This window comes from Pistacia vera, unplaced genomic scaffold (assembly GCF_008641045.1).
Source record: "Pistacia vera cultivar Batoury unplaced genomic scaffold, PisVer_v2 Contig413, whole genome shotgun sequence".
Lineage (NCBI taxonomy): Eukaryota > Viridiplantae > Streptophyta > Magnoliopsida > Sapindales > Anacardiaceae > Pistacia > Pistacia vera.
In genome coordinates, this window is record NW_022196239.1 from 1 (window position 1) to 269,415 (window position 269,415).

Below are 269,415 nucleotides of genomic sequence, written 5' to 3' on the forward strand. Positions count from 1 at the left end.
GATTCTGCATGCCATTTAAATAATAAGTTTCCAACTGTAAATTGGTGCAATTAATTTGCGGTGGAATGGTGTAGATTTAGACAACAAGAAAAAGAGAGAGAGCTACGGAACTGCAGTTACTTGCAAAGAGGGAGGTATATGGGAGAACTAAGGGGAGAGAGTAGACCAAATCTTTCCGATGTTTCAGCTCTCTTTTTTTCTTTTTTTCTTTTTTTTGTTCAGATTATCAAATTATTTCTGAAAATTGATTTCAATCAATTGCTAATGATGATCTCAGTATCAGTATCGGGGTGTTTATCCTGATACTGTAAAATGACACATACTATTTTATGAATTAAGATTCGCGGTTTGACTAATCCTCATTAATTTCTCTTTTCTCTACCTTCTTGCTCTTCATAACAATTTATTTCCATTAAGACAATATTCTGAAAGTCTGAAGATCTCTTGTAATTCCCTCGTTTCTGTTCTTCGTTGTTGTTGATAAATTCAACATAAAAAATAATTCGGACCAGATAGCTAGCTAGCAGAAAATCAGGAAATCAGAAGACTAATAGCGGCTAGCAAACTGGGAGTTAATAAAAGATGGAAAATTTTGGTGCAGTTCTTGGTTTCTGTGTACGTGGGACTCACAAATGTAGTCATTTTGTGGAGACAACTTGTAGATCTGCCAAGAGATGGACATCAGCAACTATTTCTCTATCCTTCTTCACCATCCTTTTTATTGGTTCCTTCATTTATTGGCTGCATGTTGTAAGTCTCTACCAGGCATGTTCCACAGTTTATATAGTAATAAGATTTTGCTTAACACCAATTAAATTCTTAGTGCTTATGGTTTATTCAGTCTGTTATTCCAGGTTCTCTTCTGCACCAGGCACTATTTAGCTCCAAAACTTCCCATAAATCTCTTCACAATCGGGCCGTTCAAATCAACTGCTCAGCCTCTGATTTGTCAGTATGCCCAGCCGACTATATGTTACCACCCGAAACTAGAGGATTACCGGGTGGTGAATGTCCTGATTACTTTCGGTGGATCCACAAAGACTTACAGCCATGGAAGAAAAGCGGAATAACCAGGGAAATGGTTGAAAGTGGAAAAGATCATGCGCATTTTAGACTGGTAATTGTTGAAGGCAAGGCTTATGTGGAGAAGTATAAAAAGCCATATCAAACAAGGGATCTCTTCACTATGTGGGGCATTTTGCAGCTGCTGAGGTTTTACCCTGGAAAGGTACCAGACTTGGAGCTGATGTTTTGGTGTGAAGACAGGCCAGTGATCCACAAAAATGACTACCAAGGACCAAATGCAACGTTTCCACCTCCTGTGTTTCACTACTGTGGACACCAGGAATCTTTGGACATCGTCTTCCCAGATTGGACCTTCTGGGGTTGGTAAAGCCTTACATATTTGTTTATTAATTGCATAATGAAACGCCTAAATAAACATATAACAAGATTATATTCATATGCATTTGATTTTGCTTTAATTTTGTGCTAGCATCAAGTAGTCACGGGCCTTGATTTTTGTTATGTTGATATATTATGTTAGGGCTGAGACCAATATAAAGCCATGGGGCAGTATACTGGAAGACCTTAAAGAAGGAAACAAGAGGATTCAATGGCAAGATAGAGTACCCTATGCATATTGGAAGGGAAACCCGCATGTCTCTGACACTAGAGGGGACCTGATGAAGTGTAATGTTTCAGAAAGACGTGACTGGAATGCTCGCCTCCATATCCAGGACTGGAATAAAGAAATGGAAGAGGGGTATAAGAATTCCAAATTAGAAGATCAATGCACCCACAGGTATATAACTATATATTAATTATTGAACTTAATTTGTATTTAATTTGCAAATGGTTATGATTAATTACTAATTAGGTTTTGAAATTTGGTTGTGGAGATATAAAATTTTCGTAGAAGGAGCAGCATGGTCAGTGAGTGACAAATACATATTGGCATGCGATTCTATGACTTTGGTGTTAGAGCCTGAGTACTATGATTTCTTTATAAGAAGCATTATGCCCATGAAGCATTACTGGCCCATTAGAACCACCAGGAAGTGTAGGGATATTAAATTTGCTGTCGATTGGGGCAATAAGCACAGTCACCAGGTACTCTATATGCTTCATATCATAGCTTTACATTTGATATAATTATCTTATATATAAATATTAAACTTTGGACTTCATAAATTGACAGGCTCAAGCCATAGGGAAAGAAGGAAGCAAATACATTCAAGAGCAGCTCAAAATGAAGTACGTTTATGATTATATGCTTCATTTGTTAATCGAATACGCAAAGCTTTTGAAATTCAAACCACGAATAACTGAAGGAGCGAAACAGATCTGTTCACAAACAATGGCTTGCTCACAGGATGGTTTATGGAAACAATTCATGGTGGAGTCAATGGTGAATTCTTCTAGTGAGACAGTTCCGTGCAGTTTGCCTTCTCCTTTTGAACCCCTTGCACTTCAAGCTTTCATAGAGAATAAAGAGATGGTAAAGAAACAAGTAGAGATGTGGGAGAGGGTGAATACTGGGAAAATCTAAAGAAACAGCAGTAGTGGCTTGTGTTATACGTTGATTTAATTGCTTTTTCAACCCTATTATTTGCTTTTCTACTGATTGATTAATTCGTAATGTCATTATTTGAAATTATGGTTTAATTATATCTATTTTAGAGTCTCTAGTCCTATATAAATCAGTTAAATAAATAGCAGAATCTGATAAATATATCAATTAATAATTCTCCGGAAAACAAACCAAAACTTGATGGCTTTGATTCCAATCGGGAAACAAAACTTTTGACGAAAGAAGTGAAAACAAATGTAGAAGGAAACAATGAAAATTTGACCAAAAATGGTTCAATATTAACAGTTTAGACAAGTTTCCAGAGCGATCCCACAACAAAGTGAAACAATTAGCGTGAAGAGAGACGGTGACTTCTGGGACTTAGATGGCTCGGCCCCTGATAATATCCAAACTCATCTCACTAGGATCTGTTGCTTGCAACTCCACCTGAATTCCATCCAATTCTCTTTTGAATCTGTCCTTGGAGCTTGAATAAACCATCTTACTTCTCACCCTTGATGTGTCAGGTGCCCTACAATATGATTATGATTACTATCATATATTAATATGATGATGAAACCCCGTATCTGCATAGAGCTTAATTAATTAATTACCATGCAATAAAGAAAATCTTGCTCTTTTGGACATTCTCTTCAGTTGTGAAATCAAAATCAAAGACAGCATAACGGCATTCATTTGCAGGCAATGAATTAGTGAAATCATCATAGGTTTCTTCTGGACTCCCAACCTTTTCAACCGTCACCTGTTGAATCTGTTCTTCGATCTTGAACACAATGAACCGATGGTTCCTCTTTGCTTTAAGCTCCAAGAACTTCAGCTTGCACTCATCATTCACAGCCATCCCAGACGACGAATTCGCCTATGTATTGCACGAAAATCATATTTGACATCAAAATTAAACGACAATATTACACAACATGTGAATAGATGAAAGAGCAGGTACCATATCCATAATTCCATGTGATGATACAATATGCTGAAACCTTGCTTTATTAATTTAGACAACAAGAAATAGATGATTGCCAAACCACAAAAGCAATTCGGCTTAATCATAAGGCTAATTCAACACTTGACTCAAAAAAAAAAAAAAAAAAAAATTTGATCCAATTGCTCAAAGCATGTTTCACTCAACGTCCAAATGTGGCTTGAAAATAATTTTCAGGAAAATAAAAAGTTAAAAGAGATTTAAGAGAGATTACCATGTTAATTATTCTCCAACTAGAGAAAATCCTTGCTACGAATGAATTAGGAGATCAATAAAAGGAAGTACGGGTAATGAAACAAAGATAAATGAGAGTAATATCTGACTATGATGGTGCATAAAGGAATTTTTTCTTTTCTTATTTTTCTGTATTTTGTTTTGCAATCAAAGAAAAGAATGGAAGAGGATGGAGGAGAGATTTTCGTGGGGGGAAATAAGGGTTAGTTTTTTATTTTGCTGGTTTTGGCTGATCACGTCCACGTTAAACTTTCATATTGCCACGTTGTTACTCCATGCATGTTTCATTAATTAATTTATTTTTCTTGTTGTCTCCAATTTTGGTAAGCTACAAATGCATGTGATTAGTTTATTGAAAATTAAGGTTTCGTAATACTGTATTTATATTCATTTGGATATATTTTTTTTTTTTTCTTTTATGTCCCTTATAAGATATTTTTGATATAATGAACTTGAGTAGAACTTACTTCAAAAGCTAGGTTTTTTTTTTTTTTTTTTTTTTAATATTGAAAACAATCACATATCCAACGGACTTAGAGATGGGCCTTTTCCGTGCCCCGAACAGGGTGGGGAATCCACGAAAAAATGGAGGACGAGGACTAGAATATTCCCTATCCCTGAGGACACACCCACTAATAATTATCCTCCTTATCTCTTTCTTTTCTTTTCTTGAACTTCTAACTCTGCAGAAGTGGCAGCTTTTCAGAAGTTGCTCTGATTAGCTTCTTGATCCTTGTTCAAGTGTTTTATAGGGGGTGTTTGGTTTAGGAATGTTAGATTACTGGGAATATAGGATTACTGGAAAGATAGATTACCTTGGAAGATTATTGGGAATCTTTAGGAAAATATGTTTGGTTAGTTGGTTGGTATGTTATATTAATATGTTTGGTTATGGGGAATAAATTGGTGGGTATGTTGTTTAAATTACTAAATTGTCCCCTTTTTAAATATTAATATAATATTATTTTTATTATTTATTTTTGAATAATTTCTTTTAACCCCAATATTTCAAATTTAGCTAAAACACTCAAGCTTATATAAAACTTTAATTTATGACGAAATCACCCCCACCTCCTACCGCTGTCTGCCGCCACCGCGAAGCACCGTCAGATGTCTCCGAAAGTTCCCGTGAGTACGTCACCATGACCAAGATGCTCCGATATGGCTGTTTCTGGCCATATTGATGGCCGAAAACGGCCATATCGGGCCATATCGATGGATCTGGCCGTTAACAGCCAGATCTCTGGCCATTAGCAGCCATATCTGGACCAGATCTGGCCGTTAATGGCCATGTTCGTGGCCGTTAACGGCCAGATCTGGCCTAGACCTAGCCGTTAATGGCCAGGGATCTAGCCGTTAATGGCCAGTTCCATCGATCTAGCCATTTTCGGCCAGATCTGGCCTAATATGGCCGTTTTCGGCCATCAATATGACCGAAAACGGCCATATCGAAGCCTCCCGGAGCCTCTCACAGAATTTCCTTCTTTTTTAGGGACTCCGACGATTTCCCGGCGGTGGTTCGTGGTGGTTGGCCCGCTGTCGACGGTGGTGGCTGGGTGGCAGTGGTGGTCTGTAAATGATTTTAAATATAAGGGCATTATTGTCCAAAATTTTAATTAAACAAGGGTAAAATTGAAATAGGATATTAATGTAAATTTGTTTTAAAGTAGGGGTATTATTGTCCAAAATTTTTATTAATAAGGGATAAAATTATAACAAAAAAAAGATAATCCTGGTAATCTCAGAATACCTAAGAAAATAGAGGTAATCAGATTACTTCTGATATTACCAATAGTAACCACTATTGGTATTTGAAGATTACCGGTATCTTATATTACTTGACAACCAAACATGGTAATCAAGTAATATAAGATGATATTACCCTAGTAATCCCACTTAACCCCCAACCAAACGCCCCCATAACAATTTCACTGGTAACAATTCAATAGCTTGGTTGAAACCATTTTCCTCACCATATCAACCGTCAACAACTTTCAGTATCTTGGCTTGCAATCGAGGATCAAACATATTTGATTGGCTCAACTCAGTCTTGATTTCAGCTAAACATCGAGTATTAACCCAATAACATTGCGCTGTTTGGTAGCAAGATTGATGAGGAACTGAGTGACCATCCTCACATAGACATTTCTCCATCCGAAGAAGTGCAAAATAGGAGAGTTTATTGTCCTCCTTTTTCATGCCCACTTTATTATGGTATTAGAGTCATTCTTGTTTAGAGTGATAATGGTCCTTGCCTTGTTTGGGTCTGGACCTTGGCTCTGTAGGTTGGGCGTAGAGGTGGAAAATATGGGCCGGGTTAGGCGGGCCAACCCTAACCCGGCCCGTAAAAAGGAGGGCTCAAACCGGCCCGCCTTCATGGCGGGCCGGGTTGAGCCCAACCCGCCAGCCACCCCCGGGCGGGCCGGGTTACACAATGGTAACCCGCGGCCCGCCGGGTTGCTATTTTGGCCTCTTTGGAAGAGGCCCGCAACCCGGCGGGTTGCTGGCGGGTTGGCTGTTGCCAACGGCCAACCCGCGGCTTGGCAACAGCCAACCCGCCGGGTTGGCCCAAAAAAAAAAAAAAAAAAAATTATTATATTTTTTAGGGTTTTTCAATTACACTTTTACCCTTGAAATCTAGCCGTTTTATAGAAGTTGGAGGGGTCTTTTTGTCATTTTCTTTCCCTATTTTTTCTATAATTGGACTAAACTCTCATATTTTCTCACAACTCAAATTCTCTCATTTTCTCATATTCTCTATTCTCTCAACTCTCAAGTCTCAATATTCATTTATTCTCTTATATTTTGTTATCAATTTGCTCTTATTTTAATTTTTATTAGGTTTTGCAATTTCAATTCATATTCCAATTTCCATATTCCAAATCTCTTTCTTTAATTTTATTTCTTCTACATCATTTTTTTTTTCAACTACAAGTCTACAATGGATAGATATTTCCTCCATCAATTTCAATGGGAAAAAACTATTATCCTAGTCCTAGTCCGCTGATTTTACTATGATGCAGGAGATTCAAATAGTCCCGCTGTCCCAATCCAGTCTCAGAATCCGATACACCTCAAAATATGGCGTCGATTCCAACAGCGCCGGTGGTTCTAGAAGTCGTCCTCGTATGTCGTCCTTCGTCCAACTTCATCTCAAGCTGAGGCGGGATCATCAACTGCGTCGCAAGCAAAAAAACAGACACACATCAGACGTTTGGCGCCTTTCGACAAGTTTTACGAGACAGAAAATGGCGTTCAAGTCAGAAAGCAAGATGCAAATTGTGCAAATGTTTATAAAGCTGATTCAGGTAATGGTACTAGTACTTTAAAAAGGCATGCTAATAAACATATAATCAACAATGGAAATAGAGAAAGCAATCAAACTCAAATAACTAAAGGGTACTACTTGCGTTATAATTCTGATGTATATAGGGAACAGTTAGCTTTATATTGCTGATCTGATCACCTATTAATATGGCAGAAGTAAATATTTGAAAGATTTATTCAAAATCTTTTTCCAGGATTTAAAAGTTATTCTAAAACTGCAACTAGAAATGATTTAATAAAATTGTTTAAAAAAATGAAATTAGTAAAAAATAAATTTCATACTTGTCATATTAGTGTGGCTTTAACTGTGATATTTGGAGTGGTAGAGCTAAACAAGATTATATTTATGTGACTAGTCATTATTTTGATAATGAATTTAATTAAATAAATCTTTATTAGGATTTAGATTAATGGATGTGATCATAGTGGTTTAGAAATCTATAATAAATATTGAAGTTTTAGAAGATTATGATTTATTGATAAAGTGATAAGTTTAACTTTAGATAATGCAAGTTCTAATAGTAAAGCTATAGAATTTTTTCAAAAATAATATCTTTTATATAATAATTTGAAGTTTTTCACCAACGTTGTGCAGTCATGTTATTAATTTAATTGTGAAAAGTGGTATGAAAACAATTAAAAAATATTGATAGAATTAGGGAATCTTTAGCTTGGATTACTAGTAGTATAAAAGAAAGCTGAATTTCAAGAAGCTTGTATAAAATCAAATTGTCTCCTAGAACTTTTGCATTAGATAGCCTGTTAGATGGAATAGTACTTATTTAATGTTTGATTCATGTTTACCTTATGCTAATATAATTAGTTATTTGTAGCAAATATAGAGGTCCTCATCATTTGGTAGAAAATGATTGGAAGATAGCTAAAGTATTTCATTCTTTTCTCAAATGTTTTTACCAAGCCATTTACAACTTCTAGTGTGTATTACCTACTAGTCCATTGGTAATACATGCAATTATAAAATTTCCGAGTTATTTACAAAAAACAAAGATGATAAATTTACATGCACCAATAAAGGAATGGAAAATTTTTTTTGAAATATTGGAGACCCGTTCCTTTTCTTTATTGTTTAGGTGCTATTGATCCTAGAATTAAATTAGACGTTTAGAAAATGGTCTTGACAATTTAAGTGAAAATTTACAAAACGAATCATATATCAATCAAATAGGAGAGGTAAAAAAAGTTTTTCGAAGTATATTTCCAATATGAAACAGGTATGGGAACCCGCAGTCGCAAGAGGCGAAATATCCAGAGAAGCTGTAGCAGAAGAAACAAAATGAAGACTTATTCTCTGGAATGCACGAATAGGCCGAAGAGGACCGAGTCCGAAGCACAGCCTCCTCTTCAGACGCAACACCAGGTCCACCACCAACAACAACAACAACTAATATGCTGTCCTCATGGGTCGCGAGTAATGAACTTCAACAATATTTGGCACACCCGAAATGTTTTCAACAGGTCACTTTGATCTCTTAGAGTATTGGAGAGCCAAATGTATTTTTCCGGTATTATCAAGACTTGCCTTGATGTTTCGCTGTTCCTGTCTCAACCGTCTCATCCGAACAAACATTTGTGCAAGGGAAGGATTTTAAATGAAAGGAGGACAAACTTGCTCCAAAAAGATTGAAGTCCTCACATGTCTCGAGATTGGGAACGACTGCGCCATCAAGACAATACGAGGTTATCACAATGCTTTAATAGAATCATTTCAATTTTGTAATATAGATGATACAGTGAGGGAGGTCCTAGTGAACCACCCCCAATTTAGTTGTTTTGTAAATGTAATTTGTAAATTAATTGTCAATTATGCACTCTTTTTTTTTACCAATTTTTTCCCATTGGGTTTTTTCTTGGTGAGGTTTTAACGAGGCAATAATTGTGAATTTCTTATTTTTTTTTGATAAATGAAATAAGTCTAATTTTCTTATATTACAATTTTATTGTATAAAATTGAATTAATATTTGAAATGGTAACAAAAAAAAAAATTGAATTGAATTGAATTATTGTATTGAAAAGTTAACTAAAAACAATTATATTATAATTTATTTTATTTGAAAAGATAATAAAAAAAAAACACACAAAAAAAAAAACAAAAAATGGGCTAACCCGGCCCGGACCGTGCCTAACCCGGCGGGTTAGGGCTGGCGGGCCGGGCTGGGCCAGCATCTTTCCCTTAATTGGCGGGCCTAACCCGGCCCGCCTTTGTTGGCGGGCGGGTTGAGCCCAGCCCGCCAAAACAAGTAACCCGCCGCGGGCCGGGCCGGGCCGGGCCGGGCGGGTTACTTTTCCACCTTTAGCTGGGCGTGAGAGAAGATGTTTGAAGTTGTATTTGTCTCACATCGCTAATCTAGTGGGTTGTTATGGTGTAAAGCTAGCTTTTAAGAGTGAGGTATAATCAAGCTCATTTTATCATGGTATTAGAGTCACTCTTGTCTAGGGCGATGATGGGTTCTTGTTTGGGTTTGGACCCTGGCCCTGCACGTAGGCATGGCAATGTTCCCCGGGATTTCGGGGACCCGTCCCGCCCCGCCCCACATGGGGCGGGGAAGCCTCGGTTTTTTTGGGGATAGGGGCGGGAGTGTTTTAATCCCCGTCCTCGGGGATGGGGCGCGGGTGGGTGATGCCTTTCCCCCGGCCCGCCCCGTATATAATATATAAAATTAAAAAAATGTATATATATATTTAGTTTTTACTAATATCCCTATATTTCACCTAATTACACAATTATCCTACCTATATAAACCCATATTTTCCTAATTTCCCTCACCCTAAACAATTGAACAAGAACAAACCCTGACCCATATTTATGTATAATTAATTATGTTTAAATAATTAATTTAAGTGTTTGTCATATGGATAAGAATTAACTATTGTGTTTGGTAATGCTCAAATTAATTTATGTTTATATAAAATTAACGGAATGGGGAAGAGCCTCCAACATTCCCCTTTGGGGCGGGGAAGGGGAATTCCTGTCATCCCCGTAACGGGGATGGGGCAGGGGTGGGGAATGATTTTGAGGGTGGGGATGGGTACGGTGAATGAGATCCCCGCCCCGCCCCATTGCCATGCCTACCTGCACGCCCTCTGTACGCTGGGCATGTAGAAAGATACTAGAAATTGTATTTATCTCACATCGTTAATATAGTGGATAATTATATTGTATATATGTGGTAGCCCATAGGGAGGGTTTTAAAAGTTGTATTTCTCCCTTGTGTAAGAGAAAATTATATGTGACTCATTAATATGTAAATAATATTATTATGGTTTAATAATAAACTGAACATTATCCCATTATTATCTTAACCCTTACACATGTTTATGAAACGTGTATTTGAGGGAAGTTTATTTTTTAGAAACTTGATCCTCTCTCTGATACCACATATAAATAAGTTTATTTCTTAGAAACTTGATCCTCTCTCTGATACCACGTATAAATAAGTTTATATGAAACATTAAATTATAGTATCTTTGAATTTTAAGAATTTTATATGTTCTAAAACAATAATAAACTGTTAATTAGAAAAGATATATCTTGAGCCATGATACTAATTGATGATGATTTCTTTGATTAAGAATATTTGTTTCTCTCTCCTTTCCTCATAACTTTTATTTTGCTTAGGATCAAGTTTTTAAGAAATAAACTTTCCTCAAATATACATTCCATGTGTGTAACTATTAAAATAATAATTATATAATATTCAATTTATTATTAAGCCACAATAATATTATTTTTATATTAATGAACCATGTATAATTTTATCTTACGCCTAGTCAAGCTCACCTTATCCCTTTGGGATGAAAATAAAAATAACAGCCGTTATATTATATTGATTTATTTTTTAAGTTGAAGAATATCTTATAAAGTAAAGGTGAGTTATATTATACTATTGGTTTATTTTTGAAATTGAAGAATATCTTATAAAGTAAGGATGAATTTTACTTTTACCGTTATATTATATTATATTGATTTATTGTTGAAATTGAATACATATCTTATAAAATAAGGATGGATATGCTACACTGACCATCTTGTTCTTGTCCCACCATCAACTTGTTTTTGACAAAAGAAATTCTACGTTTAATTATAAAAATAAGAAAGTAGACCTCATTTTACACGCGATAGATAGACATATGTTTACATTATATATTAAAATAATCGTATCATATTAATATTAAAAAAAAACAATTATGCTTCCTGGATTTTTGCTTTTCGAACAAGTAAGAGACATCAATATTCAATACTCCACGTAACATGCTCTGCTGTGGTGTCACTACATCTTTGCTACTTAATTATAGAATATACATATATTTATTATGTCGTTACCAATTAAAACTATATATTATTATGGGTATTTTTTCTGTTTACTAAGATGAAATCTTTGTTAACTGTGAAACTGTGACAACACGTTTTTCAGAAACGAGAAACAATAGGCCCTCTTCATCAGTATTATGAATCGTTATCCTATCCTACCTTGCCCTCTCAGAGACTGATATTTTTCTTTTCTACCCTTTCTTCTTTTAATTTAATTATAATTAATTAGGCCGAACAACTTATACCCACCCAAAGTTTTCCGTAATGACAATCTGATACTCAAACGGTTTGGAAACGACAATTACCCACTTTTTGTAAGGTTATGTCAGTGAAATCTGTTAGATGACATGGTATTATTGGCTATGTTTGGCTTAGTATTTTTATCCATATTTTGGATCCTATTCTCCAAATAATGTTTGACACATTATTCCAGAAATATTATCCTATTTTTTTAATTACTTTTAGACCCCATAAGGTTATTAATTTCACTAAATACCCCCTGAAAAAAAAGTTTAAAAATTAATAAAAACACCCCCATTAACCCAACTTGTCAGATTCCGACAACCACCGTCGGTGATAGCCGGAATCTGTACAACGGCCTAACTTCCGACCAGAAATGGTTGGAAGTTCACCAATGTGGCCTTTTCCTGCCAGATCCACCACGGATCTGGCCGAAAAAGGTCAGATCTGGCCTTCAGCGACGGTCAAAGATGGCCATCGTTTGGCATTTTTCGGCCGTCGATGTCCATAACAGACCGTAGATCTGGCCTTTTTCGGCCAGATCCACCATGGATCTGGCCGGAAAAGGCCATAACGACGTGTTACAGCACAGATCCAACCGGTTTGTGCCGTAACAAAATTTTTCGGCCAGATTCCGGCGGTGGTGGTCGGAATCTAGCACTACAGGTGGTGGGGGTGTTTTTGTCATTTTATCTGTTTGGGTCTTTAATTAAATTAGTAAACCTAAGGGTTTTTTTTACAAATTTTTAAAATTTACCTCGTAATACTCCCCTATCCAATAACCCAATACTATCCCCAAAATCCTATCCAAAATACTAAACTAAACGCACCCCATTAATATTCTTTCATACTTAAAGGGTAATTTTGACTTTTCATATTTTATAAAATCCCTAAATTTTATCTCTCTTCTTCTTTTTTTTTTCTCATCTCTCTTTACATCTTATCTCTTCTCCGCCTTTTCCCTTTCTTTTTTTCTCTCTTTTCTCTTTTCATCTCATCCTTTCTCCGCATTTTCTCGTTCTCTTATCTTGGCTTCTTGATTGCATAGAACAAGATTTGTTGTTTATTTTGATTTTGATTTTTCGAATTCGAAATGAAGACAAAACAAAGAAGAGAAGAAAGAAGAAAGGTGAATAAGAAAAAAACACAGAAGGAGAAGAGAGGTGGCAAAAGCGGATATGTTTGCTGTTAGAGTTATTGTGTAATTTTAATTAAAATTAATTATAAAAATAGAATAATGAAAATTCATATTAAAAATAGATACAATAATTTTAAATCGTAAGATTTTTCAACTAAATAAAAATTTACTATTTTATCCTTTCTCTAACGGATTTCACTAACATAACCTAACAAAAAATGGATAATTGTCATTCTCAAATCTTTTAGGACCACATTATCTTCACAAAAAACTTTGGGTGGGTCCAATTCGACCTAATTAGTTGTTAACTAGTTGCTGATAAGCTCAAATCACACCACTTCCATACCAAACATTTTATTATTCTATTTTCTCCTAAACATACGCGCCCACTAATTACGTGTATTTCACTAATTACTCTTCTCTGAAGTTACATTCAAGGGGCATAATCTTCTGGGTTGGGATATAAAAGGAAATAATCAGTTGTCTCATTTATTATTCTTAACTATAACGGGTTTGAAATATCAAGATTTGAATATTAAAATGGGTTTAACAGTTCCTTTAAAAGAGAAGACACGTGTCGACATAGAAAAGCGCGTATAATCCAAAACGAACGAGGAAGGCGTTGAAAGAGTTTCTTACCAGCATCGTACAAGGAACCAAGAGGAACAAAACAGAGGAGGAGACTAAATCTCAGAGTCTTTTACTCGTTTTTCATGACTCCTGTTTTTATCTCTCGTTTCTCAGCACCTTCCCAGAAACCTTCGTAGCCTTTCATTTCATTTTCTCCGTACTATCTCTCTTTCTCTGGTTATAATAACCTCAAGTCGTCTTCAATATTTTTCATAATCCAATACCATCTGCAAACTCTGCAAAGTTTTAGACACTGTACAGAGGTGAGTTTAGACCACCTTTTTTTTTTTTTTTTTTNAGAAGTGATTTGTGATTGTGCCTCTTGGGATAAATACCGTAGATTAGCAAACGCTAGAGATAGGTTTAGCGATCTATGAAATCTAGATAGAATTCCATAAAGCTTTAAAGCCTTTGAACTATTAATCTTCAAATTGTTGAGTGCGGAAGCTTAATAGGGATAAGTCGGGAAACGTAGCCTGAGAAGGTATGTTTTACAACTTAGGGAATTCGATTTTCAATTAAGGAATTAGAACTTGGGTAATAGATTCTATGATTTGGGTTAGCGTATTTAGGTGAAATCAACACCCTAGCATTTTTTTTTTTTTTTAGCATTGTTTAATTAGTTAAGTTTCTGGGTTTTGCTTTAATTTCATTATCATTCATTTTTATTTTGTTAATTTGTATTTAGTTTGATCAATTTCTATCAATCCAATTTATCATTTCTTCAATTAGGACTTAAACTAGAGAAATCGGTACTTAGTAACACTATCCTCGTGGAAACGATACTATCTTATTACTTTATTATTTTTTGTGACTAGTATACTTGTTACATTTGCATGTTGTAGGAAACACGCATCAATTATGTCGTTTGCTCCGTAAAAAATAAGGAAACTAAGTTATATGCTACGCTAACCATCTTGTTCTTGTCCCACCATCATCCTATTTTTGACAAAAGAAATTCTACATTTAATTATAAAAATAAGAAAGTAGACCTCATTTTACACGCGACAGATAGACATATGTTTACATTATATATTAAAATAATCGTATCATATTAACATTAAAATTTGATGACCGTCTCAGCTACGCATGTGGTTTTAAAGCTGAAGATGGTACAGTGCATTAAAAAAAACAATTAGGCCTCCTGGATTTTTGCTTTTCGAACAATTAAGACTTAAGAGACGCCAATACTCCACGTAGCATGTTCTGCTGTGGTGTCACAACATCTTTGCTACTTAATTATAGAATATACATACATTTATTATGTCTTTACCAATTAAAACTATATATTATTATGGGTATTTTATCTGTTTACTAAGATGAAATCCTTTGCTAACTGAGAAAGAAGAAGCAATACAGGATTGGGTGGCATTGGCCCACTTCGTCAGTATTATGAATCATTATCCTACCCTACCCTCTCAGAGGCTGATATTTTTCTTTTCTACCTTTTCTTCTTTTAGTTTAATCAACACATCAATGTGGGCCTACTTTTGTTTGTTATTGTTATTGTTACCCTGATTGGTGACGTTAACTAGTTGCTGATAAGCTCAAATCACACCACTTCCATACCTAACATTTTATTATTCTATTTTCTCCTCAACATACGCGCCCACTAATTACGTGTATTTCACTAATTACTTTTCTCTGAAGTTACATTTAAGAGGCATAATATAAAAGGAAATAATCAGTTGTCTCATTTATTATTCTTAACTATAACGGGTTTGAAATGTCAAGATTTGAATATTAAAATGGGTTTACCAGTTCCTTTCAAAGAGAAGACACGTGTCGACATACAAAAGCGCGTATAGTCCAAAACGAACGAGGAAGGCGTTGAAGGAGTTTCTTACCAGCATCGTACAAGAAACCAAGAGGAAAAAACACAGTGGAGGAGAGGAGACTAATATCAGAGTCTTTAACTCGTTTTTCATGACTCCTGTTTTAATCTCTCATTTCTCAGCACCTTCCCAGAAACCTTCGTAGCCTTTCATTTCATTTTCTCTGTACTTAGTTTAAATCTTTATTCTCTTTTCCGTTATCTATCTCTCTTTCTCTGGTCATAATAACCTCAAGTCGCTTCAATATTTTTCATAATCCAATACCATCTGCAAACTCTGCAAAGTGTTAGAGACTGTACAGAGGTGAGTTTAGACCTTTTTTTTTTTTTTTTTCAAGTATTTTATTTCTGTTATTGATTCGGTATCTCTGCTTTGCTTTCATTCATATTAAATAGCTTCTCTTTCTCTATTTTCTTTTTTTCAAGCTTGAGGATCTTGTTGATGATTCTTTTTTTTTATGCTTCAAAGATACCAAAGTAGATGAAATAGTCAGATTCTAAATCACGTTATCTATTTTTCAAGATATAAAGGTAAAAAGGAATTGAAAGATTCAAAATATTCTTGTCTTACTTTTTGGTTATCAAAAGTTCTTTTTTCTTTTTCATTTTTGTGATTCGTAAATTTTGATACCAACCTTGAAGGTGTTGTACCTTTTTTTTTTTTTCCTTTTTTTTTGGTCTATATGAACGATTTGTTTGTTCTTCAGTTTCTGTTACTTATATATTTATAAAATAAAAAATCAATTGTATCTTTTAGTTCCCCCGTTAAAAAAAAAAAAAAAAAAAAAAATCAATTTTGAAAGTTAGTTGTACTGTATGCTCAAATGATTTTTGATTGAGGTTTAAGGGTTTTACTCACCAGGGTCCTTAGTCTTTTCCTTGTTAGAACGCTGAAATTTAAGATATTTTCATTGCGGTGCTCTGCTTTAATGTCTATTTTTTTTAGATAATAGTGAAAGCCCTGATTTTCTATGGATAGACAGTGACGATACTCTTGTTTTTAAATTTTTTTATGGTTTAAAGTTATGTTTGACCCTTCATTTTAGGGTTTAGTGTATACGGTTTAGGATTTGATCCTTATAGTTTCTTATAGCACCTTTATGCTCTGACTTGTTAATTTTACACTGAATTTTTTTTTTTTTTTTTTTTCATTTTGTTGTTTTGTGTTGTTCACTTAGTTGTTTTGCAATTGGTTCTTGAAAAACAAATTTTAATTTTAAAATTCTATAGTTGTGAAGGTTTTGGTGATTGTGTTTTACTTATTGAATTGGTGTTTTTTCAAATTTTGTTTTCAGGTGTTACTTAACAATTCTTGAAATCAACTACTTTCTTTTCCTTCAGTAGCTCCTCAATTGATAAACTCCCATGAGTAATCTGAAGCTAGGGGTAGAGGTTGTGAGCGCCCATGACCTCGTGCCCAAGGATGGACAGGGCTCGGCCAATCCCTTTGTAGAGCTCCATTTTGATGGTCAGAAATTCCGCACCACCGTTAAAGAGAAAGATCTCAATCCTGTTTGGAATGAAAGTTTCTACTTCAACATCTCCAATCCAAACCACTTATCAAACCTCACTCTTGATGCCTATATATATCACCAAAATAAAACAACAAACCCCAAAGCCTGTCTTGGAAAGGTTCGTCTTACTGGAACATCATTTGTACCCTATTCCGATGCTGTTGTTTTGCACTATCCTCTGGAGAAACGCGCCATTTTGTCTCGTGTAAAAGGAGAGCTTGGTTTGAAAGTTTTTGTGACTGATGACCCCTCAATCAAATCTTCTAACCCGCTTCCTGCAATGGAATCCACTCTGCATACAGATTCAAGATCAACTGAACCTCAAGCACCATCACGGCTTCCATTCTCAGTCCGAAACATTTTTTCTAATGACAAAAGACACACATTTCAACATCTTCCAAACCCGAATGTATCGCAGCAACAGCAACATCAACATTCTGCCCCACCAGCAACACAGCCCACGATGAATTATGGGGTTCAGGAGATGAGATCTGAACCACAGGCTCCTAGAATTATGAACACGTTCCCTGGGTTATCATCACAACCGACTGATTATGCACTTAAAGAAACGAGCCCTTTCCTTGGAGGTGGGCGAATTGTTGGAGGGCGAGTTATACGTGGTGATAGACCAGCTAGCACCTATGATCTTGTTGAGCAGATGGGATACCTTTTTATACGTGTTGTGAAAGCCCGTGACCTTCCTTCAATGGATGTGACAGGGAGCCTTGATCCATTTGTTGAAATAAAGGCCGGGAACTACAAGGCAAAGACAAAGTATTTTGAGAAGAAGCAAAACCCGGAATGGAATGAGGTGTTTGCCTTTGCACGGGACAGGTTGCCGTCATCTGTGCTGGAAGTTGCCGTCAAGGATAAGGATACGCTAATGGATGACTTTGTTGGGCGTGTACGGTTTGATCTGAATGAGGTTCCTACACGAGTTCCACCTGATAGTCCATTGGCTCCGGAATGGTATCGCCTTGAAGACAAGAAAGGAGAGAAAACAAAAGGGGAACTAATGCTTGCTGTCTGGTATGGTACACAAGCTGATGAAGCTTTTCCTGATGCTTGGCATTCAGATGCTATTACTCCAACCGACAGTTCTTCAAATGTCTCCACTCATATCCGTTCAAAAGTTTATCACTCTCCAAGACTGTGGTATGTCCGTGTCAGTGTGATTGAAGCACAGGACCTTGTAGTTTCTGAAAAGAATAGGTTTCCTGATGCCTATGTTAAAGTTCAAATTGGTAACCAGATTTTAAAGACAAAATCTATGCAATCGCGGACTATGAATCCAGTCTGGAATGAGGATTTGATGTTTGTTGCTGCTGAACCTTTTGAAGATCCTCTGATTCTTTCAGTTGAAGATCGTGTGGGTTCCAACAAAGATGAGACCATTGGGAAGGTTGTTATACCATTGAACACTGTTGAGAAGCGTGCTGATGATAGAGCTATTCGCTCACGGTGGTGCAATATTGAAAAGTCCATGTCAGCTGCCATGGATGAAGATCAGAAAAAGAAATATAAGTTTGCTAGTAGACTCCATGTTTGCGTGTGTCTTGATGGAGGATACCATGTCCTCGATGAGTCAACTCATTACAGCAGTGATCTCCGACCAACGGCCAAGCAGCTCTGGAAACCATCTATAGGTGTCCTGGAACTTGGAATTCTAAATGCTAATGGGCTCCACCCAATGAAAACCAGAGAAGGAAAGGGTACATCAGATACATATTGTGTTGCAAAGTATGGACACAAATGGGTTCGTACACGAACCATAATTGACAGCTTGAGTCCAAGATACAATGAACAGTATACTTGGGAAGTTTTTGATACTGCCACGGTTCTTACCGTGGGGGTTTTTGATAGCTGCCACGTTGGTTCAAATGGTCACAAAGACATGAAAATTGGTAAGGTTCGGATTAGGATCTCCACTCTTGAAACTGGTCGTGTTTATACACACACTTACCCGCTTCTAGTTCTCCATCCCTCTGGTGTCAAGAAGATGGGTGAATTGCATCTGGCTATACGATTTTCATCCACATCATTCACGCACATGATGTATCTTTACTCACGACCTCTGTTGCCAAAGATGCACTATGTAAGGCCACTGAGTGTAATGCAGCAGGATATGCTGCGTCACCAAGCTGTCAACATTGTGGCAGCTCGACTTAGCAGGTCAGAACCTCCTTTAAAAAAGGAAGTAGTTGAATACATGTCTGATGTGGATTCTCACCTATGGAGCATGAGGCGCAGCAAGGCAAATTTTTTCCGTCTGATGACAGTTTTCTCAGGGTTAATTGCTGTTGGAAAATGGTTTGGGGAAGTTTGCAAGTGGAGAAATCCTATCACCACAGTGCTAGTACATGTTCTGTTTACGATGCTTGTGTTCTTCCCAGAAATGATTTTGCCTACTGTGTTTCTGTACATGTTTCTGATTGGGCTTTGGAATTATCGTATTCGACCAAGATATCCTCCTCACATGAACACAAGAATTTCTTATGCGGAAGCAGTGCACCCAGATGAGCTAGATGAGGAATTTGATACATTTCCAACAACACGAAGTCCAGATATAGTTCGGATGAGGTATGACAGGCTGAGGAGTGTGGCTGGGAAGATACAGACAGTGGTTGGTGATGTGGCTACTCAAGGAGAGCGGTTTCAGGCATTGTTGAGTTGGCGTGATCCTCGTGCAACAACCATATTTCTGTTATTCTGTCTGTTGGTTGCAATTGTGTTGTATGTGACACCTTTCCAGGTGTTTGCTCTTCTAGCCGGGTTTTATGTGATGAGGCATCCCAGGATCAGGCATAAGACACCCTCTGCACCTATTAATTTCTTCCGACGCCTTCCATCAAGAACAGATAGTATGTTGTGAAATGTGAATGGGTTTATAGGGGTCTTCTTGCAAAGTGTCTCTTGCCAATTAGTCAAGTTTCAGTCATTGGCACTTTCTTGTAAAGTTCTGGTGTAAGCTTCTTGTGTTTTTGGTTTAGTCATCGTGGAAGTTGGGACTTATGTAAACAGTTATGCATAACCTAGAAATCAAAGGTTAATTTATATAAATCTGGTGTTCTATAGCAAAATCAACGCTGGAATTGAATCCCATTATTGATCCATTTGATGAGATTTTCCGGGTTTAAGATTGCGTTGGACAGTCATGGCTCGCAAAAACTTTTCTCTGAGCCTACATTATATTTTCTCCAGGCTTTACGAAGGAAATCTGGAGTCTAACAATCAAATTGCACCGCACCCCAAGCCCAAGTGAGGCCCCTAAAGGCTAAAACCCAATTCCTGGGCCCAACTAAAGAAGGTGGTTTCCAATTAATTCATATTGAAAGAATCTCGGATAAGAACAACTGGAAGTCTGGAATCATGTTTTAAGTGTTTGCATATTGACTACCATTACTTTTGCATTTAGTATTAGATGTGATTTGTGGCGGCAGCATAATTATCATATTCTCATGAGATTTGTTATTTATTAAGTACAGGAATGTTTTTCACGAAGCAAAGCAACCATCGTCGACACATTGTTGATTTATTATTAGCTAAGCCGAACACTGGGGGAATTTAAAGCAGTTTTGTTTTATATTTAGACAAATTTCTATAATCCTAGAGCTAGCACGTTCGTCCAAAGGGTGGTACTTAAAACTTTAGTGGGACAGATAACTATGCAACAGTATATATCTTGTTTGGGAGAACGACTGTTTCCACCAGAGTTTGGCGAAATGACAATTTTCCACCCATTAAGTTTCAAAACGACATTTCCCATCCAGTCCGTTAACTTTAACTAAAAAAAGGATAGAATGGTAAATTTAAAAACCAGATCAAGGGTATTTATGTCATTTTATCTCCTATACGTAAACTTTTGAAAAAAATACCCAGAATCAAACGCTTCCTTCCTCACCCCACTGCCGCTCTCCACAACTTTTCCTATCAACGCCATTATCGGTCAAGCTCTCACCTATGCTCAATTCATCTGCCAAGTTAACTCTCTCTCCTTCTCACTCAAGACACACTACTCTCTCTGCCAAATGATATCACTTTCGTCATTTCCCCTCCCCCACCAATTGCCNAGTTTGCAAGTGGAGAAATCCTATCACCACAGTGCTAGTACATGTTCTGTTTACGATGCTTGTGTTCTTCCCAGAAATGATTTTGCCTACTGTGTTTCTGTACATGTTTCTGATTGGGCTTTGGAATTATCGTATTCGACCAAGATATCCTCCTCACATGAACACAAGAATCTCTTATGCGGAAGCAGTGCACCCAGATGAGCTAGATGAGGAATTTGATACATTTCCAACAACACGAAGTCCAGATATAGTTCGGATGAGGTATGACAGGCTGAGGAGTGTGGCTGGGAAGATACAGACAGTGGTTGGTGATGTGGCTACTCAAGGAGAGCGGTTTCAGGCATTGTTGAGTTGGCGTGATCCTCGTGCAACAACCATATTTCTGTTATTCTGTCTGTTGGTTGCAATTGTGTTGTATGTGACACCTTTCCAGGTGTTTGCTCTTCTAGCCGGGTTTTATGTGATGAGGCATCCCAGGATCAGGCATAAGACACCCTCTGCACCTATTAATTTCTTCCGACGCCTTCCATCAAGAACAGATAGTATGTTGTGAAATGTGAATGGGTTTATAGGGGTCTTCTTGCAAAGTGTCTCTTGCCAATTAGTCAAGTTTCAGTCATTGGCACTTTCTTGTAAAGTTCTGGTGTAAGCTTCTTGTGTTTTTGGTTTAGTCATCGTGGAAGTTGGGACTTATGTAAACAGTTATGCATAACCTAGAAATCAAAGGTTAATTTATATAAATCTGGTGTTCTATAGCAAAATCAACGCTGGAATTGAATCCCATTATTGATCCATTTGATGAGATTTTCCGGGTTTAAGATTGCGTTGGACAGTCATGGCTCGCAAAAACTTTTCTCTGAGCCTACATTATATTTTCTCCAGGCTTTACGAAGGAAATCTGGAGTCTAACAATCAAATTGCACCGCACCCCAAGCCCAAGTGAGGCCCCTAAAGGCTAAAACCCAATTCCTGGGCCCAACTAAAGAAGGTGGTTTCCAATTAATTCATATTGAAAGAATCTCGGATAAGAACAACTGGAAGTCTGGAATCATGTTTTAAGTGTTTGCATATTGACTACCATTACTTTTGCATTTAGTATTAGATGTGATTTGTGGCGGCAGCATAATTATCATATTCTCATGAGATTTGTTATTTATTAAGTACAGGAATGTTTTTCACGAAGCAAAGCAACCATCGTCGACACATTGTTGATTTATTATTAGCTAAGCCGAACACTGGGGGAATTTAAAGCAGTTTTGTTTTATATTTAGACAAATTTCTATAATCCTAGAGCTAGCACGTTCGTCCAAAGGGTGGTACTTAAAACTTTAGTGGGACAGATAACTATGCAACAGTATATATCTTGTTTGGGAGAACGACTGTTTCCACCAGAGTTTGGCGAAATGACAATTTTCCACCCATTAAGTTTCAAAACGACATTTCCCATCCAGTCCGTTAACTTTAACTAAAAAAAGGATAGAATGGTAAATTTAAAAACCAGATCAAGGGTATTTATGTCATTTTATCTCCTATACGTAAACTTTTGAAAAAAATACCCAGAATCAAACGCTTCCTTCCTCACCCCACTGCCGCTCTCCACAACTTTTCCTATCAACGCCATTATCGGTCAAGCTCTCACCTATGCTCAATTCATCTGCCAAGTTAACTCTCTCTCCTTCTCACTCAAGACACACTACTCTCTCTGCCAAATGATATCACTTTCGTCATTTCCCCTCCCCCACCAATTGCCCAGATTTGGCATTATATTGTTGTTATTTGGGAAAACGGGTTGTTTTCTGTTTATTGAATTGTTGGGGAATTGATGGGATCAGAGAAGTGATGGTAAAAAGGGAATCGCACCAGATCCGCGTCGATTTGGCCGGATGCGATTTGGTCGCCAAGGTATTGGAAGCTCTTCTCATGAGAGGTCATGTTGAGGAAGCCCTTGGACGCATTGATATGCTGATGCACAGTGGTTGTGCACCCAATTTTGGTAGTCTTCTATATATTCTGTCTGAGAAAGGGAAGACCGTTGTTGCTCTGAAGTTGTATTATGTCAAAGAGAGTAGTTTTGCCTTTTTATCTCCCTTTCTAATTTTAGTGTAGTTTTTCAAGTAGAGAACTTTTGCTTGAAATTTTTAGTTTGAGAATGATTCGAAGAGCTCCATCTTGATCAGAATAACTTGTGGAAAACATAATTTCATTTGTTCAGAATTCGAAAGGTGTAACACCGCACTAATCGTCTTACTATACTGCATGAAAGTTTTGCTTCATATTTCTGAAAATCCAGTTCTATGTTCAAGCTTCCACAGTCATTTTAACATAAATATTTTAGTACCATTTCAGCTTTGGAAAGGATGATTCGTTTTTAAAATCAGTTTTTTGTTGCAATGTTAATATTGTAACACAATCTAGTGAACCTAAAGCAAAGTCAGGCTTTCAGGGTAAGGTGCAAATCGGCAGCCTCTTTTACGAAGGAGAAAGAAGAAAAAAGAGAAGGGTAGTTTTGTCTTTACACTGTTTATACATGTTAAAAGAACAGATTTTCATGACGGAACATAACGGTAAGTGGGAAAGTGTCGTTTTGAAAGTTGGCGGATGGGAAAGTGTCTTTTCGTCGAACCTTGGGTGGGAGCATGTCGTTCTCCCATCTTGTTTCTATCTATCTTAGAACCTTATTTAGCCAGTGAATGAGGCAGCAACACTAATTTTGGTACACCCACTAACCTACTGCTAATCATCTTACTAAAGGAAGCTCTGATCATGTTAAACTCTTCATTTTTGGATGGCTACATCTGTTTTAATATGTTTGGAAGATTAATTAATGCTTTAAGCGCCTTTTTTTTTTTTTTTTCCCGATTTGTAGTCATGACATGACTTCCCCTATTTTGGCTCATGAAATTCCAAGATACTGTCAACTAGCAGCTTTATGCCTCTGAGTATATGGTTAGCTTTAACTCTATAGACTAGTAAAGTTCAGTTCAGTTCAGTATGCTGTTTAAACTTGGCTTAAAAAGTTATAGCTAGATTGTCTGTGTGTGCATATTTCTCAAGCTTGCACTTGGGTTCTTTTTCTCTTTAGGCTACATAGTTAACTAATTATAGATAAAAAATCATCTTTAGAGAAAGTATAAATCACGAACAAAATGAAGCTTCACAATTTTACTTCTTCATATATTTGCTACATATCAACACAACTTTGACTCGACCTTATGCAGAAAGAGGAAGAAAGTTTAACACAAACTTAAGAATCGGGTTCCCAAGTTTTGAGTACCCTGGCTAAGACAAACATTTATTTGAACTAAGAACTAGTAATTAACATTTGCTAACCGTGAGTTGACAAACTATTGTTTCGGATGGACGTCAATGACTACCCATTTATTAAAGCTTTACGGTTGAATTAATAGTGATTTTAAAGGTTAAAAATCAAGCATCAGACCAGTAGACATCCATTTCGCCCCGGTCTTTCTCAGGCACTCCCAAGGCTTCCCAAACGGCTTTTGAAGCATCAACAATATTGTTAGGGCATGGAGGCTGATAATCATGCTCTGAATCACCTCCAATTGTAGAATCGCACTCATCAACTACCTTGGCCTTTACACTTTTCCCGTTACCATAGATGTTAATATACTTTAAGCATCGACTTCCTTTATTGTACCATCCTGTTGAAAGTGCCACTACAGGGTCGTCATCTGAAGGGTATGGTGGTCACACTCAGATTTCCACCGCCGTCACCATGTTCCTCAAAACTGTTGATTGTTAAGGTTGCTTTGTACGACCTGAGGATGAGATTGTGAGTGAACATTTGTAAGTGGTGTAATATTTACCATCCTCACAGCATTCAGAATCGTTCCCTGGTTACATGTCCTGGAGGAGGTTTTTCCCTTTTATCTTGCCACTAAGCTTGCAAGTCCCAGCTTAATTCAACACTGAATACTGTAACAAGAATTAGAAGGCAAACAAAAGAAGAAAACTACAGGAAACTTGCTTCTTATCCCGTAATTACTTTGTATTGCTTCAAATTGTGTAAAGAATTGGTGAATTGTGGATTATATATATATATATATATAGAGAGAGAGAGAGAGAGAGAGAGAGAGAGAGAGATGATGAATTACTAGCTTCATTTGCAGTGAAAATTTTAAGGTGGTCTTTCAAAAAATTATGCCGTGCATCATTAGAAGTATCGTATCAGAAAGACAATGTAGTATACGTGTTGAAAGAATTTCGGAGAATTACAAATGGAATCGAATCAAAGTTTCCAAGTGAATTCCTACTTCATTATATTTTAATCTTAATTGGTTTTTCATTTTATCGTTAGAATTTATTGGGGAATTTCATTGGATACTAGGAAACTTAGTGGCGGCACTATCTAAGTCTCGTTGTTTATCCATGTAAAGGTAATAATTAAGGACAAAAACTTTTTAACCAATTATACAAACAATCGTAGAGAAATTGTCATTCACCAGCAGGATTCACTTGGGGAAATCCGGAACATCTAGCTTTCTCAAATGCTAAATGCTTTATATCCATCACCTTAATTTCTATAGCATTGATGATATTTGATTTCTGATCATTAATTCTATATTTTCTTTAGGCTATGTGAGAGGACGTCCAAATGAGTGTAACAAATCTGAGAAAAGATGATTATTCCAATTTAATAAAAAATGAACATATCATGAGAAAATGGCACAGTCATAGAGCTCCTAGCTGCCATGGATTTTCATATGTTGTAGAAATCAGGAAAAAGAAATTGAAGACGAGAAATCCTTGAAAGGGCAAACTAAATACAGTATTAAAATTTCGTAAGAAAGGGAAAGTTGGTCTGTTCCTACATGTTTCAGAAGATAACAAATCACAGTAAGATAATTTCACAACAATGATTGTGATATGAATATGATGGATAAGCTACATAAAATGATAATATTATCAAGCGAGACAAGATGCCTTGGAATTAACAATATATATTTCGTCCGCTTCTTAATTGTTGATTATTGTCAGGGAATAATGAATCTAAGAGGAAGTGTTAAAAAATGAACCATTTTTTGTTGAAGGAATGCATGCGACGAGCGTGAGGAAGTCATCTGAAATCATATTCAGTTTATTTTTGCTGTTTTAGGGAAGAAGGGTAGAAGGGTTTGAATTTAGGGTTTTTGTTTTTCTTTTAAGTTTATATATAGGGGATAAGAAAATGACATAATAGAGGATGGCTGAATCCGATCAAACGAGATCTCAAAGTTTACAGCTGCAAAACTTAAAGATCGCGCCACCTCCGCTCGTGCTAGAAGTCGTGGTGGATGCTGTTGTTGTTGTGGAGGTTGTAGATATTGCGTTTGATGCGACAGCGATGGTGGTTGATTTTGTGGAGGCTGTGTCATTATAGTGGAGGATTTTGGGGCAACGATGACAAAGGTTAGGGCACCAAAAGAAAAGGGGGTGGAGAATTTTGGGGCGGTGTGCTCCAAATTGTGTGCCCTAAAAGAATGTCTCAAGCATTGGAATAAAAATGTTTTTGGTGATGTTCATTCAAAAGTGGAGAAGGTCAGGTTGCTTCTTGCCTAGGTGCAGCTTTTCAATTCACAGATGCCTTATACTACGGAAGGTTTTGAGGAAGAAATTAAAGCTAAACAAAACTTGGTGGAAGCTTTTCAATGTTAGCATACTTTTTGGAGGGAGAAATCTCAGGTTTCTTGGTTAAAAGAGAGAGAGAGAGATGTTCCAAATACTTCCCTAATTGTGCAAAGATTATACGTGCTAAATCTTTTATTCATGCCCTCTCTATTGATGATGTTTTAGTGGAAGATAAGCAAGGAAGAAATATGAAAGGGGGATTGGGATTTTTTCTTTTGGGAGGTGAAGAACTTGAAGATTTTTAAGTTAAAGGTTATTTTCCTCTTTGTACTGATTATCAACAGATTTTACTAATGTTTCTTAATGATGGGCTGGAAAAGTGCCGTTTTGAAACTTAATGGATGGGAAAATGTCGTTTCACCAAACTTTGGGTGGGAAAATGTCGTTCTCCCTTTATAATAAGCCGAACACTTAGGGATTTATGTCACGGACTTTCATTGTTTTTTTTTTCAAAGCAGTTTTGCATGTAGACAAACTTCTTGAACGCAAGAGCTAGTGCGTCTGTCCAAAGGGTTGTATTTGCGTGGCATAACTATGCAACTGTTGAATTGTTTAAAACAAGTATGTTTTGATGTATACAAGCATAACACTAATTATCTTCTTTCTTGTTGGATATTGTTCATACTTTGCATGGGCTTGAAATCCCTTACGCAGATGCATTCGAGGGTCGTGCTCCCTAGTGAGTGGGCGACGGTCTCACTCGCCGGTGAGCGGGCTGCTCCCTTCACGGTAAGTCCAATTAGTAATTAGACTTGTTATTGTTTTACTAATATTTGAGCTTGGGTCAGGTCAGATTCGGATAGGTCTAAATGAGATAAAGTTTTCTATTATATGATGTAATCGTGAGAAACCAAGGGTTTAAGGCAAATTAGAGAGACTGAACTGCTGTCATTAAGTTTGTAATTGCTACAGAGTTCTAAAACTTAATACAAAATCTCTATTTGAATACTGAATGTAATTCCTTAATCGGAACGAACCAAAGTAAATTAAGTACCTTATTTACTTTTCTGTTTTATTGTATTGCGTGTGTTTGACAGTGGTTTCAATATTTCTATCTATTTAAAGCTTATTAAGCCAGCGAATGAGGCAGCAACACTAATTTTGGTATGCTCACTACGTGCATGCTAAATGAAGCTCTTAGCCCTGGTCAGGTAAAATTTTCACTTGGATGGCTCTGGTTTTCATATGTTTGGAAGATCATTTAATGCTTCAAGCCTTTGACTGATTTCTAGCCATGAATTTCCTATTTGGTTAATGGAAAGGATATATTAATATATGCATGAAATTTCTAAATATTGTCGCTTCAACTCTATAGACGAGCAAAATTCTGTTCAGTATGCTGTTTAAATCAGGCTAACAGGACTAATCAAGTTACAGATTGTGTGTGTTCTTATATCTCAACCCTTTGCAATGAGTTTCTCTTTTCTGCTGTTTTTTTAGTGTTCATCAAACTTATACTCATAAAGTATGATCACGAATAAAACGAAGATTCATAATTATATTTCTTATATGTTTATTACATAACAACACAACCTTGACCAACTTATTCAGAAAAAAAAAAAAAAAAAATTAACACAAACTTAAGCGTCGGGACTTACTTTTGGTACCCTAATAGAAACATTTATTTTAACTAGCTAATCTAACGTTAACTAACTACTGTTTCGGATGGACGTCAAATTCAATTGTGCCCATTTATTAAAGCTTACGGTTGCATTAATGGTGATTTTAAAGGTTAAAAATCAAGCATCAGACCGTAGATATCCATTTCGCCCGGTCTTTTCAGGCACTCCCAAGGCTCCCAAACAGCTTTTGAAGCATCCAAATATTGTTGGGGCATGGAGGCTGATAATCATGATCTGAATCACATCCCTTGTTGAGTCGCACTCGTCAACAACCTTGGCTTTTACACTTTCCGTTACCGGATGTTAATATGCTTTAAGCATCGACTCCCTCCATTGTACCATCCTGTTGAAAGTGCCACTACAGGATCGTCATTGAATGGTACTTGTTGTCACACTCAGATTTTCCACCGCCGTCACCATGTTCCCAAAAATGTTGATTGTTAAGGTTGCTTTTGTACGACCTGAGGATGAGCTTTGGGTGAACATTTGTAAGTGGTGTAATATTACCCCTCTTACAGCATTCGGAGTCGTTCCCTGTGTTACATTGTCCTGGAGGTGGCTTTTTCCCTTTTATCTTGCCACTAGGCTTGCAAGCCAGCTTCAACACTGAAAGTAACAAGGAAAAAAAGGCAAACAAAAGAAGAAAACTAGAGTAAACTGTTCATCCTTCATGTTGTATTGTTTTTAAGTTTGTGGGAAGAATAGGTGAATTGATGGTAGACTATATATAGGGATGATGAATTTATAGCTGTCATTTGCAGTGACAATTTTGAGGTGGTCTTTTAAAAAATTATGCTGTGCATCATCAGAAGTATCGTATCAGAAAGATAAAGTGGTATAGTGTTAAAAGAATCTCGGAGATTAACAACTGGAATCATATCAGGGTCTCCAAGTGATCAAGCGACAAAACGCTTTGGAATTAACACTATATATCGTCGGCTTCTTATTCTCATACTGTAGGGAATAAGGAATTAAGAGGAAGATATAAAGTTTTAGTCCCTTCGACTGTTTAATGATAGATGATGTTATTAAGTTATGAAACTCAACAGTTGGAAATAATTAAAAACAAGATTGACTCTACATCAAGCTGAAACTGATTAAACCAGACGCCAATAGCTATGCTATGGTATAATCACTATTCCCAAAATTTTCATCAAGCTATAATGGATATAGATCGAGACCAGGGAGTATCAGGATCAACAACAACTACGTAATTTGAACATGGCAATCAAAGCGGGTTCCAGGAATTTTCCCATATAGATAAATACAAAGAAGATGCAATTACGTAATAATTGATAGCAAGTATAACATATTGTATATTAATACATTAAAATGTATTAGCGAACATAACAAACACAACAGAGTACTTCACATACTACATATAATTCATAATCTATGTATGGTGCGCATCAAGCATCAGACCAAGTGATATCTAATCCACCCAGTTATCTTCTGGAACACCCAACGCTTTCCAGACAGCCTTCGAGGCATCCACTATATTGTATGGGCATGGAGGCTGGTAATCATGATCAGAACACACCCCATTGTTGAGTCACATTCATAACAACCTTGGCCTTAACACTGTGTCCGTTACCATAGATGTTAATATATTTAAGCACCGACTCCCTCCATTGTACCATCCTGTTGAAAGTGCCACCACAGGGTCGTTATCGGAATGGTAATGTTGTCACATTTGATGGTGCACCACCATCTCCATTTTTCCAAAGCTGTTCAGTGTCAAGGTTGCCTTTGTACGTCCTGAAACTGGAGGTGAACACTTGTAAATAGGGTATTTTACCTTGTTTACAGCAGTCGGAGTCATTTTGCTGGTTGCATTGTCCAGGAGGAGGGTTTTTCCTCTTATCTTGCCACTGGCCCTGCAAGTCTGAGCTTCAAACATAAACAATCTATCACAAGAAGAGAAAGAAAACAACAAGAACACTCAAGAACACTTGCTTCTTCATCTTCTATATCTTTTCTACCGTCTTCAATTAATTGTTGTTTCGCTGTGAAAAACTGGAATGGGGAAACGCTATATATATAGTGATGGGCAACTGTCTTCTAATGAAAAGCTCGACAATTTTGCCTTCAAAACGGCATAACAGGGTTACCCAAAGTGGGGGATACGGAATTAAAAGAATCAACGAAAGGAACGATTAAAAGCTAGAGATATAGTAAAGGTAAACGTTATATTACCAAGATTGATTATTAAATTCAACTTATACTAGCCTTAATTCTGTATGTATTGTTAATTTCCTTTGGGATGGGAATTGGGATTCAATTATTGTATGAGGTTATGTTTACAATACTCATTAAAGAAACCCAAGTTGATTATAATTTTGTCCCCTTGAAGAATTACTTAAAGCTGCAAGTATTTTTTGAAGAATTTTTACATGCATATAATGTCTTTTGATTTTTTGCAGGAAAGAATAAAGTTTTAATCATTATTGGATGACTTGATGGTAAAAAAGCAAAAACAGATTTAATGAACTCCTGAGTTTGAGTCCTCCCAGACACTAATAGGAGTAACCATTGGAAGTTTTACCTAGTTAGCAATTCCAAGCGCTTGGAAAATTAAATGAAGTATGTGTAAATTGAGCCGAACAACTCCGATAATAATAAAAAAAGAAAAAATATCTTTTGATAACTTAGACAAAGTTATAGTAAAATAATAATAATAATAAATTACTTGTCATTTGATCGAATGAATGAGCTTCCAACTAAAATAAGCTATTGAAAAACCCTTGAAATTATGTTTATTTATTGGAAATAAAAATCATAACTCAAATGCAAATTAGCAACAGAAAGCCCTCCCAGTTTCTTCTTCATCTCAGATTAGAACGGAGTATTTAAAAATAGATAGCCGTGATCGATACAGATCCGATTTAAGTCCAACCTAAACTTCTTTCCCATTGAATCAAAGCTATCTAATCCCTATGTTTAGCTGAAACAAATAAACCCTTGCATTTTAAAAAATGACAAAAATTACCCCTCAAGGCTCAAACTACCAATCTTTTTTTAAATTACATGGGGTTTACTGTATTTTGGGCTAACCATAGGTTTTATTGGAATTATTCCAAAATGCTAAATACAGTCCAAAAGTAAGTTTACACTAGACATATGTTATTGGAATTATCCATGAGGTGGAGGGACTTCCCCTTATAAGCCGAAAACCTTCCCAATATGTTTCTAATATATGTGAGCGCCCCTCTGTGTAGGCGTTTGGCGAAATACTAAAAGATAGATCGGGTATGCTCTGATGCTATTATAACGGATTGAGAGTTTTACACCCAAAATACTAATCTATTAGATAGAGGGACTCCCCTTATTAACCCAAGAGGGAAGTAATTGGAAAGAAAGATCCATTATTTCATTGCTTCAAATTTGATACACCACCATCTTCGAGTGAACCATACATAAAAATAAAAGAAGTAACATATTTTTACTTTTAAACCTTAAAATGAACCAAGCATCAGACCAATATATATCCATTCCACCCCTCTGGTTTTCCGGAACTCCCAAGGCTTCCCAAACAGCTTTAGAGGCATCAACAATGTTATTATCACAAGGAGGCTGATAATCATGAGGATCATCACATCCTTTTTCCGAACTGCATTCATCAACTACCTTCGCCTTTACACTTTTCCCATTTCCATAAATGTTTATATACTTTAAGCATCGACTCCCTTTGTTGTACCATCCTGTTGAAAGTGCCACTATAGGGTCGTCATTTGAATGGTATTTCTTGTCACATTCCGATGGTCCACCGCCATCTCCATGCTTCTCAAAGCCGTTGAGTGTTAAGAATCCCTTTGTACGATCAGAGGTTACTACAGGTGGTGAACATTTGTAAGTTGTGTAGTATTTTCCTTCTTTACAGCACTCTGAACCATTGTCTTTGTTGCATTTTCCTGGAGGAGGCTTTTTCCCTTTAATCTTCCCACTCGGCTTTGCACGTCTCTCCTGCTTCAACACTACAGAATGTAATAAAAAGAAGTGGAAGAATAGAGCAAATTTGCTTCTTCATGTTGTATTGATTTATGATTATTTGATTGGTGTGAAGAAGCTGAATGGGTTGTAGATCTTATATAGATGAGATCATGAGCTACAAGCTGTCATTTGGAGTGACAATTTTAAGGTGGTGGTATGATAAAAGAAATCCCGTTTATCAATATTAACGTATTAGTACTATGACAATGTGGTATATACAGGTGTTAGTTTTACAAGAATCATATCAGAGTTTCTAAGTGTTTGCTACTTCACTATATTTTAAGCTTAATTAATTAATTATTTTTATATACCCTGTGTTAGATGTCATTGGTGAATTCAACTTATTTAACTTCGAAATTAATATAATGGCGGCAGCATAAGTATCAGATCCTCAATATTTGTCGCCCGGCCTGTTAAGGACAGAAGCTTCAATCTTAGCCAATGCGAAGCAGTCCTAAAGATTTGGGTCTCTGTCATGCACGTTGGTCTACAATTTGTTTTATCATTCACACTTGGAGAAAACCTCGAGTGCTTTGAAACACTATTTATATGGATTTTTCTTTAATTCTGTTAACCATAATTAAAAGAAAAAGCAATTTATATATATATTCATAATGTATACATACTCAATCAACAACCACAACATAGAAACTTTTAACTATTTCATAATTTACCAGCCCCGTTATACATGACAGGGATAGTCATAAACTGATCAAGCATCAGACCAAGTGATATCTAATCCACCCCAGTTATCTTCAGGGACTCCCAACGCTTTCCAAACAGCCTTCGAGGCATCCACTATATTGTATGGGCATGGAGGCTGGTAATCATGATCAGAATCACATCCCATTGTTGAGTCACATTCATCAACAACCTTGGCCTTAACACTGTTTCCATTACCATAGATGTTAATATACTTTAAGCACCGACTCCCTCCATTGTACCATCCTGTTGAAAGTGCCACCACAGGGTCGTTATCGGAATGGTACTTGTTGTCACATTCTGATGGTGCACCACCATCTCCATTTTTCTCAAAGCTGTTCAGTGTCAAGGTTGCCTTTGTACGTCCTGAAACTGGAGGTGAACACTTGTAAATAGGGTACATTTTTCCTTGTTTACAGCAGTCGGAGTTATTTTCCTGGTTGCATTGTCCTGGTGGAGGCTTTTTCCCTCTTATCTTGCCACTGGCCTTGCAAGTCTGAGCCTCAACAATGAAACAATTAATGACAAGAAAAAGAAAGCAAACAACAAGAACACTTGAAAACACTTGCTTCTTCATCTTCTATTTCTGTTTTGTTCTCGTTGGTTTGGTGTGAAGAACTTGAATGAGTGAAACCTTATATATAGATCCATCAGCAGCAACCTTTCAACGCAGAATTAACCCGACAATTTTGCATTCTGAAACAGCGTGATAGTGATACAATTTGACGCATATGGGATTAATATTATTGATGAAACCCAGAATCGTATAGGCAAAATTGTATATACGTGAATGTTTGATTATTAATTTCAAGATAAACCAGCCTTAATTTTGTAATTATGGCGAATTTCCTTAGCGTTATCTCTGTTTGTTGTCTTTGATGAGCGAGACAGCAAGATTACGGTTCTTCTACGTTGATAATATTAGACAATATGTGCCAGCCACAAGATATCCTTCGGTATGACAGTTCCTTTTATATGAAACAATATACCCAGGAAATGCATATCTTGTTAGAGATTTGGAATCATTGAAATTAAACATTGTAAATAGAGCCGTAGCCTTGTTTCAAGTTTCATTTTCATCTGTGGAGACACCTCCATTGTCCTGTTATTGCAATCGGCTCCTGGAAAATAACGTTCTTTGTCCATTATTTTAAATTCTGGTTCAGTATGCATATGTTTACTGCGTCGAATTTAGCCTAAAGTTGAAAGTTGCCAATTATATATGTAAGACCAAATTATGATGCTGACATATTTTGGAATGAGACTTATGCTGTGTCAGCTTCTTCAGGTTTAAATATTACTAAAGATACCACCATTAATTCAGTACATTGAATTGGATAATCCTATCTAAGCAGACAAATTACTGATGGTGATGATGAGCTGACATGATATCTTTCTTGGATACTAGCTGCCTCACTTAAACATTTATCCACCCAGGAGAGCATCAAATTGTGGTTCATACTCTTGTATATCAATATGTTTTTACAATTAATTAATCAAAGATTGTGACTCTCAAACTACGAACAATCTCTCTGACGAAACGGAAATAAACAGTGGAATTTTCTGAAATCAGGATTTGAATTAATTTATTCGCTTTTTAACGGGCGGTGACAGTTATGTTAGAAGGGTCTCTTTTATTTGCTACCTGTCAAAAGAACTCATGATCATAACCTGGACAACTTGGTGAGGAATTTGTTATATATACCCACTTCATTAAGCACTCAACAAAAACAACTAAAGCAGAAAAACGAAGAGGTAGAATGATGAGTTTTAGATTAAAAGCTTCTCTTCTCCTACTATCAATCCTCCTATTAACAAACTGTTTGAATACTGAAGCTCAACAATGTCGTCCGAGCGGCAAAATAAGGGGAAAAAAACCTCCTCCTGGAGAATGCAACCAAGACAATGATTCAGATTGTTGTAAAGAAGACAAGCTTTACACAACATACAAATGTTCACCGCCAGTTTCAAGCCATACCAAAGCCTGGCTCACTCTGAATGGTTTCGAGGCAGGTCAAGATGGCGGTGCGCCATCAGAATGTGACAACAAATACCACTCAGATGACACACCAGTTGTTGCATTATCAACTGGATGGTTCAACAGAAAGAGTAGGTTCCTTAACAACATCACCATTACTGCTAATGGGCGAAGTGTAGTGGCCATGGTGGTGGATGAGTGTGACTCAACTATGGGATGTGATTCAGACCACGATTATCAACCTCCTTGTGATGACAACATTGTTGATGCCTCCAGGGCTGTGTGGAAAGCATTAGGTATTCCAAGCGATCAATGGGGTGGTATGGATATTACATGGACCGACGCAATGGGGTGGTATGGATATTACATGGACCGACGCTTAGTGTTTTTTACATTTATAACATGATTACTTATGTGTAACTAGTATTTTCAATTCTTGTTGAATCTGTTATTGTCTTGTTAATGTATGGTGAGATGTAGCCCTGTAAACTACATCTATTATTGCATTTTTATTAAAAAAAAAAAATGTTCTTGGATATTGTATTTTACTTCTTACTGTATTTCTCCAATTATTTTCTGTCTTTACATGTGATTTTACCTTCTTACTTCTTCTTTGCCTATCTTGTTCTTAAGAAAGTTTAGGAAAAGGAAAGATTTTTTTACCGCTGAAAATACCTTAAGACTACGAATTGAATCTCTATTGCTGCAAGGTGCCCTGCCCTGAGGGCAAGTCCCAGAAGGATAACCCGTAACAATAATAACATCTTCTGATCATGCAATTATCTCATGTACAACTACAAATTAAGTTTTAAAGCAGGAAAAAAAAAATGATTTTGATTAACAAAAGATTGAACAAGAGAAATTAGCTGTCCTTCAAATACACAACAAAACCATCATGTTTCTGTGTTATGAAGTCAAGTAAAGATGAACCATGGCTATAGAATGTATGTTGGCTGGGCAATTTGAAATTATGAGCACTAAAATTTTGAAGGGAGTCGTCATTAAGCTACAAATATGAGTACAAAACATCATCTGTGATGAACAACATTAAGTGAGAATTGTCATGGTTCAAAATCAACTGGATTCTACAGTCATAAATCAGATTTAAGTGGCGTTCAAACAACAGAATATATACACGGCTTGTAAAATTAACAGAGGAATTGTCACCCACGCATTAAATCGATGTCAACATGGGGATTGTGCATATCCATTGGCCTTGAACCAGGCCATACACCCACTGAAGAAGTTGGAGTGAGATTATGACTTGATGGAACACTAGTTGGAGTCACTGGATTGTCAATTGTCTGATGTTCTAAGTCTCTCACACCTTCTGGATTTTCCCCTTTCTTATTCTTTGTCTTTGAACCTCCCCACAAGAAACTCCCCACTATTACCTGGAATCAGTCCATAAATAGTCTCAGCCTAGAATAAAAAATTTTAAAAAGAAAAATAAAAAAACATATCCATATTCATCCATAGAACTAAAATAGTTGCTCATAATACAAGGTTACATCGCCATCTACAATAGTGCAGAGCATGCATAACCATTAATCTGATGTTTGCTTTTCACTTTTTTTTTTTCAGTATATATAATTAATAAAGGATCAATGGGAAATTTTCAACCAGTCTTTCATACATCTCTACTTTTAAAGTAAACAGAATCTCTTCATATACGCAGCAGTAACCCACATGATAGTCTCACCATAAAAATGACAATTAAATAACTAGAACAATATGTTATAACAGCTAAAGCAGTATAAGTTACCTGAACAGTGCTTGCTGCAATAAGCATTCCCCCAACTCCTCCACCAATGACACGACCATCAGGACTAGCAAGGGAGACACTCAGACCACCACTTCGGTTGCGGGGGCCACCACTACTAGTGAGCAAGTAGGAGCCTGACAGACACAATATCTCAAAACGCCCCTACAAAAAACAAATAATTCTTCAGGGAGTGAATATTGGGGGGATTTTAGAATGAAATTACATGAAATTTAATGGATGATTGTCTTTTCATAAAATCAAACAAGGCTAAGAGCAAAATTGATTAATGCCAAGGCCATAAGCCCACACAGACCCACATATGACAATACTTGCGTGTCTGAGCTCTTAGACAACTAAAATTAGTCTCAACATTAGATCAACTTTTTGAGTAAGATAAGAAGAAAAAAATATCTCCATTTGATGTTGGCAATCTTTCCCAGCAATTATCAAACATCATGAGTACATATCTCATAGCAAACAAGAACAGAGTTACTAAGTGCTCAACCTCATATGTTACAGTGCCACCAGAAGTAGATGGCTGACGGAGAGTTGCAGTAGAGACAGCACCATTAGCTGATAAGACACATACTGCTCTGGGCCCTTGTTGTGAAAAGGACATTATTTTTGTCGCAATGTCCTATAGGAAAAAATAAAATCAAGCATTTCAAGACAACAATTTATTCCAAAAATCACAGAACCTTTCAAGAGATGCTTTACCAGATTGAAAAAACATGCCTCAAAAAGTAAAAAGTTAGTGATATTGTATCTTATTGATCATTAAATATTGAAGAGGTTCTCTGTTGCCAGTAGAAAACAGTAATCCCTAGTGTACTTCATCTAAGTTTGGAAAAACAAATAAAAATTGATAGGAGAAAAAGTGGCATACTTCTCCTATTGCAACAGTGATGATATGTGGAGTGAAGCCCATCCCAGCTGAGCCAGACAGCCATTCACCTAGCAAAACAGTTTAAAATCTGCAACATCATCCACATAAAAAGAATGTAATGATGCAGGAAAAAGAAATAAAATCTAAATGCATATGTATAAATGAATACGATATTCAACCTTGTTCAGCAAGGCAGAATCACTCTCACAGACACAGCTGTTTATGATACTCATTTAATTGGATAAAGAAATCCAAATAACAAATTGATGAAAGTTTGATAATAAACTAGTTACCCAATGACACAGAGTTTTAGTACAAATCCATGACACATAGGCATACACTATATGCCAATCTACATTTGTTTTTTTTTTTTTTCAGTGGTTTTTAGCAGCATTCTTCAACACCATTGAGATTCTGAAAGTAAGTTAGCTTCTCAGAAGCTTCTCTCTGGAGTTTTGAACAGCAAATAATTAATCTAGGATTTAAAATTTTCAAGGTCAATGTAATATTCCTTATAGTTAACAGAAGAGGAAAATCCGAGTACCATGATACTATTTCATGAACAAGGAACACTTACCCTCACCATTTCAGCATAAATCAACCTTACAAAGTTTTTTATCCAACTACGTGTTTTACAAAACTAAGATTTATGTGTTCATATCCTAATATCGTTGTCTTTTGAAGTATTGGTGGGAAAAATCATTATTGTCTATTAATCTAAATTTTACCATGTTTTAGCAGTACCTAGTTATAATGATGGAGAGTGAAATCTGATGAGCCAAAATTCTTTGATTCATCCATCCTCTATCATTTTCCATTCAATAGTACCTTCACGCTCTTGACCAAATTATGATACTTTCCAATGAATTTTATTCAAGGAACAGAGATCAAAACTTAGGCAACAATCAAATTCTGGGCTGATAATTTGTAGTTTATATAGTGCATCAAGATCACACAGACAAGTAGATTTACATTGAACTATTAGCAATTCAAGTATATCAAGGTTTTAACCAGATTCTGCTTCACCTTAGATAATACCTGATGAGGTAAAATTTGAGCCTAGCAAAGATAATAAAGCAGGTCAATTGGTAAAAATTTTCCCTACTGTAAAACATTAATGAATACAAGAGAACTTTTACCAAGCTATAACTGGTTTAATGACAATCAGCTACAAAGTCATTCATTCACACTGCCAAGAATTCTTACCAAGTGAAGCTAATTGTTGTTTTCTTCCAGTTCCGGGAGGTCGCCCTCTGCCCCGCTTTTGGGTTGGTCTTAAGGTACCAGGATGAGTAGACACAGCAGGAGATAATGCCAATGACACGGTTCCATCGGGCCCGTATTTCCGGGGCCTTCCCCTCTTCCTCTTAGCAGGCTCGCTTTGTGGCAAGCCAGAAGGAGCACCAACATTGACACCATGAGATGAAATTGCTGATGAAGGCTCTACAGGTAATGTTGATCCAAGAGTAGTGCCTCCAATATTTGATTGAAACTGTACATTTGGATTAGATAATGTATGAATGCCGGTTGATCCATGCAGATTATGTGGTGTTCCCATCCCAGAACTAGTCATTCCTCTTTGTTGCATATAGTAAGAGGCTGACCCAGATAAAGCCATAGCATCCCTTCGATCCATGCATTTACTTTGACAAACCTAAACTTAAATGACTCTCTGAATCAACTTACACCCAATCAATTGCAAAATTAAGGAACCTCCTACTTGTCAAGTGTTCAAGACCTCAAATCGTAACCAACAAACCATGCTTATTAAAAAAGGTAAGATTTTTAAAACCAACATTAAAAGAACAAACAGCCATATGTAAGCTTTACCAGTAATTACAAAGGAAGTCAATGTAACTTCATCAGAGTACACATAATAAAACAGTCAATGTACTTCAATTCCAAACAGGAAAGCTCAATGCAGATAGATACATTGTTTTAACAATAAAGCAGCAGAAAAACCATAAGAATGCGGTCACTGTTGTATTGTACAAGAAGTTCTTTCAAATCTAGATATGAAAAAAAAAACCAACAAACCCTAGACTCAATGACCCTTCATATTTCAAATAAGAAAGTAATAACCCAAAGCAAAGAAAGAAAACATAAAATAAATAGAAATAATTAAATCTAAGCAACAACAAGAATCTTGCAGAGGAACAAAAGAAAGATGTGAAGAGAATTCAAATCTTGAAAAGCAAAGACTTGAAAGAAAAGACAAAATGCAAGCTATTTTACAGCTTACCAAACCAGAAGAAACAAAGAAAAAGGCTTCATATTGAAGATCAAGACCAGACCAGAAAAGACTGAAACAGGTCCACACTCTCACCAACCCATGATAAACCCTTAAGCACCAAGCATCTTCTTGGGCAAAACCCCAAAACCCTTGAGAACACACATAAAAATCATCAACAAACCAAAAAAAATAACAAAGTTCAAGTCAATGCCGTAACAGAACTCAAAACCCAACCAATTTCAAACATAACAACCATTCAAAAAAATAAAATAAAAGGGAGAGAGAGAGAGAGAGAGAAAACTTGAAAGTAAAGATAGAAAATTTACTCACATTAGTGAAATGTGTTACAGGTAGAAAAGTTATGCTGTGGAAGAAGAAGAAGAGAGTTAAAGGTAAAAGAGTATTAATGGGATACTAAAGGAGAGCAAAGTCTGTAGAGAGAAGAGAGGTCATTTGATTTGAGTGAAGAGGGCAAGTATTATTATTACTTACTACAAAAATGGCTGGCTTTACAGAAAAGTCCTTATCGGAATGCAAAATTCTAGGGCTAGAGAGGTTTGTCTTTCGCCCTCTCTTTCTCTGATTTTTAAAAAACAATAAATCTGTTTATCTTTATATCTCTTGGTGGTGTTGAGTTGAGTGATGATGCTTTACTGTGTTTCGTGTTTGTGTGAAGAGAAAAAGAAAGCAAGGGTTTGAGAAACAAACAAAAGACTAAACAGAAAAAAGCGCTTATTCTTTTGGATAATACAGTTTTTATTTTATTTATTTAATTTCCCTATTTTGAAAAATTAAATGGTACCTCTGACCATATCTGTATCATCGCATATTACTATCCCACGCGCATTTAATTCACGCGTCAAACAATTGTCATCCATCTTCACCTTCCTAATTAATTATTAAAGATGTGAGAGCTGATGATGTAAGGCATATAATTAATGGGTGATTAGAAAGTGAGATATTGGGGATTGAGGAAAACGCGCGAGTGAGATGAGAAGAGTAAACTTTGTATGCATGTGAGTTTTGGTGGCCCCCATCCCATCGCATCAAACCTCACAAAAAAAATATCTTTCTATATCTGTACTACAACAAGTGATTTATATCCTCCCATTTCCTCCACTCTTTTCTTCTCCCATATTTTAACCTAAACTTTAACTTCTATATCTGTACTACAACAATTATATATTTAATTAGTCCATGAATTTTTAAATAATTAACACAAGGTTGCAAAGAGAATGTTGGTATTTTAATAATGTTTATATATATATATATATATAAATAATAATATTTTGTTAGAATAGAATCATCCAAAAAAAAAAAGGTTAAAGTGTACATTGGACTCATCACACAATATTTTAATACTGTTGGTGATGATTTTTGTTGACAATGGCAACGCAATCTAACATTTTGGGTTAATAATTAATTACAGTGATGAATATACAAGGACAATGTCAGTCTGAGCCCATCAATGAAATGGGAAAAAAGAAGATTAAGGTGAGATGGTCATGGATTGGATTTGGTGGACACTTTCATTTACATCAATTTCAATTAGCAAAGTACATGCACAAGTGATGTTGACTTTAAATTTAACACACCCGACCCCCTTTTCTTCTTCTTCCTTTTTATCATCGCTCTGCACAAGTACCTTATTGTTATTACATTAAACATTGTCTTCTTGAATTGGATTTTGTCCAAAAGTGAAAAACAGAGTAAGACGTAAGAGTTGAAAGCAAAGATTATGTTGTTTGGTAGAACCACCGGCAACGGCGACCTTTAATTGTTGAGGAGAATTTAGGTAAAACTCTTTTCTCAACTATTTATAAAAAAAAAACACCTCTATACTCGCCATAATCTTATTACATTTACGCTGAAACTGGGTCATCCAGTTCTTGTTGGGCCAGATACAAACCCAACAGAACCAAAAGTTACCTCTCACTGCGGACCCTGCACATATTCAGTAATGGCTAAGAGATCCACGTGATCATGTCGCGGACCCGGGTTACTGATTACATCATTAAATTGACGACGCTCACTGTACTGTACTCAACTCAATCATTCATCACAAACTACGGACTCCAGCCACAGCAATTATAATTTGCACTTCACCACAAACCTTTTGAATAACTTCTCCCCCATAAAATCAGCTGTCATTTTCTCCCTATTAATTGTAAAATAAATTTGGAACCCCATTATCCAATCTTTCAGAGTCAAGAATTCTTAAATCACAATGACATGCGTGATCCTTGCTCAACCTGTCAATTAATTGGAAAACCTTCCAGTACGTGTAGTAGAAACAATTACTCATACTGTCAGACACCACTTGGCAGGTCAATTTTCAACCCTCTCTCCAGAACCGGAGGTGTAGAATTTGAATCAGCAGTTAACATGGACCAATTACTTCTTCTTTGGGTGATATGAAGACCATGGACCAGGTGATAGTTTGACATCTCTTAGCATTGCCGTATACAACTAATGAGAATGAATTGGAGCCAAACCAAGCTTTAATTAATCCATGGTTTTACTACTAATTCCATATAACAATTACTCTCCAAGCTAACCTGAACCTGATCGCTTATTGTTTCACTTCACCTGTCTGATTATTTAACCATAACACAATTATAAACATATTTCTGCTAGTTTCTCGGAAGAACTCTTCAATTATTCTTATAACCATTCCAATTCCTAGAGCAAAAGGAGAGTCGCTTCCTCATTGTCTACTTATCAGACATAGGTAGATCTACTACAAAGGAAGCTATACAATTCAGTTCATGATTTTCTTTACCTCCACATTAACATACTTCTTTGACTTCTTAAGACACTTAACAAAGGTTAACATCGACCTTACAAGAATGGTCAGCGAGGAATCATAAATCATAATATTCCCTTTAAAAAAAGAGAGCAAAAGAAAGACAATTTCATTTAAATACAGGTTATGCAAGTGCTAACATCCTTCTATGCATCTGGGCACTGCCGTTCTCATCCAACCCACGCTGCACTAAAAATTAAGAGCAAACACACAAGCTTGACCATCGCCTACTAAACTTGATAAATGCTCATCAACAAAATTTAAAATTGTTGATGTGGAGTTGAACTAGAGTCACAAAAGATGATAGGCCACCAGCTAATGAAAGACATAAACAACATACCCTTGATAATCAACACATTTCACAGAAGCCATTGTTATTTCTTGAGTTCAATCACCCTCAACAGTCTAGTCAAATAGCCACACTTGATCAGCTATAATTGTGAGCATAACATGACTATGTTGCCATATAATTCAAAATTTTCTTCTAGTAAAATAATCTTCATACAGAAAAACAAGCTGGCATAGAAAATGATATAACATCATTAATTTGTTGCCAATTCCAAAATTTTCAGCCTACATGTAAAATTGTCTTCATAAGCAGATAACTCAAAAAAGATATATGAGCCAAGGAAGAAAATAGAGTATAAACAACATCGGACAAGGATGAAGACAATCGACATTGTGAACCAGATAAAATGTACATAACACACATTACATTGTCACAAAATAAATAAATAAAAAAGTCCAGCTAACACAGAATAGTTATTCTTATTAGAAAATGGAATGGAACAGAGGATATCAAAGTAAAGCCATAGGTAAATATGAACTTTCCCATCCAATTTACAAATAGTAAAGTCCAAGAAACTATGCTTCTCTAGCTCAAAACTGTTTCTTCAAGCCGGCTAAATTATCAACGTGCACCAGGAAGATTCAATAAGAACCTCATTTGTCGAGCTCCATTGCTTGGGCAGCTTTAGCCTTTGCTACTGCTGTCAACTTGGTCTTCACCTTTCTCTTCCCTACTTGAAACCCACTTGCACCGTTCTTTTTCTTGTCTTTCCCGTCAACCTAATCACATTCAGTCCAAGAATAAATCAACAAAGGAAAATCTCTTCTTTTTGTAACTTTACCAGAAAAAACATTGCAAAAGACTGTAAATAGCAAATCAATTTCTTAAAAAAATTACCCCAAGTAATTAATCAAATAAACATTATATGAAAAAAAAAAAAAAAACCTCAAAACATATAGGTGCAAACCATATATGATTTTCTTGTAAATCAAACAGCACAAATTTATGCACCTATAGAGCAAACCCAGAAAGTATGAAACTAACCTTCATTTTATTCTTCTTAGTTTGAAGCTTATTTGCTTTCTTCTCCTTCTCTTGCTTCTCTCCTAACTCACCAAAATCACAAAACAATTAAGCATATTTAACAAGCTAATAATATAAACAGAGAAAGAAGTGAAGATGTGCATACTTTGTAGTTCGAATTCATGCTGTCTTTTTCTCCGAGCTAAATCGTTTTTCTTCGACATCTTAATTGTTCTTTTATCAGACGCTGATTCAGTACTGTTTTCTTCTTGATGCGTTAGAACGTCAAAACCCTAACCCTAGCTGAACTTAATTGAATAAGTTTCTATAGTTTCTTTTTTCCACTTTTGTCCACTAACTTTTACATATTTACAATCTACCCTCACACCTTAATATTCCGCACGATATTGTCCTAAATATTTAATATAAATTTCCATATAAGTTAAAGTGACAAGATTAACCCGAGGTTCGATGTAATCATATAATAGCAAATTTTCGTATCTTAGATGTTATACTATTATGTCTTAACACATATATAGCGAATTATTCTATTATTTATTTTAATATTTAAAGTTCAATATTATTTCATAAACTTTAAGAAGGTTTTATTACTTAATTAAAATCTTATGTTGATGTTAACTCTATATTTTATTAAATGCAATGCATTCAAATTTAAATCATGTAAAATGTATATAAGGACCATCTTTGAGTAACTTAAATGGTAGAACAAGCGTTGAGATGTATGATTAAGACGTGTGATCTCAAGTTCGAATCCTTTAACTTTCAAAATTTAAGTGGATGATCATAATAATGAAATATTGTGCTAATCACTTACAAGGATTAATATGTTAAGATTCTTCCAAAAATTAAATAAGATAATTTATGTTTGTAAATAGAATTGTGTTTATAATTATAAGATTACGAATTATGATGATGATTTGCATTATAATTATTAAAAGAGTAGACGACTTTTTCCCACCCAAGGTTTGGCCTAATGACACTTTCCCACTCGCCAAGTTTCATAATGACATTTTCCCACCCTCCATTATAATTTGACTGTTAATTTTAATTGTAGAAGGATAGAATGGTAAATTCACTCAATTTTTTTTTCTTTAAATATTAAAATATTTTAAAAATTATATAAATAAATACGAATATTGAAAATAGAAAAAGCAGTAGTCGCCTAGTAGGTTGTCGACCAACTAGTGTTGGCAGTTCTTAGAATCATCAACAGCGACCAGTCTAGTGCTACCGTCAACGCTCTCTTCGCTCCCTCAGACACTGCCTTTGGCCAACCTCGCTCTCCCTCCTCCAACTCCACTTCTCCCCTCTTTTTCTCACTCCCCACTCCCTCAAAACCCACCCTTGCAACTTATTTCCCTTGTTTGCAAATCCTCGACGACGATTCCAGCAATTACTCTTAAATTCTAACAATGGAGATAGTGTAATTCCTTTTTCGTTGATTGTTAGAATCGTCAACTCAATTTGCTTTAATGAGTAAACAGAATAAACCATCTCTCTGTACCATCACAATCAACTTCTTGTTTGAATAATTGCAGCAATTACTCTTAAATTTTGCGGTTGTTTCTCCATTGATGATGTCCAAATCATTGAACCCACCTCAGAATTTTATAGAATTTTCTTCTTAATTTGTTGAGTGTCTCGCAAGAAGCAATTGGATCTAATTGCTAAAGCAAAAGCAAAGGAGGTCAAATAAATGGTGGTTGACGATGATTCCTCCTTCCGTCTCTTTATTAAAAGAGAAAAAAGAAAGTCCTAGCCGACGGTAAAAGAAGAAGAGAGAGGCAAGAGAAGAAGAGAAAGAGAGAAGAGGAAGAAGGGGGTAAAATGACATTATTACCCTTTATTTGTTTGAAATTACTATTCTATCCTTATGCAATTAAAAATTAACAGACAAATTGCAAAGGAGATTGGGAAAANAGAGCAAACCCAGAAAGTATGAAACTAACCTTCATTTTATTCTTCTTAGTTTGAAGCTTATTTGCTTTCTTCTCCTTCTCTTGCTTCTCTCCTAACTCACCAAAATCACAAAACAATTAAGCATATTTAACAAGCTAATAATATAAACAGAGAAAGAAGTGAAGATGTGCATACTTTGTAGTTCGAATTCATGCTGTCTTTTTCTCCGAGCTAAATCGTTTTTCTTCGACATCTTAATTGTTCTTTTATCAGACCCTGATTCAGTACTGTTTTCTTCTTGATGCGTTAAAACGTCAAAACCCTAACCCTAGCTGAATTTAATTGAACAAGTTTCTATAGTGTCTTTTTCCCCCTTTTGTCCACTAACTTTTACATATTTATAATCCACCCTCACACCTTAATATTCCGCACGATATTGTCCTAAATATTTAATATAAATTTCCATATAGGTTAAAGTGACAAGATTAACCCGAGGTTCGATGTAATCATATAATAGCAAATTTTCCTATCTTAGATGTTATACTATTATGTCTTAACACATATATAGCGAATTATTCTATTATTTATTTTAATATTTAATGTTCAATATTATTTCATAAACTTTAAGAAGGTTTGATTACTTAATTAAAATCTTATGTTAATTTTAACTCTATATTTTATTAAATGCAATGCATTCAAATTAAAATCATGTAAAATGTATACAAGGACCATCTTTAGGTAACTCAAGTGATAGAACAAGCGTTGAGATGTATAATTACGACGCATGATTTGTCTGTAGAAGGATAGAATGGTAAATTCACTCTATTTTTTTCTTTAAATATTAAAATATTTTAAAAATTATATAAATAATTACGAATTTTGAAAATAGAACAAGTAGCAGTTGCCTGGTAGGTTGTCAACCAACTGGTGTTGGTGGTTCTTAGAATCATCGATGGCGACCAGTCTAGTGCATCGCAAACACTCTCTTCGCTCCCTCAGACATCGCCTTTGCTACCTTCGGCCAACCCTCGCTCTCCCTCCTCCAACTCCACTTCTCCCCTCTCTTTCTCACTCTCCACTTCGTCAAAACCCAACCTTGCAACTCATTTCCCTTGTTTGCAAATCCTGACGATGATTCCAACAATTACTCTTAAATTCTAGCAATGAAGATAGTATAATTCCTTTTTCGTTAGAATCATCAACTCAATTTGCTTCAATGAGTAAATAGATTAAACTCTCTCTCTGTACCATCACAATCAACTTCTTGTTTGAATAATTGCAGCAATTATTCTTAAATTTTGCTGTTGTTTCTCAATTGACGATGTCCAAAACATTGAACCCACATCAGAATTTTATAGAATTTTCTTCTTAATTTGTTGAGTGTCTCGCAAGAAGCAATTGGACCCAATTGCTAAAGCAAAAGCAAAGGAGGTCAAATAAATGATGGTTGACGATGATTCCTCCTTCCATCTCTCTATTAAAAGAGAGAAAAGAAAGTCTTAGTCCACGGTAAAAAAAGAAGAGAGAGGCAAGAGAAGAAGAGAAAGAGAGAAGAAGAAGGGGGTAAAATGACATCATTACCCTTTATTTGTTTGAAATTATTATTCTATCCTTATGCAATTAAAAATCAACAGACAAATTGTAAAGGAGACTGGAAAAATGTCATTATGAAACTTGGCGGATGGGAAGTGTGATTTGGCCAAACCTTGGGTGGGAAAAAGTCGTTTACTCTTATTAATGGAAGAAACTATGAGAACTATTAAGACACGCGTTTTGACATTTGACCAATAACTAGTGTTGGTACGAAAGGGCCCCACTAAGTGCACATGCAAAGCAAAATACAAAAGACGGAATCAAAACGGCGCCGCTTAAAGAAGAAAAAAGAGGTGCAAACGGAAATGATTACGGCGGGGAGCAAAGAGAATGATGAAAGAAGCGTTAGCTTTTGGAGATTGGACCCTCACTCTTCATTTCTCTTCTTCAAATATTACCAGCTCAGCACAGAACAGCTAAACCAAATTTCTAAAATAATCAAAATTCTTTTCATTTATAAAAAAAGTATTTCTTTTATATATAAAATATTCAACAGATTCTATGGCCTTGAATAAAAATTCGTGACATGTCGGTAATTATCGCCTTATTCTTTTATCATCAACAAACAAACTATTAGATATATACATGTGGTCTGATCTGATCTCATTTCTTCTCTTGTTTCAACACTGATTTCATTGTTATTACAATCTCAATGTGGATCTTGTAAGTCTTGAATTCATCCAGAGGTCTTCCACCTGTGTTTCCTTTTTATCTTTTGGTTTGGTTTGTGTAGTGGGTTGGAGACTAAAAAGGTGTGGCATTGAAAGTGAAGTGGGTTTTTGATTTTGCTATCTGGGTTGTGATTTAATTGAGTTTTCAACGTCACTCAAGACTGGGTTTGACTCTAAAAGGAGCTGCACTTTTTCAGGTAGGTTTTATTGCTTGTGTTTTGTTTTATTAACTAATTTTGGTTTAATTAAAGCAAAGTGGTTGAGTTTTTTCTATATGCATTAAAGATTAGGTAAGTAAAGTTCTGATTTAGTTAGTACTTCATTGCAGAAGATGAACAACCCTTTTCCGGAAAAATTTACTCAAAATGTTAATTTTTGCTTTATTTTTTATATTTCTTGAAAAGCTATTTTATTTGATAATTAGCAATTCAATAAGACTTGCTAGCTATTGCGCCTGATCTTATTCAAATTTGCGCTAGAAATTAATTAGATTATTTTGATTGCGTTTTTAACTCAGCAAGATGTCTATATTTGATCCAATGTTCTATGGTGGATGAAATTTAGTGGATGACTGTGAATTCTTATCAGTACTAATGAGATTTCAATTTGGCTGCAGCTGCTCATTCTGCCAGCAAAGTATATTACTTTGCATGAATGAACTGGGTGTGCAATTGATGCTGGTGTTGTTTAGAGGGGCAAATCATTGAAAAGGTTTCTATCGTTTTATGCTTTGATTTGTGATATTGAGATGGGGGTTCAGTGTTCTAAACTCACAGTGTGTTGCTGGAACTCACAATTCAAAGCATCAGTTCTTGAAGCTCCTGATGTTGGTGGGTAAAAGTAATTTCTGGCATTGGTTATTGTCTTCTCCAAGAAATATGGGTTTGATGGTTGTTAATTGTAATAATGTCTTGCTGCTGCAGAAAATGATGAGAAGAGTGAGGCTGACTGCTTGCCTGTATTCCGTGAATTCACATTGGAGCAACTTAAAAATGCGACATCTGGTTTTGCAGTAGAGAATATTGTTTCTGAGCATGGGGAGAAGGCTCCAAATGTTGTTTATAAAGGGAAGCTGGAAAGTCAGAGGAGGATTGCTGTTAAGCGTTTTAACAGGATGGCTTGGCCTGATTCACGGCAATTCTTGGTAGGCAGTCACTAACATGAATCATACTGTATACACTTTAACATTCACAAAGCTCATGCTTTTGGCCAGTGTTTCTTCAATTATCTATGCTTTTACATAAAGCTATCCTGGATAGATTGTTTATTTCTTTCTTTTCTTTTCATTAATTCTTCTTTTTTTTCTTTTTTTACCCTTTTTTGGCTCCAATATTTTTATTCTTTTCCTTTGGCTCCAATGAATTTTTTGTCGTTTCCTTCTTTTTAGCCAGATTACAAGTGCATGACACATGTCTTGTACATCTTATGGTCAGTGTCAACATCTTTTCTTTCTTTGAGTTAAAGATATCAGTGGACCACTATTTCTGTTTCCTTTATTAATGACCTTGGAGATGTACGTTACCTCTGGCCCCTGACACTATCTCATGCGTATATTTTCTGGTACTGCAGGAGGAAGCAAGATCGGTTGGCCAGCTACGAAATAATAGATTGGCCAATTTACTTGGCTGTTGTTGTGAAGGTGATGAGAGATTACTTGTGGCAGAATATATGCCCAATGAAACACTTGCCAAACACCTTTTCCATTGTAAGGCTTTTCCTTGTGTACCTTCATTATTTCGATAGATGATTTACTTAGTCCAGCATTTGGCATCAGATGAAAGTGTTTTTGCATAGCTTTTTGTACTGATAAATTTGAACTTAATATACATGGAATATATTTAAAATTGTCTTGAATCAGGGGAAACAAATCCTATGAAATGGGCAATGCGATTAAGGGTTGTTCTACATCTTGCTCAGGCCCTAGAATACTGCACAAGCAAAGGACGAGCCCTTTATCATGACCTAAATGCCTACAGAATTTTATTTGATGAGGTAAGTGAACTTATTACTCTCTTATTTCAATACCTTTTTTCCAGTTAGATTGTATATCAGTTCGTCTACTTATGCACTAAAAATTCTACAGGATGGTAATCCAAGACTTTCAACTTTTGGCCTGATGAAAAATAGTCGGGATGGAAAAAGTTATAGCACTAATCTTGCTTTTACTCCTCCCGAGTATCTGAGAACTGGTATGTACTTCTCCATGAAAACAGTACATCTTTTCTAGATAATTTTTTCAGTAGGATTTGGTAGTGAATTCTTTGTGCGACCTTCCTGTGAGAATTCGGGGTTTCAGTTCTAAAAGGCTTTACTAGAAAGCATTCAAATAAGAGTCTGAAGGCCCTTGGCAATCGGCCTATTTTAAGCATGATGTATCATTTACAACTGGTGTCTGATTATATTATGACACGGGTACTTTTTCATTATGATCAACCAAGTACACTTTTATGGTGTTCTTTTCAATTGGTAGAGCAATCCGATTTTTACCGTGGTTAGTGTACCATTACCTCGTTATTATCCTTCAGAAGTTTGATTGATCATAATTCTCTACACTTTACTACGTGATGGAACCATTGATTTTTAGTTTTATAATTCTTTGTGATCATGTTTTTGCAGATGCAAAACATGTTTTGGAATTGGCCTTTCATAACATCTAGGGTGCTTAATAATGTAGTTATTTTGCCTTGTTTTGTTCTACAGGAAGAGTAACTTCTGAAAGTGTAATATATAGCTTTGGGACTCTTTTGCTTGACCTTCTCAGTGGGAAGCATATTCCCCCAAGCCATGTAAGTTTCCAGTTTTAGGAAAGATCAATGTGGCTAATTTGTTTGTTACAACTAGAACATAAATACTATTTCTTTAAACTTCTGGACATCTAATGCTTAAGCAATTTGTACCAGGCCCTTGACCTGATACGGGACAGAAATCTTCAGATGCTGACAGATTCCTGCTTGGAAGGACAATTTACTGATGATGATGGAACTGAGTTAGTACGCTTGGCTTCTAGATGTTTGCAGTATGAACCTCGAGAACGCCCAAACCCAAAATCCTTGGTGGCTGCTTTGAGTCCTCTTCAGAAGGAAACTGAGGTAAATTGGTTTCTGTTTCTCAAGAAGCAAGACATTTCATTCTATGTAACTTCAAATTTGAGAAGTATCAAGTTTAATTAATTTATTGCATATATCTTTCTTGTGCAGGTACCTTCACACGTCTTGATGGGAATTCCACACAGTGCTTCAGTCTCTCCTCTGTCCCCACTTGGTGAAGCTTGTTCAAGAAGAGACTTAACTGCCATACATGAGATCCTAGAGAACCTTGGCTACAAAGATGATGAAGGAGTTACAAATGAGGTTCAGTATATGTTTTCAACTGTAAAGAATAGCTGAATCTTTTTCCAAGTATTTGTTCAATACTGTCTATGGTCTGCTTCTAGACGCATTTATCATTGGATTTATAAGCAGTTCAAGTTATGCCTGCCTTGCATGTTCTGTTTATTGGTCTCGTGGTCTAATATGCAAAAAACCTTATTTTTAACTAAACATTTTCTTTTGTTATGATATGTTACAGCTCTCCTTCCAAATGTGGACAGACCAAATGCAAGAAACATTAAATTCAAAGAAAAAGGGTGATGTAGCCTTCAGGCAGAAAGAATTTAGAGATGCAATTGAGTGTTACACACAGGTGAAAATCTTATCATGACATCTTCGGAATATTTTACAAATGTCAGCATCTGTAACTCATGGATGCATGCTGTTAGCATTAACAATTCAAACTAGCATGTCTTGCCAAATGACCACCTATTACAATCTCAATCTGTTTCATAAAATCTCATTTGATAGATATTACTCATTTTATTCACTTACAGAAATATAAGTTCATCTATCGGATGTGTTTGATAGTCATCACAATGCCACGAGAAGAGCGCTAGCAAATTCTTTTAAGATTGTATTTAACCAAGTCCTTCAATTTAAGCTTTTGATATCTCCAAGAGGTTGGGGATGGGGTTATTTAGTATTGCATGGATTATCTATTGTTGCTACTAAGGATCCTGCTAAATGCTAATGATTTCTCTTCTTTGACTGGCAGTTTGTTGATGCTGGAACCATGATTTCTCCAACGGTTTATGCACGACGTAGTTTGTGTTATCTCATGAGTGACATGCATCAGGAAGCTTTGAATGATGCAATGCAAGCTCAGGTCATTTCCCCCGTATGGCATATTGCATCTTATCTTCAGGCTGCTGCCCTCGCTGCACTTGGCATGGAGAATGAAGCTCAAGTGGCACTGAAGGAGGGCACAACTCTTGAAGCAAAGAAGAATGCAACAGCTGCACAAAAGTAAACAAGAAGAAAAAAAATAAAAAATAAGGATGTGCAGATTCATGAATGTGAAGATGAATACATGGTGTTGATTTTGATGAATCCACAACCAGGCTAGGGAATCTAAGAATTACAGGATTGAGACATATCAAAGTAGTAGTTCTTTTAATCCAGTTTATGGCACAAGTATCACGGGTTTGAGGTGATTATGGACGGACAAAGATATTGTGATAGATGTAGGCTATCCATTTTTTTTCCTACAGGCGTGTAAGCAGTTCTTTCATTCTTTTGTGCGGTTTGATCATTTATGCATATGTAATGTTCCAATTTTTCATACTTCCATTGAAAATGGAAGCTTTTCCTTTTTTGAAGAAAAAAAGATGGGAGGCTAAGATTGTTGACGAGGTTGTAATTTTGTGTACAGATGCTTTGTGTGTTTTTCTAGTGAAATTGGTGTCTTTAGACAATAATTTTCTTCACTTGTCCTTTCTGCTAAGGGTGTTGTGCTATAACTCTAGAGTCGCTAAATACTCAATTACAGCTGCTCAAAATAAATACTAGATTCTAGAGTGTTTTTATTTTTATTTATAATTTCACATCATAGAGCGCATATTTTACCTTCACAGGAGTGTAATTGTATTTGTACTTTGATCTTCTATATCAAAGGAGAGTGTAAGTTTAAGAACTGAGAACATGTGGTGATGCCGTTACTGCAGAATGCAGATAGTAAAGTCTCTTTCATTGTTTAGGCGCTGGACTCGCAACTATGAATTTGGCAGTCCATGAACACATTTCTGCCTGTCCTAAAATCGTACTAGAAACCCGCTTTTGTGTGTTCCTGCAATCGGCCGGACTTGCCAGCCTCATGTATTTCTCAGTTCTCCCAACGCAAATCCTTTTTACCAAGTCCCAATTCTATCGCATACCACTAAGAAGTAAGAAGACATCAAGGCCTTGGGAAAAAAAAAAAAATGATAAATTCGGGAATCTTTAATATTTTCAAAATCCAATCATACTCTACCAACTCAAAATATTTTTTTTAACTCATAAGTTTGTTAATTTAAGTAACCAACACCAACAATAAAATTTATAAATTAATAAAAACACTTTCACCTACCCACATATTATCGGCAACCGGCCACCACCGTCGAAAGATGGTCAGAATTTGCTATAATGATGCATGACCAATTGGAGGTGATGGTCGTGCGCTAATCTAACCTTTTTCGACCAGATCGACGCACGATCGGTCAGATTCAACCAGTCATACGCCATTTTGACGCCTTCCAACCACCCTCCGACAGTGGTGATTAACTACCGATATTTAATGAGTAGATGAAGATGTTTTTATTTATTTTCAATGTTTTATTATGAAGGGTTTTTAACTTAATTAACAAATATAGAAGTTTAAAAATTAATCTAAATGTTTTCTAAAAATTTATTAAACACATTTTTAAATTCAAGTCATATTCTCATAATAAGAATCTAACTTAACTTTTTCAAAAATACAACTCTAAATACTCTGTCAAACACAGCCTTAATCGGTTATGTAAAAAGTTAAGAGTTAGAATTACAATAAAAATTCTCTTCATGAATAATGTGGGTGGCCCACATACATTATTTCCTTTGAAAGAGAGGGTTCATTGGCTTTCTGAATTCAGTTTTCGAAATAATTTCTTTGTCACTCCATAAAACACAGGTTGAGTGCCGGCAAAAGTGAGTTCCAGCCAAATACATTATTTCCTTTGAGAGAGAGAGAATTCATTGGCCTTCTCCTGAATTCAGTTTTCGAAATAATTCCTTTGTTACTCCATAGTAAACAGGTTGAGTGCCAGCAAAAGTGATGAAGTTCCAGCCAAAAGCTGATCCTCCAACAATACAAGACCCTTGTCTCTCAGCATCTTTTCCCTGCTGCTTCTTGGACTCTATTTCAGATGATTTTGCACTTACCCCGTCTTTTTGAGGTTGCTCTGCCACCTTAACATCTTGGGGTGGCTGGCTTTCTGCCACAGCCCTACCCTTCACTGTGATCACTGTTTCTGCTTTGTATAGTTCCATCAGAATCTTTATCTCTGCAAATTGCAAGTTATATTGTCATCAGCTAATTTATGAAACAAAACATACAGCCACACCACACAACAAAGGGTGATGATCTCATACACTTGCATCCATTATAACAACTTCTGAACATCAGCAGCAACAATCACAAGGTTCAAATAATGGCATCCAAACGGAACCTAAGAGACACTTCGCATACAAACAAAACCGACTGCTCCTCAACATCAAGGTAAATTCATCTGAATAATTGCCCAAAGTGTAAACTTAAATGTAGTTCAAATTAGATAAAAAATTCAAGAAGTTGCGAACAAGCCAGTTATGTCCAACTGATTTCCATCATGATTCTGCAGAAGGTACCAAATCACGGCAACAAATTGTTAAATAAGTGAAGCATACGACGTCGTTCAACCAGGAAACAAAACGCTGTCGTTTTGTTCATTATTCCAAATGAATCTCAGCCATCAAAGATAAAGAGAATCCAACGGCTCAAATGCATTCAGAAGTCAACAGTATAAAAGGGGACTATTCACGCATTTGAGGGCAATCGAGTTTAGGTATTCGTTTCGTTTTCTCTGTAAAACTCGTCTGGTCTGGGTTAGGGTTTAATGCTCATTCTGGGTTTCTTCTTTGTGTGAATCTATCTAGAGTTGTGTTTGAGGGCAGGGGTTCCTTGAAGGTTATAGAACACTCTAGGGCTATTAGGATTTGCGGGATATAGGGAAGTGAAGTGAGTGAGTGTTTGTTTCTGGGAATATCAGTGAAGAAGATTCTTCTGTAAAGTGTAATCTTTGAGGAAATCAATACTAGTGCAGTGAGCTCTATATTCTGGAGTTCAACGTGGATGTAACTTGTTATATATTGAACAAGCGAACCACAGTACATCTTGTGTTGTGTGATTGTGCTTTGTTCTTGCAGTTTCTGTTTTGTTTTGTGGCTAATCTTGCAGGTTGAAGGATTGGTATTGATTTACAACATTGGTATCAGAGCTTTTTAGGTCTTAATCGAGTCTAGGGTTAGAAATCGTTCAACTCTTGACGAACTCAAAAATTAAGGTTTGTCAGATTTTGGGGGTTTTTCGATTTAAAGGTCCTTAGATCATTAGGCTATCAAATCTTGTTGAGTCTTGGGGCTAATTCGTGAGATTAGGTCACATACACAAGGGATCGACGAAAATAGGGCNCCCAAAGTGTATCAACTTTCCAGGGAAATAGATATATGATGTAGAACTGGAGCATACTGTGATTCTGATAAGCATAACAACAATGGTCAAACCAGATCAGCAAGAGGGAATTAACAAGCCAAATGGCATTATTAAAGGAAGATAATAGCTCCTAGACGGAAAATAAAATTGCAAAGATAATATAACAAAGACAACAAAAATTATCAACAAATATGGAGGGACAAAACCTCATTATAAGACAAAGCCTTGACTGATAGAATTTGAAGTGGACTTGACTCTTCACCCAATAAAGGTTTGTTAAATGAGAGGATTATCTTTTTTTATAAACCAGTAGACTTGACCGTGTCTAATTGATGAAAAGATTACCCCGTAAGATAACATAACAAAGACAACAAAAATTATCAACAAATATGGAGCGACAAAAGCTCATCATAAGACAAAGGCTTGACTGATAGAATTTATTGACTCCTCACCCAATAAGGGCTTGTTAAATAGGAGGATTACCCCCTTTTATAAACTAGTTGAGATTACCCCTCTTATAAAGCAATAGGCTTCACCGTGCCTAATCGGTGACCTTGTTAAATAGGAGGATTATCCAGTAAGTTTGAGCGTGCCTAATCGGTGTGGAGTTCCAACACACCCCCTCCCCCTTGGTGCCTAATCGGTGGCCTTATTAAATGGGAGGATTACCCAATAGGCTTGAGCGTGCCTAATCGATGTGGGACTCCAACACTCTCCCTCCCCCTCACAATCATCATAAGACAAAGGCTTGACTGATAGAATTTGTTGACTCCTCACCCAATAAGGGCTTGTTAAATAGGAGGATTACCCCCTCTTATAAACCAGTTGGGATTACCCCTCTTATAAAGCAATAGGCTTCACCGTGCCTAATCGGTGGCCTTGTTAAATGGGAAGATTATCCAGTAAATTTGAGCGTGCCTAATCGGTGTGGGATTCCAACACACCCCCTCCCCCCTGTGCCTAATTGGTGGCCTTGTTAAATGGGAGGATTACCCAGTAGGCTTGAGCGTGCCTATTCGGTGTGGGACTCCAACACTCTCCTCCCCCTCACAATCAAGTCCATGTATTGAGTCATACCTATTGATGGAGGTACTCGCTAGTCAAACACTTAGCTCAACTGGGTCTTGCTCTTTTCACTATAATAGAATTTGAGATAGGCCTAACTTTTCACTCAATAAGGTCTTATTGAATGGGAGGATTACCCTCTCTTATAAACCAGTAAGCTTAAGCGTGTCTAGTCTGTATGAGACTCTTAACACTTCCCCTCACAGTCAACCCATATGTTGGGTCATGCATGTTGATAGAGGTAGTCGCTAGTTTTAATTCTTCACCTGTTGATCAATCACTAAGCTCAATTGGACCTAACTCTAATACCATGATTGAATTCGAGGTGAGCCTGGCTCCTCATCCAACCCCAAATTCTATGATGATATCAAGGCCCCAATTTGAGCTCAGTTACCTTAAAATAAATCACTTTTGCTAAAAAAAACTGGCTAAGAGCACATTTGTATGTCTAATCAAAACAAATCCAGATATGAAATCACTAAAATGTGAAAATAGAGCAAATTCTTAGTGAGTAGAAGAACCCAATTGCATTACCAACGCAAACCAAGAAATGAAAGGACAGGATCACGAATTCTACAACAAATTCAGACAAAATCGAAAATTTTTGGTGATAGGTAAGAAGTCTACCTCGATAAAATGAGGACGAAGATCTTTAAGAACAAGACGCATCTTGTAGTAGTTGGAGTTTTGGAGTTGTCCGTTGTTGTCAAGAGGTCTTTTCTTGGTGGTTTTAGGAGGAAGAGAAGGTGGAGGAGGAGCTTGAGGAGGCACAGTTTGTGTAGTGTCTGGTGGTGAATCTGTAACTTGGGCAGGCACAGTTTGTGTCGTGTCTGGTGGTGGATCTGTAACTTGGGCAGGCACAGTTTGTGTCGTGTCTGGTAGTGGATCTGTAACTTGGGCAGGCACAGTTTGTGGAGTGTCTGGTGGTGGATTTGTAACTTGGGCAGGTGCGTTCTCTGCTGCTGCTGGCGGTGGTGGATTTGTAACTTGGGCAGGTGCGTTCTCTGCTGCTGCTGGCGGTGGTGGATTTGTAACTAGGGCAGGTGCGTTCTCTGCTGCTGCTGGCGGTGGTGGATTTGTAACTTGGGCAGGTGCGTTCTCTGCTGCTGCTGGCGGTGGTGGTTTTGGTTCTTCCATGGAAGCTCTTGTCAGTGTCTGAGTGAGTGCTGAGACAACGGAGTCTTAGTCAGAAGCTTAAGACGTGTTTAGCGCTTGTTAATAATAATAATTTGTGTAAGCAAAATAGCAGAGTCAAATAATGTACAAGGAAGTCAAAGTGTGAGACAACATAAATCTCGAACTTACGAGGAAATTGGATAAGATGCTAAAAGTTAGGGTGGATTTAAATATTTTCCACAACTGAAACATCCTATTTCTTCCAAATCCTTCTCCTTCTCTCTTTACTGTAAATTCCCATTTCTCTGCTTGTCTTTCTGAAATCAAGCGAGTGGATGTGATGAACCCACAAACAGAGAAGTTGGTGAGAAGAACAACGATGGTGGCAACTGCAGTTGCCTCTTATTTTTTATTAACAGCTGATTATGGCCCAGAACCTAACGCACTTGACCCTGTATGTTTCTTTTAACATTATTTCTTTCTTTCTTTCTTTTTTAATATGCATTTCTCAGTGAAGATATTACTTTATTTCAATTTTACTCTATGGGTTTTTGTCAAAGGTTTTCTTTTGGTTAAATAAGTATTTGGTTCTTTCCTCTGTTACCAACTTACCATCTTTACGGGTTTTTATTATGTTAATTCGTTTCGAATGAATTGGGACTTTGTGATTTTGCTATTTTCTGAAATTGCTAGTTGAATTTATGAGTCAATAATCTTGCATTGAACGGTCATGTGCGAGTTTTTGCTATTTGTTCTGCAGTTGAATGTCAGTTTCTACCTTGTTTTTGCCGTCAGTCTTTTCGTGCTGAAAAAATGATCTCCTTTTTCCTTTCATTTAGTTTTTCAATTATATCAATCACATTGGCAGTTGGCATATGCCATGAACCTATTTATAGGTATAAAACCATTAAGTTTTCAATTACAATTGTGTTGCAGTATAAGCCTGAAACTTGTGATTCAATAAGTTGATGTCCCGTTGCATGTGTTTTTTCTTGTCAATAGAGTTTTATGAGCAAAAGTTTGCTTAGGATTAGCTTATGGGCTGGATGTATTGAAATTTTATATAGATCTAAACAATCAGGATTAAAGTTATAAATTTGTTAGGGTGAGATCAAATTTATAGGCTTGATTGTTATGGCTCCAGAGAATAGTGACTTTCAGCTGCCACTGAAATCCTTTCTAGTGGTTTATATTAGATGTGTTCTGTCTTTGGTTGAAGCATGAGGATGCAAATTGTTGCTTGGGGAGTTTGTTTAGTAGAATACTCAGATTTGAACAGTCTCCTTACCTGTTGAACTTTTGTATAAAACACAGTGGTATGTTTAGTTACATTGATAGTATGGCATATTGGGCTCTCAAACAACGATTTTTCTTCAGCTTTCAACTTATAATTAATGGCATGATGTAAAATTTTTTTGTCTTTTCCATCTTTTAGTGCATTGAGAATTGGGGGGAGGGGGGAGTTGGGAGTTGGCAGAGGGATCTGTTGAAGCAAGCAACTTTAATTCACCATCTTTTGAACTTATGGGTTTTCAACTTCTTATTTGTTTTTTTCATTTTAATCCCCTAAACCATTACCTTGGGAATGTCAACAGTAGACAGTGTTTTATTGGCTTTCTATGAGAAGTTTCAATTTTAAGGTTTCCAGAAAGAATGACAGCTAGAAGGAATAAGCAGAATATTGACAGGACACAGGCTAGAAGATTTATTCATGTTTAGGGCATTGGGGAGGTGATTCAGCTTAGGGAATTTGCATATGATGGAAACTAGTCTGCTTTCCTTAATTTTTGGTCAATTTTGTCATCCTCTGTTCTCCCAATCACCACATCGTTAGTACTGAATATCATTTCTTAACATATATTGCTCCTGAATTTATTAAATTGTAACAGTTGGTTGAAGATTGATATATGATTGTTCTTCTGATGGCATTAATATGCAATGGCAGATTAAACGGGCAATACTATCAGCAGAAAGCTCAGTGAAAGGGTTCATCTTTGGATCAACAAAAAAATCTCAAGAAAACCAGACTAAGGAGCTGAACTCCGGAGGTGCCAAGGGAGATCCTTAGGTTATAAGAAGTTAGGTTTGCACAGGAGCATGACTGTATTGACTTTTTAAGTAGATTTCTATGGCTGTTGTGGATATATGGAAGTTATATTATCAGACCGAGTTCCTTCTGATCCTTTGCTATAAATTTTTCCCTTTTGTTGAAGGAAAAATTTCGGATTTGTATACATCTTGCTGAAATAATGAAGTTGCTGTTTGTTGTCTTAATGGATTTTTGAGGTTTGATAAAGACCTTTTTAACCATTGCTACCAGATTGCAACAGACATCTGAGATTATGCACAGGGTTTCAAAGGTGTGTTTGTGTTTTGGAAATTTTATTTCTGAAACTATTTTTTGAAATTATTAAGTGATTTTCATGAAAAAGTTCCGTTTAAGAGGATGTTTATCAGACTTTTAAATGTTTAATTAAATCTATGGTGCGTTTGGTTTAATATTTCTATCCATATTCCCAATTTTATTTCCAAAATATTTGTCTGTTTAATTATTTAGGAAACACTATTATATTTTTTTTAATAACTTTTAAACCCTTTAAGTTTATTAATTTCAAAATACCCCCAGAAAAAAGTTTAAAAATTAACAAAAACACTCTCACCTACCCATAGTTGTAAGATTCCGACAACCATCGTCGGTGGTAGCCGAAATCTATCACAACAGCCTACAAACGACCGGAATTGATCGGTAATTTACCAATCTGGCCTTTTCTGGCTAGATCCATAGTGGATCTGGCCGGAAAAGGCTAGGCCAGATCGACGCAAACGCATTTCAGGCTAGATCCGACCGGTCTACATCATAACGTCAAATTTCAACCAGATTTTGGCGGTAGTGGCCGAAATCTGGCATTGTGGGTGGGGGTATTTTTGTTGTTTTACAACAATTTTATATATTGGGGTGTTTAGTTAAATTAGCAAACTTAGGGGATTTTTTTTTATAAATTTTTAAATTTTACCTCATAATAATTACTTTATTCAACTATAAAATATTATCTCTAAAATTATATCCAAAATAATAAACCAAAGGGAACTAGGGTGCGTTTGGTTTATTATTTTGGATAAGATTTTGTTGATAGTATTGGGTTGTTGGATAGGGGAGTATTACGAGGTAAACTTTAAAAGTTTATGAAAAAGCCCTTAGGTTTACTAATTTAATTAAAGACCCTAATATATAAAATGACAAAAACAACTCCACCACCTGCAGTGCCAGATTTCGGCCACCACCGCCGGAATCTGGCTGGAAAATTTTGTTATGACACAGACCGGTCGGATCTGTGCCGTAACGCGTCGTTATGGCCTTTTCCGGCCAGATCCACCATGGATCTGGCCGGAAAAGGTCAGATCTATGAACTGTTGTCGCTACGACGGCCGAAAAAGGTTGAAACGACGGCCAAAGATATGGTCGTCGTTGACGGCAGATTTGGCCATTACCGGCTATTTCTGGTGGCTGTGTGACTATTGTGATAGATTCCACCTACCACCGGCGGTGGTTGTCGAAATCTGGCAGATATTGGTGGGTGGGGGTGTTTTTGTTAGTTTTTAAATTTTTTTTCTAGGGGTATTTAATGAAATTAATAAATTTATAGGGTCTCAAAAATTAAAAAATAGACTAATATTTTGGGAATAACGTACCAAATAATATTTGAAAAATAGGATTGGGAATATGGATAAAAACAATAAACAAACGCACCCCTAGATATTTATACAACAGTATTTACTCACTGGGATTGTGAGCTCCTGGACCGTTCATCTTTTAAGAAGACTCGATCACTTACGTACAATATAAACAGGTCAAGGACGGTCACATTATCCACGTGAATGCTCATTTCAGTACAAGGGCTGAGATGGACGGCAAGAATAGGTCCGTGACAAATATTTCGTCCTAAAGCAGTAAGACAAAGAAAAACCCATAAAATTTGATCGAATTTATTATATTTAAACGTGTAAAAATATGAAACAACCGTTGCCAATGGCAGCTACCTATCATCCATTCTCATTCTCACTCTCACTCTCACTCTGCTTTAAACCGTAACATGTTCTCTGCTTCTTCTGCTTCTTCTCTTCAAACCCTATTCAAACCCGATGAACCAATCTACCAAACTTTCACTTTCTTCCAATTTTACCCCAAAACCCCTTTTCAAATTACATGGTACCCTTACCTTTCCCTCCAAAACCACTAAACTTCTTACCTTCAAAACCATCTCTTCCTCGCAATCTGAATCAGAATCTCCCTTTAAAACCCCAACAGTAAAGTCAATTATTTGCGCCATCCCTGACTGGGCTGACCGCGTGAAAGAGCGTGGAATGCAACAGAAAAGATCACTGTACAACCACGAAAAATGGGTGAATCACAGAAGCTCATTGCGTCACATCAGACATTTACTTTCAAGCTTATCTTCTCGCGTGATACTTTCATTAATCCCTCCCGTGATTGCTTTTACTTTGGTGGCTGTGGTTATTGCGAGTTACAATTCTGCTGTGGACATGCATTTGTTGCCCGGCTTCCTCCCCGTTTTAAGAGCTTCTACGTTGCCGTATCAATTGACGGCTCCGGCTTTGGCGCTGCTTTTGGTGTTTAGGACTGAGGCTTCATATTCGAGGTATGAGGAAGGGAGCAAGGCTTGGACTAAGATCATTGCTGGAACGAATGATTTTGCTAGGATGCTCATTTCTGGGGTTGACGATTCTGCTGATGACTCTATTAAGGATGCGCTTTTGCGCTATATTATGGCTTTCCCGGTTGCTCTTAAGGTGGTCCTCTCTTTCTTGCCGTTGTTAGTCGTGGAGTAATGCATTAATTCTTGATCTTTTCTGCGTATTACCTGCTTAATTTTAATGTTTTAGAAGGTTGAGACTCGAGGATATTGTGATTCTTTGGAGCCAATTAAAATTATTTTCATCAAAGTTGTTTTCTTTTCTATGAAAGGATGAGGGGAAAGAGAATCTAGAACTTGTGAAATAGTATCTCCTTAGTTTAGAGGGAGTCTTCAGCAACCTCTTGGATGCATTTTTGTATTGCTTTTAATGAAAATTTCATAGATTCTCAGTACTTTTATTGGTGTGACGGCGGAACTCGGAAGGCTTGATATGACTTTATGTTTCAGTAAAATTTAGTCAAAGAGTTCATTTTTTGTCATTACCTTGGGAGATATTTCTGCATTATAAATTCCGATGCAGTTGGTAATACAGCCTGGTGTTTTTTTTTTTTTTTTTTTGCCTGTGCAGTGTCACGTGATTTATGGCTCAGATATCGGTAGAGATCTCAAAACTTTGCTTGATGGAGATGATTTGGCAGTAGTACTTAGTTCAAAGCATCGGCCCCGCTGCATTATTGAATTCATTTCCCAAAGCCTGCGATTGCTAAACTTAGAGGAATCCAGGAGAACTATTTTGGTATCTCTCTTCTTGCATTAGATAAATACTCAGATTTTCATTTGGGTTATAGTTTCATGAAAAAATTGTTGATTCTTAAAAGGCAACTAGGGAAACTCTTTATCTTTAATGAATGAGTTCATAAATTAAAAAATGATGTCCAAATGGCAGATAGCGATCCCGAACCGAGTTTCTTTTATCAAAATCTTCATCTTAATTGCCCTTGTAATGGTGCAGGAGTCAAAGATCTCTTGTTTTCATGAAGGAATTGGTATATGTGAACAACTCATGGGTATTCCTATCCCCCTCTCATACACACGCTTGACATCAAGGTTTCTAGTTCTCTGGCATCTGACTCTTCCAATCATACTTTGGGATGATTGCCATTGGATAGTGGTTCCTGCAACTTTCATCAGTGCTGCATCTTTGTTCTGCATAGAAGAAGTACGTATCTCTTTCTCTTTGCCATCAAATGTAGATGTTACTGTGTCTACTAATATAAATTTACTTTCTGTTGCCTATGATCTCTCATTCAATTTTTTTGAAGTTGGTTTGTATTGGCTTCCATTTGACTTCCTACTATACTGAATTGGCAAGGCCGCTTCAAGATAAAAGTAAAAAATAAAGCGAGAGCCGAGAAGGGACTAGCTGTCACAGTTGTTAGTCCAATAAGGAGGCTATAATGCTTGCATATTCCCATGCATGAAATTTTCCATTGTAGGCCCAAATAGACTTCTTGTACCCTTCATCCTCAGTGCTATTCTAGGCAAATAGGAAGAATACGAGGCAGTCTTGATTTGGCTCTACTCTCTCCTTTGCCTTAAAAGAGTTTTGGAAGTTCTACTTCTGCTATGGGTATGGAGATACCAAATAACTAATTTTTCTGGCAACCTAAACGCCTTGCTTCTTTAGTGCAAGTCGTGACAAATATCCAATTTGCTACCCGCCATTCATTTGTGAAGATATATTGCATATGTTACATGTCAAACATGAATATGAATCTGATAGTTGATTTCTGTAGGTTGGGGTACTTATTGAAGAACCTTTTCCAGTGTTAGCCCTGGATGAACTTTGCAATCTTGTTCAGAGCAACATTGAGGAAGTAATAACAACTCAGAAAGTTATTCAAGCACAGATAACTGCAAAACGAAAGAGCCATTCTTTTGAGCATTCACATAATGGTCGGCCTAACTCGTGAAGTAGACAGGAAAGTCAATCTACATCTTTACATGGGCAACAGAATAAGCTGCCTAAATGCTTTCATATTGTCGGAAGCTTGGAGTTACCTCCCTTCTGCATCCAGATGACATATTACAGCTGATCTCTGGAACTTGCATATATGTGTATATGAAGTGAGGCAGCCAGGAAACGTCACTTTTGATGTATATATACTAAATTCATAACTTTAGTACAGTTTTATCTGTGTAAATTAGTCCAATGGCATTTGGACACACCTGTTACAGATTGGCATCTTAAATGCGGGACAAGCTGTGCTGAATTGTAGGGTGACCTTGAAAGTAATGTTACCTTGATATGGCATACTAACCTTATGGCAACGAGCATAAATCATTAAATCATTTTTCTTCAAAGAAATCAACATAATTTACGAGGGGTATTTAACATTTAGACCATTAAATCTGTACACTAGAGATTAGATTGAATTAACATCACAAAACTAAAGCATATTAACTATTACAGTCATGGGTATTTCAGCCAAGATAGGTTACGGATTAGAAAAGAAAAATAAATTCCAAACACCAAGTTAAAAACTTTTCCCAAGCACTTCCTCGTAAGCAGTCACAAACACAAGATCTACCAAGTTTGAAATTAAATCTGATTGTGCATTTCATAATTTATATTCATTATTAACGAGGTCAGATGTAACTTTTAGTGTTGCTCATTCAAGCTTGCAAGAAATTCTGGACAAGAACATAAAATAAGCCAACAAAAAGCAGATGCGGAAGATCGTAAATTGAGCAAAAAATTGTTGTGGAGGATAGAATGTTGATCAAGAAGCTATGCACCAAACCAAAATAAAAATGAGATAACACTGCATCCCAGCTAGCTTCTTTAGGAACTTCCCGGAGAGGTTGCCGTTTTGACATTCAATAGACAAACCAACTCCAACATGAAGCGGGAGCTGATGCATTCTGTTTCCGGGGGTTCTAATCACCCATACCGGAGGTATCCCTCAAGCACAATGCTCTGACTTGATATCTTAGGCTGTAATTTCTTCACTTCTAATCCGTTCTGTAAACCATTTAGTAGGGCAAGTGTATTCCCACCATCACCTTCATGCCATACTGGCAAGACTTCCACTATGACCTTTTGCATCAGATTTTGCTCAATACCCTCTCTGAGAAGCATTTCAAGATCAGCATAATTACCTCTCAAATCCAGTAAAACACTGTTCAATCCCCTGCGCTTGCAGTATTCCAGAATTGCATTTGAAGTTATCTGATTCAGAACCACAGTTTCAATTCCCTTTTTAGCTGTTTCAGGTTCCAGAGTTGCCTCTCTGTCTGTAAATACTATTACTTTAGAAGCAGTTTCTTCAGTGAGAGGAGGAAATTGGATTAGAGAACTAGGATTAGTAGCTGTTATAATCTTAAGGGGTTGATTAGCACCAGGTTCATGAGATGCAGGTATTGAGAACTTCTCAGTCAACGAGGCAGAAAGTATAATTGCATCATATTCTTGCAACAACTGCGAGTAGTATCCACCAGACTCCGTAACTCCTTCTCCAAGTTGGTCCAGAAGGTGGCCATTAACTGAGAGAGAATACCTGGAAATCAGTTTAATTAGACTAGTTTCACATGTTATCACTCAAGAGCAGTGGTTAAAATGTTAAACCGAGCAAGTAAATTTGAACCCACAAACTTAGAATTTATTGAACAATTGCTACATGTGTCAATACATATGCCAGATTCATGATAAAAAAAAAAATGTTTACCTTACTGTAACAAAAGGTTTCCCTGTTAACATTTGATGAATAAACGCCTCATTAAGCTGCTTGCATGATTGTTCTTCTATGCCCACAGTCACGTCAATTCCAGCGTCTCTCAGCCTATCTAACCCTTTTGAATCTACAATTGGGTTTGGATCCACCATTCCAACCACCACTCTTTTCACTTTAGCTTTAATCATAGCTTCAGTACATGGTGGAGTTCTTCCATAGTGATTACACGGTTCCAAGCTCACATATGCTGTAGCATTCTCAGCCAAGTCCCCAGCATCTCTCAGAGCAAATACCTGCAAGTTTCACCTCCTGATTCAAATTCTTCAGGAAAAGTCTCTTAAACAGACCACGCCGATTGAAAGCTTATATACAGCACCATTTAGCTGAAACCGTAATAGTTCCACAAACACACAAGTAAATCCAAGACGTATACTGGATAGCATTTGAGAAGAATTTAATTAATGAGGAAAAAAAAAATTAATATATATATATATATATATATGCCAAAGTGGAATACATAAAACCAAAGCCTTCTTTAAATTTTCTAGAACATAATATGAAACTGCCAAGGGCCGAAGTGGCTATATTTTAAATAGAAAACAAAATATTGGTATTAACACTAGCGGTTACTGGAAACACAGTAAACAAAAATATCAATTCAACTGACAAATTCAGATATTTGACTCAAAAAGTTAAGCATTTTCCCCGATTACTCAATTTTCTCAGAAAAATAAATAAAGAAACCAAGTGAATCAAAATATGTAAACCTCGCATGAAAAATCCAAAACAAACAAACAAAAACTTGCCAAAAAAAACTGGGTTACCTCAGCATGAGGTTGGCCAGCTTTAGGATGAAACCCTTCACCAACAATCTTTCCATCTTGAACAATCACACAACCAACCATTGGGTTGGGACTTGTACACCCGATTGCCTTTCTCGCCAGCTCAACGCATCTCCTCATATAAAAGGCATCCTCATTATCTTGAACCACTCCACAGCTGACACGAATTGAATCACCATATTTTCTCAAACAAGTAAGTGATCTGGATACTGTTGTGAGTGAATTACAAAACCCAGCTTTTGAACTGGGATTCAAAACAAGTTTGGTGGGGTGGTGTATTGAGGATAAAGCCGAGTAAGAAATAAGAGGGGACAAAGAGTGTGGAATAAGAATGTGATTTGGAAGTGAAAGTCTTTGAATTTGCATTTCCGGAGAAATCTAAATTCTACAAACAGAATGCAGAAAGCAGACACTGTCACTGAGCCTTTTTTAACAAAAAGCCTTTTTTTTTCTTTGATTTTTTAACTCAAAAAAAAACAAAACAAAACAGCCTTTTGTTAAAAAATATGTCTGAGCCCAAAAACACAGCCGAGCCTTTAGTTTAAAATGTCTGAACCCAAAAAAAACAAAGTCAACCCCAAGCCTTTTATTAAGATATGTCTGAGCCCGGGTTCGAACCGGGGACCTCTAGTGTGTGAGACTAGCGTGATAACCAACTACACCACCCAGACGACGTGTTATAGGCACCTGTATCTATAATATATAATTATTTAATTTTTGTTACCTATGACTAGACAATGACTATGGTGAAGTGCTAATAGTTCATACGAGCATATTTGTAACCAATGTTCTGAAAACCGGACCGGACAATGACCCGTTCAAGGGTCCGGTTTCTGGTTTGACCGGTTGGATCGGTCGGTTGGACCGTAATTTGTAAAATTACATTTTAGTCCCTAAAAGTTTAAAATTCATCAAAAACACCCCTTAATACTCCCTTAAGGTTTGAAATCTATCTAAAACACCCCTGTCATGCGAAGATTCTGGTGAGTGGTGACGGCAGCGACGATCGACGGCCAATCGAAGCTGGAATCTTGGGGCTTTTGATGTGTAGGTGCCGGCGACTCTGATGATGGTGCCAAGGAGTTCCATCGGCGCCGGAAATCGCCGGAATCAACAAAATAACTCTGACGGTCGCGTGAAGTTTCGGTGGACGGCGAGCGACGATGGCTGGACGACGGCCACTGAAAATGGCAGGGTTTTGTAGTGGAGATGCCGTCAAGTCTAATGGCGGTGATTTCTCCCTCGATCGGTGCCAGAATCCGGCGGGATTCAACCGCGATTCGGCATTATTCTGGCGGTCCAACCGCGGTCCAATCTGGTTTAAATGCAAATAACGGTTTTTTACTTATTTTGGATCGGAAATGCCGTCGGTCACCGGTCGAACCGGTCTGACCGGACGGTCTAGTCCGGTTTTCAGAACCTTGTTTGTAACTTGCAAGGTTCTTCAGCATATGGTGGAATTAGTCAGAATCTGACAAATGTGGGTGAAAATAATGTTTTTGTCAATCCTTAAATTTTTTTCTGTTGTTGTGAATATTTAGTTAAATTAAAAACTTTAGAGGGTTTAAAAATAATTAAATAGAATAGAATTAAATTTTGAGTATATGTAAATAAATATATATTTTAGATAAGATAGGACAGAAATAATAAAATAAGGAGACGTGCAAAACCAAACTAAAATATTTAATTATGATGGTTAAAAAAATGAAAGTACCTTTGCTTCCGCACGCACACATTTATTATCTTCATCCCAGGAAAATATTGTACTTATCTTTGGAAAAAGTGGTGGTGATGGATTGGAAATATGAAGTAATAATCCTCATGGCAAAAGTTGGTAAATCTCCCGGTTTCATCCATAACCATAAGTTAAGGCAACTGGATTTCTTTCTCATCAAAGGAATTTAAAGTCTCGTTCAATCGATGAGATAATGATGTTAAGTGGTCAATTTTTTCATACCTTTCTTTTTCTGTCATAATAACGCCACTTTAAGTGGTCAATTTTGTCTACATATTAATTCATACCCAGAATGTGGGATAACATCTAACTTACTTTGTGAGCCATTATACATACACACGAAAATTTTCAACAATTGTTAAAAAAAATAGTTAAGGGATCTTTATTTATATTAAATTTTTTATACACTTTAATGAAGAAAAGTGGGTATACATTTTATATAATGTATTGCAGTTATATTTGTATGTAGTTGCCTGCTAGATAAAACTGTTATAAAAAGCAATAATGCAGGAACATTTACATTCATTGATTTTGTTTCCTCTTAATTTTTTTTTTTTTTTTTTTTTTGTTAATAGGAAAATAAGGTGATGAATTGGAAACCCTAATTTTGTATTACTTAGGGTATCTCCAACCCACGCCAAAATGGTGTAAAAAATACCAAATTACTCCAATCCACGCCAAACACTGCACCATTTTGGTGCAGTGCTGTAGCACAAATAAAAAATATATATATTTTTTTTAATTTTGGTTTTTTGTTTTTTGTTTTTAATTTTGTTAAGTTAATTTGAGTATTAAATTTTACACCCAAAATCACACTAAATTTGATTATTATTTATAATAATAAATTTATAATAATGATATAATTTAAAAAATAATTAAAAATTAAAAATAGAACTTTATTCAATGTAAATATTAAACTACAATAACTCAAAATAAAAATTAAATTACTATCAATATGGAATTTTACCTTTGTGTTGTTGTTGTTTTTTGTTGTATCATTTTATATTAGATGTAATGTTTTTCTATAATGTTTTTTTATATTAAATGTAATGTTTATTTGATTAAATAAATACTTAATTCTATTAAATTAGTATAATTTTTAAAATAATTATTATTTAATAAAAATATCATTCCCAATATTTAATAATATATACAAAAATAATGAGTGAAATAGATTAATTGTTGATTATTACAATAAAAGAAAAAAAGAATATTCTAAAGAATATTTTTTTTGATGTAATATTTGATGTTGTAGATTGGAGATAGAATAGTATTTTACACTAAAATTTACACCAATATAATATAATTTTACACCAAATTAGTGCAATGAGTTGGAGATGGTCTTACCTCATTCTTTTAATTTACCTTTTAGAATCGGAGGATTACATTTATTTTCACCGGACTAGAATGTTCTTGAATCTTAACTCTACGAAAGCGATAGACGAAATATTTAGAGTTTTAAACTAATACGAAGCAGCTGTTTTTTGACCCCGATAAACCAATAGGAAGCAGCTGTTTTTTGACCCCGATTAGTCCGTTGTGTTCACATTAGAACATAATAATATATGATTTCTGATATTTAAAGAATCTGGGTCCATTTAACTTACGAAACAAAAATTGCTCACTCACCAACTTATGAATCTCCTGGATTATAAATAACTTCCTCTTCTCCCTACAGTTGCCTTGTGGTGCTGTTTTTAGTTCTTTCTTTCTCTCCTACTCGAAGAGGGACATACAGATTCCAGAGTTTAAAAATAAAAATGGCTAACATCAAGGTTGCCACCCTCTTCATGATACTACTCCTCGGACTCTTATCAACACTAACCTACGCCGCTCGTCCACAACCAGCTTTCCCCAGCGCTTCTCCTGCAAAAGCACTAGTGGTAAGTTTATTTTTGATGTTTATATTCTGCAGAAATAAATTTATCCTTACTGTGTTGATTTATATATGTTTATGGGGTTTTGATAGGATAACGTTGCGGAAAAAGACTGCCAAGGAGGTTCAGATGAAGAGTGCTTGATGAGAAGAACTCTTGTTGTTCATACTGATCACATCAATACCCAGAACGCTTTCCCCAACGCTTCTCCTGAAAAAACACAAGTGGTAAGTTGATTTTTGATGTTTATATTATGCAGAAATAAATTTATCCTTACTGTGTTGATTTATATATGTTTATGGGGTTTTGATAGGATAATGTTGCGGAAGAAGACTGCCAAGGAGGTTCAGATGAAGAGTGCTTGATGAGAAGAACTCTTGTTGTTCATACTGATCACATCAATACCCAGAACGCTTTCCCCAACGCTTCTCCTGAAAAAACACAAGTGGTAAGTTGATTTTTGATGTTTATATTCTGCAGAAATAAATTTATCCTTACTGTGTTGATTTTTATACGTTTATGGGGTTTTGATAGGATAATGTTGCGGAAGAAGACTGCCAAGGAGGTTCAGATGAAGAGTGCTTGATGAGAAGAACTCTTGTTGTTCATACTGATTACATCAATGCCCAGAACACTTTCCCCAACGCTTCTCCTGCAAAAACACAAGTGGTAAGTTGATTTTTGATGTTTATATTCTGCAGAAATAAATTTATCCTTACTGTGTTGATTTAGATATGTTTATGGGGTTTTGATAGGATAATGTTGCGGAAGAAGACTGCCAAGGAGGTTCAGATGAAGAGTGCTTGATGAGAAGAACTCTTGTTGCTCATACTGATCACATCAATACCCAGAACGCTTTCCCCAACGCTTCTCCTGCAAAAACACAAGTGGTAAATCGAGACAAAGAGTACGGAGAAAGCAAAGCCAAGATTTCTGGAAGCGTATCAAAAACAGCTCCGTCGGAAAGTTACAGTGATCAACATCCTAAATATCATCATCGGGGCCATTTTGCAAATTATTCTCGAGAAGGCCATAACTGAACTTGTATTTGAACTTTGTTTAAATGTCATGTTGTGATTTAACCTAATTGGCAACTTAATATAATTGAATAGACCCTGAGTTTTAAAGTTGCCCCCCTTATAAATATAGTTCAAGTTCTCATCTTCTTGTCTTTGCTGTGAAATTTCAGTAACCTTTTTTTACTTTCACTTTTTACTTTTGTTAATCCATTTGGCGGGGTGCGATTCGGCCTGTTGCAACCGCCGTTTTCTTCTCCACCGTCTAACCCTCACCAGCCCCTACAATCCACCCCTACCTACCGCCATGTTCTTCACAAGTCCCTAGAGCCCCAGCCCACTAGTCTCTATATTTTTTGCAGCAGCCAGACCCGATCCCAATCCCCCTTTCACGTTTCCGTTTTGGGTGTTGTAATGGTTGATATTGGTATTCATTTGCAGTGGCTTTTTGTGTTGATTTTGGTAAAGAGGGATTGTTTAAAAGCTTTATGGTCGGATCTTTGGTGATGCTTTTTGTGTGTTGATTTTGGCAAGGGTGGTGATTGGGTTAAGAAGATTAATGGGTGTGATTTTGTTGGTGCTTTTCTGTTGGTTTAGGTATAGGTGATGATGTTGTGTGTTGATTTGGATAAAGATGGAGATTTTGTGTGAGAAATTGATGGCGGGAGGACGGTGGTGTTCAAAATCTGAGTTTAAAAGCTGACTTTAGTTTTTTTTTTTTTTCCTTAAACGGATCATTATTTTCTTTTTTATTTTCTATAAACTGCTAACTTTCTTCCTGAGGTTCAAAGTGCGTGTTAATGTAGAATGGAATTAAAATTTTCTGAAACGGGTTGTCTTCTTTCTTCTTTCCATTTTTTTTTTTTTCATTCTAATTTAATTTATCCTTTTTACAAAGGGGCAATCTGGTCTGTTCCCCTTTTATCTAATTTCAGGAGTATATCGGGGATTTCTCCACTCTGGCATTTTCAGGAGCTAAAAGTTATAAACTCTATCTCACATCAGGGCATTGTTGTTATTCTAAATAATAATAGTAATTTTTTTTTTTTTTTTTTTTGGTAATTATAAAAATTGAAGATAGGAGATATAAATGGCTAATTCTTAAGTTGGTGAAGGTAATTGTTACATGTTTGTAATTTAGGGGTGTAAATAATATTAAGTATTATCTCTATAATACTTATATAATCGCCAGCAAAATTGAGAAAGAAAGCATCTCTCAGAGCAAATACCTGCAAGTTTCACCTCCTGGCTCAAATTCTTCAGCAACAGTTTCTTAAACAAATCATGCCGATTGAAAGCAACATTTAGCTGAAACCGTAATAGTTTCACAAGCACATGAGTAAATCCAAGACTTATACTGGATAGCATTTGAAAAGTATTTTCTTAACGAGGAAAAAAAAAAATTAAAAAGCAAAGCCGCCTTCAAATTTTATAGAACATAATATGAAACTGCCAAAGACTGAAGTGGGAACACAATACAAACCCAGCTTTTGAACTGGGATTCAAAATAAGTCTGGTGGGGTGGTGTATTGAGGATAAAGACGAGTAAAAATTAAGAGGAGACAAAGTGGGTAGAATAAGAATGTGATTTGTAAGTGAAAGTCTTTGAATTTGCATTTTGCCGACAAATGCAAATTTAACACATTGGGATTCACTAACAAAACTTGATGGAAAATGGGTATTTGTCATTCTCAAACTTTTTGGACATTAATTTGTCTTTATAACAAACTATGGATAGGTGCATACCGATCGGCCATAAGATATTTCAAAAGTCTATTTTGGTTATGTATCAAATTAGTGAATAACCATAAAAGCTCGAGCAAGTCTACGTTGTGCGGCTGGTTGTGTTCTTTTGGTTCTCTCTTTGGGCTTCTGGTTGGTAGGAATCTTGTGTTGCTCTGTTGCCGCTTATGTCCCCTTTTTTTCAGGTACTAGGATGGCTTCCTTCATAGAAGAATTTCTGTTAAATATTCAATATTTATAGCATTATATAGTTAAATGATTACATAATTACATAATTAGTTATGAATTTATAACATTACATTATAAACATTAGTAATTTACTAATTTACTATATTATTACATTACTTAATTAAACGATTAAAAATTTAATTAATTATAACATTACTTTATATATTTGTAATATGATTACTTAATCAATTATAACATTCCATTATAAACATTATTACAATACTTAATTAAATGATTGACAATTCAAGTGTTACTTAGAGATTACAGGTTATGAGTTACATTGGACACAAATGAATGAATAATGAAAATTTGTTAGGGGTGTATTTGTAAACTTATAAGGTGTTTTTGTTATTTTTTAAACTAATAAGGGGGTAATTGATTTTTTACAGGGTACCCTGGAAAGGAACGGGAACCTGCATTTTAGGTTCCAGTTCCTTGAATTGAAGAACCTGCACTGTGCAGTTCCAGTTTCGATTCCTTTTTTGGGGAACATGTACTGTGCGGTTCTGGTTTCGATTCTCTCAAAAAATGCAGGGTATCTGGAACCGTTCACCCCTATTCAATAATGAAAGAAAGAAAAGTTGGAATTGGTCTTGTCAAATTAGGTAACAAAAAGCAAATCTCAATAATCCTATTAAAAGAGTATTCAGAAAAGTTATTAAATTTCAAAGTTAACAGAAAAGGTGATATCAAATAGACTGAACCGTTCTCCAAATGTTTGCACATCACTATTTAAAACACTCAAATTGACACGAGACTTAATCAAAGGAGCAGCACCGGAAGCTTATCAAAAAAACAAATCAAAAGTCATATATTTAGTCCTGAAACGGAAAAGAAAGAGATATAACGGAACATCACATTTTACCCTCGGATTTGATGCAATGGAAGACTTAATGGTCTTTGCTTCAACCTCTGTACCACAACACTTGACTAGATAAACTTCATTAAATGCTCCCTGCAGATGCTTCACAATTTAAATAGAAGTACAAATATGAAAAACAACATAAAGATGTCGTGAGTTCCATTTGCTAAGATGTGGGATATCAAAATGGTTTTATGGTGCCCTCACTTGATATTTCCCTGAAAAAAATTAAAATAAGAAATTACTCGTCCAATAAGCTTTGCTTCTTCCAAGTACACTTCGGTGTGATCAATTTCAGAGCACAGGCTCTGCAACTCAAGCCAAAACTATCTCACACAAAATGGCACAAGGGTTTCAATTAGATAAATACTAATAAATCAAATTAGTCCATGAGCCTAAAAGCAACAGTTTACTGTTATATTACTAAAGGCACATCTTAAGAAAGACCAGGCTTAGTGTCCTCAAAATACAAGAATCTGACTATTCTAATGCTTGCATAAAGTAGGAAATATTACATACATGCATCTTCTGTGACACATATTCACATAAGAGGACAAGTATCTTACTTATAAACATAAGGTCAATGAATCAAAATCAGTTTTGAAATTGAGTTAATAGACAATGTTTCCTTAGAAATTGCAGATATTAACTTATTATATGAGGTTGATTGATAATTCAACACAAAACAGAACTTGGTAAATCTTGCAATTTTATGTTTGAACAATTAATTAGGTTTTCTTTTGATTAACCCATAACAGAATTGAATGAAATTTTACAGGATAGATAATTAGCTTTCTTTGGATCTTTGTCATCTATGGTAAATTTCGACCAAGTGATTTTTTTTTTTTTTTTGTTTTCCAAAAGCCGAGCAAAATCAACACATAGATTTCAGGTACAAACTTAAACAGATTAAAGGCAGTGATGGAGGTTTGAATTCTTCCATAATCAAAGGATTTCGAATTGCAAAAACCATACAGAATTTTGTCTGAGTGAACCAAAGCGTCATAAGTAGTAATTAATAATGGTGAATCATTCAAATGCTTCGGAGTCCACAAGGTCAATGTTTGTCTTATTTGTTTGAAATTTGAAACAGTAATGAGATAAGTATCGTTGCCTTGATTTCTCTATTAACAAACATCGAAATTAGGGTTAGCGCTATGGTTAATTTCCTGTTTGACACCTGGGTAAACGAGAGAAAACGAGATTAGGGTCACCCTTGAAACATCCGTAATGAAAACCGCATATTGGACACCAAACCAATCACTCTTAATCTGCCATGCAAAGCATGAGTTCAATATAAATGAATTGCCAACAGATAACAAAAGATAAATTTGTGCTTTAAAGTTACCCCATAGACCATAACAGCAAAGGAGAACATATCAACTTTCTTCCCATATGATTCTCGACGATAAACCCCAGGTGCAATGTAACAATCTGTCACATGTTATACAGCTTTAAGCAACCATTTAAATTTAAAAATTGTATAAAACTTCCCTTCTATATCCCAACGCTCTGTCTGCGATTCACAGCAAGGAACAAACACTCATATGTTTCTAGAATCTAGGCACAAAGCACTTCACTAGCTGTACGCTACCATTTTATTCCTCTCTCGCACACTAAAAACACACAAATAGAAAATTTTCAAATTAAAAAAAAAAAAAAAAAAAAAGCCTCCATAAATCAAAATCCAACTGATTCGTTCTTCTACTCTGTTTGAATGATCCACAAAAAACTCTAAATATCTCACGTTAATACGACTCAAAAGAGTACTGAAATTGATAGAGAGGACTTAAGAAGATGGAGTCAGATGTGTAGCAAATGGCACATACACCATCAGTTGGAGATCAGCACAAGTAAACAAATAAGGCNTCAAAACAAGTTTGGTGGGGTGGTGTATTGAGGATAAAGCCGAGTAAGAAATAAGAGGGGACAAAGAGTGTGGAATAAGAATGTGATTTGGAAGTGAAAGTCTTTGAATTTGCATTTCCGGAGAAATCTAAATTCTACAAACAGAATGCAGAAAGCAGACACTGTCACTGAGCCTTTTTTAACAAAAAGCCTTTTTTTTTCTTTGATTTTTTAACTCAAAAAAAAACAAAACAAAACAGCCTTTTGTTAAAAAATATGTCTGAGCCCAAAAACACAGCCGAGACTTTAGTTTAAAATGTCTGAACCCAAAAAATTATGTCGACCCCTAGCTTTTTATTAAAATATGTCTGAGCCCGGGTTCGAACCGGGGACCTCTAGTGTGTGAGACTAGCGTGATAACCAACTACACCACCCAGACGATGTACCATACATTTCTTAGCCAAACAATGACTATGCTGAAGTAGTTCATGGTTCATACGAGCATATTTATAACTTGTAAGGTTCTTGGACAAAATCCGCGAAATCAAACTTGAGGTAATCATAATTAAAATTACAGTATAACACCCACTCTGGAGTCTGGAGCATAGCATAGCAGGCCCAACTTTTTTATTATGATGTAGCAACTCCTCTTCTGCACCCTTTTGTCTCGCTCACTCCTACCAACCCAAAATGATAATTCTCAAAAGATTATTATAAGTCATACAATAATGTTTTACTTATAACTGAATCATATGAATAAACAAAAATTACATAAAATTTATGTAAAATGACTATTCTATTCTTTATTTTTTGTCTATTTATATGATTAAATTATAAGTATAACATTAATCTATAATAAAGTTTCAATCTTCTTTGAAATATAATTTGAAGTAAATAGAAACCACAAAATATATATATATTTTTTTAAAAAAGCCTTTTATTTAAAAATATGTCTGAGCCTAAAAACACAGCCGAGCCATTAGTTTAAAAGGTCTGAACCCAAAAAACAAATTCAAGCCCAAGCCTTTTATTAAAATATGTATGAACCCCGATTAGAATCGGGGACCTCTAGTGAGTGAGTGAGACTATAGTGATAAGTGATAACCAATTAGTATTTAAATTTTTGAATTAATAATAATAAAAGAAAGATTTGAAATTGATAGAGAGAGATGTGTAGCAAATGGCACATAAGATTTTATACACCATCAGTTGGAGATCAGCACAAGTAAACAAATAAGGGAAGCCATTCTTTTCCTGAAAGTGTGACGTGCTGGGAATCCTAGTGTCAAACTGTCCATGTATTAAATAATAAATACAGAAATATTACAAATGCAAAGAATCATTTGAAAAAGAACAGCCCAAGCTCAACTAGCTACACAAAAAGTAGATCGAAATCGGATGTCAATCTGGAATCCCCCATATTTTTTGTACAAACTTTGTGATTGATCTTCTTCAAGATATTGTTCACTGTAGGTAAAAAGAAAGTACATCCGACAAAAGTTAAAATTGAGAAAGAAAACTACACGTGCAAAGGGGAGACATACAATAGTAATACAATCAATTAAAATGAAAAGGCATCTGCTGAAAATATGTTTGTTACTATTCAATTTGTTTTATAAGATGATACAACTACAGCACGATGGATTGGATTTCTTCTTTTCCAAAATTTCTTGGATAACCTCTAGCCGTGAGATTATTTCTTCAAATGTTGGTCGACAATCTGGATTCTTGTGCCAGCAATCCTGGAGAAGCCTAATTTAAACAATGGCAGTTTAGAACAAAATTAATCATGTTAAATACAAGTTCTCATTGAAAGTTATCAACAAAGGAATCTAGCATGATAATTAAAATCTACATCCCAAAGTTGGTTTTTTGAGTTGATAAATTGTAATGATATTGGAAATGCTATCATTAATCAACTCCATCTTGTATTACTGATAACTGTCTCTCAAACCAGATTATGCAGGCTATGCCTTGACAGTTGTGCTTGGAAATCAATGTTTTGGAGGTATTGCGGTCATAAACCAACTCGATCGGGCTCCATGTCTCTTTCACAATTCTTATAAGGCACAACTCTACAGTGCCATATGCAATAACTGTTTATATTAAATTTTGTTAACAGTTTCAAGTAACTTATCTTAGAGAACTTACGCCTTGATTGGTTCAGGGTATAAAGTTGATGAGAGAGGCGGTCTGGAATCTTCATAAGCTCGCTTATCGGCAATCTGTATTCCAGTTTCTGCTGTATTAGTTGGTCCCCCTTGAAACATCTGCAATGGAAAACAAACCCACAACAACCACATATTAAATGCCAAACCAATCACAGTTAATCTGCCATGCATAATGAGAAACTAGCTAGATAAGTTTATCTGCTTGATTAATTGGAAACGAGTTCGATATTATAAATGAGTTCCAACAGATAAGTTACCTCATAGACAATTACTGCAAAGGAGAACACATCAACACTCTTCCCATATGATTCTCGACGATAAACCTCAGGTGCCATGTAACGATCTGGCAGATATTATACAGCTCTAAGCAACCATTTAAATTGAAAAATTGCATAAAATTTCAATGAATTAAGAATATTTACATGAACCCGTTTCTCCAGTCATTTTGTAACCATATGAATCTTTTTCTTGCGCAATTTTGCTTAATCCAAAGTCTGTCACCTTGAGGCGCCCTGCTTCACCTTGTAACACATTGCTGTGATTCCCAAAAAGAGAGGAATGTGAGAAAACTTAGTGAATCCAGAACTTGCTGAACCCACATCCAAAGTCAAAGGCTTGGTTGAAATTTTTTAATGATCTGACATACAGAATATTTCAAACTTAAATGCTTTCAACGTGCCATTGACAGAAAGATATAAACTGCAATACCTTGGTGTCAAATCGCGGTGTATTATAGCATGTGGTTTATGCTGATGGAGATAGTTCATACCTCTACAAGATTTTGAAAAAAATCAATCCATCATAGGAATTAATAACAGGTTACATGTATATGGATTACACAAAAGCAAAGTAGAGCCAGCAACAACTAATATGACATATACCAAGCATGTCAAGTAAAATTATGAATCACTGAAAATTCAACATTTAATTAAGCAAACTGAACACAATCAGAGACAACATTTCAGAATTTTCCTTTCTTACTACTTGTTAGACCCCCATACGTAAGGTCTATGAGTCCAAGGGCAAGGGAAGGAAGAGGGGCAAGAGTACAATAAGTGAGAGTCCAGTAGAGGATGTTGACGGTGCAAGGAGGGGGATTAGGCAGGGAAATCTGTTGTGAAAAGGGACACGTACAAGGGAAGTTTGTTATAGAAAAGGACACTGGCTGACAGTTTGTTGAAGAATTGACTATTTAAGAAGATGAAAGTAAGGAGGGAGGATATCTGGAAATATATCATTGCGGTTTAGGAGGTCCCCAGCTCCTCGAATTGCTGGGAATCTGTTGATCTTTCTTTCTTGTAGTTGTGGTGGTTTTCCTATCTTAGCTTCCATTAATATAAACTTCCATTTCTTCATTTGTGCAATTCCTGTGTTTGTGTGCTGTGTGTGCATTGCTGTGGTTTATTTACAGGGAGTTCCATCACTACTATAAGAAATCATTATGATTTTACATAAATCAAGACCAGTATAGTATGTTGAATTAACGAAAGGCCATATTTTCAAGAAATGAAATACAACAGACTTAATGTTGATTTAAAAGTACAATAAATAAAAATAAAGTAAATAAAGATGATATATTCAACAGTTGCATAAAACCAAGAGGATGAGAATTAAAAAAAAAAAAAAAAAAAAAAATCATACAGTATTCTTATCATCCATAAATTTCCACAATTCTTTAATTTTAATTTTTTTATTTAACATGATGATGCGCACACCAGGCCATGCATCATGTTTTCACATTCAAATTCATATGACATGGTTTTCATGTTAGATTATCCATGCATCGTTCAGGCCATTTATCATGTTTTGATAGACAGGATAAGTCATCAATATCTTATCAATAAAGTTGATGCTAAAGTCAAAGCTTCTGCCAATAAACTTCAGGATAAATGTTGGGAAAATGTACCTTGCAATATCTAAAGAATAAGAAACGCTGTTGGTGGATCTATTCTTCCTCTCTTTTTTAATATATCATGCAAACTTCCCTAGCACACTCAGAAGAAAGAGAAATCAGGCACTTGCAAAATATATATACTATAAAACATGATTTAAAATGCAAAACTCACATTGCAAGAGATACTCTGTAAGGAAGATCAAGCGCTGAGAACGCTTTAGGACACCAAGGAATTGCACTATATTAGGGTGGCGCAATGTTTGCCACAAACCCAATTCCTTCATGAAAGAAACTCCTGTTAAAAATTCAGGCCCAGAGAAGAAAGTTAAAACTTAACTATCCTGTCAAATTAGGTAACCATAGTTCAAATTCACAATCACTGATCTTAGTAGAAGATATAAACACCAATTTTATATTCTCAAAGTTGTTATTACTGAAAAGGTAATGTCGAACAGATTTACATTTTGTATACATACTATTCTGACACTCTAATTCACATGAACAAAAACATAGATCGGACCTCTACGTTCAATAAATGCTATTAGCACCCAAAAAAAATATCTAGAAGTCAATTTCCAAGTATGCTGAAATAACAAATATTAAGAATTCCAAAAAATAAAAAAATTTAACTGCATTTTCCTCCAAGAAATGAGGATGACTGAGAATTTATTATATTTCTATCACATATCTGCCTCTTCCTCAAAGCAAACTTTTAATAAAAATCATAACAATGAAGAAGTAATATGCTATTGCAAGCTTTATTCTCCTTCCTTTAAGTGGGCGAACAGCCAAAAGTAGTTCCACCAGCTGGATTTTAATCAGAAGAGCAGCTGAGAAGGTTTAATAGAAAAAAACAAAAAAAGCGGCATGTATTACACAGAAAAGAAAGTTAGAAAGAGACAAGGAGAGAGTGAGAAGTAGAGGAAGTAAAGGAATTCGTTAAATTATTATAAAAATGAAACTCACCTCACCCTTGAGTTTGATGCAATGGAAGACCGAATAGTTTTTGCAGCAACTTCTGTGCCACGCCACTTGACTAGATAAACTTCACCATATGCTCCCTGCAATTCTTCACAATTTAGTTATGGGTGAAGTATAACCAACAATATAGAAAGTTAAGAGAATTATGATTGCTCTGATGAGGCACTATCAAAAAAAGTTTAAGATGCCCTCACTTGATATCTGCGATAGAAATTAAAATAAGAAATTACTTGTCCAATAAGTATCGCTTCATCCATGTCCACTTCAGTGTGATGAATTTCATAGCAAGGAGTCTGGGAGTCAAGCCCCACCTGTCTCAAGAAAAAATGGAAAAGGGATTTAAATTAGTCCTGTGAACCTTGCAAAATAGTTGTTTCCACTGATGTTCTCACATAGTGACTAAGGCATGCAAAAATGCCTATGTAACCTTTTCTACACTGAACATAATATGTTTCAGCAGAGGAAAAGTGAAAAATCGTTCTTCTACAAAATTTGAAGTATTAAACAGAAAAAGAAAGAAAATCATCAGAAGATGTGAGGATGGCCCATCATGGCGGGGTTAACAAACTAATCACTGATGAAAAGCATCTTATGGGCTATACATAAAACATAGAATGGTGTTTTTGGCAAAAATACATTACAAAGTTTATGGTGAGCTAGCAAAACAAACAGGTGGGGCAAAAGAATGATTTTCTTCAGACAGTATAATAAACATAAATTTATACACAACTGCATATGCATTGATAAAAATAAGTACCGGATCTATTCCACCTTTAGCTTCCAGTATCTTGCAAATCACCTCGTGACCAAAGCTGTGGGCATCTGACAGTGGCTGAAAAAATAATTATATCAATTTTAAACCTCCAATAAAATTTTATCTGGTGAATGGTAACTTGCATTTCTATTCTGAAGGTTTGCAGCTGAAATGCAGCCAATCCCATTTTAGCCATTAACAACTTGAGTTACGGCCAGGATTGGAAAATACCAAGATCACACATAAAGTCTAGGACATCAAAGAGGTGAAAGAAAGATATGAATTGAAACATACAGTGCGACCCCAGCGATCTAAAGAGTTGACATCTGCTCCTGTCTCAAGAAGTAAAAGAACAATTTCAGCCCGTCCTTCACTTGATGCTAAATGAAGAGCTGTTCTCTTGTCATAGTCGGCTAGATTGGGTTCAACCCCTTTCTCTAACTCCTGTAACACCCCTGCTCTATCTCCCTTACTTGAACAATAAAGCAGCCGATATGGACCTTCGGAGTCAAGCATTTGCGGCTGCATCCTCTGGTAAATATTATGCATCAATAACGAAAATATATGATCATATCAACACCAACCAAAAGACAAATATTAAGAAAGACTCTAATAGTTTAGTGTCGACAAAATACAAGTATCTAATGGTTCAAAAGCTCAAAAAAAATTACACCTACGCATTTTTGTGAGATTCATATTCAATTAAAGGACACAATAAGAGGGCAAGAATCTTACTTATAACCACAAAGTTGATAGACAATTTTACACATATCAGAATCAAATGTAATTTTGCACTTTTGAGTTGAATAAATAATTAGGTTTTCTTTCAATCTTTATCATATATATCGTAAAATTTTCCAGAATTTTTACTTTTTTTTGTGAATTACATTATTTTTTTTTCAATAACCGAACAAAATCAACTTACAGATTAAAATTAGAAGTACATGATAAATTAGACTTTACCTTTGAAGGCGGTGATGGAGGTCTGAATTCTTCCATAATCCAATAACCGAAATCTTGATTTCGAATGGTAAAAGCAATACTCAATGTCGTTGGAGTTAATCAAAAGCTGAAACTTTGCCATTAAAGCAGTGACAGTTAATAAAGGTGAATAAACCAAACACGTCTTCATCGAGCTCGGAGTCCACGAAGCCAATTTTGTCTTATTTCTCTGAAAGTTGGAAAAATGATGAGATAACTATCATTATCTCGGTTTCTCCGATCAACAAACATTATGATTAGGGTTAATTTGCTGTATGGTTCCTGAAAAAACGAAGGAGAGAAAAGACGAGTTTTCCTCTGACCTACCAAACAGGCTTCCATATGTGATTTCTGAAATATAGAGGGAGAAGTTTTAACTTTTTTTTGAGCGGGCTTAGCCATTATATAAAGCCAAACATATCTGCCTGAAAACGACGCCGATTTAGATATAGCCGTTGTACATAGCCAAACAACGCGGCATTGGATATCTGCGTGAAAACGACGCTTTTTAAATATAAATTTTATATCTTCTTAAAACGACGCTGTTTAACTTTTTTCTTATATCTACCTAAAAGCGGCGCCGTTTAGATATTTGAAAATCATATACAGTATATCCCTTTCTTTTTTCCTGGATGGCCAGGATATAAACATTCTGATACTATTGAATCTTGAACGTGTAAGGTCACATCATAGTTAGGGAACATGTACGCATTAGTAGCATGGGAAAACGTTTGAAAAATAGGGCGTGATGCGCCTCAGTGCGCTATAGTTAATGGTAGGGTGCGCACTTCACCCTCCCCGCGTACCCGTATTCCATCTTTGATCACCTACACAAGCACAAAAGTCAAAAACAAATACAACGACCTTATTTTCTTCGAAAATTTCAAATTTCAAAACCCTAACGTCCAAAATACCCTCCAAAAATCAGAATTGACCTTATTTTCTTCTTCTACCTCAATCCATACATGGCTTTAAACGACCCACCGAAAACACTCGAAACCCGAGTGGACATTAGGGGCGCTGAATGTGGATCCGGAGAATCCGAACCCGAAGAAGAAGACCTAGAGAAGCTGGAGTCAGATGTGAAGCAAATGGCGCAGAAGATTCTAGAATACAGAGCAACACTTCCAGATCAGCTCAAGAACACATTCGCCTCGATTCTTTCATCTCAAAGGCCAGTTTTGCCCGGGTTTGAGTCTGGGTTAGAGCCTGGACCCTCCAGAGACCATAACACTGGTTCGTTTTCTTTCTAGGGTTTATATTTCTGAAAGTGTGAAACTCAATTTAAGTGTTTGTTATGTGAGTATACGAGTAGCTAGTGTTTTTCTCTGAAATCGAATTTTAATATGCTTAGTTGCTGAGAAAATTTAGTATTTTTTCGTGTTCTGTGGTGATTAGGATGTGGAGCTGAGTTGAGTTGTTTTCCCTATTTTGGATTTGTATATGAATTTTTATGTTCTGTGCATACGCCTTAGACAGAAGTAAGACCGGTTGATTTTCCTTTTATTCTATGGAATTTTAAGTGGGAAGTCATTGTCCCACCTGCTTTTAGGGAATGCTTGCATTTGTGCATCTTTGTTAGCCACAAACTGGAGTTGTGAAATTGTTTCGTATAAGTAAAATGTGATGGGTTGAATGTTAATGCAATTAACCGACTCAAGATACATAGTTTCAAGATTGATTAATGTCAATTAATTTCAACTAAACGAGAGATGCTTTCTATGTATTATGGTCAGATGGGCATGTTTTGACTTTGTATTGTTTTTGTAAATACTAACTAGGAGGATCATATACTTATGATTTCTCAAGGTAAGTTCTCTTAATTTCTGCATCTGACATGTGTACTTATGAGTTTGTTAATTGGACATTGAACCCCCCCTCTAACCATTTACAAACTAGAGAGGTTATCATCATTGTCAGGGCTAATCTTCTTTTAGGCCACAACTAGGTGAATGTTGGATAGCCATCAGTGCTTAATACTATTTTTAATGTTTACTTGTTTGTTTTAAGTTGTACTTGGTGAAATATTTAAAATGACATGTCACTAACATGGGAAGGTATTTAGTTTTAGAATGCTTAAGTAACAACTTATGTGGTGGTAGTGGTAGGAGTGACTGTGAACTCTGTTCTTCAATGTGGCAATCTCTCCTTCCTCTCATCTTTAGCTGTAAAAGTTAGCTTTTTCTTCTTCGTTTTTCTGTTCCTTTTCCTCCCCTCTTTTTCCTGTGTAGGAATGAAAATATGGCCTACTTTTGTTTGTTTTCAAAGCTTTAATTGTCTTTCTACAGTTTCAAACTTTTACCTACAGTGATTTAACCTTGACAAATTCACCATTTTACAGATTCAGGAGAACATGTTGAATCAAGTAAGGGGGCAACACTTGTAAAAGAAGAGCAGAAGGCTGCTGAAAAAATACGTTTGCTTAAAGCCAAAATATCCAGTAATGTTGCTGCTATGCCAACAGTTCTGAAGAGGATGAAAGAATGTATTTTTAGAATTGAGGAACTAGATTCATACAATGGAATCATACATCCTGCTTTTAAAAAGAAACGGCCTAGCTGACCAAATCATCTTTAGTAGCTTGATTTTTAGTACTTGGTGTTAGCTCAGAGGGGAATGGCAAGGGTATCTCCAGCGACTGACCATTTTGATTTGTATAATTGAACCGTAGTATCCAGCTTCAGAAAGTGAGGGATCTGCTGAAAGGGTTTGGGAGTTATCTTTGTATTGTAATTATAAAAAGCATCACGTTTGATGTGTAACATAATGTATTGTTGATAGTATGGTACTAGCAGCTCAAATGTCAAATGATGCATTCATTCTGATGAAGATAACTTAGCTACCACAAAGAATGTGATTATTTATCCATTTTGTACTAACTTCGTTTATCTCTTAGACGTATGTTTTAAAACTTAGAAATCCAGATTCCAGTAGTAATATAAATAATCATTCGTAAGCACATCATATCACACCATATCAACTTATTTTTTGGAACTATCTATGTTCTCTTTGTATTTTAATTTCCTTGTCATGCAAGATGCTACAGTGTTACATTTATGTTTTTCGTTCTTCACAGCAAGGAGTATTTTACCATTTCCGAATTGATGAACATCTCCAATGTAGGTTTAAATGGCATGTGCATGGCATAGCTGCCTAGGCTGTTCGGCGGAAATAATCTTGGGCTTGATTTTCGCTGCACCCGCGTCAATCTTACTATGCTTGCCATATCAATTTTGACTGTCAATGAGATTAAAGTTTCTGCGATAGAAGCTGCAATGCATTCCTTGAGATGAAGCCACAAAAACAACTAGCCAATGTCACAGAGTCTTATAATATAAGAATTTCTTTCAAAGGGGCATATATATGCGCCCCATATATAACAATCTTCAGGATACACACAGAAGAGAACTTCAACATAAGCTTCATATAGCTAAACATTTCAATCTAATAACATCATCAGTATCATTCACTTTAGGAATAGAAGTACTCACCATAACCCCTCCAACATTCCCTGCATTGCCAACATCTATTACCACCGTGCTACAGCCTTTCCCTACAGCAAAAATGTTTTTTCCAATAGCAACAAGCTGGCAAGGTGGTCTTGTTAATAGGGCTGATAGCCTCCCAACTGGTGCCCACTCTCTACTCTCTTTGTGCCATGTCATCAATCGTGTTCCTGAACTCTGATCCAACACATAAAGAGTTTCATCTACAACAACTGCAGGACCCTGCCATCCCGAAGCCATGTCAGCATCTGCATGCTTCCAGGTGCAACTTGATGGCTCATAAACTAATGCATAAACCTCTGAAGTTACAACAGATGTTCCACAACGGATATAAATCTTCCCATCCATGACAAAAGAATCTTCAATTTCTGGGACAACGTTTGGATTTGTGTGCAATTTCCAGTTGTCTGTGCAAGGGTCATATACTTCCCAAGAATGTGTGTCACTTGATTTTGAACCTAATCCTCCAATTGAGTATATTTTCTCATCTAGAACTTCACAAGCAAAGTAGCACCTAAATGCATCAAGATTACATAAGATAACTCCAGAATCACTAGAAAAGATGAAAAAAAAAAATGACAATTTTAGGCTAATGAATGTGCATGTGTTTGCATGAACATACGAGATTCAGCCTCTTGTAGATCAGATTCAATGAATACCACACTTTGATGCCACATTTGACAAATTCCATAAAATTTACACAATAAAAAATTTACCAGGTCGATATTCAAAGCAATGTGCAAGTTCATATATATATATATATATATATATATAGAATGCAACAGTTAAGTGGCATTTATAAAAGAAATATCATTAAGTCCTTAGAGATAATATCAGTGAAGCATATTACCTTGCAGTTGACAAGGAAGCAGCATCAGTCCATGAGTTCCTTGAAGAGTCATAGCAATAGACGTCCTTAGTGGCATCCTCAGACCAACCACAGCCACCACATCTGCTCCTGTCTCAAGAAGTAAAAGAACAATTTCAGCCCGTCCTTCACTTGATGCTAAATGAAGAGCTGTTCTCTTGTCATAGTCGGCTAGATTGGGTTCAACCCCTTTCTCTAACTCCTGTAACACCCCTGCTCTATCTCCCTTACTTGAACAATAAAGCAGCCGATATGGACCTTCGGAGTCAAGCATTTGCGGCTGCATCCTCTGGTAAATATTATGCATCAATAACGAAAATATATGATCATATCAACACCAACCTAAAGACAAATAATAGAAAGACTCTAATAGTTTAGTGTCGACAAATACAGTATCTAATGGTTCAAAAGCTCAAAAAAAATTACACCTACGCATTTTTGTGAGATTCATATTCAATTAAAGGACACAATAAGAGGGCAAGAATCTACTTATAACCATAAAGTCGATAGACAATTTACACTTATCAGAATCAAATGTAATTTTGCACTTTTGAGTTGAATAAAATTAGGTTTCTTTCAATCTATATATATCGCAAAATTTTCCAGAATTTTTACTTGTTTTTGTGAATTACATTATTTTTTCAACAACCGAACAAATTCAACTTACAGATTAAATTAGAAGTACATGATAAATTAGACTTTACTTGAAGGCGGTGATGGAGGTCTGAATTCTTCCATAATCCAATAACCGAAATCTGATTTCAAATGGTAAAAGCAATACTCAATGTCGTTGGAGTTAATCAAAAGCTGAAACTTTGCCATTAAAGCAGTGACAATTAATAAAGGTGAATAAACCAAACACGTCTTCATCGAGCGGAGTAAACGAAGCCAATTTTGTCTTATTTCTCTGAAAGTGGAAAAATGATGAGATAACTATCATTACCTCGGTTCTCCGATCAACAACTATGATTAGGGTTAATTTGCTGTATGGTTCCTGAAAAAACGAAGAGAGAAAAGACGAGTTTTCCTCTGACCTACCAAACAGGCTTCATATGTGATTTCTGAAATATAGAGGGAGAAGTTTAATTTTTTTTGAGCGGGCTTAGCCATTATATAAGCCAGACATATTGCCTAAAAACGACGCCGATTTAGATATAGCCGTTGACATAGCCAAACAACGCGGCATTGGATATCTGCGTGAAAACGACGCTTTTAAATATAAATTTTATATCTTCTTAAAACGACGCTGTTAACTTTTTTCATATCTACCTAAAAGCGGCGCCGTTTAGATATTTGAAAAATCTACAGTATATCCCTTTCTTTTTTTCTGGATGGCCAGGATATAAACATTCTGATACTATTGAATCTTGAAAGTGTAAGGTCACATCATAGTTGGGAACATGTACGCATTAGTAGCATGGGAAAACGTTTGAAAAATAGGGGTGATGCGCCTCAGTGCGCATAGTTAATGGTAGGGTGCGCACTTCACCCTCCCCGCTACCGTATCCATCTTTGATCACCTACACAACACAAAAACAAATACAACGAAAATATTCGAAAATTTCAAATTTCAAAACCCTAACGTCCAAAATACCCTCCAAAAATCAGAATTGACCTTATTTCTTCTTCTACCTCAATCCATACATGGCTTTAAAAGACCCACCGAAGACACTCGAAACCCGAGTGGATAATAGGGGCGCTGAATGTGGATCCGGAGAATCCGAACCCGAAGAAGAAGACCTAGAGAAGCTGGGTCAGATGTGAAGCAAATGGCGCAGAGATTCTAGAATACAGAGCAACACTTCCAGATCAGCTCAAGAACACATTCGCCTCGATTCTTTCATCTCAAAGACCAGTTTTGCCGGGTTTGAGTCTGGGTTAGAGCCTGGACCCTCAGAGACCATAACACTGGTTCGTTTTCTTTCTAGGGTTATATTTCTGAAAGTGTGAAACTCAATTTAAGTGTTTGTTATGTGAGTATACGAGTAGCTAGTGTTTTTCTCTGAAATCGAATTTTAATATGCTTAGTCGCTGAGAAAATTTAGTATTTTTTCGTGTTCGTGGTGATTAGGATGTGGAGCTGAGTTGAGTTGTTTTCCTATTTTGGATTTGTATATGAATTTTTATGTTCTGTGCATACGCCTTAGACAGAAGTAAGACCGGTTGATTTTCCTTTATTCTATGGAATTTCAAGTGGGAAGTTATTGTCCCATCTGCTTTTAGGGAATGCTTGCATTTGTGCATCTTTGTTAGCCACAAACTGGAGGTGTGAAATTGTTTGTATAAGTAAAATGTGTGGGTTGAATGTTAATGCAATTAACCGACTCAAGATACATAGTTTCAAGATTGATTAATGTCAATTAATTTAACTAACGAGAGATGCTTTCTATGTATTATGGTCAGATGGGCATGTTTGACTTTGTATTGTTTTTGTAAATACTAAATAGGAGGATCATATACTTATGATTTCTCAAGGTAAGTTCTCTTAATTTCTGCATCTGACAGTGTACTTATGAGTTTGTAATTGGACATTGAACCCCCCTCTAACATTTACAAACTAGAGAGGTTTCATCATTGTCAGGGCTAATCTTCTTTTAGGCCACAACAGGTGAATGTTGGATCAAAGGCCATATTTTCAAGAAATGAAATACAACAGAACTTAATGTTGATTTAAAAGTACAATAAATAAATACATAAAGTAAATAAAGATGATATATTCAACAGTTACATAAAACCAAGAGGATGAGAGTTAAAAAAAAAAAAAAAAAAAAAAAATCATACAGTATTCTTATCATCCATAAATTTCCACAATTCTTTAATTTTAATTTTTTTTTATTTTTAACATGATGATGCGCACACCAGGCCATGCATCATGTTTTCACATTCAAATTCATATGACATGGTTTTCATGTTAGATTATCCATGCATCGTTCAGGCCATTTATCATGTTTTGATAGACAGTATAAGTCATCAATATCTTATCAATAAAGTTGATGCTAAAGTCAAAGCTTCTGCCAATAAACTTCAGGATAAAAGTGTTGGGAAAATGTACCTTGCAATATCTAAAGAATAAGAAACTGCTGTTGGTGGATCTATTCTTCCTCTTTTTTTTAATATATCATGCAAACTTCCCTAGCACACTCAGAAGAAAGAGAAATCAGGCACTTGCAAAATATATATACATATAAAACATGATTTAAAATACAAAACTCACATTGCGAAGATACTCTGTAAGGAAGATCAAGCGCTGAGAATGCTTTAGGACACCAAGGAATTGCACTATATTAGGGTGGCGCAATGTTTGCCACAAACCCAATTCCTTCATGAAAGAACTCCTGTTAAAAATTCAGGCCCAGAGACATAAAGTTAAAACTTAACTAATCCTGTCAAATTAGGTAACCATAGTTCAAATCTCACAATCACTGATCTTAGTAGAAGATATAAACACCAATTTTATATTCTCAAAGTTGTTATTACTGAAAAGGTAATGTCGAACAGATTTATCATTTTGTATACATACTATTCTGACACTCTAATTCACATGAACAAAAACATAGATCACTGACCTCTACGTTCAATAAATGCTATTAGCACCCAAAAAAAAATATCTAGAATTCAATTTCCAAGTATGCTGAAATAACAAATATTAAGAATTCCAAAAAATAAAAAAATTTAACTGCATTTTCCTCCAAGAAATGAGGATGACTGAGAATTTATTATATTTCTATCACATATCTGCCTCTTCCTCAAAGCAAACTTTTAATAAAAATCATAACAATGAAGAAGTAATATGCTATTGCAAGCTTTATTCTCCTTCCTTTAAGTGGGCGAACAGCCAAAAGTAGTTCCACCAGCTGGATTTTAATCAGAAGAGCAGCTGAGAAGGTTTAATAGAAAAAAACAAAAAAAGCGGCATGTATTACACAGAAAAGAAAGTTAGAAAGAGACAAGGAGAGAGTGAGAAGTAGAGGAAGTAAAGGAATTCGTTAAATTATTATAAAAATGAAACTCACCTCACCCTTGAGTTTGATGCAATGGAAGACCGAATAGTTTTTGCAGCAACTTCTGTGCCACGCCACTTGACTAGATAAACTTCACCATATGCTCCCTGCAATTCTTCACAATTTAGTTATGGGTGAAGTATAACCAACAATATAGAAAGTTAAGAGAATTATGATTGCTCTGATGAGGCACTATCAAAAAAAGTTTAAGATGCCCTCACTTGATATCTGCGATAGAAATTAAAATAAGAAATTACTTGTCCAATAAGTATCGCTTCATCCATGTCCACTTCAGTGTGATGAATTTCATAGCAAGGAGTCTGGGAGTCAAGCCCCACCTGTCTCAAGAAAAAATGGAAAAGGGATTTAAATTAGTCCTGTGAACCTTGCAAAATAGTTGTTTCCACTGATGTTCTCACATAGTGACTAAGGCATGCAAAAATGCCTATGTAACCTTTTCTACACTGAACATAATATGTTTCAGCAGAGGAAAAGTGAAAAATCGTTCTTCTACAAAATTTGAAGTATTAAACAGAAAAAGAAAGAAAATCATCAGAAGATGTGAGGATGGCCCATCATGGCGGGGTTAACAAACTAATCACTGATGAAAAGCATCTTATGGGCTATACATAAAACATAGAATGGTGTTTTTGGCAAAAATACATTACAAAGTTTATGGTGAGCTAGCAAAACAAACAGGTGGGGCAAAAGAATGATTTTCTTCAGACAGTATAATAAACATAAATTTATACACAACTGCATATGCATTGATAAAAATAAGTACCGGATCTATTCCACCTTTAGCTTCCAGTATCTTGCAAATCACCTCGTGACCAAAGCTGTGGGCATCTGACAGTGGCTGAAAAAATAATTATATCAATTTTAAACCTCCAATAAAATTTTATCTGGTGAATGGTAACTTGCATTTCTATTCTGAAGGTTTGCAGCTGAAATGCAGCCAATCCCATTTTAGCCATTAACAACTTGAGTTACGGCCAGGATTGGAAAATACCAAGATCACACATAAAGTCTAGGACATCAAAGAGGTGAAAGAAAGATATGAATTGAAACATACAGTGCGACCCCAGCGATCTAAAGAGTTGACATCTGCTCCTGTCTCAAGAAGTAAAAGAACAATTTCAGCCCGTCCTTCACTTGATGCTAAATGAAGAGCTGTTCTCTTGTCATAGTCGGCTAGATTGGGTTCAACCCCTTTCTCTAACTCCTGTAACACCCCTGCTCTATCTCCCTTACTTGAACAATAAAGCAGCCGATATGGACCTTCGGAGTCAAGCATTTGCGGCTGCATCCTCTGGTAAATATTATGCATCAATAACGAAAATATATGATCATATCAACACCAACCAAAAGACAAATATTAAGAAAGACTCTAATAGTTTAGTGTCGACAAAATACAAGTATCTAATGGTTCAAAAGCTCAAAAAAAATTACACCTACGCATTTTTGTGAGATTCATATTCAATTAAAGGACACAATAAGAGGGCAAGAATCTTACTTATAACCACAAAGTTGATAGACAATTTTACACATATCAGAATCAAATGTAATTTTGCACTTTTGAGTTGAATAAATAATTAGGTTTTCTTTCAATCGTTATCATAATATCGAAAATTTTCCAGAATTTTTACTTTTTTTTGTGAATACATTATTTTTTTTCAAAACCGAACAAAATCAACTTACAGATTAAAATTAGAAGTACATGATAAATTAGACTTACCTTTGAAAGCGGTGATGGAGGTTGAATTCTTCCATAATCCAATAACCGAAATCTTGATTCAATGGTAAAAGCAATACTCAATGTCGTTGGAGTTAATCAAAAGCTGAACTTTGCCATTAAAGCAGTGACATTAATAAAGGTGAATAAACCAAACACGTCTCATCGAGCTCGGAGTACGAAGCCAATTTTGTCTTATTTCTTGAAAGTTGGAAAATGATGAGATAACTATCATTATCGGTTTCTCCGATCAACAAACATTATGATTAGGGTTAATTTGCTGTATGGTTCTGAAAAAACGAAGGAGAGAAAAGACGAGTTTTCCTTGACCTACCAAACAGGCTTCCATATGTGATTCTGAAATATAGAGGGAGAAGTTTTAACTTTTTTTGAGCGGGCTTAGCCATTATATAAAGCCAAACATATCTGCCTAAAAACGCGCCGATTTGATATAGCCGTTACATAGCCAAACAACGCGGCTTGGATATCTGCGTGAAAACGACGCTTTTAAATATAAATTTTATATCTTCTTAAAACGACGCTGTTTAATTTTTTCTATATCTACTTATAAAGTTAAAAAACGACGCGTTTAGGTATTTGAAATTATATGCGCCTGTCCCGACCCCCAATAACACTAGGGACCCCGAAAAGTACATCGAAATTCTGTAACGGCCTACGTGTAAAGGCGTCTAAATTTTTTTACAATTTTTTTCTAGTGAATGGTTGTCTATCAAATTTGGACGGTCGTTCACTCACATGGATGTCGTCCATATTATATGGACGGACGTCCATATACAAGGGACGGACGTCCGTCCATAAATAAAATAAAATAAAAAAATAAGTTCTAAGGTGTGGAAGGCCGTCCCTTAATTTGGACTGGTGTCCGAAAATATGGGACGCCCGTCCAAACTTAATTTGTTTTAAAAAATAAAATAAAAAATTTGGACAACCCGTCCACAATTAAGTTTGGACAGACGCCCACAAATAATGGACACCCGTCCTAACCCAAATATGGAAAAAAAAAAAAAAAAAGTTTGGAGACAGTGTCCATAAATTATAGACGGCCGCTCCTTATGTTTGGAGGGCGTCCATTCGCATACTTTTAATAAAAAAAAAAAAAATTCTAAACAAAAACCCATTCTTCTTCTTCTTGTCTTCATTCCTCTCTCTCTTTTTTCGTCTCAAGTTGCCATGCTGATGCAAACGAGAATCCAAGTGCCCAGACAATTGATTGACGGTTTGTGAAAATACAAAATAAATCAGTAAATGCTTTAATTTCTATTTGTAGGATCTAGATACATGCACCAGTAGCACCAAGTCATTTTTTTTTAATCAGCTTCCAGAAAATAAATGAAAAAAAGGAAGGGAAAAGATATATGGACAACAGTATAGATAAACCTTTCCAGTGTTAGAATCCACCAACATACCCTCTGGGTTGTCTCCAACATTATTAGACGTTTACCATCAGGATCAACGAAGTATGCTGCAAAAGCACAAAATAAAAAAAATAAAAAAAATTCAATTGAAAGCTTCAGCCTGCAAGTGCTTCATATATTGCCAGAAAATGAAGCACAAAACCCTCCATGTCAACAAAGGCACCACATACTATACGGAAGATGGACTGTTGAATGTAACCAACTTACATTCACTCGCCAAGGAAAACGAAAATGCTTAGAGAGTTGATACTTTTCCATATCAAAATCCTGAAACCATAGTCATTATTTGAGGCAGTGAAATGGACTGCACCACTGGCAATGAAGACGAAATAAGATAAAATTTGGACGCATGTGGACGAGCGTCCCTTAAACTTGGACGTGTCTTGACTCAAATATGAAAAAAAATAAAAAAAAACTTGGGGTGACCATTCATAAATTTTGGAAGCTATCCCTAACGTTGAATGGGCGTCCATTACCCGGAAAGGCATCCATTACATATTTTTATAAAAAAGAAAAAAAATTAAACAAAAACTCATTCTCTGTTGCAAAACATCTTTGTCTTCATTCCCCATCTCCTCTCTTTTCTTCGTCTTAATGCCAGTGGTGCAGTCCATTTCACTGCTCAAATAATGACTGTGGTGTCTCTCTTTTGTCTTCATTGCAGTGGTGCAGTCCATTTCACTGCCTCAAATAATGACTGTGGTGTCTCTCTTTTTCTCGCTTCATTGCCAGTGGTGTAGTCCATTTCTGCCTCAAATAATGACTGTGGTGTTAGAGATTTTGATATGGAAAAGTATCAACCTCTAAGCATTTCTGTTTTCCTGGCGAGTGAATGTAAGTTAGTTACATTCAACAGTCCATCGTCCGTATAGTATGTGGTGCCTTTGTTGACATGGAGGGTGTTTGTGCTTCCTTTTTGGGCATATATGAAGCACTTGAGGTGAAGCTTTCAATTGAATTTTTTTTTTTTTTTTTTTTGTGCTTTTGCAGCATACTTCGTTGAGTCCTGATGGTAAACGTCTAATAATTGTTGGAGACAACCCAGAGGGTAGTTGGTGGATTCTAACATGGAAAGGTATTATCTATACTGTTGTCCATATATCTTTTTCCTTTCATTTTTTCATTTATTTTTCTGGAAGTGATTAAAAAATGACTTGGTGTCTACTGGTGCATGTATACTAGATCCTGCAAAAGAAATTAAAGCATTTACTAATTTATATTTGTAATTTTCACAGACCGTCAATCAGTTATCTAGGCACTTGGATTTCTCGTTTGCATCAGCATGGCAACTTGAGACGAAGAAAAAGAGGGAGGAATGAAGATGAAGAAGAAGAAGAATGGGTTTTTGTTTAGATGAATTTTTTTTTTATTAAAAGTTGGACGAATGGACGCCCGTCCAAACATAGGGACGGCCGTCTATAATTTATGGATGGCCGTCTCCAAAGCTTTTTTTTTTTTTTTTTCCATATTTGGGTTAAGGACGGGTGTCCATTATTGTGGGCGTCGTCCAAACTTAAGGGACGCGTCCACAATTAGGACGGGCGTAGAGCTGGGCAAGGGATCGGTCCTTACGGGCCAGGCTGGGCCTGGGACCGGTCCCAGGCATGAGAAAAACCAGGACCTGGACCGGTCCTAGGACAGGTCCCCGGGGTTTGAAAAATTTTATTTTCCCCCTCAATTTTTTTTAATTTTGGGGCAAAACAAAATTTTATAGGGGGTTTTTAGTATTTTTTAGGGGTTGATTAGTAAGTTTCTAAAAATTTAATTAATTTTAAAAAATAATAAAATATAGTTAATTTTAATTTTTAACATAATATAATATTCACATTTCACACATTCACGTTTCACAAATAAACAATTAAATAATTTTTTTATTAAATTATTCATCTTCAATTTCATCGTCAACATTAGTTACATATTCAAATCTGTATTCCTAAAGTTCGAGTAGTTCGGGATCTTCAGGGTGCTGTTATATTCTTATTTTTGCATGAGTCCAATCCCGTAAACACGTTCACTTCAATCATCTCATCAGTTAAGAACATCTTCTGTCTTCCACAATCCGCCACTCGTTGAAAATGTTGACCGGATGCAATTGTAGAAACCGGCACAGATAAAATGTCCAGTGCCATTGGGATATAATGGGGAATTGACTTTCTTGTTGGTTCCACCATTGAAGAAATCATGTCAAGTTGCTCCTTCATCGCATAAAGGTCAAGTCCACCGTAGGTAGCGAGTGTCTCATTTGGTCTATGTATGTACGAGCTGGAGCTTCCGCCACGTCCCACATACGCCCACTTGCTCGATCCTTGAGGGGGGCTACATCAAGGTCCTGATCGCCTCTCTTAGACGTTCCACTTCCACTTCCACTTTCTTCCATTGGTCTGTTCTCATATAAAGAAAAAAGTCTATCCAATTTGTGTTTAAAGTCAGTCAAATAGAAGTATATCATGTCCTAAATAATGGCCTAACTCAGTAATTACACCGTTAACTACGGATAATTTAAACCTAGGATCTAGAAAAATGCCTAATCCATATAAGAATAAATATCTAACCAATATCTCTATTTTTTCCATACTTGAAACAATTTCACTAAAATATTATCATATCTATATTGAACAAAAATTTTAGCAATTTGAACTAAAAATCTAACACTAAATAGTAGTGTTGGATATAAATACCACTATGTATTAGTAGCATCATAAAAATTTTAAGAAATGAATAAAAAAGTTCAAAAAACGCCCAATCACATGATTGACAACTTCCCTGGATAGTTCTCTCGGTTGACTAAATCTGTAATTTGTTTCGCGGTTGGCAAAGCTTTTTCCAACATCAAGTAGGTAGAGTTCCAACGGACAGGCATGTCTGTACATAACTCAAAGGTGAACGGTTGGTCCTCTGCTTACAATATTTGACGTTACTCCTGCCATTTTATTGCTACCGCGACGATAAATCCGATAGCCTACGCACCCTCTCAATCTTGAATGTATAGCATCTAAACCTGCTTTAACTATCAAATTGATGATGTGACAAGCACATCTCTAGTGATAAAATTTGCCTTTACAAGCGGATCCAATTTCTTTTCAAATGAAGATATTGTCGCGGTGTTAGCAGCTGCATTATCAAGCATTAGCGCTACAACTCTATCAGTATAATATTCTTGCAAAACTTCAAAAATTGCAAAATAAATAGTTTCAGCACTATGTTTTTCATATAATGGTTTAAAACCTATCAATTTTTGTTGTAAACCCAATTATGATCTAAGAAATGTACGTAACAGTTTAAAAAATCGGTTTTTGATCTACAAGCCATATGTCTGATGTAAGTGCAATAGATATATTCCTAAATTTTGAAATTTGTTTAAGTTTATTATTTATTTTTTTTTAAAAGTTTTAGTATATCTCTTCACTTGTAGTTCTACTAACAGGGGTATATGCTGGACAAAATGCAGTTTAACGATATAACAAAAAGGATTTTCAGATAAACAAATGGGAGAGTCGTAGCAACTATATTCTTGCTATTTCCTCTCGTGCAACATATGTATTGTATTGCCATGTTGAGAGGGTTGAGGATTGTGGATTAAAATAACTTGATTGAATTTGTCTACTGATCCGCTTGAAGATGCATTTATTTGGGGATGCTCTTTCTACGTGTCGTCGCATCGTCGAAGTCCCCTTCTCAGCCCAATAATGGTTCCACATAAATTACATATCCCACACGATTCTCTCCTCCATTTGTTTGAAGTTTTGATTTGGTGAAGTATCGCCAGACTCGGACACGACCCTCTTTGACGGTCGGGGGGTTGGGCTATGTCCGTGCCCGTTGAATCGCAGTACATGTGTTTGGCTACACCTCCCGAACCGAATGTGGTTGTGGAATTACAGCTGCATCCTCTAGAGGAAATGGTGAAAATGAATTGAAGGCTTCAATTTCTTCAGTGGATGGAAGTAAAACTCATTTGGGGAAGACATTATAAATTTATGATAAAATAATAAATAATTAAAATGAAAAGAAATTAAATAATAATATAAAATTATGATGATATTGAAAAATAGAAAAAAATTTGAATAATATAAATAAATTATAAATATAAATTGAATGAGAAATTGATTGGAGATTTGGAGTAGAGAGATTGAGAGAATGAAAGAATGAGAGATTGATTGGTGTGAAAAAAATTAAAGGTTTTAGGGTTATTTATAGTATAGTTGTGGGGGGGAAAATGAAAAAAAAAACTTATAATTATATAAATATAACCGTTGGGTGTCAGTTGACCGTTGGCAGCCAACGGTTAAATTTTTTTTTTTTAATAAATTTTATAAAATTTTGTTTTAGGGGGTTTAATGTAATTTTACAAAGGACTAAAATGATAAAAGGTAAAAAAAATTTGGGCCAAGTGGAGGGCCCGGGCCCTCCTCCTTAGGCCTGGTCCCGTTTTGGGACCAAGCCTCCTAGGACCGATTTTTGGAGCTAGGCTTTTGGGCCCGATCCCAAATGCCCAGCTCTAGACGGGCGTCCAAATTTTTTATTTTATTTTTTAAAACAAATTAGGTTTGGACGTGCGTCCCATATTTACGGACGCCAGTCCAAAATTAAGGGACGGCCGTCCATTATGTTTTGCAAATTTTTTATTGTATTTTATTTATGGACGGGCGTCCTTTAAATAGGGACGTCCGTCCCTTGTATATGGACGCCTGTCCAAATTTGATGGACAGCCGTTCACTAGAAAAAAATTGTAAAAAAATTCAGAGCGCGTTACACATAGGCCGGTACAGAATTTCGGTGCAACTTTTTCGGTGTCCCTAGTGTTATTGTTTTTTAAAACAAATTAAGTTTGGACGGGCGTCCCGTATTTGTGGACGCCCGTCCAAAATTAAGGGACGGCCGTCCATAATGTTTTACAAATTTTTTTATTGTATTTTATTTATAGACGGATGTCTTTTAAATGGGGACGCTCATCCTTTGTATATGGACGGGCGTCCATGTGAGTGAACGACCGTCTAAATTTGATGGACGATCGTTCACTAGAAAAAAATTATAAAAAAATTAAAACGCGCAATATACGTAGGCCGGTACAGAATTTCGGTAACTTTTTTGGTGTCCGTAGTCTTATTGTCCCAACCCCTTTCTTTTTTCGTGTACGGCCAGGATATAAACATTCTGATACTATTGAATCTTCAACGTGTAAGCCTGTAAGGTCAGATCATAGGTAGGGAACATGTACGCATTAGTAGCATGGGAAAACGTTTGAAAAATGGGGCGTAATGCGCCTCAGTGCACTATAGTTAATGGTAGGGTGCGCACTTCACCCTCCCCGCGTACCCGTATTCCATCTTTCATCACTTACACAAGCACAAAAGTCAAAAACAAATACAACGACCTTATTTTCTTCGAAAATTTCAAATTTCAAAACCCTAACGTCCAAAATACCCTCCAAAAATCAGAATCGACCTTATTTTCTTCTTCTACCTCAATCCATACATGGCTTTAAACGACCCACCGAAAACACTCGAAACCCGAGTGGACATTAGGGGCGCTGAATGTGGATCCGGAGAATCCGAACCCGAAGAAGAAGACCTAGAGAAGCTGGAGTCAGATGTGAAGCAAATGGCGCAGAAGATTCTAGAATACAGAGCAACACTTCCAGATCAGCTCAAGAACACATTCGCCTCGATTCTTTCATCTCAAAGGCCAGTTTTGCCCGGGTTTGAGTCTGGGTTAGAGCCTGGACCCTCCAGAGACCATAACACTGGTTCGTTTTCTTTCTAGGGTTTATATTTCTGAAAGTGTGAAACTCAATTTAAGTGTTTGTTATGTGAGTATACGAGTAGCTAGTGTTTTTCTCTGAAATCGAATTTTAATATGCTTAGTTGCTGAGAAAATTTAGTATTTTTTCGTGTTCTGTGGTGATTAGGATGTGGAGCTGAGTTGAGTTGTTTTCCCTATTTTGGATTTGTATATGAATTTTTATGTTCTGTGCATACGCCTTAGACAGAAGTAAGACCGGTTGATTTTCCTTTTATTCTATGGAATTTTAAGTGGGAAGTCATTGTCCCACCTGCTTTTAGGGAATGCTTGCATTTGTGCATCTTTGTTAGCCACAAACTGGAGTTGTGAAATTGTTTCGTATAAGTAAAATGTGATGGGTTGAATGTTAATGCAATTAACCGACTCAAGATACATAGTTTCAAGATTGATTAATGTCAATTAATTTCAACTAAACGAGAGATGCTTTCTATGTATTATGGTCAGATGGGCATGTTTTGACTTTGTATTGTTTTTGTAAATACTAACTAGGAGGATCATATACTTATGATTTCTCAAGGTAAGTTCTCTTAATTTCTGCATCTGACATGTGTACTTATGAGTTTGTTAATTGGACATTGAACCCCCCCTCTAACCATTTACAAACTAGAGAGGTTATCATCATTGTCAGGGCTAATCTTCTTTTAGGCCACAACTAGGTGAATGTTGGATAGCCATCAGTGCTTAATACTATTTTTAATGTTTACTTGTTTGTTTTAAGTTGTACTTGGTGAAATATTTAAAATGACATGTCACTAACATGGGAAGGTATTTAGTTTTAGAATGCTTAAGTAACAACTTATGTGGTGGTAGTGGTAGGAGTGACTGTGAACTCTGTTCTTCAATGTGGCAATCTCTCCTTCCTCTCATCTTTAGCTGTAAAAGTTAGCTTTTTCTTCTTCGTTTTTCTGTTCCTTTTCCTCCCCTCTTTTTCCTGTGTAGGAATGAAAATATGGCCTACTTTTGTTTGTTTTCAAAGCTTTAATTGTCTTTCTACAGTTTCAAACTTTTACCTACAGTGATTTAACCTTGACAAATTCACCATTTTACAGATTCAGGAGAACATGTTGAATCAAGTAAGGGGGCAACACTTGTAAAAGAAGAGCAGAAGGCTGCTGAAAAAATACGTTTGCTTAAAGCCAAAATATCCAGTAATGTTGCTGCTATGCCAACAGTTCTGAAGAGGATGAAAGAATGTATTTTTAGAATTGAGGAACTAGATTCATACAATGGAATCATACATCCTGCTTTTAAAAAGAAACGGCCTAGCTGACCAAATCATCTTTAGTAGCTTGATTTTTAGTACTTGGTGTTAGCTCAGAGGGGAATGGCAAGGGTATCTCCAGCGACTGACCATTTTGATTTGTATAATTGAACCGTAGTATCCAGCTTCAGAAAGTGAGGGATCTGCTGAAAGGGTTTGGGAGTTATCTTTGTATTGTAATTATAAAAAGCATCACGTTTGATGTGTAACATAATGTATTGTTGATAGTATGGTACTAGCAGCTCAAATGTCAAATGATGCATTCATTCTGATGAAGATAACTTAGCTACCACAAAGAATGTGATTATTTATCCATTTTGTACTAACTTCGTTTATCTCTTAGACGTATGTTTTAAAACTTAGAAATCCAGATTCCAGTAGTAATATAAATAATCATTCGTAAGCACATCATATCACACCATATCAACTTATTTTTTGGAACTATCTATGTTCTCTTTGTATTTTAATTTCCTTGTCATGCAAGATGCTACAGTGTTACATTTATGTTTTTCGTTCTTCACAGCAAGGAGTATTTTACCATTTCCGAATTGATGAACATCTCCAATGTAGGTTTAAATGGCATGTGCATGGCATAGCTGCCTAGGCTGTTCGGCGGAAATAATCTTGGGCTTGATTTTCGCTGCACCCGCGTCAATCTTACTATGCTTGCCATATCAATTTTGACTGTCAATGAGATTAAAGTTTCTGCGATAGAAGCTGCAATGCATTCCTTGAGATGAAGCCACAAAAACAACTAGCCAATGTCACAGAGTCTTATAATATAAGAATTTCTTTCAAAGGGGCATATATATGCGCCCCATATATAACAATCTTCAGGATACACACAGAAGAGAACTTCAACATAAGCTTCATATAGCTAAACATTTCAATCTAATAACATCATCAGTATCATTCACTTTAGGAATAGAAGTACTCACCATAACCCCTCCAACATTCCCTGCATTGCCAACATCTATTACCACCGTGCTACAGCCTTTCCCTACAGCAAAAATGTTTTTTCCAATAGCAACAAGCTGGCAAGGTGGTCTTGTTAATAGGGCTGATAGCCTCCCAACTGGTGCCCACTCTCTACTCTCTTTGTGCCATGTCATCAATCGTGTTCCTGAACTCTGATCCAACACATAAAGAGTTTCATCTACAACAACTGCAGGACCCTGCCATCCCGAAGCCATGTCAGCATCTGCATGCTTCCAGGTGCAACTTGATGGCTCATAAACTAATGCATAAACCTCTGAAGTTACAACAGATGTTCCACAACGGATATAAATCTTCCCATCCATGACAAAAGAATCTTCAATTTCTGGGACAACGTTTGGATTTGTGTGCAATTTCCAGTTGTCTGTGCAAGGGTCATATACTTCCCAAGAATGTGTGTCACTTGATTTTGAACCTAATCCTCCAATTGAGTATATTTTCTCATCTAGAACTTCACAAGCAAAGTAGCACCTAAATGCATCAAGATTACATAAGATAACTCCAGAATCACTAGAAAAGATGAAAAAAAAAAATGACAATTTTAGGCTAATGAATGTGCATGTGTTTGCATGAACATACGAGATTCAGCCTCTTGTAGATCAGATTCAATGAATACCACACTTTGATGCCACATTTGACAAATTCCATAAAATTTACACAATAAAAAATTTACCAGGTCGATATTCAAAGCAATGTGCAAGTTCATATATATATATATATATATAGAATGCAACAGTTAAGTGGCATTTATAAAAGAAATATCATTAAGTCCTTAGAGATAATATCAGTGAAGCATATTACCTTGCAGTTGACAAGGAAGCAGCATCAGTCCATGAGTTCCTTGAAGAGTCATAGCAATAGACGTCCTTAGTGGCATCCTCAGACCAACCACAGCCACCCAGTAAATAAAGATTATTTCCCAACACCTCAAAACCGATGCCTTTTCTTCTCCTCAAGGTGGGAGGTGGAAAATCATGAATGAGCTTCCAACTCCGTCTAGCAGAGTTGGGGTCCAATACATAACAACTAACCCTCTCAAGCTTATTGTCTTGACACAAAGCATAGATCCACGTCTCATCCAAATTATGCTTTCTACGATAAGCACGCCATTCTTCACTGCATACTAAATCTCTCCATCTCCTGGAAACACACTTTAGTATTGTATGGTACTTTCGGGGAACTCTTGCCAAGCAGAAAAGTGCAATATCATCTGGAAGCCCACATATCAATGGCAGTTGGGTTTCTTCAATTTGACTGATACCTTCTGATCCACTTTTTGAAAGATCCATTGCAATTTCATAACCAAACCACTCCAAAAGCCTAATGTTATAAAAAATAAAATAAAATAAAATCTGCCGCTAACATCATATCCATACAACACTGAATCAATTTACCGCAAAAACTTGAACAACTTTAAATTACATTCTCCATATTCAGAATAAAATTAACTACAAAATTTAAATGCTGTTTNCTTTAGTATTGTATGGTACTTTCGGGGAACTCTTGCCAAGCAGAAAAGTGCAATATCATCTGGAAGCCCACATATCAATGGCAGTTGAGTTTCTTCAATTTGACTGATACCTTCTGATCCACTTTTTGAAAGATCCATTGCAATTTCATAACCAAACCACTCCAAAAGCCTAATGTTATAAAAAATAAAATAAAATAAAATCTGCCGCTAACATCATATCCATACAACACTGAATCAATTTACCGCAAAAACTTGAACAACTTTAAATTACATTCTCCATATTCAGAATAAAATTAACTACAAAATTTAAATGCTGTTTGACTTTTCCAAAACTCAAGACAATGAACAAACGCAAATGCAAAATAGGCACCATGAACAAAATTTTAAGTTAACTTAGCTTGCCCTAACTTATTGAACAAAATCAACTAATTTTTCTCCGAAACAATCAATTTACCGCAAAAACTTAAACAAGATCATCAATTGTTCTCAGATCCATTAAACACTGAACTTTAGGCATATTTTGTTTAAATTTACAATAAAAGAAGAGAGATAATTATATACGAAAGAGATCAAGAAATGAAAAACAGACTAACCTATGATTTATGATGAATTAGGGTAAATGCGTTTGTGCCGAAGGAGACGAATGGAGGGAGATGATCATCTCAATGGGTGAAGTTATTAAAAGTTAATCACTTGAGGTGGCTTTTCTAATTTCAATTACTTTTGGGGTATATTTGGTAAATAAGTGAAGTAAGATAGAAGTGATAATAACACCCGCGTGGGATCTACCTCAACGCTGGTGCAATCTAATTGACTACATGGAGTATGATTTATAATCAAAGGTATGTTTGACAATATGTGGAAACAAATTATTTATATTGCTGTCAAGATCCAACACCGCTTAGGAGATTAAGGTCTTGATCAGTAATTAGGAACCCGGCCCAACCTCATCGGTTGAATTGGTTGAGCCGAGACCCTCACCGAATCAGATTATAAATTTTACTATTCATTTAAAACTCTATAAATTAGGATATCAATTCGTGAACAATTAAAGCCTGGAATGTTAGGGTTTTTGAAGAGGAATGGTCGATTAGTGGAATGGTGGCAACAAGGTGATTTTCGGTGAGTGAATTGACCGAAAATCGTAAAAATAAGTCACTGGAAAAAGCTCGATGTTGCCAACGATTGGGGAGGCTAACAGGGGAGGGTGAGATAAGTTTTGGTCAAGAAGCCGAGGGCAATATTTTTATAATGATGGAGAGTGTTTTCGTCATTGAAAACATGCCCTATTTATCGACGCCAACTGTGGTGTTTGGGGTGTTTCTACAATATTTTAAACCTATAGAGACTTACAGTAATTTTTAGGGGTATTTTTGTTAGATTTTAAACTTTTAGACATCAGTTTGACCCATCAATCAAACCAGTTAAACTGCTCAACCTAAGACCTGATGGCCCGGTCAGGTCACTGCACAGGTCATGTTTTTAATCACTAGTCTTGATCATTTGTATAGTACAAAGTTACCCTCGTCATCTAGAGACATCTTTTTAAGGACAAAACCGTGCAAATATATATATATACTGGACATAATAGTATCGGCCATTGATATTCCTTATTGTTAATAAGGAAAATGGATTACAAGGAAATTACGATATTAAAATATAGATGGATTAAAGAGTGGGGCATAATCTCCTTCATCGATTCAATTGAATGCACTTGCGCGATAAAAACAAAAACATAATCTGACTTGTGTTCGGTTGCTTATATCTGCAGTTAAACTAGGTAATGTTTGCAACATTTAAAGCTGAACCAAAAAGAAAATTATTCAATAAACGGCTAAAATTGAACATTTCTATGTGAATAGCATTTATAAAATTAAAATAACTTCATAACAATTACCACAACCTAAAACAATGGGTGTAGCAGTCCTAAAATCCGAATTTTGTTACAAGACATGAATGAAGCGTTACATGAATAACTTCTATAGACTGAAAAATCCAGAACCTGATAAATCACAAAATGGCTCTGCTTATTACAACATGTGTTACGTATTGTGTTCATAACTTTGATACAGTTGCTGTATTTGAATTCGGGGTTTTAGGAGTCCTGAGTAGAGCCTCTTGAGTTACAGTTACAACAAGCTGTCCACCAACAAATAATGCATAATTAATTAAGCTATTAAACAACAACATCAATATCAAGTTGGTTGAAATTAAAGGCATCAGATCAGATCAAATAACATTTGTAATACCTCTCCCTTTCTATTAAAAATTTCTCCTGCAACAAACCCGCGTCCATTGTAAGCAATAGGGCTCACAATCTGCAAGATACAAAATGCGTTAACCAATAAGAGGGCAGAAAATGAAGCAAACCTGAAAATAACCATCATCTGTAACTTACCACAAACAACAACCAGTCATCAGCTCTAAACGACCGGTGAAACCACATCCTGAGACAGGGGCATGATTTCAAAAAGGCATAAATACGTACCATAAGTGACTTTTTGTTGTCTTAATTATATGTACTTAATGACTAAAAGATTTGCGATAGATTGCATCTACTTCACAGTAACATTCCAACCATAAGAGATTCAATTTGAAACCAAATTAATGATGCAACTTAACATTCTTAAGTCAAACAAGAGGATCAATGATAAACTGGTTATCCTTTTAAATTTCATTTGTAAGGCAACTGCCACAACTCAGCCTTAAAGAAGTCAGTCTTCCACTGAAGTTTATGCAACCCTTAGTTTTTTCTTTTTTAATTTATTATTAAATATATATATATTTTTTATTTTGATAGGAAAGATCTTTAGTTAGCCTAAAAATCGATTATGGTTTTACTGAAGCTGTACTTACGAGTGGTCTAGACTGAGAGAAGATGATCTGAAACCCTTTTTACGGTGAGGGTTCAAACTAACTGTACTGAATAATAGATCTGAAGAAAATGCCACCACACATCTGCGAAAGAAACATATAATTAAATTACAAGATGGGAAGTATGGACCCTTGCCAGAACATCATGAGGACCATACTAGACATTCCCGGTCCATAACTGTTTTTATGCACTTGGAATTTTGCAAGGAAACCTACTTAGACCACACCCACCAGCCTACACAGGGACAAATTTAGTTAAAACTATAATGATAAATGCAAGAAAGATTGCGATTATAAAAATCTGACCCAAAATCTAGGTGGAAGAAGATAAATATAAGCCTTCTTGTCTATGTTTTGCTAAATTCTCAGGCTGCCCATAATTCTAAGGGCATAAGTGACAAGAAAATTAGAAAATTGTTAGCATGTAAAGGAGAACCTTACCTATGCAAAGCCTGGTCATCTGAAAGTTTTCCTTTTGCTCTGAACCAATACCTCAAACTGTATACAATTTGGTCATATTAAAAGAAGATAGGCATGCAAAATGCATAACAAATGGCAAAAAGTGAGAAATAACTCGGGCTGTTTCAAAAGATACACTTATAAAACAAAACAAAGCAAAGCAGTCCAACCTTGGTGGAGATTTAGTCTGATTAGTGCTATTGTTAGGATCACAAAACCTCATCTCTATGGGCCAAGGGATAAATTCTGATGTGGCAACCTTGTTTCGGTAGCTCCTGAAACAATCATTGAACAAATAACATGTAATTTAAGATTTGGCACAGAATGATAGAATAAAGTGTGTCCACAGAGATGGGCCGGAATGGTTATTTGAGTTAAAACCTAAAATATCATAAAATAAGATAATCCTTTATGTTCCCTTCCTTAAAGCAAATTATTCTGTACCACCACTGTGACAAAAAGGATATCCAACTACTTTCTAAATATCCAAGTTTTTACTAAGAAAGTAAAAGAAACTTATGCAAGCGCTGGTGTGCCTGAGCACATGAAAGTCGGTATGTGTGGTGTGTTGGCATGGGTCCTTAGGGGCATGGGTATGTGTGTATAAGCAGAAAATTATGACAAAAGTGATTGAAATCTACCTAGGAAGGCGAGGATCAATTATGCGTCTCTCACGTGTCTCTTCCAAGGACAGAAGCTGCAAAACACCAGAGCTCAATATCACTAGCTAGCAATCAACTGAGACATGTTAATTTAAGCATATATTACCCTTTCTGGAGGTGTCACTGATGGCATGGTTGTTTGCTGGTGTTCAAACCCCTTTTGTTCTTTCTGTAAAATTAAACCAATGTCACATGCACTATGATATGTCTCAACCAGTCTATCCCTGATAAAACTTGAGTATATTATTTTAAGAGCACAGAATGTAGGTAAGCCTTAAGCAGATATCACATCAGCTAGAGTTTAGTATGAAAAAACTGCAGAAGGCAGTGGACACCAAAAGATATTGGTAACTCAATTGATTCAAACCACTATGATCCTACTGATGAAGAAATTAGTAAAATATAATGGAAAGTAAAACAAGAATTAGAGCAAATGAAGCTAGAGAGATATGTCTTCAGGAATTTACATGCCATGGATTCCATAAAGCATCCTAAGTAAGTCCAAAAATGAGAGAATATATCCAAACTTCCAAGCAATATAACCCCATGAATCTTGTTCGCCTTAACCAGAAAGTCCCTAAATCTATGCTTTTATGCATGTTAACTAGCAGATAACTACCGTAATGAAAATCAAGACACTAAAGCTTCAATACAATTGTCATTTCAAATCAATCATCATTTAAAGTTGACCTTGACTTTTCATAACAATGCTAATAGAGCCAAAATAGTTAAAAATCATAAGATATAATAATGATGGTTCTTTACCGGTAAAAATAAAAAATGAAACATTCTAGCCCCCTCACAAACAATCAAGATAAGCAATAAACTGAGCAACCACTTAAATGTAAAGAATATTGCTATAAAAAATATGATACAGAATTTCCACAATATACAAATTAAGAGGTATAACTAACTTACTTGAAATGAAGCAAGCAATGTGAATACAATATTTCCTTTTTGTACTGCATCTACTCTTCTGGTTGCAAAGCTGTTGCCATCTCGTACACGGTGAACTTGGTATATAATTGGCACTGCAAAAGTATATATCCATTAATACAACAAATAAATTTCTCACTTTTAACTGTTGCTCCATCAATCTATCAGAGGCTTCTGTTAAGATCCTGTAGCTCACAGATATAGACTTACTGTCAAAATCCCCAACCAGAAGAAAATAGCAATGAAAACTATGGACAAGTTTAAGACAATCAACAGTTTTTGATGCTGCAGCCAGTGCCTGCATGTTTTATCACATAGTTTAAGAAAATTAATATTCAAAATAATAAGATAACCAATTACAGGAATATATTCTTTATTGTGATGCAATTAGCAGTATTAACCACAGTGCTGACCTATGATGAACACACTTACCATGTTTAGTTAAACATCACAAACAGAGAGAAAAATATACCTTTAAACAGAAGATCTGTTTGAGAAAATAAAGTCAATTAACTAACTATAATGTCTTTAGATTATGCGGAGAAACAACAATTCTACTATTCAAAAATCAGGTACTACTATCAAATTTTGGACTTTCTTTGCCAGTAAGGTAGTGTTTTGATTTTCAGAAACTCCAAGTGAGAACCAATTTAACTTAATCAACAAAAGTCATATTATAGTCACTATTAACTCCATAGATCATTCCAAGATAGTAACCATGATTGTCAGATTCTTAAAATAAAAAATTGTCATAGAATAGCTTACAGGCAATGTCCAGCACACCAGAAACCTTTCTCCCTACATCTACATGTTTGAAATAAGTTTGCTTAATAGCATTTCAATCACACAAAAGAGAAGGGGGCACATGCACACATGGCAGACTGATGGAAGCTTATCTTGCCTGTCCAATAAACTGTCCTCCAAAAACCTTCCCAAATTTTGGAGCATCTGGCAAAGTAATCCCTTGAAATATATTCACCTTCAAAATCAACAAAGAAATAACTTATACAAAAAACTTCACTGGCAGAAGCATAATCATCAAGCTTCAAGAACAGTTAATTCAAAGCCCAGAGAAGAAACATACATCTATAGGCTCCAAATGCAATATTTTCTCCACAAGTGAGCATGTATCATGCGTCTTATCTGTGCTCCAGATAGATTTTGTTTGAAGTAAAGTACAATGTTCATGAGGCAGCACTAAGCAGGTCAGCTGCCAAAAAGTAACATCACATCAAATACAAACTACAGGTATCAAAAAGAGGCCCATTTTGAGATCATTCTCATAAGTGTGAGCAATAAGCATGCTTCAATTATAAAAAATCATGCAAATTAAAAATAAAAAATGGTAGCCACCTTAGTCAAAGCAATTACATCTCCATGCTGAAAAAATGTGGATGTACCTGCAAAGAAATTTCTGATTAGTCTTCCAAACATATTATTTTCATCACTATTTTACGCTAACATTGTCATACATGTGTTCTTAAGATCTTAAGATCAAACTCTATTCGTGCAAACATGTGCCAGTACATATTCAAATGAAAATAGTGCCAGAAGGAAAATAAGGATAGACTTATTAATCAACATTGATATCTAACTTTTGTTGATATAACAGCTAGATGAAGTAGAAACTCATGGATTTCATAGAAGATGAACCCAGAATGCACAACCAATTATTCATAATATAAAATGTCAAATAGCTAACTTACTGATACCCATATCACAGTAAAAATATCAAATCCCCTACAACTGATGGGCCTCCAATTTTACATCATATTGAGGAATAGAAATAAGAATTGTATAACATTAATTGAGAAAGAAAACTCCTATGATTGCAACAATAAAAATGTTTTTGACAACGCTGGTCCAGAGTATCCCATTTGTTGATGCCCATAACTCCATTCTCACAATAGATTGCACACAAAAATGAATTATATATGTGTGTTAGGGTAAAGCAAAATAGCTTATAATCAAAACAAAGAAGATCAACCTTACCATGACCAAAGTAATCATATCGTTTCAACTGAAACTCAGGACGATCTTCTTCCTCGGCATGAACTGGCCCTTGAACTTCAGCCTGTGAAAAACGAAATTGAACTTTGGCCAAATGATTTCATGTCACATAAAACAGATGCTACATTGTTACAAGCAAACTAACCTGTCCTTCCCATATGAAATAAATTCCCTTCCCAATTTCCCCATCACGAATAATATGCTCTCCTTTCTCTGCAGAGTGACATATTCAATCACATTCAAACAGAGAAAAAGAAAAAATAAACTTTTAGCAATTTGCCTTGTACGGAAATCAAATTTGATAATTAAAGAAACAGATTACAAACTTGTATCACCGGTTATCGTAGTTTAAAAAAGTTTGTTCGTGATAAAGAGACTGATATTTCTTAATTGAATTATAATTAACATATAAAATAAATAAATATTCTCCAACGAAAAATCACCGTAGCGTTCAACAATGACAACTTCAGCGATTTTCTTGAGTGAAGAACTGGGTAGCCTCTGCAGCAAAGGAACATATCCCAAGAATTCGATGACTGAAAAGTCAAACAAAACAAGTACACAACCAATTAGAAACGTTTGTCAGGAGAAATCACAGAAATGAAAAAGATGAGAATTCAATTGCGGATCCTGTTCACTAGTTCATGAGAAACCGTAAGAGAAAATCACAACTTTTTTGAACTCATATTCCAAATCTGTGTTTGATTTCTGTGCTTTGTTTTCAAAGATACTAAAACCAAAGAATAAGAATAGACTTTTAAATAATAAAAATCACCTTCTTCGGTGTCCATGAGGCAGCGTGTTTGATGGTGGGCAAGTGAATAGCTGAAATACAAATACAGGTTCAGCTTTTCTTGTGTCTTATGAAGACAGATATTCCTGTTTCAATTCAATTCAAGATCAAGAAGCGCTGTTCTTTTTTATTTTGGCTTGTAGTGCTCGATTGTCAAATCTTGTAGACGCAGGCGTGTAGATACGACTACGGGATGAATTTACCAAGATAGGCGAAAATTAAAACTAAAATTAATGTGGTAATAAAGACTGGTAGGTTGATGGTATCTGAGCTCGCAAACTGCAATAATATGAATGTATGAATTGAGATAGAGTCGGGGCCCAAAGAAGATGTAGAATCTAGAGGCTGTCTGGTCTTATTTTTCCAGAATATAGAAATTCAATACACCACGTGATTTTCATGGATCAGTAATTAACTTTCATATCCAGTTTTACAATCTCCTGTTGGTCACACGCAAAATATGAAATCGAGACGCTGACGAAGATAAAAAATACAGAAGCTTACCATCCAATAAAAACTGGGAGAGTGATAAGGATGATCGTATTAGAAAAAGAAAATAGAAAGTCTCACCGTGTCAGTCACCATTACGAATGAACATATGGTACGCACGCAAGATGCATTCTTAAATGCAAACAAGTCCGTTCTTGAGTCTTGACCATCTGGCATCTATCGTTTAATTACATACTACGATAATAACTAACCATATTGTTAAGAAAATCCAGACGTTATGATAATCATAGTGGTTATGATACCAGATATGTATAGTACAATATAATTAGATACAGATCAGGAACAATATGTATCAGAAAGTATATCTTAAATTTTTTGATACATTGATATACATCCTACGATACTGACATATATTTATTCATATTTTTAAAAATATCGATATAACTTCATTAATTTAAGTCAAATGTCAATAAAAAATTCATAACAGAACTGAGTTATTCAACCCAATCCATTAAAACTTATCCAAATTTACTCATTTTGCATGAAGAAAATAAAGAAGAATATGTTACTAATATAAATATTGATCTTGATTTTGAAAATAATATGAATGATTAAGAAAAAATAATATACATTCTTAATTTTATAATTAATTTTGATTATGGAATACCATAATTTAAAACTCCCACGAAATTCTTTAATTAATCTTAAAAATGATATTAATTTTTAAAAAATTTTGATTTTTTTTTTTTAAACTGTACCCTGTTATACATAATTCAAAAAATTAAGTTTTAATTCAAAAAATTTAGTTTTTAATACACACGACAACATGATAATAATTAATAGCAGATCAAAAGCTCACAGATGAGTGAATCCATATCATTTTTTACTACGGAAGACTAAATCTCGTAACTTAAAATAGAAACAAAAGATGTAATTCAAGAGAAGGCTGAATTCTTACTCCGAAAGCCCAAAATACTATTTTAGAAACAGCAATAGAATTGAAGTCTTTCAATGGCTAAAACTCGAGTTAACATATAGTCAACAACTAAACAAAATTTCAACTTCCAAATTAGCAAAGTGCACAAGGTAATCAAAATCTTTGAATGTTCATCATGACATGATTCTGAAAGAAATCGGGGCAGAGTTCACTTCTTTTTCTCTCCACCTCCAGCTGATCTGAAAAGACAAAAGCCAAACAAAATATTAGATAGCTCATCCAACCACACATACAAAAAAAAGGTAAACACAAAATGTCGGCAGTCAGCTACCTCATCTTGCGTAAAACACTGGACATTTCCTCACGCTTCTTCTTGGCTCTCTTATGGGTCCCCAACTTTCTCTTCGCCAATTTCAACGCTCGCTTATCCTTCCCAACTTTTAAAAGTTCAGTAATCCTCCTCTCATAAGGAGCAAAACCAGCAACCTCCCTTATGACGTTCCTCACAAAATGGATTCTCTTACTAGTTTTCTGGATAAAATATAAGAAATATCTAGTATACATCAATAACAAGTACCATAAAGATAAGAGTAATACAACGAAAACTACACTTTCCTAATCGCAAAATACATAGCATGAAAACCCAAATTATGTGTAGAACATCTTGTATATTTGACAATAAACTAAAGCTAAAAACCTAACCTGCCAATATTCCAACATGATAGTTTGAGCCAAACACAATAAAAGATATACCATGGTAAGAAAACTTACCCCTTTTCTGTCAGATGGGCGGGGAGGCAACTCCTTTTTGGTTACAACATGTCCTCTATTTAGACCAACAAAAAGACCAGTACTTGGCTGCTTTGGAGCCATTGCCTGGAAGCAACAATACCCACACCACATATCAGAAAAACAGCAAGTCTTTAAAAATCAAGAATAATTTTTATCTAGCACATTTGCACAATAGTAACTATTCTTTTTGACAGTACAGTCCAGTAACCAGCATGCAAAAATAGCAGCACAAGGATTCCTCCAATCATGCTTACATGTGAATCAAAACTTATAGACATGACTTGACTCTGACTTGCCAAGTCAATTATGTTTTCACTAAGGTGACTTTCAAATGGTCATAAATAAACTATATTTACTTTCATAAGAAAAGAAATAAAAGGTGTTACTAACTAATACTAAGTAGTCAATACGCAATGCACAACATGAACGGTGCAAAAAGTAAAAATTAAATGAAATATTACTTATCTCACCATAGTACTTAGTGGATCAATCAAACTTAGCTTAAAATTGACACATTAAAGTCCACATACAATTTACTCTTACAAAATCACATTGATTCTCATGGAAGGGAATCTTAAATTTTTTTTTTTTTTTTGGCATATTGATTGATATATCATTGAAACCTGATTGCCTACATTGTTAGAACATCATTACATCCCAAAATAACCAAAATTATTACAGCAGGGTCGAAATTACTTAAATGCGAATAAAAAGGTAAAAACCTACGTCCTTTTATCTTCTACTTTGCTTCATCAATAACCAAAACAAGAACAAAGGAAATATACCATACGCAACTGAGAATAAACAAAAGACTTGCTAAAACTTACGCATTCAAACAACCATAGCAGATACGACAGTCATTAAACATTTCACAAATATTTTTTGCGTCTACGAAACCTATGACTAGGTTGAAAAAATGAGAGAGAGTAAATGAAGCAGTAACACTGCATTTTCTCACCTACCAAACAGCTCCAATGACGATTTAGTGGGAAGATCTAACTGCAAGATAGGGAAGGAAAATTTTAGTCACTCGAATTGAAAGATGAAAAATTCAGTTGCTAGGGTTTGTAGAGGATTGTCTCACCTTCGAATGAGGCCGCCTAGAAAAAGTGAAGCTAGGGTTTTAAGTTCACGGAACTATATGTACACGTTCAGGAATTTTAGTCGGGTGGCGAATTGAAATGACTTTAATACCCTTATAATGGGCCTGGTTCCTAATTCGGTCCTTCACCTTCTTTACCGACCACCGTCAGCTTAGCATCGGTGTTCAAGTCCATCAGTGTTAGCATCGACCCGGCCCACTATATTGGCCCGAATAGATCACCGTCAGTTTATTAAGACTTGTTGTACACACATAGCATGGCTTGTGGAATCTGGAATCAGAGGCATTCCACTCAGTAGATTCTGGAGACCAACCCAAAGTGAAATGGGTTTGACCAGCAGGTATAGCGCTTTTAACTCTGCTTTGTTTTCGACTTATAGTTGCCTCTCAATTTTTATTACTAAATCACCAAAACTATAGTAGCTTCAACTAACCCTTCTTCTCCAATCTCAAGTACCCACCTCTGTTTGTTTTGTGTGCTACTTTTTATTCTTTAGAGCTATTTAATTCAGAGAAGTGTCACATTTATAAGTGATCAACTTTGTGACTAGATTTTTGGGTTTTTTTTTTTTTTTCAATGAAAACCCTAGAAGGAGAAACCTATGGAGTCTTTACAAATTGAAGTACTTCAATTATAATTTTTTTTCAAATAATCACTGTTATGTTCAATCGGTATATAATCGTCTAATAGTTTGCCCTCTTGATTGCTCTGTATTGTGCTGAATTTTGGTTTTTGATGCCGGCTCCAAGCTCAAGTTCGTTGTGGCGTGAGTAACCCATTCCAAATTATGTTGTGATGTTGGTTTTTAGCCGATACTATACTTCAGGTTCATTTGGATCTATTTAACTTGATCACTGTATGTAGCCCTCAAAATCTCTCTTCTTTCTTTTTTTGTTCTTTCTAATAGCAGGTCCCTTCCATGTGAGCATCTATTTTATGCTTGGTTGAATTTTTACCCAACTTCTAGTTTATGTTGGATATTTCTTCTCCCATCATTACAACATTGAGCCATATTGCTTAATCTATGTCAAAATACTTGATTCATAGGCATTCATGTCAATCGTCTGTGGTTTTCCCCTTCTTGAATGTGTATACTGTCTTGCATGTGCCCGATGGGTTTGGAAGAAATGCCTCTACACTGCAGGCCATGAAAGTGAAAACTGGGGCCTTGCTGATGTTGAAGAATTCATGCCGGTTCCACACCTTTGTCGCATAATCCTAGCAGTGTATGAAGATGATATTCGAAACCCAATTTGGGCACCCCCTGGAGGTTATGGAATCAATCCTGATTGGCTTGTCCTACGGAAAGACTATGAAGAAACACAATGCCGTGTACCTCCTTATATGATTTACCTTGATCATGAGAATAAAGACATAATTTTCGCTGTTAGAGGACTTAACTTGGCAAAGGAAGGTGATTATGCTGTTTTGCTTGATAACAAACTTGGGCAGACAAAGTTTGATGGTGGATATGTTCATAATGGGCTATTGAAGGCTGCCGAGTGGCTTTTTGATGCAGAATGTGAAGTATTGAGGGATTTGGTTGAGAATAATCCAGATTATACATTGACATTTACTGGGCATTCACTAGGGGCAGGGGTGGTGGCATTGTTGGTTTTGGTTGCAGTACAGAATCTGAACAAGTTGGGGAACATTGAAAGGAAGAGGATCAGATGCTTCGCGATTGCTCCTGCCAGATGCATGTCACTGAATTTGGCTGTGAGATATGCAGATATTATCAATTCTGTTGTGCTCCAGGTACTTGTATGTTCTCCAGGCTATATGATGTCCACTATGATTATATTTTTTGAGTCTACTAATGTATAGATGCTTATGGCTTATGTTCTGATATAAATTATTGGAATGAATCAGGATGATTTCTTACCTCGAACGACTACTGCTTTGGAAGATGTTTACAAATCACTTTTCTGGTAAAAGATAGTATGTCTTAGATACCTTTTGAGTCTAGTTTATTTGTGTTGATAAACTCTATGATATGTGATGTTAATAATGGCTAAAGGCTAAAGACATTTTGGAAATGTTGTACAACAATAGTTTTTATGATTTAGGCACCATTGCTGTCCATATAAGCTACTAATTCAGCCATGTTTCCTTCATTTTGTGCAGTTTGCCATGCTTACTTTGTATTATGTGTCTGAAGGATACATGCACTCTAGAGGAGAAGAGGCTTAAAGATCCAAGAAGGCTATATGCTCCTGGCCGGCTATACCACATTGTGGAGCGAAAACCCTTCAGGTATTATAAGACGTAACTTGAGTGTGATTATTTTCCTAGACCTTTAATCAACTATGAGATTAAAATTCTTCAGTCTAATTACATCTTGTTATAAATTCATCTTTTAGGTGGGATGATTTAAACTAGACACTACTGTTAGTGCTTAATGTACATTTGTTCTGTTACCCCTGTTTTAGGATCGGAAGATTTCCCGCAGTTGTGAGGACTGCAGTCCCAGTGGATGGGAGGTTTGAGCACATGGTTCTTTCTAGCAATGCAATGTCTGACCATGCTATTATTTGGATAGAGAGAGAATCCCAAAGGGCACTTGATGTAAGTACTCAATGAAAAGCATTCTTTTAAATACTTATTTTGATGCTCGGAACAATAAACCAGTTTCTTTGAGGCTTTATTAAAGAGCTTGATATGGTGGCACATCCATCATATATTATCTGCTGAGTCTAGCTGACTGAGAGATTAGAAAATATCTGCGTGGTTTACCACTTGCTGCTACTAGCTTTTAGACTCCCAGTTCCTTACTTAGGTTTTGTGATACTATATCTTTTTTCTTTACCATATAGTTGATGCTGGAGAAAGATCAGATTATGGAGATTCCATCAAAGGAAAGGATGGAACGGCAGGAGTCCCTTGCTCGAGAACACACTGTGGAGTACAAGGCAGCTCTTCAAAGAGCTGTTGCCTTGGATATCCCTCTGGCTTACCCTCCTTCTCAGTATGGAACATTCCATGAAGGGGAGACTTCTGGCAGATCAAGTGAGCAAACTTCATTCTTGTCCTCTGAGAAAAGGAAGGAAAGTTGGGATGAATTTGTAGGGCGTCTCTTTGATGTTGATGAGTCCGGGCAAATGGTTTTCAAGAAACCAGTCTCATAGACTCACAAAGTTGATATTGTAAATAGCCTGGAGAAAGCATTCTTTGATTCATATGAACTATGAAGCACATTTTTTGGGTTTCATGATTGTAAAGCCTAATGTCTGAAGAGGAACATGAAGATTCATTTCATCATCGACTGTATATTTCAAAAGGATTCTCATGTCCAATGTTGTAACATCCCATGGATTAGAAATCAACAGGCCATGATATGGGTAAGCTTGATTTATGTTTTCGAACTTTATGGCCCATTTCTTTTGCTCTCCCACTTGATCATTTATCGTGTATAATCAAAGAGTCATACCAAAAGTTGAATTAAGCGAGTCAAACCTCATAACATTGGTTGTACATGAAACCATAGAAACTGCAGCCTTTTTTCTCACTGAAAGTGGTCTTTATAACATACGCATTCCAGATCTACGATCCATGGAGTATACTCGAATAGAACCAACCAGAGCCATTAACGTTGTGCAATTGACCCAACTCACCCAAATAGTGAATAATTAGAAGTTTTGACTGATATACAACAAAAGGTAGTTGACTTTCAAGCTCAGCAGTGTAACAAGGCCATCACTCGGCAGCAACTTGGCCATCTATCTCCTTGAATTTTGGGTGCTTTTCATTTGGAAAAACTTGGAGATCAGGAGCCGATTGCCCTGCAATTGGAGGAGGAAAAAGTTTTTAAGTCTACGGCTTATAAAGCATGACTGATAACATGCCTTTTTAGGTTTAAGTCTCGAGTCTCAACACTTCAAAATCCATGGTTGCATATTAATCAACAACATGAACGTTTCATGTAGGGGCAAGCAAGTTCCATTGTAACATGTATCTTAAACAGTTCAGTATAGATAAATTTTTATTGTCCCATCAGTTACAATAGAATTTAACATAAGTGGCACCAAGGAAATTTACACTTGGCCAAACTGAAACATAATGAAAGCATGGAAAATAAATAAATTAAAGGAGAGAGTCAACTCACCGTGCATCCTCTTGACAAATCGTTCAAACTCTAAGAAGTTGTGTCTTTCCATTAGAAGTGAGCTTAGCCTGAGGTAGGTAAAAGCAGATAAATGTCTCCCATCTGGATCATTTCGGGGCTTAGCATTTTCTAGTATCTTGTTATAGCCTTCTCTATCATAACAAGGGAGAGCATTCTCACTAGCAACTAATATGGAAACATCCCATGCAGCATTCAGCACCTGGAAATAAAAAAGAAGATATCAAATTACATGCAATCTTATAGGAAATCCAGCCCCAAACTAATCAAACTCTAATAATAATTACTAGACAGATCCCAACCCGAAAAGTTTTTGGATGTAGATCACAAACCACTTAGAATTTTGGTAAAAAAATTGCCCAAATTAACCACCATTCTCCAAATTTGACTAAAAAGATGCATCTTCTTTTCATTATAGGAGACCTCTTCTTGACAGGGTTAAAAAGTTCTATACCCAGTTACAACACCATCATAATAGAAATGTCTGCACTTACCTGCCATACCAATCCTTCAGGGTCTGCCAGCGCCTCTGGAAAGTCCTCATGCTGGTCCAGTGTACGCAATTCAACACATGTGAAGTTTAGTGCAACCCCATACTTCTTCAACATTGCTGCGATTGAAGCATAGCCATCACGATTTGATGGGTTGTAGAAGCCAGCAGTCAATTCAGCAGCGTGACTAGCTGTTTTGTACCACCAATGAATCCCAGATAGCTGTTCATCAATCAAAACAGAGCAAAGAATCTTATAGTAAACTTGACAAGGAAATAATATTTTAAATGATATTTTTTGACAAAATAAAACTGTCCCTTCTTTAAAAATTAAAAAAAAAAAAAAAAAAAAAAAAAGCACTCTGAGAAGGTGACTCACCTTGGCAGCAATGTTAGTTCCTTCAAAAGCCAAATTGGCTAGAGCAAGTACACGATCACCGTGATCGACTAAAACTTGAGAATACCAATTAAGGAAGAACCTACCATAGTAGCTATCATAGTCACCTCCATCTCGAAAAAACCCAGTCTCATGAGGTGAAGAATTGTAAGAACCTGCATTATCTGGACCTCTAGCCCAAAATGAGTGCCCCCTTGCTTCTGCTGCGTTGCTCAGACTCTTCATCAAGTACTTATCATAACACTGAACTAAAACAGTTTGTATCAGTGTGTTAAAGAATTGAACATATGAAAAATATATAATAGTATGAGAAAATACGGATTCAATCATGGCGGTGGAAGATTAAAGGTTATCAAATAATCATTTGGAAAGGTGATCATAGTGCCATAACTCTTATATAGGCTCTTCTTGGTGAGGAAAAATTTCTGATCACCAATTATTCAAAATTGTACCTGGAATTCACCAATACCAGGGTATCTCCAGCCATGCTTTGCAGGATAAGAAGGATACCTTAGCTCCCCACATGGACCAAGTCCAACTTCAATCTCAGAGATTACTCCATCCTTAAAGAACACATCACATTCTACCCGAAAACTTCTCATGTAATCGAAGTAAACCTATGTCACCAAACAAAAGTTACAAATCACTAGATTCAGAGATCTCATTATGCATTAAACAATGGCATAGTCACCATGAAGGACGATAAATAAATAATTAAGCAGAAAAAGTTGAAGCTCAACTCTATGTAACATAAACTTGGAAATATAGCCAGAGCTGAAATCATTTAGAGTAAAACATGTACTTCTTTTAAAGAATATAGTTGTTGCTAGATGTTGGAACCCTCCTGTAACAGAGAAACTCACAGCAACCAACACACACACACACAAGGCAATAGGCAAAGATAAAAGGAATAACAGATTGTATTAATAGCTACTAAATGGAAGAACAGAACAAATGCAATTAGCAAACTGATAAATCCCAGCAGTTCGAGGAGCTGGGGACCTCCCACCCAATTTCCAGAATATAAACTCCCTCCTACCCTCCACTCTCTTTCCCATTTATAAGCAAGTTATTCCCTTCTGTAACAGACTTGACAGCCACCTGTCCAGCCACCTGTCCAGACTCATAACAGACTCCAACATCCTAACAACTTTTATTGTACACCTCAACCCCTGAAAACAAACTCATACCCAGCACCTCTTTATTCTTATTCCTACTTTTGCCCTTGGATTTATAGACCTTATGTATGGGAGGTCTAACACTAGATAAGAGTTTTTTACAAGAATGATATTATTCATATTTGTAGCAATAGATTTGCAATGTTTATGTTTCAATATAAATAAAATATCCTAGCAGTTTTAGCTGGTGGTAGCGCTACATAGCAAAGTAAACACTTTAGATATGTAGCATATTGCTTAAGAGAGGAAAAAAAAAAAAAAAAAAAAATGAAACATGACAATAAAAATAAAATTCATTTATAAGTTTCCTGAACAAAAATGATATAAACATAGAAATCTAACTTTGCCAAACAATCTTACTCCTATGTAGTACCTCAATAGCAGTTCGACCTCTTAAAACCCGTTCTTTGTCAACTCCCCATGTTAGGCATTCAAAGTTGCGTCTTCCTTCTCTATCTGTGAAATATATGTCAGGATTACTTTGACCAATTTCCATAACCCACTGCGGGAGTGGAATATGTACATCATCACCGATATTTCCTCCACATTCATGAAATGACATAACAACCTGAGTACATTTTAAATTTGTTAATAAAATTGACTGATTTCCTTGTCAATGATGACTTTAAGTAGATATCTAGCTTTTTAATGTTCCACCAAACACGTAACAAACATTTCTAATTACAAATAAAACTCCTATGAATCCACTCAACTCAAGAAACTCAATTTACCCTTCCGTAGAAAAGTTTCAAATTCGCAAGTGTATAAGGAAATTAGGCTGACAATCATTCCTCATGTAACTCAACTAAGCCATGACATTGACAGTACATAGTTGTCTACAAGGTCGATTAAGGCATTAAGACAGTATACTCTATCAGGGTTATATTCTTGATATAATTCCTGAGCAATTCAAAAGTTTCCTTTCACTCAGCTTGATAATAATTTAAAAAAAAGGGGGTAAAACTTAAGCTTCTCATTCTAATTCTAATGACAAGGATTCTATATGCCAACAGTGTCCCAACATTCTTTGCTCTCCACTACCTAACCCCCTTAATTTTGAAAGCATATTTACAGATTGCTCTCCCAGGTCTTTTCCAAATATACCAAGTACTAATGAAAATTCCTGTTGATGGTCTTTTTTATTAATGCCGCTAAGCAAATTTAATTGCTCTGAGAAGAAAAAGTATAGTCTGAATTTGACTCCTTAGTTTCACAGGATTAGCTGATTAGTAAGCTCCTTATGACATGCACAATCAGTTTTATATCATTGATGTAATTTTAAAAATACCAGTTAGCTTATGTGTGAGGAAAAAACAGTGTGTAAATAATTCAAGTATCCATCAACAACAATCAAAAGGTAAATTAAAAGAGAAACAGTGTACCTGTAGTTTGAGCTCAAGTTCATGCACGATCTGAAAAAGCTTCTTGTATCCACTCCAATTGTATACCTGAGGAGTATGTGCTTCGACTATTCCCCACCAGCAATCAACCATAACGCCATCAACATTAACAGATTTCAAGATCCGTAACTGTTCCACCAGACTATCTGGATCAACCAGCTCACAGTTCATATCGATCACGCCTAGCTGTCATTCCCCACAACTTAAGTCACGTCTAGCTAATAGCTAATAGGTCGAGCAAAACACAACTCTCAACACAATCCCAACAAGGCACATAAATCTATAAAATACAATACAACCACACATATAGTGACAGAATTTAAGCAGAAAAAAAAAAAACACTCACTCACCGGTAGCATAACATAGACAGGAACATAAGGTGTCCCATTAAAATCACGCTCTGGCAGTTTCAATGGTCGGCGTACAACCTATGAAAAGAAAACGTAATAAATTAAAATGGCATCAGAATCAAGTTGAAAGACTATCTAGCAGAGAGAAAATATTCAAATATAATATTTTCTACATTAAACGCTTTATCTTTTACTAATCTCATTACCCCATTTCTATTTTCTGTCAAATGTAAAGGTTTTCACCATCCTTGAAATTATTGTAAACCTTCACACCTTTACTCGTTTCTAATATTTGTTGGGGGGGTTGTGGTGTTGGGGTGTGGAATGATAGAATATACAAAGGAGCAATATAATTTCAATTTCAATTTCAAATCTGCCAAAAGAACAGCTAATTCACCAAATAAATTTTCAATAGGAAAAAGAACAAAGTGCCAAAGTAATATTACCTTATTTTCATCTTCGGCATCCACAGAATCATCAATTAGAGGGTGCTCTTCGGTTTTTTCTCCTTTCTCTCTCGCCATAACCAAACTCCGACAGGAAGACTTGAAACGACACCAATTGCAGTCATTGGGACCCCGTAACCCGAAAGACACCCGACAGGAAGTCAAAAGCGACTGCTTATGTGAAAACGACGAAGCATTTCTCGCAAAACATGGAGCATAAGAGCTTAAGCTTTGATTGAGATGAATTGATGAAATATCCATTTGGAAATTGTAACACTAGCGCTCTATTTGTTTCGATAGAAAAGCAGAGTAAAAGATCAGGTGAGTGGACATTGAAGCGCAAAAAGTGAGTTTGAATGTTACTTTTCTAGCCAACTCAAAGCAGAAGTAAGTAGAAAAGTGATTCGGAGAGAGAACGGGGGAGATACGGTAAGAGAAAATGGCGCCTAAAGAAACCGTTACTCGTGAGGTACTTGCGTCAGATCCAAGATGATGGGTAATTCTAAAATTTTTGCGCGGGTATGGTCATCTTGGATCTGACGCGACTCATATGACCTGTACACGTAACTGGTAATGCGGAGGATGATATTTAAACTTGATTGTACATTCAATATGGGCCATTTGAGTTGTTATTGGTAAAGATTAGTCACCATCTACATTATTGGGCCCTTGAAGAGGCCCAAGTTCTGCAGATTGTGGAGGCAGATCCATCCATTAGTGATTCGGCGAGGCCCAAGTCATCCTCTAGTTCTTAAGAAGCCCATATAGGTATGGGTCCCAGATCTGTCGCGAAGCACGTGGATATTTTTGAAGATTGTGTCACGGCCAAAAGGTTCCCGCAAATGGAGGTAGATGATGACCCATGACGGTGAAATGACGACTATCAACATTTAATATTGTTGTCTCATCCAAATAAATATCACTATAATTAATGCTGCACTGAATCGCAGGATTAATTCAGGTACCAACAANCATTATTGGGCCCTTGAAGAGGCCCAAGTTCTGCAGATTGTGGAGGCAGATCCATCCATTAGTGATTCGGCGAGGCCCAAGTCATCCTCTAGTTCTTAAGAAGCCCATATAGGTATGGGTCCCAGATCTGTCGCGAAGCACGTGGATATTTTTGAAGATTGTGTCACGGCCAAAAGGTTCCCGCAAATGGAGGTAGATGATGACCCATGACGGTGAAATGACGACTATCAACATTTAATATTGTTGTCTCATCCAAATAAATATCACTATAATTAATGCTGCACTGAATCGCAGGATTAATTCAGGTACCAACAATAAAAATCATTTTTTTATGTTAATCGAATAATTCACCGACTCTGTACTCACAAAGGAATTTATTGAACTTGGAAATTTAACATAAAAATAATAATAAGAGAATCCTCTATATTTTAATGTTAACTGTGCGGCACGATAATTTTAAATGTCAACTGTTGAGACCAATTATTCCCAACCTAACACGTGATATTGTTTGAAGATTTAAAATTCTTTTTTAACATTTCTCATGGTTTTTAGCTTCTGTCCTCTGAGCGAATAACTACGACAAACAAAACAAAAGCTTTTGCATAAAGACGAACACAGTTCACCCAAAAAGCCAAAATACTTGCTTGCCTCGATTATGTAATTGGTCAAAAGCTATAATCCAAAGTGCTTCCTTCTTCTTTCTTTTTTTATTTTTCTGATTCTCTTTACCTCCTGTAGGTTGGGCATCCATACGCCACAATAATTGAAGGAAAATTTTGTAGTAATCCAGGGCTGAGGAAATGTAAATTTACGTAGTAACTTCAATTGTTGACAGTAATGACAGTGTGACTGAAAATGATAGAAGCGAATATTAAATTGTTTTGTTCAAAAGAGATGTAAAAAGACAAGGTTAAAGCGAAGCACTGACAGGTTTCATCGTCTCTTCTGTTCTGCCGCCCAATAATGTCATTCCTCTATTAAACACTTCACAAATTTCATCTTTTTCAGTCAGTCTTCACCTACCGTTTCAGGCTTCATCATAACTCACTCATTCACCGTATCACTACCTCTGATAACTGCAAATTTCAACGGAATCTTCTCTAGAGTTGTATGTAGAAGTTTTCATTGGTTGAGAAGATGAAGAAATTTCGGAATCCATAGAGAGAGTTGGGTTAAAACATGTGGTAATTAAAGTTAGTAAAGAGAGAAAAACAAGAATTTATATCGAAGAAGACAAACGTCATGACTTTTTACTGGCTACTGCTCTCTGCTCTCTGAAATCTGAATAAAGATTTTATAATTTATGGGCTTTAATGGGGGCCCAATAAGAAAACGTTATTAGAGTCAAGCTGTCAATAGTATAGGGTCCACTTTTCTTTACTGTTTCTTCAATGTTATTGTTACCAACTTTTTCTTGGTTTCAGCATGATATTTATATTTTTGAATGGGCAAATTAAAATATAGGTTGATGAAGTATATTTTTAAATTGTTTTTTCTTTTTAAAAAAGTACGAAAAAGATTGAAAGATAATTAAAGTTTTACCATAAATAAAATTGGCCTGTACTTTTTTACATAAATAAATAAATACAATTGTTTTTTATCCTGGATATTCTTCATTAAATAATATCGTGTCCCACAGTTTTAATTAAAGAGTAAGATCATAGAAAGTCCAATTTTCCTCTGGCTTTTTGGCTCAATGCTATGTGTACTTGAAGGCTTCACCAAAGTTGGTATGAGCTATGTGTGATTAGTCATAGAATCAGGATTTGTTGACACAAGTTCCCTACACTTGGTTTTTTTTTTTTTTTTTTTTTCTTTTGTTTCTTTTTCACTCTACTGAAAGTGTTGAACAGTTGATGAGTTTTCTTGCTTTACTATAACCTGAATTGAGGTGGTACTTGTGTTTGTGAAATGGCTGCTAATGCCACCCAAAACCATGATGGGTTGTTGCAAAACTTAAGAAAACAGCTTGCAGTGGCTGTTAGAAGTATCCAGTGGAGCTATGCAATTTTCTGGTCATTATCAACTACACAACAAGGGTATGTTACCTCCACGGTTTTTTTTTTTTTTTTTCACAAAGTTATTTCCATTCTTCTGTCAAATTCCCTTTTTGGGTGTCTTTCTCTTGACTTGTATATCTGGGTTTGTGTAGTTTTTGGAGTGTCTTGAATTTGTGGATATCATCTCTCTATCCAAAATGATAACTTTACTTTCTGGTCTAACTCAGATTTTTCTTGGTAAATTATGGCTTTTCTGCCGCAGAAAATGCAATGACGTTGCCTTATGGTAAAAATTGATGAAACTGGCATCTGGGTTGGTTTACTCGTTTCTTAAATTTCCTGAGAAGTTGATGTTTAATATCTGTATGTCATTTTGGAATGCAATTTAAGAGCTCAGATTTTGATTTCTTGGCAGCTATAAATGGACCACCTGAAAGTTAGTGGTATGAAGTCGGTGGGTTGTTTACCATTTGGCAGTAAAGAAATGTTACAATACACAAGCTTAATGCTTAGTCCCTTTTTTACATGGATATTTGTAGAAAATGGGAAAGTGGATAGTGAGGTTTTGCTGATTTGATGTGAAAATGGCCGCTGAAAGTATTTCCTCTTTTGATTAGTTATTAATAAATGACATATAATGAGTATAGTTTACATACTTTTCATTCATATTCTTTGTACTTACCTAGATAAAATGTGGTCTGGTCAACATTCTTTAGGGTGCTGGTGTGGTTTGATGGATACTACAACGGAGACATCAAGACTATGAAGACTGTCCAAGCCATGGAAATTAAAGCTGATAAAATAGGTTTACAAAGGAGCGAGCAACTAAGAGAGCTTTATGAGTCTCTTCTGGAAGGAGAAAGTGAGCAGGCTAATAAGAGGCCTTCTGCTGCATTGTCTCCGGAGGATCTCACAGATGCAGAGTGGTATTACTTGGTTTGCATGTCCTTTGTATTCCATACTGGCCAAGGGTACTATCTCTGTTCTATTGTTCAAATCTTAATTTTTTCTCTAACTGGCTAATGATGTTTCCCCTCATAATCTTGTATTATTACCACTGGTCTAACTGTAGTAGCATGATACTTCAACATTGTTTCATAGTTTGCCAGGAAGAGCACTTGCAAATGGTGAAACCATATGGCTATGTAATGCTCAATATGCTGATAGTAAAGTATTCTCACGTTCTTTATTGGCCAAGGTAGATATTCCTTATTCTAGTTAAATTCAGTTTAAATGATATCATGTGTTCTGTATATAATCATGTATTACAACCAGAGAAACAAACTGACTTTTTGTGTTTCCTTGTTATCTTCTTTCTGCATCTGGTTGTTGACCATTTCTCTTAGAGTGCATCTATTCAGGTATGAGGAACTCTCCTTGAACACCAAAAAGAAAACTAAATATTTAAAAGTGAAGGAGATTATTATAACTGATGATCACAACACTGTCTGCTTGCAACTTAAAAGTTGAACCCATTTTACCAATCTCATTCATTTTGTGAACTTCAATGTTGACATTTTCCTTTGTTTTATTGTTGCAGACGGTTGTATGTTTTCCTCATCTTGATGGTGTGATTGAGCTTGGTGTCACTGAATTGGTAGTTTCTTTTCTGAAGTCAGATCCCCAAGATTCTGTTTTTTTGATTATATGAGCTCTGTAGCTTATTTACCCATTAAGTAATTAGTCTTTCTTTTTATTTTCTGGGTTATTTGAAGATCCCGGAGGATCCAAGTCTCCTTCAACATGTCAAAGCTTCCTTATTGGACTTCTCGAAGCCTGTTTGCTCAGAGAAATCTTCCTCTCCTCCTCATAATGCAGATGATGATAATGACCCAATTTGCGCCAAGGTCAGCCATGAGATAGTAGATACATTGGCATTGGAGAGCCTATATTCTCCCAGAGAAGAAATCAAATTTGATGGTGACGGAGTTGATGACTTACAGGGAAATATCAATGAAGAACTCCACATGGATTCTCCTGATGAATGTTCGAAGGGCTGTGAGCATAATCACCAGACTGAAGACTCTTTCATGCTTGAAGGTATTAATGGTGGGGCTTCTCAAGTTCAAAGTTGGCATTTCATGGATGATGACTTCAGCAATGGCCTACCAGATTCCATGAACTCAAGTGACTGTATATCTGAAGCTTTTGTGCACCAAACAAGGGCTACTTCTTCTCCAAAGCGCGAAAATGTTGGAAAAATTCAATTGAAAGAACTTCAAGAAGGCAATCATACTAAACTAAGTTCCTTAGATCTTGGAGCAGATGATGACTCACAATACAAAAGAACTCTTTCTGCTATTTTGGCAAGCTCAAATCGTTTGACTGAAAACCTGTGTTTTCTTAGTTGTGGTAACAAATCCAGCTTTATGAGTTGGAAGAAAGGAGGAATAACTGATGGTCATAGGCTACGAGTACAGCTGAACATATTAAAAAAGATTTTATTTACGGTCCCTTTGATGTATGGCAGTTGCCCTCATAAGTCGCAGAAGGAAATCTGCGGAAAAAATTGCCTTACAACAATGGGAAGGGATGATTTTTGCGCTGGACATGTTTCATCAGATCAGAGAAGAGAGAATGAAACATTTATGGTCCTAAGGTCAATGGTTCCATCTATTTGTGAGGTGATTCTGCTATAATCTGTTCAAATTATGTTGTCATTTCTTTTTTCTGATAATCTTTTCTCTAGGTTTCTGTCACTGTGACAAAATACTTTGGGAAGTTTACGAAAGTTATCAACAATATCTAATTTCTGAACCATGCAGCTTATTGACACTCTAATTTAGTTAGTAATGCCTTCACAATGACTGCAAATTTTCGAAATGACTTTCCCCTTTCTTCATTGTTTTTTTTTTTTTTTTTTCATAAATCATTGTTGGGAAATCAAATGCTTGGCTGTCTTCTGATTTTCTTATCAGTTAAGTTGATCGTTTTTATGCAGGTTGACAAAGCATCAATTCTCAATGACACTATTAAATACTTGAAAAAGCTTGAGGCAAGAGTAGAAGAGTTGGAATCCTGCATGGACTCTGTTGATTTTGAGGCAAGGCCTAAAAGAAATCACCTGGATATGGTAGAACAGATATCTGATAACTATGACAACCAAAAAATTGATCAGGGAAGGAAGCCTTGGATAAACAAGAGGAAGGCCAGTGACATTGATGAAACTGACCCAGAAACCAATAAAGTTGTTCTCAAAGATGGCCCACCATTCGATGTGAAAATCAGTATTAAAGAGAAAGAGGTTCTGATTGAGATGAGATGTCCATATAGAGAATTTATATTACTAGATATCATGGATGCTATAAACAATCTGCACTTGGATGCCTACTCAGTTATATCGTCAAATCTTGATGGCATTCTCACCCTGGCCCTTAAATCTAAGGTTTGTGTTAAGGTCACTCTTAGCAGATTCCCCTCCCTCTCCCCACCCTTTTTCTTCATCTTCTCTGCATAACTTAGTATATTTGGACTTACTTTAATCTGGCCTTCAGTACAACATTTTAGCTGCATTCTGAATTCTCCCCTGCACAAACAAATGCACATGTTTAACTCATTTGAATTGGTTTCAGTTTCAAGGAGCAGCCGTCTCACCAGCAGCAATGATTAAACAAGCTCTATGGAAGGTTGCTGGCAAGTGTTAGGAAGTCGGATCAAACTAGTAATCGACCTACACTAGTAGGATTTTCAATTCTGTAGATTTAGTTTCTTCTATGTAACGTGTAGTTGTAATGTGAGAAACTGGATCCACTTCCTCCTGACATGTTTCTGCATCAACTCGTCGGCCTCATCTAATGATCTGACTTATGACTTGCCCCATTGATGTAGAACAAACCCTTCAATGTAATCTATCTACTATTTGCTCATGCTGTATCTCACTTCAGTTGAATAAAATGCTTTAATTTATGATGCAATTTCCGTATCTTATTGATCCATATAATTGATTGATTGATGGAATTCTGATTTGTGGCTTCATGAGCACATCATTGTGATTCTTTAATTTGTATTACTACTGTCTACATGTGAGCTGAAATTAAATTGAGAATATTCTATCTCTAATGGGTCTGCCAAAATTGCAAGTTGTCAAGTGCCACTTCATGCAATCAATTATTAAACGGCTCAAGAACGAGGAAAAGATTGAATAAAGGCAGGCAATATCACCTCCTAGCCTAACTCAATTTTCGTTGCAGCAGAAGTCAACGGAAACCCCTGGTGTCGTGAAAGCAAGGAAGATTTCTCTTTACACTGGGTCATTCATAACCATCTCGCTTTGCGTTGCCTTCTGTTCTGTTTTAATGGATATTAAAAATCAAAATCTAAAGCAAGGAATAGCAAGCCAAACCGCCGCAGGGTGATCTAGCAGTCATTAGGATTCTTGAGTATATTATTTAAGAAGTTTGAGTTTGATCTCCTGTATTGCTAATAGATGTAAATAAGGAAATTACTCAACTGTCAACTTAAGGTTCAGAGAATTAGTTGAGATGTGCACAGTTAACCCAGATAAACGATACTCCCGTCAACCAAAAAAAAAAAAAAAAAAGAATAAGCATAACAAAAAGTAGGGTCTATTATATATTTCCAGACAATACAATCATAAGTAGATAAATAGAGAATATAATACATAAGTTGGAAGTTTGGAAGTTAACTCCCAACCGTCCAGCCTTTGCCCTATTACTACCAACAGGTCAGAGCTCCCCAAACCCAATGGAATCCCTTCTCTCATCTACGCTCAACACACTGGAACACAATTTTTAGTCCCTAACATGAACAACAAATGGAAGGTTAAGAAAATATTGACTTCATTCAAATTTGGAGTCCGATCCCAGCAAAAGTCTTGACTGTGAATCCGACCTTTTCAAACTCCCTTTTACATTGGTTTCTCGAATTTCAGATAATCCAAGCACACAAATGCTTGTAAAGTTTCATATTGCCTTCCCTACCACTTCATCTGGTGCCAAAATCACCTTTTCATCTTCAAAGCACCAAAGAAAGCTAGAGATAAACGATTAGCTGGTGCTTTAAAATAACTCGATGTTCTGATGATCTAATTTTTCGTTGCTCCAAGCTTGCAACATATCTCCAATGTTCACCACCAGGTTCCTTCAAATGGGCTAATGTCCACCACTTTCCCTCTTTTGATCTCACTTGAAGCCCACCAATTTCATCTTGGTACACGATAGTTACACAGCTCAGTCTGTGTGCATTCCTAGCCCCTCTACTTCATTCTCCAAACTTTGTGGCGGAGTGTAGTTAATAATCCTCAAATATCCATGACAATTCTTGAATTCTGATTCATAGTATTTCTTCTCGAAACATCCCCCAGCACATTAGCAATACCTCTATAATTTTCTTTGATATTCTGTCATCTTGCTGCATATTCTTGCAATATCTCACTGTCAGGAGTAAAAAACAGAAAAGAGACAAGTTAAAAAGTACAAAAAGAAGAAAGATACACTCTGAAATGGGAGGTATAAGTTTCAGAAATAATAATAATAAAAAGATACCTAAATTCAAACTCTGTTGGTCAAAAGTATTTTGCAGAACTCTGAGCAGATGCAAAGAAGTTTGGTCCAGCAACTCGGAGACTCTCGAGAAAGGAGAAGCTATGAAATGAGGAGTATAAGTTTTCGTGGAATAAAAGGACCAAGTTCAAGCTTGTATCGAAGGGAGGCCGAAGAGTTTTTGAAAGCATACTAATTCTCGTTAAACATCCTTGGAAATTCCATGATTGCTGATGAGGAAAAAACCCCATGTTTTGCAGGCTCAGAATGAGGACAGAGGATGAGTCCAAGGGCTGGGAATGTCTAAATTGGAAGATCCCACAGTTTGAGATTCAGACATATGAAGAGAAAAGGTTTGGTTTGTCAACCTAGTTCTTGGGCAATTAAACGATGTTTGGTTATAGGCTTATAGCTTATAACCACACAAAAGCATACACATATGACATATCATATTCACATGCACTAATCAAAGAGGTTAATTTGTTCCTTATGTTTTTAAAAAGACTAGTTAAATCAACTAATTCTGTATTATTCCTGCAAATAGGCAATATTAGCCCTATAATCTTATACTAGTTGCTGCTTTCAATAGATATATTCATTACAGCAACATAGAAAACTGGCAACTAGTTAGTTATAAGTCGACCTAAAGAGCTTGAGATACATCTACTCAACGAAAAAGATGGAATTTGGCTTTATATGTGACAAGTCAACGAAATGAAGTTTGAATAGTTTATTTTGCAGTCAAATGGAGCAATGACAACCTGGTGTATGGCAAGATGGTGTCCTCTCCACATGAATTTATCATATTCTGTGTGCATTGATTTCAGAGCTTGGATTCTTACGGAGAAAGTTTGCCCAGCCCATATTCTGGAGACTAAGCATGTAAACCTCTGAATCTCTTGATTCATATTTTTCATTATATAGAAACAACTAGAATCTTCTTATCTGTAGCATAACTCATGAGAAATTCCAGAATAAATGAATATAATGGATACCATTTACTAATGGAAATACATCAGATTAGCTCCAATTTACAGTGGTAAAATTTTCAGTGCCTGCACTTCCCACTGGACTCAATTGCTTCGTGAACCCTAGCGTATAAAAACTAAGACAATCAAATCTGATGCCCATTTGACTTACGAACACCATTTAGTTTTATAAAACAGAAATTCTGAAATCCACAGTCCCAGTTCACTATTGTGAAATCATAGTTGGCAAACAGTGTGTGCGTTATCAAATACCTTGGATTAAAGAAACTTGATTATTTCTCAAATGTACCATTAATTGAAACCCACTTACCTCGTAATGAGCGAAAAACTCATAATTGGCCATCAAATGGCAGACATAAGCTGATAAGCACGACCACCACCTTGTTTTATAGTTGTAAACAATCTATCAAAATCATTACAGGCTCTGTTTCTACTTTTTAAGTTATTAATTTAGAGTAAACGACTTTTTTTCGTTCAAATAATGGCTTAATGATATTTTTTCACCATAAACTTTAAAATACCACTTATTACTTAATTAATATTCTATTTTATTCTAGCATCATTGTGACCCCACACCATCACAATTCCCTCCTCGATCATCACTTTCAAAACCCTTCAAACCCTACTCTTACTGACCCGACTAATCTCCCGGATCAAACGATTAGAGTTGGTACAACTGTCACTTCCAAGTCAAATTCCGATCAATATCAACCTCAAAATCAACTTCCACCACAAAAAGACTTATCAGTGTCCTCTTTTCAAAAGCCTTAATCGCCTGTATCGGTTTGCTCTTTATGTCATCGGAATATAATTTGAATAATAAGTATTTTTAAAAGTTCATGGGTGAAAAAATGTCATTAAACCATTATTTGGGTGGAAAAAAATGGTTAACTCTTGATTTTAACCTAGTCATAGATTTCCCACTACTCAAGTTTCACTTAGTTTGAATTTGTAACGAAACCACAATATGATTAATTCCACTTAATAAGCAATAATTAAAGTTTTTACTCACGGATCCTTGTTATATTCAGTCACCGGCCCACATGAGCAAAAGCTCTGAATATATGCGTTTTGATCCCCACAAAACCATTAAAGGCGACGCAGCCACAAGGAACAAACAAGAATTACAATAAACAATATATATATTATACTACTAGCGAAAACATGCTCAGTTGAATATATATAGCAAGAGTTCAAATAACTAAACTTGTTCTTAGATAAAAATCTATATTGATTCAATGATTTTCCATGTTCCGGCTGAGTCGCGATTCTCATTTCCTTTATTATTGTGTCATTTTGTATTATAATTTTTGTGTTTCAACTTTCGAGTGATATGATGCTAATTAATTTTTGAGCTTTAATTTACAAATTATGGCTGAACGACTTGTGCATACCTAAGGTTTGCCATAACGACAAGTTGATACCCAAAAGGTTTTGAAACGATAATTAGATACCTTCCGTCATGTTCTGTTAGTGATTTCTGTTTATTAATAGTGAAAAGACTAAAATACCCTTAAAAGTTTGGATTTTAGTTTTTTATAAATTTAAAAATTTCTAAAAAACCCCCTAGGTTTACAAATTTAACTAAATACCCTAATATATAAATTTTTTGTAAAATAACAAAAACACCCCCGTCACCCACAGTGCCAGATTCCGGCCACCACCGCCGGAATCTGGCCGAAAAGTTGCGTTACAACACAGACCCGTCGGATCTGTGTCGTAACGTGCCGATCTTGCCTTTTCCGGCAAGATCTGCCACAGATCTGGCCAGAAAAGGCCAGATCTGGCCGTCGAAGCAGCAGCCAGATCTGGCCTTTTTTGGCCAGATCTACGGCCAGATCTAGCCTTCGACGCCACATATGGAGTTTTGCGGCGTCGACGGCCAGATCTAGCCGTAGATCTAGCCTTTTTCGGCCAGATCAGCCACGGATCTGGCCGAAAAAAGCCAGATCGAGGCGTTACGACATAGATCCGACGGGTCTATGTCGTAATGCAACTTTCCGGCCAGATTCCGGCGGTGGTGGCCGGAATCTAGCAGTGCGGGTGGCAGGGGTGTTTTTGTTATTTTATAAAAATTTTATATATTGGGTTATTTAGTTAAATTTGTAAACCTAGGGGTTTTTTAGATATTTTTAAATTTATAAAAAACTAAAATTCAAACTTTTAAGGGCATTTTAGTCTTTTCACTATTAATAAACAGAAATTATTAACAGAACATGACGGAAGGTACTTATTTGTCGTTTCAAAACTTTTTAGGTACCAATTTATCGTTACGACAAACATTGGGTATGTGCAAGTCGTTCTCCCACAAATTATTTATTATTTATATAAAACATATGATTTGGAATCTAGAAATTGGGATATATAATTTGGATATATTACTCCTGTTATTTTTTTATTTCTGTAGACAACAATGATATACACTAGAGAAGCACAAACAAACCACTTGCAGACGGGACTGTTTCTCGTAAATGCAAGCACCGTAAAACGACTTCGTATTACCCTAGACAGATTTTTCCTTCTCTTCGTCACAATCACACGCCTCTCCTTGGACCTCGTTTGAATTACTGCGTGCATTTTCTCACTCTCTCTCTCTCCCTCATGAGCAGAAGAGTTCTCTCTCTTTTTCACAGCTGAGCAAGTAAGTATCGGTTAAACATGTGCTGTATTCTCCGCAATGCTTACAAAGTGTTCGATAGAATTACCCAACGACACAGTTTTACAGGAAACGACATACGTATTTTATGTTACGTTACTTTGCCCCAGAAATATTCATACACGAATCCAATCGATCTTTACGCTCAAGAGGAGGACAGTGTAATATCATGTACATCGAAAATTTCGAATTTGGTAAGAAAAAACAAGCCGGAGGAAGCTGTTGGTTTGTTCAAAACGAATTTTATGAGTGATCAAAGGCCGAATTATGTAACGGTATTGAATGTAGCCGGTGCCTTTGGTGCATTGAATTGTTTAGAATTGATAAAAATGGTTCATGGGCTGGTCATCAAAATGGGGTTTCAATCAGAAGTGGTGGTTTTAACGGCTATTCTTGGTTTTTATTGTGATCATGACATGGCAGTTGCCTGGAAATTATTTGAAAAAATATCGAATAAAGATGTTGTTTTGTGTAGTGCAATGGTTGCAGCGTGCGTGAAAAATGCCCTGTACATTGAAGCCGTTGAATTGTTTAGGGAAATGCAGTGTTACGGTGTCAAACGAAATCATGTTACTGTTATGAGCATTTTGCCTGCTTGTGTTTATATTTCTGATGGTCTATCTCTTGGCAAGCAGATTCATGCATTTTCAATAAGGCAAGGGTTTATTTCGTTTACCAACGTCCAAAACTCTCTTGTGGATATGTATGCAAAGTGTAAGGATCTTGGGGCCTCCATTCGGGTTTTCGATGGTAACTGGAAGAAGAATTTAATCTCATGGAGGATTATGATCCGCAGTTGTATTGAGAATGATTGCACCAGAAAAGCGTTGGGTTTCTTTTCATTGATGCAATTTCGTTGTTTTGAACCAGATGAAACTATGATTGGGGACATACTTGTGGCATTATTACAATTGGAAGAGACAACATTTGGATTGTCATTTCACTGCTACCTATTAAAAAAGGGATTTCTCAATTTTTCTTTCCTTGGGACTACGCTTCTCCATATGTATGCTAAGTTTGGTGAGTTGGGTATGGCTAGGAATTTGTTTGATCAGTTGATTCACAAAGATCTCATTGCCTGGAGTGCAATGATCTCTGTATATGCCCAAGGAGGGCAGCCTTATAATGCTTTAACTACATTTAAACAGATGCAATTGAAGAATGAAAAACCTAATGAGTTCACTTTTGTTAGTCTGCTGCTGGCATGTTCTTCAGTGGGAGCTCAAGAGCTCGGGGAGAGTATACATACCCAATTAATTAAAGCAGGCTACACATCAAACTCATACTTGACATCAGCCTTGATTAATTTTTACTGCAAATTTGGTAGGATGAAGCAAGGAAAGGCTCTTTTCGATGACATTTCTAGTAAAGATCTAATCTGCTGGAGTTCAATGATTAAAGGGTATGGAATGAATGGGTATGGAGATGAGGCTCTTGAAACTTTCTCAAACATGTTGGATTCAGGGGTAATGCCCAACGACGTTGTTTTTATTTCTGTTTTATCTGCTTGTAGTCACTGTGGACTAGAATATGAAGGTTGGAGCTGGTTTCACTCTATGAAGGAGAAATATGACATTACCCCGAAACTTTCGCACTATGCTTGCATGGTGGATTTGCTCAGTCATCAAGGGAAAGTCGAAGAAGCCCTTGAATTTGTCAAAAAAATGCCTGTGAAACCTGATAAAAGAATCTGGGGAACACTTATTTCTGGTTGCAGATTAGCACGCGGATCAATTGAGATAGCAGAGTACGTGGTTGAATGACCCATGACCTTGGACCCAAATAATTCTAGGTATCGTAAAATTTTGTTAGACTTGTATGCAGAGGAAGATAAGATGTTATGATGTGTAGAAACTGAAAAATTCTTTCTATTGGGTATTTGCAGCAGGTAAGTTTGTTTAATTGATTCCTTAATTTGTATGCTCTTCTTGTCATGATGTGTTGGAAATATAATTTTAATATTAATAATAGCTGCAAAAATAAGAGTGCCTTAGTTTGATTCTTTCAGTTCGTTTCTCATTTTGTGTTTCTTATAACTAAGCCATCGAAATAATAATTCTGGAACAGAAGTCAAGATCTTGGATTACTTATTGATTAATATTAACCTGAGATATGTTTGAGAGAAGAGAAACAGTGTTCTTGACTTCTCAGCTGGTCCACAATAGATTCCGGAGAAATTTGAAACATCTAGTTTTACATTACTACTCCCTTCCTAGAAGAGGAACTAAGAAAATGTAGATACTCTCCTTAAATTCTCAATTCTATAACTTATATCAAACAGAAGATCNTTGGGCCCCCATTTTTTTGGGGCCCTAGATAGGTGCCTCACCTGCCTACCTCTTAAGCCGGCCCTGCAAGCCGCAGCATTATAGAATTAATAATAACAACAGAAATAATAATAATTTCATGTACAATTCGCAAATGTGTTGCATGAAAAATGAGTTTTATTGGATTTAACTTTCATTGGGTGGTCGAGTGATTAACTAGAATTTTTGAGTGTATAACTCAAGAGGTCTTGAGTTCAATTCATTTCGGTTGCTAATAAGGATGACCATTGGAACTCTTACCCGGCTAATGGTTCCAAGTTCCTGAGGGATTAGTTGAAGTGTGCACAAGCTGGTCAAACACCTCTCATAAAAAAAAAAAAAAAAATGAATTTAAGGATTTAATAACAATTCACCTCCTCTTCTTCAGAATTAACCTTGCTCATGGATGCCATGAAAACCATAAACAGCTAAAAATCTAAAATCTAGAAAATATAATTAAGGGAGCGTTTGGTTAAGGGAATGTTGAATTACTTTAAAGATTACTGTAAATCTTTAGGAAAATGTGTTCGGTTAATTAGTGGGTATGTTATAGTAATATGTTTGATTGGGAGAAATAAATTGATAGGTATGTTATCTAAATTCCGGAATTGTCCTCTAATTAAATATTATTATTATATTATTTTTTAATATTGATTATTATTTGGCTTATATAACCCCCATACATTTAAAAACTTAGCAAAAACAACCCCATAATAAAAGTTTGAAAAATCAACAAAACACCCCCACCAACCCAACCGCTGCCGGTCGTGGACAGCCGGTAACCTAATGGCGCATGGAAGGTAGGAAATGGCCTCTGCGCGCCGTATGGCCATTTCCGACCAGATCTTTGGCCGAAAATGGCCATAAGTGACAGATCTAGCCGTTGACGGCTAGATCGATGGCTGTTAACGGCCACGTACCATTGATCTGGCCGTCAACGGCCATATCAATGCATCACGGCCATTTTCAGCCTTCCGTGTGTCATTCCGGCATCAAGTGGGTAGGGGTGGTGACTTGGGTGAGCTGCAATTTGTTTTGAATTCAATGGTGATTTTGTCCAAAAAGTTAATTAATTGGGGTGAAATAGTAAAAACTATATTCATGTAAATAAATTAAAAAATAAGGGCATTATTGTCCTAAAATTTTATTAATAAGGGATATAATTGTAATGAAAAGAAAAAAAAAAAAAGATTGCCTTCGTAATCTTAGAATACCTAAGAAAATAGAGGTAATTAGATTACCTCCGATATTACTAATAGTAACTACTATTGGTATTTAAAGATTACCGGTATCTTATATTATTTGACAACCAAACGTGGTAATCAAATAATATAAGATGACATTACCTCCCATATAACCCCCAACCAAACGCCCCTAAGGCCTTAACCATTTTCTTAGGTATTATGAGATTACCAAAGTTATCTTTTTTTGTTACAATTTTATCCCTTATTAATAAAAATTTTGGATAATAATACCCCTACTTTAAAACAAATTTCCATTAATATCCTATTTCAATTTTACCCCTGTTTAATTAAAATTTTGGACAATAATGCCCTTATATTTAAAATAATTTACAGACCACCACTGCCACCCAGCCACCACCGCCGACAGTGGCCAACCACCATTGGCCGCCGCCGAAAAATCACTGGAGTCCCTAAAAAAGAACGAGACTCAGTGGGGGACTCTGGGAGGCTTCGGTATGGCCGTTTTCGGTCATCATTGATGGCCGAAAATGACCATATTAGGCCAGATCTGGCCGAAAATGGCCAGAATAGATCTGGCCATTTTCGGCTTGATCCCTGGCCGTTATCGACCAGATTTGGACGAGATTCGGCCATGGACGTGGCCGTTAGCGGCCAGATCTATTATGACCGGAATAGATTTGGCCGCTAATGGCCAGATCTCGTCCAGATCTGGCCGATAATGGTTAGGGATCTGGTCGTTATCTGCCAGATCTGGCCTGATATGGCCGTTTTCAGCCATCAATATGGTCGTTCGAAGCCTCTTGGTCACGGTTAGCTGCTGATGGGGACTTTCAGAGACTTCTGGCAGTGGTCTGCGGTGGCGGCAGGTGGTGGGGTTGATTTCGTAATAAATTAAAGCTTTATATAAGCGGGTGACCGGGTGTGTTTTAACTAAATCTGAAATATTGGGGGTTAAAAGAAATTATTAAAAAACTAATAATATTTGAAAAGGGGACAATTTGGTAATTTAAATAACATACCTTCCAATTTATTCCCCATAACCAAACATATTAATATAACATACCCACCAACTAACCAAACACATTTTTCTAAAAATTCTCAGTAATCTTCCAATGTAATCTATCTTTCCAGTGATCCAACATTCCTAGTAATCTAACATTCTTAGTAATCTATTTCGGCCGAAATAGATCTGGCCGTTAATGGCCAGGTCCCTGGCCGTTTTCGGCCATCAATATGGCCGAAAACGGCCATAGCGATGACTCCCGGAGCCTCCCACTGAAACTCGTTCTTTTTTAGGGACTCCGACGAGTTTTCTGAGGCGGTCCGTGGTGGTTGGCTGCTGTAGGCGGTGGTGGCTGGGTGGCAGTGGTGGTGGTGGCTGAGTGGCAGTGGTGGTGGTGGCTGAGTGGCAGTAGTTTGTAAATTGTTTTAAATTCAAGGACATTATTGTCCAAAATTTTAGTTAAATAAGGGTAAAATTGAAATAGGATATTAATGTAAATTTATTTTAAAATGAGGGCATTATTGTCCAAAATTTTCATTAATAAGAGATAAAATTGTAACAAAAAAAGATAACCCTGGTAATCTCAGAATACCTAAAAAAATGGAGGTAATCAGATTACCTCCAATATTACCAATAGTAGTTACTATTAGTATTTGAAGATTACCAGAATCTTATATTACTTAACAACCAAACGTGATAATCAAGTAATATCAGATGACATTACCCTAATAATCTGACATTACCGCCAACCAAACGCCCCCCAAAGGATATATTTATTAGGGGATTTCTTATGTTTTGGGATATTTATTAACGTGGGTAAAAGTTTGTCAATTAGTATATAAAGGGTATAAATTAAATTTGAAGCTCATGCACGAAGAGAAAAGAAATAAAGAAGAAAAGAACAAACAATTGTCCATTGAATTAATAAAGACAGAAAATAAAAAAGTAAGAGACATCCTAACCATCCCAGAAAAGCAACACAAAGACAGAAAGAAAAGGAAGAGTAAAGCAAACAAAAACACTACAAACAACAAAGCCAAAAGTACCTGCTCCTGATCCTGATCCTGATCCTGAACAAAAGTAACTTCATTTTTCTCTCTAATTTTAATGTGCAATTCCCTTACGCAAACAAGGGGATAGAAAAACAGAAACCGAAACTTACCCCATCAGGCCATCACCCTCATCCCTCAACCTGAAAAAATATAAAATAATACAATAAAGGCACAAAGATTGAAAGAAAATTTACACAAAGTCTGAAGAAAATTCTGATAAGCGACCTGCTTTCTGCAGACTCTCTGCAAAGTCTCCTATTTCTCTCCTCGTTTCTTGTTTCAATGCCCCGCTGACCCTGCTTCTCTCTTCATCATTCATTGCCAGCTATCTACGATTCAAATTCAAAGCATGCAAGTTTTTTATATTTTAAGTTTTTAACCAGATGAATTTCTCCAGGACTCTTTTTCTTAGCCATTATTATTACGCATGGAGTAAACGACATGTTTCCCACCCAAGGTAAAGCGAAATGGCTAGTTCCCACCCTTGGTTTCATAAATTTCAGATTCCATCCTTAAATTAACAGACTATTGATTAATATAACAGTCAAAGGTGAAAAGGTCATTCCAAATTAAACATTCAAACTGAAAATGACCAGCCACTAGAACCACCCCATACAGCCATCACTACCGCCATAAACCACCACTAATTACAAACACTTCCAACCCAAATCAATAATCTATTTGTTATGCTTGAAAAATATAGGGCTGATGCAAGACTCAGTCAGTATAGAAGGTCAGAGCTTGGGTAGGTCCGCAGCTAGTTAAAAGCAGCCACATCGCGTGGTGACCTGAGTAGCCCACTCCTATCAGTAAAGTGAGTGCGCGCCATATCAGCCAGAAGTCATAATAACTACACGTGTCCGATCCCTGCACCAAATCACGTAAATCACTATGGAAGGTGGGCAATGTAACATAAAGAAGGATTTGCACAGATAATTCCACAAACTCACAGATTTAGTAATGATAATCTTAATCCATCCCACTATAAATTGAGAGTTCTTCTCTCATTTACGGGATTAGCTACTCTCTCTCTCAAAAATATATAGCATTCACTCTTGTACAAACATTTGTAAGTCAGTCCGCTAACGCGACCTGACCTCTATCATTAATACAAAAATCAGTGGACGTAGGATTCGTTTCCTTAGCATCCGAACCACTTTAAACGCTTGTCCATTGCTTTTACTCTCATTTTTCACTCTAGACCTGTTCAGCATTTCACATGTGCGTTTGGTTGGTGTCAAAATCGCATATCAACACTATTAAACAATTTAATCACATAATACAAAATACATACTATCAATCAGCCATCAAAGAAATAAGAGAGAAAAGAAAAATGAGGAGGAAAGGAAAAAAAGAGAGAAATCCACCGTTCAAAGGAGAGTTGAGTGGGAATTTTTACAAACAGGTGGAGTGCAAAAATTTACAAAGCTTCGATCGTCCTCCCCCAAATTCCATCAATCCCAGAAAACAAACTCAAAACACTTCTTAACCGATCCCAAACGTCCTCCAAACAACACACAAACAATCTCCTTTCAAAATCTCAGCAAACAAAACTCCAATCAACCCCAATCTCGTCAAAAAAGCACAGCGCAAACGGATGGCAGATTCTTGCTGACAGGCGCCTGATCGTGAAGTGACTAAGCCCCAAAAATCTGGCCACCAATGGGGCGGCAACGGTTGGGGGATGGTGAGGGAGACATGGGGGCGTCGAAAATGGCCTGGAATCTGGATGACAATGTTGTGGCCGGCGAATTGTGGATGAAATCGAGTGGGATGGATGTGGGTTTGTAGAGGTGGAGGCGGTGGAGAGATTTGAGATGTGGGGTTATTTTATAATTCTACTAACTTGGAGGGTAATTTTTTTTTTTTTTTTCTAATTTACTTATCAAGGGCAATATGGCAATAACAGATTCTATATTTGTGTCAATGTCTAGAATTGTTAACAGTGTTATTTTAAAGGAGGGAATTTAAAAGTTATGAAACCATGGGTGGCAACTTGACATTTCGCTTTACCTTTAGTGGGAACATGTCGTTTGCTCTTATTACATCAGGAAAGACATTTTGCGTCACTTAATGAAAATCATTTAGACTTCATGAAAAGTGGCTTATCTTTATGGCAGTTGGCTCAACACGGTTTTAAATGCACAGTAACCAACTTTACCCATTTGACATAAAAAATAATACTATGTTTACTCACGATCTTATTAATCATCTTATTATTCTGTGGTATAGTACGGGTATTATACATATAGTATCCGTACTATATGTTATAGTTACACAGGGTAATAAAATAGTTAGTAAGATCATGAGTAAGTATAACATTACTCTTGACACAATCTATTTCTTTTCTATTTTAACAACTTTCGCTAACAGTATTTCTTGAATCCCTAGTATTATTAGATCTGGGATAACTTCATTTAGTAGTAAAAATTGGTTATGAGTTAATTACCGTGATGATAAGAGTAAAAGTACCTGAGAATTAGTTATGGTGCATGCAAGTTAACTCGGATACTTAAACACTAATTGAGGGGTGATCACTGAGGTTTTTACTTGGCCAACAATTCCAAGACCCGGATGATTAGTTATGGTCAACGCAAATTTGCCCGAACACTTAAGTGTTAATAGGGTGGTCACTAAGGCTCTTATCCGATCGACAGTTTCAAAATTAAATATATTAGTTGAAGTATGCGTAAACTAGCAACCAGATGATTGATTAAGTAGTGTTAACGTGAGAATAAAGTATGAGAAAGAAAGAATTGAGTTGATATATTATTGACCCTTTTGCTTAAGTGGAAACTGGAAAGCAATGCAAACCAGCTGCAAATAAAAACGTGCACTCAAAATATTAATAACTGAACCGAATAAACATTAGAAAAAACATACTTTAATCCAAAGATTCTCAACCCCAAACACTGCCTAAAAGTCCACAACCAAACCTTAGTGGAAACATCAACACCATTTCTCAAAGCAAACAAAAACTAATCAAAATCTCTCTTTTTGATCTTATATATATACTCACCTGTATGTAAACCTTTCATTTCTTTCTCACTAATCTCTTTCATGGCTTCCACTTCCCACGCCACCACCTCCACCGTCGCCACCATGTCGCAACAGCCACCGCCAGCTTACCCCTCTGACTCAGCTTCACCCAACACAACTTTCGTCCAAGCCGACCCTTCAACGTTCAGGACAATAGTTCAGAAACTAACTGGCGCACCCGACGACCCCGCGGCCCCGAAGCTCCCTGTAACTCACCCAATCCACAACGTGGGTCCGAAAAGACCAGCATTCAAGCTCCATGAACGAAGACAAACAGCCAAAAAGCTCGAAATCAAACTCAACAACAAACCCAACAACAGTAGCGTTAACCCGAACGGGAACTACGAGCTCTGTTTCTTCAAGCAGCGTGGAAATTCTTTCCTTGTGTCGCCCGTTTCGACCCTGGAGTTTCTTTCGCGCGTGAGCCCGAGATCGCCGATGGAGGAGGTGCACGCGCGCGGCGGCAGTCCGAGGGAGCTGTGTGAGGAAGAAGAAGAGAGAGCCATTGCTGAGAAAGGATTTTACTTGCATCCGAGTCCATTGAGTACGCCGAGAGGAGCTGAGCCTGAACTTCTTCCACTGTTCCCGTTAAGTTCTCCAACAAGTAATGATGCTCATTGTTCTTCTAATTAGCTCATCATTAATTGAGATTAACTTAGATTATATTATAGCTTTAGTTACATTGGATTTGTTTTCTAATTTGTATTAATTGTATGTGGGGAGTTATATATTAATTAATTATCTTTTATTTTTCAACTTTGGTGTTCTTCTTTTTGAAGTTGTCTCCATTAACAGACTGAAAAATATGCAATGCTCAGTATCCTTGCCAAATCTCTGGTTGGAATTCTCTTATTCTATTGCCACGTGTATCCACGCGCTATTATTGCGTTTCTTTAGGGTTTATATTTCGACAACCTTTTCTTATTCGGTTAATTAGTTAACTTTCCCAAAACATTATTATTTATTTATTTTTATGATCCAGGTGTCGGAGTTAGATTATGCATATTTCCTAAATTCAAAAAAAATTATTAAAAATGTATAATTTTGTAATATTTCTTGGACCTTTTTTTTTCTTTTCAAGCAAGTAAATTAATTATTTTTTATATCCTAACTAATTGAGTGGCATTAATTAGGACATAGAAATTCCCTTTTAAAACTTTTGGTTTAATTCCAAAATAGTTATAAAAAAAAAACAATTTTGGAAAACTTTATATTAAAATTTTAAGGAATATTTATAACAATTTTGGAAAACATTTTAATACATATTATTCATGATTTGTTAAACGCGCTTAGTGGCGCGTAGGCAGTTGTTGTGAAGTGTGATTTTCAGTTATTTTAATTAGGGTAAATAAAATGTGTTGATATTAAATACTATCCGTCCATCTTGATGTAAATCTTGGAAAAGGATTTTAAGAAAGGCATTTAATGGTGGAATTATAGATGGCAGCCGTTGGATTTCATGAAAGAGGAAGGAAGCGGCGCCTTTTTCTGACAATCCAACGGGCTAGATTCGTCCTTGTCTTATTTATTACAATCCACTGGCTCTGCTCCCTCAACGATTACATTATTGTAATGTAAAAGTCACTACTACAAATCTACCTATTTTTATAATTCAAATTTTCAAATCACATCCAATCTCCACCTTCCGTTGCCACGTATTTCCGTAATCTTATCCAATCAATCTGAACCCCTGATTTGAAATAATGAAATAATTAGTTGATTTTTTAGATCTGAAGATGAAGATTTGTTTTCGCTTATGTTTTAATGGCACGTATCAGGGGTAAGATAAATTGTTTTTATTTATTTATTTATTTATTTATTGGGATATTCGAACCAGTTTACGTATTCGAATCAGTTTATGTGCAACTCCATTAATCTCTCGAAACTATTAAATAGCTTATAAGTTCAATAAATAAATAAGTCACAAATGTATTAAATTGTCATTTGTTGAAACTTAGAACACAAAACCTATAGATAACTTAATGTATTTCCATTCGGCACGGAAAAATAATTGTATTCTTATTGATGAATTGAAAATGTATTCTTTTGGGTTTTTGGTTTTTAAATAAAATTCATTGAAATAAATATATATTTTTTTTTTATGCGTTTATGATCTTAATGTTTACCCTTCAATAATTTTTTTTATCCATTTATGATCTTAATGTTTACCCTTTAATAAAATTCACTGAAATAAATAATTTCTTAATCCATTTATAATCACATATTTTTATTTATCTTTTAATCAAAATTCATAGGATTCAAACATCCTTCAAATCAGTTGTCGTGTACATGATTTTAATTAAAAAATTTGAGATAATAAATTGAAAAAAATAGTATTACTTATTTTAAAATTTTGTTGTTACTTGAGGTTTTAATATGAATTTTCTTTAAGAATTTCAACTAATTTTACGCTGATGTATCAGAATTAGAAAGAAGCACTTAAAAAAAAAGAAAAAAGAAAAGAAAAAAAAATTTCAAGTCAGATATGTTAACTAAAAAGGAAAATTAAGAGAATATATGGTGGAAGTGGGTTGACTTACATTTTGTCGGAAGAAGTAAAAAGTGTAAATTAAGTAAAGTTTTTGTTCAGCAATAAGGAATATAATGGCATGACATTTTATTTTATCAAAAGTTTATTCGGTGCTACAGCCTTTTTTTTTTTGTTTTTTTGGTTTGGCCACTATTGTAACAAGTCATATTTGTCCCGCAATTAGTTTTCATTTATTATAAATTTAAACACATTGAAACCCTATTGTTTTCTTTTAGTTTAAATATAAAATAAAATTTAACTATGGTAGAAATGTAATATATTAGAGATCAAGTATATGGAATAAAAAACTGAAAGAGAAAGAAAAAGATGATTAACCAATCTCTGGGTGATCGAGTGGTTCGATAGAAACTCTTGGATGTATTATTCAAGAGGTTTTGAATTCGAGTCTTTCATCGATTGCTAATAGGGGTGGGAACTGGAGCTCTTACTCAACCGATAGTTCCAAGGTCCTGAGGGATTAGTTGAGGTGCGTATTAGCTGATCCGAACACTCCCTATCATTAAAAATTAAAAAAAAAAATTATTTAATTTGATATTAAGGTTAATTTTGGAACATAAACAAGAAATGAAGATGTTAATATGCATATATTTTTTTTGGTGTTGAAAAGAATCAATGCAATTGAATTGAATATATGCTGTTACCAAATGTAATGAGGCAATGAGCAAAAGAAAGATATGCTAAGAATAAATCATTTTAAATATTCTTCTAAAATTAGATTTTTATCTTATGAGAGTCAAACCTAAACATCATTAATCACCGATTTTTAATTTATAAATTGAAGCCGTCGGATTAAAATTAATAAAATCCTTTTTGGATTCTTGAAAGCAATAAGCCAATATATGGTGGACAACATCATTTCTAAGTAGGCTTATGTAAAGAAAATGTTTAGTGGACTTTGAACAAACTTATTTAATTGTTTATTCATAATGGGGACTTTACTAAAACACCCCTCATTTTAGTTTATCATAATTTAATGACATAAAAACAGTAATGCTACAGACACTGAATTTGTGTTCCGAAATTTTTTACCGAACGACGTGACATCCACTAAGATGCGGCCACGTTGGACAGAAAATACCTATTTCGTGAATGGACGCTAGTCCATCTCATTTGGATGCTATGGACATCCATCCAAATGAGATGGATTGGTGTCCATACTTTGTACTTTAAAAATCAAAGTTTTTTTTTTCCCCTTTATTTCATTTAAAAATTTTGCGCTTTAAAAATAGATATTTCATCCAAAAATTTTGACGCTTATTTGTAAAAGCGTCTTAGACAAACTATAGGTTTTTATAAATGAAAAAGAAATTGTAAATTTTAAAAAAAATTATTTGAGTATATATTATATGGACAACCATCCATACAATGTGGACGGCCATCTATAGTAAAGGGACTCCCATCCATAATATATGGATGGGAGTCTATTATATTTTTTGGACTTTTGTCCATTCTTGATAAATGGTCGTCCATAAGATATGAACGAGTGTCTATAGTTGTTGGACATTTGTTCATTTACTAAATATCTGTGTTGTGTCCTATGTGGCCATGTTCGAGTCAAATACCACATAGATTGGTGTAAAATTTTGGTACTAACATTCGGTGTCCGTAGCATTTTTGGACATAAAAAAGTGATGCAAACGGATTGGACTTAATGGGCTTAAAAGACATAGTGGTTAAGTGCTTTGTCTGACACAAATTGCAGCCCAACAAAAAGGGAAGTGGACTATCTCACATACTTGATAATTAAATGGCTTATAAACTATTTTTTCTCTTCATTTATTTGTTTTCAAGTAGTCCGACCCCCGTTTTCTAACCAACTTAGTTAAAAGGCTTGCAAATGAGCCGAGCTACTCGGGCTCCTGTAGCTCAAGTGTCGAGTCGAGTTGAGCTGAGTTCGAGCTTAATAATACTTGACTTAAGCAGCTTGCGAGTTTATTCGAGCTCGACATATTATATAATATTTTAATTTTATATTAATATAATATATAAAAATTAAAATAATTAATTATTAAATATTTCAAACCCCAATCCCTAATTCACATTTCACATTTCATTTTCTAACCCTAAACTTATTGTCGATCATCCTCTGAACTCTGATCCTCCTTGGTCATCAATCCTCTTCTCAAGTCTCAAGTTTGACTCTCATCGTCCTCGGCCGATCCTCCTCTCAAGTCTCAAGTCTGATTCTCCTTGACCGGTCTCCTTTGACGTCCAATCATCCTCGACCGGTCCTCCTCCCAAGTCCGATCATTTTATCGGTTTTTCCTTCTTCATCAGTTTCTCCTTCCAATTTCGTGTAAAGACTCCATTACATTTTCAGGTTCTTTTTTTGGATTATTTCTTTTTATCTTTTGATTTTGGGTTTTTTGTTGTGTTTTTGCAAGATCTTGGGTACTAGTCACTCGGTGTTCTTTTGGGAACTCAATCATATAGTTTGTCTGCAATCTGCATACATTGTTGGTAAGTTACCACTGGTGTCATCCACTACACCTGAGAGAACCTTTTCACAATTTCAATGTATGGAAAACTCATTTGCAAGTAGACTCATATTGGATGTAGAGTTGGCAAAATGGGCAGGCGGGTGGGTAGGAGTCGAGCCAAACAGGAACGGGCCTAGAAAGACTGATTCTAAATAGGCCTAAAATATTGGACTCATATCCTACCTATACGGGTACGGGCAGACTTGTGGGTACTTATTATTGTTCACCAGGGATTCTAAATTGGGAAGACTATCTTCCAGAAGACTTCTTCGTTTCTTTCTCTAACTCTGAATGAGAGAAGACTATAATTTCATTCCTTTCTTCTTCTCTCAACTCTTCCATTTGTATTACCTCTTCCAAAACTTCACAACGACATATCTCAAGGTATTGGAGTTTCACAAAGCTTTTGAATACAGAAGATGAAAATATATATTTTAATTTACCACATCTCCACAAGATCAAATGTGCTAAACTTATCATGGAATAAGACAGTGATACAAGTCATTCATGCCAAATATTTTGATCATTAATTTCACCCATTACCAAGACCTCCAGCATGGGAAACAAAACCAGTAGAAAGCTCTTGTTTCAAAATTTCTCGAATAAATTGAAAAGGTAATAAATTATTTTTCCAGTATTTGTTGACAAATGAAGAAGAAGACAAATGAATAAAATAAAAAGTTAAGATTAACTTACTCTTTCACTAAAAAGTGGAGTGATTGAATTAACAATAATGCTAGGGACACCGAAAATTTTACACCGAAAATGTGTACCGGCCTACGTGTAACACGCCTCTGATTTGTTTAACAATTTTTTTCTAGTGAACGGCCGTCCATCAAAATTGGACGGCTGTTCACTCACATGGACGCCCGTCCATAAATAAAATATGAAAATAAAAAAAAAAAACTTTGGGGACGGTCATCCATAAATTTTGGATGGCCGTCCTTTATGTTTGGACGGGCGTCCATTCCTTAAAACAAAAACAAAAAAAACAAAAAACATTTGGACGGGCGTCCATTAAAAAAAAAAATGTTTGGACACTTTAAAAAAAAAAAAATGTTTGGACACTTTTAAAAAAAAAAAATTTCGTCTTCTTCGTCTTCATTCCCCAGCTCCTGGGTTCTCATGTTAGTTCTTAGATTACTGCCAGTTTTATTAATTGGCATTCCAACATCACCATATAAATCTGGGTTTCTTGATTCTCTGTCTCTGCTATATGTGCTTAGGTACTCTTGCCATCCTCGCCCATGAAAATGTATTTTAGTATGCATATTGTTCGTATGAATTATTATTATTCGGCTGGGCCACTTGGTGATCTGGAAATTTCTGAAAGGCACATTTAGTGGTGTCTAGAGAGCTATCTGGTTCATTTCCTGTGGTATTTGTGAAGGCAAGAGAGATCTTCTTCATGTTTTCAGCAAATTAAAATGTATTATATTGTTGCTTATATGGTTGGCGAAGTCTCATTGTTTTCTTTTTTCTTCTGTTCAGGCTGCCTGTGAGGAATTGAGAAATAGCATAATGTTTCTGAAGCTTCTAGAGGCTGTACTTAAGACTGGGAACTGCATGAATGTTGGGACAAACCGTGGTGATGCTCACGCCTTTAAGCTTGACACACTCCTCAAGCTTGTTGATGTCAAGGGTGCCGATGGAAAAACTACCCTACTGCATTTTGTTGTACAAGAAATTATAAGAACTGAAGGTGCTCATCTTTCGGGTACTAGCCAAAATCCTGATGATGCCAAGTGCAGGAAGCTAGGCTTGCAAGTTGTATCTCGTTTAAGCTCAGAGCTCACCAGTGTGAAGAAATCTGCTGCCATGGATTCTGACGTGCTCAGCAGTGATGTGTCCAAGCTTTCTAGAGCAAAATTGGATAACCTTTCATGGGCTTTTCAATTTTCCTCCTAGGGTTCGTCCTGTGCCTCTAGAAATACATATTCAGGGAGTGGATATATCCATTTTGATGCAAGGATGCAAGCCATGACAAAACCCATATATACTGCAATTGTCCAACATGCCAAGAATGGAAAACCTGTGCTTGTATTGTCCCTTCAAAAAAATATGTGCAGATCTGTAGAAACCAAAATAATGGACGGGGTCCATAGCAATGGACGCCGCCTCCAAACTTTTTTTTTTTTTTTTTTAACCAAATGATTTTTTTTTTTTTTTTTTTTTTTTTTTTTGTTTTAAGTATGGACGGGCATCCATCTAATGGACACCCATCCAAACATAAGGGACGGCCGCAAAATTTATGGATGGCCGTCCCCAAAGTTTTTTTTTATTTTCATATTTATTTATGGAGGGCATCCTTTAAATGGGGACGCCGTCCCTTGTATAGGACGCCGTCCATATAATATGGACGGGCGTCCATGTGAGTGAATGGCTGTCCAAATTTGATGGACAGCCATTCACTAGAAAAAATTGTTAAACAAATCAGAGGCGTGTTACACATAGGCTGGTCACATTTTCGGTGTAAAATTTCGGTGTCCCTAGCTTATTGTTGAATTAAACTCTTTCTCCAAAACAATTTCGTGAGGCCAAAAACCGTCCTCTCAAGCAAGAGCTTTTGAATTGTGGAAGAGATTTAAAGTCAAGGAACGTATATTCAGTTGATGCTGCCTACGAAATCTGGACGTTCAGGTACAAAATCTCTTCTAAGAATGAGAAAAAGAATCGACCATGACCGGACATGTGTGAGAATTTTATTGAGAATGAGGAGAAGACAAAAGATGCAAATGAAGAATAGAATTTAAGAATTAAGGATTAGGGAACGCCATTTTTTTTTTTTTTTTAATTTTCACTAGTACCTGTAGATATACTTGGACCACCTGAAACAAAGGAGTCGGACCGAGTATAGGTCAAAAAAAAGGATCTAAAATCATAGACCCATACCTTATATTATTTTGACGAGTACAAGTTTACCCACGAGTATGGGTCTAAATTGTAAAGTCTAGTTGGATGATACAATTTCACCTCATGGTACTCAAAACTCCACTAAGGCCACATCTAATACTGATGGAAATGAAATTGATGCTACAAGCGAGCATAATGAAGAAGATGATGATAATTCATTACAAAGGAAGAAATCACCAATAACATTTAGTGACTAAGCATTACAGTTAAAATTTGAAGTCATAACTTTTTTCTCGTATTTCTCACTTTTTTGGGTAACCAGTAATTATATAAAAGAATAAAGAATACACCTAAAACTAAAAGGGGATGACCCGCTACACAAAGTATCCCTTTACAGCAACTAAAGAGAGACTCAAGCGAAAGAAAACCCAAAATAAACTTGATAAACAATCCTAAAAAACCAGCACATATCACATGATTGAAGCAGACACAAAAGGAACCCCTGTACGTGCTAAACCAGCCCAAAAATAGCTGAATGGACTGAGCAAAAATACTAGCAGAGAAGACCAAAACACAACAAAACTCCAAACCAACAAAAAATAAAAAAACTGCACCAGGACATGCAAGGGCTAAAAAAGGGCAAACGGCAAGCAAGAAAACCATATCCTGCATTGACAGTAGCCCCAACTCCCATTGAACCGCAAGCCAAACCAGGAGGATTGAACCTCCATAAGGACCAATCAAAGCACAAAAAGCCAGCCATGCAGCAGCTCACAAAAACCCAGCAGACACTAAGCAAAAAAGACTGTTAGGGTTGGTGCCCTAGAGCAAATCAATTATTGTAAAATTGACTCTTTATAATAATGTTTATTAATCAATAAAAGACAATTTTCTTCTATGTCATGTAAATCATAATTGCGTGTATTGATATATGTCCTTAGGATGATAGAATCGTGATGAGGGTATCAGGTGTTTCAAATCTTAATAGTGAGAACCATATGATCATATATGGTGGCCATTTTAGAAATGTCTGTAGCTTTAGTATTATTCTGACTAAGGACACATATAATACGATAAGACTATCATAGTGTTGAACGACCCTATCGAAAAACAGTGACTGATCTTACTTGTCAAGGTTATTTGTTGACAACCTGGTGCGACACATGGCTGCTTGCTGTAGGCAAGTTCACTGGATAGACCCACCAGAGGATTTAGGCAAGTTCACTGGATAAACCCACTAAACTTTACTAAGAACCTATCCGGACCTGGGGCTTTATCATCCCCAATCGAAAACATAACCCTGTGAACCTCATCCATAGTGAAAGGCCGTATCATACAAGCACGATGCTCTTCCAAAATTCGGTAAGGGAATAGGTCATGATTGTTCTCCAAACATACAATAGAGGCGGTAGTACCCAGAAGATTTTGGCAAAAGGACACAAAGGCATCAGCCAAATCCTTATTCTTAATCACATCACTTGAGTTAGAGAGAATTCTGGCAATTCTTTTAACTCTTTGAGAGGACTGGAGAGACCCATGGAACAAAGTTGAGTTCTGATCACCCACACTCAACCAGTGCACTTTAGATTGCTGCTTAAGGAATCTTTCTTCATCCAAGAGGGTCTCTTTGAGGGTAGATGAAAACACAACCTCATGCTCATGAAGCTCACAGTTATGAGGGTCACGGTTAAGGGCAAGATGTAACATCTCAACCTCTCTCCGAAGAATCTTCACTTTTCTACTAAGGTGGCCTTGTTTCCTATTGAGATTTCTAAAGAAAGGCTTTAAGGATTTCAACTTATTAACAATAGAAAACATAGGCAACCCTACATGACAAACATCACAACTCTTTTTTACAGCATCCCAAAACTTAGGTTTATGCACCAGATAGTTAAAGGAATTTAAAAGGACGGATCTTCGAAGAGCAATTCTTAGAGAAAGAAGTAACAGAGAGGCTACAGTCACTAAGACCCTAGGGCCAGAAAAAAGACTCACCCTTAGGAACATTGTCACAAAGGAAGAACTATTAATCACCCTGTCAAGGTTTTTAAGGACCTCATTATTGCCATGATGTTTTCCACTCCATGAAAACATAATATTCGCTTGACTCAAGTCCTCAACCTTCATGTTTTCAACATAATCCAAAAAATTAGACATCTTAGAGGAGACAATAGAGGAGCCTCCTAAGCTCTCACTAAGATTAAGAGTCGCATTAAAATTTCCCAAAATAACTCAGTGGTTACCCCCCATGGTAAGCTTGTGAGCCCTCAAACATTCCCATAACTCACGCCTTTTCAAGTAATCATTCTCAGCATAAATAAAAGAGGAGAAAAGCTATCCCTATTAGCAATCTCCCTAATGGAGCAATGGATAACTTGATATGTCATCCCATAGACCCTCACATTAAACACCGAAGGATCCCAACCAATAGCAAAACGACAACCTTGTGGCCCATACTCACTATTAGAAACCCACTCTCATCTACTAAAAATGCATCAAAAACACGCTTTACATTCTATCTCGCAACACGAGTCTCCAATGTAGCACATAATGCAAGCTTCTTATCTTTAATAAGGACCTTAATCTCTTTTTGCTTAATGGGTTGGTTAAGGCCTTTAATGTTTCAGCAATTGATTCTAATTATGGGTGGAAGGGAGGTTTCGAGGGCTGACACATCCCCCTCCAATACGCGTCCCAAAAGAACCTCCACTCGTGATAATTCTACCATCAAAACCGAGTCAGAGTCAAATCCAGACCATCCAAGCCCAATTCAGAATCCGCTTCCATACCCATTTCAATCAAACACGACTAACCCTGATCAACCATCACCAACTCCCTGTCACCATTATGTTTAAAAGCTACGCATTGGAACACATTACCCATTCAAATACCTTTTCTCCACTTGTTAAGCTGAACAAAGCTATCATTTTTAGAGTTTGCTACCTTTTTAGAGTTCGAAGAAGGAGAAGCAATATCACTGGGAATCCCAAGAGGATCTGCAGGATCACTCGAAATAACAATCTGATTTGAAGAGGAGACAACCACTGAGGGTTTTAAAACTGCCTTGCCTTTACCCTTACAGTTTACCTTAATAAACCCTTCCTTATCAATTTGAGGGACCTTTGAAGAGTCCCCTACGGGGTTATTTTCTATATTTTTTTGAAGGGAAAGGCAAGATTCATTTGCATGCCCAAACATTTGACGTCTCCATTGGCAGCTAACATGAACCTCCAAAATTCTCGGTTCCCAGTTCTCACCCATAGGTATTTTAATTCTAATCAATTCCGACAATTTACGACTAGGATCAACTTCGATAAGGATTCTAGCAAAACCAATGCAACCTAACTGATCATGACACGTTTCATAGGTAGTCTTATCAAGGACTATAGGTCTACCCACCGTGCTCGCCATATAACTCAGCTCCATTAGGCTCTATAACTACAGAGGCACATCAAAGAACTTTACGTATAGCGAAATTGGCTTTGGGAAGACTATGCTAATGTAACGCCCCACCTGAGGTATGTAGCTAAGTTATAGTGTATTGCTTGAATGTTTATTGTTTTGCTTTTATTTGGGTTGATATATTGTTAATATTGGTTGGTTGGCCCTTAGTTGAATTTTTGTTAAAGTTATTTTGAGAGAAATGTGAAGAAAATCCCTTAAACTTTCATTAGGGGTAAAATGGTCTTTTCACTCAAAATTAGTTGAAATTGTGGAGAGTGAAAAGAGATAGAATTTCATAGAGAATGCATTAAAAATGAGGGCATTATGGTCATTGACTAAGGGACATAGATGAAATTTCTAAGAAAGAATAAGAGCATAATGGGAAAGTGTGGTTATAAACTAAAGTGTTATGGGTTTGAAACCCTTATTTTCTTCATTCCACCGCCACACACCTCCCTCATTTTCTCTCAAATTATCATTCAATCCTCCAAGGATTTTGAGGGCTTTTAAGTGGTTTTTCATAGGGTTTTGATTCTAGGCATTAAAAGGTAAGAATTCATGCTCTTTATCTATGATTTATTTGTGTAAAGGTTCAGTTCTTATGAAGTTTATACTTAGGGTTAAGAGAAGATTGGAATCCAACAATAGTAGAGAGTTTAGGAGAGATTACTCAAGCTCAAGGTAAGTAAATTCCACTCAAAATCCAACTCAAGCTAAAATTTAAGAATTCAAGTGAGTAGAGATTTCTTTTAAATATGCATATGTTGTGATTATTGAGGAACTGAGATGAGATGTATGATGAATTATGCTTATTGTTGGATATATTTGAATATGTGATGATTTGATGATGGGTTGAAACTAGAAGAATTGGAGAAATTTTTTGGGAGTGTGTTTTGCCATGTAGGTATGTGATGCTACAAGAGAGTTTTTCTCTCATTTTGGATGGTTTGAGAAATAAATAGAATGATAATTGAATTAGGGTTTGTTTATGCACAACTAATGTTTGATGAAATGCCTAAGTGAAAACATGTTACCAAATTGTCCTGTCATAGCCATGACTTTCTGAGTGATTTTTGGGTATCTTACGGATTGAACTGGGTTTATACCAAAACATAAAAGTTGTAGCCCTATCTCTAAGCTTTAAAACAAGACCAAAACCGTATCAATCTGATGTGTATAACTCAAGTTATGTCTTCTTGAGTGTGACCTATGCAGAATGACTATCTTGATGCAATATTGTATTTGTGCATTTCATAAGTGCATTAAGGAAGAAACTTTAAGCATGAACCATCCTTATGCGTTAATTGTGCATTAAGAAGTAGTTTGAGAAAGAGTAGAGAACTTTGTGAATGAGCTACTCTAAAAGTAAAGAGAATGAGAAAAATCGAAGAATGGGTTGGTGCTTTGTGAACTCCACCCAGAAGTCACGAATAGTAGGTTGATGCTTTGTGAACTCCACCAGGCCATGCCTCCGGTAAGATGAGGTTGTGACATTCAAGTGAGAAAGAATGAGAAAATATGAGAAAGAAGAGAGGAACAGAATGATTAGAAGTCACGAAGAGTGGGTGGGTGCTTTGTGATCTCCACTCAGCCGTGCCTCCGGTAAGATGAGGCCGTGACATACAACAGAAAGTTAATAGAAAAGAGAGCTGTGTGAAAGAGAAACAGAAAAAGAAAATAAATGAGATGAGAAGAGTGTAAGGAAAGAATTAAGAGAAAGAGTTACGGGGATAGACGAGTAGAAGATTTACTTACTAAGCATTATTTTGTGCTCACTCCGTTGTTTCTCTTTGTGTTTGCAGGATCTAGGTGAGGACGCGGTTGGATGGGCGTTGGCAAGCGAGGAGCAAATAGAGCCATCGTGACAATGTCCACTGTTTTTGATAACTTTCCAAATGATACCTTACTTTGTATAAAGAATGATATATGTATTTAAAGAAAATTTCGGGCCATTTCCTTTTGCTAATATAAAAGCATTTTACTTTATGTTTCTATGAGTAACCTAGTATGCAGCAGGTATTACAGCTAAGTTCCAAGTTAGGATGCCATTTTTGAACCAAAAGATCGACTTTTTGGAAAAGCCATGGACCGTCCTCCAAACAATTTGACATAGCCTCTTCATCTTTAGATTGGAAGAGAAAAATCCTTGTCGTTAAGCATCACTTCCTTATATTGTATTTCTTCCACATTTTCATAGCAAAATGTTGCACCATGTGAACAAGGGTTTTTTTTGTTTATCAATGAAAAATGAACATGTTTCCCATTTTTTCCTACCCTCCAAGGCAACTCAGTGGCAGGCAACCCATGGCAATACCATACATCAAAAAAAGGCTAAAAGAAAAAATAACTTTGACGACAATCCTCCCCCCCCCCCCCCCCCCCCGGCGGCATCTTCAACACTTGATAACTTGATTAGCCGGACATACCATGAGCCTCCAGCCTAATGTCAGCCCAACAAAACCCCCCGTACCATGTTCCCAGGAAACTAAAAAACCAACCTCCTTGACTAGACCACTAGAGGAATTCACTGCCACAACCACCTGAGCCTCAACCCATTCACAGCTGAAACGACACCGAGAAAAACCCCTAACCTCCCCACAATTCCTTATGGGAGGGTTCGCGAACGGTCCCGATTACTACCCTTCCTAGACTTGAATTCACCACAATTTCATGGTGATGACCACCCCTTCAATGGGCAACTTCTGAATCCTGCATGTCCACAATGATCCTAGTTCGATCTTAATTCATCTAGGGCATTTCCTCAAGATAGGCTCTCCATCACCTTCACATCGATAGAAAACGTACCCTCACCAACGGACAAAACCCCTGTCATCAAAACCCATCCCCACCAGTTTCTTAGTCAAATCAACACAATCAACCACACCACCCACCTTAGCATCGTTGCCACTCAAATCATGGAGTATTTACCCTCTCCAGATGGTGAACGGCTAAGCTGCCTACCCCCTTGCTTTCTCACACATCTTAGGAGCTGAATTTTTTGCCCTAACCATCAACGGAGTCTTTTTGTAGCTTCATAGAAGCACCATAAAAAGAAAGGAAAAAATTATCAAAAGGAAGAGAAAGAAAACCACCGGACCCGTGGAGCATAACCTTGCTCCAACGACCTGAGGGCCACTATCGACGACGGCAACACACAGTGCAGAAGCGGTGTAGCACACAAAGAATTTTGTCTTTCTCATCTCATGCTTGAAGGGTTCTTTTAAAATTTATTCTCTCTTTTCACCACATATGTATCAATTACAATCAAAGAACATAAGGCATTATATCTAATATCATGCGTTAATAATAGCATTAAAAGATGATAATCATAATTAAGATAGCATATCTCATGTGGAAAGACATAAAGCTAAAATGTGTATATTAATTTTTATATTTTTGTTTCTACTTTTGAGAATTAATAGAAATGATTTAATTTTTTCTTTTAATTCTTTATAAAATATTTCAATTTTTTTTTTTTTTTTTTTAGGAAGCGTACTTGGTTTAGAGGCACCTTATATTACACACACACACACACATAATATATATATTATATAATATATATATATATATTATTAATATAACAGTTCAGATCTGGGTTTGACTGCAAAGTTAAGAAAACTGAAGGAAAGAGTGATAGTGTGGGTAATCCACACACAACACACACACCACACACACAAATATAAATATATATATATATATAAAAATCAGTTCAGATCTGGGTTTGACTGCAAAGGTAAGAAAACGAAGGCAAGAATAGGAAAGAAAATGAGTGATAGTGTGGGTAATCCTCCAAAATTTCACTTTGTTTTAGTTCATGGATCGCGATGGAGGGTGGTGCTGGTTCAAGATCCGTGTGTCTTATGGAAACATCAGGATACAAAGTCACTTGCTTGACCTTAAAAGCGCCGGTATCGATTCATCTGACCCTAACACACTCTTCACTTTTGAAGAATATAATCAAACACTAATTGAGTTCTTGTTTAATTTGCCGAGATGAAAAGTTAGATCTTAATCTAAATAAACATTGTTTATTTTTTCTAGCTGGATAATATATTGAAGGCATAAATTTTTCAGGTGATATTGGGGGTCACAGTGCAGGAGGTCTGAGCTTGACGGATGCCTTACACAAGTTTGGTAGTAAGAAAATTCAAATGGCATTTATGTTGCAGCCAACATGTTGAAGTATGGTTTTATTACAGATGAAGATGTCAAGGAAGTAAGTTTCATTGAAAAAGTACTAAATATTAAAGTTTAGTTTAATATTTAAGTGGTTGAAATTGATGGTTTCAGGCAGTCCCAGATTTATCAGAATACGGAGATGTGAGAACTAACGTTTGGGTTGGGCCCTGATAAGCCTCCGACAAGCATCATAGTGAAAAAGGAATTTCAGCGAAAAAATCCTTTATAATATGAGCCCTGTGGAGGTGAGAAGTTCTTCCTATCCTATATATTGTCATTTTTTTTAAGATCCGGAGTGTCCAAATCAGTTTATGAAGAACTCGACTAATTCTTTAGGATATTAAAACTGCCAGTCGAGTAGGAGTTCCAATGGCTATTCTTATTAACAATCGAGGAGAAACTTGAATTCAGAACTTCTGAATAATATACTAAAAGTTCTTATTAAATCACTCTACCACCCATAGGTTGATTTATATAGTCATTTCTTCTCGGTGGTTGGCACTCTAATACTAGGGATTTTATTGATTCATTCTCAACTTAACTGGTCATCTTAAATTATTTATTTTTTTTTTATGTTTGCAATATAATAAAAGATTAATTCATGATCTATCAGGACTCTACTTTGGCCTTCATGCTTCTAAAGCCAGCACCTGCAATGGCCTTCGGAGATGCTAATTCAAAGAACAAGGATCAGCCGCTGATAAGGTGTCTCGTGTATATATAAGACATTGAATGATAGAGTAATCAAACAAGAACAGCAGATGCTATGATTAGAAGTGGCCCCCATCGGAGATATTTGTTATTGAGAGTGATCACAGCCCTTTTTCTCCGCCCCGTTATTCTTTTTGGCTTTATAATTAAAGCAGCGATAACTTTAGTTGAGTAATCCGAAAGTATCATGCATAACCACTCTGGTGCCATGATAAAAGAGCATAAGTAGATTCTATGAGTTTTTGGGTTTGAGTCCCTCCACACTAACGGGGTGGCCTTGGGGTTTTATCTTGTTAACAGTTTCAAGATCTTAGGATTAGTGAGGTACACGCAAGCTGACTCAGACATCTTAGGTATTAAAAAAAGTATTATACATTTAAATCCGTTATGCCTTGGAGTTTAAATCTTTAAGAATATTGTATTGGTGGTTTTTATTTTAAATAATTCAGTAATTTGATTTTATGCTTTGAAAATACATAAAAAAAAAAAAAAAAAAAAATTAGGGAACTGTCTTTTAACCCCCATCTAATTTATCATAGTCCTCCATATTTAAATATTTTTTTGTTGTGGCAAGTTTATCCTTAATGAAAATTACTAGAATAAATTAACAATACATAATAAAATTACTTTTTTTTTTTTTTTAATTTTTAATGCTTACATAAACCTAAATTTTGATAATTATTGAAACCTTTTGTTTTATTTCAAATATTTATTTGTTTGATGAATATATTACTTAAACCTAAGTTTCAAATTTGAAATTTAAGAAAAATGGATATTTATAAAAAAACCTAATTAAGCTTACAAGGTTATTTTCGCTATTAAATGAGGTTTAAAAAGATTTTTTTTTTTTTTTATATAAAAAAAATGTACTATTTAGAAATTTGATGGGGCTTAAGAATTACTTTCCAAAAAAATATGAGTGTATGTTATAAATTAATGAGGCTGGCCGAAGATTTGTAAGGTACCGGACAGGAGGCCCGTATGCCCAAAATGAATCCAATTAGCTAATGATTAAGACTAAGGAAGTGATTTTTAGACCCTGCATATCTTATCTTTAGCCTCCATCTTTTACCTTAGATAAGGTCATTGGGGTATAACAGTATTTAAAAAAATATTAACAATGGTTTTTATATAAATTCTAAAAAAGTAAACCACTTGTTCCCACCCAAGGTTTGCCTTAATGAAACTTTCCACCCAAAAAGTTTCAAATTACCACTTTCCCACCCAAAGTTAATATTCTGTTACTATCCAAAGTCGATTCCGATATATTTCGGCGGCAAAAATTGTCTCCATCACCACCATTTAAACCTCTAGTCTCCTATCTACAAAACCCCTCTCACCCCAGCATCTGATTTCTCGTCAATTACCGGCCATCATAAAGCTAGGGTTTCCTGATTTCCAGCTAATTTCGACGACGAATATTCAATTAGTCACCACCATTCGATCCACCGGCCTTCACTCTACAAAACCCTTCTTACTCTGACTCTTGGTAACTCGCTAAATGCTAGTTAAGAAAGTGAAATGTATTTTGGGTATTAATGGATTATAAGCTTTGGGTGGGAAAGTGGTATTTTAAAACTTTTTTTGTGGGAAAGTGTCATTAAGGCAAATCTTGGGTGGGAGAAAGTCGTTTATTCATTCTAAAATTGGAAGAATTTATAAATATGTTAATTATTTTGCCCGAGATCTGAAATCTTTCAATATTTTCTATTTACATGTCATATCTAAAAACACTCTGGAAACTAACATAAACACATTGTTTGATTCAATTTCTAGTAATTTCTTGGTTATTTGATCAGTTTTTCAAACAATGTAATTTATAATAACTTCCCTAAATATAAAACTCAAAGAAGAAGAAGAAGAAGAAGAAGAAGAAGAAAAACTAATAAACTCCAAAATTAAAGAAGATTAAATGTGTTGATGCGTGATTTTTACACCAATGAAACACACGTGTGAAATATTGAGCTAGCCCAAAAGACACACGTGAATGTAAAGGAAAATGACAGTAAATGCAATGGAGATAGTTTTTAAAGTGGTTTGGATGCTAAAGTAGCAAGTCCTACGTCCACTGATGTTTGTATTAATGACAAGGGTCAGGTTGCGTTAGCGGACTGACTTACAAATATTTACAAAATGATAATACAAGAGAGAGAAAGCTATATATCTTTGAGAGAGAATAGCTAATCAAGAACAATAATGTGCGAAAAATCCTTTTAATGAGAGAGAGGCTCTCAATTTATAGTGGGATGCATTGAGATAACGATCACTGAATCTGTAAGTTTGTGGGATTATCCATGCAAATCCTTCTTTATGTCACATTGCCTACCTTCCAGAGTGATTTGCGCGATTTAGAGCAAAGATTAGACACGTGGATCATCACAGCTTCTGATTGGCCTAACGTGCACCCATTATTCTGACAGAAGCAGGCTGTGGGTGTACCCATGATCTGATTCTTGCAGGACGTCAGCCCTTATATTTTTTAGGCATAACAAAGTGGTAGTTGTGTTTGCTTTTTCGATATTTTCTGATATTTTTGATAATGCCCTCACATCACATCTCTGTTTTGACGATTATGATGTTTTTTATTTTATTTTCTTTTCGTTAAACTGATATATGAATTTTATTTAGTTTTGTAGATTAGAAGACTATGGATGAGAGAATTGATGTCTTGGATCGAATCTTTCAGTTGCCTCCTTTTATTATTCATTACATCATGTCATACCTCTTTGCGAAAGAGGTAACTCAATCTTGTCAAAGAGATGGAATGATTTAAGTACGTCATTCCCCATCTTCGATTTTGACCAACCTCGTTACTGAAGAATGTCAGGATTTATTAAATCATACCGTCATGAAGTAAAGGAATTCATTGACATTGTTGATTGTAAATTGCTCAGGTTCTGCAAGCATAATTTATCTATGCTGAAATTTAGGCAATACAATATCCCTCAAAAGGATTGCAATTTCAAGTACTATCCTTGAGCACTTGCGAGTTTCATCCTGTCATAACTTAATGGAATTACATGCTGATACTTTCTTTCTTTTAAACTTTGTAATTTAGTTTGTTTTCTCTTTTTAAGTTATATATATTTTGGTTAGAAAATAACAAACATTTGAGGTTTGTTCATACAATAATATTTTACATTTATGAGTTTATTTCAAAAGAGAAAAATTGTATAATAATACATAGAAGATAATACTTATTTAAAAAAAGACTTATCGTTATAATTTATGCGATTCTATTTTTTTTTTATTAAACATATATGTAATATAAAACTATTATGTTGTGGATTGCATAATAAAGTTTGGATCAAGTGAGAGAATGTTAGAATTTTAATTTAATTAAAATTATTACATCATTGGTCCTGCACTTTTTATTAAAAAAAATAAAAAGTAGTTTTAATAAGTAGGTAACTATTGGGCAATTACATTATCCCATGGGAAAGACAACTACGTATATAATGGGAGAGGTTACAGGTCTCCATTAATGCAATTTTAACCCAAAAATCATGGCATTGGAAATTGCAGTTAATTGGAAGACTCTGTAAAACTTTTAGGAGTAAGAAGCGTGAATCCAGATTTGATATTCTACAACAATTGCTATGTTAAAAGGTTAGCATTAAAATTAAATTACTTCTGAAATATTTCATGAGTGTTTGTAACACGTGTATAATATAAATTGTGAACATATACATGTGACGATGGAATTGAAATATTACAAGATTTTTAGGTCAAAATCACAAAACGCACATTCCGTGAAACAACAGATTTTCTGCTTTGCATCTGGCCAAATACTCCAAACACGGGGTGTTTCTGGTCAATCTCCTACTTGTCTTAAATCTTTACTCCAATACGGGGTTGTTGTTTCTTTTTTTCATTTTTAAGGACTTCCAGACTTCAGTTTACTTTCATAAACATTTTCAATCACAATTTTTACAAACAATTGGACTTTCAGCTCCCACACCTAATCATTTCATTAAATATAGCCCTTGCTTTCTTTTGATTAATATTAGTGGTGCAAGGTTGCATTCTATTGGGCCTAATTTCCTAGCGGTCAAGATTTGTGCCACGCGTCTTTAAGGTGTATCACAGCTTGACGGTCAAGATCATCCAACGTGTCGTCCCATCAATGTTTACCTTCTCTCACGAGATGATTACTGTCATAAGCATGAGTTAGGTTGCCATTAGCATAACCCAGTATGTCATAAACATGGAGATTACTAACTTAGATCCTGATTAAAGGAATTATGCATGCAGGCAATCTAGTAATACCCACTCTCAACCACTGTCAGACGAACCAAGTATAAAAGAAGCCTACAACCTCTGTTTCACAAGACGATTCCAGTTTTAGTGAAGTTCGAGATGAAAACACACTCATACGTGTAAGAGAGCGTTTAGAGAAAGAAGGTCGCGAGAGTTAAATGTCTTCCATTTAGCTCGCATATATTTCCCTTATAATTTCTCTCGATCCTGTAGCACCTCTAAGCAATAACATAACAATGGATGCAGTCTTGGTCTTTGTATAATCAAACCACTATAAAAATCTCTGTTGTTCTTTAGTTTTATATGTCGTTTTATCGACCTCACTAATTACTAGTAATCACGCACACATCTTACCTGGTCCCTCCCAAAGTCGATTAGGTATCTCATTCTCTGGTTGATATAAATTTTTGTATCAACACATTTAGACTTTTCTTGAAGGATTTTTTTGCAGGAAGGTCAAGGGGTTGGCCCACAAATTTTCCAGAAGACATGGTTGGGATCAAAGAAAGGAATGTAGCAGACCCATCAAGCCCAATGCTCCTTATAGAACCAACATCAGACTGATATTTTAGATTTTTTGTTTGAAATATTTTGCGATTATAATTTATTTTCCCTACAATTTCCTAATAAAATTTTAATTTCCCAAAAGAACACCAATAACATTATTTCTCTTATTTCTCACTTTTCACAACATATGCATCAATTACAATCAAAGAACATATCTAAGACATTAGAGCATTTTCAAATAACTCTTTATATGACACAAACTCTTTATTATAAAGAGTCTATCCATAAAACAAGAGTCCAATATACTCTTTATCTTTAAAATATAAATTAGAGAGTGAGTTTGACTCTCTACATTTAGAGAGTCAAATTTCACTCTCAATCCTAATTTTAATTAATAAACTACAAGTTCCTATACATTTTATTTATTAATTCTCTCTCTCATTAAGTCTCTTTTTTAAAAATAAAGATCATCTTCATTAAATTTAAAAAGTATATTGGATTTGAATAAAAATTGTGTTCTTTATATTTAAAAATTAATGAAAATACTCTTTATTTATATGAAAGATACTCTTCAAAATAAAGAGCACAATTGGAGATACTCTTATATAGCGTTTAAAAGTAGCTTGGAAATAAGTAACATCCTTATCCAAAAATCTTATCTAAATATCGGATGTCAATAGCATTAAATGATGATAATCATAATTAACATAAGCATATATACTAGAATGACATGTAAGAAATTTAAGTCAAAAGGATCCCATCCCTATAATTAAAATAGGATAAAATTAGGGGGACACATTCTTAATAACATAAAACGTTATATTTATAGCATAAAACAACAACATGATATATGCAGTCAAACTGATAATGAATTAATGATACAATATTAAATATAATATAATAAATAAAGATTATAGATAGATGAGTTTTGCAAACATATATAATGTTTAAGTTCCATAAAACCAGTCTCACTTGCACCATCACCACATTAACATTAAGATAAGCATATATACTAGAATGACATGTGGAAGGATTAACATGTGTATATTAATTTTTATATTTTTGGTTTCCATTAAGAATTAATAGAAATGAATGAAAAAAATTATATATATATATATATTGTCAAAAGCGAGAGAGGCAAGAGAGACAATAAAAACGAGATAGCTTGAGTATGCCAGAGAAAGAGTGAAGAGTTTATATTTCTATATGAATTGTGAGTTTGTACAACCTCAATTTATACAAATAATAATAATGATGTTCAAGAAAGGAAATATAATTATCTAATTACATGAAATCAGGGAGCTTGATTGATGCATGAATTGTATAGAGCAATCTTAGGGATTAGCCGTAATTGTAGTAATTGGCATGATTGCAGTGATTAGGCATGATTTTAGCATTTACATTCCATATTCCTTCACACTCCCTCAAACTTGTGGTTTGTAGATGTCATAAACTCCAAGCTTGTGCAATAGATGTGAATGTTGTTTGCTACATAACGAATTTGTGAAAATGTCCGCTGGTTGCTCCAAGGTCCTAATGTAATGTGCAAAGTCATAATCATACTTCCTGAATCTTTTCTCTGGCGAAGTGACAGTCAATCTCTATATGTTTTGTTCTTTCATGAAACACTAGATTTGTTGCGAAGTCGTTTGTAGCTTTGTTGTCGCAATTTAGAGTGATGAGACCTTTTCCTTGTACCTTTAGATCCTTTGGAAGCCCAAGAGTCCACAAATGATCTCACATGTGGTCTTGGCCATGACTCTGTATTTAGTCTCTACCGATGAAAGAGTAACGATTGATTGCTTATTTGTTTTCCATGAGATAAGTGATCTTCCAAGTTTTATATAGAAACCAGTGAGTAATTTCCTTGTCATTGGGCATATAGCCCAATCTAGATCACAATATGTTTTTATTTCCAAATTTCCATTCCAAGGCAAGAGAAGTCCCAGGCCAAGGCATCCTTTCAAATATCTAAGTACCTTCATTGCTGCATCCATGTGGGATTGTTTGGATGCATGCATGAATTGACTAAGGATGTGAACTGCATAGCTGATATCTGACCGTGTCATTGTAAGGTAGATAAGTCATCCCACAAGTCTCTAATAGTGTGAGTGATCGTTTAGTGGTGAATCATCTTATAAAGGTGATATCCCGTCATATTCTCGAGAGGCAAGCTTAGTATTTTACTTAACAGGTATAATGTTTGGTTTAGAAGCTGATAATCCAGAATCATATATGAGCTCCAAAACATATTTGTGCTGAGTGAGAGATATACCATTTGGAGATCTTGCAACTCAATTCCCAGAAAGTATTTTGGCTCTCCCAGGTCTTTGATACGGAATTGTTTGTTGAGATACTCTTTTAGTGTTCTGATGGCTATCTCATCATTTCCGGTAATCAAGATACCGTCGACATAAATTATGAGAGCGATGAAAGAATTACCTTGTTGCCAAGAGAAAATAGTATAATCGTGCTTAGATTGTCAGAATTGAGAGGACAAGAGAGACATTTTGAAGAAAGCTGAAGTATGCATGACAAATATCTTTATATGTATTCAATTGTATTGTATTGAATTATTTTTAATTGTGAATACATCACCTATTTATACAAAAGTTTAGCTATACAATAAGAAAAAAAAAAAATGTATTACACTTAATCAGAGAATTGATTGATTGAGTGATTTTGGGTGATTGACGTAATCTTGGTGATTAGCCACAATCATGACATTCATATTACACCACAAGTTTGTGTAAAGATGCAAATGTTTAGTTGTTTGCCATTAGAAAATCTAACTGAGTATCTTTTTGAATTGCAGGGTCAGAAATAGAGGTTAGCTAAGTATTGTATGAATCGAGTATCTGTATGAATTGTAGGGACAGAAAAGAGAGGCTAGTTGAGCAGAAACTAATTCAACTTAGAAGCTCTGATACCATGTTAGAAGCGAGAGAGGCAAAGACAGCTTAAGTGTGCCAGAGAAAGAGTAAAGAGTTTTTATTTTTATATGAATTGTAAGTTAATTTGTACAACCTCAATTTATAAAAAAAATAATAATAATAAATAAACAATGTTCAAGAAAGGAAATATAATTTTCTATTTACATGAAATCAGGGAGCTTGATTGATGCATGAATTGTAGAGAACAATCTTAGCCATTAGCCGTATTTGTAGTAATTGGCATGATTTCGGCATTTACATTCCATATATATATATAAGTTCAGATCTGGGTTTGACTTGCAAAAATAAGGAAACTGAAGGCAAAGAATAGGTAAGAAAATGAGTGATAGTGTGAGTAATCCTCCAAAATTTCACTTTGTTTTAGTTCATGGATCGTGTCATGGAGGGTGGTGCTGGTTCAAGATCCGTTGTCTTATGGAAACATCAGGATACAAAGTCACTTGCGTTGACCTTAAAAGCGCCGGTATCGATCCATCTGACCCTAACACACTCTTCACTTTTGCAGAATATAATAAGCCACTTATTGAGTTCTTGTTTAATTTGCCTGAGGATGAAAAGGTTAGATCTTAATCTAAATAATATTGGTTCATTTATTTCTAGCTGGATGATATTAATTGAAGGCATAAATTTTCAGGTGATATTGGTGGGTCACAGTGCAGGAGGTCTGAGCTTGACGGATGCCTTACACAAGTTTGGTAGTAAGAAGATTCAAATGGCCATTTATGTTGCAGCCAACATGTTGAAGTACGGTTTTAATACAGATGAAGATGTCAAGGAAGTAAGTTTCATTGTAAAAGTACTTAAATATTAAAAGTTTAGTTTAATATTTAAGTGGTTGATAATTGATGGTTTCAGGCAGTCCCAGATTTATCAGAATACGGAGATGTAGAAGAACTAACGTTTGGGTTGGGCCCTGATAAGCCTCCGACAAGCATCATAGTGAAAAAGGAATTTCAGCGAAAAATCCTTTATAATATGAGCCCTGTGGAGGTGAGAAGTTCTCTTCATATCCTATATATTGTCATTTTTTTTTAATGATCCGGATGTCCAAATCAGTTTATGAAGAACTCGACTAATTCTTTAGGATCCTAAAACTGCCAGTCGAGTAGGAGTTCCAATGGCTATTCTTATTAACAATCGAGGAGAAACTTGAATTCAGAACTTCTTGAATAATATACCTAAAAGTTCTTATTAAATCACTCTACCACCCATAGGTTGATTTATATATTGTCATTTCTTCTCGGATGGTTGGCACTCTAATACTAGGGATTTTATTGATTCATTCTCAACTTTAACTGGTCATCTTAAATTTTATTTTATTTTTTTTTTATGTTTGCAATATAATAAAAGATTAATTCATGATCTATCAGGACTCTACTTTGGCCTTCATGCTTCTAAAGCCAGCACCTGCAATGGCCTTCGGAGATGCTAAATTCAAAGAACAAGGATCAGCCGCTGATAAGGTGTCTCGTGTATATATTAAGACATTGAATGATAGAGTAATCAAACAAGAACAGCAAGATGCTATGATTAGAAGCTGGCCCCCATCGGAGATATTTGTTATTGAGAGTGATCACAGCCCTTTTTTCTCCGCCCCGTTTATTCTTTTTGGCTTTATAATTAAAGCAGCGATAACTTTAGTTGAGTAATCCGAAAGTATCATGCATTAACCACCTCTGGTGCCATGATAAAAGAGCATAAGTAGATTCTATGAGTTTTTGGGTTTGAGTCCCTCCAACACTAACCGGGGTGGCCTTTGGGGTTTTTATCTTGTTAACAGTTTCAAGATCTTAGAGGATTAGCTGAGGTACACGCAAGCTGACTCAGACATCTTAGGTATTAAAAAAAAGTATTATACATTTAAATCCGTTATGCATTGGAGTTTAAATCTTTAAGAATATTGTATTTGGTGGTTTTTATTTTTAAATAAATTCAGTAATTTGATTTTATGCTTTGAAAATACATAAAAAAAAAAAAAAAAAAAAATTAGGGAACTGTCTTTTAACCCCCATCTAATTTATCATAGTCCTCCATATTTAAATATTTTTTTGTTGTGGCAAGTTTATCCTTAATGAAAATTACTAGAATAAATTAACAATACATAATAAAATTACTTTTTTTGGTTTTTTAATTTTAATGCTTCACTAAACCTAAATTTTGATAATTATTGAAACCTTTTGTTTTATTCAAATATATTTGTTTGATGAATATATTACTTAAACCTAAGTTTCAAATTTGAAATTAAGAAAAATGGATATTTATAAAAAACCTAATTAAGTTACAAGGTTATTTTCGCTATTAAATGAGGTTTAAAAAGATTTTTTTTTTTTTTATATAAAAAATGTACTATTTAGAAATTTGATGGGGCTTAAGAATTACTTTCAAAAAAAATTGAGTGTATGTTATAAATTAATGAGGCTGGCCGAAGATTTGTAAGGTACCGACAGGAGGCCCGTATGCCCAAAATGAATCCAATTAGCTAATGATTAAGACTAAGGAAGTGATTTTAGACCCTGCATATTTTATCTTTAGCCTCCATCTTTTACCTTAGATAAGGTCTTGGGGTATAACAGTATTTAAAAAATATTAACAATGGTTTTTAAAAATTCTAAAAAGTAAACCACTGTTCCCACCCAAGGTTTGCCTTAATGAAAATTTCCACCAAAAAGTTTCAAATTACCACTTTCCCACCCAAAGTTAATATTCGTTACTATCCAAAGTCGATTCGATATATTTCGGCGGCAAAAATTGTCTCCATCACCACCATTTAAACCTCTAGTCTCCTATCTACAAAACCCCTCTCACCCCAGCATCTGATTTCTCGTCAATTACCGGCATCATAAAGCTAGGGTTTCCTGATTTCCAGCTAATTTCGACGACGAAATTCAATTAGTCACCACCATTGATCCACGGCCTTCACTCTACAAAACCCTTCTTACTCTGACTCTTGGTAACTCGCTAATGCTAGTTAAGAAAGTGAAATGTATTTTGGGTATTAATGGATTATAAGCTTGGGTGGGAAGTGGTATTTAAAACTTTTTTTGTGGGAAAGTGTCATTAAGGCAAATTGGGTGGGGAGAAAGCGTTTATTCATTCTAAAATTGGAAGAATTTAAAATATGTAATTATTTTGCCGAGATCTGAAATCTTTCACTATTTTCTATTTACATGTCATATCTAAAAACACTCTGGAAACTAACATAAACACATTGTTTGATTCAATTTCTAGTAATTTCTTGGTTATTTGATCAGTTTTCAAACAAGTAATTATAATAACTTCCTAAATATAAAAATCAAGAGAAGAAGAAGGAAGAAGAAGAAGAAGAAAAACTATAAACTCCAAAATTAAAGAAGATTAATGTGTTGAGCGTGATTTTACACCATGAAACACACGTGTGAAATATTGAGCTAGCCCAAAAGACACACGTGAATGTAAAGGAAAATGACAGTAAATGCAATGGAGATAGTTTTTAAAGTGGTTTGGATGCTAAAGTAGCAAGTCCTACGTCCACTGATGTTTGATTAATGACAAGGGTCAGGTTGCGTTAGCGGACTGACTTACAAATATTTACAAAATGAATACAAGAGAGAGAAAGCTATATATCTTTGAGAGAGAATAGCATCAAGAACAATAATGTGCGAAAAATCCTTTTAATGAGAGAGAGGCTCTCAATTTATAGTGGGATGCATTGAGATAACGATCACTGATCTGTAAGTTTGTGGGATATTCCATGCAAATCCTTCTTTATGTCACATTGCCTACCTTCCAGAGTGATTTGCGCGATTTAGAGCAAAGATTGACACGTGGATCATCACAGCTTCTGATTGGCCAACGTGCACCCATTATTCTGACAGAAGCAGGCTGTGGGTGTACCCATGATTCTGATTCTTGCAGGACGTCAGCCATATATTTTAGGCATAACAAAGTGGTAGTGTGTTTGCTTTTTCGATATTTTCTGATATTTTTGATAATGCCCTCACATCACATCTCTGTTTTGACGATTATGATGTTTTTATTTATTTTCTTTTCGTTAAACTGATATATGAATTTTATTTAGTTTTGTAGATTAGAAGACTATGGATGAGAGAATTGATCTTGGATCGAATCTTTCAGTTGCCTCCTTTTATTATTCATTCAATCATGTCATACCTCTTTGCGAAAGAGGTAACTCAATCTTGTCAAAGAGATGGAATGATTTAAGTACGTCATTCCCATCTTCGATTTTGACCAACCTCGTTACTGAAGAATGTCAGGATTTATTAAATCATACCGTCATGAAGTAAAGGAATCATTGACATTGTTGATTGTAAATTGCTCAGGTTCTGCAAGCCTAATTTATCTATGCTGAAATTTTGGCACATACAATACCCTCAAAAGGATTGCAATTCAAGTACTATCCTTGAGCACTTGCGAGTTTCATCCTGTCATAACTTAATGGATTACATGCTGATACTTTCTTTCTTTAAACTTTGTAATTTAGTTGTTTTCTCTTTTTAAGTTATATATATTTGGTTAGAAAATAACAAAAATTTGAGGTTTGTTCATACAATAATATTTTACATTTATGAGTTTATTTCAAAAGAGAAAAATTGTATAATAATACATAGAAGATAATACTTATTAAAAAAAGACTTATGTTATAATTTTTGCGATTCTATTTTTTTTTATTAAACATATATGTAATATAAAAACTATTTGTTGTGGATTGCATAATAAAGTTTGGATCAAGTGAGAGAATGTTAGAATTTAATTTAATTAAAATTATTACATCATTGGTCCTGCACTTTTTATTAAAAAAAATAAAAAGGTTTTATAAGTAGGTAACTATTGGGCAATTACATTATCCCATGGGAAAGACAACTACGTATATAATGGAGAGGTTACAGGTCTCCATTAATGCAATTTTAACCCAAAATCATGGCATTGGAAATTGCAGTTAATTGGAAGACTCTGTAAAACTTTAGGAGTAAGAAGCGTGAATCCAGATTTGATATTCTACAACAATGCATGTTAAAAGGTTAGCATTAAAATAAATTACTTCTGAAATATTTCATGAGTGTTTGTAACACGTGTATAATATAAATTGTGAACATATCATGTGACGATGGAATTGAAATATTACAAGATTTTTAGGGCAAAATACAAAAACGCACATTCCGTGAAACAACAGATTTTCTGCTTTGCATCTGGCCAAATACTCCAAACACGGGGTGTTTTGGTCAATCTCCTACTTGTCTTAAATCTTTACTCCAATAAGGGGTTGTTGTTTTTTTTTTCATTTTTAAGGACTTCCAGACTTCAGTTTACTTTCATAAACATTTTCATCACAATTTTTAAAACAATTGGACTTTCAGCTCCCACACTAATCATTTCATTAAATATAGCCCTTGCTTTCTTTGATTAATATTAGTGGTGCAAGGTTGCATTCTATGGGCCTAATTTCCTAGCGGTCAAGATTTGTGCACGCGTCTTTAAGGTGTATCACAGCTGACGGTCAAGATCATCCACGTGTCGTCCCATCAATGTTTACCTTCTCTCACGAGATGATTACTGTCATACATGAGTTAGGTTGCCATTAGCATAACCCAGTATGTCATAAACATGGAGATTACTAACTTAGATGATTAAAGGAATTATGCATGCAGGCAATCTAGTAATACCCACTCTCAACCACTGTCAGACGAACCAAGTATAAAAGAAGCCTACAACCTGTTTACAAGACGATTCCAGTTTTAGTGAAGTTCGATGAAAACACACTCATCAGTGTAAGAGAGCGTTTAGGAAGAAGGTCGCGAGAGTTAAATGTTTCCATTTAGCTCGCATAATTTCCCTTATATTCTCTTCGATCCTGTAGCACCTCAAGCAATAAACAACAATGGATGCAGTTGGTCTTTGTATAATCAAACCACTATAAAAATCTTGTTGTTCTTTAGTTTTATGTGCGTTTTATCGACCTCACTAATACTAGTAATCACGCACACATCTTACCTGGTCCTCCCAAAGTCGATTAGGTATCTCATTCTCTGGTTGATATAATTTTTGTATCAACACATTTAGACTTTTCTTGAAGGATTTTTTTGCAGGAAGGTCAAGGGGTTGGCCACAAATTTTCCAGAAGACATGGTTGGGATCAAAGAAAGGAATGTAGCAGACCCATCAAGCCCAATGCTCCTTATAGAACCAACATCAGACTGATATTTTAGATTTTGTTTGAAATATTTTGCGATTATAATTTATTTTCTACAATTTCCTAATAAAATTTTAATTTCCCAAAAGAACACCAATAACATTATTTCTTTATTCTCACTTTTCACAACATATGCATCAATTACAATCAAAGAACATATCTAAGACTTAGAGCATTTTCAAATAACTCTTTATATGACACAAACTCTTTATTATAAAGAGTCTATCCATAAACAAGAGTCCATATACTCTTTATCTTTAAAATATAAATTAGAGAGTGAGTTTGACTCTTACATTTAGAGAGCAAATTTCACTTCAATCCTAATTTTAATTAATAACTACAAGTTCCTATACATTTATTTATTAATTCTCTCTCTCATTAAGTCTCTTTTTTAAAATAAAGATCATCTTCATTAAATTTAAAAAGGATTGGATTTGAATAAAATTGTGTTCTTTATATTTAAAAATTAATGAAAATACTCTTTTTTATATGAAAGATACTCTTCAAAATAAAGAGCACAATTGGAGTACTCTTATATAGCGTTTAAAAGTAGCTTGGATAAGTAACATCCTTATCCAAAAATTATCTAAATATCGGATGTCAATAGCATAAATGATGATAATCATAATTAACAAAGCATATATACTAGATGACATGTAGAAATTTAAGTCAAAAGGATCCCATCCCTAAATTAAAATAGGATAAAATTAGGGGGGACCTTCTTAATAACATAAAACGTTATATTTATAGCATAAAACAACAACATGATATATGCAGAAACTGATAATGAATTATGATACAATATTAAATAATATAATAAATAAAGATTATAGATAGATGAGGTTGCAAAATATATAATGTTTAAGTTCCATAAAACCAGTCTCACTTGCACCACACCACATTAACATTAAGATAAGCATAATACTAGAATGACATGTGGAAGGATAACTGTGTATATTAATTTTTATATTTTGGTTTCCATTAAGAATTAATAGAAATGAATGAAAAAAATTATATATATATATATATTGTCAAAGCGAGAGAGGCAAGGAGACAATAAAAACGAGATAGCTGAGTATGCCAGAGAAGAGTGAAGAGTTTATATTTTCTATATGAATTGTGAGTTTGACAACCTCAATTTATACAAATAATAATAATGATGTTCAAGAAAGGAAATATTATCTAATTACATGAAATCAGGGAGCTTGATTGATGCATGAATTGTATAGAGCATCTTAGGGATAGCCGTAATTGTAGTAATTGGCATGATTGCAGTGATTAGGCATGATTTTAGCATTTACATCCATATTCCTTCACACTCCCTCAAACTTGTGGTTTGTAGATGTCATAAACTCCAAGCTTGTGCAATAGATGTGAATGTTGTTTGCTACATAACGAATTTGTGAAAATGTCCGCTGGTTGCTCCAAGGTCCTAATGTAATTGCAAAGTCATAATCATACTTCTGAATCTTTTCTCTGGCGAAGTGACAGTCAATCTCTATGTTTTGTTCTTCATGAAACACTAGATTTGTTGCGAAGTCGTTTGTAGCTTGTTGTCGCAATTTAGAGTGATGAGACCTTTTCCTTTTACCTTAGATCCTTTGGAAGCCCAAGAGTCCACAAATGATCTCACATGTGGTCTTGGCCATGACTCTGTATTTAGTCTCTACGATGAAAGAGTAACGATTGATTGCTTATTTGTTTCCATGGATAAGTGATCTTCCAAGTTTTATATAGAAACCAGTGAGTAATTTCCTTGTCATTGGGCATATAGCCCAATCTAGATCACAATATGTTTTTATTTCCAAATTTCCATTCCAAGGCAAGAGAAGTCCCAGGCCAAGGCATCCTTCAAATATCTAAGTACTTCATTGCTGCATCCATGTGGGATTGTTTGGATGCAGCATGAATTGACTAAGGATGTGAACTGCATAGCTGATATCTGACGTGTGCATTGTAAGGTAGATAAGTCATCCCACAAGTCTCATAGTGTGAGTGATCGTTTAGTGGTGAATTTATAAAGGTGTATCCGTCATATTCTCGAGAGGCAAGCTTAGTATTTACTTAAACGGTATAATGTTTGGTAGAAGCTGATAATCCAGAATCATATATGAGCTCCAAAACATATTTGTGCTGAGTGAGAGATATACCATTTGGAGTCTTGCAACCAATTCCCAGAAAGATTTGGCTCTCCCAGGTCTTGATACGGAATTGTTTGTTGAGATACTCTTTTAGTGTTCTGATGGCTATCTCATCATTTCCGGTAATCAAGATACCGTCGACATAAATTATGAGAGCGATGAAAGAATTACCTTGTTGCCAAGAGAAATAGTATAATCGTGCTTAGATTGTCAGAATTGAGAGGACAAGAGACATTTGAAGAAAGCTGAAGTATGCATGACAAATATCTTTATATGTATTCAATTGTATTGTATTGAATTATTTTAATTGTGAATACATCACCTATTTATACAAAAGTTTAGCTATACAATAAGAAAAAAAAAAGTATTACACTTAATCAGAGAATTGATTGATTGAGTGATTTTGGGTGATTGACGTAATCTTGGTGATTACACAATCTGACATTCATATTACACCACAAGTTTGTGTAAAGATGCAAATGTTTAGTTGTTGCCATTAGAAAATCTAACTGAGTATCTTTTTGAATTGCAGGGTCAGAAAAGAGGTTAGTAAGTATTGTATGAATCGAGTATCGTATGAATTGTAGGGACAGAAAAGAGAGGTAGTGAGCAGAAACTAATTCAACTTAGAAGCTCTGTACCATGTTAGAAGCGAGAGAGGCAAAGACAGCTTAAGTGTGCCAGAGAAAGAGTAAAGAGTTTTTATTTTTATATGATTGTAAGTTAATTTGTACAACCTCAATTTATAAAAAAAATAATAATAATAAATAACAATGTTCAAGAAAGGAATATAATTTTCATTTACATGAAATCAGGGAGCTTGATTGATGCATGAATTGTAGAGAACAATCTTAGCCATTAGCCGTATTTGTAGTAATGGCATGATTTCGGCATTTACATTCCTATATATATATAAGTTCAGATCTGGTTGACTTGCAAAAATAAGGAAACTGAAGGCAAAGAATAGGTAAGAAAATGAGTGATAGTGTGAGTAATCCTCCAAAATTTCACTTTGTTTTAGTTCATGGATCGTGTCATGGAGGGTGGGTGCTGGTTCAAGATCCGTTGTCTTATGGAAACATCAGGATACAAAGTCACTTGCGTTGACCTTAAAAGCGCGGTATCGATCCATCTGACCCTAACACACTTTCACTTGCAGAATATAATAAGCCACTATTGAGTTCTTGTTTAATTTGCCTGAGGATGAAAAGGTTAGATCTTAATCTAAATAATATTGGTTCATTTATTTCTAGTGGATGATATTAATTGAAAGCATAATTTTCAGGTGATATTGGTGGGTCACAGTGCAGGAGGTCTGAGCTTGACGGATGCCTTACACAAGTTGGTAGTAAGAAGATTCAAATGGCCATTTTTGTTGCAGCCAACATGTTGAAGTACGGTTTTAATACACATGAAGATGTCAAGGAAGTAAGTTTCATTGTAACAGTAGTTAATATTTAACTAAATATTAAAACTTTAGTTAAATATTTAAGTGGTTTATAATTGATGGTTTCAGGCAGTCCCAGATTTATCAGAATTCGCAGATGTAAATGAACAAACGTTTGGGTTGGGACCTGATAAGCCTCCAACAAGCATGATAGTGAAAAAGGAATTTCAGCGAAAAATCCTCTATAATATGAGCCCTATGGAGGTGAGAAAGCTCTCTTTATATCTTTATATATATTGTCATTTCTTCTCTGAAGGTTTGCACTCTAATTCATGATCTATCAGGACTCTACTTTGGCCTCCATGCTCCTAAAGCCAGCACCTGCAATGGCCTTAGGAGATGCTAAATTCGAAGAACAAGGATCAGACGCTGATAAGGTGAGACGTGTATATATTAAGACCTTGAATGATAGAGTAATCAAACAAGAACAGCAAGATGCTATGATTAGAAGCTGGCTTCCGTCGGAGATATTTGATATTGAGAGTGATCACAGCCCTTTTTTCTCCGCTCCCTCTATTCTTTTTGGCTCTATAATTAAAGCTGCAATAACTTTAGTTGAGTAATCTGAGAGTATCGTGCATTAATCACCTCTGGTGCTCACGATAAAAGAGCAAAAATAGGTTCTATGAGTTCTTGAGTTTAAGTCTATCCAAACACTAATAGGGGTGGTCATTGAGGTTTTTATCTGATCATCAGTTTTAGGGTCCCAAAAGATTAATTGAGGTGCATGTAACCTGGTTTTGACACCCTCGATGATAAAAGAAAAATATATTATGCATTTAAATCTGTTATATACTGGAGTTTAAATCTTTAATTTATTTTTAAATAAATTCAGTAATTTGATTTTATGCTTTTTTTAAATATGTAAAATTAAATTAGGGAAGTGTCTTTTAACCCCCATCTAATTTATCACAGTCCTCCATATTTATATATTTTATTGGTTGTGACAAGTTTATCCTTAATGAAAATTACTAGAAATTAACAACACACAGTACAATTACAATTTTTTTTTTCAGTTTTTAATTCTTACATAAACCCTAAATTTTTATAATTATTGAAATATTTTTGTTTTATTTCAAATATTTGTTTGTTTGATAAATATATTACTTAAATCGTAAGTTTTAAATTTGAAATTTGAGGAAAATGGATGTATACAAAAAACTTTGATTAAGTTTACAAGGTTACTTTCAATATTAAATAGGGTTCAAAAAGATTTGATTTTTAAAATATAAAATAGATATATACAACTATCTCTGAGTGATTAAGTGGTTTGATAGAGACTTTTAGTTGTATTATTTAAGAATTTCTGAATTCGAGTCCTTTCTTGGTTGATAGTAGGGGTAACTATTAGAACTGTTACTTGACCAATAATTTTAGAGTTTCATGAGATTAGTTAAAGTGCATATAAGCTAATCCGTATACCTCGGTCATAACAAAAAAAAAAAAAAATACTTTTTCGAAAATATATAAGTGTATGTTATAAATTAAATGAGACTGGCCTAAGATTTGTAAGGTACAGGAGGGCCATGAGCCCAAAATACAAGGCCTACATGCTCAAAATGAATCCAATTAACTAATGATTAAGACAAAAGAAGTAATTTTGAGACCCCGTATATTTTATCTTTAGCTTCCATCTTCTACCTTAGATAGGGGTATAATAATATTAGAAAAACATTAACAATGGTTCTTATATAAATTCTAAAAATTGGAAGAATTTATACAATTATGCTCATTATTTTGCTCTAGATCTGAAATCTTTTAATATCTTCTATTTATACGAAGTTGTCATATTCAAAAACATAAACACATTGTTTAATTCAATCTCTAGTAATTTCTTGGTTATTTGATTAGTTTTTCAAATTAGTATCATGTCAAAGAGATGGAATGATTTAAGTACGTCATTCCCCATCTTCGATTTTGATCAACCTCGTTACTGAAGAATGTCGGGATTTATTAAATCATACCCGTCATGAAGTAAAGGAATTCATTGATATTGTTGATGCTAAATTGCTCAGGTTCTGCAAGCATAATTTATCTATGCTGAAATTTAGGCAATACATGGGGTTGAATCTTATTGTAAAACCTTTGCATTATCGCGCTGGTAAAGAAATTGACTTCAAACCATGTAAAAAGGTTTGAAATCCAATAAAAATACCCTAAAAATTACCATAAGTCCATACAAGTTTGAAATTCTACAAAAACACCCCAAATTACATGCAGCATCGACAACCCAGGCCAAATAGGGCTTGTTTCCAACGTTGACAATACACCCCATCATTGCGAAAAATCTTTTCTCAGCCACCCAACCAAAACCCATCTCACCCTACCCTTATTCACCTCACCAATCGTCGACAATAGCTTGCTGTTTCTAGCGATCGACTTTACTATTTTCGATCTCGTTTCACTCACCATAAATCACCCCCGTTGCCACCTTTCGACTCACCAACCCTTCCTCTTCAAAAGCCCCAATATCTCAATCACCAATTGTTCGCCGATTATCGTCCTAATCTTTAGGGTTTGCCAAGAACATTCAAAATTGAAAACCCGTCCAGTGAAGGCCTTGGGTCCCAGTTCAACCGGTCAGGCCGGGTTTTAAAACACAAGTTTTATATGTATGGGAGTAATAGACCTCGCATTGAAAAAGCTATCTTTAACATTTGTCAACTTTACAGACCAAGAGTTCCACAAGTTAATCTCGAAATTTTCTTGGCTTGAGCGTTTTATTTTGGACAAGTGCAAATCCCTCAAAAGGATTGCAATTTCAAGTTCTATTCTTTATCACTTGTGAGTTTCATCCTGTCATAACTTGGAGGAATTAGATGTGGATACACCAAATTTGGTTATCTTTGATTTCAAAAATAACCCTCTTCCCAGCCCCACTTCTTCGCTAAAAGCTCCATGTCAATGTTTGAACTTTAGTTCTGATATTGACTTTGAATATCAGATCAGAGGTGCCTAAATCTTAAGGCAATTTTTTGGAGCATCAAATCAAATTGAAGATCTAGAATTAATATGAATAAAAACACACACCTAGTAGAGCATCAAATCCAACCCAAAAGGGCAAAATCCCTTATTAAATTACTAGAGAAGCGGAAAGAGTTCTTAACAATGTCTGGAATTAACAAGAATCTACACAAAGTGAGAAATTCATCAAAGAGAGAGATCAGCCAAGTCAAAAGTTCTTTCAACCGCTCTGCACCAAGATTCTGCCTTCCTCTTTCTAAGTTGTTCCTCTAAGGCAGGCTTAAATCTGGTGGAAGTCTTTGCCTTTTCTCCTGAAGCAAATATTTCTTCCTCCTTCCATACCCCAACTGCTAATCCAGCTGCATATGCTGCTCCAAGAGCTGTTGTCTCTATGTCCGCCGGTCTCACCACTGGACTTCCCAACAAATCCGCCTAAAATCATCACAAAACATCATAGAATTAAGATAGGCCCATAAATCATCAAGATAACAGTTAAAAGAATTGCCTATGGAGCTTCTTTTTATACGTTTTAACTTCAATTGAGACACTCAGACGATTAGCGAACTCTGTTTTGTTTAGTAAAACATCAGTTTGAATTAAAAAAAGCCACAGTAACCATCAGAACTGTCAATCGAACCTTCTCATTATCCTTGCAAGATTAAACAACTAATGTTGCATTTAAATATGAGAAGCACACAAACGCAAAACCAGAAAAAAAATTCTGAATAAAGGTTAGTTAAAATGGTTGCAAAAATCAGAAAGAAACATTACTAAGAAAGGAATCATTCAGGAAGGGAACAACAATGGGAAGATTGATGACAAAAAAATAGAATACAAGAACAATAGCTATCGGTGATATAGATGAAAAGCTACATATGACAGTGAAAACCAGAACAAATAAAAGAAAAAAGAGTGAAATCCAAACCTGAATTTGCATCAACAGGTTATTAACAGTAGCACCTCCATCAACTCTGAGCACGAAGTGAGTCTTCTGACCCTTCTCCATTGCATCCTTCTGCATTGAATCCAAAACATCATTCACTTGAAAACACATGCTCTCGAGCACAGCTCGAGCGATGTGAGCCTTACTTGTAAACCTTGTAATTCCAATAACAATCCCACGTGCATCATCACGCCACCATGGCGCAAACAATCCATTGAAAGCAGGTACAAAATAGACTCCACCAGTCGAATCAACCTGCGAGGCCAATCCTTCAATGTCATTTGCAGTGGTAATTATCCCAAGACTGTCTCTGAGCCACTGAACTGCAGCACCAGCAATCGCAATTGAACCCTCTAGAGCATAATTAGTTGGTGCTTCTGGACCAAGCTTATAGGCTAAAGTGCTTAAAAGACCATGTTTTGACTGAACTATCTCTTCACCAGTGTTGAGAAGTATAAAAGCACCAGTACCATAAGTGCTTTTAGCCTCGCCTTTTCTGCAAGCCTGCCCTAACATAGCTGCGTGTTGGTCTCCAAGACATCCTGAAATTGGAATCCCAGTAATCGGCCACCCTTTGCCAATTTTTCCGATAACCTCAGAGTTACTTACAATTTTAGGTAGAATTTCGGCTGGAATTCCCAATGTTTCAAGGGTATGTTTATCCCAGTCAAGAGTTTTAAGATTCATGAGCATCGTCCGCGACGCATTAGAAACATCAGTGACATGCAAACCACCATTCACACCACCAGTTAAATTCCATATCAACCAAGTATCCATCGTTCCAAACATAGCATCCCCTGACTTTATAGCTTGTTTAACAGGATCTACGTTTTCCATTAACCATATCAGTTTCATTGCACTGAAATAAGTGCTAATAGGCAAACCACATGTCTCCACAAAATGGGTTCTTCCACCACTCAATTCTTTCTCCAATTTCCTGTAACAAATACATGAACATTAAACATCAAGACAGGAAATTCCAGAAACCGCAATCGATGACTAAAACCTGATAATACTTAACCTAAATCATAATCAGGAAATCCACACAAAGAAAACCAACCAAATCCCAAAAACAAAAAAAACTAATTCATAATTATCATTTTAAAGTGATGACTAAACCATCAAATTGTACAAATAACCCCATATTTAAAAAAGATTTCTGATTCCAGTTCAAATTTATACCATCTAGAAAAAGGGCATTGATCAAATCCCAAAAGTATCCCAGATCTTCAATCTCCAGAACAATCAATATGACATAATACTGACAAGAAACAACAAACAAACAAAAACAAGATGAAAACCTGCAAACCGAACTGGTGCGAGCATCCATCCAAACAATAGCATTATAGAGAGGAGAACCGGTGGATTTGCTCCAAATAAGAGTAGTCTCTCTCTGATTGGTCAACCCGATGGCCTTCAATCCACTGTCCACATTGTGTCCGTCAGCCGTCGCCTTGTCCAACGCCTTCGCCATACACACTTTCACACTCTCCAGTATCTCAACCGCATCATGCTCCACCCAGCTATCACCCCCAACAAAAACAAATCAAAATCATGCTCAAAAACCTAAACTTTATGCTAAAAAATCTTAAATTTAAGCAAATTCTTTAAAACAAGATCGAGCATACCCGGCTTCTGGGTAGAACTGAGTGAACTCGACCTGGTGACTCCCGATGGGACGCGCCTTCTGATCATAGATGATGAACCTCGAACTGGTGGTGCCTTGATCAATGGCACCAATGAATATCTCCTCCTTTGACATTTCTTTCTTCGTCTTCCTGGGTTTGGTCGTTCAAATCTCCAGTTATATGGGAAATCACAAATCACTGTTATTTAGCAAATAAGTGACAAAAGAGGGAGTCAAAGACAAAAGTTGATGAGAAAAACTAAGAACAATTTCTTGGAAGTGCAGACAAGTGTTACCCAAATCAAATCAAATTATAGTTTGGATTACAATTGTCCTGCGTTGAGTGCTTCCCCTTATCATTATCTTCAAATGGATATTCGTTAATATAAGAAAATCCGATCAATCAACAAGTCAACATCAGCAATCAATGGCTCACAGATCAAGAAAAAAAATCTAAAAAACAACGAAATTATATGTTTTAGTTGGCAAATAATGATAACCTCAATTCTAATTTATATTTCCTCAGCTTGAGGATCTCCTTTAGTTATGGAATTTGTTTATAAAAATTCAGGTAATTATAATAATTGTTTATTAAAGATAAATAAACGAAAATGATTGGTTGAAATTGAAGACACGGAATTATAGGAGTAATAATTCGAGAGAAATTAAAATAAAAAGAGAGTTGGGATAATAACTATTTCATCCCTAAAGTTTCAATTACCTTCACTTTTGTAGAATTCTAGTAACATTTCAGATCCTATCATCAACATTTTAGTCCCTTAAATTAGTTTATTGTAAGGACCAAATCGTTACTCACAACATGGACTAAACGTTATTAAAAAAATTTAAAAGACTAAGGCTAATTTAAAACAAACCTTAGGGATGTTATTACTTTCCCCAAAGATTGGTTGAGAAATTTAGGCGGAAAGCACGAAGCAAAATTTGGGGATGGTATATCGCTAAACCACTGGGTTGGTGAGCTATGGCCAAGTGGAGAATAATAATTCGTTGGTGATTTGTAATTGCCGTCACTTTAGTTGACCTTGACAAAATTGCACGGTATGCTTGTGTGATGTCACGCGAAACTACTTTACGCGCTCGTGACTACGTACACGAAAACGTAAATAAGTATTGTTAGTGTTCAAAATAGGGACTTGTATTATTTTTGAGGTTTTGAGTTTGAGTTATTTTGATTGTTATAAAAATAATTATTAAAGGGTATATTTGGTATTTAACTTAAGGGTCTCAGAAGTAAATTTAATCGTTAACTTCAAGGCTTTTGAAGGTGTATCTGATTGTTAACTTTAAAATCCTGAAAAATTAGTCAAGTTACGTACAAGCAGGCCCAAACACTTCCGATCACAAAATTTATTACAATTAAATGAATTTATTTTTGAGTTAGGCTATTATAGCACCAATTTTCTACACAAATTTGTTACATAAATTGAATTCGATGTCTTTAATTTAATGTAATTTAATAGATTTAGATGTGAAGTTGGAGTTAGTTATATTTTAACTTTTAACATCAATTAAGCAATTTTTAAACCATTAGATTATCATAAATCAATAATCATAAATTTGCGTCAAAATTTTCTATTATAATAGCTTGATCCTTTATTTTTTTTTATACATCCAATAATAAAATTCTTTGTAATTTCCTATTAATTATACACAAAATTTTAGTAATTTAAGTCATTAAATCAGTGTATTTATGTTTGTCATTAAGAATCACGTGCAATGTACGTGGTTAGTTGAGCGAGTTGTATAATTTGACTCGCAACTCATTTCGTACTGGCTCAATAAAAGTCGAATTTAATGACCACTAGACTTTTGTGATGTACGGCTCAGATCTTCTATTTAAGTGGGTCCTGAACTAATAAGGAACCGAATTTGTGGGAGATCTGATAAAAAAAATCTCACATTTTATGTTGTTTAATGTTCATATTATATTTCTATTTTTTTTAAAATATAATATTACAGAGTTTATACAAAGTGACATTATTTTTGGATTATTATGTCATTCAGGTATTTATTAATTTTAGCTTTTATATTAAATCATCTATTATAATCTATCATGTCAATTTGTATACAAGAATATGAATTTTCTTTATGTATAATGTTGTTCTACTATAAATTATATGTATTTATATATATCTTTCATATTAATATGAGATTTGTTAACTATCTCTGGATGGTTAAGTAATTCGATAAGAACTCTTGGGTGTATTACTCAACAGATTATAAGTTTGAGTATTTCTTCTATTGTTGATAAAGGTAGTTACTAAAACTCTTATTTGATCGATAATTATTTAACCTTTTCCTTTTTCATATTTGTGATAATAAAAAAACCCTTCAATATAATAATATATGGCCATTAATTTCCTTGTCAATCATGTTGAAAAATAAGTTGCGTAATGGCACTTTAAATAGCAGCAAAGATGGTTAACAACTCTACCAAATTTCCAGCTGCAATTATAAAAGTTTTCTTGACTAATTCCAACTGATTTTTTTCTTGAATCGTATGTCATTCTGAGTGACGGTGGTTTTCATATTCTAAACTTTTTTGGTCACGGGATTTATTCATTTATTTATATGCTCTGGATGTTCCTTTGCTTTGTGGATGAACTTTTATCTTCATTTTAATTTATATTTTATATTCTAAATCTATCTTATATCCTAACAAACGAAAAAAATCAATCAATTCAATAATTAAATAAAGATGATATAATATAAATCAAATGTAATAAAAGGAAGTTTTTTTTTTTTTTTTTTGTTTTCAATGATGTTATTCTATTTTAAATAGGTTGTATTAAATATATTTATTATCTATGGAAGAAAATAACATATTTTTAATTCACCAAAAGATTGCAAATGACTGATAACAAAATTTTCTCTAATTATTCTTGAAAAGAGGATAAAAGAAAGGGTTTGATTCGCTAAAAGATTGCAAATGACACATAACATATTATTTTTATTAATAGTAAGAATAACAGTTGATATAATAAATAATTATATTTTATGAAACAAAAAATACGAAGAGTCAATCTCCTAGTCGGATCTAGGTAAGTAATTGTTGATGCGTTTTTTCGCACCAACGAGAGGTACGTAAGCCTTCAGAGAAGTCTAAGCATGAAGACCGAAAAATAGCAAATATGATGCTGAACTAGTAGATTGGTGTGATGATGTGTATAGAAAAATTAAGTGCAAGACAGTGAGTAACAAACTAAATAAGAGCAGTTTTTAAAGTGGTTTGGTTGTAATAAGTAATTCTTATATCCACTATTATCTTATTGATGTGTTTATAACACAAGATATTTGGTCTTAGAGAGAGAATTTCTCTATAGCTCTTAAGAAAATAATCCTTGATTTGGGGAGAGAACCCCCTATTTATAGTATTTCGAAGGTTATCTTCGGTATGAAGCAATCCAAATGTAATCGAATATGTGACACCAAACTGATTGGCTTATAGATGAAGTATTCCACGTTGATACATAACTTGAAAGACAAATTGTAACCTTAAGGATGAAGTACTCTACATGCAGGTTGACATATGATCTTAGAGAGGTGACTGACTTCCTTTCTCTTGAAGCTTCACATGACTTTAAAAGAAATGTCTTCTAAGGATCCAACATATGCCTTGATGACAAGGTATTTTGGGGGACACGTGATGATGGCTCAGTTTATAAGTTTTTACCACCTAACAATTACCTCCCAGTTTTTGGAGTTTGAATTCAAGCTTTAAAAATTCAAAACTTTTCGAGGTTGTGAACCGTCTTTGCGAGTTGACAAACTAGTGCAGTGGTTATTGCTAGTTGATGTTGTTAGCTGTTGTGAGCTATAGGAGCTTGCATCCTCTCTTTCGTACATGAATTCCAGAGTTGGTTGAATGTTACCGCATTTGCCGAGAAGTTGGTGCTTCAGAGCGAGCAAGACATGTCATCGTCCATCAGCGAGCTATTCAATGCGACGTCTAACTTCTCACGAATTGCTTGTCTGAGTCATTGTTGTCGCTTCACAAGGTATATGGGACGTGATATGACTGTTGAGATCCTGACAGTTAGTCTTTCAAATACTTGTTTCATTTACAGGGAGAGATTTGACCACCAGCTAGAGACTTTTATGTGCATTTAATGTAGACGCGGTTGGTGCAATATGTACCTGCACACTGAAACAACATTACCTTTTTGTGGATTTAATGTTGGACAAGCGGTTGTGCATTTCCCTACATTCTTTTGGTAGTTACCTACCCCCATTTCTTCGATCCTGGCCACATGTGCGTGATGGACAGTTGGGGATGCAATTTGAGCGAGTATTTAAGAGGGAAGTGAATTGATTTTATTCATTATCAACTTAGAGAAACCCTAATCTTCGATTTGACCCCATTTTCTTTGGCCAAATTGCTGCTACTACTATTGGGATTTCTTGTTTTCTCAACAAATCTCCGGCATTATTTCCTTGGTGCTTCTTTTTCAGCAAAGGTTTATTGCCTCTTTCTTTCTTGAAATTTTATATTTAGGTATTTTTCATTCTTGCCGTGTTTTGTGAACATTTTTTGGGTTGTTTTGAATATGGGTAGTTGTGTGTTTGAGGCAATTGTTCAATATTTGAAGTTTAAAGTTTGAGGATGAATATGGAAGAACATTTGTTTTTCTAGAAGCATTTGAAGATAAGTGTGAGTGATTTCTGGGATCATTTTGGAATTAGTGGAGAGAAATGGCAAATATGATGCTAAACCGATAGGTTGGTGTGATAATGTGTATAGAAAAACTAAGTGCAAGACAATAAATAACATACTAAATAAGAGCAGGTTTTAAAGTGTTTCGCATGCAATAAGCAATTCCTATGTTCATTGTTATTTTATTGATGTTTTTACAACACAAGATATTTGGTTTTAGAGAGAAAATTGCTTTGTAGCTCTTAAGAAAATGAAAATTTGGATCCTTGATCTGGGTAGGAAACCCCTTATTTATAGTGTTCCGAAGGTGAACTTCTATATGAAGTAGCAATCCACATGCAACCAAACATGTGGCGTCATACTGATTGGCTTATAGATGAAGTAATCCACATGCGGGTTAACACGTAGTTTAGCAGACAACTTGCAACCTTAAGAGTGAAGTACCATAATAACATTGTGGCTTACTTGGTTTTTTTAGACTTGTAGGGTGTTTGGATCTTGAAGATTAGTTAAGGTACACGTAAACTGATCTGGACACCTCGGCTACCCAAAAAAAAAAAAAAAAAAAAAGCATTCTTTACATTTATAAATATTATTTCTTGTTAATAATTTATGTTGTAATAACCTGATCTTATATTCTTTTATACATCCAATAATAAAATTTGTAATTTCTTATTAATTATACACATAATTTTCCCAATTTAATTCATTAAATCAGTGTACTTACGTTTGTCATTAAGAATCACGTGCAATGTACGTGGTTAGTTGAGCGAGTTGTATAATTTGACTCGCAACTCATTTGGTGCTGACTCACCAAATGACCAGCGCTTGTGATGTACGGCTCAGATCTTCTATGTAAGTGGGTCCTGAACTAATGAACCGAATTTGTAGGAGATATGGTAAAAAAAATCTCACATTTTATGTTATTTAATGTTCATATTCTATATTTCTAATATATTTGTAATGACCAAAACCCTTGAATATAATAATATAAGGCCATAAATATCCTTGTCAATCATGTTAAAAAACAGTTGCGTATTAGATGATTTGATAAGCTTCTTGAATTTGACTTATAGATAGGGGTAGGGAAAAAAATAGGGTAGAATTGGAATAGTAGGGTGTCCAGGTTTCGGTTCTGATTTTTACTCGGAATTGGCCGCCACAGGGTAGGCTCTACCGCTCTAGTTTCAAAAAATGGGAACCAACAATGTGCGGTTTCGGTTTCGGTTCCAAATTAAAGGAACCAGTCGGCTTCAGTTCCAACTCCAGTTCTGGTTCTGGTTCCTTAAAAAAAGACAGGTACCCGGAACCGCCCACCTCTACTTATAGATCTCCTTATCCAAACTTTTACACGTACAATTGGGCCTAACAACCCCAGATTTATAAGCTACCATATTCTATATAAATCATCCAAGACTAATAATGCCACTTTAAATAGCACCAAAGATGGTTAACAGCTATACCAAATTGCCAGCTGCAATTATTTAAGTTTTCTTGACTAATTTCAACTCCCTTTGAAGTCCAATCCAAAAAGAATGTGATTTCTATTGGGCCAAGATTAGGCCCAGAAGGAAAAGACCTTATTCAAACTTTAGACTAAGCCCAGATATATTTCGTTTTTGAAAATGCTGGACCCAATGGATTTTACTCAAGGGCATAAAAACCAAATTCGTCGGAAAAGTTGCCAGCACCAATCTCATTACGGAAAATTTAAATAACAATAAAGATTAGCTCATGATCTAATCTTACAAATTTTCTCTCATAACTCTAACGTGACAGTTCATAATTGGGTATGCAAAACCCATTGCGAGTAGGCAAAACTCATTTGTGAACTGATTAATTACAAGTTGTTATGTTAAGGTTGTGAGAGAAAGTCTGTGAGATTGGGTTGTAAATATAATATTATCATTTGAATAACTAGTTATTTTATAATGAATAAAGAATTTACAACTAAAGTGGAAAGAACCCGAAGCAGCACGACCTTAAGCACAAGCAAGGGACGATGCAGTACAAAATGAACAAACGAAGCCAATGAAATATACCATAGTGACATCTTGAAATATACCATATCATTTTGCCCTATCCCACTTTGTATTTGCCCATTTGATTCTATTGGACCTCATTTCAACAAGTTTGTTTTCAATTTTCACTAGTATAGTAAAAACTTTATAAGAATAATAATTTGTTTCTAAAGTTTATATAATGGTGAATCTCATATGATAAATCATTATTTTAAAGGTATTTATGTATTTTTCAAACAATGATTAGTACATAGTTTTGAGAATTATAGCACTACTCAAAATTTAATATTGTGTTTAGTTATAAAAATAAAGTCACACCGTGGCGGAGTCAGGAATTCAAGTGAGTAGCGGTGAATTTTCAAAAAATGGTATAATTTATAATTTTCGAGGTAATTATAAGCATTAAAACTTTAATCATTTTTGATAATTTTTTATTCAATATAATTACAAATGTTTTGTTTTAATATTTTGAAAATCATCATTGTTAACTCACTAAAAGATATTTTTAACCCACTAAAAGATCGCAAATGACTCAGAACAAAATTTTCTCTAACTATTCATGAAAAGAGGATTAAAAAAAAGGGTTTAATTGTATCAATAATTCCAAAAGAAAAGAAAATTAAAAAAAAAAAAAAGTGATTTGTAGACAACATAAAAGTGGAGAGGATGTTGTTTTAATAAGTTTTGAGATAAGAACATAAATTACAATATAATTGACTGATCTCAAACAACAAGCTGATCATTAGAAAAAAAAATTAATAAAAACAATTGTTGTTACGAAAATTCGCAATAACCAAAGATACCCAAGGGACCTAGCGGGATTGGACAAGATATGAGCGTGATTACGAATAATTAGTTAAGTGATGGGGTTTGTGCTAAATAACGAAAGACAAATAAGATTTTTAAAGTGATTCGATAAGTTAAAACCAAGTCTACATCCATTATTATGTTATTGATTTAAGTGTTTTTCCTTTTAATTATAGATTACAAAGAGTTGCTCTCTTCTCTCAATGAGATATGTGTGTAAAAGAAAAAATATCTCTCTGCCCAAGGGTGCGGGTGGGCAAAAAAAAATCCGGAAACCAAATTGAACTGAAAATCAAGTCGAAACCGAACCAAAAAAATCATTTTTTTTTTAAACCGATTCGGTTTCAGTTCGAAAGAATGTCCAAACTGGTTAACAAGTTCGGTTACTGGTTCAGTTAATCCCCACATTGCAAATTATTTGTCCACTGCCTTGGTATCTTTAACGCTGATGGGTCATCATCGTCAACTAAAAGCTTCACTTGGCCAGATTGTGGCGGCCAAGGCATTCTTTGGCTGTCAAGTGAATAAAATAGAGGGGGAGGAGGAGAAAAGAAAGAATAAGAGGAAGTGAGAAGAAAAAGAAAAAGAAAAAGCACGAGGATAAGGAAAAGGCTAAGAAAAGAGGAGGAAAAGTGAAGAAGAAAGAGACGAAGAATTGAGGAAGAAGAAAAGAGATGAGAAGAAAAAGCCGAAGTAAAGAGAAGGGGAGACAAAAACGTTGCAGAAGAAAGAGAAAAAGAATGAAAGAGAGGAGGACTGATAGGACAAAAATCTGAGGAATTAGATTTTTAATTTTGAAAAGCGGTTTAAAACCAATTAACTAAACTGATTATTTGATTTGATTCGAAAACCGATTCAAGCATAAAATCGGTCCGGTTTCGATTCAATTTCTATTTCAAGTGGTTTTCGGTTCGGTTAAAAAAAGTCCTAAACTGGTCCGGTTAACCGGACTTCACCATCCGTACCCAAGGGGGCTTACATGAATGGAAGAGAGAGAGAGAGAGAGTCCCCCCATTTGGGTAGAAAACCAGCTTATATAGGTTGTCACAATAGCAAACTTGTAAGTGAAGTCTAACTTGTTGTGTGGACAATGTTTAACTTTAAAGTAGCACTCAACTTGTAAATGAGATTAGCTCAAGGTAGGCTGACACATGGTGTAGACTTGTGACGTGTAGCATGAATCCATGCTTATTGGATTTCCCCCATAATAGCCCCCTAGTTTTTGGAGTGCGAGTTTGGACTTAAAAAACTAAGAGCTTTAGAAACGACAAGCTTAGGATTGAGGTGCTCATAAATGACGAGCTCTAAACAACAAGCTTTGAACGATGAGCTCTAAACGACAAGCTCTAAAATGACGAGCTCTAAATGACAAGCTCAAGAACGACGAGCTCAAGAACGATGAGCTCAAGAATGAGGAGATCATAAACGACAAGCTCTAAAACAATGAGCTCTGAAACGACAAGCTCTAAGCGGCGAGCTCTGAGGTGATGAGGTCACGCGTGTACTAGCTGAGGCAATGAGGTCTTGCTCGTGTACGAGCTGAGGTGACAAGGTCACGCTCGTGTATGAGTTAAGGCGACAAGGTTACACTCTTGTCGACGAGCTAAGGCAACGAGGTTGCGCTCTAGTCGACGAGCTACGGCGAAGAGGTCGGCATGCTTCAATACTTTGATGATAACTTGAGCTGTAGACTTTCTATTTAGATGATTTTTAAACCATTGGAAAGCTAACTTGAGGGGCTACAATTTTTATGTTTATCGCTTTGCAAGATTCGGACCTTATCATGCTAAATTTCCCCCTGTCCAACAATAGCTTTGGTTTTGGAGTTGGATTTGGTGATATGAGCCATGGTTGACCTCTTTCAATTCAAAAGATGGAAAAAAATCTACTAGAAAGCAAAGAGAGCTTTGCGGCTGTTACTATGGCTAAGATGATTGTTAAGGGGGAGGGCCTTCCTTCTAGCGTCAAAATGTTACTATAAAAATCCATAACAATCGGAGATACCCATTCGACCTTGACGGGATTGGGCAAGATGTGGGCATGATTACGGATAATCGGCTAATTGATAGGGTGTGTGCTAAATAATGAAAGACAAATAAGATTTTTAAAGTGATTCAGCGGGTTAAAACCAAGTCTATGTGTAGTGTTATATTATTGCTTTGGTTGTTTTTTCCTTTGATTACATATTACAAAGAGTTGCTCTCTTCTTTTAATAAGATATATGTGTAGAAGGAAGAAGATCTTTCTACCCAACGGGGCTTACATGAAAGGAAAAGAGAGAGAGAGAGTCCCCCCATTAGAGTAGAAAACCAGCAATCTAACTTGTTGTCGGCCTTTAACTTATAGACAATGTTTAACTTGAAAGCAACACTTAACTTATAAATGAGATTAACTCGAGATAGGTTGACAAGTGATGTAAATTTGTCTGTTGAACAAAAGCAAATTGTTGGGACATGCGGAATGAATCCATATTTATTGGATTTCTCCCACAATAACAATAAATATGATTAATCACCATAGGTGACCTGATGATAAAAGAGTAAAAATGTTCAATATAGATTCCTAAGTTTGAGTCCCCTAGAGGATTTATCCGACTATTCACTTCACAGTCTCTGAAAATTAATTAAAGTACACGTAAACTGGCTCGAACACCTTTAATCATTAAAAAAAAAAAAGAAAAAAAGAAAACTAAACTTTAGAAGGAAAGAATTCGTCAAAACACACAAATCTATAAGACAATTTTGCTATTATTTTTATTAATCATATGAATAGCAGTTGATATAATAAAATATTTTATCAATCAGAAAATAGAAGAGTGAGTCTCCCAGATCGGATCTAGGTAAGTAATTTTAATATAAAAATAAAACCAGAATCTGAAAATGTTTGCAGCAGCCGAACCCATATTAGGAGAAGATAGAAGCCACGGTGTCATTCAATAATTGTTGATGTTGGATTTGGATTGAAACATCTTAACAGAATACAATTCAAATTCTGTTTTTTTTTTTTTTTTTTTTTTTTTATTTGATTTTGGCCTGCCCAGATGGAGCCTTCCCTAGTACACATATCTTATAATTAAATAATTACTTTATACTGAAATGATAATATCTTCAACAGAATATTATTAATGTCACCCCGATCAGTCTCATTCATGTAAAATATGTATCCACAATCTCAGATATTTTAATGTTATATTAGAATTAAGCACAAATTCTTCCAATTTGTGGGCAAATAATGGATAGTTTTCTGTCAATTTCAATCTCATTAATTCTACATACATGTCAAAAAATTAACTAAAGTGTTTGGCAAAATCATTTTAAATTCCATCCTTATTTTACAGCACATGTATATGCTTAATTATCTTCAAAATTATTGGCTTTATAGATGTTGATGCAATGGTTTACAACGTTAGAATCATATAGGATGGATGCATGAAGTATCAAAGAACAAAAGAGACTTTTCAAAATGGTTCATCTGCTATAATGTAAAACCTAGTGATGACAATGGGCCAGGCCGGGATCGAATATTATTAATGGCTCAGCTTGCATGTTTTTACTACCCAACAATTTTCATACCAACGAGAGGTATGTAATCCTTCGGGAAAGTCTACGCAAAGGGTCTATATATAGAAGACCGAGAAATAGCAAATATGATGTTGAACCAGTAGGCTGGTGTGATGATGTGTATAGAAAAATTAAGTGCAAGACAATAGATAACAGGCTAAATAAGAGCAGTTTTTAAAATAGTTCGGATGTAATAAATAATTCCTACTTCTATTTTTATCTTATTGATGTTTTCACAACACAAGATATTTGGTCTTAGAGAGAGAATTGCTCTGTAACTCTTAAGAAAATGAAATTATGAATCCTTGGTCTGGGGAGGGAACCCCCTATTTATAGTGTTCTGAAGGTGATCTTTGGTATAAAACAATCCACATGCAACCGAACAAGTGGCGTTGTACTGATTGGCTTTAGATGAAGTAATCCACATGTGGGTTGACACGTAGCTTAGAGGACAGCTTGCAGCCTTAAAAGTGATGTACTCCACATGTAGGTTGACATGTGGTCTTAAAGAGGCAGCTAGCTTTCTTCCTTTTGAAGCTTCACGTGACTCCAAAAAAAATATCTTCTAAGGAGATGACATGCGTCCTGATGACAAGACATTTTGGAGAACACGTGGTGATGACTCAACTTGCATGTTTTTACCACCCAAAAATTTTCGCACCAATGAGAGGTACGTAAGCCTTCAGGGAAGTCTATGCAAAGGGTTTATGGAAGATCGAGAAATAGCAAATATGATGATGAACCAATAGGTTGGTGTGATGATGTGTATAGAAAAATTAAGTGCAAGACATTAAATAACATACTAAATAAGAGCAGTTTTTAAAGTATTTCAGATGCAATAAGCAATTCCTATGTCTATTGTTATCTTATTGATGTTTTTATAACACAAGATATTTGGTCTTAGAAAGAAAATTGCTTTATAGCTCTTAAGAAAATGAAAATCTGGATCCTTGATCTAGGGAGGGAACCCCCTATTTATAGTATTCCGAAGGTGATCTTCTGTATAAAGCAACAATCCACATGCAACCGAACATGTGGCTCTATACTGATTGACTTATAAATGAAATAATCTACATGCGGGTTGACACGTAGCTTAGCAAACAACTTGTTAAAAGTGAAGTACCACAATAACATTGTAGCTTACCTGGTTCTTTGGACTTGTATGGTGTTTGGACCTTAAAGATTAGTTAAGGTACACGTAAATTGATCTTGACATCTCTATTACAAAAAAAAAAAAAAAAAAGCATTCTTTGTATTTATAAATATTATTTCTTGTTAATAATTTATGTTATAATAACCTGATCTTATATTCTTTTATACATCCAATAATAAAATTTGTAATTTCTTATTAATTATACACATAATTTTAGTAATTTAAGTCATTAAATCAGTGTACTTATGTTTGTCATTAAGAATCACGTGCAATGTACGTGGTTAGTTGAGCGAGTTGTATAATTTGACTCGCAACTTATTTCATGCTGACTCAATAAAAATCCAATTTAGTGACCACCAGCTGTTGTGATGTACGGCTCAGATCTTCTATTTAAGTGGGTCCTGAATAATGAACCGAATTTGTGGGAGAAAAACCCTTGAATATAATAATATAAGGCCATTAATTTCCTTGTCAATCATGTTGAAAAAAAGGTGCGTATTGGATGATTTGATAGGCTTCTTGAATTTGACTTACAGATAGGGGTAGGGAAAAAAACGGTAGAACTGGAATAATAGGGTGTCCGGGTTTCGGTTCTAGTTCCTACTCAAAATCGACTGTCATAAAGTAGGTTATAGTTTCAAAAAATGGTAATCAACATTGTGCGATTCCGGTTTCGGTTCCAAATCAAAGGAACCGGTCGATTTCAGTTCCGGCTCCAGTTCCGGTTCCGGTTCCTTAAAAAAAGGCAAGTACTCGGAACCGTCCACCCCTATTTATAGATCTCCTTATCCAAACTTTTACACATACAATTGGGCTAACAACCCAGATTTATAAGCTACCATATTCTATATAAATCATCCAAGACTAATAATGCCACTTCAAATAGCACCAAAGATGGTTAACAGCTATACCAAATTGCCAGCTGCAATTATTTAAGTTTTCAACTCCCTTTGAAGTCCAATCCAAAAAGAATGTGATTTCTATTGGGCCAAGATTAGGCCCAGAAGGAAAAGACCTTATTCAAACTTCAGCCTAAGCCCAGATATATTTCGTTTTTGAAAATGCTGGACCCAATGGATTTTACTCAAGGGCATAAAAACCAAATTAGTTGGAAAAGTTGCAAAGCACCAATCTCAGTGCGGAAAATTTGAATAACAATAAAGATTAATTGTATCAATAATTCCAAAAGAAAAGAAAATTAAAAAAAAAAAGTGATTTGTAGACAACATAAAAGTGGAGAGGATGTTGTTATAATAAGTTTTGAGATAAGAACATAAATTACAATATAATTGACTCATCTCAAACAACAAACTGATCATTGGAAGAAAAATTAATGAAAACAATTGTTGTTACGAAAATTCGCAACAACCGAAGATACCCAGTGGACTTGGCGGGACTGGATAAGATGTGAGCGTGATTACGAATAATTAGCTAAGTGATGGGGTTTGTGCTAAATAACGAAAGCCAAATAAAATTTTTAAAGTGATTTGGCGGGTTAAAACCAAGTCTACGTCTACTATTATGTTATTGCTTTAGGTGTTTTTCCTTTTGATTATAGATTACAAAGAGTTGTTCTCTTCTCTCAATGAGATATGTGTGTAAACGAAAAAATATCTCTCTGCCCAAGGGTAGGGGTGGGCAAAAAAAATCCGGAAACCAAATTGAATTGGAAATCGGGCCGAAATTGAACCAAAAAATCAATTTTTTTTTTCGAAATCAGTTCGGTTTCAGTTTGGAAGAATGTCCAAACTGGTTAATAAGTTCGGTTACTAGTTTGACAGTAAAAAAAATTCGGTTAACTGAAACCGGTTTTTTAAAAAAAAAAAAAATCCTAAATGAATCTAAACCTAATTTTAATCCCTAACCCTAACTCCCTAAGTTGCAATGTTGCATAATTGTAAACTAAAGTCTAAGCTCCTCTCGCCTCCTCACTAGCTCACTCCGCACTCTTCAAGAAATCTTTAAAACTTGATTCACTCAAGCTTTGAAGTTCCTTTACTTTCCACATTTCCCGCCCAAAAGCTTCCTCTTTCTGGGAAGAGAAAGAAACTTGGCAGTGTAAATTTCTGTCAACCCAAAATGGATTCAGTTAATCCCCACATTGCCTTGGTATCTTTAACGCTGATGGATCATCATCGTCAACTAAAAGCTTCACTTGGCCAGATTGTGGCGGCCAAGGCATTCTTTGGCTGTCAAGTAAATAAAATAGAGGGGGAGGAGGAGTAAAGAAAGAATAAGAGGAAGTGGGAAGAAAAAGAAAAAGAAAAAGCACGAGGATAAGGAAAAGGCTAAGAAAAGAGGAGGAAAAGTGAAGAAGAATAAGATGAAGAATTGAGGAAGAAGAAAAGAGAAAATAAGAAAGAGATGAGAAGAAAAAGCCGAAGTAAAGGGAAGGGGAGACAAAAAAGTTGCAAAGAAAGAGAAAAAGAATGAAAGAGAGTAGGAATGATAGAACAAAAAAATTTGAGGAATTAAATTTTTAATTTTGAAAACCGGTTTAAAGCCAGTTAACTAAACTGATTATTTGATTTGATTCGAAAACCGACTCAAGCATAAAACCAGTCCGGTTTCGATTCAATTTTTGTCTGAAGTAGTTTTCGGTTCGGTTAAAAAAAGTCTTGAACTAGTCTGGTTAACCGGATTTCGCCTCCCCTACCCAAGGGGGCTTACATGAATGGAAGAAAGAGAGAGAGAGAGAGAGTCCCCCCATTCGGGTAGAAAACCAGCTTATATAGGTTGTCATAGTAGCAAACTTGTAAGTGCAGTCTAACTTGTAGGGGTGTTCAAAAGAACTGGTTGGAATCGAAACCGGCGGATACCCTAGGTTTGGTTCCGGTTCTTACTCAGAACCAATTGTCAATGGGTAGGTTTCGGTTTTAAATTTTTGGAACCGTTACTGTACGGTTTCGGTTCCGATTCCTATAGTTAGGAACAGGAATCGGAACCAGGAACCAAGACTAATATAAAATAAAATTTAAGATTAGGGGGGTTAATAAAAACTTTTGTAGAAAAAGTAATGTGAATACATTTATATTTATATTTAATAACATTTAAAGTAAGTTGGTTTGACTTTTGAGAATCTACCTTTACAAAGTAATTGAGTTTGTAATTTGTAATTTTATTTTTGTTAACAAGTGTCAGGTGGGGGGTATTTGTAAGTTTTTAAGGGTTTTTTTTGTCATTTTAAAAATTTTTGGGGGGTAATTGTAAGTTTACAAGGTACCTAGAACCAGAACCAGAGCCGAAACCATTGTTATAGGTTCTGGTTCTGGGTACCTAGGAACCGGAACCGTCGGTTCTGGTTCCGGTTCCTTCAAAAAGTGCAGAGTACCCGGAACCGAACACCCCTACTAACTTGTGTGGACAATGTTTAACTTTAAAGTAGCACTAAACTTGTAAATGAGATTAGCTCAAGGTAGGCTAACACATGTTGTAGACCTATGACGTGCAACATGAATCTATGCTTATTGGATTTCCCCCCAATAGCCCCCCAGTTTTTAGAGTGCGGGTTCGGACTTCAAAAACTAAGAGTTTTAGAAACGACAAGCTCATGAATGACGAGCTTAGGAATGACAAGCTCATAAACAACAAGCTCTAAACAACGAGCTTTGAACGATGAGCTCTAAACGACAAGCTTTAAAATGACGAGCTCTAAACGACAAGCTCAAGAACAACGAGCTCAAGAACGATAAGCTCAGGAACGACAAGATCAAGAACAACAAGCTCAAGAACGATAAGCTCAAGAACGACAAGATCAGAAACGATGAGCTCTGAAACGACGAGCTCCTGAAACGACAAGCTCTAAAACGATGAGCTCTGAAACGACAAGCTCTAAGCGGTGAGCTCTGAGGTGACGAGGTCGCGCGTGTACTAGCTGAGGCAACGAGGTCTTGCTCGTGTACGAGCTAAGGTGACAAGGTCACGCTCGTGTGTGAGCTAAGGCGATAAGGTTACACTCTAGTCGACGAGCTAAGGCAATGAGGTCGCGCTCTAGTCGACGAGCTACGACGAAGAGGTTGACATGCTTCAATATTTTGATGATAAATTGAGCTATAGACCTTGTATTTAGATGATTTTTAAACCATTGGAAAGCTAACTTGAGGGGCTACAATTTTTATGTTTATCGCTTTGCAAGATGCGGACCTTATCATGCTAAAATTCCCCTTGTCCGACAACAGCTTTGGTTTTGGAGTTGGACTTGGTGATATGAGCCATGGTTGACCTCTTTCAATTCAAAAGATGGAAAAGAATCTACTGGAAAACAGAGAGAGCTTTGCGGCTGTTGCTACGGCTAAGATGATTGTTAAAGGGGAGGGCCTTCCTTCTAGCGTCAAAATGTTACTACAAAAATCCGTAACAATCAGAGATACCTATTCGACCTCGACGGGATTGGGCAAGCTGTGGGCATGATTACGGATAATCGGCTAATTGATAAGGTGTGTGCTAAATCACAAAAGACAAACAAGATTTTTAAAGTGATTCGGCGGGTTAAAACCAAGTCTATGTGTACTGTTATATTATTGCTTTGGGTGTTTTTCCCTTTGATAACATATAACAAAAAGTTGCTCTCTTCTTTTAATAAGATATATGTGTAGAAGAAAGAAGATATTTTTGCCCAAGGGGGCTTACATGAATGGAAAAGAGAGAGAGAGTCCCCTTATTCGGGTAGAAAACTAGCTTATATAGGCGGTTACAATAGCAAACTTATAAGTGAAATCTAACTTGTTGTTGGCCTTTAATTGTGGACATTGTTTAACTTGAAAACAACACTTAACTTGTAAATGAGATTAACTCAAGAGAGGTTGACAAGTGACGTGAATCTGTCTGTTGAACAAAAGCAAACTCTTAGGACATGCAATATAAATCCATGTTTATTGGATTTCTCCCACAACAACAATAAATCTAATTAATCACCACTAGGTGGTCTGATGGTAAAAGAGTAAAAGGGTTCAATATGGGTTCCTGAGTTTGAGTCTCCCATAAGATTTACCCGACTATTCACTTCATGGTTTCGGAGAATTAGTTGAGGTATGTAGACGTAAAAATCTACCTGTACGAAAGGAGGGACTGATCCTGTGAGGTTAAGGCCACTAGCGATCTGCTGTACCTACACACGTAGAGAAACAAACGTGAAGCGACGAAAAACACCGGGGTGGTGTATGCCGTAGGCACTTCGACGCTCAAGTCAGCGAGGCTGAAAGGTTGATTTGGTGAGGGCTAGGGAGTAGAAAGGTTACCAGAAGTCTAGTCGGGGACTGTGACTATGGCTGTGATGCGAAGTTCTCAAGCTAGAACTCCGGGGTCTGTAGGTGTAGTGTAATCTCCTTGTGAGAGGGTTGGCCTCTATTTTAATAGTGACTATCTGGTCTCCCAATCCTGGTGGGATTGGGAGTTCTCGTAGTGATCCGTTCCCTCTCGGGATAAATCTTCTGGTCCCATTATCCCGGCGTGAAGAGGAGTCCAGGTATGACTCTGACACGGACCTTGGAGGAGTTGAAGTTGTAGTGGGCTACTTTACCTATGTTTGGAAAGGAATGTGATCTGTGAGTGACCATGAGCTCTGAATTCGTTCATAGATCCAAGAAGTGAACTGGGACTAGGAGGCTTGTGTTCGGACGGCTTGGGCCGACTGTACTTTGTATCAAATCGGCCTAATCTGGTGAGTTTTGGATTGGACCGCATAGGGATTGGACCTGGTCTTTTCCTTATTGTTGGAACCATTTTCTCATGTGGGCCGGGGATGATTTTTGGCCCTAACAGTTTGCTCCCCACTCTCTGAGTTAAAGTTTTCTTAAGTCAGAGAATAGGAAGCGAAAGAGACGAATTCGGTCGCCTTACCCGAGCGACCAATTGTCGGCACAGCCGAGTTGACGAAGCTTGGCTGCACCACGATGGAGGACGCCTTGGCCAGAGTAGTGATTCAGATAAGGTGGGAAGAAGATGAGATGAATCGGACAGTACACGCCAGGTATGACCCAAGGCGGAATGACAAAATACCAGAATTTAAGTCAATTGAACCCCATCACCAGCCCCCTCCTCGTAACCAGAAGACAGTAAGAAAACCATATGACCGCTAGCCACAATATGACCGCTGACCATAATACGACCGCCAGCCACCTAGAGCCGACAATAGACAGGTCGGACCGAGCAGATACAAAATACCAGAATACAACCTCAACGTCGAACCAACCCAAGTGGTGGAGATTATGAAAGGAATGGGATCTAGTGTTAAGTGGCCAGGCAAGCTCAATGCTGAAGCAAGGAGAGACATGACCAAGTGGTGCAAGTTCTACGGCGACCATGGACATGACACCCCAAACTGTATTGCCCTACGTTTGGAGGTCGCCGCATTATTGAAAAGGGGACACCTCCGAGATTTGCTGATAGATAAAGGGAAACACACCATCAGACAGAAAAGCACTAAAGAAACATCTCTACCCCCTCGAGAGCCTATACCAAAAGGATTCTGCTCACTCATCTCCGGGGGGTCAGAAATCAGCGGGGTCAGTTACTCATCAGCTAAATGATACGCTAGGGCCAGCAGCCACCATGAGATCCAATCCATCCACCCAGTTTCTCGGTCACACTCCCATCAAGTAATTCAGTTTGAAGACAACGAGTCAGTCACCCTGGCCACCCCCCATCACGATACTCTAGTCGTCTCTCTCTAGATCGCCAACATCCTTGTCAATAAAGTGTTCATAGACGGGGGGTCATCAGCGAACATTATGTTCCTTGCAGCAGTGAAGGCTATGGGTCTGGAAGAAGAAAACATCAACAGAAGGCCGACCCTACTTGTTGGTTTTAGTTCTGAGCAGAAGTACACCATCGGAGAGATCATCCTTCCTATCTATGCCAGCGGAGTAAACAAACAAACTGTCTTCCTAGTGATCGACGGCCCTTCACCCTACAATGTCATCTTGGGCCGACCTTGGATCCACGACATGCGAGCGGTCTCATCCACTTTCCACCAAACAATCAGGTTTCCTACCAAATGAGGAGTTCGAGAAATCAAGGGCGACTCGAAAGCTTCCAGAGATTGTTATAAGAACGCCTTCAAGGGCAAGGGTAACGCTTCATAACAATTACAGTCCCATCCAACCCTTTCGACTGAGCCAGATCAACCATCTATGGAAGAGTTGGATGAAGTACAGATACACCTGGATGATCCTGAGAGAAAGACACAAATAGGTTCCCGCCTAGGGCCCGAGACAAGAGAGAAGCTGATAGAATTCCTTAGACAGAATCAAGACTATTTCGCCTGGTCCCACGCCGACATGATAGGGATCAGTCCAGAGGCAATGGTCCACCAGCTTAAAGTAGATCCGGATCACCAACCAGTGAAGCAGAGGAGAAGGAAATTTGCACCAAACCGCAATCGGATCGTCAATGAAAAGGTTAAAAAGCTATTAAGCAATGGTATGATCAGATAGGTCCACTACCCCGAATGGTTGGCAAACTTCGTGGTTGTGAAGAAAAAGAACAGAAACTTGAGAGTCTGCATCGACTTCACGGACTTAAACAAAGCGTGCCCTAAGGATTTCTTCCCGCTCCTGCATATCGACATGATGGTTGATGCGACCACAAGCCACGAGCTCCTTAGTTTCATGGATGCTTTTTCAGGTTACAACCAAATCTTGATGCACGCGGACGACCAGGAGAAGACAACCTTCATCACAGAAAGGGGAACCTACTGCTACAAAGTGATGCCATTCGGTCTAAAGAACGTCAGGGCTACCTATCAGCGGCTAGTCAACAGGATATTTGCCGAACACTTCGGGGACACTATAGAGGTTTACATCGACGACATGCTCGTCAAGTCCCTGATAGCCGAACAGCACCTTGACCACCTCAGCCAGGCGTTCGTCGTCCTAAGAAAGTATAACATGAAGTTGAATCCGGCCAAATGCTCATTCGGCGTCTCGTCAGGTAAATTCTTGGGCTACATGGTAACTCAGCAAGGGATAGAAGCCAACCTTGACCAGATCAGAGCAATCCTCAGTATACCATCCCCAGCTTGCATAAAAGATGTCTAGCGCCTTACAGGACGAGTAGCCACCTTGAGCCGTTTCATATCCAAATCCGCTGACAAGTGCCACCTTTTCTTCCATGCACTCAAGAAGTCCAACAAGTTCGAGTGGACCCCCTCCTGCGAGGAAGCCTTGCAACAGCTGAAAAGGTACCTGACCTCCCCTCCGCTCCTTTCCAAGCCTGTGGACAGGAAGAAACTTTACACCTATCTGGCAGTCTCAAAGACAGCAATCTCAGCAGTGTTAGTTCGAGAAGAGGGTGCGAAGCAACTACCGGTCTACTATGTCAGCAAGTCACTCTCGACGCAGAAACACGGTACAGTCAGCTGGAGAAATTGGCCCTTGCGCTCATCCATGCATCTAGGAAGCTCAAACCGTACTTTCAATGTCACTCCATAGTCGTAGTCACCTCCTTCCCACTCAAGAAGATACTGCACAAACTAGAACTATCAGGTCGACTCACACAATAGACAGTGGAGCTTAGTGAGTTCGACATATCATACCAGCCTCGCACTGCTGTCAAGTCCCAAGCTTGGCAGATTTCATCGCTGATTTCACCCCGAGCACCACCGTGCGAGCAGATGAAGAAATATTATGCATGGACAGCAGGTCACCCTCCAAATGGACTCTTTCAGTGGATGGATCAAGTAACGTGAATGGAAGCGGACTCGGGTTAGTACTGACTACACCAGAGGGAGACGTCATCCAGCGGGCAATACGGTGTGGGTTCAAGTGCACAAACAACGAAGCTAAATATGAGGCTCTCATCGTTGGACTCTCTCTTACCAAAGAAATCGGAGCGAAGAAATTGGAAGTAAAGTCCGACTCCCAACTCGTAGTCAACCAGCTGCAAGGTACTTACCAGGCATGTGACTCGAAGATGACGACATACTTGAAATTGGTCAAAGAACTGCAGGCCCAATTCGAAGAGTTCTCCATCGCCCAGGTCCCAAGAGCAGAGAACTCTCACACTGACGCCCTTGCCAACCTCGGCTCAGCACTCCAATGTTCTTCCCAGTCATCCATCCCTCTGTTATTCCTGCAATGGCCAGCCAACTGGAAGGAGCAACCACCAAACAAGTCGCCTGAGGAAACAATGGATATTGAGCTAGCCGACTGCTAGATGACCCCGATAGTGAAGTACCTAGAGCATAACGAACTCTCGGCTGACAAGAGCGAAGCACGCCAACTGAGAGCAAGAGTTGCTAGGTTTACCATCTATGAGGGCCAACTCCTCTAGAAATCATTATCTGGTCCATATCTCAAATGCACAAATCCAGAAGAGGCCGAACGTGTTCTCGTCGAACTCCATGAAGGCGAATGTGGGAACCATGCTGGGGGACACAGCCTTGCACACTGGGTGATCACAATTGGATATTACTGGCTGACCATACGCACTGATTCAGCTACTTATGTTAAGAAGTGTGACAGTTGTCAAAGATTTGCTCATGTCTCACACCTCCCACCTGAGCGACTCCACTTCATCCTCACACATTGGCCCTTCATGAAGTAGGGGATGGATATAGTGGGGAAACTACCGACCGCACCTGGACAACGAGTCTTCATGTTGGCTGTGATAGATTACTTCACCAAGTGGATCGAAGCCGAAGCTTTCGCACAAGTCAGGGACAGAGAGGTAAAAGCTTTTATATGGAAACATGCCATCTGTAGGTTCGGGATACCAAAGGAAATCGTCACCGACAATGGATCCCAGTTTATTAGCTCAGGCTTTAGGGATTTCTGCGACATGTGGGGGATCAAGCTTAGCTTCTCCACCCCCCGCAACCCCCAGTCACACAGCCAGGCCGAGTCATCGAATAAAACCATCATGCAGACCCTGAAAAAGCGATTGCAGAAAGTGAAGGGTGCATGGGCAGATGAACTACCCGGAGTCCTTTGGTCCTACCGAACTATAGCTCGCTCGTCAACAGGCGAAACCCCTTTCTCCCTCATATACGGTTCTGAAGCGGTCACCCTGGCAGAAGTATTAGTTCCGTCCACCAGGCTCCAATGGGCGGACGAGGAAATCAATAGCCAAAACCGTTGCCAAAACTTGGACACCGTCGACGAGCAGGTGAGCATCCACAATGCTATCTACCAGTAGCAGGCTGCCCGACACTACAACCGCAGTGTTAGGATCAGAACTTTCAAAATCGGCGACTGGGTCCTCTGTAAAGTCTTTCAAAACACTAGAGAGATCAATTCTGGCAAACTCGGGCCCACTTGGGAAGGTCCCTATAAGATAATCAAAGAAGCGGGGAAGGGCACCTACCGACTCTAGACTCCGGAAGGCAAAGACATTAACAACAGTTGGAATGCAGTCCACCTCAAACGCTACTACTTTTAGGTGAACTCATTCGTTTAAATGTTTGTTTCTTTTTGTTTTTATTTTAATGGGATGAGTGGGCCTATCCACCTCCTCACAGACAGTCGGCCTTACGGCCCGAATTTAATAAAGTATTATTCAGAATTTTACATCTTCGGATCGACCTCGCTCGAACAAATTATTTTTACACCTTCGGATCCTGCTCGATCCATGGATTACACCTTCGGATCGACCCTGCTCGATCCACGGAATTACACCTTCGGATCGACCCTGCTCGATCCACGGATTTACACCTTTGGATCGACCCTGCTCGATCCATAAATTTACACCTTCGGATTGACCTTGTTCGATCCACGGAATTACACCTTCGGATCGACCCTACTCGATCCACAGATTTACACCTTCGGATTGACCTTGCTCGATCCATAGAATTACACCTTCGGATCGACCCTGGTCAATCCACGAAATTACACCTTCGGATTGACCGTGCTCGATCCACGGAATTACACCTTCGAATCGACCCTACTCGATCCAAGGAATTACACCTTCGGATTAACCATGCTCATTCCACGGAATTACACCTTCGGATCGACCTTACTTGATCCACATATTTACACCTTCGGATCGACCCTGCTCGATCCATGGATTTACACCTTCGGATTGACCCTGCTCAATCCACGGATTTACACTGTCGGATCGACCCTGATCGATCCACAGAATTACACCTTCAGATCGTCCCTGCTTGATCCATGAAATCACATCTTCGGATCGGCATGCCCGATCCACATATGTACACGGTCGACCAGCCCTGCTCGGTTCATGAAGCTATCCATCCAAACAGCCAGACCGAATGAATGGTTCTTACACCTCAAAAATCGATAAGTCATTAATCCAACCTAGTAGAGAGTCTACGCAACTCAGCCACAAGGCTGCACCAAAGTCATAGCACAAGCATAAGAGTTCAACCTCTAGTGCGTTTACGAACAAAGAAGCAATCAACAACTCATTCACCCATCAGGAAAACATCAAAAACAGAACAGCAAGTTTTGACATATAAACAGCCTCAGGCGGCTTAGTGCAGAAATACAATAAAAGGCACACACGCCAAGAGAGGGCATCGCAGGCCCCAAAATACATGAGCAAAATGAAATAAAGCTAAATGTCGTCGATGCGAGTCATCTTTCCCATCTCTGACTTGGTCACTCCATCGCCAGCACCAGTACCCGTCCCTGCAGCCTGGTCGTTCACATCCTCAATGACCGATGGTCCTGGCTGACTAGCAAAATCGAGCATCTGCTCATCAATCTACTCTTCCGTGTGCTCAGCCCCTTTCTCCAACATCTCTTGCATGAGCTGGATGTCCTCATCTGAATTCCAGTAGGAAGTGTTCCCGGCTTTATACTCGAGCATGAGCTCCCCCCGCGCCCTAATAATGGCGTCATCAGCAATCGAGAGGCACTGCTCCTTCAGGGACTCAATCTCTGCAGTCTTCTCGGCTAACTCTCTCTTCAGCCTCTCCAACTCACCCTCAGCCGCCTTCAGATGCTGCTGGCTCTCCTGCTCGGCCTTCTGGGTTGCCGCCTCCCTCTGGCGCAGACTAGAGTTCACCTTGGACACATCCTGTATCCTCTTCTTCTGCGCCACTACGGACTTCCTCAGGTGCAGACTGCTCGTGAATGCCCGCACAACAAGACATTGTCATTAGTACAAATTGTGATGACCAAGATTAAATAAAACCACTACCCTACCTGAAAAGTGTGGGACACCCCCCAGTTTGCGGTCGCGACCGCCCCTATCTGAGTCAAACGGGTCTCGTCCGCCAGGAACAGAAAAGAGTCAGCAAATTTGCCCATGGAGTCTGCGTCAGAGTAGGTCGATGCAGAAGCTGGAATACGAAAGGTGATAGTCTCAGTCTCTTCATCCAAGATCGCTGCTTGGGATGACCCTGCTTGATGGCTTGGCAGTGGCGGTGTCACCACTACATCTTCTACTCTTCTATCCTCTCTGGCCGAGGATTCCCTCCTCCTCTTCTCCCGACACCGAGCGATAGACTCACCCGCACTGGGGACGGTCAGCTTCTTAATCAGTGTCTCTGCAAGTGCAAACTCTCCAACTGTTAGTGGGTTCAGCCGGGACTTACTATAAATGGTATGATTGCAGTACCGGGTCAGAAGCACATCCCAAGTCTGCTTCAACGAAGGGAAAGGAATACCTCGCTGAATCGCCTCTACTCCAACCCAGAGATGGTTAGTCCTGAGGTTGGCCTCCGCCAATACTACTCGCCAATCCCTCTGCGTTTTCGAAATGGCTAGCACCTTCTGGGTCTGCACGTCCAAACCGTCTTCGCTCTGCCCGACCCGATTGTACTCAAGCTCTGCAAGCAAAAAACACAATAAGATTTAGTAAACAAAGTACAAAGAAAGACAAAGGTTCTCACCAGTGGCTCGCCAACTGCTCGGAATATCGCCCTGGCCTCTCTCCTCAAAGACAGTCTAACCTCGCACAAAGAAGTACCGATCCTTCCAATTCTTGTCACTAGAATGGAGGTCGGTCACCAGGTGAGACCGATGATGCCTAAGGTTAATCAGATATCGACCTTTCTCTTTGTTGTTCTCCTTTAGAAAATACGAGTACAACAGTTCGTGTAGCCCAAACATCACCTGGTTCTGCACACAGAGATCCTCCAGGGCCATAAGCAACCTCCAACCGTTCGACATGATCTGCGATGGAGCAATCATGAAGTGGTTCAGCACCTCCCAGACAAAGCGAGGAATAGGCAACCTCAGCCCATCATGGAACCACTTCTCATAAACACTAACCCAGCCTTTTGCCTCCCAATCAACCCGCTCGTACGACCGTGGCGCCCGGATCTCCACCTAACCCGAAATGTGATACATAGTCTGGATTCGCCACACGTCGCTATCATTAAGCACGAGCGGATAATCCCTAGCCAAGATCCCACTACCCTGTTGGCTTGGCTCCTCAGAGTTACTACTGGACGAGGGTGAACTACCAACACCTTCAGAATCTTCCCCACTTTCCCCATGCCTGCCCGAACCACTCAAACTAGCAACACTAGTCTTTGGAGCAGCTACAGTAACATTGGTCGGTACACCCGTCGGAACAGAGCCTCCGGGCATCATCACTATGGTCGGGGCACGTTCATACTCATTCCCAACGTTCGCCCCAACCCCGCTCGGATTACTCGATTCTGAATCTGACATCTCGACCCGTCCGACCTACCCGATCAGTTGGTTGTTCTCGATAACTCAACTTTCCAAAACACTAAGTGTCAAACCACCACTCGCCCTGTACATCCGACCGAACAACAAAATGAAGAACCCCAATAACTGCTAGCCCTTCAGCACCGATCGACCTACCCCAACTGACTACCTGTTAACTTAAAGGAACTTAGAACATATATCGTCCTTCACTACCGACCGACCGAATCGATGACTTAGCACTACCCTTACTCGCCCCTTGCTACCGACCGAATCGAAGACTCAACTCTATCCACATTGGTCCCTCGCTACCGACTAACCGAATACTACCCATACTCATCCCTCGCTACCGACCGACCAAATCGAAGACGCAGTACTACCCTCGCTCGTCCCAAGCGACCGACCGACCGATGCTCCAGCTCACCGTTTCAGTGAGTCTACCCGCCCTAAGTTACCAACCCACCAATTCGATCACCAAAACTGCCCACTCGGTCTTGACAACCGACCCATGGTGAAGGTCCACTTCGCGTAACCCCCTTCCACTCGGTCGGATGGATCGGATGACCTACCTACCCACAACCTGAGATCAACCTCACTTGATTCGGTCAGACAGGCCGACCGATTCTAGTAAAGAAAACAGTACGATTTATTTCCTTGTTTCTACCCAAAACACTCGAAAATACCCAGAAATGGACCAATCAACCGAAAAACTCTAAAATTCACACCTATTTCTGAAAATCTGTAACCTAAACACCTCAAATCCCACTCGAAATCCCCGAAACTTCAAAAAATTTCAATCTCTCTCCTAAAAACTCAAAAAATCTCAGCCTCTCCCAAAACCTCAGCAAAAACAAACGAACAAACAAAACAGACGATAAGGGAATAGTGTTTATCGTAAAACGATCCCAAAAACTGCAGAAGGAAACCACTGCTGCTCAAGAAACTGGAACGAAAATGAAAAGAAGAAAGGAAAAAGAAAGAAAAACAAGTTTGCAGAAGAATGGAAGAAAAACGCAAATGGAAGACAAACGGTCCATTCCTCAGTTTTTATAAAAGAAATCTGACAGAAGCGGACACATTGGTCAACGGTCAGGGCGCCTCTTCGTTTTCCCACCTTTAAAACGACGGGCCGATCGCCACCGTACACGTGGCAGTGATCCAGCGCACCTAGGAAATCGTAGCACAGTACAGAAGCTACGGTTCAACTACCCTGTCCTCCCGACCGACTCAGCGTATGAGTCCCGAAATGGATCCAACATGCCCCCACGCTTCGCAAGCCTAGGAGATCTTTCTGACCGGTCGATCAGCTTAGAATGGCCCAGCCCGTATTCCATCTCGAGATAAACAAAGCGGGAGGCCACGCCCACTTGGTCTTCCATACCGGACAAGTGGGCAGCCATGTCAAAAGCCTGAAAATCTTATTTGGCTTTTTGGCATCCAGTGAAGAGCCACATGGAAACCCGAGCGCAAGTCATACAGCCTAGCAAGCCGGTCGAGTCCATCTCGCCCATTCGATCACCCGAGTACCCCGACCGAACAAATCTTCAGTTAAAGATCAAATCAAACTCACTCGACCTAGGATACCGAGCCAACGCCTCTACTAAGGGATGCTAGCTTATTCCTCCAATCAGCAGGACACCCCGAACAAGCACATGAGCCCCAGAATCGTTCTCACTCTTCGGCCCCTCGCACCGATCGGGTGCGCCCTGATGGGATGACTGCGTAGTCCGGATCGGCAGGGGATGCCGAGCGACCTTTGACTAATAATCACCCTCATCATAACTCTCCATCCGAGAGGAGACCCTTCTTGAAGGCATCTACGGTTGTCTCGGGGTTACAAGAAGGGATGAAAATTTTCTCCTTATTGAATCTACCGACATACTCTCTCAATGGCTCCCCCCTTCTCTGGTATACTCTGTATAGGTCAGCCGATAGTTTCTCGAGTTATTTGCTGCTAGCAAACCGCTCTACAAAGGTGTCGGTGAGCTGTGTGAATGAATCGATGGAACCGTTTGGGAGATTTGTGTACCACTGAAGTGTTGGACCTGACAAGCTTGAACCGAAACTCTTGCACATGCAGGCTTCCCTCAGTGCTTGGGGTATCGAAACAGTGAACATTTGCTACTTGTACGAGGCTATGTGATCATTTCGGTCGGTCGTGCCGTCATAGGTAGGGCTGCAAACGAACCGAACAGTTCGCGAACGTTTGTTGTTCGTTCGATTACTGTTCGATAATGTTCGTGAACATTTGTTCGCGAACAGTTCGATAGTTGTTCGATAATATGTTCGATCGAGTTCGAACAGAGGTTGTTCGTTCGATTATGTTCGCGAACACTATACGTTCGACTAATCCATCCGTTCGATTGTTCGTTCGTTTATGTTCGAAAAATATGTTATGCATTATTATAATTAAAAAAAAAAAATTTCATTTTTATATTATGTTTGATTTAGTTTAGATGAATTTTTTTTAATGGTAATCAATAATAAAATATTATGATGCTTTTGTTTTCTTATATATATAATATGTTTGAATTTTTTTTTCCAAATGTCATCAATAATTAAATATATAAGTATATAGAATTTTATTAAAAAGTAATAATTATTATGATACATAGCATGACAAATTTAATAACATAATAAATTGTATAATCAAGTGATATAAATATAGTAAATCCATAACATAATAGCTTCATTTTTTTCTAAATGTATCAATAATTAAAATTATAGATAGCTTTCAATTAATAAATATAAATATAGTATGGTAAATGATAAACATAACTATTGTAAATCAGTGATGTATAACATACCAAATTTAATAATAATAGTTTAATTAACCTAATAATCACACATTTGTATTGATCATTTATTACAATAAACTCTCATATCACTATGAATTTATAGGTGTTGGTACAGATAAATATTAGACAGTAATGATAATATATATATATAATATATAAAATTAATCACACATATGTATTGATCATATATTACAATAGATTTTCATTCCACTATAAATTATGGTTGTGATATAAAAATATATGTAACATTTAAAATATTTATGATAATTCATGTAATGATAATAAATATTGATAACCTATAATTTTGGTATTTCATAACATATTTAACCTATGATTAATATATGTATGATATAATTTTGTATATCACAATTAACAATTATATATAACAAATTAATCACACATTGTATTGATCATATATTATAATAGGCCATCATTTCACTATGAATTTATGGGTGTTGATACAAAATATATATACACAACAAATTAATCACACATATGTATTGATCATATATTACAATGACTTTTATTCCACTATAAATTTATGAGTGTTGATACAAAATATATATGTAAATATTTAAAATATTAGGATAATTTATGTAATAATATATATATATGTAACAAATTCCTTTTGTTTGTGTCATGTTTGATATGGAACTAAATTTGTTTTGAACGATTATGTGTCTGTTTAATTTGTTTTGAAGTTTTATTATTTGATGATTAGTTATTTTAATTTAGTGAGTTTTTATTGATTTGTTTAAAATAAAAAATGTAGAAACGATTGGTTTATTTTCAAATATTGAATTAAATGGGTATGAATTATAAATTGTTGCATATTTGTTTTTTAGAGCATGAATTGGAAAGTTAGTGTACATTTTTTATTCGAACATGTATTTACAAGTTATTGAACGAGTTATTCGAACATGTATTTACAAATTATCGAACAAGTTAGTCGAACAGGTATTTACAAATTATCGAATGAATTATCGAACGAGTTAGTCGAACAGGTATTTACAAATTATCGAACAAGTTAGTCGAACGAACAAGTTAGTCGAACAAGTTAGTCGAACGAACACGAACGAGTTACGAACGAACACGAACGAGCTTTTTGTTAATCGAACGAACACGAACACACATCATGTGTTCGTTCGAACACGAACACGAACACGAACACGAACAATCGAACATGCTTATCGAACGATTTTCGAACGGGCCTGTTCGTTCATGTTCGGTTCGATTGCAGGCCTAGTCATAGGGCTTCATGTCAGGGATGGTAAACTTGTGGGGCATGTCGGCTAGGGCGATTGCATCTACAAAAGGTGAATCGGCGTAGCAGTGGGGCCTGCTCTTCTTGGTGGGGATCGGCATCCCTAGTATGCGCCTCATCACTGCCTCTACATCGGCCAACCTCTTGGCTAGAATCTGTTCCATAGGGGAGGGTGGTACCACGAGGTCATCCTATTTGGTTCGGTCGGCCATTGCATTCGGCAAATTTTGTTGGGTCATTCCGCGTGGTGTTGCCTGGTGGATCATTCTTTCTTGTATTGTTTGGTAGCTTGGATCACCGTTCATTCCCTCCGGTTGGATGACTCCCATTTTAACTGATCGAGTGTTTTGCCCTACATGGATAGTCAGGAGAGTTGTTTGGTACTCACTCGGTCCATCAGGATGGATGGACTCGAGCGGGACGATTTGATGTGGGTGGCTGTTCGACCCGCGAGGGTGAGCCGAGCTGAATGGGTTTGGTGTAGGGATGGTTGACTGGAGGTGAGGTGGGATAGTTATGATGGATGGTTCTTGTTGGAGTGGGCTTTTTGTCGCTTGGACACCTTGATCCAGTGAGGGTTCGGTCGAGCGGGGTTCCGTTGGCAAATCTTTTTCTCCATGAGTTAGGACCCAATCATCGACCATCGACGAACATAGCTGACGCGACCTTTTATCTGAGGCCACGGGTCTGGGCTCTGGGGTTTGGAGAGGTTGCATAGATGGAACCGCGGCGCGAAATCGATTGGGTGGTACCTGAGAAGGCAGAAGCTCAATGTCATAAAACTGACTTACCTTCTCTTTCAAAGACTGGTTTTCGGCCCTTATTGAAGCGTTTTTGGTCCGAATGGCAGTGTTCTCAGCTTCTAGTGCAGCCACCTTATCTGAGTTCTGCTGCATGAGGGTAGTCAGGGCCTCCAGTTTGGCCTCGAGGCTGGGGTTAGCGTTGTCAGAATTGTCAGCCATGGAAAGTTCCTTTACGTAGTAGGGTTTATTGAACAGAATCATTGCTAGAGGCCCCACGGTGGGTGCCAAACTGTAAACGTAAAAATCTACCTGTACAGAAGGAGGGACTGATCCAGTGAGGTTGAGGCCACTAGCGATTTGCTGTACCTGCACACGTAGAGAAACAAACGTGAAGTGATGGAAAACACCGGGGTGGTGTTTGCCATAGGCACTCCGACGCTCAAGTCAGCGAGGCTAAAAGGTTGATTTGGTGAGGGCTAGGGAGTAGAGAGGTTACCAGAAGTCTAGTCGGGGGCTGTGACTATGGCTGTGATGCGAAGTTCTCAAGCTAGAACTCCGGGGTCTGTAGGTGTAGTGTAATCTCCTTGTAAGAGGGCTGGCCTCTGTTTTAATAGTGATTGTCTAGTCGCCTAATCCTTGTAGGATTGGGAGTTCTCATAGTGATTCGTTCCCTCTCAGGATAAATCTTCTGGTCCCATTATCCCGACGTGAAGAGGAGTCTAGGTATGACTCTGACACGGACCTTGGAGGAGTTGAAGTTGTAATGGGCTACTTTACCTGTGTTTGGATAAAAATGTGATCTGTGAGTGGCCATGGGCTCTGAATTCGTTCATAGATCCAGGAAGTGAACTGGGACTAGGAGGCTTGTGTTTGGACGGCTTGGGCCGACTGTATTTCGTATCAAATGAGCCTAATCCGGTGAGTTTTGGATTGGACCGCATAGGGATTGGGCCTGGTCTTTTCTTCATTGTTGGACCCGTTTTCTCATTTGGGCTAGGGATAATTTTTTACCCTAACAAGGTACATGTAAACTGGCTCGAACACCCTTGATCATTAAAAAAAAAAAAAAAAAAAAAAACCTGAACGTTAGAAAGAAAGAATTCTTCAAAAACACAAATCTATAAGACAATTTTGCTATTATTTTTATTAATCATACGAATAACAGTTGATATAATAAAATATTTTATGAATCAGAAAATACGAAGAGTGAGTCTCCGGGATCGGATCTAGGTAAGTAATTTTAATATAAAAATAAAACCAGAATCTGAAATTGTTTGCAGAAGCCGAACCCATGCTAGGAGAAGATAGGAGCCACGGTGTCATTCAATAATTGTTGATGTTGGATTTGGATTGAGACATCTTAACAGAATACAATTCAAATTCTGTTTTTTTTTTTTTTTTATTTGATTTTGGCCTGCCCAGATGGAGCCTTCCCTAGTACACATATCTTATAATTAAATAATTACTTTATACTGAAATGATAATATCTTCAACAGAATATTATTAATGTCACCCCGATCAGTCTCATTCATGTAAAAAACGTATCCACAATCTCAGATATTTTAATGTTATATTAGAATTAAGCACAAATTCTTCCAATTTGTGGGCAAATAATGGATAGTTTTCTGTCAATTTCAATCTCATTAATTCTACATACATGTCAAAAAATTAACTAAAGTGTTTGGCAAAATCATTTTAAATTCCATCCTTATTTTACAGCACATGTATATGCTTAATTGTCTTCAAAATTATTGGCTTTATAGATGTTGATGCAATGGTTTACAACGTTAGAATCATATAGGGTGGATGCATGAAGTATCAAAGAACAAAAAGGATTTTTCAAAGTGGTTCGTCTGCTATAATGTAAAACCTAGTGATGGCAATGGGCCGGGCCGGGATCGGGTACCCCTTGGCCCAAACCCAAGCCCGACCTCATAACAAAGACCAAAGCCTGGCCCGAGCCCATCACGGGTATAAAAGTAAAGCCTAAGCCCGGTCCGACGGGCTTTTTGTAATCTCATGCCCGGTCCAAGCCTGTCCATTTTTATAATGTGAATTTTTAAATATTAATACATTTCAATTTTTTTTATATATTTTTAATTCTATAAACAATTTTTAAATATTAATTTATTTTTGAATACTCACCAAATATATAAATAACTTTCCACAAAATGCATCAATTCATCCATGTAGGGTTTGGGAAAAATGAGTATATATATGTAGGATAATCTTGTAATTAAATATATAGTATAAAGGATAATTTAGTATAATTAATTCTAAAATTGTCGGGCTGGGCTGGGCCGGGCCTAAAGACATACCCATGCCTAGGTCGTACTTGAGGTCGGGCCTTAAAATCAGGCCCAGGCCTAAGCCCAAGCCCGCGAACATCGGGTAAAGCCCAACATTTTCGGAACAGGCTTGGCCGGGTACCTAAAAATATCGGGCCCATTGCCATCTCTAGTAAAACGTACGTCCATAGTTATGTTATTGAATATACAAGGCAAGTGATTTGCTTTTACAAGAGTTTCTAATGAGTTCTCAATGACCTATTTTCGTTGTCCCCAAATCATATTATAATGGGGTTTATATAGTGTTAGTTACAAGGTTGAGTTGGAGATAAACTCAAATTCGATTAAATGTTAAGTTGCGTGATCTTGATTAGGGGATCCATATCGTGTGATATTTGCATTCCAAATGGGATTTATCTGCTATTGATTCCCGCACAACAATGGATATTTATTTATTTTAATCCAAATATAAAGAATAATAAAATAAAATAAACTCTCTTTTAGCTCTTCATCGTGAAGGATAATTCTTCACTTATAATATAACTTCACAAACTTTCTCTCACAATCCCAACGTGGCAGCTCGTAATGGGTCTTATTTGTCTAATAATAGATCCCGTTAACCCAATTGCAAGTTGATTAAATGCGAGCTATCATGTTAGGGTGATGAGAGAAAATTTATAAAATTGAATTGTGAGCCCATCTTTATTACAACATGAATCATTGGCTATAATTGGGAATTCTCTTAAATTTGAAAACATTTCCCCTTTTGAGATAAAAAAAAAAAAAGTGAAATTCAATTTAAAGTAGGAATTCTCAAAATATGAAATGTTGACATGTTGTTGTCTTACATCAACTTCCATAACTCAAGTACCTTTTTTTTCTTAAAAATAATAATTAGTATGACAACAGCATTAAAGAATTATTGGGGTGTTGTGTATGTTTACCACTTTCAGTTTCACTCTAGACATCATCAAATTAAAGATGGCCCCCCCTCTTGGAATTAAAGACAGATTTTATGATTATAATAATTGTTGATTGATGAATAAATGGCAATTGGGTAATAGAAAGGAGTAAAGTTGGTCAAATGAAATTTGAAAAAGAAAATGTTGGAGAGGGACAATGCCTATTCAGGTCTCCTCAAATAATGGCAATAAAATAAATTTAGGGTTATTTCTTAATTTATTAAAACATCCCCCCAACATCTCTGATATTTATGTCTGTAACATTATTGTTTAACTTTATACTCCCTCCGTTTCTATATATAAGTGTCGTTTTAAGTTTTTATACAGTTTTTAAGGAATAAAAAAGTGTGCAGAGAATTAACTTTTTCGATGGGAAAATTTTGTTTCTCACTTTGTAACACGTGTGTGAGACAGTGAAATATTAATTAAGAGAGAGATAAATTGTGAAAGAGAGGAGACGAGGGGAAAGGTGAAGAATAAAGAAGTGGGTCATTGAAAGAAGAGAACGTCACTTATTTTGAAANTTTTTTTTTTTTTTTTTTTTTAAGGTCTCTTCTAATTGATAATAAATTTCTAAAATTTCTATCCGAATCAGTTTATGCGCACATCAACTAGTCCACCATCCTTAGAGGTGGGCAGGTCTGAGTACCCACATTTTTTTCAAAGGAATCGAAACTGATTGGTTCATAAAAAATGGAATCGAAACCAGAACTGACAGTTTCAGTTCCTTAATAGCTGGAACCAGAACTTGTTTAACAGGTTTTGGGTACTCGATAAAATTATAGTTCATATTTGTTTCAAAAATGACAAATAAACCCTTAAAAAGTTACAAAGACACCCCCATCTCACAACGAATTTTGACCATAAGATTATAACTCATGTACCAATCACTTTGAAAAAGCTTTTTTGTAAGCTAAAACCCTAAACACTGCTTGCAAACAAACTAAGCCAAGTTCTCTTCTTTCTTCGCTTATCTTCTTCTTCCCCACAAAAATTCTAGTCAATGTAGCCCTAAAAGTTACGCCTATCTCTCTGTTCGGTTCATCTTCGAACAAAACAAGCCAAGTTCTCTCCTCTATTATGTCATCTTCTTCTTCCCCCCACAAAACCCTAGCCAAGAGAAAACAAAGAACACCCTATTGTAGATCTCTTTTCTTCTCTTATCTTCTTCTTCTCCTTCTCCTTTTTTGCATTTACTAAAAAAGGATTTGTGCCAAATTTAAAAAAATAGCAAGGAGAATTTGAACGTCTAGCCAAATTTTTTTTTTTTTTTTATGCTTTGTTGATTTTTTGTATGAATAATAAAAAAAAATTATGCCGAATTGATTTTTTGTATGAAAAATGAAGATTTGGGTTTCTGTTAATATTAATGCTAAATGGCATAATTTGTTGGATTTGGATTTCACGTTTTTTTTTTTTTTTTTTTGGTTCTTTGTGTGTTGTGTTCAATATCAATAAGAAGAAAATGGAAGGAAAAAAGCAAAGTTATTTTTATTTTTAAAATAAATGGTTTTTGTGTTGTTGTGCTCAGTATAGATGACGAGAAGAAAATGAATAGAAAAATAAAGTTGTTTTTACTAAAAATGATGAATTAATTTTAATAACAAGTAACACATCAATTAAATTAGTTGTGAATAAAGCAAACAAAACAAGAGAAAATTCCCGAAGAAATAAGGTAAAACTTTAATTGAATCGTAAAACTTGCAATGGTCCTTATACTTTTTAACATTTCAATTTAGTCTTGATTTCAGGGTCTGGTTCTGGTTCCTAAGGTGGTGGAACTGGAACCAGATCCATATAGTGTCGGTTCCAAGTTTTCGAAACAAGAACCAATCTTGTGGCAGTTGGTTCTAGGTAGGAATCGGAATCGAAACTCGGGTAGCCACCGGTTCTGGTTCTACCCTATTTTTTATCCATCCCTACCCATCTCTCAAGACCTTGAAACTACCGATCGAGTAAGAGGATTTGAACTCTAGAGATTGTATTAGATCCCCCTTTTACTCTTTTACCATTGAAGAGACTCAAATTGGGAGATCATATTAAAAATTTTTTTGCATTTTTACGTTACCCAATGATAATTATTGCGTAATATTTAAATTTAAATATTTTTAACATTCTTAAATTTTGCCCTTAAAGCATTCCATAAGAATCAATAAGATGTGTCAAAATCATTGAAATAGTTTAGCCTTACATTCACTGATTTCGATTGGATAAAATAATAATTTTAATGAAATAAGAATATTCCTTTTTGGGTATCTTGTGATTTTTTGTGAATAGTAATATGCTATGTAACATACTACTAGTTGTTCACGTGAGCAGCCTTTGTGTTATCCTATTTAGGTTGAAATATTATATACATTTTCATCCTTAAACTTTCTTGAAATTATTTTTGTCCACAAATTTCTCTATTTAGAAAACTATTTTTGTTTATTGTAAACTAAATACAGAGACATGCTTTGTATTATAGATCCCACATCAGAAGAGTATTGTGAAGGTCTCAAGCTTATAAGGGAGAATCTCTCCACTTAATGGGTTTGTTTTTTAAGTGTAAAACTTTTAGCGGATGACATTTGTTTGATGATGATTATCGTTAACTAAAAATGGATTATAATGTCACTTTTAAAACCTTAGTAGATGGAATATTTTCATGAAACTTGAGCGATGAAAAGGAATTTCTCATAATTAGATTAGAAGTTTGCACTTTAGAAAGCCAATCCGTGAGCATTAAAGAAGAAAAAGAAGAAGAAGAAGAAAGAAGAGGAGGGGTCCCACTGATATTGTTGTGGGCTTAGGGGACCACAAGATAAGCCAGCTAGACTAACCTTGAGAGGCGAGTCTTAACCGTTCATTCACTCACTCTCTCACTCTTCTTCAAGACGAAGCAAACAAACACCACTATTTGCTACCTTCCAAATTTCAATCCCATCCTTTCTCTTCTCTCCTCTTTCTCTCTCCCCCCCATTCTTGCTATTTCCACTCCACCATTTTTCAATTTCAAATCATTTAAATATATTTTAGACCATTTTTTTAATTATCGTGATTATCCATGTCAGTTTTTTCATACTTCAACTAATTTCTTATGATCTTTAAACTATTGATCATGTAAGAGTCCTTATGGCCACTCTTATTAGTGCTTAGAGAGACGTAAACTTAAAAACTCATAAAATTTTTTTTTACTTTTTTATCATCAGACCAGTCAATAATGATTATATTAGACGATTTCTCTTATGTTGGTATAAGCAATTAATATAATATTTAAAAATAATCAAATGGTCATCAAAGTCATTAAATTCATAATGTAAATTACTACAAGAATTTAGATATATGATAAAAGATAGAAGAATCTCCTAAAAAATTGGAGTGCAAGAAGCTAAAGATGGAGTGGATATATAAAATAAGACAGTGAAATATATAAGAAAATAAGAAAATAAAAAAATAAAAAATGAAGAAAATGAATATTATCCGATAGGAGATGGAGACCATTCAATACACGCAACGTCACTAGCCGTTCAAAAATCCCCCTCACAATATCCTCTCACTTAAAAAACATTATATCTCTAAGCTTTATATCCTCTCTCATCTCCACCCAACCTTACTAAGCTCCCACCTCCTCACCGTCCCTTTTGCTCCTTTCATCAAACCGGATTTTTATCGATTTATTTCCGTTTGGATAAAGATGAAAATCTTATGATACGGAAGAATACCATACCATTATTTACTATTTGTATATTTATTAACATGTATTATTGTTTATAATATTAATTAGTTTATATTTCTGGTTTTTGTGTTTTGGTATGAGATATTAATTCATGACGATTATTAAGGTTTTGCATGATTTGTCATCTTAACGTAAATTTTAAAACTAAAATTAAGTTCAAACTTTATATATATTTTAATATTTTTAATACATGCAATGTGTTTTTATAATATTCAAATGTTATTTTTCAAGATTAAAAACTATAAAAAGTTATGAATACGAGTCTTAATTATTTTCATATTTTATTTAGTTTTTTAATTGTAACCAAATTTTGTTTCGAAACATTAAACTCATTTTATATCCCTTATTTTAAAAAATATGTATTTAATTAATTTCAAAATTAAATAGGCCCTAAAAAGCTTTAAATAATTTGTGAGGGTATATAATAATATTAAAGAGTGCATCATATTTAATAATCAGGCGAAGCACCGTCCAAACTCCGGGATTTGTGAAACGCTATGAATGGAATACAGAAAGTCGAATCTGACACTGATGCGTCGAAAATACGCGCTGGGCTATCAACTATTTTGTTCTCCAGTACACCCCGCCCCACACACACCTCCTTCTTCCCCAATCATCCACCGTTTGATGATTCCGATCGCACAATGAATAAAACTGGACCCCCACATATATTTGGGTCGGTCACCCGCTTTCGATTAGCAGCATATCAATAAGATCTTTTAATCCATATTTTGTTATTTTTTCTTATTTAGAAATAAAAATATTATTACCTCCATTAAAATAAGATTTCTTTTTTTATACATTTTCACCATCAAAGGAAATTTCAATTAATATTATTTTTTGGATAAAATCTTCTCAAACTAATTATTATGAAAATAGTTGAGTTTTATTAAAAAAATAAAATTATAAATTATAATAATATCTTGAATATATATATTAAATGCGTAAGAAAATAATAAAGTTAATAATAAAAATCAAGCCTATCCATCCAATTATAAATCATACAACATTAATTGAAACGGTTTGTCGGGTCAGAATCATGATTAAAAATCCCCAAAGTAATCCAACGGTGAATATCTCACGTCTAAAATAACAACGTACAATACTGATCGCTACGTGTAATAAAACCTATCTCTGTGTTCCCTAAAAATTCCATCCTCTTCACTATATTATAACCACCTTAAACCTCTTCTTCAACAAAACAACTTCATTTCACTTTCTTTTCATTCTCTCTCTGCGAACCCTCGGTTTCATTTTCTTCGTTGTTTTTTGTTGTTGTTGTTGTTGCGTTGGGGTCGCCTACGATTCTTCCGGATTGGGAACGGAGATTTTGGTGCCGGTCTGCGCCGTCGTCGGCATCATCTTCTCCCTCATTCAGTGGGAATCGTTTCGCGCGTGAAAGTCCACGCACGACGGACTCCGAGTAGTAACAACAAGAAGAATGGGTTCAATGATTATTTGATCGAGGAAGAGAAGGGATTAACGACCAGAGTGTTGTTGTCAAGTGTGCTGAAATTCAAAATGCATCTCGAAGGTGAGGTCTTGTTTAGGGTGGCGGATCTTAGCGTTTTCTTTTCTAGATCTGGTTGTGTGTTTTGTTTAGTGATTTGTTTGTGTAATTTTCTTTTCGTTTTGGTGTTTTGGTGGCGATGTTTGCTGTCTTAGAAAATGGAGGAAAAAAGAGAAAGTTGAAGTTTGTTGATATTTTAGCTTGTTTTTGTAGGTGGCTAGAATTAAGTTACAGATTACTCGTAAGGGTTTGATTTTTACCTCAGTTTGGCTGAATTGAACTTTACTTGCTGTTTGGTTGCCGAGAAGAATTTGGGGGGGAGAAAAAAAAAAAAAGACGTTATAAACAAATTGTCTTTTATTGATTTTGGAGTGCTACCACAATTTTCGTTAACATAAATCAAATTTACATGACGAAACAAATTGATTGAAATTGTTTAGAGCGAAACGACGTAGTTTTTTTTATTTTCACTGTTGGAAAAATCCAGATCTGTTTTTCAGATTATATTATTATTTTGTTTAAATTAAATTACGACTTATGAGATATTATTTTAATATATATTTTTTTTATATTTGTTGGAATCTATTTTTACCTGTACGATGTCGTAATAATCAGTGGGGTGCTTATGGGATGCTTTTGTCTTTATGTAATTAAGTACACTTGGCTTTTTGGTGTTATTATCACAACTTGTGTTGCACACATGGGTGAAACTGATAGTAGATCTTAAGATTAGATTGGGATTAAGATGGAGTGTATGTGACTCGAGGTGGGCATCTTTAATTTTTTTAATTACATTTCAAAACATGGGATTAAATAAAATAATCTGGTTTAGATTTCTGTGTTCCCTTGTATATGTTTTATTTGGGACTTGTATATTCTTATGCAGCTCTTATCTTCTTGGTTCTAGCTCTTGAATTTTTTTGTCTTATTCTAATTAAGTTTACTGGCTGTTTTTTATATTAATTAATGTTATTGATGAGAATCTGAATTACTGTTTTAAGTGTCCTGTGCCTTGTACTGTGTATTCAACATATTTAGGATTTTTCTACAGATTAGGAAGTACTTTAGATTGATTTTTTTTCAGATTTAATAACATTTTACAACGTACTTAGGCTCATAATGTAACTGGTACCCTGTTAAAACATTTTTATATGACATCTTCCGTTTAAGCTATCATCATTTTGATGAATTATGACTGCTTGTAAGGGTTGAGAACCAGTTTCTTTGGTGCTCCCATTTGTCTTGTATTATGTGTACATACGGTCTGTATCGCGAGATCTCTTGCTCTTTATAATATTTATGGGATTTTAATAAGATCTCTGGATTTTTAGTTTTAGAAATTGTGATGAATGTGTTTATCTTAAGTTAAATTTGGCTCTTAATGCATGGGGACACCATTTCAGTGGCAGATATTGCTATATGGGAGTTGACCCGGTTTTTTTAACTATTATTTGATTTCCTCCGTGTAGTCAACTCAGTTTGTCTGCCTCTTAACTGGTTGTTTCCATTTGATACTCTAACTTAATCTGATTTTGTTGGCTATTACATGATCTATGCTTTATTCTCTTTTTTATCTTGGTCAGTATTGTTTTTAATGATTATCTGAAATTGCAGTCTGTTCTAAAGTATGTTATTTTTTTTGTTCATCGATCATACTTATGTATGTCTTGTGTAACAGGTGCGACATCCTTTCTTTTTACTGAATATCAGTATGTCGGAGTCTTCATGGTCGCTTTTGCAGCCTTGATTTTCCTTTTTCTGGGTTCTGTTGAGGGCTTTAGCACCAAGAGCCAACCTTGCACTTACGATAAGCAGAAGACATGCAAGCCCGCTCTTGCCACTGCACTTTTCAGCACTGTGTCATTCTTGCTTGGCGCCATCACCTCTTTGCTTTCCGTTTCCTTGGGATGAAATTGCTACTTATGCCAATGCAAGGACAACCTTAGAAGCAAGGAAGGGTGTTGGCAGGCTTTTATTACTGCATTTAGATCTGGTGCAGTGATGGGTTTCCTCCTTGCAGCAAATGGTCTTTGGTGCTGTTCATTGCTATCAATCTTTCAAGCTGTACTATGTATGCCTGGGAAGGCCTATTTGAAGCTATTACTGGTTATGTCTTGGTGGGTCTTCCATGGCTCTCTTTGGGAGAGTGGTGGTGGTATCTACACCAAGGCTGCTGAGTTGGTGCTGATCTTGTAGGAAAGGTTGAAAGAACATTCCAGAAGATGACCCGAGAAACCCCGCCGTAAGCAATAGATCACTTCTGAAATTGAGTTCTAGTTTGTTTTTTGGGTTTTACTGATATGTTTAAATTGTTTTCTTTTAGGTCATAGCAGACAATGTTGTGATAACGTTGGGGACATCGCTGGAATGGGTTCAGATCTTTTTGGCTCATATGCTGAATCATCATTGTCTGCTCTTGTTGTTGCTTCCATATCATCTTTTGGATGAACCATGATTTCACTTCTATGCTCTATCCGCTGCTCATCAGTTCGATGGGTATCATTGTCTGTTTGGTCACTACTCTATTTGCCACTGATTTGACTGAACAAGGCCGTCAAAGATATTGAACCAAAATTGAAGCAGCAGCTTATAATCTCTACGTTCTAATGACTGTTGGAATTGCAATGTCTCATGGGTAGGCTTGCCTTCTTCCTTTACAATCTACAATTTTGGGGTTCAGAAGGTTGTGAAAACTGGTAGAATCAAAATAATTCTTCTTCGGCAAATTAGCATGTTATGTGAAAGATGATATTTTGTGTCTTTCTGAACATCAATAATATTTGTTTGTTTTTTTTTTTTTTAATCTATCGGAGATATCTAGGTGGTTGGTTCCATATAGCTAGCTTATTCAGTTTATGAGCACGTTTGAGTATGTGAGGCGCCCAAAATTGTGTTGGTAAATGTGCACTTATTATGGGTTATATAGGCTCCAAATTCCTCAAATGACTTGTAGGCTAGGATATTACATGTGATTTTATTTCAGACAGTATACTTTTGATCTTCATATTCTACCCTATGAACTGTATCCAAACATTTGTTTGCATGGTTTTACATGGGTATTGAATTGTTGAAATACTGAGTCAAAAATGTGGATTTTTTTACTTTTTAATTGCTTTGTGCCTAATGATCAACTAATTCAGTTGCCAGTTCTAGATGTATGCTTTTTAAGAGATTTTATATCTGTGTACTAACATTTTTTTGTTTTGCAGGCAACTGTTCTTGTGTGTGTGTGTGGTCTTTGGGCTGGACTTATCATTGGGTTTGTCACTGAGTATTACACAGCAATGCATACAGGTAAATTGAAAAAAAAAAAAAAAAAAAAATTAAGACTTAATTGTTGGCTTTTTATTGTTGCTTCAATTGTTTTGTTCTTGATGGTATATTTGCTTGATATGCGCCCCTGTGCAAGACGTTGCTGATTCCTGCAGGACAGGAGCTGCCACCAATGTTATCTTTGGCCTTGCTTTGGATACAAATCCGTAATCATTCCAATTTTTGCCATTGCAGTCGCATTTTTGTTAGTTTTAGCTTTGCTGCCATGTATGGTATTGCAGTGGCTGCACTTGGAATGCTCAGCACTATCGCCACTGGTTTGGCCATTGATGCTATGGTCCATAAGTGACAATGCTGGAGTATTGCTGATGGGCTGGAATGAGCCACCGCATTCGTGAGAGAACTGATGCCCTGGCTGCTGGAATACCACTGCTGCCATTGGAAAGGTACTGAGATATTCTTCCGGAATATATTTGACCTGGAGGATGGATTTCCTTTTCTTTCTTTTTTGATCTTCTTGTGCTTGCTAATTGGAATCTGTTTTCAGCAACCTAATATTACTGTATACTTATGACTTTTAAATTCCCAGTAAAGTGCCGTTCTGGTTCTCCAAATATGGCACAAGAGCTCTTTCTTTCCTTCTATTAAGTTTTGCCAAAAATCGTTGAAGTAGCTGGCCACCTTTTTTATTAGTTTTCCTTCTTTTGTGCTTGTTTCTGTTACCTTTTGCTAATGAATTTGATGTGAAACCCCGAAGTATATTTCTTGTCCGATGCTTTAACCATTTCATTTCCTTATTTAACTAAAGAAATTTGTTGGCTTCAGGGATTTGCCATTGGATCAGCTGCACTGGTGTCTTTGGCTCTATTTGGTGCTTTTGTCAGCCGTGCAGCCTCTATACCGTTGATGTTTTGACCCCAAAGGTCTTCATTGGTTTGATTGTTGGTGCTATGCTTCCTTACTGGTTCTCTGCCATGAAATGAAGAGTGTTGGAAGTGCTGCTTTGAAGATGGTTGAGGAGGTTCGCAGGCGGTTCAACACCATCCCAGTCTGATGGAGGGCACCACCAAACCTGATTATGCTACCTGTGTCAGACTCCCTGATGCATCCATCAAGGAGATGATTCCCCCTGGTGCTCTTGTCATGCTAACACCCCTCATTGTTGAATCTTCTTTGGTGTGGAAACCTTGTCTGGTGTGCTCGCAGGCGCCCTTGTTTCTGGTGTCCAGGTAATTATCTGCCATTAATTATCCAGGAGTTGAATTTTTGTGTTTAAAATCATATACGTTAACCTTGTTGCTCTCTTGTATTTTTTTCAACAGGTCGCAATTCTGCATCTAACACTGTGGTGCATGGGACAATGCTAAGAAGTACATCGAGGTAAGTGTATTAAAGTGTTAAATCTGATTTATACTTGATTGGGTTTGGTTTTTGGTAATAAATTTTGTGATTGAATTGTTAGGCCGGTGCCTCTGAGCATGCAAGGACCCTCGGACCTAAGGGGTCCGAGCCACATAAGGCAGCTGTGATTGGCGACACCATTGGAGATCCACTCAAGGACACTTCAGGCCCATCGCTAAACATCCTCATCAACTCATGCTGTTGATCACTGGTGTTTGCTCCTTTCTTTGCCACTCACGGTGGCCTGCTTTTCAAGATCTTCTAAGCCGGGATAACCAAAAAGTCCAACGCTGAAGAGGTCATAAAAACATGGAGACACTTTGCTTTTTAAGTCAATTTTTGTGCTAAAACAGTAATGGGTTTCGAAGTTAGTTTGGTTAGTTTAGTGAATCTATTTTGAAACGGGGATAATGTGAAATTGAGATGCTTAGAATGATTGCAAGAAAATGTTTTGATCTCTACATTTCAGGGGAGTGGCCGTGCCGTGGTGGTATGTCTTTGGGTCTTTTTTAATTTTTATCCTAGGTAGTCTTTTAGAACACTTCCCCCTTTAACTCTACTGTAAGGTTCACCTTTCACCATTTTAGCAAGAAGAGCATTTGGACTCCATTTAAGCGAGAAAGAGCACTTGTACTATTAGCTGTGTTGGTATTTATTTTTGTCTTTCCCGATGGTGAGTGTGACATCAAATTCTGACTAGCTGGTGCCCAAAATATGAAGCTCGTGAGCAACTAGTTTCTATTTCTAATCGATAAGGTAGGTGAATTTGCTAATTCTGTTGCTATCGTGAGCCACTAGTTTCTCACTTTCTACCCAACACGAGTCTCATTTTAGGCCTCAAGAGACGAGACGTAAGACTCTTGAAGTTAATCACTGACCTATTCAAAGTAAATGACTTTTTTTCCCGCTCAAGGTTGCCTTGATGACACTATTTTACCTAAAAAGTTTCAAAATACCATTTCCCACTCAAGTTTATATTTCAAATTTCTAACTAATCATCGGTAATTCTAACATTTTAGCGATCTTATGTCATCTTCTTCTCTTCTTCATCATCACTCACTAAAACCTTTTCCCATCACTGTCGGTAATCGAGTGAATTGTGTAACGTGTAATCCACTCCTCCTAAGTTTACAACAGAATTATTAGGGGTTTTATTAAGTATAGGATTAAACTGAAATTTTTAAAACAAAAAGTTTGTAAAAATGGACAAGAATACCCTGACGTTAAAATTCCTAAATACACGACTAAAATCCTTTCCCCTGAAACCAATCATTTTAGGGAATTTGTTGGCGTCGATTTGGTGGAGAGTGCAGAAACAATGAGAAGAAGGAAATAAATCAGAGTTGGTGGAGAGTCAGGGAAACAGGATAAAGAATGAAAGACCGAAAGAGAAAATAGGAAAAAAGGAAAAGAAGGAAAGAAGAGAAAATAGGAAAAAATAGGTGTCATTAGAGGAGAGAAAAGAGAAAGCAAAAGTAAAGTACACAAAGAGAAGAGGAAGAGAATAACTTCAGTGTTGGTGGAGACGGGAGAGAGCCGGGAGAAAGAAAAGGAAAAAAAGAAAGAGAAACCGTGAGCCATTTCAGTATGGAGAGAGAGAAAAGAAAAAACAAATCAATATAAATGAAAATAATACAGTTACCAAGTGCACCGAATTTGTATTGAATAACTTGATAAATCTTGATCGTTGATAATTTTAACTTAATATTAGTCGACATCAAATTTTATCACTTATTCGTGTACTACTTTGATGATTGTAGCATATTTATAATAATTAGAGGGGAAAAACATTATAGTATGGAGAGAAGAAAAGAAGAACAAATCAATAAGGAAAGAAGTGATGGAGAAAGAGTACATAATGTGAGAGAGAAATAAAAAAGTAAGAAAGAGAGAGAGAAAAATCTCACCAATTTAAAAAAAATTGCTGCTTTTATTGTTGGCGTTAACTTGACTTGCAGGCCAAGCTCGAAACTTTTTCTTTTTAGGTCGAGTTGAGCCGAGTCAGGAAATAAAAACTCAGACTCGGCTTGAATTTTTTTTTCTTTTCACGAGTTAAACTTGTTAAGCCAAAACTCGATTCGATTCGACTTGTTAACAATCCTAATCACCATCAAAAGACTCACTAGTATCTCCTTTTCAAAACTCTAATAGTTTAGATTGAGCTTTCTCTCAGTTGGCCGCTGAATAAAAAGAGTATTCTAGATAGTAAACAAATATAAACTTTATTCTGGTGGGAAAGTCATGAAGGCAAACCTTGGGTAGGAACAGTCGTATACGCTAATATTGATAGATTTGTCGTATTGATATTTGATGCACAACGAACTATACGCTTTTATAAATTATTGATGTGGTTACAGTTTTTATTTTTCACGTTTCAGTTTCGTTAAAGGGTAACGAAATTCGTCACCCCACACTCCTCTGTGTGTCTCTTCACCTGTGTTCGTCTCTCCTGCAACACTCAGATAACTCTCTCTTTCAGTTCCCCACAAAACAGCGAAAAAATGTTTGTCTCCGCCCCATATCCTCTCCCTCTAACCCCACCACCACCGCCCTTTCTTCCTCCTTTTCTTCTCTATTCGCCGCTCTTTCCTTCCTATTCCCTCCTCCACAATCACTAACCCCTCCGCCCCGGCTCCTCACGCCTCCCTTCCATTCGCGCCCTGACGCCGCGCACCTTTCGACTACGAATCCCATCCCGCTACCACACCTTAAATCCAATTCTCTCAAGATTGCCATTATCGGATTTGGCAACTTCGGCCAGTTCCTTGCCAAGCCTTTTCCCGCCAAAATCACACTCTTTTTGCTCACTCTCGCTCAGACTACTCCCGTGTTGCTCCCCAATTCAACGCTCAGTTCTACTCCGACATTGATGACCTTTGTGAACTTCACCCTGATGTGTTCTCATTCTACCTCCATCTTCCACTGAAGTATGCTTAATCTATCCATTTCAGCGGTTGAAAGAAGTACACTTTTTGTCGATGTTCTTTCAGTCAAAGAGTTCCCTATGAATCTTTTCTTGAATATTTGCCAGAAGAGTTTGATATCTTGTGTACACATCCGATGTTGGTCCGAGAGTGGAAAGATTCGTGGGTTTGTCTTCCTTTTGTGTATGACAAAGTTAGAATTGGAGATGACGAGGAAAGATTGGTCGAGTCAGAGGTTTCTCTTGACTTTTTTGCTAAGCAAGGTTTGCGAATGGTGGAGATGAGTTGTATTGAACATGATAAGTACGCTGCAGGTCACAGTTTGTGACACATACAATGGGAGAGTGTTGGAGAGGTTTGGGTTGAGTCTTCGCCATTAACACAAAGGGTATGAGACATTGTTGACTTGGTGAAGAATACGAAAGGATAGCTTTATTTGTATTATGGGTTGTTTAGTATAACCAGAATTCGTTGGAGCAATTGGAGAGGTTGGATATGGCCTTTGAGTCTATTAGAAGATTTGTTGGGCGGCTGCTTCAGGTTTATAGAAAGCTTTGTTTCTGAATGCTAAGGAAGAGGATAGATTTTTGTCGACAATGAAGTTTTTCGCGGTGGTGATGATGTGGTGGAACCTTCTGATGAGAAGTAAAAGACTGGAAGGATCTTAAACAGGAAGGTGATTTTACAAACTACTGATTTTATATGATTTTAATTTTTTTTTCTTTCATTTTGTTTGGTATTGTATTGTCTTAGCTAGTTATTATAAGTGATCAGATCAGAATGTAATGGATAATGCATCTATAAGAAGAAATTTTCAATGACTTGCTTTCTGAACTTGCATGTTTCTTTTAGGTTTCAATTCGTTAGTCGTTTGGTTTATTTGAAGTGCCTTTGATTTGGTTTCTCTTAGCTGTTCAATTTGTGTTTTTTTTTTTTTTTTAATTGATTATTTGTTCCCTTTTGGTACCTGATTTTGGAGAAGAGCTGATCGAATGGAAAATAGAGGATGGAGAGGCTGTGTTCCATTAAACTATTTCGGAGATGAGCTCTGATCGAATGGAAATAGGGATGGAGAGGCTAAATAACCTCTGTGGGAGTTTCGTTCTCCTCTTGCATCAGTCCGTTGATTCGTATGCCACTTTGTTAGTAAGACCTGATTGCTGGCGGTAGAGTATTATTAAGTCTTTCTCTTAATGGTAAGAAATGAAGATCAACTTGTTTGAATTGTAGAATTCCAATCTCTTTACTCTCTCACTAAGTCAAAGTCGTTTCATGTCAATGTCTTCTTGGCTGATAGAATTTAATGTAAAGGAAAAGAACTAAATCATCTTCCTGTGGTTTGCCTATTCTCACATACTATATCATAAGCCATTCGATGCTTTTCTTTTCAGATCGGCAAGAATTCATTGCTTGCTTTGCCGCAATTTTACCTTCAAATCAGTTTCCCTCACTTTAGCTAACCTGGAAGTCTTTTTGAGAATGTTCCTCGTAATGGCCTGTAGCTGAACTTCAAGATAGCCAAGTATTTAAGTATCGTCATAGAATGATAAACTTCATCTTGAAAGAATGAAAGGTAAATCCTTTTCTTGGATTTTATTTTTTTCCTCTAGGATCCAGCTTACACAATTCTTATGAATTTGCTGTCAAAGTCATCGAAGCAATTGTCGAACTTCCTAGGATAGAGGACATGTCTGTGGTGTGGAGTGGTCTTTATTTGAGGTTTAGGGAGCCTTTATTTATATCATGCTCGAGGAAAGTGGAGCATCTATCAGTAAAAAACTAATATTGATAGGCTAATTTTACATTGCTATCCTCTGAGAAACCCAGTTCATTTTTTCTGAGTGGCAGATCTATTAGGACGATTGGGGAGTAAGATTATTGTTTTATTGCATTTTCAATTTCAAGACCTTGGTGTAAAGTTAGCGATGTAGAACAAGGGGCAAGGAAATCACTACCTTTGTGCAAATTGTCTTGCATGCTGAAAAATGAGTGTTATGAAAATGGAGGTTACCGAGGAGGATGTGCGGGAAGAAAAACAAGGATACTGTTAATCAGTTGTTGGAAGTTGTGGTTAGGCAATGAGCTAATTGAGATTAGTGAAAAATGGGCGTTTTGGTTAAAATAAGTTGCAGAGACGAGGAACAAGACTGAGCCTTTAATTTGGCCTTCATAGTTAATACAGAATCATAGAATTTATTGCAGTGTACTAGATGCACTTAGAAAACGTATAACAAAGTTTGATATTTTGAGAGAAAGTTGAATGTTAATTTTTAGAGCAATACATAATTATACCACTGAAGGATCATCCTTACAAAGGATGCAAAGGAGAGATTTCACTGAGATAAGTGTTGTGACATCTAAATTAAGCATCTTCTTATGTGTTGGAGTTGGCGACCACTTCAACATTAAGGGGCGAAGCAGACGCATACAGGTCCCGCTGCCAGGCTGGGGCTCTGCTCCCCGGTGAGTGGGCAGGGGGCAATGCCTTCGACCCATAAGCAGTTTGGGTTTATACCATGAATAGCTGCCGTAGGATTTTTCTAAGGAATAAAACTCATATAGGGTTTGGTTTAGGAATAAGAATCCTAGTAGTATTAGGTTTCTTTTAATAAACCTAGTATATAAAGACGTTATTCTCTTGTATGAGTGTGTGAGAGCAATTTATTAGCAAATGCATTCATTGTAACGAGAGAGGTTTATGGTACATTCATTGTAGATATTAACTCTGTTGGACGGAGTCCAGTTTTGGGTAAATCAAGATAAATCACACGTGTTCGTTCTCTTTACTGTTGGTTATTTGTGTGTGATTGTTTGTTTTCTTTGATATCAAATACGCTCTATTTCTTTCACTATGCAGCTATCAATTTGCACAAAACACACAGAACAGTACAGTATAATATCACACTTTGGCAACATGAAGTGCTCTCTGTCCTTTCTGGTAGTATCCCCAGTGTATATCAGGGTACCCTTTCACCTTCTTCTGAAATTGCAGTCTGTTCTAAAGTATGTTATTTTTGGTTCATCGTTCATACTTATGTATTCTTGATGTAACAGGTGCGACATCCTTTCTTTTTACTGAATATCAGTATGTCGGAGTCTTCATGGTCGCTTTTGCAGCCTTTTTTCCTTTTTCTGTTCTGTTGAGGGCTTTAGCACACAGCCAACCTTGCACTTACGATAAGCAGAAGACATGCAAGCCCGCTCTGCCACTGCACTTTTCAGCACTGTGTCATTCTTGCTTGCGCCCATCACCTCTTTGCTTTCCGGTTTCCTTGGGATGAAAATTGCTACTTATGACATGCAAGGACACCTTAGAACAAGGAAGGTGGTTGGCAAGGCTTTTATTACTGCATTATATCTGTGGCAGTGATGGGTTTCCTCCTTGCAGCAAATGGTCTTTTGGTGCTGTTCATTGCTATCATCTTTTCAAGCTGTACTATGGGTGATGACTGGGAAGGCTATTGAAGCTATTACTGGTTATGGTCTTGGTGGGTCTTCCATGGCTCCTTGGGGAGTTGGTGGTGTTATCTACACCAAGCTGCTGATGTTGGTCTGATCTTGTAGGAAAGGTTGAAGAAACATTCCAGAAGATGACCCAGAAACCCCCCGTAAGCAATAGATCACTTCTGAATTGAGTTCTAGTTGTTTTTTTTGGTTTTACTGATATGTTTAAATTGTTATTCTTTTAGGTCATCAGACAATGTGTGATAACGTTGGGGACATCGCTGGAATGGGTTCAGATCTTTTTGGCTCATATGCGGAATCATCATGTGCTGCTCTTGTTGTTGCTTCCATACATCTTTTGGGATGAACCTATTCACTTCTATGCTCTATCCCTCTCATCATTTCGATGGGTATCATTGTCTGTTTGGTCACTACTCTATTTCCACTGATTTGACTGAAATCAAGGCCGTCAAAGATATTGAACACAAATTGAAGCGGCAGCTTATAATCTCAACTGTTCTTATGACTGTTGGAATTGCAATTGTCTCATGGGTAGGCTTGCCTTCTTCCTTTACAATCTACAATTTTGGGGTTCAGAAGTGTGAAAAACTGGTAAGAATCAAAATAATTCTTCTTCGGCAAATTAGCATGTTATGTGAAAGTGATATTTTGTGTCTTATCTGAACATCAATATATTGTTTGTTTTTTTTTTTTTATCTATTCGGAGATCTAGGTGTTGGTTCCATATAGCTCTTTCAGTTTATGAGACAGTTGTGAGTATGTGAGGCGCCCAAAATTGTGTTGGTAAATGTGCACTTATTATGGGTTTATTAGGCTCCAAATTCCTCAATGACTTGTTGGCTAGGATATTACATGTGATTTATTTCAGACAGTACTTTGATCTTCATATTCTACCCTATGAACTGTATCCAAACATTTGTTTGCATGGTTTTACATGGGTTTGAATTGTTGAAATACTGAGTCAAAAATGATGTGGATTTTTTTACTTTTTAATTGCTTTGGGCCTATGATCAACTAATTCAGTTGGCCAGTTCTAGATGTATGCATTTTTAAGAGATTTTATATCTGTGTACTAACATTTTTTTGGTTTTGCAGGCAACTGTTCTTGTGTGTGTGTGTTGGTCTTTGGGCTGACTTATCATTGGGTTTGTCACTGATATTACACTAGCAATGCATACAGGTAAAATTGAAAAAAAAAAAAAAAAAAAAATTAAGACTTAATTGTTGCTTTTTATTGTGCTTCAAGTTTTTGTCTTGATGGTATATGTGCTTGATATGCAGCCCTGTGCAAGACTTTGCTGATTCCTGCAGGACAGGAGCTGCCACCAATGTTATCTTTGGCCTTCTTTGGGATACAAATCCGTAATCATTCCAATTTTTGCCATTGCAGTCGGCATTTTTGTTAGTTTTAGCTTGCTGCCATGTATGGTATTGCAGTGGCTGCACTTGGAATGCTCAGCACTATCGCCACTGGTTTGGCCATTGATGCTTATGGTCCCATAAGTGACAATGCTGAGTATTGCTGAGGGCTGGAATGAGCCACCGCATTCGTGAGAGAACTGATGCCCTTGATGCTGCTGGAATACCACTGCTGCCATTGGAAAGGTACTGAGATATTCTTCCGAATATATTTGACCTGGAGGATGGATTTCCTTTTCTTTCTTTTTTAGGACTTCTGTGCGTGCTAATTGGAAATCTGTTTTTCAGCAACCTAATATTACTGTATACTTATGAACTTTTAAATTCCCAGTAAAGTGCCGTTCTGGTTCTCCAAATATGGCACAAGACGTCTTTCTTTCCTTCTATTAAGTTGGCCAAAAATCGTTGAAGTAGCTGGCCACCTTTTTTATTTAGTTTTCCTTCTTTTGTGCTTGTTTCTGTTACCTTTTGCTAAATTGATGTGAAACCCCGAAGTATATTTCTTGTCCGATGCTTTAACCATTTACATTTCCTTTTAACTAAAGAATTTGTTGGCTTCAGGGATTGGCCATTGGATCAGCTGCACTGGTGTCTTTGGCTCTATTTGGTGCTTTTGTCAGCCGTGCAGCTATCTCTACCGTTGATGTTTTGACCCAAAGTCGTCTCTTGGTTTGATTGTTGGTGCTATGCTTCCTTACTGGTTCTCTCCATGACAATGAAGAGTGTTGGAAGTCTGCTTTGAGAGGGTTGGGAGGTTCGCAGGCTTCAACACCATCCCAGGTCTGATGGAGGGCACCACCAAACCTGATTATGCTACCTGTGTCAGATCTCCACTGATGCATCCATCAAGAGATGATTCCCCCTGTCTCTTGTCATGCTAACACCCCCATTGTTGGAATCTTCTTTGGTGTGGAAACCTTGTCTGTGTGTCTCGCAGGCGCCCTTGTTTCTGGTGTCCGGTAATTATCTGCCATTAATTATCCAGGAGTTGAAATTTTGTGTTTAAAATCATATACGTTACACTTGTCTCTCTTGTATTTTTTTCAACAGGTCGCAATTTCTGCATCTACACTTGTGGTGCATGGGACATGCTAAAGTACATCGAGGTAAGTGTATATTTAAATTGTGTTAAATCTGATTTATACTTGATTGGGTTTGGTTTTTGGTAATAAATTTTGTGATTGAATTGTTAGGCGCGTGCCTCTGAGCATGCAAACCCTCGGACCTAAGGGGTCCGAGCCACATAAGGCAGCTGTGGCGACACCATTGGAGATCCACTCAAGGACACTTCAGGCCCATCGCTAAACATCCTCATCAGCTCATGGCTGTTGAATCACTGGTGTTTGCTCCTTTCTTTGCCACTCACGGTGGCCTGCTTTTCAAGATCTTCTAAGCCAGGATACCAAAAAGTACAACGCTGAGAGGGTCATAAAAACATGGAGAACACTTTGCTTTTTAAGTCAATTTTTGTGCTAAAAACAGTAATGGGTTTCGAAGTTAGTTTGGTTAGTTTAGTGAATACTATTTTTGAAACGGATAATATGATAATTGAGATGCTTAGAATGATGGCAAGAAAATGTTTTGAGTCTCTACATTTCGGGAGTGGCCGTGCCGTGGTGGATGTCTTTGGGTCTTTTTAATTTTTATCCTATGTAGTCTTTTAAACAACTTCCACCTTTAACTCTACTGTAAGGTTCACCTTTCACCATTTTAGCAAGAAGAGCATTTGGACTCCATTTAAGCGAGAAAGAGCACTTGTACTGATTAGCTGTGTTGGGTATTTATTTTTGTCTTTTCCCGATGTGAGTGTGACATCAAGAATTCGTACTAGCTGGTGCCCAAAATATGAAGCTCGTGAGCACTAGTTTCTATTTCTAATCGATAAGGTTAGGTGAATTTGCTAATTCTGTTGCTATCGTGAGCCATAGTTTCTACTTTCTACCCAACACGATTCTCTATTATGCCTCAAGAGACAGACGTAAGACTCTTGAAGTTAATCCTGACCTATTCAAAGTAAATGACTTTTTCCCCTCAAGGTTTGCCTTGATGACACTATTTTCACTAAAATTTCAAAACCATTTTCTCACTCAAAGTTTATATTTCAAATTTCTAACTAATCATCGGTAAGATTCTAACATTTTAGCGATCTTATGTCATCATTTTCTCTTCTCAATCATCACTCACTAAAACCTTTTCCCATCAACTGTCGGTAATCTATGAATTGTGTACGTGTAATCACTCCTCCTAAGTTTACAACAGAATTATAGGGGTTTTATTAAGTTAGGGGATTAAACTGAAATTTTTAAACAAAAAGTTTGTAAAAATGACAAAGAATACCCTGACGTTAAAATTCCTAATACACGACCTAAATCCTTTCCCCTGAAACCAAATCATTTTAGGAAGTTGTTGGCGTCAATTTGGTGGAGAGTGCAGGGAAACAATGAGAAGAAGGAAATAAATCAGAGTTGTGGAGAGCAGGGAAACAAGGTATAAGAATGAAAGACCGAAAGAAATAGGAAAAAAGGAAAAGAAGGAAAGAAAGAATAGGAAAAAATAGGTGTCATTAGAGGGAGAGAAAGAAGAGAAAGCCAAAGTAATAGTAACAAAAAGAAAGGAAAGAATAACTTCAGTGTTGGTGGAGACGGGAGAGAGCCAGGGAAAAGAAAAGGAAAAAAGAAAGAAAGAGAAACCGTGAGCCATTTCAGTATGGAGAGAGAGAGAAAAGAAGAAACAAATCAATAATAAATGAAAAATAATACAGTTACCAATTGCACCGAATTATGTATTGAATAACTTGATAAAATCTTGATCGTTGATTATTTTAACTTAATATTAGTCGACAATCAAAATTTTATCACGTTATTCGGTGTACTCCTTTGATGATTGTAGCATTATTTATAAATTAGAGGGAAAAACATTATAGTATGGAAGAGAGAAAAAAGAAACAATCAATAAGGAAGAAGTGATGGGAGAAAAGTAATAATGTGAAGAGAAAAAAAAAGTAAGAAATGAGAGAGAGAGAAAAAATCTGCACCAAATTTAAAAAAAATTGCATGCTTTATTGGTTGGCGTTAACTTGACTGGCAGGCCAAGCTCGATCTTTTTTCTTTTTATAGGTCGAGTTGACCGAGTCAGGAAATAAAAAACTCAGACTCGGCTTGAATTTTTTTTTCTTTTCACGAGTTAAACTTGTTAAGCCAAAACTCGATTCGTTCGACTTGTTAACAATCCTAATCACCATCAAAAGACTCACTAGTATTCCTCTTTTTCAAAACCCTAATAGTTTAGATTGAGCTTTCTCTCAGTTGGCCGCTGAATAAAAAGAGTATTCTAGATAGTAAACAATATAAACTTTATTCTGGGTGGGAAAATCATGAAGGCAAACCTTGGTAGGAACAGTCGTATACGCTATATATGATTATGTGTCGTATTGATATTTGATGCCAACGAACTATACACGTTTTAATAAATTATGATGTGGTGGTACAGTTTTTATTTTTCACGTTTCAGTTTCGTTAAGGGTAACGAAATTCGTCACCCCACACTCCTCTTGTGTAGTCTTCTTCACTCTTGTGTTGTCTCTTCTCTGCAACCTCAGATAATCTCTCTTTTCAGTCCCCACAAACAACAGAAAAAATGTTTGTCTCCGCCCCATATCCTCTCCCTCTAACCCCCCACCACCGCCCTTTCTTCCCTCCTTTTCTCTCTCTATTCGCCGCTCTTTCCTTCCTATTCCCTCCTCCACAACCACTAAACCCCTCCGCCCCGGCTCCTCACGCTCCCTTCCATTCGCGCCTTGACGCCGCGCAACCTTTCGACTACGAACCCATCTCCGCTACCAGCACCTTAAATCCAATTCTCTCAGATTGCCATTATCGATTGGCAACTTCGGCCAGTTCCTTGCCAAGCCTTTTCCCGCCAAAATCACACTCTTTTGCTCACCTCCGCTCAGACTACCTCCCTTGTTGCTCCCCAATTCAACGCTCAGTCTACTCCGACATTGATGACCTTGTGAACTTCCCCTGTGTAGTTTTCTCATTTCTACCTCCATCTTTCCACTGAAAGTAGCTAATCTATCCCATTTCAGCGGTTGAAAAGAAGTACACTTTTTGTCGATGTTCTTCAGTCAAAGAGTCCTATGAATCTTTTCTTGAAGTATTTGCCAGAAGAGTTTGATATCTTGTGTACACATCCGATGTTTGGTCCAGAGAGTGGAAAAGATTCGTGGTTTGTCTTCCTTGTGTATGACAAAGTTAGAATTGGAGATGACGAGGAAAGATTGAGTCGAGTCGAGAGGTTTCTTGACTTTTTGCTAAGCAAGGTTGCAGAATGGTGAGAGATTGTATTGAACATGATAAGTACGCTGCAGGGTCACAGTTTGTGAACCATACAATGGGGAGAGTGTTGGAGAGGTTTGGAGTTGAGTCTTCGCCAATTACAAAAGGGTATGAGACATTGTTGAATTGGTGAAGAATACGAAAGAGATAGCTTTGATTTGTGTTATGGGTTGTTTATGTATAACCAGAATTCGTTGGAGCAATTGGAGAGGTTGGATATGGCCTTTGAGTCTATTAAGAAGGATTTGTTTGGGCGGCTGCTTCAGGTTTTAGAAAGCAGTTGTTTCGAATGCTAAGGAAGAGGTAGTATTTTTTGTCGACAATGAAGTTGCTTCGCGTGGTGATGATGTGGTGGAACCTTCTGATGAGAAGAGTAAAAGACTGGAAGCTCTTAAACGGAAGGTGAATTTTACAAACTACTGATTTTATATGATTATTAATTTTTTTTCTTTTCATTTTGTTTGGTATTGTAGTTGTCTTAGCTAGTTATTATAAGTGATCAGATCAGAATGTAATGGTAGATGCATCTATAAGAGAGAAATTTCAATGACTTGCTTTCTGAACTTGCATGATTTCTTTAGGTTCAATTCGTTAGTCGTTTGGTTTATTTGAAGTGCCTTTGAATTTGGTTTCTTTAGCTGTTCAATTTGTGTTTTTTTTTTTTTTTAATTTGATTATTTGTTCCCTTTTTGGTACCTGATTTTGAGAAGAGCTGATCGAATGGAATAGAGGATGGAGAGGCTGTGTTCCATTAAACAGTTTCGGAGATGAGCTCTGATCGAATGGAAATAGGGGATGGAGAGGCTAAATAAACACCGGTGGGAGTTCTGTTCTCCTCTTGCATCAGTCCAGTTGGATCAGTATGCCACTTTGTATATAGTAAGCCTGATTGCTGGCGGTAGAGTATATTATTCTTTCTCTTAATGGTAAGAAATGAAGATCAGAACTGGGTGTTTAATTGTAGAATTCCTATCTCTTTACTCTCTCACATAAGTCAAAGTCGTTCATGTCAATGTCTTCTGGCTGATAGAATTAATGTAAAGGAAAAGAACTAGAATCATCTTCCTTTTGTTTGCCTATTCTACACATACTATACAGAAGCCATTCGATGCTTTCTTTTCAGATCGGCAAGAATTCATTGCTTTGCTTTGCCGCAATTTTACCTTCAAATCAGTTTCCCTCACTTTAGCTAACCTGGAAGTCTTTTTGAGAATGTTCCTCGTAATGGCCTGTAGCTGAACTTTCAAGAATAGCAGGTAGGTTTCGCTACGTGTAATAAAACCTATCTCTGTGTTCCCTAAAAATTCCATCTTCTTCACTATATATATAACCACCTTAAACCTCTTCTTCAACAAAACAACTTCATTTCACTTTCTTTTCATTTCTCTCTTCGCGAACCCTCGGTTTCATTTTCTTTTCGTTGTTTTTGTTGTTGTTGTTGTTGCGTTATGGGGTCGCCTACGATTCTTCCGGAGTTGGGAACGGAGATTTTGGTGCCGGTCTGCGCCGTCGTCGGCATCATCTTCTCCCTCATTCAGTGGGGAATCGTTTCGCGCGTGAAAGTCACGCACGAGCGGACTCCGAGTAGTAACAACAAGAAGAATGGGTTCAATGATTATTTGATCGAGGAAGAGGAAGGGATTAACGACCAGAGTGTTGTTGTCAAGTGTGCTGAAATTCAAAATGCTATCTCGGAAGGTGAGGTCTTGTTTAGGGTGGCGGATCTTAGCGTTTCTGTTCTAGATCTGGTTGTGTGTTTGTTTAGTGATTTGTTTGTGTAAATTTTCTTTTCGTTTTGGTTGTTTTGCGGATGTTTGCTGTCTTAGAAAATGGAGGAAAAAGAAAGAAAGTTGAAGTTTGTTGATAATTTTAGCTTGGTTTTTGTAAGGTGGCTAGGAATTAAGTTACAGATTACTCATAAGGGTTTGATTTTTACCTCAGTTTGGCTGAATTAAACTTTACTTGCTGTTTGGTTGCCGAGAAAGTGAATTTGGGGGGGAGAAAAAAAAAAAAAGACGTTTATAAACAAATTGTCTTTTAAATTGATTTTGGAGTGCTACCACAATTTTCGTTAACATAAATCAAATTTACATGACGAAACAAATTGATTGAAATTGTTTAGAGCGAAACGACGTAGTTTTTTTTATTTTCACTGTTGGAAAAATCCAGATCTGTTTTTTCAGATTATTATTATTATTTTGATTAAATTAAATTACGACTTATGAGATATTTATTTTAATATATATATTTTTTTATATTGGTTGGATCTATTTTACCTGTACGATGTCGTAATAATCAGTGGGGTGCTTATGGGATGCTTTTGTCTTTATGTAATTAATGTCACTTGGCTTTTTGGGTGTTATTATCACAACTTGTGTTGCACACATGGGTGAAACTGATAGTAGATCTTAAGATTAGATTAGGATTAAGATGGATGTGTATGTGACTCGAGGTGGGCATCTTTAATTTTTTAATTACATTTCAAAACATGGGATTAAATAAAATAATCTGGTTTAGATATTCTGTGTTCCCTTGTATATGTTTTATCTGGGGACTTGTATATTAGCTTATGCAGCTCTTATCTTCTTGGTTCTAGCTCTTGAATATTTTTTGTCTTATTCTAATTAAGTTTACAATGCTGTTTTTTATATTAATTAATGTTATTGATGAGAATCTGAATTACTGTTTTAAGTGTCCTGTGCCTTGTACTGTGTAATTCAACATATTTAGGATTTTTCTACAGATTAGGAAGTATTTTAGATTGATTATTTTTTGTCAGATTTAATAACATTTTAAACATGTACTTAGGCTCATAACATGTAACTGGTAACCTGTTAGAAACATTTTTATATGACATTTTCCGTTTAAGCTATCATCATTTTGATGAATTATGACCATGCTTGCAAGGGTTGAGAACCAGTTTCTTTGGTGCTCCCATTTGTCTTGTATAATGTGTACATACGGTCTATATTGCGAGATCTCATTGCTCTTTTATAATATTTATGGGATTTTAATAAGATCTCTGGATTTTTAGTTTTAGAAATTGTGATGAATGTGTCTATCTTAAGTTAAATTTAGCTCTTAATGCATGGGGACACCATTTCAGTGCCAGATATTGCTATATGGGAATTGACCCGGTTTTTTTAACTATTATTTGATTTCCTCCGTAGTAGTCAACTCAGTTTGTCTGCCTCTTAACTGGTTGTTTACCATTTGAGTTACTCTAACTTAATCTGATTTTTGTTGGGTTAATTACATGATCTATGCATTTATTCTCTTTTTTATCTTGGTCAGTATTGTTTTTAATGATTATCTGAAATTGCAGTCTGTTCTAAAGTATGTTATTTTTTTGTTCATCGTATCATACTTATGTATGTCTTGATGTAACAGGTGCGACATCCTTTCTTTTTACTGAATATCTATGTCGGATGTCTTCATGGTCGCTTTGTGCAGCCTTGATTTTCCTTTTTCTGGTTCTGTTGAGGGCTTTAGCACCAAGAGCCAACCTTGCACTTACGATAAGCGAAGACATGCAAGCCCGCTCTTGCCACTGCACTTTTCAGCACTGTCATTCTTGCTTGGCCCATCACCTCTTTGCTTTCCGGTTTCCTTGGGATGAAAATTGCTACTTATGCCAAGCAAGGACACCTTAGACAAGGAAGGTGTTGGCAAGGCTTTATTACTGCATTTAGATCGGGTGCAGTGATGGGTTTCCTCCTTGCAGCAAATGGTCTTTTGGTGCTGTTCATTGCTATCATCTTTTCAAGCTGTACTATGGTGATGACTGGGAAGCCTATTTGAACTATTACTGGTTAGGTTGGTGGTGTCTTCCATGGCTCTCTTTGGGAGAGTTTGTGTGTATCTACACCAGGCTGCTGATGTTGGTGCTGATCTTGTAGGAAAGGTTGAAAGAACATTCCAGAAGATGACCCGAGAAACCCCGCAGTAAGCAATGTCACTTCTGAAATTGAGTTCTAGTTGTGTTTTTTGGGTTTTTACTGATATGTTTAAATTGTTATTCTTTTAGGTCATGCAGACAATGTGGTGATAACGTTGGGACATCGCTGGAATGGGTTCAGATCTTTTTGGCTCATATGCTGAATCATCATGTGCGTGCTCTTGTTGTTGCTTCCATATCATCTTTTGGATGAACCATGATTTCACTTCTATGCTCTATCCGCTGCTCATCAGTTCGATGGTATCATTGTCTGTTTGGTCACTACTCTATTTGCCACTGATTTGACTGAAATCAAGGCCGTCAAAGATTTGAACCAAAATTGAAGCAGCAGCTTATAACTCTACTGTTCTTATGACTGTTGGAATTGCATTGTCTCGGGTAGCTTGCCTTCTTCCTTTACAATCTACATTTTGGGGTTCAGAAGGTTGTGAAAACTGGTAAGAATCAAAATAATTCTTCTTCGGCAATTACATTTTATGTGAAAAGTGATATTTTGTGTCTTATCTGAACATCAATAATATTTGTTTGTTTTTTTTTTTTTTTATCTATTCGGAGATATCTAGGTGGTTGGTTCCATATAGCTAGCTTATTCAGTTTATGAGACAGTTGTGAGTATGTGAGGGCCCAAAATTGTGTTGGTAAATGTGCACTTATTAGGGTTATATGCTCCAAATTTCCTCAATGACTTGTATGGCTAGGATATTACATGTGATTTTATTTCAGACAGTATACTTTGATCTTCATATTCTACCCTATGAACTGTATCCAAACATTGTTTTGCTGGTTTTACATGGTATTGAATTGTTGAATACTGAGTCAAAAATGATGTGGATTTTTTTACTTTTTAATTGCTTTGTGCCTAATGATCAACTATTCAGTTGGCCAGTTCTAGATGTATGCATTTTTAAAGATTTTATCTCTGTGTACTAACATTTTTTGGTTTTGCAGGCAACTGTTCTGTGTGTGTGTGTTGGTCTTTGGCTGGACTTATCATTGGGTTTGTCACTGAGTATTACACTAGCAATGCTACAGGTAAAATTGAAAAAAAAAAAAAAAAAAAAATTAAGACTTAATTGTTGGCTTTTTATGTTGCTTCAAGTTTTTGTTCTTGATGGTTTGCTTGATATGCAGCCCTGTGCAAGACGTTGCTGATTCCTGCAGGACAGGAGCTGCCACCAATGTATCTTTGGCCTTGCTTTGGGATACAAACCGTAATCATTCCATTTTTGCCATTGCAGTCGGCATTTTTTGTAGTTTAGCTTTGCTGCCATGTATGGTATTGCAGTGGCTGCACTTGGAATGCTCAGCACATCGCCACTGGTTTGGCCATTGAGTGCTTATGTCCCATAAGTGACAATGCTGGGGTATGGCTGAGATGGCTGGAATGACCACCGCTTCGTGAGAGAACTGATGCCCTTGATGCTGCTGGAATACCACTGCTGCCATTGGAAAGTACTGAGATATTCTTCCGGAATATTTTTGACCTGGAGGATGGATTTCCTTTTCTTTCTTTTTTAGGATCTTCTTGTGCGTGCTAATGGAAATCTGTTTTCAGCACCTAATATTACTGTATACTTATAAACTTTTAGAATTCCCATAAAGTGCCGTTCTGGTCTCCAAATATGGCACAAGAGCTCTTTCTTCCTTCTATTAATTTTTGCCAAAATCGTTGATAGTACTGGCCACCTTTTTTATTAGTTTTTCCTCTTTTTGTGCTTGTTTCTGTTACCTTTTTGCTAATGAATTTGATGTGAAACCCCGAAGTATATTTCTTGTCCGATGCTTAACCATTTACATTTCCTTATTAACTAAAGAAATTGTTGGCTTCAGGGATTTGCCATTGGATCAGCTGCACTGGTGTCTTGGCTCTATTTGGTGCTTTTGTCAGCCGTGCAGCTATCTCTACCGTTGATGTTTTGACCCCAAAGGTCTTCATTGGTTTGATTGTTGGTGCTATGCTTCCTTACTGGTTCTCTGCCATGACAATGAAGAGTGTTGGAAGTGCTGCTTTGAAGATGGTTGAGGAGGTTCGCAGGCAGTTCAACACCATCCCAGTCTGATGGAGGGCACCACCAAACCTGATTATGCTACCTGTGTCAGATCTCCACTGATGCATCCACAAGGAGATGATTCCCCCTGGTGCTCTTGTCATGCTAACCCCCCTCATTGTTGGAATCTTCTTTGGTGTGGAACCTTGTCTGGTGTGCTCGCAGGCGCCCTTGTTTCTGTGTCCAGGTAATTATCTGCCATTAAATTATCCAGGAGTTGAAATTTTGTGTTTAAAATCATATACGTTACACCTGGTTGCTCTCTTGTATTTTTTTCAACAGGTCGCAATTTCTGCATCTCCACTGGTGGTGCATGGGACAATGCTAGAGTACATCGAGGTAATGTATATTTAAATGTTTAAATCTGATTTAACTTGATTGTTTTTTGGTTTTTGGTAATAAATTTTGTGATTGAATTGTTAGGCCGGTGCCTCTATCAGCAAACCCCTCGACCTAAGGGGTCCGAGCCACATAAGCAGCTGTGATTGCGACACCATTGATCCACTCAAGGACACTTCAGGCCCATCGCTAAACAATCCTCATCAGCTCATGGCTGTTGAATCACTGGTGTTTGCTCCTTTCTTTGCCACCACGGTGGCCTGCTTTTCAAGATCTTCTAAGCCAGGGATAACCAAAAAGTACACGCTGAAGAGGGTCATAAAAACTATGAGACACTTTGCTTTTTAAGTCAATTTTTGTGCTAAAACAGTAATGGGTTTCGAAGTTAGTTTGGTTATTTTAGTGATACATTTTTGAAACGGGGATAATGATGATAATTGAGATGCTTAGAATGATGGCAACAAATGTTTTGAGTCTCTACATTTCAGGGGATTGCCGTGCCGTGGTGGTATGTCTTTGGTCTTTTTTTAATTTTTATCCTATGTGATCTTTTAGAACAACTTCCACCTTTAACCTACTGTAAGGTTCACCTTTCACCATTTAAGCAAGAAAAGCATTTGGACTCCATTTAAGCGAGAAAGAGCACTTGTACTGTTAGCTGTGTTGGGTATTATTTTTGTCTTTTCCCGATGTGAGTGTGCATCAAAATTCTGACTAGCGGTGCCCAAAATATGAAGCTCGTGAGCAACTAGTTTCTATTTTCTAATCGATAAGGTAGGTGAATTTGCTAATTCTGTTGCTATCGTGAGCCATAGTTTCTACTTTCTACCCAACACGAGTCCTCATTTTATGCCTCAAGAGACGAGACGTAAGACTCTTGAAGTTAATCACTGACCTATTCAAGTAATGACTTTTTCTCCCTCCCGTTTTCTCGAATTTTTGCCTTGATGACACTATTTTACCTAAAAAGTTTCAAAAACCATTTTCCTCACTCAAAGTTTATTTTCAAATTTCTAACTAATCATCGGTAGATTCTAACATTTTACGATCCTTATGTCATCATTATTCTCTTCTTCAATCATCACTCACTAAAACCTTTTTCCCCATCACTGTCGGTAATCGAGTGAATTGTGTAACGTGTAATCACTCCTCCTAAGTTTCACAGAATTATTAGGGTTTTATTAAGTATAGGGGATAACTGAAATTTTTAAAACAAAAAGTTTGTAAAATGACAAAGAATACCCTGACGTTAAATTCCTATACACGACTACAATCTTTCCCTGAAACCAATCATTTTAGGAAGTTTGTTGGCGTCAGATTTGTGGAGAGTGCAGGGAAACAATGAGGAAGAAGGAAATAAAATCACAGTTGGTGAGAGTGCAGGGAAACAATGATAAAGAATGAGACCGAAAGAGAAAATAGGAAAAAAGGAAAGAAGGAAAGAAGAGAAAATAGGAAAAAATAGGTGTCATTAGAGGGAGAGAAAGAAGAGAAAAGCCAAAGTATAAGTAACAAAAGAGAAGAGGAAGAGAATAACTTCAGTGTTGGTGGAGACGGAGAGAGCCAGGGAAGAAAGAAAAGGGAAAAAGAAAGAAAGAGAAACCGTGAGCCATTTCAGTATGGAGAGAGAGAGAAGAAGAAACAAATCAATATAAATGAAAAATTACAGTTACCAAGTGCACCGAATTTGTATTGAATAACTTGATAAAATCTTGATCGTTGATTATTTTAACTTAATATTAGTCGACATCAAATTTTATCACGTTATTCGTGTACCTTTGATGATTGTAGCATTTTTATAATAAATTAGGAGGGAAAAACATTATAGTAGGAGAGAGAGAAAAGAAGAAACAAATCAATAAGGAAAGAAGTGATGGAGAAAGAGTATAAATTGAGAGAGAAAATAAACAGTAAGAAATGAGAGAGAGAGAAAAAATCTGCACCAAATTTAAAAAAAATTGCATGCTTTTATTGGTTGGCGTTAACTTGACTTGCAGGCCAAGCTCGAAATCTTTTTTTCTTTTTATAGGTCGAGTTAGCCGAGTCAGGAAATACAAAACTCAGACTCGGCTTGAATTTTTTTTTCTTTTCACGAGTTAAACTTGTTAAGCCAAACTCGATTCGATTCGACTTGTTAACAATCCTAATCACCATCAAAAGACTCACTAGTATCTCCTTTCAAAACTCTAATAGTTTAGATTGAGCTTTCTCTCAGTTGGCCGCGGAATAAAACAGAGTATTCTAGATAGTACCAACATATAAACTTATTCTGGTGGGAAAATCATGAAGGCAAACCTTGGGTAGGAACAGTCGTATACGCTAATATTGATAGATGGTCGTATTGATATTTTGATGCACAACGAACTATACCGTTTTAATAAATTATTGATGTGGTGTACAGTTTTTATTTTTCACGTTTCAGTTCGTTAAAGGGTAACGAAATTCGTCACCCCACACTCCTCTTGTGTAGTCTTCTTCACTCTTGTGTTGTCTCTTCCTGCAACACTCAGATAACTCTCTCTTTCAGTCCCCACAAACAAAGCAAAAAATGTTTGTCTCCGCCCCATATCCTCTCCCTCTCAACCCCACCACCACCGCCCTTTCTTCCCTCCTTTCTCTCTCTATTCGCCGCTCTTTCCTCCTATTCCCTCCTCCACAATCCCTAACCCCCCGCCCCGGCTCCTCCGCCTCCCTTCCATTCGCGCCCTTGACGCCGCGCACCTTTCGACTACGAATCCCATCTCCGCTACCAGCACCTTAAATCCAATCTCTCAAGATTGCCATTATCGATTTGGCAACTTCGGCCAGTTCCTTGCCAAAGCCTTTTCCCGCCAAAATCACACACTCTGTTTTGCTCACTCTCGTCTCCAGACTACTCCCTGTTTGCTCCCAATTCACCGCTCAGTCACTTCCGACATTGATGACCTTGGAACTGTCCCCTGATTTTTTCTCATTCTACTCCATTGCTTTTCCACTGAAGTACTGCCTTACATCTTCCCATTTCAGCGGTTGAAAAGAATACACTTTTGTCGATGTTTCTTTCAGTCCAAAGAGTTCCCTATGAATTCTTTTCTTGAAGTATTTGCCAGAACAGTTTGATATCTTGTGGTACACATCCGATGTTTGGTCCAGAGATGTGTAAAAGATTCGGTGGGTTGGTCTTCCTTTTGTGTATGACAAGTTAGATTGGAGATACGAGGAAAGATGAGTCAGTCGAAGGTTCTTGACTTTTTGCCTAAGCAAGGTTGCAGAATGGTGGAGATGAGTTGTATTGAACATGATAAGTACGCTGCAGGGTCACAGTTTGTGACACTACAATGGGTAGAGTGTTGGAGAGGTTTGGAGTTGAGTCTTCGCCAATTAACACAAAAGGGTATGAGACATTGTTGAATTTGGTGAAGAATACGAAAGGAGATAGCTTTGATTTGTATTATGGGTTGTTTATGTATAACCAGAATTCGTTGGAGCAATTGGAGAGGTTGGATATGGCCTTTGAGTCTATTAAGAAGGATTTGTTTGGGCGGCTGCTTCAGGTTTATAGAAAGCAGTTGTTTCTGAATGGTAAGGAAGAGGATAGATTTTTGTCGACAATGAAGTTGCTTCGCGGTGGTGATGATGTGGCGGAACCTTCTGATGAGAAAAGTAAAAGACTGGAAAGATCTTAAACAGGAAGGTGAATTTTACAAACTACTGATTTTATATGATTTCTTAATTTTTTTTCTTTTCATTTTGTTAGGTATTGTAGTTGTCTTAGCTAGTTATTATAAGTGATCAGACCAGAATGTATGGATAATGCATCTATAAGAGAGAAATTTTCAATGGCTTGCTTTCTGAATTTGCAAGATTTCTTTTAGGTTTCAATTAGTTAGTCGTTTGGTTTATTTGAAGTGCCTTTGAATTTGGTTTCTCTTAGCCGTTCAATTTGTGGTTTTTTTTTTTTTGGTTCCCTTTTTGGTACCTGATTTTTGGAGAAGAGCTGATCGAATGGAAATAGAGGATGGAGAGGTTGTGTTCCATTAAACAGTTTCGGAGATGAGCTTTGGTAGAATGGAAATAGGGGATGGAAAGTGATAGGAACCCACTCTAATAACTCAACAATCTGGGCTGAGTCATGTGTCTGTTATGGGCTCAGATAAAACTCTCATTGGAAAATCGACTTGCCAAGGAAGGGTGCCAAAGCCTTTATAACCCACATGCCCACCCTTTTCCCTTTCAATGTGGGATCCTAACATTCCCTTACGCTTCGAGACCCAACGCCCTCGTTGGTCTTCTTTCCTAAGAGTGCCTGCCCTTATCGGCATTTACTGCCCTCCCTTTAGGTCTTACTTTGCCTAGAAGCCTGTCAGCAACTCTCCTTCTTAACCCCCCAGGGGCCCACTGAGCCCTGCTGCGTGGGCTCCACGCCAGCCTCTTTACCCCTTAGGTGACTTTGCGGATCCCCTTTCCTTGGGGTAGTAGTTCGGGCCTAAGGTCGGCCTGCCATGCATGCGCAGGATCATGCTCTGATATTAATTGATAGGAACCCACTCTAATAACTCAACAATTTGGGTTGGGTCATGTGTCTTTCATGGGCTTGGATAGAACTCTTATTGGAAAACCGACTTGCCAAGGGAGGGTGCCCAAGCTCTTATAACCCACATGCCCACCCTTTTTCGTTTCAATGTGGGATCCAAACAGAGAGGCTAAAATAAACATTCTGTGGGAGTTTTGTTCTCTTCTTGCATCAACTTAGTTGATCAATATGCCACTTTGTATATAATGAGACCTGATTGCTGGCAGTCCAATATTATTAGTCTCTCTCTTAATGGTAAGAAATGAAGAACAGAACTAGGTGTTTGAATTGTAGAATTCCTAATCTCTTTACTCTCTCACATATGTCAAAGTTGTTCATTGTCAATGTCTTCTTGGCTGATAGAATTTAATTTAAAGGGAAAAGAACTAGAATCATCTTCTTGTTGGTTTGCCTATTCTACACATACTAATATCAGAAGCCATTTGATGCTTTCTTTTCAGATTGGCAAGAATTCATTGCTTTGCTTGCCACAATTTTACCTTCAAATCAGTTTCCCTCACTTTAGCTATCCTGGAAGTCTTTTGAGAATGTTTCTCGTAATGGCCTGTAGCTGAACTTTCAAGCAAGTATGTTAAGTATTGTCATAGAATGATAAACTTCATCTTGAAAGAATCAGATAAACTGGATCTAATCGGTCGTACGCTGATTTGACCATCGATCTGGTTGGAAGTGACTAGATCTATTCTGGTTGGAAACGATCAGATTTGTGGCCATGGATTTGGCCAGAATAGATCTGGCTGTTAACGGCCACATTCATGTCACACAACGCTGGAATAGATTTGTTTGTTCACTCTCGCTCCAACTACTCTGTGTTGCTCCCCAATTCAAAGCTCAATTCTATTCGACATTGATGAAATTTGTGAACTTCACCTGATGTAGTTCTCATTTCTACCTCCATTCTTTCCACTGAAAGTATGCTTAATCTATCCCATTTTAGCAGTTGAAAAGAAGTACACTTTTTGTCGATGTTCTTCAGTCAAAGAGTTCCCTATGAAACTTTTCTTGAAGTATTTGCCAGAAGAGTTTGACACTTGTGTACACATCCGATGTTTGGTCCAGAGAGTGGAAAAGATTCGTGGGTTGGTCTTCCTTTTGTGTATGACAAAGTTAGAATGGAGATGACAAGGAAGATTGAGTTGAGTGAGAGGTTTCTGCATTTTTGCTAAAGAAGGTTGTAGAATGGTGGAGATGAGTTGTATTGAACATGATAAGTACGCTGCAGGGTCACAGTTTGTGACACATACAATGGGGAGAGTGTGGACGCTTAGATAGCAAAACCTCAGCGGGGAGAATTGAAGCTTCAGCCATGATGTTAGCAGAATCACAAGAGTTTTGAGTTCTGAGAACTTGGTGATGAAATTTGATAACACTATCAGATGACTGGTACAAGGAAAAAGATGGCTGCATTATTGCAATTATAGATACTTGTGTGGTCTATTCATGTCACCTTTCCGAAGCTGACATTTCAGCACTCACATTATTCAGTAATGGCTTTTGGTGGTTGATGTTGTCGTTACACTGTTGGATTGTGTCTGAGTTTTGTACCCATCAATGTATGCAGCCCAAAGCCTAAACAGAAGTCCAATTGCAGCTAAACTTAGCCAGGCTGAGTAAATTAATTAATTCTACACCAGAATGATGACCTCTAGAATCTAGCTACGGAATCAGGATTTCTGTTGGAAGGTTACTTTGAAGAATTATAAGATTATTTAAAAAAACAAAACAAAAAAACAATAGTATAGGAACATGAGTTTAGGTTTACAAGATTGAACAAGATTACACGTACAAAATCTCTTACAAACTGACATATAGAGGTGAGAACATGGGTTCGGACCCAAAAAACCAATTCTCATCAAGAATGGTCCTATAAAGTCTGGTCCCAAAACAAGATCAAACCCATGGAGGAGAGCTTGGACCCAGGTTTGGTCCCTCCTCCAAGACTTGCCTGGATCGGTCCCCTTTGCCCAATTTTATTTAAACCCCTGGTAAATATCTAAAACCTTTCTATTTTATTTGAAATAGACAATTAATATAGGGATTAAAAAAATGAAACAAAAATTCAAAATTTTCTAAACCCATAAGATCGGTTCCAACCAAAATGGACCTGGTCCCAATGCATGTGAATCAATATAGCACTGGCATAATATTAAGTAATGTGAGTCCTATGTCATGTGGCATTGACATGACATGCCACATTAGTTTATACAATATTTAGGTTTGACAGGTTTAAATTTGAGGAGTTAGGTTTAAATTAGAGTTACGTCGAGAAACTTAGAAATAAGATAAGATTATTTAGATAATATATCGAAATGAGAACAAAAAGAAGCATTTTTGGTGTGAATGGGTTAGAGATGGAGACATTTCCAAATAAAAAATATTAAGAATTGACTTCTAATTTAGGAAATTTTTGGTTTGATGTAATCTTAATTGCTCATTAAGCAGAAACTTGCGTAGCTCATTGGCTTATAATTATTTCGTTAAATCACTTTTATTATTATTTTTTATAGAATATTCGAAAAAAACAAAACACATAATTTTAAATATATTATTGTGCATTTCAAGATAGCAGTCATAGTCAATTTATTATAAATTGTTATATAATATGGACCACAAAAGTCTTTATTATAATATTATCAATAATTGGGATGCCCGTTTGGGATTGGTCCCAAATGGGACTAGTCGCTCATGGGTCTCAAACCCATAGAAATTTTAGGACCTTGTGGGTAAAAAATTTTATTTTCCCCCCTCTAATTTTTTTTTTATATTTTAAGGGTGAAACGAAATTTTGTAGGGGGTTTTTAGTATTTTTCAGAGGTAAAATTTATAAATTTTTTAGGGCTTGGAGATTTTTTTTTTAAAATAAATTTTGTAATATTTCCTTTTAACTCCTATAATTTATGTTTATTTCAAAATTTATAGAGAGTTTTATGTAATTATATAAGGGACTAAAATGAAAATATGTAAAAAAAATTTGGAATCCGGGAGGGCCGAGTGGAGGGACCGGGCCCTCCTCCTTAGGCCTGGTCCCAAAATTGGATTTTTAGGTTGGGTTTTTGGACCAGTCCCAGGTGCGCACCTCTAATTGGGAATTTGGGATGATATATATCTTGTTTGCTACCACCTTGGAGTAGATTAATTGATCGATAGAAGATCAGTGATATTGACAAGGGCATTATCATCCACTTTTATACCAAAGACAAATCAAGAAAGGTTCACTTACAGATCTGACCACGCTAACCATTACCACCTTTCTTAGCTTTTATTTATGTCTAGGGTTAATGACATTAATTCACTTCGAGTACCATAAAGGCATAAAATAACAATTTTTTTTTTTTTTTTTTTTTTTTGGAGGCGATTGGTTGGGGCTTATATTCCATTATTGAGATAATGTCATCTTATATTACTTAGATTATTACGTTTAGTTGTTAAATAATATAAGATTTCAGTAATCTTTTAAAACCAATAATAATTATTATTGGTTATATATGAGGTAATCTAAATACCACAATTTTCTAGGTATTTTAATTTTTAAGATTACTTGGTAATCTTATTTTTGTTACAATTTTACCCTTAACTATTAAAATATTAGACAATAATGCCCTTTTGAAATTAATTACATGAACCTGTCATTACATTAATGTTACCTCTAATTAATTAAGTTTTTAGATAGTAGTGTCCTTATATACCTGCCAACCAGCACTGTCGGCCGTTGGCCACCATTACATTCGTTGTCGGCTAACGTTGCCAGAAAGACTCACGATCAACTGGATCTAATCGGTCGTACGCTGATTTGACCATCGATCTGGTTGGAAGTGACTAGATCTATTCTGGTTGGAAACGATCAGATTTGTGGCCATGGATTTGGCCAGAATAGATCTGGCTGTTAACGGCCACATTCATGTCACACAACGCTGGAATAGATTTGTTTGTTCACTCTCGCTCCAACTACTCTCGTGTTGCTCCCCAATTCAATGCTCAATTCTATTCCGACATTGATGAACTTTGTGAACTTCACCCTGATGTAGTTCTCATTTCTACCTCCATTCTTTCCACTGAAAGTATGCTTAAATCTATCCCATTTTAGCAGTTGAAAAGAAGTACACTTTTTGTCGATGTTCTTTCAGTCAAAGAGTTCCCTATGAAACTTTTCTTGAAGTATTTGCCAGAAGAGTTTGACATCTTGTGTACACATCCGATGTTTGGTCCAGAGAGTGGAAAAGATTCGTGGGTTGGTCTTCCTTTTGTGTATGACAAAGTTAGAATTGGAGATGACAAGGAAAGATTGAGTTGAGTCGAGAGGTTTCTTGACATTTTTGCTAAAGAAGGTTGTAGAATGGTGGAGATGAGTTGTATTGAACATGATAAGTACGCTGCAGGGTCACAGTTTGTGACACATACAATGGGGAGAGTGTTGGAGAGGTTTGGAGTTGAGTCTTCGCCAATTAACACAAAAGGGTATGAGACATTGTTGATTTTGGTGAAGAATACGAAAGGAGATAGCTTTGATTTGTATTATGGGTTGTTTATGTATAACCAGAATTCGTTGGAGCAATTGGAGAGGTTGGATATGGCCTTTGAGTCTATTAAGAAGGATTTGTTTGGGCGGCTGCTTCAGGTTTATAGAAAGCAGTTGTTTCTGAATGGTAAGGAAGAGGATAGATTTTTGTCGACAATGAAGTTGCTTCGCGGTGGTGATGATGTGGCGGAACCTTCTGATGAGAAAAGTAAAAGACTGGAAAGATCTTAAACAGGAAGGTGAATTTTACAAACTACTGATTTTATATGATTTCTTAATTTTTTTTCTTTTCATTTTGTTAGGTATTGTAGTTGTCTTAGCTAGTTATTATAAGTGATCAGACCAGAATGTATGGATAATGCATCTATAAGAGAGAAATTTTCAATGGCTTGCTTTCTGAATTTGCAAGATTTCTTTTAGGTTTCAATTAGTTAGTCGTTTGGTTTATTTGAAGTGCCTTTGAATTTGGTTTCTCTTAGCCGTTCAATTTGTGGTTTTTTTTTTTTTGGTTCCCTTTTTGGTACCTGATTTTTGGAGAAGAGCTGATCGAATGGAAATAGAGGATGGAGAGGTTGTGTTCCATTAAACAGTTTCGGAGATGAGCTTTGGTAGAATGGAAATAGGGGATGGAAAGTGATAGGAACCCACTCTAATAACTCAACAATCTGGGCTGAGTCATGTGTCTGTTATGGGCTCAGATAAAACTCTCATTGGAAAATCGACTTGCCAAGGAAGGGTGCCAAAGCCTTTATAACCCACATGCCCACTCTTTTCCCTTTCAATGTGGGATCCTAACATTCCCTTACGCTTCGAGACCCAACGCCCTCGTTGGTCTTCTTTCCTAAGAGTGCCTGCCCTTATCGGCATTTACTGCCCTCCCTTTAGGTCTTACTTTGCCTAGAAGCCTGTCAGCAACTCTCCTTCTTAACCCCCCAGGGGCCCACTGAGCCCTGCTGCGTGGGCTCCACGCCAGCCTCTTTACCCCTTAGGTGACTTTGCGGATCCCCTTTCCTTGGGGTAGTAGTTCGGGCCTAAGGTCGGCCTGCCATGCATGCGCAGGATCATGCTCTGATATTAATTGATAGGAACCCACTCTAATAACTCAACAATTTGGGTTGGGTCATGTGTCTTTCATGGGCTTGGATAGAACTCTTATTGGAAAACCGACTTGCCAAGGGAGGGTGCCCAAGCTCTTATAACCCACATGCCCACCCTTTTTCGTTTCAATGTGGGATCCAAACAGAGAGGCTAAAATAAACATTCTGTGGGAGTTTTGTTCTCTTCTTGCATCAACTTAGTTGATCAATATGCCACTTTGTATATAATGAGACCTGATTGCTGGCAGTCCAATATTATTAGTCTCTCTCTTAATGGTAAGAAATGAAGAACAGAACTAGGTGTTTGAATTGTAGAATTCCTAATCTCTTTACTCTCTCACATATGTCAAAGTTGTTCATTGTCAATGTCTTCTTGGCTGATAGAATTTAATTTAAAGGGAAAAGAACTAGAATCATCTTCTTGTTGGTTTGCCTATTCTACACATACTAATATCAGAAGCCATTTGATGCTTTCTTTTCAGATTGGCAAGAATTCATTGCTTTGCTTGCCACAATTTTACCTTCAAATCAGTTTCCCTCACTTTAGCTATCCTGGAAGTCTTTTGAGAATGTTTCTCGTAATGGCCTGTAGCTGAACTTTCAAGCAAGTATGTTAAGTATTGTCATAGAATGATAAACTTCATCTTGAAAGAATGAAAGGTAAATCCTTTTCTTGGATTTTATTTTTTTCCTCTAGGATTTAGCTTACACAATTCTTATGAATTTGATGTCAAAGTCATCTAAGCAATTGTCGAACTTCCTAGGATAGATGACATGTCTGTGTGTGGAGTCTTTATTTGAGGTTTATGTAGCCTTTATTTGTATCATGGTCGAGGAAAAATGGAGCATCTATCAGTAAAAAACTAATACTGATAGGTTGGCTAATTTTACATTGCTATCCTCTAAGAAACCCAGTTCATTTTTGCTGAGTGGCAAATCTATTAGGATGATTGGGGAGTACTTGAATAAGATGGCTGCTATAAGATTATTGTTTTATTGCATTTCCAATTTCAAGACCTTGGTGTAAAGTTAGTGATGTAGAACAAGGGGCAAGGAAATCACTACCTTTGTGCAAATTGTCTTGCATGCTGAAAAATGAGTGTTATGAAAATGGAGGTTACTGAGGAGGATGTGTGGGAAGAAAAACAAGGATACTGTTAATCATTTGTTGGAAGTTGTGGTTAGGCAATGAGCTAATTGAGATTAGCGAAAAATGGGCATTTTGGTTAAAATAAGTTGCAGAGATGAGGAACAAGACTGTGCCTTTAATTTGGCCTTCATAGTTAATACAAAATCATAGAATTTATTGCAGTGTACTAGATGCACTTAGAAAACGTATAACAAAGTTTGATCTTTTGAGAGAAAGTTTGAATGTTAATTTTTAGAGCAATACATAATTATACCAGTGAAGGATCATCCTTAAAAAGGATGCAAAGGAGAGATTTCACTAAGATAAGTGTCGTGACATCTAAATTAAGCATCACCCTATGTGTTGGAGTTGGTTACTACTTCAACAATAAGGGGCGAAGCAGACGCATACAAGTCCCACTGCCAAGCGGGGACTCTGTAATACCCAAGATGTCAAAAGTATGTTCCCAACTCAAAATAGTCCTTTAGATGTTAATTTTATGTTAAAAACCATAAAATCTAACAAATTGCAAAATAATCAATTCATTTGGCACAGTATGAATCAATTATCCATAAAAGAGTATTAAGGGCAAAATAGTCATTTTGCCTACAGATAAGCATTGCAAAAGTTAATGATGAGTAGACTCTCAAATCTTCCATGAAACAAGCTTTCCCTCTCTAAGTTTTAAAGGAGTATTGCGTAATTTTTCAAGGAGAACAAGACAGGAGCTTGGATCTTCAAATTGAAAGATTTAAGGTAAGCATTAAAAACCCCAGTTTTGATGTTATTTGAAGATTTGAGGTAGATATTGAGGTATAATGTTATATATGTAGGATTAAGATGTTAAAGAAGATAAAGACAAAGGATTTGGCGGGGGAATTCTTTAAAAAGGTAAGGAAGAACATTCCATGACTTTAAGAATTATGCTAGGGTTTGTAGATTTTAATGAAACCTGAAATTAAGGCTTTAAGGCATAGAATTAGTTGATGGCACATGTAGTTGAACTCATTAATGTTATTTATTGCTTTGACTTCATTATACATGAAGTTATTGTCATATATGTTTTATGAGTTGTTATGTTTAATTGAAGAAAATGAAGTATTGATGTTGATTGTGGCAAAACTTGTAGTATTGGAGGCCACATGGTATTGGATGGTTGCTATTAGAAGTATTGATGCGTTATTTGCATTAACTTACAATGTTATAACAATAATGGACTAGTGATGAGATTTTACCATTCCTCTCCTCTTAATTGGTCCATAAGTTGACATATTTGTTAATTGTCAATAGAAGTTGATATGGCATGGTTTAATATGAAAAATTCGGATTTGGCAATTTTAGGGGTTATGTTAAACATGCTTTAGTATTTCAACCATAACTTGACATATAAAAATCGAAATGAGATGATTCTTGAAGAATTAGAAAGATAAGACATGACCCTATAACTTTTATGTTTATGCCAAGAGCAATTCATTTGAGAAATGGATGGAAAATGACCTGAAGAATAAACTTCTGGTTATTAAAGTTTAAGATTTAACATGATCAATTCTTATGATTATGAATTGATTATTAATGTATTGTTGTAATTAAACCATGAACTAATGTTTACCCATTAGTTAGATGATTTTTGAAAGATATAAATGGTCATGGATGCGAATGCATGATTAATGTTATGAAATGGCATGAAGATGCAATGTAATATATGTTTAAAGGTGATGAATGTGAGCAAGAGGTAATGTAAATGGATTAATAATCCATAGATGAATCAAAAGTATTAAGCTCACTTAAACATGCATTTACATGCCATAAAAAGTTACAGATGCATATAGATAGGATGGAAAATGCGTAAGCATATCCTCGTGTACCGATTGAGGAAAGATGAATATATGTTTTAAATGCTAAATAACGCATAAGCACGCCTTTCAATGATATGAGCTTTAGATGAATTTGAGGCTAGATGAGAGGAAAGATGAATATATGCTTTAGATGCTAATGAATGCGTAAGCATATCCTCATATTCTGGTTGAAGGAAAGAAGAATATATGTTTTAGATGCTAAATAACGCGTAAACATGCCTCCCGATGATATGAGCGCTAGAAGGCTAGACAATATGAAGTGCTTAAGATGCTAAGAAAAGTTTGATCAGCTAGACGTTAAATGATTCATATCCATTTAGTTGCATTACATGAGTTATGATGTTATTTACATCATGAGATGATTTGTACTCATGTTAGATGATATTTAGATGTTATGTCATGACATGTGATATCTGTGCACTATATTTACATACTCATTTGTATGTGTACACTTGATGTTTTATATGACCATGGGGAAGATGATGAAAAGTATATGAGTTAGTAAAGAAAAGGAACCATACTTAGATGCAAAAGAGGTGTGGTATGTGAATGAATGTGTTTGAATGAATGTCAAATAACATACTTGGTATTAAATGGATCATTCCTTACTGAGCAATTAACGCTCACCCTTTCATGGTTGAATGTTTTACAGGTAATCTGAAGCGAAGGATGCTGGAGACAGCAAGGCTATGCGTGAGGGGAGATAATTTATTGTCATCCTGACGTTTTATCTTGATGTAAATAATGTAAATGACAAATGTTTTTGAAACACATTTTTAAAGCTTTTACCATCTGAATGAAAATGATATTAATATGTTTTGATTGATTGATGCCCAAATGAATTCAAGTTTTTATTTTTATTTTATTTTTGAAGGTACAAATTTTGATCTTGCGGTACATCTTATAGTAATGTTTTGGACATTATTATTATCCTTGCACATGTTTTCTAAATATAACTCATTCCCTAGACATGAATTCTCTGGATTCTCATTAAGGGATATTCAGAAGGTACCTGATTGGGGAGGGGTTTTACAGGCTCTGCTCCCCGGTGAGTGGGCAGGGGGCAATGCCTCTGACCCATAAGCAGTTTGGGTTTATACCATGAATAGCTATTGTAGGATTTTTCTAAGGAATAAAACTCATATAGGGTTTGGTTTAGGAATAGGAATCCTAGTAGTATTAGGTTTCTCTTAATAAACTTAGTATATAAAGATGTTATTCTCTTGTATGAGTGTGTGAGAGCAATTTATTAGTAAATACATTTATTGTAACGAGAGAGGTTTAGGGTACATTCATTGTAAATATTGACCATGTTAGATGTATCCAGTCTTGGGTAAACTAGGATAAATCACGCGTGTTCGTTCTCTTTAATGTTGGGTATTTGTGTGTGATTGTTTGTTTTCTTTGATATCAAATACGCTCTATTTCTTTCACTATACAGCTATCAATTTGCACAAAACACACAGAACAGTACTGTTGATGCGTGATTTTTACACCAACTAAATGCAAGTGTGCAATGTAAAGCTGGCCCAGAAGACACACGTAAATGCAAGAAAAATGAGAATAAATGCAATAGGAACAGCTTTTATAGTGGTTCAGATACTAAGGATGCAAATCCTACATCCACTAATGTTTGTATTAATGATAGAGGTCAGGTCGCGTTAACGAACTGACTTACAAATGATAGTACAAGAGAGAGAATGCTATATATTCTTGAGAGAGAATAGCTATCTCCTAAATGAGAGAGGAGCTTTCAATTTATAATGGGATGGATTAAGGTTATCATTACTGAATCTGTGAGTTGGTCGGATTATTCATGCAAATCCCACTTTATTTCACATTGCCCACCTTCTAGAGTGATTTACGAGATTTGGAGCAGAGATTGGACACTTGGGAGCACCACAACTTCTAGCTGGTCTGGCACGCATCCACTATTCTGACAAAAGCATGCTGCTCCTTTCCCTAGGTGACTCGGCTGCGGGTGCACCCATGCTCTGACTTTTTACACGTTGACTGGACCTTACGTCAGCCTTGCATTCTTTAGGCATAACAGAAGTTCCCTAGTTTTTAAGGTTTGAGGATTGAACTTTGGAAACTATAATTCATGCTGCGACTATATGCTTTTGGGAAATTCTGGTGACTATGACCTGCCTGAAGATTGGTCGGGGTAGCGCTCTTTATGAACGTGACCTCGCATGGTCATCGCTTGTTAAGGATGAGGCGTTGCCTGTTGCAGTTTCAATATGGATGCATTCAATGAAACAGCCCCTGCTCTGATAGACGTGTCCTGTGTGTAATAAGTGCCAGCTAGGCGCATTAAATATGTGATATGCTGGCACGATATCCTTTATCAGAACATTAAATGTATGGCATGCTGAAACAACACCCCTTATTAGAGCATTGAATGCAGATTAGGGCATAATTAATGCTGAGAAAGAGAGTGTCATCGCTTGAGGTTTTCAACGGAAAAGGATGAAGGTTTGGTTTTCTTTAATCGTGACGTTCACTCTTTCTCATTGATTTGTGACACGTAGTCGTAATCAACAGTGAGAAAATTTTTGGCCCAAATGTCGTTTCGATTTCGGGAAAACCAAGTGTCGTTTCCTTTGCTATAAAAACTCAGACTCATCTCAGGCAATGTCATCAAACTCGTCTTTTTCAGAGAGAGCAGGAGAATTTCGCAAGCTTGGAACCGTTGCCTTCCAAACCAGCATGTTTCTGATATTTGAGGTAGAATGAGCCATTTTCGTATTCCGAGAGTTAAGAATCGTTCTTTGTTTGTATTTTCTTATTCCCCGTTGATTGTAAATGGCGTTAGTCTTTGGGTAGCTAATCGGAGACGAGACGCTCATGTTGGGTTTGAGCCATGAATGGCAGCTCGAATAATTCTATTAGGGTTTTCTCTAGGTTTTAGTGAGTTTGTTTCCTTCCATGTCATCGTATGGAGTAGCGTACGATGGCTAAATGACCCCCTTGCTTGTCGCTTTTACAAACCAATAGAATGGACTCCTCAATGACTAGATCCGAGGAAGGAACCGGTTTGTCCTCGCAGGGTGCTCCGAGCGTCACTCCTGAGGTCCACTCAGTACTTACCGGGGAAGAGCTCAAGAGGGTGATAAAATAGTATGGTATAGACATGGAAGTTTTCCGCGATGTGGCCCACTCATCACGATACCCATCAAGTGGGATGGTCACGATCTCCGAGGAGATCATCAAGGGTGGGAAGTTGATCCCCTTCCACCCTTTTGTTAGGTCGATCTTTGATCACTTCGGGATAGCATCGATGCAGCTTACTCAAAACGCATATGTTATTGCTGTTGCCATGTACATCGCGTGTCGTGAGAACGGGCTGGGCGAGCTAATCGCGGCGGAGCTTGGCTGCTCCTATTTCTTGAAAAAGAGCAAGGACAAGGATTTTTATTACTTGTTTAGGTGACCTACCATAGCCGAGGGGATACACAGCTACCCTACAACGCGAAGGCCTATGAAACGAAGTTTTTCTTCTTTCGTTATGACAGCCATTGCCACTTTCAGGACCTGAGTAGGCTCTTTTCCCTTGGCGAACTCATTAAATTTGGAATGTGTTTTCTTTCTAACGACCTGTTTCTTTTCTGGCAGTTAACAAGACGACCGACTTAGGGCTGCTCTTTGATCCGGATAGGATTGTATCTTTTGGCTTCTTGCCCAAAGCTAGTCGCGATGCGAAGAAGCTCGTGGCGACCACGAATCTGCAAAAATACTGTTTCTTTAACACAAATGCATCTTTAGAGCCCCCATTGAGTAAGTCTTGCTAACTGGTTCTTTTCTGGTCGTGAAATGAAATACTTTTGCTAACGATGCTTGCATGCAGCGACATGCCTCCGAAGGTGTCAGAGCCAACGTGACAAAGGCAATTCAACTTCCCGCGGGCAAGGACTGCCAGGGTGACTGACACTGCTCCTGTCGATCCCCCAGTTGAAGGTGCCCCATCAAACCTCCCGGTGTGACCTGCTGGGACTTCTCATCATCAACCTTCGGAGGACGCACCAATATGACCCACGAAGGCTTCCCAGCCATCGACCGTTCGGCCGAGGCTAAAGACAACAGCTCAGCGAGCAAAGAAGAAGAGAAGGCAGATTCAGGTCGAAGAACCAGAGACTGAATCTGAGGGCGATCAACCCGGGAGGTCACAACCAGACGTCAAGAAGAAGGGTAAGGAACCGGCGGGCGACGCGATCTCTACTAAAGGTGCGAAGAAGGAAACTCCAGTGCTGGACTCGCTGGGGAACCTACCGGAGTACCTGCAGCCGATAGTCCACACTTTGCTGGACTACGGACTCTCGGAGGCATTCGAGGAGTTCGTAGGTTCTAGCGACGTGGATCTAATGTCCACATCGCTCCAGCACTTAAGCAAGGTAAGCGAGCTGTCCTCGGCGAGGACATCCCTTAGTTTCTTTTGATAAACTAACTCACTATTTTTTCTTGTTCGCAGGCCCTACTTTCCATGCAACTATCCTTGGAGAAGGTTCGGCTGGGAGCTGCAAAGGGGTAGTCATCCTGAGGGAAGAGAATGCACAGCTCAAGCGAGGCCTGGAAGACACCGAGGCAGAAAGAAACCTATCCTCTGAGTCGGTGAACCGGTACTTGAGTGAAAGGGACGCGACTCTTCACATGATGGAATTCCAAAAAAGCTGAGCTCGAGAAACATGGGGAGGAAATAAAGGAACTCTAAAGGACCATAGCCAAACTCTCCAAGGAGGTCGGGGAGAGGGACTAGGAGCTCAAAACAACCTCCCTGTGGGCCTCGCGAGCAAAACAAGAGAGGGATGCCTCCGAGAAGCAAAGGCAAGCTCTCGAGGCCGAACTCCAAGCAAGTCAGGGAAAAGTTGCTTCCTTGACTGAAGAGATGCAGAATCAGGTAGCGGAGGTCGAGGAGAAGGCTGGCGAGTGGGCGATCGAGTCTATTTATGCCTTGCGGCCAAAGAATCCGCGCATTGATATGTCTGACCTCCCAGAGGACTGGCGTGAAACTCTCATGTCCATGGCGTGACAGGATGATATAGCAGCGGCCGCTCGAAAATTCGATCAGATAGAGGGTTCAGGACATGCCTCGGAGAAGCCCCCAGCTGACCAGCCTTAGGATGATGAGGTCAGTCCTCCAGGAGTTAGATTAGGGCTAACAGTTGTACCGTTTTGCCTGCTGTACTCTTTAATTAAATATATTTTGCTTTTACAATTTTTGTTTACTTTATTATACATGAGTTTACATTCTAAGTGCTCATAATATTGGAACAAGTCTTTACGAACATGATAACACGTTTATGCGAACAAAATAGCATGTGAAGACTATTACAAGTGAACAGAATAATACTGATTTACATTTACAAAAATCAAAAAATATTATTTACAAGGAAAAATGAGTTCGAAATTACTGATAATAAGGTCGAAGGTGTTCAGCATTTCAAGCTCGCGGTACTATGGAACCATTTAGCCTTTTTAGGTGGTAAGTCCCCGACCTTATCACTTTATTGATGCGGTATGGGCCTTCCCAGTTCGGTCCTAATACTCCCGCACTTGGTTCTCTAGTACCAAGGAGAACTTCCTTTAATATAAGGTCATCAACCTGGAAGTCTCTTCGTTTGACTTTAGAATTGAAGAACCTTTTGGCGCGTTGCTGATAGGCTGCGATTCTTAGCGAAGCCTTGCTGCACTATTCTTCAACAAGGTCTAGGCTTGCTCGCATAAGCGCTTCGTTGTCGGCTTCATTGTACAAGTCTCTCCGTAGCAAACCTGTTCCCACCTCTACAGGGATCATCGCTTCACAACTGTATGCTAGCAAAAAAAGGGGTTTCTGAGGTAGAGGTTCTCAAAGTTGTCCTGTACGCCCATAGGACTTTAGGGAGGTCGTCGGCCCAATTCCTCTTGGCTGCGCCAAGTATGGCCTTTAGAGTGTGCTTGATGGTTTTGTTGACAACTTCAACTTGGCTATTTGCTTGCGGTCTGGCGATTGAGGCGAATTTTTTATGGATGCCCAGCTTTTCGCAAAACTGCTTGAACTCCTCGTTGTCGAACTGTTTCGTATTATCTGAGATGAGGGTATGAGGAATCCCGTAGTGGCACACAATATTCTTGAGAACAAAGTCCTTGAGCTTTTTGGTCGTGATCGCGGCTAGCGGCTCGGCTTCTACCCATTTGATTAAGTAATCTACTGCGACCACGACATATTTGACTCTCTCTTTACCGACTGGCATGGGGCCAATAAGGTTGATTCCCCACATGGAAAATGGTTAGGGCTGGTCATTGTTATCAGTTGGTAGGAAGGAGCTCGCGGTATGTTTGCGAATCGTTAACACTTGTCACACCTCTTGACAAAGTTGTAGGTGTCTTCTTGGATTTGGGGCTAATAGTACCCTTTACGAACAACCTTTTTCGTAAGAGATCATGCGGCGATGTGATTACCGTAGATCCCTTCATGTATTTCCCTTATGATATAATCTGCTTCTTCGCTGGTTACACATCAGAGGAGAGGGGCGCTAAATCCTCGCCTGTACAGTTGGTCTCCGATGAGGGTGTAACGAGCAGATTTTGTTCGCAAGACCCTTGCCTAGACCTTGTCGTCAGGCAAGGTCCCATCCTTGAGGTATTGGAAGATGGGAGTCATCCAGGAATCAGATTCAGCTACATTCACGGCCTATTCGATCGGGCTGACACTAGGGGCCTCGATGAATCGAACAAGAATGCTATCCGATGCTTCTAAGTCCAACGATGAGGCTATTCTTGTCAGGGCATCCGCCACAGAGTTGTTATCTCTAGGAATCTGAGTGATCGCGAAGTATTTGAATGGCTCGAGTGCGGCCTTAGCTTCTTTCAAATAACAGATCATATTTTCTTCCTTGGCTTGGTACTCTCACGACCAACATGGAGTTGCTATGCATACTGATCGCGGTTGCGCCCATTTCTATGGCCAACCACAATCCAGCGAGTAGAGCTTCATACTCAGTCTCATTGTTGGTTGCCTTAAACCCGAACCAGAGAATGCCATGAACGCGAGCCCCTTCAGGACTCAAAAGGAGAAGACCTACACCAGCCCTCTTTCTATTCGATGATCCATCGACATAGAGGCTCCGGGTTGACAGATTCTGAGCAGTTTCTTGAATGGTTTCGCTAGGCTGTTGTTCTGACTCACTTGGAAGATATGAAAATTCTGATATGAAGTTGGCAACAGCCTGCCCTTTGACAGTCGATCTTGGTTTGTACTTCAGATCGAACTGAATCAATTCCATGGCCCATTTAAGCAATTTACCTGATGCCTCTAGCTTCTGGAGGACCTTCCTGAGTGGGTAATTAGTCATTACATGGATTATATGGGCATGGAAGTAAAGTCACAACTTTCTGGAAGCGATCAGCAGGGCATAGGCTAATCGTTCCATTTTTAGATACCGTATCTCGGTATCTAACATACACTTGCTCGCGTAGTACAGTGGCTATTGGACCTTTTCCTCTTCCTGAACTAAGGCTGCACTGACCGCGAACTGAGAGACAGACAGGTACAGGAGGAGTATCTCTTGCGGGAAAGGCTTGGACAGGAGAGATGGCTTCCCAATGTGCTCTTTAATACTTTGAAATGTCTGTTTGCACTCAGGAGTCCACTCGAACTTTTTATTGGCTTTCAGAACATTGAAGAATGGCAACCAGCGATCTGTCAACCTTGATATGAAGCGACTTAGAGTGGTTATTCGCCCATTAAGGCTCATGACCTGTTTTTTGCTGGTCGGGCTTGCCATATCGAAAAGAGCTTGAATCTTCTTAGGGTTGATCTCTATTCCCCATTGGTTAACCATGTATCCCAGGAATTTCCCCGAGGATACTCCGAACGAGCACTTGAGGGGGTTTAGCTTCATTCTGTATAGTCGAAGGATATCGAACATCTCAGCGAGATGCGCTTTGACCAGCATGTCATCTACATAGACTTCCATTGACTTACCGATCTGTTCAGAGAACATTCGGTTAACCAACCGCTGGTAGGTCGCGCCAGCGTTCTTGAGGCCGAAAGGCATAATTCTATAGCAGTACAGTCCTTGATTTGTAACAAAAGACGTATGCTCTTCGTCCAACGTGTACATCAAAATTTGATTATATCACGAGTACGCGTCCATAAAACTTAGCAGCTCGTGCCCCGAGGTGGCATCCACGAGCTACTCTATTCTGGGCAGGGAAAAGCTATCTTTCAGGCATGCTTTGTTAAGGTCGGTGAAGTCGACACAGGTTCGCCATTTGCCATTGGGCTTCTTTACCAGAACCAGGTTGGTAACCCAGGTCGGGTAAAGAGCTTCTCGGATGGACATGTTTTGAAGGAGGTTATCCACCTCTAGTTTTAAGGTGACATATCGCTCCAGGTCCATTGCTCCTTTTTTTGGCGAACTGGCTTGGTTTCGTTGTTGACGTTCAACGCATGGCAAATGATATCCAGACTGATCCCGACCATATCTGCGTGCGACCAAGCAAACACATTGATATTTTCCTTGAGGAAGCTAATCATCTCGAAGGCGAGCTGGGAGTTGAGATTGCTCCCAATTCTTAACACTCGACTCGGTTCGTTTGGGTTGACCGACACTTCGGAAAGATCCTTAACTAGCCCACTGGAAGGGCTTTCCTGAAGTCGAGGATCCATATTGTCCTCGGCTGGGCCAGGCTGTGGCTCGATCTAGCTGATCGCCATAGCCTGTCGGGGGATGCCACGCGAGATACCTTTCCCTTTGCATGCCATTTGTACTACTTTTATGTAACAATCACGAGCTTTGCGCTGAGACCCGCTAACTTCCCCTATCCCCGTCGGGGTGGGGAATTTCATCTTCAAATGGTATATCGAAGTGACCGCCCTGAAGTTTCTCAGCAGAGGTCGCCCGAAGATACCATTAAAAGCAGATGGGCAATCCACTACCAAGAATTTGGTTACCTTGGTCACTTCGTCATAGTCACCCAACGTGACTGGAAGTAAGATCGTTCCTTTGGGGATTAGGTGATCCCCGGTAAAACCATACAGAGGGATCGAGGCAGGCTTCAGGTCGGCCTTATCCAAGTTCATTCTTTCGAAGGCTATCTGGAATAGGATGTTCACAACACTTCCATTATCCACCAACATTCTGTGGACGTTATGGCGCCCTATGAGGGGTATGATCACAAGAGCGTCGTTGTGGGGATGATGCAAATGGGCTGCATCCTTTTTGAAGAAGGTAATTTCCTCCTCCCTGCGGACCTTTTATGGTCGTTGCATCGTGCTCATCACACTGATAGGGTCGTGATGAGCGGCACGAGCATATTTTTCCTGAGCACCTCGTGTGTTCCCTGCGAGGTGCGGCCCTCCGAAGATCATGTTGACACTGCATATGCCTTTGCGATCACGATGCTTCTTTCCTTGTTCCCCTTGACTTTTCTCTTGTGCGGGAGTAGAGTCGTCTATATATTCCTAGAAATGCCCCTTCTTGATGAGTTCTTCGATTGCCTGTTTGAGAGCTCAGCACTCATCGTTATGGTGCCCATTATTCTGATGAAAGCGACAGTACTTTTTACTATTTCTGGCTGATGGGGGATTTTTCATGGGCTCAGGCTCTCCTAGCAGGTTGACTTCTTTTGATTTATCAAGAATAGCCGATACAGATGCATTCAGAGGTGTATATTAATCTCTGTCGCGATCGCGACGAGGGACAGGAGCATAAGATTTTTTGGGCTTGTAGCGAGGTTTCTTTCCTTTTCACTGATCGTCAGTAGCCCATCTGCGATTAGTTCTCCTACTTTCCCCCCGACCAGACGAACTGCCTGATGCACCGGGGTTGCGGCGGTGGAGCGCCACTAAATTTTCAATCCGGAGGTACTTCTCTGCAAGATTATAGAATTGGGTGAGGGAAACATCATCCTCTGCATAGCTCTTTCCACAAGTTGATTTGTGGACAAACTCCCGCTATGATGAGAGTCCGAACAGACTCTTCGGGAGTATGAGCTACCTTGTTGAGTTTTCTGTGAAATCGGTCGATGTAAGACTGGAGGGATTCGTCCCTTTCTTGTCTTATATTGCTGAGGTAGCTCAAATGCATTGAGAACTTTCGATTCGCTTGGAAGTGCCTTAGGAATGTCGCGCTCATCTGAGGCCACGAACTGATCGATCTCGCTGGGAGCGATTTGAACCACCGTTTGGCATGAGAGGTTAAAGTTATTGCCAAACAACGACATTTGGCTAAATCTGAGACCTGGTGAAGCTCCATCAGGTCGTTAAATTCATATAAATGATCCTGCAGATCTAAATTTCCATCAAACGCCCGTATGTCAGGCATCCTGAATCCTGGTGGGAGTGGAACGACTAGGACTTCAGGAGGAAGGGGGACGCGGATGCGACATGCCCTTGCTCATTTTGCTAAGCTCTTAATCGGTCTAGAGCTCGCTGCAGTTCTTTAATCTGAGGCAATGGAGCCACTTGGGGATTGCTTTCACCCATGCGAGTTTGA

General features: G+C 36.7%; 25 protein-coding genes, 2 non-coding genes and 10 pseudogenes across 40 annotated transcripts; 19 read left to right on the plus strand and 18 right to left on the minus strand.

Annotated features, from left to right (window-relative positions):
• Positions 1 to 1,063: 1,063 nt before the first annotated feature.
• Positions 1,064 to 2,565, plus strand: LOC116142616 (annotated as a pseudogene).
• A 388-nt stretch (positions 2,566 to 2,953) lies between these two features.
• On the minus strand, positions 2,954 to 3,446 carry LOC116142637 (actin-depolymerizing factor-like). Its single transcript, XM_031428063.1, has 2 exons — positions 3,187 to 3,446; positions 2,954 to 3,104 (listed from the first exon to the last, which is right to left on the minus strand). Exons 1-2 carry the CDS (start codon positions 3,432 to 3,434, stop codon positions 2,954 to 2,956), a joined length of 399 nt encoding a protein of 132 aa, XP_031283923.1. The 5' UTR covers positions 3,435 to 3,446.
• Positions 3,447 to 15,393: 11,947 nt separating this feature from the next.
• Positions 15,394 to 21,661, plus strand: LOC116142625 (FT-interacting protein 3-like). Of its 3 annotated transcripts, XM_031428053.1 has the most exons (3): positions 15,395 to 15,616; positions 16,608 to 19,162; positions 20,914 to 21,661. In XM_031428053.1, exons 2-3 carry the CDS (start codon positions 16,678 to 16,680, stop codon positions 21,447 to 21,449), a joined length of 3,021 nt encoding a protein of 1,006 aa, XP_031283913.1. In that variant the 5' UTR covers positions 15,395 to 15,616; positions 16,608 to 16,677; the 3' UTR covers positions 21,450 to 21,661. The 3 variants fall into 3 exon arrangements, with proteins under 3 accessions (XP_031283912.1, XP_031283914.1, XP_031283913.1); XM_031428052.1 differs by lacking the exon at positions 20,914 to 21,661 and having other exon boundaries at positions 15,394 to 15,616; positions 16,608 to 19,910; XM_031428054.1 differs by lacking the exon at positions 20,914 to 21,661 and having other exon boundaries at positions 15,394 to 15,616; positions 16,654 to 19,910.
• Positions 21,662 to 24,322: 2,661 nt separating this feature from the next.
• Positions 24,323 to 30,046, minus strand: LOC116142636 (annotated as a pseudogene).
• A 1,478-nt stretch (positions 30,047 to 31,524) lies between these two features.
• LOC116142645 lies at positions 31,525 to 32,173 on the minus strand (annotated as a pseudogene).
• A 605-nt stretch (positions 32,174 to 32,778) lies between these two features.
• Positions 32,779 to 33,434, minus strand: LOC116142638 (kiwellin-1-like). Its single transcript, XM_031428064.1, has one exon. It carries the CDS (start codon positions 33,413 to 33,415, stop codon positions 32,849 to 32,851), a length of 567 nt encoding a protein of 188 aa, XP_031283924.1. The 5' UTR covers positions 33,416 to 33,434; the 3' UTR covers positions 32,779 to 32,848.
• Positions 33,435 to 34,586: 1,152 nt separating this feature from the next.
• LOC116142646 (putative ripening-related protein 1) lies at positions 34,587 to 35,222 on the plus strand. The gene has a single exon (XM_031428075.1). It carries the CDS (start codon positions 34,599 to 34,601, stop codon positions 35,220 to 35,222), a length of 624 nt encoding a protein of 207 aa, XP_031283935.1. The 5' UTR covers positions 34,587 to 34,598.
• A 649-nt stretch (positions 35,223 to 35,871) lies between these two features.
• On the minus strand, positions 35,872 to 40,349 carry LOC116142644 (AT-hook motif nuclear-localized protein 11-like). Of its 4 annotated transcripts, XM_031428074.1 has the most exons (7): positions 40,031 to 40,349; positions 39,710 to 39,849; positions 38,674 to 39,121; positions 37,468 to 37,535; positions 37,087 to 37,218; positions 36,582 to 36,743; positions 35,872 to 36,210 (listed from the first exon to the last, which is right to left on the minus strand). In XM_031428074.1, exons 3-7 carry the CDS (start codon positions 39,101 to 39,103, stop codon positions 35,980 to 35,982), a joined length of 1,023 nt encoding a protein of 340 aa, XP_031283934.1. In that variant the 5' UTR covers positions 39,104 to 39,121; positions 39,710 to 39,849; positions 40,031 to 40,349; the 3' UTR covers positions 35,872 to 35,979. The 4 variants fall into 4 exon arrangements, with proteins under 4 accessions (XP_031283934.1, XP_031283931.1, XP_031283932.1 ...); XM_031428071.1 differs by lacking the exon at positions 39,710 to 39,849; XM_031428072.1 differs by lacking the exon at positions 39,710 to 39,849 and having other exon boundaries at positions 38,674 to 39,139.
• A 2,777-nt stretch (positions 40,350 to 43,126) lies between these two features.
• Positions 43,127 to 46,196, minus strand: LOC116142675. 2 transcript variants are annotated; one of them, XM_031428097.1, is made up of 3 exons: positions 45,934 to 46,196; positions 45,789 to 45,850; positions 43,127 to 43,574 (listed from the first exon to the last, which is right to left on the minus strand). In XM_031428097.1, exons 1-3 carry the CDS (start codon positions 45,989 to 45,991, stop codon positions 43,449 to 43,451), a joined length of 246 nt encoding a protein of 81 aa, XP_031283957.1. In that variant the 5' UTR covers positions 45,992 to 46,196; the 3' UTR covers positions 43,127 to 43,448. The 2 variants fall into 2 exon arrangements, with proteins under 2 accessions (XP_031283957.1, XP_031283958.1); XM_031428098.1 differs by lacking the exons at positions 45,789 to 45,850; positions 45,934 to 46,196 and adding exons at positions 43,840 to 43,901; positions 43,985 to 44,073.
• A 1,519-nt stretch (positions 46,197 to 47,715) lies between these two features.
• LOC116142617 (serine/threonine-protein kinase BSK3-like) lies at positions 47,716 to 52,358 on the plus strand. Of its 2 annotated transcripts, none has more exons than XM_031428045.1 (11): positions 47,716 to 48,199; positions 48,619 to 48,832; positions 48,926 to 49,146; positions 49,572 to 49,707; positions 49,861 to 49,994; positions 50,086 to 50,191; positions 50,703 to 50,788; positions 50,903 to 51,091; positions 51,200 to 51,352; positions 51,570 to 51,683; positions 52,089 to 52,358. In XM_031428045.1, exons 2-11 carry the CDS (start codon positions 48,751 to 48,753, stop codon positions 52,341 to 52,343), a joined length of 1,476 nt encoding a protein of 491 aa, XP_031283905.1. In that variant the 5' UTR covers positions 47,716 to 48,199; positions 48,619 to 48,750; the 3' UTR covers positions 52,344 to 52,358. The 2 variants fall into 2 exon arrangements, with proteins under 2 accessions (XP_031283905.1, XP_031283906.1); XM_031428046.1 differs by lacking the exon at positions 47,716 to 48,199 and adding an exon at positions 48,260 to 48,292.
• Positions 52,359 to 53,846: 1,488 nt separating this feature from the next.
• On the minus strand, positions 53,847 to 57,869 carry LOC116142648 (ran-binding protein 9-like). The gene is made up of 3 exons (XM_031428076.1): positions 57,233 to 57,869; positions 56,828 to 56,908; positions 53,847 to 54,390 (listed from the first exon to the last, which is right to left on the minus strand). The coding sequence occupies exons 1-3, from the start codon at positions 57,777 to 57,779 to the stop codon at positions 54,080 to 54,082; spliced, it is 939 nt and encodes a 312-aa protein (XP_031283936.1). The 5' UTR covers positions 57,780 to 57,869; the 3' UTR covers positions 53,847 to 54,079.
• A 3,928-nt stretch (positions 57,870 to 61,797) lies between these two features.
• On the plus strand, positions 61,798 to 64,743 carry LOC116142620 (UPF0187 protein At3g61320, chloroplastic-like). The gene is made up of 4 exons (XM_031428049.1): positions 61,798 to 62,567; positions 63,042 to 63,209; positions 63,426 to 63,632; positions 64,210 to 64,743. The coding sequence occupies exons 1-4, from the start codon at positions 61,899 to 61,901 to the stop codon at positions 64,384 to 64,386; spliced, it is 1,221 nt and encodes a 406-aa protein (XP_031283909.1). The 5' UTR covers positions 61,798 to 61,898; the 3' UTR covers positions 64,387 to 64,743.
• Positions 64,744 to 65,125: 382 nt separating this feature from the next.
• Positions 65,126 to 67,376, minus strand: LOC116142621 (riboflavin biosynthesis protein PYRD, chloroplastic-like). The gene is made up of 3 exons (XM_031428050.1): positions 66,972 to 67,376; positions 66,142 to 66,440; positions 65,126 to 65,973 (listed from the first exon to the last, which is right to left on the minus strand). Exons 1-3 carry the CDS (start codon positions 67,353 to 67,355, stop codon positions 65,358 to 65,360), a joined length of 1,299 nt encoding a protein of 432 aa, XP_031283910.1. The 5' UTR covers positions 67,356 to 67,376; the 3' UTR covers positions 65,126 to 65,357.
• A 210-nt stretch (positions 67,377 to 67,586) lies between these two features.
• On the minus strand, positions 67,587 to 67,660 carry TRNAV-CAC. The gene has a single exon. It is a non-coding gene; the product is annotated as a tRNA-Val (tRNA).
• Positions 67,661 to 70,430: 2,770 nt separating this feature from the next.
• Positions 70,431 to 72,369, plus strand: LOC116142678. Its single transcript, XM_031428102.1, has 5 exons — positions 70,431 to 70,607; positions 70,694 to 70,828; positions 70,915 to 71,049; positions 71,136 to 71,270; positions 71,357 to 72,369. Exons 1-5 carry the CDS (start codon positions 70,485 to 70,487, stop codon positions 71,639 to 71,641), a joined length of 813 nt encoding a protein of 270 aa, XP_031283962.1. The 5' UTR covers positions 70,431 to 70,484; the 3' UTR covers positions 71,642 to 72,369.
• A 4,294-nt stretch (positions 72,370 to 76,663) lies between these two features.
• On the minus strand, positions 76,664 to 76,737 carry TRNAV-CAC. Its single transcript has one exon. It is a non-coding gene; the product is annotated as a tRNA-Val (tRNA).
• Positions 76,738 to 77,693: 956 nt separating this feature from the next.
• On the minus strand, positions 77,694 to 92,762 carry LOC116142607 (integrin-linked protein kinase 1-like). 2 transcript variants are annotated; one of them, XM_031428037.1, is made up of 11 exons: positions 92,530 to 92,762; positions 92,239 to 92,313; positions 91,712 to 91,792; positions 91,467 to 91,561; positions 90,668 to 90,788; positions 90,506 to 90,585; positions 79,178 to 79,240; positions 78,892 to 79,004; positions 78,727 to 78,812; positions 78,450 to 78,568; positions 77,694 to 78,050 (listed from the first exon to the last, which is right to left on the minus strand). In XM_031428037.1, exons 1-11 carry the CDS (start codon positions 92,749 to 92,751, stop codon positions 77,912 to 77,914), a joined length of 1,194 nt encoding a protein of 397 aa, XP_031283897.1. In that variant the 5' UTR covers positions 92,752 to 92,762; the 3' UTR covers positions 77,694 to 77,911. The 2 variants fall into 2 exon arrangements, with proteins under 2 accessions (XP_031283897.1, XP_031283896.1); XM_031428036.1 differs by having other exon boundaries at positions 91,676 to 91,792.
• Positions 81,163 to 83,405, minus strand: LOC116142610 (integrin-linked protein kinase 1-like). Of its 2 annotated transcripts, none has more exons than XM_031428040.1 (5): positions 83,062 to 83,405; positions 82,393 to 82,629; positions 82,102 to 82,176; positions 81,575 to 81,655; positions 81,163 to 81,424 (listed from the first exon to the last, which is right to left on the minus strand). In XM_031428040.1, the coding sequence occupies exons 1-5, from the start codon at positions 83,095 to 83,097 to the stop codon at positions 81,326 to 81,328; spliced, it is 528 nt and encodes a 175-aa protein (XP_031283900.1). In that variant the 5' UTR covers positions 83,098 to 83,405; the 3' UTR covers positions 81,163 to 81,325. The 2 variants fall into 2 exon arrangements, with proteins under 2 accessions (XP_031283900.1, XP_031283899.1); XM_031428039.1 differs by having other exon boundaries at positions 81,539 to 81,655.
• Positions 84,021 to 85,887, plus strand: LOC116142612. The gene is made up of 2 exons (XM_031428042.1): positions 84,021 to 84,315; positions 85,421 to 85,887. The coding sequence occupies exons 1-2, from the start codon at positions 84,045 to 84,047 to the stop codon at positions 85,639 to 85,641; spliced, it is 492 nt and encodes a 163-aa protein (XP_031283902.1). The 5' UTR covers positions 84,021 to 84,044; the 3' UTR covers positions 85,642 to 85,887.
• Positions 92,763 to 99,999: 7,237 nt separating the features above from the next.
• Positions 100,000 to 101,943, plus strand: LOC116142611. The gene is made up of 2 exons (XM_031428041.1): positions 100,000 to 100,371; positions 101,477 to 101,943. Exons 1-2 carry the CDS (start codon positions 100,101 to 100,103, stop codon positions 101,695 to 101,697), a joined length of 492 nt encoding a protein of 163 aa, XP_031283901.1. The 5' UTR covers positions 100,000 to 100,100; the 3' UTR covers positions 101,698 to 101,943.
• A 465-nt stretch (positions 101,944 to 102,408) lies between these two features.
• On the minus strand, positions 102,409 to 104,058 carry LOC116142608 (F-box/kelch-repeat protein SKIP4). The gene is made up of 2 exons (XM_031428038.1): positions 103,486 to 104,058; positions 102,409 to 103,155 (listed from the first exon to the last, which is right to left on the minus strand). Exons 1-2 carry the CDS (start codon positions 103,971 to 103,973, stop codon positions 102,558 to 102,560), a joined length of 1,086 nt encoding a protein of 361 aa, XP_031283898.1. The 5' UTR covers positions 103,974 to 104,058; the 3' UTR covers positions 102,409 to 102,557.
• A 1,900-nt stretch (positions 104,059 to 105,958) lies between these two features.
• On the minus strand, positions 105,959 to 112,442 carry LOC116142639 (acyl-CoA thioesterase 2-like). Its single transcript, XM_031428065.1, has 17 exons — positions 111,872 to 112,442; positions 111,540 to 111,632; positions 111,242 to 111,309; positions 111,079 to 111,160; positions 110,440 to 110,486; positions 110,171 to 110,296; positions 109,988 to 110,065; positions 109,297 to 109,384; positions 109,069 to 109,181; positions 108,257 to 108,319; positions 108,130 to 108,185; positions 107,659 to 107,763; positions 107,471 to 107,527; positions 107,012 to 107,113; positions 106,554 to 106,602; positions 106,405 to 106,473; positions 105,959 to 106,294 (listed from the first exon to the last, which is right to left on the minus strand). The coding sequence occupies exons 1-17, from the start codon at positions 111,885 to 111,887 to the stop codon at positions 106,211 to 106,213; spliced, it is 1,296 nt and encodes a 431-aa protein (XP_031283925.1). The 5' UTR covers positions 111,888 to 112,442; the 3' UTR covers positions 105,959 to 106,210.
• An 826-nt stretch (positions 112,443 to 113,268) lies between these two features.
• Positions 113,269 to 115,233, minus strand: LOC116142672 (60S ribosomal protein L36-3-like). 2 transcript variants are annotated; one of them, XM_031428092.1, is made up of 5 exons: positions 115,153 to 115,233; positions 115,027 to 115,067; positions 114,048 to 114,152; positions 113,608 to 113,807; positions 113,269 to 113,515 (listed from the first exon to the last, which is right to left on the minus strand). In XM_031428092.1, exons 3-5 carry the CDS (start codon positions 114,147 to 114,149, stop codon positions 113,485 to 113,487), a joined length of 333 nt encoding a protein of 110 aa, XP_031283952.1. In that variant the 5' UTR covers positions 114,150 to 114,152; positions 115,027 to 115,067; positions 115,153 to 115,233; the 3' UTR covers positions 113,269 to 113,484. The 2 variants fall into 2 exon arrangements, with proteins under 2 accessions (XP_031283952.1, XP_031283953.1); XM_031428093.1 differs by having other exon boundaries at positions 115,031 to 115,067; positions 115,153 to 115,208.
• Positions 115,234 to 115,431: 198 nt separating this feature from the next.
• Positions 115,432 to 118,536, plus strand: LOC116142671. 2 transcript variants are annotated; one of them, XM_031428090.1, is made up of 6 exons: positions 115,432 to 115,511; positions 116,297 to 116,929; positions 117,044 to 117,102; positions 117,299 to 117,427; positions 117,604 to 117,739; positions 117,988 to 118,536. In XM_031428090.1, exons 2-6 carry the CDS (start codon positions 116,360 to 116,362, stop codon positions 118,297 to 118,299), a joined length of 1,206 nt encoding a protein of 401 aa, XP_031283950.1. In that variant the 5' UTR covers positions 115,432 to 115,511; positions 116,297 to 116,359; the 3' UTR covers positions 118,300 to 118,536. The 2 variants fall into 2 exon arrangements, with proteins under 2 accessions (XP_031283950.1, XP_031283949.1); XM_031428089.1 differs by lacking the exon at positions 115,432 to 115,511 and having other exon boundaries at positions 115,738 to 116,929.
• A 153-nt stretch (positions 118,537 to 118,689) lies between these two features.
• On the minus strand, positions 118,690 to 124,101 carry LOC116142670 (beta-amylase 2, chloroplastic). Its single transcript, XM_031428088.1, has 9 exons — positions 123,556 to 124,101; positions 123,110 to 123,187; positions 122,742 to 122,945; positions 121,733 to 121,927; positions 120,634 to 120,798; positions 120,164 to 120,424; positions 119,789 to 120,007; positions 119,277 to 119,496; positions 118,690 to 118,953 (listed from the first exon to the last, which is right to left on the minus strand). Exons 1-9 carry the CDS (start codon positions 123,814 to 123,816, stop codon positions 118,868 to 118,870), a joined length of 1,689 nt encoding a protein of 562 aa, XP_031283948.1. The 5' UTR covers positions 123,817 to 124,101; the 3' UTR covers positions 118,690 to 118,867.
• A 2,070-nt stretch (positions 124,102 to 126,171) lies between these two features.
• Positions 126,172 to 130,237, plus strand: LOC116142634 (transcription factor EGL1-like). 2 transcript variants are annotated; one of them, XM_031428062.1, is made up of 9 exons: positions 126,172 to 126,566; positions 127,244 to 127,498; positions 127,629 to 127,725; positions 127,874 to 127,888; positions 128,068 to 128,124; positions 128,243 to 129,151; positions 129,469 to 129,570; positions 129,646 to 129,912; positions 130,100 to 130,237. In XM_031428062.1, exons 1-9 carry the CDS (start codon positions 126,439 to 126,441, stop codon positions 130,169 to 130,171), a joined length of 1,902 nt encoding a protein of 633 aa, XP_031283922.1. In that variant the 5' UTR covers positions 126,172 to 126,438; the 3' UTR covers positions 130,172 to 130,237. The 2 variants fall into 2 exon arrangements, with proteins under 2 accessions (XP_031283922.1, XP_031283921.1); XM_031428061.1 differs by having other exon boundaries at positions 129,469 to 129,912.
• Positions 130,238 to 131,414: 1,177 nt separating this feature from the next.
• Positions 131,415 to 132,149, minus strand: LOC116142649 (annotated as a pseudogene).
• Positions 132,150 to 135,675: 3,526 nt separating this feature from the next.
• Positions 135,676 to 137,436, plus strand: LOC116142650 (pentatricopeptide repeat-containing protein At1g11290, chloroplastic-like). Its single transcript, XM_031428077.1, has one exon. The coding sequence runs from the start codon at positions 135,676 to 135,678 to the stop codon at positions 137,434 to 137,436; it is 1,761 nt and encodes a 586-aa protein (XP_031283937.1).
• A 6,860-nt stretch (positions 137,437 to 144,296) lies between these two features.
• On the plus strand, positions 144,297 to 144,995 carry LOC116142673 (VQ motif-containing protein 11-like). Its single transcript, XM_031428094.1, has one exon. It carries the CDS (start codon positions 144,300 to 144,302, stop codon positions 144,909 to 144,911), a length of 612 nt encoding a protein of 203 aa, XP_031283954.1. The 5' UTR covers positions 144,297 to 144,299; the 3' UTR covers positions 144,912 to 144,995.
• Positions 144,996 to 159,371: 14,376 nt separating this feature from the next.
• On the plus strand, positions 159,372 to 160,671 carry LOC116142651 (annotated as a pseudogene).
• Positions 160,672 to 168,125: 7,454 nt separating this feature from the next.
• On the plus strand, positions 168,126 to 178,555 carry LOC116142652 (methylesterase 17-like). Its single transcript, XM_031428078.1, has 5 exons — positions 168,126 to 168,196; positions 168,517 to 168,775; positions 168,852 to 168,995; positions 178,062 to 178,196; positions 178,277 to 178,555. The coding sequence occupies exons 1-5, from the start codon at positions 168,126 to 168,128 to the stop codon at positions 178,553 to 178,555; spliced, it is 888 nt and encodes a 295-aa protein (XP_031283938.1).
• A 2,471-nt stretch (positions 178,556 to 181,026) lies between these two features.
• LOC116142633 (glycerol kinase) lies at positions 181,027 to 183,900 on the minus strand. 2 transcript variants are annotated; one of them, XM_031428060.1, is made up of 5 exons: positions 183,823 to 183,900; positions 183,528 to 183,697; positions 183,201 to 183,422; positions 181,882 to 182,836; positions 181,027 to 181,388 (listed from the first exon to the last, which is right to left on the minus strand). In XM_031428060.1, exons 2-5 carry the CDS (start codon positions 183,659 to 183,661, stop codon positions 181,143 to 181,145), a joined length of 1,557 nt encoding a protein of 518 aa, XP_031283920.1. In that variant the 5' UTR covers positions 183,662 to 183,697; positions 183,823 to 183,900; the 3' UTR covers positions 181,027 to 181,142. The 2 variants fall into 2 exon arrangements, with proteins under 2 accessions (XP_031283920.1, XP_031283919.1); XM_031428059.1 differs by having other exon boundaries at positions 183,528 to 183,725; positions 183,823 to 183,896.
• A 38,492-nt stretch (positions 183,901 to 222,392) lies between these two features.
• LOC116142653 lies at positions 222,393 to 230,580 on the plus strand (annotated as a pseudogene).
• Positions 230,581 to 233,930: 3,350 nt separating this feature from the next.
• Positions 233,931 to 236,477, plus strand: LOC116142603 (annotated as a pseudogene).
• A 2,243-nt stretch (positions 236,478 to 238,720) lies between these two features.
• Positions 238,721 to 239,717, plus strand: LOC116142654 (annotated as a pseudogene).
• A 1,016-nt stretch (positions 239,718 to 240,733) lies between these two features.
• On the plus strand, positions 240,734 to 246,047 carry LOC116142626 (annotated as a pseudogene).
• Positions 246,048 to 246,220: 173 nt separating this feature from the next.
• On the plus strand, positions 246,221 to 255,086 carry LOC116142656 (annotated as a pseudogene).
• The last annotated feature ends 14,329 nt before the right edge of the window (positions 255,087 to 269,415 follow it).

Excerpts from the sequence above, each read along its gene's own strand:
- LOC116142652 (XM_031428078.1), top strand. The coding sequence starts at position 168,126 with ATGAATTGTAGGGACAGAAAAGAGAGGCTAGTTGAGCAGAAACTAATT. Across the intron at positions 168,996-178,061 it reads CAGATGAAGATGTCAAGGAA|GCAGTCCCAGATTTATCAGA; the intron begins GTAAGTTTCATT and ends TGATGGTTTCAG. Across the intron at positions 178,197-178,276 it reads ATAATATGAGCCCTATGGAG|GACTCTACTTTGGCCTCCAT; the intron begins GTGAGAAAGCTC and ends ATGATCTATCAG.
- LOC116142673 (XM_031428094.1), top strand. The coding sequence starts at position 144,300 with ATGGCTTCCACTTCCCACGCCACCACCTCCACCGTCGCCACCATGTCG.
- LOC116142648 (XM_031428076.1), bottom strand. The coding sequence starts at position 57,779 with ATGGAAGAACCAAAACCACCACCGCCAGCAGCAGCAGAGAACGCACCT. Across the intron at positions 56,909-57,232 it reads CACCAAAAATTTTCGATTTT|GTGAAGAATTAAAACTAGCG; the intron begins GTCTGAATTTGT and ends ATTGATCAACAG. Across the intron at positions 54,391-56,827 it reads TGTGAGGGGAAGTGTTAAGA|AGATAAAGATTCTGATGGAA; the intron begins GTCTCATACAGA and ends TGCAATTTGCAG.
- LOC116142611 (XM_031428041.1), top strand. The coding sequence starts at position 100,101 with ATGGCTTTAAACGACCCACCGAAAACACTCGAAACCCGAGTGGACATT. Across the intron at positions 100,372-101,476 it reads CTCCAGAGACCATAACACTG|ATTCAGGAGAACATGTTGAA; the intron begins GTTCGTTTTCTT and ends ACCATTTTACAG.
- LOC116142621 (XM_031428050.1), bottom strand. The coding sequence starts at position 67,355 with ATGCAAATTCAAAGACTTTCACTTCCAAATCACATTCTTATTCCACAC. Across the intron at positions 66,441-66,971 it reads CTGGCCAACCTCATGCTGAG|GTATTTGCTCTGAGAGATGC; the intron begins GTAACCCAGTTT and ends TGAAACTTGCAG. Across the intron at positions 65,974-66,141 it reads AAACCTTTTGTTACAGTAAG|GTATTCTCTCTCAGTTAATG; the intron begins GTAAACATTTTT and ends ACTGATTTCCAG.
- LOC116142646 (XM_031428075.1), top strand. The coding sequence starts at position 34,599 with ATGATGAGTTTTAGATTAAAAGCTTCTCTTCTCCTACTATCAATCCTC.
- LOC116142672 (XM_031428092.1), bottom strand. The coding sequence starts at position 114,149 with ATGGCTCCAAAGCAGCCAAGTACTGGTCTTTTTGTTGGTCTAAATAGA. Across the intron at positions 113,808-114,047 it reads GCCCATCTGACAGAAAAGGG|AAAACTAGTAAGAGAATCCA; the intron begins GTAAGTTTTCTT and ends TATTTTATCCAG. Across the intron at positions 113,516-113,607 it reads AGTGTTTTACGCAAGATGAG|ATCAGCTGGAGGTGGAGAGA; the intron begins GTAGCTGACTGC and ends TTGTCTTTTCAG.
- LOC116142633 (XM_031428060.1), bottom strand. The coding sequence starts at position 183,661 with ATGTCAAAGGAGGAGATATTCATTGGTGCCATTGATCAAGGCACCACC. Across the intron at positions 183,423-183,527 it reads CAGTTCTACCCAGAAGCCGG|CTGGGTGGAGCATGATGCGG; the intron begins GTATGCTCGATC and ends TGGGGGTGATAG. Across the intron at positions 181,389-181,881 it reads ACCTGTTGATGCAAATTCAG|GCGGATTTGTTGGGAAGTCC; the intron begins GTTTGGATTTCA and ends TGATGATTTTAG.
- LOC116142610 (XM_031428039.1), bottom strand. The coding sequence starts at position 83,097 with ATGGAAGAATTCAGACCTCCATCACCGCCTTCAAAG. Across the intron at positions 82,177-82,392 it reads TAGATCGCTGGGGTCGCACT|CCACTGTCAGATGCCCACAG; the intron begins GTATGTTTCAAT and ends TTATTTTTTCAG. Across the intron at positions 81,656-82,101 it reads CTAAAGGTGGAATAGATCCG|GTGGGGCTTGACTCCCAGAC; the intron begins GTACTTATTTTT and ends TTCTTGAGACAG.
- LOC116142639 (XM_031428065.1), bottom strand. Across the intron at positions 108,320-109,068 it reads CATTGCTTGCTTCATTTCAA|AAAGAACAAAAGGGGTTTGA; the intron begins GTAAGTTAGTTA and ends TTAATTTTACAG. Across the intron at positions 106,474-106,553 it reads ATGACTGGTTGTTGTTTGTG|ATTGTGAGCCCTATTGCTTA; the intron begins GTAAGTTACAGA and ends TGTATCTTGCAG.
- LOC116142625 (XM_031428052.1), top strand. The coding sequence starts at position 16,678 with ATGAGTAATCTGAAGCTAGGGGTAGAGGTTGTGAGCGCCCATGACCTC.
- LOC116142634 (XM_031428061.1), top strand. The coding sequence starts at position 126,439 with ATGGCTGCTAATGCCACCCAAAACCATGATGGGTTGTTGCAAAACTTA. Across the intron at positions 127,499-127,628 it reads GTATTCCATACTGGCCAAGG|TTTGCCAGGAAGAGCACTTG; the intron begins GTACTATCTCTG and ends ATTGTTTCATAG. Across the intron at positions 129,913-130,099 it reads CCCTGGCCCTTAAATCTAAG|TTTCAAGGAGCAGCCGTCTC; the intron begins GTTTGTGTTAAG and ends AATTGGTTTCAG.
- LOC116142607 (XM_031428036.1), bottom strand. The coding sequence starts at position 92,751 with ATGCTTGACTCCGAAGGTCCATATCGGCTGCTTTATTGTTCAAGTAAG. Across the intron at positions 90,586-90,667 it reads TTACAGAGTATCTTCGCAAT|GGAAGTTTGCATGATATATT; the intron begins GTGAGTTTTGTA and ends TGAGTGTGCTAG. Across the intron at positions 78,569-78,726 it reads TTGCAGTAATTGTCTATGAG|ATGTTTCAAGGGGGACCAAC; the intron begins GTAACTTATCTG and ends TTTCCATTGCAG.
- LOC116142650 (XM_031428077.1), top strand. The coding sequence starts at position 135,676 with ATGTGCTGTATTCTCCGCAATGCTTACAAAGTGTTCGATAGAATTACC.
- LOC116142670 (XM_031428088.1), bottom strand. The coding sequence starts at position 123,816 with ATGGATATTTCATCAATTCATCTCAATCAAAGCTTAAGCTCTTATGCT. Across the intron at positions 121,928-122,741 it reads AACTTGAGCTCAAACTACAG|GTTGTTATGTCATTTCATGA; the intron begins GTACACTGTTTC and ends AAATGTACTCAG. Across the intron at positions 119,497-119,788 it reads CTGAAGGATTGGTATGGCAG|GTGCTGAATGCTGCATGGGA; the intron begins GTAAGTGCAGAC and ends TTTTATTTCCAG.
- LOC116142678 (XM_031428102.1), top strand. The coding sequence starts at position 70,485 with ATGGCTAACATCAAGGTTGCCACCCTCTTCATGATACTACTCCTCGGA. Across the intron at positions 71,050-71,135 it reads CTCCTGAAAAAACACAAGTG|GATAATGTTGCGGAAGAAGA; the intron begins GTAAGTTGATTT and ends GGGTTTTGATAG. Across the intron at positions 71,271-71,356 it reads CTCCTGCAAAAACACAAGTG|GATAATGTTGCGGAAGAAGA; the intron begins GTAAGTTGATTT and ends GGGTTTTGATAG.
- LOC116142638 (XM_031428064.1), bottom strand. The coding sequence starts at position 33,415 with ATGAAGAAGCAAGTGTTTTCAAGTGTTCTTGTTGTTTGCTTTCTTTTT.
- LOC116142671 (XM_031428089.1), top strand. The coding sequence starts at position 116,225 with ATGTCAATCGTCTGTGGTTTTCCCCTTCTTGAATGTGTATACTGTCTT. Across the intron at positions 116,930-117,043 it reads TCAATTCTGTTGTGCTCCAG|GATGATTTCTTACCTCGAAC; the intron begins GTACTTGTATGT and ends GGAATGAATCAG. Across the intron at positions 117,103-117,298 it reads GTTTACAAATCACTTTTCTG|TTTGCCATGCTTACTTTGTA; the intron begins GTAAAAGATAGT and ends CATTTTGTGCAG.
- LOC116142620 (XM_031428049.1), top strand. The coding sequence starts at position 61,899 with ATGAACCAATCTACCAAACTTTCACTTTCTTCCAATTTTACCCCAAAA. Across the intron at positions 62,568-63,041 it reads CTTTCCCGGTTGCTCTTAAG|TGTCACGTGATTTATGGCTC; the intron begins GTGGTCCTCTCT and ends TTGCCTGTGCAG. Across the intron at positions 63,210-63,425 it reads AATCCAGGAGAACTATTTTG|GAGTCAAAGATCTCTTGTTT; the intron begins GTATCTCTCTTC and ends GTAATGGTGCAG.
- LOC116142644 (XM_031428071.1), bottom strand. The coding sequence starts at position 39,103 with ATGGATCGAAGGGATGCTATGGCTTTATCTGGGTCAGCCTCTTACTAT. Across the intron at positions 37,219-37,467 it reads TCACTGTTGCAATAGGAGAA|GACATTGCGACAAAAATAAT; the intron begins GTATGCCACTTT and ends TTTTTCCTATAG. Across the intron at positions 36,744-37,086 it reads GTGGCACTGTAACATATGAG|GGGCGTTTTGAGATATTGTG; the intron begins GTTGAGCACTTA and ends TGTTTTTTGTAG.
- LOC116142617 (XM_031428045.1), top strand. The coding sequence starts at position 48,751 with ATGGGGGTTCAGTGTTCTAAACTCACAGTGTGTTGCTGGAACTCACAA. Across the intron at positions 49,147-49,571 it reads CTGATTCACGGCAATTCTTG|GAGGAAGCAAGATCGGTTGG; the intron begins GTAGGCAGTCAC and ends CTGGTACTGCAG. Across the intron at positions 49,708-49,860 it reads TGCCAAACACCTTTTCCATT|GGGAAACAAATCCTATGAAA; the intron begins GTAAGGCTTTTC and ends GTCTTGAATCAG.
- LOC116142637 (XM_031428063.1), bottom strand. The coding sequence starts at position 3,434 with ATGGCTGTGAATGATGAGTGCAAGCTGAAGTTCTTGGAGCTTAAAGCA. Across the intron at positions 3,105-3,186 it reads AAGATTTTCTTTATTGCATG|GGCACCTGACACATCAAGGG; the intron begins GTAATTAATTAA and ends ATCATATTGTAG.
- LOC116142608 (XM_031428038.1), bottom strand. The coding sequence starts at position 103,973 with ATGGATCTTTCAAAAAGTGGATCAGAAGGTATCAGTCAAATTGAAGAA. Across the intron at positions 103,156-103,485 it reads GCTTCCTTGTCAACTGCAAG|GTGCTACTTTGCTTGTGAAG; the intron begins GTAATATGCTTC and ends TGATGCATTTAG.
- LOC116142612 (XM_031428042.1), top strand. The coding sequence starts at position 84,045 with ATGGCTTTAAACGACCCACCGAAAACACTCGAAACCCGAGTGGACATT. Across the intron at positions 84,316-85,420 it reads CTCCAGAGACCATAACACTG|ATTCAGGAGAACATGTTGAA; the intron begins GTTCGTTTTCTT and ends ACCATTTTACAG.
- LOC116142675 (XM_031428097.1), bottom strand. The coding sequence starts at position 45,991 with ATGTCGAAGAAAAACGATTTAGCTCGGAGAAAAAGACAGCATGAATTC. Across the intron at positions 45,851-45,933 it reads GCATGAATTCGAACTACAAA|GAGAGAAGCAAGAGAAGGAG; the intron begins GTATGCACATCT and ends TTGGTGAGTTAG. Across the intron at positions 43,575-45,788 it reads CTAAGAAGAATAAAATGAAG|GTTGACGGGAAAGACAAGAA; the intron begins GTTAGTTTCATA and ends GAATGTGATTAG.